Source organism: Rattus norvegicus, chromosome 1 (genome assembly GCF_021556685.1).
Source record: "Rattus norvegicus strain SHRSP/BbbUtx chromosome 1, alternate assembly SHRSP_T2T, whole genome shotgun sequence".
NCBI lineage: Eukaryota > Metazoa > Chordata > Mammalia > Rodentia > Muridae > Rattus > Rattus norvegicus.
Genome location: NC_141534.1, coordinates 131,983,115 through 132,261,787, shown reverse-complemented (window position 1 = coordinate 132,261,787; position 278,673 = coordinate 131,983,115). Strand labels below are relative to the sequence as shown.

General features: G+C 47.0%; 3 protein-coding genes, 1 long non-coding RNA gene and 1 pseudogene across 8 annotated transcripts; 2 read left to right on the top strand and 3 right to left on the bottom strand.

Annotated features, from left to right (window-relative positions):
• Nucleotides 1–19,670: 19,670 nt before the first annotated feature.
• Nucleotides 19,671–29,368, bottom strand: Selenos (selenoprotein S). The gene is given in 6 exon segments (NM_173120.2): nucleotides 19,671–20,302; nucleotides 22,183–22,261; nucleotides 22,405–22,494; nucleotides 25,823–25,929; nucleotides 28,596–28,730; nucleotides 29,265–29,368. Coding segments are annotated over 6 exon segments (573 nt in total). The 5' UTR covers nucleotides 29,341–29,368; the 3' UTR covers nucleotides 19,671–20,216.
• Nucleotides 29,369–34,378: 5,010 nt separating this feature from the next.
• Nucleotides 34,379–47,443, bottom strand: Snrpa1 (small nuclear ribonucleoprotein polypeptide A'). 4 transcript variants are annotated; one of them, XM_087640150.1, is made up of 9 exons: nucleotides 46,954–47,443; nucleotides 45,474–45,621; nucleotides 43,946–44,024; nucleotides 39,140–39,186; nucleotides 38,823–38,925; nucleotides 38,171–38,250; nucleotides 37,712–37,787; nucleotides 37,014–37,107; nucleotides 34,379–34,639 (listed from the first exon to the last, which is right to left on the bottom strand). In XM_087640150.1, the coding sequence occupies exons 1-9, from the start codon at nucleotides 46,964–46,966 to the stop codon at nucleotides 34,581–34,583; spliced, it is 699 nt and encodes a 232-aa protein (XP_087496276.1). In that variant the 5' UTR covers nucleotides 46,967–47,443; the 3' UTR covers nucleotides 34,379–34,580. The 4 variants fall into 4 exon arrangements, 2 of the variants coding, with proteins under 2 accessions (XP_087496276.1, NP_001258252.1); NM_001271323.1 differs by having other exon boundaries at nucleotides 47,287–47,438; XR_015674847.1 differs by lacking the exon at nucleotides 38,171–38,250.
• Nucleotides 47,444–61,389: 13,946 nt separating this feature from the next.
• On the bottom strand, nucleotides 61,390–259,282 carry Pcsk6 (proprotein convertase subtilisin/kexin type 6). Of its 2 annotated transcripts, NM_001439914.1 has the most exon segments (22): nucleotides 61,390–62,829; nucleotides 64,111–64,223; nucleotides 68,095–68,224; nucleotides 72,177–72,280; nucleotides 76,272–76,359; nucleotides 77,938–78,134; nucleotides 79,981–80,083; nucleotides 86,112–86,150; nucleotides 86,309–86,488; nucleotides 133,173–133,309; nucleotides 136,688–136,876; nucleotides 145,399–145,516; nucleotides 146,944–147,047; nucleotides 153,423–153,523; nucleotides 157,095–157,307; nucleotides 163,402–163,574; nucleotides 183,771–183,859; nucleotides 186,106–186,182; nucleotides 187,393–187,536; nucleotides 188,076–188,180; nucleotides 211,346–211,450; nucleotides 259,000–259,282. In NM_001439914.1, coding segments are annotated over 22 exon segments (2,853 nt in total). In that variant the 5' UTR covers nucleotides 259,246–259,282; the 3' UTR covers nucleotides 61,390–62,731.
• Nucleotides 236,983–237,243, top strand: Rps29-ps9 (ribosomal protein S29, pseudogene 9; annotated as a pseudogene).
• A 6,896-nt stretch (nucleotides 259,283–266,178) lies between the features above and the next one.
• LOC148007708 (uncharacterized) lies at nucleotides 266,179–276,762 on the top strand. The gene is made up of 3 exons (XR_015646910.1): nucleotides 266,179–266,362; nucleotides 270,463–270,613; nucleotides 276,529–276,762. It is a non-coding gene; the product is annotated as an uncharacterized LOC148007708 (long non-coding RNA).
• Nucleotides 276,763–278,673: the final 1,911 nt, after the last annotated feature.

The window sequence follows — 278,673 nt, the reverse complement described above, 5'->3', positions numbered from 1 at the left end:
TTGCAAAGGAGCCCCTCACGTCACGCACCGCGCGTTAAGAAGCGGCCCGCCGGCGGCGTGCCGTGGCCCCTCTCGGGATCCGTCCGCGCCTCGTGATTGGCGCAAAAGTGAATGGGGGGCAGTTCACGTGGCCAAAGTTTAACAAAAAAAAAAAAAAAAAAAAAAAAAAAAGCACCCGCCCCGCAGTCTGCGGCCCGGCTGAAGGGGTGTGGGTTAGCACGGACTAGAGCGTGGCGGGCGGACTCTAGTCCCCGCTGCTGGGTACCCGCGGCCACACCCCCGTCGCCAGCGCTCGGAGCCGGCCGGGCACCGCACGTGGACTGAGTTGACCGGCTCCCCAGATGCCCCTAGAACTGCCACGCCCTACCCTCCCCAGGCCGACCTCCCGGCTCGGTGGCCAGGGCTGCCGGGTCCACACTGCAGCTTTGTACCCTACGGGCGTAGCCGGAGCCACACGGCCACGGTTCACCTTGGAACGCTTGGGGATTTGCGGGCTGAGAGCGAAGCGAGAATTACCTAAGTAGCTAAGGCTGACCTCGAACTCAGAGAACTCAGAGGTGTCCGTCTCTGCCTCTCAAGCGCTGGGCTTGAAAGCAAGCGCCACCAAGCCAGGCATATTCGTTTTTAAGAGATGGATGGGTAAATTACCACTAGATGATCAATACCCATATTTAATCCCAGGGAGCAGGGAGCTGGTTAGTACCCCTCACCTAAGCCCGTCAATATTTTCAAGAGTAGATTTATAAAATGGATATGGATTGTGTACTTAGGGGTGGAGGTGGGGGCACGCGGTTCCTCCGGAGCCATACACCTAGTTTTGTTTTGTTTTGTTTTGTTTTGTTTTGTTTTGTTTTGTTTTGTTTTGAAATAGGATTGATCTCTCACTGTATTAGGGGTCTCCAGATAGGCTAGGCTCGCTGAATGGATTTTTAAGTTGATACCAGTTTCCCTTACATTTGCTTGCTCTTAACTTTTATACATTTTGTTAAAAACAAAAGCACTTCAACTGGGGTGCCTACACGACAAATGTTTGTAAATACCAATTTTATTTCCTGGTCACCAATGTATTAGGACCTGAGAGGTTCTTTAAGAAAGAGCTTAATAGAACCCAGATGCTAGCTGAAACTGAAGATTACCTTGAACTACAGATCCTCTTGCTCATGGAGCTGAAGTGGCCTGAATTCCAGGCTTATGTGGTACCACCCCTGTTTTAAAGGGCGCCAGGGGTGAACCACTGGATCTCTGATATACTAAGCCAGTACTCTATGAACTACGGTCCCAGAGCCTGAGAAGTTCTCGTTTAATCAATTGAAAAGACAGGATACCGTGTTTGGGGGCCTACTCTTGTATCTCATTTCCATGATTAATAAATCAAACAACTGAAGTATTCCAGGTTAAGCAAGCCGTGGAGCTGTGTGAGGCACAATTCCTCCCTGCCGCTGAATGGCGGTTACTCCTGTTGATTCTTTAGATAGTACCACTGTCTTTGACACTTGTGATTTATTTAAAAAATAGTTCATCAACCCCCTCCCCTGACTCCCTCTGTAAGAGATGGTCCACATCTAAGAATAAAATATTCCTTGTGCAGTGAAAACCAGATTCCAGTAGTGGTCTCTGGGAAATACAGGACACCTAGCCATGAATCACAGGCTGGGAAACCATAGAGAAAGGTTCCAGTAAGACCATAACCACAAACCCAAGACATCCCCCGAGCCCCCAAATTCAGCAGCTGCCCCATAATTCACGCTCATTTACATAAAGCACAAACCTGGCAGGACACAGATGTTCAACTTTGTGACATAGTCAATGCCTTCAGTATCTTCCAGCCTGCTTCAGATGCGTCTATATTTCCTAACCTTAAGTCGAATGAAAAGGCAGGAGTGTGTGCTGGGAATAGGCTGAGAATGTTGAACATCTTGTTCCTAGTCTCCCGCTTCCTAGAAGTCCCTCAGTTACCAAGTCAACAATCCATGAATAGAGAAGCTTTGAGCTAGAGCTGCTCCTGGGAGAGTGAAAAGTGTGGCATTTACTTAGTGCGCGTTTGTACGTGCTCGTGCTCATGCTGATACACATGTGGTGGTCAGAAGACAACTTTCAGGAGTTGGTTCCCTCTTCCCACTTAAGTCATCAGGCTTGGCGGCATCTTGCTAACCCCTTCATGTAGATGTTTGATAACACACATCCCACCTGAACTGGATGCGTGTTCAGCCCGGAATGGGATGTGCGTTCTACACTGAGTCAGTGCTACTTGGCCAAACCCAGAGTCTTAGGATCTGACAGTCCCTTGGTTTCTATATGGGTGTTTCTGCAGCAGCACCCAAAGGGCTCTGTGGTAGCAGTCTAGGCTGGTGTTTCAAAATTTATTCAGAGGTGGCAGATCACCTACCCTTCTGCTCACATGAGTGCGAGTCTTTATGACATGATTAAGACTCATCTCTGCCTACGTTCCATGTTCTTACAAATTGCAGCTTTGTTCGCTCACACGGTACATTTGATTGCCTCTTTATAACAGGTATAACATCTTGTATGATTTGCTGAAATTTCTTGGAAACCTTTGGTAAATACCTCAATTGTTTGTTGGCAGCACGCCTCAAATAACTGTCAAGAGTTCCCTAAACAAGCTTCTTTAAACACAGCAACTGGCCTCAAGCCCCAAACAGAGGTCCCTGGGAAAAGGAGTCATCTTTTTTAATAAAAAAAAAAGTTTTTTAAAGTTTCAGACACGCTTCTTTTGTTCTTTCAGCAGGTTCTTTCCGCCGCTTGCAGAGAACAACTGTAATGGCCGTTCTAATATCACCACTGAACCCCGGTTAGTCCAGCAGGACTTTGCTTCATTACCAACCCTTCTATTAAACTCACAAGAAAGATCCTCATTGCCTCAGTCGTTCTTCTAACCAGGAGTGACAGCACACACTTGAACTCCTAGCTGAGGCAGGGGGACTGCTGTCAGTTTTAGGCCTGGGAAAGTTGGTGAGATCCTGTTTCAAACGTAAATAAGGAAAGGGAAGGGAAGGGAAGGGAAGGGAAGGGAAGGGAAGGGAAGGGAAGGGTTGGGTTTCAGGTATAGCTCAGTGTTTGCCTATTACACACATGGCCTTGGGTTCAATTCCCAATACTGCCCAATTTTTTTCTCAATGTTTCTCAGTATTTCCCTCTATTTGGAGCATTTCCAGTCTGAGGCAGGAAACGACAATCGATTATCGATTATGTTACAGCTGCCCGACAGTAGCGGATCCAACATTTGTTGTCTAGAATGTTCTTAGTGCTGCATTAACCAGGGTTCTCTAAAGGACGAGAATGGATAGACTCTGTATGTTAGAAGGGGGTTTATCAGGGTTGCCTACGGGCTGTAATCCAGCCAGTCCAACAAAGGCTGCCTCCCAGTGGAAGGTCCAGGAATCTGGTAATTGTTCCTTCCATGAAACTGGGTGTCTCAGCTACTGTACGGTCTCTGCTGGAGTCTCAAAGAAGAAGGCTCTAATATCAGGAAAGGAATGCTTAGCAGCAGGGTAAGTGAACTTCATATAAAGAGTGAGGGCCAGCAGCAAGACTTCTCTCGGTTTATGTGGGCTGCTGCCAGAAGGTGCGGTCCAGATTTAGCATGGGTCTTCCCACCCCAAAGTGTCCAATCAAGAAAAGTCTCCCACAGGTGTTCCCCAATTCTTGGTTCTGTTGGTTCCAGATTTAGTCAAGTTGACAACCAAGATCAGCCATCACAGGCGCCTCAGGCATCTTGGTCCACTTACAAGCTCTATATACAATTTTTGTGAGGCATGGTGAGTGATTCCCATACAAGTATGCGTGCACATGCACACATGTATCTCAGAGACAGGGAGCTGAAAGACACAGCACAGCACTGTCAGACAGCTGGATGAAATAGAATAGCCAGATGAGACAGAATAACCAGTGAATGGCGATGCCTTCACGACAAGGTTTGCTCGCGTCAAGGGTTTGATCCTCCTTTAGCAAACACCTATGACTAAACATTGGTTAAATGCCATTCATCTTTAAAGCAAGGCCAGAGTTTCCACAACTGGACAGTTTGATCAATGGTTCCAGCCACAGGAGGACACCCCTCCCTTCTACCTCCCACCCCCCAGTGCTTGTCAGCTAGCTGGTGAGTCCCGCCAGCTTGGCAAGCTGACCCAGAGCATGGTCAGCTGAAGGTTCAGGTCCCAGTGGTCCACTGAGCCACTTTGGAAGAGTAGCTCAAACTCCCTTTGTCTTAGTGGCAGTCTGAGGAGCTGCAGAAGACAGCTTAAGCTACTAGTAGAGGCAGAAGACATTTGGATCTACAAACATCTAGAGTATAATTTTGAAGATAAGAAAAGCATTTACAGTGTAACCTTTGCTGCTAAATGATCCACCCACGTTACACACCCTGTTAACGGTGCCGGCTCATCTGGCCTTAGCACTTACCCCACAGGTGCTGACTGTTGTCAGCCAAGAAATGAAGGCCTTTCTGAGAAGTGTCAGGAAGAGGGCAAGACACACTTTGCTGGGGGAAAGCAAATCATATAACTCGTTTCAAGGCCGAGTTTTTCATTGTCAATAACAGAACTTACTAGTTACTTATATTGCCTGTGCTGTGAGTGCATGCGTGCGTGCCTTCAAGGGAGCGCATGTGCAGGCTTGAATCTAGAGTCCTAAAGTTGATGTTGGGTGTTTTCTTTTGGTTACTCTCCACTTTATTTATTGAGGCAGAGTTTCTCGACAGAAGCAGAGTTCTCAAATACAGCTAGTCCGAGCCAGCTTGCCACAAGGATCCTCTTTCTTTGTCTTTTCTGGGAACACAGGCAGCTGCCACGTCTGCTTGGTTTTCATGTGGTTTTGAGGGATCCTAACTGGGCCTCCCACCAGCATGGCAAGAACTTTATCTACTAGCCCACCTCCTCGGCTTCTGTGTTAGCTTCTGATCAAGCAAGCTCACTTCTAAGACTTCTCCCTCATCCACCCCAGTACAAAGTGCCTCTTAGATGGGTTATTCCTGGCTCCTTGGTGTGTAAGGGAACCCGGATGTCCGTTTATTAGACTGTGAGTGGAAGAGAGTTGCTGCTCTATTTGTGGGACTGTGTTCTGATATCCCATTGTAAGTTGGGAAGGCTGTGGGATACACCTAAGGTACTAAAATACCCCAGTGTAGCTACAGGGCCCATGGAAAGCTCATCGTCTCCCCCAAGGAATTATATGACTGATGGTGGGGGTGCAGTCCAGCATCAGGAGAGAGGACTGGATCGCAGATCACCAGCCTAGGAAAAGAACAAAACTCAAAGTGCAGTTTCTACTGAATGCATTTTACTTTTGCCCTATTCTAGAGGGGGGAAAAAGCTAGAAGCCACACTTTCCTTTTTTCCCCAATAATGTTTTATTTATTCACTTTATATCCTCATCATCACAGCCTTTCTCCCTCCTCTCCTCTCATTCCCACAATTACAAATCTCCCCCCCACACCCCATTAACCCCTCTCTTCTCCAGAGAAGGGAAAGCTCCACTTGGGTACCACCCCACCCTGGGACATCCAGTCCCAGGTGGACTAGGCACATCCCCTCCCACTGAAGCCCAACCAGGCAGTCCAGGTAGGGGAAGGGTATCCAATAGCAGACAATGGAGTCAGAGATAGCCCCGCCTCCATTCCAATTGTTAGGGGACCCACGGGAAGACCAAGTTGCACATCTGCTATAAGTGGGTAGTGGGTCTAGGTCCAACCTCCACATGCTCTTTGGTTGGTGGTTCAGTCTCTGTGAGCCCCCGTGGACCCAGGTTAGTTGCCTCTGTATGTCTTCCTGTGGTGTCCTTGACCCCTCTGGCTTGCTCACCAAAACTCAAGTTTTCTTAAATTGGGACCATCTGTGTCCTACAATTGTAAGGCAGAGAGAAGGGCTCTCTCTCCACTCGGAGTTGGAAAGAATCCGACATGATGGGGCACACACAGCAGTAACAGAAAGCATTTCCTTCGTGTCTTTATTACAAAATGCAAAAGATAAAAGGGAAGACCCCGGGGAGCCGGGGAAGCGAGTGGTCTGAAAAGCGAGTGAATTCCCAGGAGCTGCTTTTCATCTTGGTCTGACTTTTAATTATGTGAGGATTTCACAACCACAAAACGATACTCTACATACATCAGCAAATTTAATGCTTTCAAATATTGACAGTGTAGCTCGTTAAGACAATGGCTTCCGCCCCACAATTTATTCAATTCTCTATCTTTCTTGAGTGGAAACTGAGGCCCAGAGAAATGACATCATTGAGGGCCAGCACCAGCCACAGCCAGAGAGCTTAGGCTAGAAGCAGGAACTGCCAAAACACTCTTTTGCATGTCTGGTTTCTCGCCTCTCAACACTCCACTAAAGTTGAAACTGCAAACAGTAAATCGCACTTTGCTTTGTAGTTTCCTTCTACAAAGGAAGTTCTCCCAGTAGGAAAATACTACTGAGAATCTTCCTAAGTCATTAAAGGGCATACACAGGGCGGGAATCCCTAATCGGGAAAATCTCAATCCCAAATGTCCCAAAATCTGCAGCTCTTTAATTGCTGACAGATGCCGTGAGTGAAAAACTCCACAGCACGATGTTTTGTCTTGTTCAGAAATTATTTAAAATAGTGCCTAGAATTGCTTTCGGACTAAGTAAATGAAGTGTATATGAAGTATAAGTGAATTTAGTCTCACATCAAATATTTCTCGTTATACACATGCGAAAGTTCAACGACAACCACAACAAAACCATCCTGAAATCAGCATTCCTTGCCTGTGAGCATTCAGAATTCCTCTCCACTCGGTTCACACTCAGCACCTCCCTTCACTTTGTTCTTGGGATGTACATAGTACTAAAGATTTATCTTTTTACACAGGTAGAAGAAAAAGGCTTCCAAAATGTTTTTAGCTAGTACAAGGTTCATTAAAAAGAAAAGAAAAGGTTATGGGCCCAACAACGAGGGAACTTGGAGCAATAGCGCCCCCTTCTGTTATATTTAGTCCATGATAGGATTGACAGGATTTTTTTTTTTTTTTTTTTTTTTTTTTTTTTTTTTTTTTTTTTTTAAATAACTGTCTATGGAATTCCACCATGTGGGTTTTGGGGATTGAACTCAGGATGTTCAGCTTTCACAGCAAGAACGTCAACCCACTGAGCCATCTGGTTCACCCAGGATTTCCTTAATCTTCAGTCTCAAAGAGAAAGATGAGCTGGGCATAGTGGGAGACAGACGAGGAGAATCTCTGAGTTCAAGGCCAATCTGATCAACGTATTGGATTCAAGGACAGCACGGATCACACAGAGAGACCCTGTGTCAAGAGAGAGACAGAGAGACAGAGACAGAGGCAGAGAGCAATGGTCACATGTTTCGTGGTCCGTTTTAGTCTGTTTCTAATTATTACCTAATCCAGTATTTAAGGTGGTGGTCTGGTTCTGGATTTGTGATGAAACTGTAAACGGAGAGAAATTTAACCTTAAAAAGCTGTAAGCCAGAATCTACCCTCAGCATCCTGAATTGAGAATTTTAGGAAGGCGGAGTTGACTTCTGCAAGTTTAGCAATTATTCCAACTGACCCTGATGCCCAGATTGATATGGGGCCATGGCCGACCTCTTTGATGAGCCTCACATCCCCCCATCCCACCCCGAGATGAATGCAAAATATCAGCCAATGCAAGTATCACATATGGGTGTAGATGCTACAGGGAAGCCTGTGTTCCTGGGAAGCACAGTGGAGAGGGTATCGGGAGTCTCCTGCAGTAGAATCTCAAAGCTCGGGCATTCACGGCTGCAGACACTGGGGAGGTTATAAATATGCCGTACTGCACGCAGGATCTCCATCGTGCACAGCCACGATGCAAACGATCATGAGAGTGCTTCCCCCAAGCCTGAGAAGTCCACGTCTCATGAAGTTTGGGTAGCAATGGAGTCATTTCATGTGCAGTCGGAGGGAAGGATGGAGCTTAGGGCAGAAGGGTGGTTTATGCCGCCAGTATTTCATCAGTAACCCCAGCAGCAATGTGAAGACATCTACGTCCCTGCTGGGTGTTGCAGCTTGGATCTGAAATGTCCTGCAAAGGTCCTTGTGTTCAAAGCTTGCCCATGAGTTCCTAGTGCTATTGAGACATGGTGGAACCTTTATGAGGTGGGATCTACTCTGTGAGTCCAGTCTTAGAGGCATGCCCTGGAGGGAAGTTGGGGCCAGGACTCTTTCTGTTTCTAATTTCCGGGCTGCCATGGGGTGAGTAGTTTCCTTTGCTGTGGGCTCCTGACACAATATGCTATGCTTCCATAGGCCCAAAGGCAATGGAGTCAAATGGCCTGGAAGGAAAAATCTCAAAAAGTAACATGTCTTCATTAGTATAAGCTGGATGTGGCCATGGTATAGAGTCCTGATTCTCCACGGCCGCTGCTGATGCTTCAACCTGTTCCATTAATGTTGAACTGTTCAAATGGGTCCAGTGCAGTGGTGTATAACTGTATTCCCAAGAGTTCTTCTGAACTAGTGTAAATTTGTTTTCTTCTAATTTTTCTGGATTGTGGGAGGGGTGTGGCATCTACATGTGGGTATGCTTGCCCATACACATGCGTGTGGGGGTCAGAAGTCAATGTACCCTCCTCAATCACTCTTCACCTCATATTTCCTGACCGAGTCCGTCACTGGACCTAGAGCTCCTGTTTCAGCTAAACTGACTGCCTAGCCCTGGAGCTACAGATATGTGCCACCATGCCCACTCTTACATGAGTACTGGTGGTCAAGACTCAGGGCCTCATGCCCGTGCAGCAAGCACATTACACACTGAGCCATCCCCTCTATTCCTTTGTGATATTTTTTCAGTCAGTGGGAGATGAGAGAGAGAGAGAGAGAGAGAGAGAGAGAGAGAGAGAGAGAGAGAGAGAGAGAGGACAAGAAGACAAGAGAAGAGAAGACAAGAGCAGAGAAGGAGAGGGAAGGGGAGGGGCAGGGGGAGAGGGAGGGAGAACTTGGAGTCTGTGAGATGGGTCAGTGAGTAAAGGAGCTGGCTACCAAATGGCCTGAGTTCTGCCCCAGGCCTGCATGGTGGAAGGAGAGAACTGATTCCCCCAAGTTGTCCTCTGGCCTACACACACACACACACACACACACACACCCCACCCCACACACACACACACACACAGAGGGAGAGAGAGAGAGGACACTTCTATTCTTTGGCAGTTTTACATCGTGCACCTGACTGTTGGGGTCCAGGAGTTGCCCCAGAAACCACACAAACACCAATCTCAGTTAGACAAGGATAGTTTGATGAGCATTTGTCTCACGACTGACTGACCAGGGCCATAGGACAGACTCAGGAGCTGGCTGCAACCACAGCCAATATCCTGCAGTGCTTTTAAGCCTGGGAATCCACAAACATCTGTTTCACCAATCAGGGTTTAGGGATAGGGGACTCCCTTAGGTACACGCCTTTGTTGCACATTTATCCTGTTCCCATTGGTGGGGATATTCAACTGTAGTGGGGGACACGCCTTGCCTAACATTCATGCCTTAACTCACCAACCAGGATGTCAGTTACCCAGGTACCTGTCTCTGCCAAGCAGAATGTCCGTTCCCAGGAAGATCTTGGGAACTTAAACTTTACCCAGCTCCTACTCAAAATGGAGTTTTCTTATACTGGTGCAGGCTTATAAAGGCAAGAAACCACAAAAGCTCAAACATAGGTGCAGGAAGTGCTGCTGGGTGGTTGGTTCGGGTCCAAGCTCATAGTGGCTAACTATACAAAGCAGTTCTAGCTGACTTCTATGGTGATTGGTTTCCAAGAACTGCAAAGCACAGAACTTAGCAGAAAGTGCAATCAACTGGATCGTGAGAAAGCTTCTTAGGAACAGCGCATGAGAAAGTTTCCTTATAACACTATTAACAGCACAAGATGGCAGGCTAGACAGGCAACAGTTATCCAGGCCTTAACATTTTACCTGGGCCTTAAGACTGAGCAAAGTCCCTCCCAGATCTTCCATATTCACCTCCCCTTGCAACCTCCTCACCACCACCACCCCTCACACAGAAGAAATAAAAAATTAAAAATAAAGGAAACGAAATAAAAAATAGCATAAATTATTATGTGTTGTCTGTATGCTCACTGGAGTGTGGTCAAATTCTTGGTGGCCTGCCCCTTATATAGAACTGAGTCCCTGTCCTCCTCCCAACACCTCTGTGGGGTTGGGGTTGGGGTATCACAGAAGCCTTCCATGGCCCTCCTTGTCAACGGTGCACCTGCAGTCATTGATATAACAGCAAAGGCGGCCTCTTTGTTCTTCACATCAGTAGGAGGCCCTCAGAGGTTACTTGAACTATGGTCATCACCGTGGCCTTAGGTTTTCTGTCTCACCCCCATCCCCCACCTCTGCGACAGCACAGCCTGTAGACATCCATGTGACTTCAGGCAGCAGCATATACCATGGTCATCTGCACGGCCTTCGGTGATAACACAGATCATGGACATCAACACAGACCTCTGCAGGGCAGAGCTAGGCCAGTGTCTGGAGTCCTGGCTCACTCAGCTACAGGGCTCTTCTGCCTCTCGAGCGCCCTCACCTGCCCCGGGCTGGCTGCCTCTTCTGCCTCACGCCTTTGTTACTTTTTAATATTAGAAACGAACATTCATACCACTGTGATGTGTATTTAATCCTTTCTGGTTTTGTTTTTCTGAGACAGGGTTTCCCAGTGTGGCCCTGGCTGTCCTGGGACTTTATATAGACAGAACTGATCCCGAACTCAGAGATCTGTCTGCTTCTGCCTCCTGAGTGCTGGAATTAAAGGCATGTGCCACCACAGCTGGGCTAAAATGTTTTATTTAAAAGATGTGGCTTCAGGGGCAGAGTGCTTGCCTAGAATGCCTGAGGCCCTAGGTTTAATCTCCAGTACTACATCTTTTACATATGTATGTATGTGCGCATATATATGTATGTATGTGTGTGTGTATATATATACATATATATATATGTATATATGTATGACTGTATTAGTTACTTTTCTATTGCTTTGGTGAAACATAATGACCAGATGCATCTTATAGAAGGAAGCCTTTATTAGGGATTATGGTTCCAGAGCAATAAGGGTAGATCATGGCTGGGGTCAGGGGGTCAGGGGGTCAGGGTAGCAGGTTGGAACAGGTAGCATGAGAGCTGGATTCACAGGCTGAGAGAGCTCACAATTCAACGGCAAGATAGCTGAGAGTGTGCTGGAAATGGCACGAGATTGGATACGTCAGTGTCCACCAGCAGTGGCACCTCCTCCAACAAAGCCACACCTCCCAAAGCTCCCCAGACAGGGCCACCACCTGGGGACCAAGTGTTCTGAGCTGTGTGGCAGCTTATCGTGTGAACCACCACAGCGCCTCTGACGCCATTCCACAATCAGTTCAAACAGTGAACTTATTCATCAGCCCATACATTTTCTTCCACAACCTCCTATTAGGGGCGTAGGGAAGAGACTTGCACAGTGGCCCAGCCAGGCCTTGCACTTCTGACAAACTTCTGTCTCGGGCTCAGTTTTCAGAGCCATGGGATCACAGGTGTGAACAAACCACATCTCATGTTGGCGTTTTAACATTTTGCTTCATAGCTCAGGTTAGCCCGGAGATCACTATCTTCCTACTCAACTCTTGTTTCCCTTTATAATCACCCCTCTTTCTGCCCGCCTCTCTCGGGCAAGCTGATGTGTGCTCCATCTCCGTAGCTCAGTGGGCCTGCACCGGGTTTTATATGAATGGAATCATGAGTATTTCTTCTGCCTGTCTTCTTTCATAAATGTTTTGAAGTCTGTCATGCTGTTGGCATGGGTTTCATTCATTCCATTTTATTGCTAAGTGACATTTTACGCTATGAATGACCAAGTCTGTCCACTCACCTGTTCTTGAATGTCTGTGTTGATGTCGTTAGGCTGTGACTGGTACAGCTGCTGTGACCATTGGTGTCATGCGCCTGCTTCTCCAGGGACCTGTGCTTCCCTCCATGCCCCTTAGTTAATACCTGAGTACACTGGCTAGGTAGTGTTGGGTGGTATAGTAGAAATAAATTCATTTTTTCAAAGATTTTTTTTTTTTAGCCAGGTGTGGTGGCATACACCTTTAGTCCCAGCGCTCAAGAGACAGGCGGATGAATCTCTGAGTCCAAGCTTGGTCTACAGTTTCAGTTCTAAAACAGCCAGGACTACACAGAGAAACCCTGCCTTGGAAAAAACGTTTTTAGTTCTTGTGTATATGTATCTTCCATATGTGCAAGGGTGCCTGAGGTCTGAAGAGGGTGCTGGATCCTCAGAGCTGGAGTTAATAACCTGCTGAACCTAGCCTTTGAGATGAGCAGCAAGCTGGGGTGATGACAAACTGTTCTTTTTTTCTCGTTTTACCCTCCAGTGTGGTACTGTGGATGGACCCCAGGGCCTTGCACATGTCAGCCAAGTGCTCCATCATGGAACCCACAGCCATCCTCCATTTTCTGTTCCCAGCAGAGAGAGATGCATGAGTGTTCCGGTTCATGTGTCCTCGTTGACACTTGAAAAAGCAATCTTAATTTCAGTGGTATCTCACTATGGTTTTGTTTTTGTTTTGTGTGTGTGTGTGTGTGTGTTTGCACGTGCACGCCTGTGTAAGGAGAACCTCAGGCCCCCTGAAGCTAAAGTTACAGATATGAGCTGTGTGGTGTGGGCACTGAGAACCTGTGGTTCTGTGTTCTGTCTCCCCACTGGCGGTGTCTGGATGTCACTGTGTGGGACAGGGAGTCCACAGTACACATCTCCCCCTTCTGGGCATACAACGTCACTGTACACCAGACAGAGGAGGATGAAGCCTCTGGGACAGGGGTCATGGGCCTCTGGTTTGGCCAGGAAAGATAGGAGTGTTGCAGCTCTGAGAGGGGAAATAGAGAGAGGTGGGCAGCTGTCGAGAGGCAGGTAGCCGGGGTCCAGGGCCCTGTAGCGGCTGTGGCAACAATGTCAGCAGCCAGGGCTCTGGTAAGAGCCTAGCTGGGCAGGTGGGTCCAAGATCCAACTGAGAGCTTGGGCTGGAGAGCCTTCTCTAAGTGTTACAGCTCAGTAGAGACAGCCACTCTCAGACGCTCCTTGGTGAAATAACTTGTGTGCTTTATCCCTTGTGGACAGGAATTATATGAAGCTCGGGAGTGGGTTTAGGGGCAGTGACTCCTGAAGTTAAAATGCTGGTAATGAAAAAAAAAATGCTGGTAATGCTCTATTTGCATGAGGAGGAGCTCCAGGTGCCGTGTTACATGACTGACTTCTGGTGCTCACCTCAGTTAGGGGTTGTGGCCACATGTTGCAGAGCAGGCACAGAGGTAGGGAGGGGGCAGCTCCACTCCTACTCTCTCAGACCTCTGAGATGCCCAGGGTTTGAGCATGCCCCACCTCACCAGTTCTTTTGCCAATCTGGTGGCCAGTCCCACATGCCCTACGAGAACCAAACTCCGGTTCTTTGGGAGAAGATCACACGCTTTTCACCACAGAGCCATTTCTATTTCCAACCCACTCCCAATGTGGTTTTTAATTTGCTGCCTCCTGACTTCTGATGCTGTGGATCTGGAAAGCACACTTCTAAGGAGTAGAGAAATAGCAATATCCTCAGAAGCAGTCAGAGGGTCCCTTGGTAAAGGTCTGTGAATGTAGACATAGGTAGACGGGCCACAGGGATCACCCGACTGCAGGGTCACGGCAACCAAAGGGATTGCAGAGGCTGTGGGGTCAACTTGCTGCTTCTGATAGCTGTTACGAGTATACAGAGTATACAGAGAAAGAGAGAAGCCGCAGATGGTTGTGTAGAACACAAGGGAAACCAGAGAGCCCTGTTGGTACCCCATCCTAAGCCTAGTTACATGAAGAGCTGCGAAGAACTCTGACCCTGGGTCTCAGCACTCATCAGTACACACACCAGGAGCAACACCGCGAACCATGATGCTTACCCCCCATGCCTCACTTCACAGCTCCTCATTGAGAAGTACATGGCTGTGATGAGTAGCCATAGATATTCCTTGAGCATGGGGCAAGATCCAATCTGCATACATGGGCAAGCAGTGGGCACGATTAGGAGAGTGGCGTCTCCAAAGCAGGCAGGAGACAGGACGACTGTGGAGGCTTATGGAAAGAGTTCAGGTTCACTGTTTTGGGAAGAAGGTCCAGGAGTGGTGATCGAATCTGCTGGGTTAGAGTAGCCCATAGTCTACACCCTCAGGTGCTGGCCCAAGTGGACTATGTGGATGAGCTCCCTCAGCTCCCATAGGTCGGCCTCCTGGAGCAGAAGCAGGTAAAGAATGGATATAGAGAGGTTTGTCTCTTGTCCTCAACATTAGCCTTCATATTAGCACTGTCCAGGGGAAAGTCCCATGCAACTTTTATGCCTCCTGAGCCTTCAGACTCCATCCTTTGCAACATGGGAGGGAAATGCTCACAGTGAAACTGTCTTAGTGGCTATTATAACAAATCACCAGAAAGGAATCGACTTACAACCACAGAAAAGTAGGTGTTCTCTTGATTCTGGAGGTGGTTAGGTCCCAAATGAAGGTGCTGGGAGTACCGTGCTCCCTTGAAGCTTCTAGAGAAGGATCCTACCTTGCCCTTTCTGTTCCTGGTCAGCCCAGATGTTTGTAGCTGTATCACCCCCATGGTCACATGGCCACCTTGAACTTGATTACAACTACTAATACCCTATTTCCAAATAAGGCCACATCCATAGGTACTAGGAGTTAGAACTTCGTTTTCTTAAAAGCCTAAAAGGCAAAGGTTAACTGATTTAGCAGATATTAACACATCCACAGGGGCTCCGCTTGTTCTCAATTAGGATCAGCCAATGGAAGGCATTAGAGGTGGTAGAAGGGAGGAGTGAGGTCAGAACACACTGGATCTTTTTCCCTGGGTCCCTGCCAATTGACTGTATGGCTCTCTCCTCAGATCCCTTCCACAGACACTAGCAACTGTCTGGTTGGTTACTTGAAGGTATTGACAGCTCTCTAGTCTATAAAGTAGGCCACTGCCTGATATTGTCCTGTGCCCAAACCGTGACTTCTCGCTTGCACAGTGCTTTTGCTGAATCTCAACCAGTCTGTACATCTTGTTCTCTGCAGGCATCAATTGTGGTTGTTTTTAGCGTCTGTGAGCTGGGATGTATTAATGGGTTGGTCAGAGTGGGGCTCTGCACAGTTGCTACTCAACTGTCCATTGTAAATCGTGAGCCTTAGGTGTAAGGTGGGCTAGCCTTGGCACAGACTGGGGCAGATTTCACACTGAAAACTGTGGGTCTATGTGAGGTGTTGTAGTAATTATTTAACCTCAAATTAGGGTTTCTATGCCACCTTCATTTACCAGATTATTCAGTTCCCAGACAAAAGACACATGACTTTAATCTTTATGATAAGCCTTAATCAGCACTAGAGCTGGGTAGCCATTAAGATCTATTCCCCTATCAGTAATTCCGAATTAAAACATGCTATGTTTCACCTGGGCTGCTCTTAACTGTAATTGGCCAGCACTCATGACCATGTATTAATAACTCACTTACCTCATGGCAACCTTCTCCTCTCCTTCTCCTCCTCCTCTCCTCCTCTTCCTCTCCTCCTCCTCCGACCCCCAAACCTGGGAACCCTGGGAACCTTGGAACCCAAGAACTCTCTCTTTCTTCTGCTCAGCTTTTAGCGGTATACATCTCTGTTTACCAGTCAGGGGTAACTTGGGGGTCAAGGTTACATAGAATCACTTGAGTAACATCCCTGGGGGCAAACAGGCCTTGGGGCCAGTATTTAACACTACAAGCAAAAGACCAAACCTCAACTGTGAGGTCACCTAATAAGACCTGGCCAGAGTTAAGCTAATTCTAAATGGCAACTTTATAATTCCTCCCTGCATTATAACCTTGTTGTGTGACTTTATATTGGTCTCCTAGCTTTCGCATTCTGAACTGCCTAAGTCAATGGGATTTGTAGCAAAATGTGAAGATTTGAAAATGTGGGCCAATGAGATTGATAGCTTAGTGAGTAACCCACAAAAGACTGGATGCGGAGGCTTGCACCCACACTCCCAAATGAAAGCAGAGGTGGAGATGGGAGAATCTAATGGAAACTCATGGGCCAGCTAGAATGGGGTACACATAGTGGCAGAAACAAGGGAGACCCTGCTTCAACAGATGGAAGGAGAATTCAGTTGTACTCTTCTATACATGCACCTGATGGTAACAATTAAAATATAAAAAAATGCAAACAAAGCAAAAAAACCATCAAACTTTACACCCTGATCCTGGACTTGAGTTGCCACATGAACAAGCCCAGGCTACCCTGCTTCAGACTGAGAGGCATAAGAGCCAGTCACCAGTTGCCTAGCTGACAGCCATGAGAGATGCCATGGGGCCCAGCCAGCTTCTAGATGAGCCATGAGTGCCAGCAATCAAGATTGGAGGAGTCAAGCTCCACAGCCCCTGGGGATAAGAGCTCATTTCACTCAGTGGCTCATGACGCAGAAATGTGAATGCTAATGGGCACATCTTCCAAATCAGGCTGCTCGACAAGCCCACTGCGTTTGCACTCCATTTCATCCCTTCCGGCCCTCCGTTCCAGGGTCTGCAGGAAGTTCCGATGCTGCCAAGGAAGGTATGAAATGACCTTTTTTGGTTTCAAGTAACCAAACCTCACCAAAATAAGGAGGGGCTGTGTTCACACTTGCAGAAATTTACTTATGGTCTAAGGCTACCAAAAAAGGTAGCTATGGGCCAGTGAGTTTCCCAAGTATCACAAGGGCCACTCCCGTGTGGACCCCAAGGAGGATGCAGCTACTGAGGAATCGGCCTGCAACTGCTACACGCTGGAGCCTTCTCTTCATCTGTGAATGTCTCTGCTCCCTCCAAATTATTGCTTATTTTTACATGTTTATTTATGTGCTGGTGGCAGGGGAGGCACGCATGTAGAGTCTGAGTACAGCTTGCAGGAGTCAGTATGTGGGCATTCGAGAAAAAAGGATGATGTCCAGAGGCCTGGCCTCTACCCGCTCACCTGCCTGGTGGCCTGGGTGCAGCGGAAGCCAGTACAATGTGCAGGTTACGGTGGAGAGTTGGGAACGAAAGAGAAGGGGACCTAGTTGAGCACTGTGAAAAGGGGCAGACCTGGAGACTCAGGGGTGGAGAGGAACAGCCTGTGGAGAACTGTCTACCCTGCCCCCTGAGGCCATGGTGAAGTCCTGGCCAGTGCTGTGGCTAAGGGCCATGTCTTGGTTCATGACCATGTGATAGTGTGGGGCCTGTGTCACTGTGGCCCAAATTACCACCAAAGGCCAGGTGAAGTCTAGGATGCCACCTGGGACCCTGTTTGTCCAAGGACTGTGTAGAACTGTCCCCGTCCCTCAGCAGCCGCTCAGGCGAGCCCTGCACAAAGCCTGGGGGGCACAGTAGAGCCTGCCCTGAGGACATGAGGGAGGAGGGCTGGCCCAGCCTCCTGCCTGCTGTGGCATTGGGTGAGTTAGCCAGAGCCATGCTCCAGAGCTCACCCTGGTAGTGTGGGTGCATAAGAGCTGGTGGGCTAACCAAAGGACTTTTAGTTGGCCCGCACCAACATCTACTCCATCTATGAACTGCTTGAGCAAGTGAAGGGACTGGTCTTGCAGGATCTCCATGATACAAGGGTAACAAGATATTCCTAGTGTGGGTACCAAGAATCCCCAGTGAGGATCCTGCATTGATGGTACAGCAGAAGCCAGAGAGAGGCCTTGAATCAGACCAATGACTCATTGCAAGGAACAGCTGCAGGTAAAGAAGTGTGGACAAAAGGGTGTACAGTGAGACACACTGTGACACACTACGGTTTCCAGATGAGACTTTTCACTTGTTTGTATGTCCTTTTGCAGGGGAGGTTGCAAGGGCAGAGGGAAAACATGAAGGGATGGGGAGATGAGTGGGACTGCGGTGGATAATATGAAATTTACAAAGAATAAAAAGTTAAAAAGGAAAAAAATACTGCCCAGAGAGAAGCTTTGAGCACCCTGGTGACTGGAAGGCAGGAAGGTGAGAAAAAGCAGCATCTGAGCAGCCGCCTTTCCGTAGTTTCTGCATGTGGTCAAGGCAGAACACAGCCTGGGCTTCAAAAAGGCTTTATGACTGGCTCAGTCTTTCCTTCCACGTGAGCCTTGGGTTCTGACCTTTGTCCTCCTGCTCTCGGTTGTCTTTCTAGAGCAGGTAGACCTTTAGTGACCCCAGGCCACCCACCTGAAGTGCTACTGGCCTCAATCTGTCCCACACAATTTCCACCTTAGTTGTTTCTTTAGCTGGACTAAGCCACCCACACGTTGATTAGCTAAGGCTTTGGGGAAGGAACCCAAGTAATAGATGACTCTGACTAACGCTAAGTGAGTTACTTAACCCCTCCGCTTCCGTTCCTAAAACCAAACCTCCTGCTTCAAGGCAGGTATTAGCTGGGTTTGCAGTGAGGGCTTTTCTAAACTGTTGAACAGGCGGCATCTCAATGCGAGCCCATTAACTATCAACAGGTAACCTTGCTACTCTCCATCAGTTCTGCATGACACCTCCACCAAAACCCACCGGAACCCTAACTGTACAGGAAGACCACTCTGAGTTCTCCTGTTTCTCCTCCTTAGCACACTCAGTCCCTGTCGCCTCTAAGCCTTAATGAGCTATTTGCTTCTGATTGCAGTGCTATGTCATCCATCCCAACTCTTCCTCAAGTCCTCCCCCAAGACCTTGAGCCTCCATTCTGCCCTGCCTGTCCTTGAACCCCAAACCCCCACCCAGCCTCCTGAGTACTCGACTCCAGGAAAGCACAGCTGTGCGGGACTCCCCGCTTAAGCCCTATACACACTGCTTTCTCTTTCAGGTCAGACAGACGAGCACACACCATTGTGCCTCTGTAGACTTGTAAGTTCCGAGCCAAGTGTACTATTGTTTAATTCTTTTTACTTTCCATGACTAATTCTACAGCAGAAGTGTCCAACACCCACCATGTAAGCCAAATCGAGCACGAGTTAAGAATGGTTTTGCCATTTAAAACAATCCTTAACTGATAAAAACGTCAAAGATGGGAAAGCTGGGCATGGTGATGTGAGGCTCAGCACTTAGGTGGCAGAGGCTGGTGCATTTCTTAGTTCAAGGCCAGCCTGGTCTACAAAGTAAACTCCAGGACAGCACATAGAGAACAGGCAAACACATCAAACGGTGACATATACACACATACATCACCAACAGAGTCTTGTAGCAGTCCCCAGCTGGCCCTCTCAAGGACATAACTAATGAGCCACAATGCATAAAGAGGCCCTGGCAGTTCAAGCAGACTTTGCTGTTGGCTTTGTGTGGCAAGATGGGGCTTTGCTACACAGGCCAGACTGGCTCTCCCCTGGAGTGTGAAGTATTTACAGGCAAACTCCTACAGGCCTACCTGCTTTCTTGGAAACATGTTTTAGCAGTTTATTTCGATGTGCTTATGTTTCCTTCAGCAAGATCTCACCAAATAGCTCTAGTGAGTCTAGAACTCACCCTGTAGTCAGGACAGCCTCGAATGTGCAGGCATCCTCAGGCCCTAGCATCCAGAGTGTGGGGAGATAGGCAGGCACCACCACAGCCTGCTGTGCTGTGGCTCTATCCTACTGTGTAGCAGTTGAACCCCAAAGAGTCTGTGAACTTTTCACCAACCATCTGCCAGTAGCCGTGAGAAATAAGTAATTGGAGACTGTGACTGATAAAAAGCTGTTTACTGTCTGACAAAGTCAAGCTCACAAAGAAATTTCCTTGAGTTTAATAAAGATGCTAAAAATGTTACTTTTTAAGTAGTTAACTTTTTTTTTTTTTACAAAGTTCTGTACATAAAATAAATATACAGAAGCAAACCCCATCAACTGTGTACATCAGTAATCCTCACTGGTGGGCTCACCATTTATAAGGAAGACATCATTCAACGCATCCTGTCACAGAGACCACCCTGTCTGTCATCAAGGACTTCTGCCCCAAAGGGCCATCACTGGGCCTCCTCGATGAAGTCTGAGAAACAGCAAGAAGCCTCCAACCTACTGACTAGCAAGTGGCCACAAAACCAATAGCTGTCTCGTCTAGAGTGTGGCCTAGTGGCAATGTCTATGACCAAAGCCCTTAAAATATGAGGTGTTCAGAACAGAAATCAGCCCTACCTCTCCTTGGCCAGTCACTGTGAAAGTGTGCGTAAGGCAATTGAGTTGAGGGTTAAGGGTTCACCTTGCTAATGTCAAAGCGACACTAACAAGAGTCTTAGCTTCATCCACCAGATGATGGGCCCCTGCGTCCAGGTCTCCAGGAGCAGGTTCCACCCCCTTCACCTGTCAGAGGGTTATAACCTGGAAATGAAAAGGAAACAGAACCACTTCAATGGCTGGAAATCTGGGAACATCCTATATTAAAACTGTAACCACAAATCTAGCATGTAAATTGCAAATTATAGATTCCCTCCTCACGGCCATTTCTAAGGGACTTTAGCTATTACATAAAAATAAGGTGGGTGAGGACAGTAGTGCAGCCTTCAATCCAAGTACTTGGGAGGCACGGAAAACATCAGTAGGAAATTACTCAAGATAGCTCTAAGATCCAATTATATAAAGACTCGAGTCACCCTATATCAAAAGATGTATACGTTCAAATAAAGGCTACTGACGCTGCAGAAAACTTCTGGATGTGGGTCTCACACCTGTAGGCCCACTCAGGAGGTTGAGGATAGACCATCTTGGCTGGATAAGGTCAGCCTTAACTACACAACGATTTCCAAAACAAACTGGGCTAGGTTTGAGACCTTGTCTCAAAAACAAAACATTTGAGAGGGTGTGATGGTCCAGGCCAATAGTTGAGCACTGGGAGGTGGAGGCAAGAGGAGCAGCAGGTCAAGGTCACCTTGGCTACATATGGAGCTGGAGGACAGAACAGGCCGAAGACCTTGTCTCAAAACCAAGTCAGCAACAGAAACCATACCCGACAACCAGGATGGAACTTTCTACTTCTGGGAGTCAGAACTGGGTCACCTACATCCCTTTTCCATCTCTCCCTCCCACATCAGCTCCTCAGCCAACCAAGATGGATAACTGGGTCTTTGCCAAACAGCCCCGTCTCCAGAGCCAGCCAGCCCTTCTGTGAGCTGGTTCTTTCCTCGCTCACTGTGAAACCTTGCCTTGAGCCTTAGTTTCCTCCTCTGCAAAGCCAGGCTATGTGGGTTGGCCCTAGCTCAGGGCTGCTGGACAGCACAGGGGCCATGCACGAACTTTACATGTCTGGTGTTTCCTTTTCCACAATGTCCACTGTGTATTCAGTATCTGAGAACTTTCAAGTTCCCGCCCTTCCTTCTGCAGTGTCCCTGAGCTCTGCAGGGCAGTAGGGGAGATTCCTAACACGCCAGGTTCTGCTGCCTCAAACTCAGCTCGAACCACAAAAGACTGCTGATTCCTCCTTGTGTGTATTCCATCTTCCTGAGAGATGTGAAATCCCTCAGGGACAAACAGAAGACGCGCTGCTATGGTGTCACCTGGGGAGTCCAGTCAGACACACAGAAAAAAGCTGAGTCAACGTCTGTCCACGCCCTGAGAAAGTTACACTCGCAGGAAGAGGGCAGCACCACCAGGAAGACAGCGTCTCCCCCATCATCCTAGCTGCTTAGGCACTCCGCAGCTGCTTCCCTCATACTGAGAGTCCTACACTTGGGACCCAAGTGACTTTAGAGACAGAATCTCAGTGTAGCCTAGGGTGGCCTCCACTTGAGCAATCCCTCTGCTTCAGCTTCCCAAGTGCTAGGATTCATGCATACATCACATGCTCTCTCTCAGCTGGAGAATCTTACTTTTAAAGGGAAATATAGAGCTGGGAGGATGGCTGCTCAGTGGGTAAAAGGACTTGAGCAAGCACAAGGACCTGAGTGGAAATCCCAGCACCCACGTGTAGAGTCAGGCACAGAAACACACACTCTTGCAACCCCAGTACTGTAGGGCTAGAAACAGGACTGCTGTGGCTTTCCAGATGCCACACTAGCTCCAGCATGAGGGAGACCCCGCCTCAAGGGAATACTGTGGAAACTGGTGGAACAAGAGACATTGTAATGTCCTTCTCTAGCCTCTGTGTAGAAGCATGGGCACGCACAGTGCACACACACCACACACACAGAGCACAGATAAAAAGACAATATGTTTTGTAAGTGTTGAAAATCCTAGATGTTTCTTTCACATTGCTAAGTTCTTACCACCTCCCCGTAAAGGCTTTTTGTCAGATTTTCCTTTGGGGATGACCGATGAAGTAGAAGGTCCAGGACCATCTTCTTCCTGTTTGAACAAACATAGGCTTAAGAGTCAATAAATTCTACTTGGGGCTACAATATGCTATGTTCTGGGTTCAGTTTGCAAAGCCACAAAACCACTCCAAACGCCAGTACTCTACATGACTAAGTATTGCCTCCTCCGGTTACCTGAGGCCTTCCTGAGTTTCTTTTGTAACTTCTGCCTTCTTGCATGCTGTCCCACATTTCAATCTTCTGTCTCCTTTTCTCTTCTTCAAGCTAAGAAAGAACCACACACAATGAGCCAGGCAGTGATAGTGTGCATCTTTGATCCTAGCACTTGGAGGCAGAGGCAGGAGGATCTCTGAGTTTGAGGCCAGCCTGGTCTACAGAGTGAGTTCCAGAGAGGACAACCAGGGCTGTTACACAAAGAAATCCTGTCTCAAAACACACACGCATGCACGCACGCACGCACACACACAGGGGAGAGAGAGAGAGAGAGAGAACGATATACAAGAAAGCACACATAGGATGCATCCACAAGCTCCTATTATTCTCAAAAAAGTGCTCATTTTAGGAAATCTTAATTCAAACATCTTCCAAAGCAAGTCTTCACTTCCATCTCTTAAACAGCAACCACACTGCTGTAGAAAGCTGGGCACTGTGGTATGCACCTGCAATCCTGGCCCTCGGGAAGATGAGAGATGACTAAGTTCAATGCCACCCTGGCCTACACAGTGAGACCCAGTCTCAAAAATGACCTGGAATGAGTGGGTGTGGCTGGGTTTTATCACCTGAGTGGCACCTGGCTGTGCCTCAGGCACTGGATCATAGGACAACAGATTTCTAAGTGCACTGGAAAGTTAAGCAGTGTGGAAACCTAAGGGGAGATGAATCCCAACAGAAAACCTGCACTCCCTAATGAGCGCCCAAGAAAAACACATGGTCTTTGCTCTGCTCCCTGTCCCATGGACCGTAGGCCTTTTTGCAAGCAACCAAGTGTCTCAGTGGACATGGACGACAGTGGTTTGCCTGATCCCATTTCCAGCGCCATCCATTCTGCACTATTAAACTGTGATAGATAAGGACATGTGACAAGATTCCTTAAAAGCATATATTCTGCAGATCTCCCATAGCATGTACATCTCTTGCTAAATCTGCCCTTCAAGCTTCCATTGCTTATAAAAACAGGAAGTTAAGAAAAATAGCAAATACTTCTTAACATAATGGTTGCTTTCTATCGCCAGCTACATCAAGAAGCCGGGTGGTAGTGGTGGCAGTAGCAGCCCACACCTTTAATCCCAGCACTTGGGAGACAGAGACAGGTGATCTCTGTGGGTTTGGGGATAGCCTGGTCAACAGAGTGAGTTCTAAGACTGCCAGAACTATACAGAGAAACCCAGTCTTGAAAGAAACCAATCAACCAAACAAACAATAAAAAATACCCCAAAACAAGCAAGAAAAAGAATGTACGGTATAACTGAGTCGGGCCTGGTGATACACACCTGTGATCCCAGAATCCCCAGCTCTAGGGAAGCACAGGCAAACTTCTGGCTAGCCAGGGCTACATGAGACCATGCCTCAAAAAACAAAAACAAAAACAACAAACAAAACAACAACAAAACAACCAAAACATATCCAATCCATCTTAACAAAACCAAAATCAGAGGGAAGAGGGGTGTGCAGGATGGCTCAGCAGGCAGATTGCTTGCTGAATAAGCCGGATGACCTGTGTGAGCCCCAGAACTCATGGTAGAAGGAAAGAATGGCCCTGTAAGCTGTCCTCTGACCCCCCATAGCGTACCATGGCATACATGTGACTGCACTCACACAAACTTAATAAATAAATAAACGTCCCAAGTAGATGTACAGCAGATAAATTCTAGCATTACCTATGAGAACTCTAAGCTAACTATGAGCCAGGCAGATAGGATAAACGTTAAGAAAAAAAATGCACATACTATTTCCATTTCTATGGAGAGGGACTCACACAATATGCTCATAAAATATTAGATAAAATAGATCTGTGAAAATACCTAAAATAATTAGTATTACATGGGCTATTGAGGCAGCAGGTAAGAAGCAGGGACAGTGGAGACTTACTCCACAGAACAGACTTCTATACCACATGTTTCTAATTATGAACTTTAACATCAGTAGCAAACACTTCAGGCCGGTGACTGAGAGTTTGGACAATGAACTTCCACTGAAGGCTGCTACTGGAAGAAGTGTGAGGAGGGAGGGTGTATGCTTGGCTTGTGTCTTGTTATGTCCTTTCCTTCTGAGTCCCAGCCAAGCTAGGCAGACCAGATCCAAAGAGATGACCAGGCAAAAATAAGTGAAGCTGCAACCTACAGCAGAAAGGCACATGTCCTTGGACACCTCAGTAACGCAACTAAGACTATAATAAAAGGACCAAATCCTCTGGTGCCTCAAAGCTGACAGAGGGTTCTTTCTGTGGGGATGAGACAGGCTCTGGAAACTTCTGGACTGAAACTAGAAGGCAGTCATTTCAGTGAGAGATCAGCTCAATGCTGGTGTCAAGTGTGAGCTGAATGAAATGTCACCAGACTCTTGCACTTGAATGTTTGGTCTCCAGCTGGCGGCAGGCAAGGTTTGGGAACGTCGTGGAACCTTTGGGAAGGGCAGCCTTGCTGGAGAAAGCATGTGGATTTTGAGGACTTATAGCCCGGCTCTATTTCCTATCCTCTCTGCTGCTTGTATGAGGATGAAGAGCATCAGTCTGCTTCCTGCTGCCATGACAGACTGCATCCTCCCCCGGGACTGTACACCAAAATAAACCCTGTCTCCCCAGCTGCTTTTGCCATTCCATCATAGCAACAGAAAAGAGCCACCACCTGATACAACAGTCTCCTCCCATGAGAAACCTGGCTGACCTGGCAGTTCTTATTCCTTCACCTCCACCAGCACAGTCTCCATCCAGGCCCTACGCTACCCTTTCTTGGGTCTTCTGAAACCCGCTGCAGTGTGCTCGACCACCCTAAACCAGGTAATATGCGATACGAAACTGCAAACAAAACTCAATACGAAGCCTGTAATGCCAGCACTCAGCATCACAAGGTGTCCAGGCACGGGGGAGACAGGCTGGCATCTACCCTGGCTCCAGTGCCCTGTGACCCGGGCACACAGTTTTGTTGAACAAGGCTGTTATAAGAAAACACCTGAAGGCAAGACAAACAAGAGATACACTTTTCTTCAAGCGTTTCTCTCTTGACAATTCAAAACTGCACAAAGCAAGCATGCTGGCCAACAGTAAACTAAATGAAATAATTCCTGATATCCACCCAAGACAAGTACTCACTCGCTCCCATACACACACCACCCTCATGTGCCATGTGAATTTCACTGTCATAATGTATTCACACAGCTGTTCCTAACTGCATATTTTTCTCTGTATCACCAATGTAAACACAGTAGACTCTAAAATGCATCTTGAATTTAATGAGACACGACCCTGCTCTGAGCTTGCAAGTAATATCAAGGGCAAAAGTGTGGATCAGCAGTAGAGACCTTGCTTAGCATGCTCAAGGTCCTGAAAAAACAAAGACAAGACCCAACAAATTTATTAAGTCAACCCAGCTCATACCTGTCTTAGTTTTTCCTTATGTTTTTCAACTTGGGCATTCAGATCTTCCTGCATTCTCAAACGAGCAGCTGCTAAAGCCTCTTGTCGCTTAACAACAACATCAGGCTCTAAAATAGAGAAACAGTTAGGTATGAGTTCGTATGAAATAGCCTATATAGAGAGCTTCAAATGTCAGGAAAACACAACAAAGTAGCCCGTTTTTACTCATAGCAGAGCACTGAGCTCTCTGATGGCCGCCATGGTGAGATTCCACTGTACAAATGGTCATCTCATTGACACCTGATCTTTAGGTTGACCAGCATTCCAAGCAAAGCAGAAGGCTTTGTATCTTTATCTATTTATCCATCCCTGATTAGCCCAGGTCTACGAGAAGAGGTGCAAGATTCTTGTTCCTACAAAGCAAAGTCCTTTCAACCAGAATTAAGACTCTGAATGTCCCAGTTTAACTTACTTTTGGTTGAGACAAGGTCCTGTATAACTTCGACTGACCTCAAACTCACTATGTATCCCAGAATGTCCTTGAACTCCTGATCCTCCTGCATCTACCTCCCAGTGGGGGGCTATGAAAGCCTGCCACCATACCCAGTTTTATTTGGTACTGGAGATCAAATGCTATGTCTTGTGTTTACTACTTAAGCACTCTACAAACCGAGTCACAGTCCCAGCTTACTTTTAAAAAAATAATTAAAAAACAAAACAAAACAACAAAAACAACAACAACAACAACAACAAAAACAAAAACAAAAAAAAAACCAGGGCCTCATATGTAGCTCTGGCTGACCTGGAACTCTCTATGCAGACTGGGCTGACCCCAAATCCATACAGCTCTGTCTTCCTCGGCCCCCTGTATTAAAGGTGTGCCCCACACCCAGACCTAGTTAACTTTTCTACCTAGTTGTAAATCAAGGCTTTCCACCCCAGTCTCAGTAGTATAGAGTCAGATGAACGGTGCTCTGTATTTAAGCCCCATGCAACATAAAACAATATTTCTTTAGGACACACTCACAGGAGTGTAGCTTCTAAACAGAATGGCTGCCCTTTGAGATTTCTTTAAACCACCAAATGATAAGTGGAAATCAGGTCCGATGAGGTTGGTGAAAAATCAAAATGAAATGCATGTAAACCTAACACTGGAGTGTGTGTATGGGGGAGGCCGCACAGCTATTGGAATATGGAAGGAAGGAAGGAAGGAAGGAAGGAAGGAAGGAAGGAAGGAAGGGAGGAAGGGAGGAGGGAGGAGGGAGGGAGGAAGGGAGGGAAGAAAGGAGGAAGGAAGGAAAACACAAGAGCCACTAAATGGCACAGCCATATCCAATGAGAGCAGTTAAAAGTCATAAAGCCAATGCAACTGTTTGACAAATATCTAGCAAGGCTGAGTGATACAATGGCTGTCATGTGGCTTTCCACTTCTGGTCTTCATCTCCATGTGTTGTAATGCTGGGGGGCTTTTAATATTTGGACAGCTTGGGGATATGGATTGATGGGAAATTTATCAATCTTTTATGCTTTCCCCCAGGGGTACAGCTTCTAAGCTTTCCCAGAAAGTCCTGAGCACGCCACCCCTCCCACTCTTAGGGAGATGTCCTTATCTGACCCTACCTGAGGGTCTTCCTTATGCCTGGAGGTTGTGTCTCAAATAAAAATAACAGAAACTTCCTTGTGAGGCTCCGGCTCCAAGGTACTCTTGGGTCACCTGCCCCTGTATTTACTCAGGAACAGGATGATTAGAACAAGGTAAACTTAGGAAGATAAACAAGATTCAGTGGGCTAGAGAAGTTGGCAGATCAGGTTATAAGGCTCTTCTTCCTATCCACTTAGGCGGATACGTGGCCCATAAGACTGGGGGGCATATATAGTATACCCCACCCCCCACCCCAGAAAAAGATACAGCAGCAAAGTTAAATTGGCTGGAGTTATCTCTGCCCTACACAGGGTCTTACACTGATGGACAAGGAATGAGGTATTCCGACCTCCCTTAGAAAAGTTAGCTTGTGCAGGGCCACTGTGGTGTCCTGGGACCAAGGAACAAAAGCATACCAAGATTAGACATATAAACGAATTCCACAAATATAAAAACATTGTATTATGTCCAAAATTGAATACTAACTGTAGCAGCTTTGACCTGAAGATTTTCCTTGGGCCTAATGACAGTTAGCACTCTGACCACCAAAAGTTGATAATAAACTGCTCAGGGCATGACAATTTGCCCAGGCTGGTTTGGAGATTTTTCGGTCTTGTCTAGTGCCCTGGAAACCACAAGAGCTTCCAGCCTGAGAACGAGCTGTCATGCTCTGGCAAAGTGTGCCTCTAGATTCTTAAAGAATGGGTTATGAGGTTGATGAGGGAAAATGATTGAGGGAAACGATAACTCTGTTCTGTCACAGTTTATTGATGAAGACTAAACTTATGACCATGAGGAAGTTAAAATACATGTTGGGGACAAAAATATAATCTATGTTTTTGGAACAACACGAAATCAATCCCTCCCTACTGAGTTCTATATAAATAAAGAAGCACCCCACTTCCAGTCAGTCAGGCTGCAAGATTCCGAGGATTCCGGTGCCTGAATCCCTCCTCCCTTACCACTCCTGATTTCATCCACCGGACCTGGCCATCTCCAAGAACTGGCTCCCAGCAGCTAAACATGATGTGCATCCATCGGGGAATCTTTGCATCTCAATAAAATCTTTCAAAACTCAAACTTGAAGGCATATTTTGGCACCACCCACTAAGTAAACGACAGGCGCCTTCTTTTCTATCACATGATACTAACCCAGAACAGCCTCAGCTTGGTCCAGCTGCCTCTGCCTTAAAGCCCTCAGTCGCAGGGAGAGCTTCTGGATGACAATGTAGAGAAGGACGCAGCTGAAGAGGATGTACCAGCCATAGCTGGCCAGCAGGGAGCCCACTGAAAAAAGAAACCAGTTTCAGAAACGGAAAATAGCACTTTTTCCCCCTTCATTAATACTCTACAAAAATAATCGTAGCTCCTTCCTTCAGAACCATCACGATCTAGCTGAGGAAATGGACTCCTAAAGTAGTGAATCGCTGGGTACAGAAACTTCTCAACTACAAGGGGACTAGGGAGTAGCCCAGAGGGTGCAGAGCACAGCTGCTAGGTCCTGAAGAACTAAGGGGGGTCGTGTCTATCTGATTCAGGAAAGGAAAGGCCATCCAGACTCCATGAGTTTAACTTTGTTAAGGCGTGAGACAGCAGTGTGTTGGGGCCAGGCAGAACGAAAGGCCGGGCGGAGGACTCCACTGCAAAAGGAAGATGTTAAAAGGACTCCAGTGAACCAAGCCCGTGAGCGCCGGCCCAACTAGGGCGACTTCGAGAAAGCTGAGCTCGGGCCCAGCCAGCAGGCCCGGTCAGCCCACGGCATTAACGCCAAGCTTCCTGGAGGCCGACCCACCGAGCATGGCGGCGCCCGCCACCTCTCACCTGTGACGTGCAGGAATCGCAGGCTCTCGGTCTCCAGCGCCGGCCTCGCGGACAGAGGTTCCTCCCCGCGATCCATGGCTGCGGCCGCCAACGACTAGCCCTTCACTCGGTTCTGCGCTTCCGGTTCTGCCCTATGTACACGTGGCGCCCCCGGCCGTGGCAGTACTGACCTATCGCCGCTCGACCTTCCTCGACGATCGACCAATCACAGAGGGGGTGTGACCAGAGGGTGGGGCTGGACGACGCCCAGGCGGAAGCGCGTTTGACTTGGGGGAGGAGTTTGCAGCATTTTTTTTTTTTCTTTACAGACCTTGTACTTGATACTGATTGGACACTGAGGCCTATGCGATTTGAAGCCTCCAGGAGATGTGATTTCGTCTCACCCTTGTCTCAAGGCCACGGAGGGGTTTGCAGCATAGACCCTCTCCAATCGTGTGTAAAGCGATCTACTTAAGGGAAGGAATTAATGTAGTAATGACTCCAACATGTTTAGAATCATGTGTCACATTACCACAGTTTTTGTAATGGTTCCCTGCAACATATTAGGGACACAATAAAGAAGATTGCTGCGATTTGAAATGGAACTGATGGAATCAAATTTCCAAGGTGAGGTCAATCAATGGGATTAAGAAAGGTGAGTACTTTATTTGTGGTGTTTAACGGTGGGACCTTTGGGAAACTATTATATGAGGTCAATGTGGAGTTCCCCAGGGAAAAGGAGACCAGATTTATATGCACCCCACCACGACACAACACAGCCAAAGGATATGATGGAATCTATATGGTGCTGCACCAAGCTTTTGAATCTCCAAAACGGAAATAAAACTCACTGTGTCATAAAAATTAGTCTGTCAAGAATCCTGTTACAGTAATAAGTTTCTGAAGGACAGATGTTCATGGGACATGGGAGAGAAAAGCCTGGAACCACTTTACATTATCAACCACCTTGAAAATGGACTACTTTGATGACTGGATATTATGTTAAGGATATGAAGATAAGACATGAATTTGCTGAATTTTTAAAATTTTATGTTCTCACTGGTTTCCTCCTAGTGGTAAAAAATGATCATTCTGTTTAAAATTTTTGGGTATTGATGACTTCGACCCCACCTCTGAGCCACATCTCTGTTTGAATCTTCTCTTTGCTTAAGGTGATTTCTTTCTTTCTTTGGCTTTATCATACAAATGCAAGTGAAACATCTGGTAACCAGGGAGGAGGCTGCTCATTTTCCTGTTTATCCAGTCCCTTAACATCTGTAATCATGATGATGAAATAAGCAGTAACATTTAGTTTCATTAGAAGACAAGGTGGAGGGGAAATGTGGGGCAGTGGTGGCACATGCCTTCAAATTGGTCTCTGAGGCCAGCGTGATGCAGAGCTCAGGACAGTGAGGGCTACACAGAAAAACCTTGCCTTAAAAACCAACCAAGCTGGGAGGTGCTGGCTCATGCCTTTAATCCCAGAACACTGGTTAAGAGGACTTAGTTTCATTAAAAGAGGAGGTGCTGGCTCATGCTTTTAATCCTAGCACTCAGGAGGCAGAGGTTGGTGGATCTCTGAGTTAGAGGCCAGGCCTGTCTACAGAGTGAGTTCCAGGACAGCCAAGGCTACACAGAGAAACCCTGTCTCAAAAAACCAAAACCAATAAAAAGGGAGGTGAGGGGATATGACCAAAGTGCATGGTACACAGATATGACAGTGTCATAATGAAATCATTATTTTACACAGTGAATGACCATAAAAAGCGATCTTTTCCATTTGGGACCTTGCCATCTAAAATGGAAACTAGCAGCAATTCAGAAAGATAACACATTAAAATATAGCAAGTAGGCGTAGGAATGTATCTCAATTGGCCAGGTGGTTCCTTGCCTAGCCTATACAAAATCTCAGGTGTAAAGCCCCTCACTGCATAACTGAGTATGTGGCAAATGCTTCTAACCCCAGCATTTGTGAGGTGGTGCTTAAAGAGCATCAGGAATTCAGGGTCTCATCTTTGGTGTCAATAGGAAGGCCACAGCCTGCCTCAAAAAACAAAATGGTGGGAGACAAAGGCAGGTGAAGCTCTGTAGTTAACCCTTCTCAAAAACAACAAAGTATAACATTCAACTAAAATGTAAGGTTTTTGAATTGAGTGCATGGATTTTGGGCTTTTATTTCAGTTCTACAATACTGCACCTACTTCTCGGGTGTGATCCCTTTGTCCCTTTCATCAAGTGGTAGCTGTCTACCCACACTTACTGCAGCACTTGAACAGCTCAGGTGTTACTTAGAAAACTAGGGCAAAGGTGAATAGTAACCACAACTCCCACCACTGACTACATAGACTCAATGCCTAACTCTGTCACTTACAATCACATCCTATGTGGGTCCTTCTTATAGCCATACCCTTTGGGTTAGAATTTTCCCATCCGTTGTACCCAGCCAGGTAAATTGCTTTGGTTAATGTCGAGTTAAAGCATAAGACTTATCAGTTTTGAGTATAGTTTAATTGCCCAAGGAGAGTCAGGCATAGAAAGCCTACTTTAGTCACAGATGTCACGAGATTGCACAAGACTAGGCTCCTAAACATCCTACCACCAGTGGGAGAGGAGCTAATTGGGGCCTACCCTAACCCCTAAGACCTACTAGTTGACGGAGGTGCAAGAAACATTTTCTTCAGTGGTGTAGCCATTAGTAAGGTGCCCAAGTTCCCATAAACAACCCTAATTCATTAAATCAGACACAAAAAGGGCACAGCTAATTGGAAAGAGGGAGACCATCTGAAGAACAAAGGAGGCTAGCAGGTGTGTGTGTGTGTGTGTGTGTGTGTGTGTACAATTAAAACGCATCATGTACATGAGTGGACATGTCATAAAACCCATTCTTATCCATAATTAACATGGGGTAATAAAAGCATTAAAAATAAAGAGCAGAGTCAAAACAGATGAAAACAGATGGTGTGGCCAAACCTGCTGGCAAACTCCCAGAATTGCTGTTTTCCAAGACAAAAAGCAACTACACAGATGAAGGGTGTGGGGAGCTCAAGGGCTCAGAGGAGGCAATAAAACGACAGACCTGCTCAAGTGATAAGGGCCTGCCACTTTCCAGGAATGCACCACACCCTCAGTGCCCACAGGGGCCAGAAGAGGGTGCTAGATTCCCTGAAACTTACAGAAGGTTGTGATCTGCCGTGCTGGTTCGAGAACCAAACTCAGGTCATCCTCTTGGAGACGTCCTCTGAACACTGAGCCATCTTTCCAGCTCCAACACCTGTGTGTGCACTTATATGTATGTGGACACATGTATGGAGAGAGTATTTCTATGGTGTGGATTCCAGGGATCAAGCTTCAGCTAGTCAGTTTTGTTATATTCATTAACTTAATTAGGTCAAGTCTCAAAACTAGGGCATTTACATTTTACAAACGCTAGAGAAAAAAACATCCAAGATCAGGCGTGGTGACACCCCTGTAATCTCAGCTGTTGGGATGCAGAGGCAGGATTAGGAGGTCCAGGCCAGTTTTAGCATGTGGCTAGCTCAAAGCCAGCCTGGGCTACATGAGACATCATCTCAAATCAGCATCTTCATGCAGCTCCATGGACTCATTCCTACAAGTGTTGCATGACTATCAGTTGATACAAATTTCTGCTGCTAACACGACCATTATTAGCCTGAATGAAATTCATGCCCTACAAAACAATTCAAGGAAAATGTTAGGCTCCAGGTAAAACATGGATTGAAGGTTCAAATGATTGAACCTCGTCAATTACTTAGGTCCTGGAACACAGAAGAAAGGAAGCCTCACTTGCCGCTGCCAGCTTTGCAAAGTCCGTGACACTGGGACAGTGGCATACGTGACACAATGGTGTCCTGTTTTTCTCACCTACCCCAAATACTAAACCATCTAGTGCCAACATGGTTTCAGTCCAGACTGATTCAGGGCATGCCCAGGCCAGGGTTTCAAAGTCAAGCTACTTTTAGTAAAAACTGTTCGATTAGAAAGTCATCACTAGCTTGTCATACCTGAGATTGTTGACCAAGATGTAACCTCATCCAGTAAAAGGACTCATACATGAAGCAATGGAAAACAGGAATCTGTTTTGGTGATGGGGGTCTTGTAGTCTTAGGTTTAGGCTTAGCCACACCGCTAGCCAAAAGAAGCAAGTACATGAATCTGCCTTGTCAGCAACAGGGGCTGTGCACTAATAGAAGGGCTGTGGGAGCAGAACCAGCAGCCTCACTGGAGATGCTGAAAACCAGACTCCAATCCAGCATGGGAGAGAACTGAATTTAAGCCTGGGGCTCAGCAGAAGCCACTGCTCCTCCATTCCTCCCTTCTTCTCAACCAGACTCTTGAGAGCCACAATTCCTGTGTCTTAGGCATCTGGTATTCGCCTCTACAAGAACAGTAAGTTACCAGCAATCGCAAAAAAGCATCCAGAGACTACCTGACACGCTTGTCACATTCAAAACCATCTAAGGAGTTTGAAAACTGTAACCAGGGACTGGGAGGATGGCTTAGTGAGTAAGAGTGTTTGTATGCAGGCTTAAGTACCTGAGTCCAAATTCCTATAGCCCAGGTAAAAAACTGGGTCTGTGTACCCACACACCTACAGCCCAGTACTGTGGAGCAGAGATAAGAAGAGTGCTGGGATTCGCCTGCTGGCTGCAAGAGAGGCTCAGTGGGAGGCACTATTCTCAAGGCAACAAGGCAGAGCAGGGAAACTGAGGCACTGGTATTTAATAACAAAATCTTTCCTAGATAAGGAATACAGTAAGAAGCCCAGATGCCAAGGAAAATGTGCTTTAACCTGCCCCACGGAGAAACCATGACCTCTGTGCCTCTGTCCCACAGGCTGGAAGATTATTTTTGCTCATGCTATAGCACCAACAAGCAAATGTCTCATTTCCTATTTAAAAATTTTCAAATCATTTTAAATTGATTTGTGAGATGCTCATGTATGTTGATTAAAAAGGTCACAGAATGCCTATGTGTTTAGTCCTGAAGGCTTCCTGCCTTTACCTTCAGGAAGAATCTAATATTTCAGGAGCAGGAGTAATGTCTATTCTGGAATACCAGCTCTCCAATTTCTCACTTAACCACCGCATACCTCACGGCAAACACAGGGCACACAGTTTGGCAGCACAGTAGGTTGCCTTTATTTACCATTTGTAGAAAATTGGCATTGCCATTTCAAGGTTTCTATTAAAAAATTATCAGCAGTAGTTCTGATCATTCAGCAAAGCTGCAGATTCCACGTTGCTGACACAAGCAAGGCTGTTACTCAATGCTCAAATGCAAGACATCCCACGAGCTTATCAGAGCACCTGCCAGAGCTCAGGACCCATTTGTGACTGTGCCGTCTTCCATCTCCTCTTCACCCTCATCACTCGGCCCTAAGAAAGAACCACGGAACACGTTACGTCCATTCTGTATTACCTACTCACTCTCATGCCACACACACTGATTAAAAAAATGAACATACATGAGCATGTGCATACGTACACACACACACACACACACACACACACACACACACACACACACACACACACACACGACTGTCAACTGTGTTCCACAATTTGTGGCAGATTTCTACAGATTTCTGAGTTTGAAATCCAGCTTGGTAAATTCTAGAACAGCCAGGGCTATGTAGAGAGATCCTGTCTCTAACCACACACACACATGCACACGCGCGCACACACACCAAAAAGTTTTGCCATATTCAAATGTTTGGGGAAACTACTGGCAAGTCTGCCTATTATTTGGAAGCAAACAGCAGTTTTCCAGATGGATACACGTTACCACGCGTTGTTTGGCTATACCAGCAGTTTCTTACAGACAGCTCACAAAGTGAAGTTGAATTTTTCTTGGAATCCTTCCCATTCTCACCTCCAGCCCATTACTCTACCTTGCACTCTGAGTGCACCTTGTACCCACAGCAAGCACCTGAACACTTGTACGTCTTTCAAATGCTGACTTTCATGATTCATTAGCAGCCCCACTGACGTCCCCAGAAATGTTTGTAACATTAGACCCACAGACCTACATTTTCTTTAACTGTCTTTCTAGTAACGGTGAAGCCTGTGTGTCAGGGAAGTGCTCTACCAGATTTACATCCCCAGCCCAAGTTTTCCAAATTTTAATTTTTGCTTCAAATCTTCAGTTTTATCATTGGTCAGTGCTAGGGACTGAACTCAGGGACTTAAACATGGTTTTATTACTGAGCTCTATCTTCAGTACCACAGAAAAATCACTTTTATTTCTTCATGGAGGACCATGACAGAATGGTATATATTTAATGGGAGTGGAAGTAAGGAAGAAGAGAGCAAGTAGCATCCCTTGGCCTTGCTGAGGCACCAGCAGTTTTTAACCACTGAAGATGCTACTAAATGGAAAAAGCGAACATCTTGGAGTTACTACATAAATAATTTTACCTTGCCTGTCCCCAGGGGCCTAGAGACCACACAGTACCACAGTTCTTTTTTTTTTTCCCGGAGCTGAGGACTGAACCCAGGGCCTTGTGCTTGCTAGGCAAGAGCTCTACCACTGAGCTAAATCCCCAACCCCTTCCACAGTTCTTAAAAATATCTCATACACTCTCCCTGAGGAGCGACTGACAATTGAAAGCTGCTGAAGTAGAAGAGCCATTTTCTTCAGCAGGGTACCCACTGTAACTTGCCCTTGCTCCAGCAAGCACCCTTACCTCATACTCATGCAAGCAATCTGACTAAATCTGACTAGGGTCACAAAAACTAAAAAGAACCAAAACAGCTCAAAGATAATGATCCTTGGGAAGCTGTCATGGTAGTCGTTCCAGGGATACTCATACTCAAATTTGTACTGTGTTTACTGTACTTGAATAGTGCATCTCTAGTGCTTGACATGCGGACACAAATTGGACATTTGAACAACAGACTTGTTAACACCTAGCAAACACAGCAGTCTTCCCGAAAACCTTTAATGACAGTACCTATCTGAAACTTAAAGATGAAGATATTTACCTTTAATGATGAAACTTGCCCAAGGACAGTACTGGTCAGGCTCTTCATAAGGCCTGTGCTGACCCACTAAACTACCATTTACAGCAACACCTTGCTTCCAGAGATTATGGTCTAAACTTTTCACCACTGGAGAGTTTGTTATTCTGTGAAGATGAACCTGACACTTACACACACCTAAATGGTAGAGGCTATTAACCCACCTGGTGAAGGCAATTGTTTTCCTAAACTATGCACATAGACAACATGTCACTGCTCTCAATAACACAGAGAACTGAATGCATCTGTACATATCTAAGCACAGAAAAAACACAGTAGAATACCAGGTGGAGGAATTCTGAAGCTGTTGCCCTGTGGAATCATTACTGTATATGCAGCGCGTCAGTCCACCAACATGTCCTTTATACAGCATGTGTCTCAGAAGTTCAGTCACCTCTAGAACCTAGTTCCGTCCATATGAAATGTTTTACTACAACTTGTAAAGACCCCATACATATCCCAGTGGCTTAAATTTCTTTATTGACCCTCCCTGCCTCCTGCCTTTGTTCTTCTTTTTCCTTTTCTTTCCCTTTTTTTGATAAAGGGTCTTGTATAGCCCAAGCTGGTCTCAAACTTGTTTTGTAGCCACAAATGACCTTCAACTTCTTACCCTCTTGGCTTAACCTCCCAAATACAGGGATTATGGGCCTAATCATCACGATAGTCAGCTAGTATTGTGTAATCACTCTAGTGTGACGTTTTGCAAGTTCAGACAGAAGAGTTTCCTCACCTGATCTGCGCTCTCTGCCAGGAATCTGGCCAGACTGCAGCAAGCCCTTCAGCCTCTCAACTTCAGCCAGTGTTGACGCGTTTGCTATGGCATTCTAGAAAACACAGGAAAGGGGAGATGGTGATGACCAGTACCCGGAAAGTACCACCGAAGGCCCAAGCACTTTCCCATAGAACATCAACCACACAGTTCTGGGTCAGGGAAGGATTTCACTGGCACATTACAAATCAACCTAGAAAACAGGCTGTCAATTTTCATATTTAGGAGGAGATTCAGGCTCTTGTAAAAGAGAAGTGATCATTTCATATGCCCTTAAAAAGCTAAGTCTGTCTGGAATCCTGTTACTGGAGACTTTAGGATTTTCTACCTACATTCCAACCAGGATTGTCAGCCAGCAAATCTTGGAAAGCAAAGAAACTAAGGCAATCTCCAAGACTGCACACCCAGGTACTTAACTGCTCAAAGAAGTAAATGGATCCTGGGAAAAGGAGAAGAATACAGATGCCTTCAACTACTTTATCTATTTACTTCAAATCAAAGTCTGATCAAAGAGTAGCTTTAAGGCAGTTTTTTCCTGAACTAGAATACCAGTGTCCTTAGGACTATGGGAAGATGGGCTCTACAAGGCTCAGTACTAGGACACCACTGTCAGCCCCAACCTGGCTCTCTCCAGTCACACAACCTGAATACATCCTCACCTTGATTGCTTCCACATCCCCTGCAGATGGCCCACCTTTCTTTTTGTCAGTTGGCAAACCAGCACCTGGATTAAAACTGGGGAGGAGAATATAATTGTTATATTCTGACTGTGCAAGCTGCTTCTCTTACTTTCAAAAGCTTTTGAAAGTAATTCAACCAGTGTAGTATCTTATCTTTGTTAACAAACTGATACAAGAACTCTCTCCTTCAGAAACACCACCCAATCCATCTTCCTAGAGAAAGCATGATGTTTAACATCAAATTTAAGACCGTAAACCGAAATATATGCTCTGCTAACCGGGTAGAAATTTCCCGTGATGTGCAGACCATGAATGGTCAGTCACCATCGTTCAAAGGTAACGCCACGCTAACCGCACTTTGGATTAATTTTGCAGGAGGCCACTGTCAGACAGTGTTTCTGAAGGGGAGGAGAGTTAGGTTGGATATCCGTATCTTACGTTTTGCTTCTCCTGGCAATATCCTTTGCAAGCTGTGCACCCCGTTTGCCCTTGAACATTTTCTCTGCTTCCTGACGCTCCTACAGCAACACCACACACAGAGTTAATGGAAATAGGAATACCACATGCATTTAGATGCATTCCTCAGAAAACATGGAAGAGAATTCTCTGAAGTATTCTGGGTTGGTAAAAACACCAAAAGCCAACTTTAAATTAGACGACACATTGGCCAACATTCTTGGGCAAAGTTCTCAAAAAGCCTCCCCTCCCCCCAGTTTCAAAGAGTGGTCCCAGAGAAGAATTAGCACGTCAACATGGAAATGCCATTCTAACAGGCAGGGCTGCTCACAGCTGGATTACAGTATGCTCCCCATTGGAAATCCATCTAAGCAGACAATTCACTGTGTAGTTCAACTACAAAGTTTGGCCAACTTTGGAATGACCAACAAAGCCCTACCACAAACTGCTAAGAATAAAACAAAACCACCCCACAAAAACAGTAACAAACAACCCTGACTAAATGTTTTCTTTCCCACAGGTTAAGTTTCAAAGTAACAACAAAATTTACTTATTAATAAGCAAGTTTTAAAAAACCTGGCAATGAAAGCAAAGGCCAACTCTGTGATGCCTCACAGCAGTGAGCAATACTCACTTTTAGTTTCACTTTCTGAAAGTCCAGTACTCTGACTTGTGGAACCTTATAAATCACATAGAGTCGATAATGCTTCTTATTGGTCACAGGGTTTCTTAGGATGCTGTAAGAAAAGGGACAGTTCCAATCTCACTCACCACAGCTGATGTAAGGCGGAGTCAGCTGGAGGCGCAATGACTATAAACCAAGAGCCAGCGTGCGCTCTTCCCACTTCACTGTCAGGAGTAACACACGCCATCCAGGAGGGAGCTTTTTATTACCAAGCTAGAGGTGTTATTTCAGGACTATAGTCATATCATCACAAGTAATTTCCATACCTTAGATATGTCAGTGATTTGAGAGATGCCAATGGGTCCAGATCACCCTATAAAATAAGAGTCATAGTAAGGACCGGGCTGACAGGCACACCACTACCCTGAGAGTTTGATATGGCAAGTATCTCTGAAGCAAGTATCTACACTATTTTATTTTTTATTGCTCTGGCACCTAGTCCATTATTAATACAACACAACTGCTTAAATATTTTCTACCTAATAAACTGATAAATATACTCCAGCTTCCTTAAACTTTGGTAGTAACAACATCTGCTTCAACAGAAGACAAAAAGATTTGATTTTCTAAAGCAATCTCAACATGGCTACTAAGCAGTGATTCAAAAATGGAACCAATGCTAATACCAGTGACTTACTTGGAGCAAGCTATTTTCACAGGAACCTCAAGCCAAGATCTTGGTCTAATGTGGGGTTTTGATGTTTGAGACAGAACCTCATATAGCCTGGGGGGTCTTGAACTTGTTGTGCAGCCTAGGATGGTCTTCAATCCTGATCCTCCCAAATGCTGGAATTATGTGTATATACCGCCACACCCGGTGCAGAATGTCTTTTCTTGTTAGTGTATCCCAAGTGGCCACGATATCTGTTATCCTAGATCACCTCTGCCCCCATCTCTTCAAACATCTTCAAAGACAAGGTGAATAGTATAGTTCAAAAAATTATGAATGCCAATCATGGTGGCGCATGTCTTTATCCCAGCCCTCGGGAGGCAGAGACAGACAAATGTCAATGAGTTTGAGGCCAGCCTATTTATTCTATGTAGTGAGTTCAGGCCATCCAGGGATATTCTCAGCTTTTCCCAATTGTCCTGGAAACCACTGATGAAACAAAAATAGCAACACTAAAAACCCACCTTCAAAAGCTACAACTGAACTAGACAAGGTATTTCCTGGACATCTCAGAGTAGGAATAGTTAAGGATACCAGCTACAGGACTGGCAAAGCGTTTATGAAGGCAGGAAGGCATGTAATAAACCAGAGAATTCCATCATAACCAACAGATGTTCAGTCTGAGAAGTTACCAAGGATCTGTATGTTCCAATAGTGAGTACAGGGAGATCTGGATAGATTGTGTGATGCGGCTATAGCAAATGTGGATCCTCGTGCTTCTGGTCTCTTCTCCCATTTGGGACAAAGTTTTGCTATATATATTGTGATGGTTTGTATATGCTCAGCCCAAGAGGCACTATTAGAAGGTGTGGCCCTGTTGGAGTGTGTGTGTCACTGTGGGTGTGGGCTATAAGACCCTCACCCCAGTTTCCTGGAAGACAGTAGTATTCTGCTAGCAGCCTTCAGATGAAGATGCAAAGCTCTTAGCACCTCTGCACCAGGCCTGCCTGGGCACTGCCATGCTCCTGCCTTGATGATAATGGACTGAACCTCTGAACCTGTAAGCCAGCCCCAGTTAAATGTTGTCCTTATGAGAGTTGCCTTGAACATAGTGTCTGTTCACAGCAGTAAAACCTTAACTAAAACATATATATAGTCCTGGTCGAACTGTGTTCCTTCCAGGACAAATTCCTACACTAAATAAAAACTTGGGATAGACCTAAATTAAGTAATTCACCCCTGCACAGATGAAAGCAGGATACTCACTTCTACAGCATACACACCAAAACTGGAAGGACACAGAAGTCAGTGTGGCCTTGAAAATGGATGTGTACCTTTGTGAAATGGTTCATAATTTTAAAAAGCAATGACAGAGAGCTGAATTTTCAGAAAGCAAACAAGCCATCTTTACACAATCAGAGGGAATGCTAGAGCTTGAAAACTGGCTTACTACCATAAAAATACAAAAGGAATGAAAACGAATCACACACACACACACACACACACACACACACACACACACACACACACACACACACAGAGTATAGAACACAATGATAGCATGATGTCCAGTTAAGAAAAAGAATACTGTTGCTCAGTAGTGGGGGAGGGGAGCTTTCCTAGTATCTGAAAGATCCTAGATATAATTTTTGATTCTGTAATATACCACCCAGAGGCACTGAAAGACTCACTACCCCACAGCTATGTGATGGTGGAGCACTGGCTTCATAGCTGGGTGTCCTGGCTCATACCTGCAATCCCAGCAATTGGGAGGCTAAGTCAGGAAGACTATATTAAGTTAAAGCCAGCATAGGCTACATATGGAGTTGGAGGTCAACCTGGGTGACACAGTAAAGGGACTACCTCAAACACAGTGCAGGCTAATGGTTGATTGTGAACTGCCTACCAGACTTGATGGTAAGAGCCTATTGGTGAAGGCACCACACAGTTCTGTCACCGGATATGAGAAATCAAGTGGGTACTGAGCAGGAGGCTTCTCAGTGGGCTAGCTTTCATAGTACTAGAGGTGCTATGCAGGCTGCTGGGGGACGTCATCAGCAGTCTCACCCAGTTGTGAGTGCCGTTAGCTCAGTAACCACCATGTGGCAAGACATACCCATGAGTACAGTGGCGGCACAAACATTACTGTATAAACAACCATTTTCTGATTTAAGATCCAGTTCCACAGGAAGAAAATGCATGCCTCATACAATAAATCTGGCTAAGAACCCATGATTGGGGAACTCATTAGGCCTAGGGGTGAACTGTTACTATTTGGTAAGGGGACACAGCATCACACAACTCTATGTATTTATCCCCATAGATTAGTAGTACAGCTCTTGGACTACTATGGAGTGACAGAAAGAGACAGTGCACATGTATACATACAATTAAAACAACAGAATGGATGACAGAGAGAAAGTTTCCTTAAAAGACAAACTGTGATAGGCCAGTAACGCCACTTAATATAGGCAATGCAGTTAAAAACAAACTTAACAGTAGATTTAAAAACCTTACCACTGGTGCTTAGTGATGGCTTAGTAGTTAAGAATACTTCTTGTTCTTTTAAAGAGCTGCCGAGGTTTGTCTCCCAATACCCATGTGGTGACTTACAGGCATTTATAGCTCCTGATGCTCTTTGAGCTGCATTGGTGCAGGCATACATAGTACACATACATATATGCAGGCCATACACTCATACACATAAAATAAATCTAAAACTTGGGGCTAGAAAGATGGCTCAGCGGTTAAGAGCACTGCTGTTCTTTCTGAGGACTAGGGTTCAATTCCCAGCACCCACATGCCAGCTTACAATTGTCTGGGATCTGACATCCTCACACAGACCCTGCAGACAAAACACCAATGCACGTAAGATGAAATTAAGTAAGTTATTTTTAAAAAAAATTCTAAAAATTAAAAAGAATCCTATCTACAGTTTTTATAATTTAACTCATATAAATATATATACACGTATATGTATATATGCACATTTATGTGTGTGTGTGTGTGTATATATATATATATATATATATATATATATATATATGAATGAGTTAGTTAGACTGGCTGACCAGAAAGCCCCAAGGATCTAGCTCTGCTTCCCCAGTGCTTGAATTGCACTATGCCCAACTTGCTTGCTTGTTTGTTTATAAAACATGGGTCCTATGGTTAGGTGGTAAGCACTTTAAATTATGTCATGATACTCAGGCAATTTTAGAAGTAGCTATGTTAATATAGAAAGACAGATAAAATGAAATTGAACTCCTAATCCAAAATATCAATGCATTATGATATAAAGGCCACTAAGAAAGTTAACACCTTCATTTGTTGGGGATTGGTTCTAATGCTTTGATTTAATTGGAAATCTACGTGTCTAAACACTGAAGGTTCTTGCCCACAATTGGTTTTTTTTTTTTTTTTTCTTTTTTCTTTTTTTCGGAGCTGGGGACCGAACCCAGGGCCTTGCGCTTGCTAGGCAAGCGCTCTACCACTGAGCTAAATCCCCAACCCCCACAATTGGTTTTTGATCGATCAATAAAGATGCCAGGAGCCACTGGCTGGGCAAAGGGAGAAGGGGCAGGACCCTTAGATTTGCACAGGCTAGGACACAGGAGAGAGGGGAAGAGAGGAGAATCACCAGGTTTTGAAGGGAGATGGATCAGATTTAGAGCTGCAGAAGGAAAATCATCCAAAATGTAGGTGAGAAGGAATGCAGCCCTGGAAGGGCTACCCAGAAGTGTCGTGGGCAGCTAAGACTAGGGGGCCACCCAGAAGGAACAGAGCAGCAGAGATAAATCATAGATTTAGAGGGCGCGGAGTCAGGATCACTGGAAGGACATCTAGGACAGTCGGGCGGATGATTCCGGTGCCCAGGCTTTGCGCTGGCTGAGGAATTAGCACGCATGCCTCTTCCATCTGCAGACCAAAGGGATCCTGGGTGGCTGGAAGCTCGGCCTGCCCGGAGCCAAAGAGAAGTAGCAAACTCACTGCTCCAATTCCCTTTTAGACGAAGTCTGAAATCTGGCGTGTACTTTATAGTTTTGCCCAACTCACTTATGAGCTGAGATTAGAGTACCACACCGAACATTGCCACTCTGCAAAACATGAGAGTCTGTTTATCCATTGAAGGGGAAGGAGGGTTTCAACAGAACATCAGAAGCACTAATGATAGTGAGTGACAAACTAGATTGCACCTAATGGGAACTCTCCTACCAAGACACCCAGCAGAATCAAACTCAAAAGGCAGACCAGAGAGGGCAAAGAGATCAGGGACTTATAATCCAGATGCTTTGCCAATTCCTAGCACAAAAAACCAGCCAAACCAACACAACCAAAAACAAACAAACAAAGGCTTAAATAGTAAAATAATCAGGGAAAAACTCAAAGAGGAAATAGATAATTTCCTGAAGGAGAAAAGAACCCTTAACCTTGTCCTTTTACTAGTTTTCTCCATTCAACTTACCAGTTCCACTAGACTGTTGTTGGTGAGAATGAGTTCTGTCAGGCAGGGAAGAGCCTGATCGAGACCCTCACCTATACGGCTAAAAGAAAAAGAGAGGCTCTCAGTGAAAATAAAATTAAACACGCTAACACTTCAGTATTAACACTTCAATGTTAGAATGCTCTTCTCCCACATCCCATCTCAGGGAGAGTATCAGAGGGAGCCTGGCCTGAGGCACAGGGTCAGTGACAGGGATGGGATGACCCAAGGACCCCATGCCTCCTCAGCTTCTTTCCGCTGCCAAGCGGTCTAGTACAACCCAAGGGAAGGTGAGATTCTGGGGCAGAAAATAACTACCTAGCTAATTTACAGTTTCTTGTTCAGAAAACTCAAAACCCAGTAATTTTGCATGTAGAGAGCTGGTATAAGACATTTATCAGAGGAGAATGTTTAATCATGAAAATAGCTCTCCTTAAAAACACTACTCAGTGCATTTATGGGTATGGGTGTATGTCTTAGATTGCATATCTACCAACTCTGTGCTTGGCTCCTGTGGAAGCCAGAAAAGGGCCTTGAACTCTCTGGAACTAGTTTCAAGCTGCCATGCTGGTCTGGGAAAAGCAGCAGCCAGTACTCTTACCTAAGAGTCCTATCTCCAGCCCCTGGGTTCTTTTCTTAATGAAAGTTTGCCAGCAGGGTGGTGGTAGCACATGCCTTTAATCCTAGCACTTAGGAGGCGAAGGGAGGCAGATCTCTGAGTTTGAGGCCAGCCTGGTCTACAGAGTGAATAACAGCCAAAGCTCATAGAGAAACCCTGGCTCAAACAAATATGATCTTAATTTCACAGAATTATAGAAACCAACTACAAAACCAAAAACCAGCAGAATGGATGACGTATAGGGACTCAGTGAAAAGTAATTTTATTTCATAAAAAGATTTTTTTTGTGACAGGGTCTCGCTATGTAGCCCTGGCTGGAATTTGCTGTTGACAAGGCTGTCCTTGAACTCAGAGATTAGTTTGCCTTAGACTCCAGAGTGTTAGGATTAAAGGCAGACACTATTGCACATGACCTCTATAAATCGTTTTATTATGATGCTGTTGATGATGGCTCTGAATCTGAAATGTTGACATAGCACAGTGTTCCAAATTCAAAGTTTAGTATCAGTTACAAATATTAAAGATTTCTGAAGAGTGGCAAGTAAGGTCAGACCAACACCCAATCTCTTAGGCAAAGAGCTCTATTCATTTCTCCCTTTAAGAAGAGACATGGAAAGGCTGGTGCGGTGGCTCAGCAACTCAGACCTCTGGCTGATCTTCCAGAGGACCCAGACTATTCCTAACACCTGGAGCAACTCAGGACTATCTGTAAACCCAGCTCCAGAGAAGCCGATGCCCTCCTCTGACCTCCAAAAACACTAGGAGGGTGTGTGATACCTGCAGGCAAAACACTAATATACATTGGAAACCAAACCAAACCGAACGGTATCTTTGGGGTTCATTATAACACTTACTTAAGGGAAGAAAGTATTCTCACTAGCAGACACTCACCAAATTCTGTTGTTGTTCACTAATAATGTTTTCAGTCTTCTCAACAACGGAAAGCCATCCAGTTTCCTGATCTCATTGTCAGAAAAATCAATAGCATCAAACTGGTCTAAGGTGGCACCCAGATTTTCAATAACAGGAATTTTATATCCTGTAGAGGGAAAAAATACAACAAATATTAATATAAATGAAAAGTCCTGAAAGTAGTAGGAGTATTGGACAGTAATTTGGCTCAAAGCTTTCATTCAGGAAGTTAACCTGGCACTGGGGCCATGCCAAGCACTGAACAAAAATAAGATAAACAACGAACGAGTTACGGAGTCCCTAGTGCTACGAAGCTTGTAGTCCTGAAGTAAACTTGAAGAGGCTAAAGGCAAGAGAAGAACAGATGGGCATGCTTACTAGTATTGGTGCCCATGGTTTATTAAGAACGTCTATGAGGTGGTCCCACTGTTTTAAGTCCTTAGCGTCATTAGTCTCCATGACAGAATTAACACTTTAAACTGCTACTGTTGGTGCCCAAGCCTTGTTCAGGCGCTGGTGACCAGTATTCTCAATCCTCCACATAACTCATCAGTGTAGCTTCATGGTGTCCTGACTCACCCTCCTCCCCACCGGCTCCAATTCAGAGCCAAAAACGGTTTACATATATCCACAAATTACAACGAGCAGAGCATTCCCTTCATTGTCTAACGGCCATCATCATTGAGCTAGGTACTGCAGAAAGAAATGACGTACACAACCCAGTTGTGAAGGAGTGCAATAAGAAGTATGGTGCCAGATTAAGCACTCTCAAGATTGCATGGATTTCTGAAATACAGCACTGATCAAACTGTGCCAAGACAGTGAAAGGATCCAGATGCTCCTGAACTGGACTTTTTCTCTGAGAAAGTTAATTTCAACAAACAAACAAACAAATAAACACAAAAAAAGCACTAGGATTTCCCATAGGCAGTAAAAAAAAAAAAAACCTGTCGCAAATGTCGGTGCATAGTGCCCCGTGACTGTGGTTGCCTCGGGTCACAGCGTTATAATCTTAACCCTGTTCAAAGCCATCTCCTGAACAGTTAACGACTGCATTCTCAATTCTATTTTAAAAACCAAGTGCTATTGCTGTCAAAACCGAACAGGTGGGTCTCACCGCCCCACACATGGAAGTACCATTAAGCCTTGGTCGAACAGCTGGAAAACACCTTTATAAAGTGAATTATCAGGGGCTGCGAATTCGGCTCAGCAACGCAAGTGCTTGCCTAACAGACATAAAACCCTGGGCTCATCCGAAGCACCATATAAATGTGCACCCATTTAAACCCAACATCCACAAAATGGAGTCAAGAGGGTCCGAAGTTCGAGATAATCCTTAACTATATAACGGTTTGAAGTCAGCTCGGAATACACGAGACACTGTCTCAAAAACTAATGAACAAGACCAAACGTGACTTATTGGGGCAATTATGGTAACTTTGGTACATATTCAACCTACCCTCGCGTGCCATATTAACGCATTTGCTAAAAACCAGTCGGCCGCCGTTCTGTACGTAGCATTTTCTATTTTCCTAGTCCTCAAACAGTTAAGGCTGCTCAGCACGCGAGGCAAAGCCTAATGAGTAAGGACCGGAGAAGGAATCGAGGCGCCGCGTTTGCTAGCAGGTAACAGTCCCAAAGGTCCCTGCGGGACCATCGATTGGAGATACCCCAGGCCCAGGTGGAGGTGGAGGCCCGCGAGCCAGGCTCCGGCCTCCGCGCACGCGGCGGGGCCGGCTTCTCGCGGCCGCGCGTCGGGGCCGGAACACAGCCCGCGCTCCGTCTAACTCACCGCGGAGGTCCAGCTCACGGTCCCGCACAGCATTGGTGTACTGTGCCGCCTGCTCGATCAGCTCCGCCGTCAGCTTCACCATTCTGTCGCCGCCCGCGTACCCTCACCTCAGACACCGGCCTGTGCCTCCCGCCAGTGCCGTGTCCCAGGGTGCACCGCGCCTCGCCGCCAGACAGCATCAATCAGAGCCCCGCGCAGCTCGACCGCCAGGCTAAAGCAATCGAAGACGTAGCCGAGTGTCTTTGCTTCTGGGTTCTGTGCTAGAGCGTGCCTGGGAGTGTGGGGAGCCCAGATTCCAGGTTTTTGTATCCAAAAGATAAGAACACGCGAGAGATACTCTATCTCACGTCAGTGCACCTCAAGGGAGGGGTAGTTGGGACTCCGCTCCCTTCTCCAGCCAACAAGGGGCGGAGACTGTGAAGTCTCCAGGGAGCCAAATTCTTAAACATTGGATTTGGGCCTCCGCACAAAAGGTGCAGGACCAGTAAGTAGACTAGATTGCCTTAAAACAGAACACATCTGACCTGGTGAGGGTGGACTTGTGGCCTATAGATATTTACGTATTCATACCAAAGGGCTGATCAGATGGCTTAGAGGTTAAGAGCACTTGCTGTTTTTATAACACACTTGAGTTGGCATTCCAGTACCCATTTGGTCACCTGACAACTGCCTTTAACTCCAGCCTTAGGGGATTCGCCATCCATTTCTAGCCTCCTCAGACCCCTGCAATAGCAAACACACACACACACACACACACACACACACACACACACACACACACACACACACAAGCGCACACACACACATACATACATACATACAAACATACAAATAAAATCATGAAGTCTAGGCATGGTTGAGAATGTCTTTAATTCCAGCAGTTTGGAGACAAAAGGAGGTGAATTTCAGAGATTGAGGCCATCCTGGTCTACAGAGCCAATTCCAGGACAACCAGGGATACACAGAGAAACCCTGTCTCAGGCAAACAACAACAACAAAAAGTTCATATGACGTGTAGGAGAATACACACATCAGAAATTGACCTTTGATGAGTGCCCCAGTGATCACAACATATCTGCAGAGCCTTGGCCTCTGCCCCCAAAGCCTTAATTTCACAAAACTGTGTGCTTATTTTTTTTATCATAGCTTATTAATTAATGTCCATGCTTGCCTGTGTATGTGTGGAGGGGAGGCTTCGGACTAAAATTCCCTGGAGCTGGCCATTGTGATCCTCTGGAAATGTGTGTTAGAATTTGAATCTGGTCCTCTGCAAGAGCTGAAAACACTCTTAAAAACACTGTAAAACTCATTTGTATAACTCTGTGGTTTTGTCCACGTGAGGACAGATACCCACAATGGTCAGAGGTGCCAGATACTCTGAAATTAGAGTTACAAGTGGTTGCTGGGATCTGAACTTGGGTCCTCTGAAAGAGTTTGTTGTTACAACAACAAGAGCTGTACGTGCTCTCTTACTTGCTGAGTCACGGAATGACTGACTGACCTGAGGGTAAACTTGAACAGCTCGCTCTCCTGTCTCCACCTCCATGTGCTAGGGTTATTGGAGTGAGTTTATGTAGCGGTAACTTTCAGCCCTGGGCCATCAACTCCAACTGAGGCTACACCTTCACCAATGACCCTCCCTGGCCTCTCACAATGCCCAGTCTCAGCTGCTTTTCATAACCAGTACCACCTGGGTAATTCTCACACGTTACCAAGTCCAGCTGCATCGTAAGGTGCAGCTTTGGCATCTCTGGAATACACTTGCCAGAAGATTTCACCTCAGTGATGCTGGTCTCTTCTTAATCACTGCTAATTTCTTACCTCCAGCTAACTAACCACTATCAATCGGACCAACCAGTGGTCCCTTCTATTCTTGACTTTAAATTTTTTTTTTTTTCGGAGCTGGGGACCGAACCCAGGGCCTTGTGCTTGCTAGGCAAGCACTCTACCACTGAGCTAAATCCCCAACCCCTATTCTTGACTTTAAAGCCAGAGCCACATGGCCAAAGCTACCAAGTTCTGCTTCTTACTGGAGCTAGAACATGGCCCCCTTCTTCTATTACATTATCGCCAACTTTCTGTTTTTCAACCCCACTGGCTAATGCTTGAATGCTGGGATTAAATGTGTGTCTCACCATGCCTGGGCCCAAGCTCTTCGTGGTGACTATGTCTCAAGATCCAGATCAAAAGCTCGTGTCATCCCATGTCAGTTTGACATACAATCCTATCTCCTTGTATCCAAATGACAGCAATAACCAGGTCATATAAGTATCTGATGTTCAACTGCAAATGTATAAACAGTAAGTTTAGCTGGGTGGGCTCTTGCCCTGAGGTCACCACTACCCTAATCTGTTGATCTTGAGCACAGGACTTAGTTCAGTTGTACCATCTGGTGCCCCTTTAATACTTGAGCTGTATATTATTATATTTTTATAACAACAATATATTTTGTGTTTTTCCTTCCTAAGCTTGCTACACTTGATTAAAACTTCTCTTCATGAGAGTAAACCAGAGGACAAAGTCTATGCTGGGCTTTTCTGAGACTTCTTTTACCTTAGCCTCTTTACTCTTTACCTTGGCCTCAGGTAGTCTCTTCAGACAATGGCAAAAAGCAGCAACATTCTTCACCAAAACATCAGAAGAACAATCTCCAGTGTTCAAATCACCCTCAGCACCAATGTCTTCCACATTTCTACTAGGATGACACATTAAGCCCCACTTAAAGTATCCCACTGTTTCCAAAATCCCCAAATCCATATTCCTCCAAACAAAATCATGGTCAGGCCTATCACAGCAATACCCAAGTCCATGGTACCAACTTCTGACTTAGTTATGGTTTCCATTGCTATGAACAGACACCATGAGCATAGTGACTCTTATAAAAGACAACTTTAATTGGGGCTGGCTTACAGGTTCAGCAGTTCAGTCCATTATCCTCACAGCAAGAAGCATGGCAGTGTCCAGGCAGATGTGGAGCTGGAGAAACTGTAAGTTCTACATCTTGTTCAAAGAGGGTCTTGAAGCCCATCCCCACAGTGACACACTTCCTCCAACAAGGCCACACCTCCTGATAGTGCCACTCCCTGGGCCAAGCATATTCAAGCCAATGTCTTCCACATTTCTACTAGGATGACACATTAAGCCCCACTTAAAGCATCCCACGGTTTCCAAAGTACCACACTACTTACCCAACACTGATATTGAGAGACCAGATCTTGGGTTTAGACTCCATCTTATAGAACCTGACCTAAGGTTGAACTCGAGTTAACAAACAAGCCAGCATCTAGCATCAGTTCCCAGGTTACTCCCAAATAAGACCAGTTTCCAGGTTACTCTCTCCAACAAGCCTGCCCCTGGCACTTTCTAACAGCTACCAATCAGGAGGAAAACAGAAATCAGGTTTATGGTTTGGCTCCCAGCACCAGCCAATTATGTTAAAGGACAACAAAATTCCATAATGGCTCCCCAGTCAGATTTGTGCCAAGCTAGAAAACCCCTCAGTTGCTTAGCATTTCCTATAAAAGCTTGTCCCGCTGAAAGCTCAGGGCCTCACCTTCCCACTCTGCTATGCCACAGGTGCCAGCGTGGCCCAAGCTTGAGCTTGTAATAAAGACCCTAGTGTGACTGCACTGGGATCGACTCTTTGGTGGTCTTTTGGGGTTCACGAAATGGGCACAACAATATAACTTTGGTTTTTGCCTTTGTGAATTCTGTACTCCTGAGCTTCCACACCAAGAAGCATGAGCTCACTCTTGGTTGCCAGGTAATAAAAGGACTCAGATACTCCTAATTGGCTCAGTTAGTGTGGTTGTCAATAACTATCTTATGTGAACCATTTCACCCATACCCAGTTTATCAGTACGCGTGCGCGCGCGCGTGTGTGTGTGTGTGTGTGTGTGTGTGTGTGTGTGTGTGTGTGGTGTAGTAAATGCTGTGGGCATCTGGAAGACAGAGGAAGAAGTAGGTGTCTCTCATTGAACCTAGAGGTAGGCTGGCAGCGAGCAAATCGCTCAGCGATTCTCCGGTGCCAGTGTCTGTTTTATCTGCCATCACTGGGGCTGTAGGCCCATACAACACCTGGCTTTTTATGTGGGTCTTAGAGACTTGAATTCAGGTCCTCATGCTTGTACACCAAGCACTCTTAACTGCTGACCCATTTCCTAGCCCTTGGTTTTTGGTGTTGATATATCATGATGTATGCTTTTTGCCTGAGGAAATCGTTTCACGGTGGGAAGGTTTACTTTGGTCTACGGTTAGGATATACACCATCATGGTGGTTAATATGTAGGAAGTCACGGCTGTAGGCATTTGATGCAGGTGTTGCACTGTATTTACAGTCTGGATGCAGAGAGAAATGAATGCTGTATCCGGCTTACTTTTTCCTTTTTCCTTTGCCCTGGATGTTAGCTCTTAGTATTGTATTTGCTTTTATTCAAGGTGGATTCATTTTTCAGTTAAACTTATCTCGAAATGCCCTCCGAGACAAAACTAAAGGAGGTCTCACTAATGCACTGTTTCTGGAATCGATATAGGAAGGAAGTGACCAAAACATACTTTCCCCCCAATTGTGGTGGTTTGAATAGATATGGTCCCCATAGACTCGGGTGTTTGAATGCTTGCTCCATATGGAGAGGCACCATTAGGAAGTGTGCCCTGGTGGGGCCCTGGCTGAAGAGGCTTCAGAAGAAATTTAGTATGTGGCCCAGAGACTGTTGTGACATTTTGGTAAAGAATGTGGCTGCTTTTTTGCCCTTAACTGAAAAATCTGCCTGAGGCTAAAGTGAAGAGTTTTTGATTAATTCTGTTGGCAGAAGGAATCTCAAAACAGCCTTGTAACAACTGTCTTGTGTGGTTATTAATGTGCACTTTAATACAAAACTATAATGAAAAAGGAGCAGGCTGAGCAAGGAAAAATAAAAAGTGTTCAATCTGAGGAGAAAGGGACACGTAGAAATGGAATGAGGCTAAGTCCTGTGATCAAGGAGATGAACAGATTAAAGAAAAGTCTGATGTTAAATGGATTAAAGGGAGTGGTGATGCAGGGCAAGACCCATGCAGCTAAGCTTCCAACCCGTGAAAAGGAATTAAAGGAAAGGGAAATAAAGCTTAGGGCCAAATGTGGGGTCTCACAACTTTGATTTCAGCACTCAGAAAGCAGAGGCTGGTGGATCTCTGAGTTTGAGGCCAGCCTGGTCTACAGAGTGAGTTTGCGGACTGCCAACCTTAAGCAGTGAAGGGAACCATCAAAAATAGAAACCTGGTGAAGATGTAATTGAACAAGGGGAAATGTTCTAGCCCCAGCAAGCAGCAGGCAAATGGTGGCACTATCAGGAGGTGTGGCCTTGTTGGAGGAGGTGTGTCACTGTAGGGCCAGGCTTTAAGATCTCCTATGCTCAAGCTATGCCCACTGTGGCACACAGTCTCCTTTCACTCCCTTCGAATCAAGATGCAGAACTCTCAGCTCCTTCTCCAGCACCGTGTCTGCCTGAACACTGCCATGCTTCCTGCCATGATGATAACGAACTAAACCTGTAGAACTATAAGCCAGCCCCAATTAAATGTTTTCCTTTATAAGAATTGCTGTGGTCATAGCAATGAAACCCTAAGACACCATCTGAAATACCGTTAACACCACATTCAAAGGCCATTCTTCTCTTATAGCTCTCCAAAGACACTCTTGTCAAAACCAAGTGTCCAAGCTCGTGAAGGTCTGCTTTGGACTAGCCGTTCTATTCTGTGGGCTTACTTGCATAATATCAGACTGTTTTTAATAATACATGCCTTATAAAAGAACGTTCAAGCTTCGCTTTTCCTCAACACTTTGGTTATTCTTGTTCTTTACGCTTTTTAATATAAATCTTAGCTAAATCTTATATCTAAAAAGATTCTTTGGAGATAAAATAGGAAGGGGAATGGGGGTGGATGGGTGGGGATGGGAGTCGGGCATAGGGAGAGCCAGGGAGAGAGGGCTGGGAGAGTGAAGGAAATGCAGGGGTGAGTGGGGTGGGGTGGAGCATTCTAGGGTGTGCCAGAGATGTGGGATGGGGAAGGCTCTAGGGAGTCTATGAGACTGACTCTAGCTGAGACTCTTAGTTGGTGAGGGATATGGAGCCTAAAGTGGCCACCTCTGGCAGCCAGCCAGAACTTCCAGTGGAGGGATAAGGACACCAAGCCTACCACAAAGTCGTCCACCCAAAATTTGTCCTGTCTACAAGAAATTCAGGGACCAAAATGGAGCAGAGACTGAGGGAATGGCCAACCAATAACTGGCCCAACTTGAGGCCCACCCCATGGGCAAGCACTAATTCCTGACACTATTAATGATTCTCTGTTATGCTTATAGACAGGAACCTAGCATAACTGTCCTCTGAGAGGCTCCACTCAGCAGCTGACCAAACATTAGACAGAGTCCAGAGAATCTTCTGGAAGAATTGGGGGAAGGATTGAGGGATACAAAGGGGATAGGGACTCCATAGAAGACCAATAGAGTCAACTAACCTGGACTCTTGGGGTCTCCCAGAGACTGAACCAAAGAGCATACATGGGCTGGACCTAGCCCCTCCCCAACATTATGTAGCAGATGTGCAGCTTGGTCTTCATGTGGGTCTGCCAACAATTGGAGCAAGGGCTGTCCTGGACTCTGTTGCTGACGGTGGTTCCTGTTTCCCTAACTAGGCTGTCTTGTTTGGCCTCAGGGAGAGAGGAAGGGCATAGTCCTGAGGTGACTTGATATGCCAGGTGGGGTTGGTACCCGGGAGGCAGAGAGGTGGTTCCTCTTCTCAGAGCAGAAGGGGAATGGGGAATGGGAGGAGGGGCTATGTGAAGGGAGGGATTGGGAGAAGGGGGACTGTGATCAGGATATAAGAATAAATAAATTAATTAATAGAAAAAAAAGAAATGCCTTCTAAAATGTTTGAGGGAATCATGGACATTATTTCAAAACATTACTCTCACATTGTTCAGGAAAATATTTTTTGTGTCATATGACTTTTCTATAATTTTGCTTTGTGATTGTTTAAAAATTACACAAAACAAATAACGCTACCCCCCCCCCCCCATATCCCAAACAACCGTCGACATAATTCCAACTTTCTTTACTTCCAGAATTAACCACTAGGTGGAGTCCTTGGACAAGAGAGCTGGTCTTTAAGAGGTGGAAAGACCTTAAATAGGGGTGTGTGTGTGTGTGTGTGTGTGTGTGTGTGTGTGTGTGTGTGTGTGTGTGTGTTGGGGATATGGGGGGTGGGGAAGAGGGATCTGAGAGGAGGTGAGGGACAGGAGAGAATATGAAAATATACTGTATGGAATTCTCAAAAAGTAAATTTAAGAAAGATGCAGCAGTATTTCTCTTCTTTAAAAAGGGGAACTGTGGGGTTGGGGATTTAGCTCAGTGGTAGAGCGCTTGCCTAGCAAGCGCAAGGCCCTGGGTTCGGTCCCCAGTTCCGAAAAAAAGGAAAAAAAGAAAAAAGAAAAAAAAAGGGGGGGAACTGTGGAAGAGCAGGACATTGGACACAGAGTTATGTATGCTGTTAGAACTTGATTTGGTTTTGCTTTGCTTGTGACTGTGCCCTGGTTCTTTCTTTTCAAATAAGAAAGTATTTAATTTATTTTTGATTTTATAGGAGCCCACAGTTGAGAGTATTGAACTTTTACAATAGCTTGGGAAGCTTTATAGAGACTTTGGATTTTTAAAGAGACTGAACTTTTTAAAAAAAAGATTTATTTCTTTATTTTATGTATGTGAGTACACTGTAGCTGTCTTCAGACACAGCAAAAGAGGGCATCAGATCCCATTACAGATGGGTGTGAGCCACCATGTGGTTGCTGGGGATTGAACTCAGGACCTCTGGAAGAGCAGTCAGTGCTCTTAACTGCTGAGTCATCTCTCCAGCCCTGAGACTAAACTCTTAAAAGTGTTCAAGTTTGGAAAGACTGTGGGACTTTTAAAGTTTGCAGTGTGTTTTATACTATAATATTATGAAGTCTTGGAGATAACAAGAAAGGAAGTGTTATGAGTACTTAGCTATTGAGATGTTTGTGTGTCAAGTTGATAAGGAATCAGTTGTGCCGGCTAGTTTTGACACAAGCTAGAGTCATCTGAGAGGAGGGAACTTCAACTGAGGAAATTCTCCCATAAGATCTGGGTGTAGCTAAGTCTGTTGCATTTTCTCAATTAATGATTGATATAGAAGGGCCCAGTCCATTGTGGGTGGGGGCACCTCTGGGCTGATGGCCCTGTGTTCTATAAAAATTCAGGTTGATTAAGCAAAGAGCAAGTCAGTTGTCTTAGTCAGGGTTTCTATTCCTACACAAACATCATGACCAAGAAACAAGTTGGGGAGGAAAGGGTTTATTCAGCTTACACCTCCACATTGCTGGTTCACCACCTAAGGAAGTCAGGACTGGAACTCAACAGTTCAGGAAGCGGGAGCTGATGCAGAGACCATGGAGGGATGTTACTCACTGGCTTGCTTTCCCTGGCTTGCTCAGCTTGCTCTCTTAAAGAACCCAAGACTACCAGCCCAGGGATGGCACCACCCACAATTGGCTGGGTTCTCTCCCCTTGATCACTAGTTGAGAAAATGCCTTATGGCTGGGTCTCATGGCGGCATTTCCTTAACTGAGACTCCTTTCTCTATGATAACTTCAGCTTGTGTCAAGTTGATATAAGAAACCAGCCAGTATACCATAAATAGCAATTCTCTAGGGCCTCTGAATCAGATTCTGCTGGAGATTCATACCCCAATTGAGTTCTTGTCATGACTTCCTTAGATGATAAACAGTGATGTGTAAGTATAGGCAAAATATTTCCCAAGTTGGGTGGTCATGGTGTCTCATCTCAGTTTTCTCCTCCTAACTAAAACAGAAATTGCTACCAGGAGCAGGGTGTCTTACTCTAGCAAACAAATGGGTGACATCAAACCATAAGTGGATTTTGATATCCTTATGACTTATCAAACATTTTTCTTTTTAAGTATATTTAGTGTTGCTAAGCTTTCTCAGTCTGAGCACACTGACATAGGCTGATAGTTCTTGGTTCAAGCCTTTGTGCACACTGTAGGAAGCTTAGTAGCATCCCTGTCTTTTACCTGATAGATGGGAATGACACCCTCCAGCTATCAAAATCTTTGCAGACACTGCTGAAGATCTTCTGAAAAAGCAAACAGATCTGGTCGAGAACTTTTGGTAATAAAACATTCTTGACTCTTGTCACTTTTGTTCTTATAGGAATAGGAATTCCTATAATAATAGGCTTCATAGGAATACTAAGAGATGTCTAGTTACCCTTAGTGTAGATAGTCTATAAGGTGGTTTAAATGAGGATGACCTCTATAGGCTCAGATGTTTGAATGCATGGTCCCTGGTTAATAGAACTTTTTGGAAGGATTAGGAAGCATGGCTTTATTGAAGGAGGTATGTCACAGGTGTGGACTTTGAGGTTTCAAAAGCCCATGCCTTCTGTCCCTATATATATATATATCAAGACAGAAGCTCTTAACTGCTGCTCAAGCACCATGATGGATGCTTCCTACCATGATGATAATAGACTAACCCTCTGAAACTGTAAGCAAGATCCCAGTTAAATGCTTTATACTATAACTTGCCTTGGCCATGGTGTCTCTTCAAAGCAATAAAACAGTAACTAAGGCAGAAGTTGGTATCAGGAGTGGGGTATTGCTATGACAGGCCTGACTATGCTTTTATTTGGAGGAATGCGGAAGACTTTGGGACTTTGGACTAGAAAATTGTTGAACACTAAATGAGACTTAATGGGTCATCACAGTAGGACCACAGAAGACAGTCATGCTGAGAGCAATGTGGACTGTGGAGACTTAGCTCAAGAGGTTTCAAAAGGAAATATTAGAGACTATACTTGTGATATTTTGGCTTTCTGCCCTTATTGAGAAAAAAGATCTGCCAGAGGATACATTGAAGTGTTTTGCAATAATGTTAGAAAAGGAGATTTCAAGACAGTGGAATTCTGAGTTTGTCACATGGTTACCAGTAATTACTCTGATGCAGATTTATAATGAAAAAGAGCAAGTGGGGGCCACAAGAAATACAAAATATACAGATTGAGGAAGAAAAAATATAGTACCAAGGAAATATAATGTTGGAGCCAAGTCTTTTGCTTAAGGAGATGAGAAGTTTAAGAAAGGCTTAAGGAGAATGGAGTTCAGGGAGTGGTAACCACACCCAGGACGCTTCCAACTCATGGAAAGCAAAGCTTATTCAACAAAGAAAAGCTTCAATAAAGAAAAGCTTCAACAAATCAAAGCCTATGCAAATATAAGTCATGGAGAAAGCTAGTTTTCAGACCAGGCTGGCAAGCAGGATTTGGTAGTATCAGTCATGGTTCTGGATTTATAGTCAGGAAGGATACAGGAGTAAAGGGGTACGGAGTCTTCTTTCCTTAGGAAAAGCTGCTTCTTTTATAACTTCCCTCACAGCAATAGAACCATAGCTGAGACAACCATGATCCCATTATTTAAAATAAAATCCATAAACATCCCTGCCTAATAGTGTTTGACATCTGAGTGTGAGCATCTGTGAACAGGTACTGGATGTGGTCAGCCCTTTCCTATGGGCAGTGATAATAGTGCCAGTGACTAAAGGAACTGGGGCCTCATGATGCTAAGCAGGTGTTCTACCACTGAGCTAAACCTAGTCAATCCTTCTTTTTAAAGGTGCCATTTAGAACATTGTCAATAGGTCAACTCCTAGCCCCTGGCTAGCCCCTGGATGAGCCTGGACACTGCAATGTGGGCAGGGGCTTGGAAGGCTGCTGGTTTGCCTCTCTCTCTCTGTCTCTGTCTCTGTCTCTTATCCTCTCCTTGTCTATCTGTCTGTCTGCTCTTATCTGTCTGTCTCTCCATCTGTCTCTCATTGTCTGTCTGTCTCTCCTGGGGATTAAACACTCAAGCATTGCAAGTGAGGTCAGCATTCTTCCACTAAAAGCATATCCCAAGCTGGCTTTCTTTTTTCCCTTCCTTTCTTCCCTTCCTCCTCCTCTCTGATGCGGTGGATTTTTTGGTTTTTTTGTTTTTTGTTTTTTTTTTGTGCCCAGGCTGGCTTCAAATTTGAGATTCTCCTGTCTACACCCCAGTAGTAGTGGGATTATAGTATCTGCTACCATGACTCAGCTCTCCGTACATCTGGACTCTGCACTTTTAGTAAACAATGAGTTGGCATTTTTAAATATTTATTTATTTATTTAATGTATATAAGTACATTGTAGTTGTATTCAGATACACAAGAAGAGGGCATGTGATCACTCTATAGATGGTTGTGAGCCACCATGTGATTGCTGGGAAGTGAACTCAGGACCTCTGGGAAAATAGTCAGTGTTCCTAACCGCTGAGCCATCTCTCCAGCTCAGAGCTGACATTTTTTAGTGCTTGGGTTCTAGGGGCTGACAGCATACTCCCTGGTTTTCATTCAGAGGTAGTTTTGATATAGATATGGGGAAAGGATTCATATTAGCGTTATGGACCTCCACTTGGCTTACTCAGACCTCCCTTTTAACAATGCACATGCCAGAGTAGGACCCTTACCCACACGTACTATGTTCCATATCCCCCTGACTATACAGTGCACCTAGTGACCTATGATCCCCACCTATGCTGGGCTGCATGCACGCCCCTCTCTGATCTGTGAAATAAGTTCTTCTCATGAACGATTACCAAAGTTATATAAATCCTTTTCAAACCATATTCCAGTTTGTATAGAAGCTTGAACTGGTTTGGGGTTCATGCACAATAAGGCAGACTGAGACAATAAGGAACTTTCAGAGAGAAAGTTCCCCTACTGCCACTTTTTGCCTGTATGCATGTGTGTATGCATGTGATTAAAACCAGGCCATTATGGGAAAGAACGCATGCAGTGAGCCTATGTAATACAGCCTTGTCAATCAAAACAGAGTTGCCTCCCAGTATACCTGCTTAGCAAACAAACTCCTCTTGGGTTCCATAAAAGGAAGACCCCAAAATAACTTGGGCCCTTAAGTACTGTCTCCACTTCTGTAGCCTTTTGTGAGTGTTGACATTGTCTGACCTATTCTATTGCTTTGGTTTGGGTAAGGTTTTTCTTTTTTTTTCGGAGCTGGGGACCGAACCCAGGGCCTTGCCCTTCCTAGGCAAGCGCTCTACCACTGAGCTAAATCCCCAACCCTGGGTAAGGTTTTAATACTTCAATTCATATTTCAATTTTTTGAAAAGGCCAAGAACTTGGAAACATCCAGCCCGACCCTGACCACCTGTAACAAGTTCACGGAGGAGGTGATATCCTTAAGGATATTTCTCCACTCCAGATACAGAATTCCAGACATACCCACTTACCCCTTCACAGTCTCACTCCGACAACCCTGCCTTGTCTATGTTTGTGGTAGCCTGCTATGGGCGGTCTGCCCTCTTAAGAGCTATACATTACTCCCTTCCGGTCGCAGAGCCTCCAATGGCTATGCTGTTGTACAAGCAGTTCTTGTGGCCATCACTGTGAAAAACAGGCTCAGCGGACTCCTGTCCCAGGGAAGCAGAACCAAGAAACAGCCAGGAAATTAGTTTGGGGGCTTGACTAACACCAGCCACACTTGGGAGATAGATGGTGGTGGTCTTTTCATTTGTCCTAACATGAGACTAGCAGGTCATAGGAAAGAACACGACTTTAATGAAAAAGGGGGCCAGGTGATGGTGCTCTCATAGGGTTGCCAGACTCCGGTGCACTCAGCCCCAAAATTCTGAACCAGCTTTGGATTTCTGAAGCATTGCCCATTCCCTGCTTCCTCAGTTTTAGCTGGTGTCCTTTCTGTATGTGCAATTAAAGGATTCTACAGGCACTCTTAGGGCCTCACAGGCTACGGTGAAAATGCCGAGGCAGGTAGCCCATGAGTGCAGTTTTTCAGTAACTGTGGAAGAGGCAGGTCACACAGTTAAATGGCACTAGCCAGATATAGGTGAATAACCTCAGCGTCGCCTTTACCTTACTTAGCGTTGATGGCACAAAGAGGGCTTAAGTTTTACAACTGTGTGTTGTGTGTATGTATGTGTATGAGGGTTTGTGTAGCACACCGAACGTGTGGAGGTCAGTAGACAGCCTGTGGGAATTGATTCTTTCCTTCCACCATGAGGGTTCTGGGGATCAAACTCAGGGACTCAGGCTAGGAGGCCAAGTGCTGGCCCCCATAAAAGTCTCTGACAAATGATATCCTGGAGTGTAATCCTTGGCTTCCCTCTTTATACCATTATGCCAACATTTGCTACAGCCTTCCGTGGGATATTGTGGTGGTTAACACTGTACACTTTGTAGAATCTAGGATCACCTAAGAGACAGGTCTCTAGGTGTGTTTATGAGGGATTGTCTAAACTAAGTTAACTGAGGTGGAAAGACGTCACTCCGGGGGTTGGAGTCTCAGACTGTGTATGAATATAAAGTGAGCTAGTGTAAGGGAGCATTGTTTTCCTGACTGTGGATACGGCACGACCGGCTGCTTCAGGATTCTGTCACCATGGCCCCCCCATCACAGTGGACTAGTCTTTGGAACTGGGAGCTAGAATAAGCCTCCATCCCTTAAACTGCTGTTTAAACATTCATTTTATTCTATGTGTGTATTTTGCCTGAACTTATGCATGTGCATCACATGTGTGCCTGGTGCCCACAGAGGTATTGGATTTCTTGGAACTGCAGCTGTATACAGCTCTGAGCTGCCAAGTGGATACGAGAAATTGAACCTGGGCCCGCTGCAAGATCAACAAGGGTTTTTTTTTTTTTTATTGTTTTGTTTTTTGGGGGGCGGACAGGGTTTTTCCGTGTAGCCCTGGCTGTCCTGGAACTCACTTTGTATGTCAGGCTGTCCTTGAACTCACAGAGATCCACCTGCCTCTGCCTCCCAAGTGCTGGGATTGAAGGGGTGCACCAGGTGTTCTTAACCAACCCCTGAGCATCTCTCTAGCACCTTACATTGCTTCTTTGTCAGATATTTTGTTACAGCAGTGAGAAAAGCAACGGATGCAGACATCAGACAGATCAAGAACCCACAAAGTGATCTCTCCATTTCACCCACGGGCCAGCACCTAAAGTTTTATCTTGGAAAGAAATACAGTCTCCTTTGCAATGGGATGTTAACTCTTTTATTAACTCAGGGTTAACATTAGATTTGCTTCACTGATTTCTTATTTGAAGTTGTGGATTCAACAGACAACAGCTGAGTCCTTGCCACTTACAGGTGTCAAGACAAAACACATTATATTCAGAGAGGAGAGCAGGACCATATGGAGAGAGACGAGGTTGGAAAAATTTAAGGCAAATGTTATTCCCACGTTAAAGGGAACTGGACCAAGCAGATCTGCGCATTTCAATGAAAATATATGAAATATTTGTCAAAATAATTAACATCGGTAAAAATTAGAACACGTAGCTTATAAAATGCCCACACAGGCTTGGCAGAAAAATCAATCCAGCTCTATCAACGTAGGCTTGTACTATACTGGGCCAGAGCAGTGTCCACCCGAGAACAGAGTCCTGAGTGTGGAGGCCAAATGCACTTGAGAAGCAGTTGTGTGCCATGGAGGGCTGGCGATTAGTGATTTGGGGCTGGCTTTGCATAAGGAGGAACTGCTTGGCCATTAGAGGTCTTTCGGCTAGCCTTAAGTAGCTCCTTTGGACCCTCCTCCACAGGCTCTGTATCTGTAGATGACTGGTGGCTCAGGCCCAGGAGGCCCCTGGGACACAGGTTGAACAGTCACTTGGACAGCTCAGCTCACTCAGAGGAGAATGCTGAGGAGAGGATGAGTAGACCTACTTCAGTCTGGTGCCGGACCTTCCAGTCAGGGGGCTGTAGTTTCGGAAGGAGCTGTGTAGACATAGGTTCTATCCCCAGTGGTCATACATCTTATGCCCTGAAACCTATTTTATTTACAGTCTCATCAAACCATCCCTCAGGCTGTTTGGTGGCCAGTGATGCATGGGGAGGAAGCGAGGCCCTTCATTATAGGTGAGGACAGCATGGGGTCCTGCCAGCCAACTCGGTGAGATCTGTCACGGTCACACGAATGTGTGGGAGGAGGACTTGATGGGATGCCAGGCATCTCTCTTTTTCTGCTTTGGTCTTGAAGTTTCAGTAAACTAGGGTCCCAGAAGCCACTCCCAAGCTGCAGGCATGAGTCTCATAATTCACTCTGTTCCTATTTCGAGTCCAGCTTTAGACTGCAGCCAGCAAGCAGAGTTCAGGGGGATTTTTGCCGATTTAGCCTTATCCTTAAGGGCCACCTCCACCTAGTTCAGGTGCTCAGAGATGCTGCAGTGGGACCCAGCTCTGGGGGGGGGAGGGCACAGCTGTCAGACTCAGGGCCACCCCAAGGAATGGGCTATGGCTGGCCATCTGTAGGAAGGTAGCTGGGCAAAAGGGCAGACAGGAGGACCCTGCCCTCTGTGGCAGCTGGCGCCCGCCCTACCCAGCCAGGAGGCAGGTGCGGCAACAAAACTGGATGAAGAGCTTCCGTTCACAGAGCCGGTTGGACTTTACCATCTCGCAGAAGGTCTCATCGGCTGGCCACGGAAAAGGGAGAGGAGGCATCAGAGTTTTGTTAAGACTCAACGGTTCTCCATTTGCCAGGCACGGATGGTGTACCAGGCAGGACATCAGTGACTCTCTTGTGAGCCATTTCAATGCAGAGTCCGGGGAGGCCCAGGTGGCACTGGGGTATGGGACTTCTGCTGAGTTTAAGTGACAAGGGGGAGGGAATTCCTGAAAGGGCTTTGGGACGTGAGATGGGAGGGTCTGCCTCAGGATCACTGTTATTCATGTGAGCCTGTTTCTGAGGGCACTGTGCTGGTGGCTGGTCAGGAAGAGGAAGGGGGTGCAGCCAGAGGCACAGGGCTGGAGCAGGAAGGAAAGTAGGCTTCAGGAATACAGGCTGGGGACATTCCCACGGGGAGGTGGCAGGAGAAGATGGGCAGGCGGGACTCAGTGATGGGGAGGGCAGTGAGGCTGGTACCCTTGCCTCTACACTGTCACTTAGGAGCAGGCTGTCAGATGGCAGCCTCACTTTCTAGGGCTGGTATGTAACCTGAGCAGGGACTTCCTAAACAGGAAGCCTCCTGGGCTTTGAAAGGACAGGATTTTCCAAATCCAAAAGGCAAACAGGTCACCTGGTAGTCTTTAGGCCATCTACAGGATGCTGTGTGGGTACTCTGCCAGGGCGGGGCCATGCCAGCTCTTTGAGCAGGGGTTAGCTATCCACCCTTGGACACATGGGGCGGGCTCCCCTCTCCTGCATATCAGGACATGGTGCCCAGCATTGGCTCTATGCAGCTCCTTCCTGCTTGCTCAGCATGAGTCCCCTGCCAAGACAACCCACTCCTGTATAAGGTCTCCAGGACATAGGCCTCTGTGGACCCTCTCCTGCCTGGCATCCCCACTGTCTGATTTCTTCTGAGTTTCTTTTTTTTTTTAATTTTTTTTTATTTTAATAACTTATCCTCCCCACCACCCACCACCTATCTGCAGAGCCAGGGCCCTCCTAGCATAGATAAAGAAGCACCTTGTAGACAGCTGGGGCTCAACTCTGTCCTCCTAGTTCCGAGGATTTGGTCTTTCAGGTCTCTCTGTGCTGACTTTTTTATGGGGAAATTATACTCAAGCTGCCTGCAGCTCATGTCAGGAGAGTGGGAACAGTATACAAATGAAGCTACTTTTAAGTCATGTGGCCAAAGAGATGGTCAGTCATGTCAGAAGTAAGTGCCCCTACTCTCTGGGCAGCCACGCCTCCGGCCTCTCCTCTTTCCACTGCCTCCTGGACAGCCCTGAGGTCACCCTGTAGTACTCACCGTTACTGCACGTGTGGTTGGTGATGCAGGAGGTCCCCAGCTGCGTGAAGCCAGCTTTACATCTGCTGCAGTTCCTGCTGGAGCCCTCGCAGCTCAGGCAGTTTTCATCACATCTGTGGGAAGACAGCAGCTCCTCCTGAGCCTTGGGGAAGAGGCCCCACTACACGGGGTTCCCAGCCCAGAACCTCCCAGCATGCACCCCCAAAGTCTCAGGAGTAATCGTGACCCTCAGGACACCCTGACATGCATGCACTTAGTGTTGGAACACCGCTCTTGTCTGACCTCTCTGTTGTCACGGGAAGGAAGAGGCTGTCGGAGTCAGTGGGCAGGAACATTCTCAGGAGGTGAGGCCAGGCCTTGCTCTCTGAGACTCAGTATGGCCCACCTGGACCCTCTAGTAGACACTGATGGCTGTAGGCTTGGGCTAGAGGACACAAACTGCCTAGGACCATGACAAACCTGTTTCTGGAGCTGACCCTAAAACTTCTGCTACCTCCCAGGCTAGCAGGCTTGACATTGGCTAGACCTGTGGGGAAGGGGTGGGCCCATCTCTATTCCTGATTCCACAGACAGTCCTGGCCCAGCCTGACTCCATGGCTCCCGCTAATGCAGAGTGCTATGACCTCAGGTTGCAAAGGTGGATGGCACTTGAAGTCCACACTCAGCATTCTCACGGGAACATAGGTTCATTTTCTCCTGGTCTGTGGGTGCTCTGTGCTGCAGCGGGAAAGCAAAGTAGCTCTAATAGGCAGGCTCCTGCGAGCCTGAATTATATGTCATATGGCTCTTGACAGAAACAGCTTGGCGTGACTCTGTGATTCTCAGAGTGTGTACTCTAGCTGCTTCTGATGCCATGTCCAGCTCCAGGTGACCAGGACTCCACAGCGGCTCCTGTTTGCTTCCAACTCCCCCACTCCCACTACTCTCAGTTAAGTATAACAGGCCCTGGCGGGAGGGGAACAAGTCCAGCTCAGCCACGCTTTGGCCTGCCCTAGGGGTGACATGTTTAAGAAAGATGCCTAGAGTTACCTGTTCGAAACCTTCGGTGACGAAATGCTCCTGGGGGGTTTAATCCAAGTTATAAGAAGCCCCGAGGCAGCATCTCCTCAGCCTGGGTGAGGTGAGTTTTTATTCCAAATGCAATGGAAGATGATGAACTAGCTAGAGTTCAGAGCCCTGGTTTCAGATCAGTGTGAAAGCTGACTTCCAGTGCAATTTTGGGAAGTCCCTGGGGTCTGTTTCTGGCCACACTGTCTGGGTTCTCATGACACAGGTTCCCTGGAGAGCTTACTGCCCTCTTTCATGGAAATGCATGCAAAGCCAGGCATTTCAAAGAATGTTAGTTGTCTGGAAGGCTCAGGGCCCCAGAGACTCGCAGGCACTGGCTGAGCCTTGCTTCAATCGCGAAGAGTTACGGTATGGAGTAGACTGCAGTGAGAACCCAGCCAGGCCCAGCTCAGTCTTCCCAGACTGCTCACTGAGCTCAGCACGATGGAGGGAGGGTGCTTCTGTTTTCTATTTCTGCAGCACAAACTGCCAATAAAATGTCACATCTGAGCAAGTCTGAGTTCAGCAGCCAGAAGGCCAGGCAGGCTCAGCTGGGGTATTCACACAGGTCTCAGGAGGCCCAGGTATGGTGCTGGCCACCCTGAGTGCTCATTCGGAGTTTTGTGGTGAAGAAGAACTGAGCAAAATGCTTTCCTGAGAAAGAGGTGATATCTCTCGTACCCACTCCCCAGATGCCCCATCTCCTGCTTTTGACTCTATTGGCACAGTACTATATGCTGGCAGTGGTCTCAAGAACAGGGTCTTTCAGGGTGCCAATTGGTTCCTCTGTAGTACCTAAGTCACTTTAAAACACCATGGCAACTTTACCCTGCCAAATTCTGGAGGTAGAGCTGTGCCCACCACAGACCTCTCTCTGTACCACAGCAGGAGACACAGCTATCAAGAAATAGTGGGACACAGACCTCCTGCTCCAAGGAGTCCAATTCAGTCTGGGTACAAACTAGGCAAGAAGCACACCCTGAGGACTTCTGTACCTACTGAGGAGTCGGGAGAATGCTGAGGGCTGGGGGAGACTATCCTCGGAGCAAGAATCCCAGAGTTGTTCTGACTTTCTGCCAAGAGGTCCTTGCTTGGGAGTAAAGGTCCCCTTACTGAGTCTTGCGTGTGGCTGACAGTTCTGAGATACTGTCACGGACTTCAGGTTCAGGCTTCACCTTCTACATGTCTTCTTTGTATTCAGGTTAGCAACGGACAAGCTTGTGCTGTTATGGCTTCCACATCTAGCCCTCAAACAGTGATGTGTTCCCTATGGCTTCCCTGGTTCTTCTGCAGGGGAAGTATGATATCAGGTAGCATTCTGGGGCTTGCTGACTGAGTTGCAAAAGACATGCAGAACCACCATCCAGACTCTCCTCCCTTAGGGAAAGCTTCATATTTATAAAGGCTCTTTGGGGCCAGAGGCTCTGGTGTGGAATTGTGTGAATTTCTGCCACTTCCTCACTTGGGGGTGCCCTGCAAGGCTCCTGGGGGGTGCTTTCTCAGGATCTTGTATATCAGCTCCAAGCTGAGGCTGAACTCCCCTCCAGGGCATTTCCTCAGAAAGAAACTAGTACCTAGGAACTTCTGTCCAAGGGAGTATTTGTGGCTGGCTTCCCTCCTGTCTCCTCGAAGCTGGGAGACCATGGCCTCTGGATGCCACAGTCAGAATCCCTGGGAGTTTGGGGCACTTGACAAATGAAAGTGATTATCATCATTAAATTCCATGCTGTCCCTGTGCTGTCGTCCTTGGTTTAATTATCAGTAAACCAGCTGGCTTGTGAAATGAAAGGTTTACTGCAGACAGCTGTGCCTGCCATCCTGCGTGCAGGACTCAGCATGGCAGGAGGAGGTGGGGGTGAGCCCCCTGTTTCGAATCGACATGGCAGGGTGCTGACCCTTGTTCAGACATAACCCCCACGCACCCCCACCTACTGGCCCTTCTTTTCCCACTATAAAGACTGGTTCTCATCAGCTCACTGTGTACAGGTGACAATGTACCATAATTCTCAAAATAGCCCAGGGGGACAGTCCCCACTGTGGACTTTGCCACTGGGAGTGGGATCTGGGTATGGTTACCCACCCCTGTCCTGACACAAGTTTCTCAGAGTAGCTTTGCTTTTGAGTCTTTTGCAGATAGCATCCCCTATTTCCACTTCTCTCAAAGACCATGCCTCCACTGCATCAGCACCACGTGTCACCTCATACAATAGGCTGCCTTCCCTGTGCCTGGCCTGATTATGATGTCCTGACCTTGGTACAAGGCACAGCCAGCCAAGCACGGAAGAAAGCCTGTCTGCTCCATGAACAGCTCGTGTCCCACAGTACAAAAGCACACCTGTGAGTCCAGTGGCACTTGCCAAGTGTGTGAGCTCATAGGAGGAATAAGAAGAGAGCAAGACGGTTAAAACACATGTGTGCTGTCTATGCCAGGACTGGCTTTGCAATGAGGACATGACCAGGGTGGTTTTATTTCATCTAAGATACGTAACTTACTGCTGACTCCCATAAGTGTGGTTTCCTGGACCACCTACAACGTGAAAGCATCCACACCATGACTTGAATGCCAGGGCCCTGTACCATCTGCTGCTGGGGTGGGAGGGCTGTGTGACAGCACCTTGTTCATTCTGCTTCCTGTCCTAGCCCACTGCTACCCAGGGCCTGCATATGGTAAGTGCTTCACAAATAATTAGGCATTAGGAGAGGCTTGAAGGCTGCCAGCTGGCTTGTGACTTTGGCAATCACCAACTATCGGCATCCCTTCCTCAGTGAATGGTTTCCTGTCTGCCCTCTGCACCTACAGCAGCGGGTAAAGAAGCATGTCAATCCCCTAGACTCCAGGGGCACTGCCACCACACCTGGTCCTCTAGCTGCTCTTTCTGCAGTGCCCAGATGACCACTACTCTGCATCAGTCTGGGCCACAGCCCAGAAGACCATACCTTCGACACACTTTGTGGGGTAAGCCAGGCATCTCCTCCGGGTAGAAGCCCTCACCACAGGCCGGCACACATTTCCAGTCTTGGAAGTGGAAGCTTTTTGCACAGTGAATACATTCTTCTCTGCTGGGCCCTAACAGATACAGGAAAAGAAGCAGATGTCAAGGACATGTCTGGTGTTCTAGAATGTCTGTGGGAATCCTCAGATGTCCCCAGGCTGCCCACATAGCTTTCTAGGAGCCCAATGAGGGCTGCCTATGTGACTTCTGGGGGTAGTTCACCCTCTGCACTTCACAGATGGGAACATCAGAGGCCTAAGTTTAGCCCAGAGGGGAGCACTGCTAGGGCCCTGGTGACTGACTTCAACTGCATGTATTTGCTTTCCATAAGCTTTAGGTAGAATCACTACAGTAGCCACTCAATGGCTTCAGTGGCCAGACTGAGTTCTGCTGGGAGGGTAGAACACAGACAATTGAATCACATTGATATGATGGTGTCTGAAGTTCACTGGGTTAAACTGGGCATTGTAACCTTGCTGGTCTGACTGAAAATGGCCCCTATAGACTCACAGAGGGATGGTATTATTGGAGGTATGGCTTTGTCGTAGGAGATGTGGCCACAGTGGAGGAGGTATGTCCCCGAGGGGCAGGCCTAGAAGCTCACTGTTTTTCCTGCTGCTTGCAGATACAGATGTAGAACTCTCAGCTACCAGTCCAGCACTATGCCTACCTGCATGCGACCATGCTTCCTACCATGATGGACTAAACCTCTGAACTGTAAGCCAGCCCCAGTTAAATGTTTTTCTTTATAAGAATTGCTATGGTCATGGTGGCTCTTCACAACAAAAGAAACCCTAACTGAGACAGTAGCCAAGCTATTTCCGCATGGTTCTCACTTTTTCATGTGCATGAAGGCCATGTGTAGCTGTGTGCACTTACGTGTGTGTGTGTGTGGTGTGTGTGTGTGTGTGTGTGTGTGTGTGATCATGGCTGTCTAGGAACTCACTCTGCAGACCAAGTTCTGGCCTTGAACGCAGAGATGCACCAGCCTCTGCCTCCCAAGTGCGGGGATCAAAGGTGTGCTCCACACCGCCTGGCTTTGAGGCACTGGGTTAGTCCTCAGCACCAGAAAATAAGAAGAAATCAGAAAACATGTTGGTTGCAGGATCAGCTGAGGAGATGCGGAAACTCTGGAGGAGAATGAGGGCCATGGTCACAGACATGTTGAGCACACGTGAATATTCCTAGTGCCACTAATCTATACACCTGAAAATGGCCGTGCTAGGACGGCAGGCACAGTGAGGGTGTGAACAATGGCATCAAAACGGTCCCAGAGCGGAAGTTCTCCTAATGTGCTTGCGTGCATTTAGAACCACCTAGGAGACACACCTCTGGCTTGTCTATGAAGATGTTTCCAGTGAAGTCTGACTGCCCTCAGTGTGGGCGGCAGCACCCCATGGGCTGGGGTGCTGGACTGAATGTTGAGCACCAGCATGCACCCCTCTTCCTAGCTAGGCATGTAGTGTGGCCAGCTGGTACATACCCTTGCTACTATCTTCCTCCTCTATCACAACAGAGGACACCCTCAACCCATGAGCTAACACAAACCTGTCCTTAAGTTGCCAACCATTCTGTAGCAAGAATAGGACAACCACAGTACCTAGTCATGTTTCCTAATAGCTAGAAGGGAAGACCTTGACGGTCTTCCCGACACATAGAAATGATAATATTTGGGGAGATGGAAACACTCATGACCTTGACTTCGTCATCACACATTGAATACAGGCACTGAATGAGAACATGGAACCTCAAAAATATGTACTGGATTTTTTTGAATGGTTAAGATTGCAAATTTTATGTTATATGTATCATTACAACAAAAAATACTGGCGAGCACGCTTTCTACTTCTCTTACTTCTACTACTATTAATGGATGTCATACTCAAAACCTCCCAAGGATTCCATTCTGCCTCTATAGTCGCCAAGCATTTGGACCCCCCACAGTGCTGACAATAACAACACAGTGGGCTATGCTTATGCTAACACACCATGCTAGGTACCAATAAAAATGTTTCTTGATGTGCTTTCCCAGGCACAAGTCAGGGTCAACCCTCCCAAGGGCCGAGGGAACTGCTCCTCGACCTGGTGGAGATATATATCTCCATTGGCTGCCACTTGGCCTGGGTGCGTATTTGCCCTGGGTGACCCTCTCCCATGGGTCAATCTATCTACACTGAGTCAAAGATCACAACCTCAATGCCAGGATGCTCTGGGCATCTGCACTGGAGGTAGTTGGGAGAGTCTCAGTCTCATAAAGTTCAGTGTACTTGGGTCATGGTAGCTAGGCCGCCATGCTGAACCAAAGATGTCACCAGGCACAGGTCCCTCAAGGGAGATAACACCTGACATGGAGCAAGGGACTCCGGATGACTCTGAGTGGGGAAGAGAAGGCTCTGGCTCCCATCACCATCGGGTTATGTGTGTTCTAGACAGGTTAAAACGAGCTTCAGGGGGAGACGTGGAAAATTCCTCTCCTCCAAGAGCTTTGGAACTGCCTGATATTGAAATGAATGCTTCAAGTGATGGAGGAAACACAGGACTGAGATAAGAAGACTTACAAGTGACTTAATACCATTGGCTGCTAGACAGTCAGTCTGTGGGCTCTGAGAGAGATAAGTGAATTGCATTATTGAAATCAAAAGAGTTAAAGGACCACAGGCCTGAATGCTATGGATTCAAGTGACTCTGACATTTAAGCAGGCAGCACTTAAACAACCTGGGTTAAACCAAGACTAAAAACAAAAAATAAAAACACAGCAAGGGCAACTCACCAGGAAAAGCCGGCAGCTACTCATGGAAAGCCTCTTGCTAAGGTTAAGCCTGGACCCTTCTGGGGTTGTCCAAGGACGAGGCATGCATGTCTCCACAGGGGACCTAGGATCAGCACCAGCCATGGCTTGTAGATGCTGGGATCTCCAGCATGTCTACTTGGGTAGCACAGCTGATGGCTTCCCGAGGCCCCTATGGGACCATGCAGAGGACAACGGTACCTGCCTCCTGGCATTTCTAATAAATGGTTTTGTGGCAAATAAGATTTAGCTGAGACCTAATTCTTATATTGTCACTGCAGCAAAAACTCCATCTAAGGCGAGTGTCTTAGAAGGCAACAAAGTGCTGGGGGCGGGAAGAAAATGGAGGAGACTGCTTCACCTGGAACATATCTGAGCACATAACTCACGATGCATGCGGATGGCTGCAAAATGAAACCCAATAAAACGAATGAAATCCCCGCTACAACTCCGCACAAAATCTGGGCCCGGAGACATCTGCGCTATAATCTCGGTGGGGAACGATAATGCATGTAAAATTGTTTATGGCGGTCTCTCCCTCTTTGAATAAAACGTTCAGAGTAAGCAGAGATGGTTACAGAGAACTGAAATTCTGCTTCTTCATGGCGCCCAGCTCTGTCCTCACACCTCTCTGAGGCCTCTCGATCTTTACTGTGCTGCATTTTGGTTGATTCTGCAGCCTGAGTGGAGTTTTAAGGCAGGCCAGCTTACGGACTGCTGAACCTCCTCTATCTCTTGTCTAAAAGCAACTGTGGCTTTTGCTACAAAAGCTTTCGAAACCCAGGCATGGCTGTGGGTTTAAATCTGGGGAAGCTAGGGCCGTTTGCTCAGAGTGGGTCTCTGCAGCGGTGCTCTTGTTTTCAATTTAAACAAACTGTTGGTATCTGGTACATCACCAACTGCACCAGCTCAAACATCCTAAAGTGCATAGTTGGGTGGTGTTACGGAATTCACACCAGTGGGCAGCCATTACTACCCTGTCTCTGGAACATTTTTCACTCCCCCTAACTTGCACTCCTGTGCTCATTAAACAGCAGCTCCTCACTCTCCCTCTCCAGCCCTGGGAGGCTAGGAAGACCTTTGTGGTTTTTATAGTCTATTTCCCCCACAGGTCCTACACGGGAGGCAAACGCTCTAACCCCAAGTTACACGTTAAGCCCCTTGCCTTTGAATTTTACTCTGTAATAAATCCAGGAACCCACAAATGTCCAATGAGAGCAACGCCTTGGCAGCTTACCCACGCAGGTCCGGCAGGTGTGATGGCATTCCCCACATCTGATGAGCTCAGAATCGAAGTAGGTACCTGGTTCACAGTCCGGAATGCAGCTGCCCCGTGCGAGGCTGGTGAAAAGAAAAGTAGGCCGGTTTCCATGTCTGTCCTGAAATTCTAATTAAATTAGGATCTGTCCTCAAACGCTTTTCACGGGAGGAAATGAAAGCCATCGGAGCACGGCGCTTTGTGTCACCGAAGGGTCCCAGCTAATGAAGGCTGGCAAAACCATCCTGAAGCCGGCTGGAGTTCTGAAGCCTCTGGCAGGCTGCTGCAAGGGGTCAGAGCTGGAAGCTTTGTCCTACTGTACAATGGATTATCTCCTGAGCTTTGTCTGAAACCTGAATCAGAAATCCCCCTCTCCCCTGGAGACCTGGGGTGTTGAGTGGTTGCCACTGTGGCAAGCTAGTTCTAGCATACTGCTTTGAGTCCACAGAGGATCTACGTGTGTGTGTGTGTGTGTGTGTGTGTGTGTGTCGGGGGTGGTTAATAGCCACAAGGTTGACCTTTTAGTCCTGGACCTGACCTGGGTTTTTCCTTACTTAAGACTCTCCTGTTTTGGGGTTGGGGATTTAGCTCAGCGGTAGAGCACTTGCCTAGCAAGCGCAAGGCCCTGGGTTCGGTCCCCAGCTCCGAAAAAAAAGAACAAAAAAAAAAAAAAAAAAAAAAAAAGACTCTCCTGTTTTACATGAGCTTGAAGCAAAAGCCTCTCCTGGCATCTGGCAGCCTGCTACATCTGGCTTCTGCCTTCCTTTCTTGCCCCATCAGTGCCTATATACCTGACCTTCAGCTAGGGAGTCCGGCAAGGTATCATGGACACAAACCACCAATGTAGGACCTGGCTCCACCATTTCCCAGCTACCCCAGGCAAGCCATTAAAGGGCCAGCGAAGCCCATTTCCTCCTAGGAATTGGTTCCTATAGCTTAAAACTGCTTGGAAGACTCACTAAGCTAATACGCAGAACCGTTTGGTGTCTGGCACACAGCAGTGTAAATGAATGTCACCAACTATGATGTCTTTGGTTCCTGGGATTGTACTGTGTGTGATGCCCAATTTTAAATGGGTTTGCCGATAAACAGATTGAGCGAGGGCTCTGGAGTGCACCTGTCGGCTCCAGCGCGTCCCGCTGTGATGTGATTTATAATTAGAAATATATATTTAGTCTCCATCCTGGCACACAGCTCCAAGGCTCTCTAGAATCAATAGCGATAAGTGTCATTTTGCATGCTAATGAGATAACTGATTGCTGGGGCTCTTCCGTGGCTTCACGGTGGGGGGAACTGGTTGCCAGGTAGACGGATCATTGATCGGAGAGCAGGAGTTTCCAGCCTCAGCAACCTCAGAGTAGGTGAAAGAGACAGAAGGCGCAACTGATCACCAATGGCCAATAACGTTAACATTAACTCAGGCCTCCATAATGGAGTCTCCATGGCAACTCCAAGAGAAATGATTTGGAGTTCCCAAGTTGGTAAACAAGAACATATACATAACTCAGGAGGCTGAGGAAAGGGTACTGCCATGAGTTCAAGGACCACTTTGAACACAAAGAACACATCCATCCAGCAGCTGGGAGGGTGTTGGACCCAGCTCCATAGGAATGGGACGTCCTATGCTCTTGACCCTGCCAGTGTTGCTGTCTGTGTGATACTGCTTCATCCGCCTCCTTTTAGACACCTGTGTAATACATGGCTAAAGTAAGGGAAACGTCACCCTGTTCTGGGAGCAGGTGTAGTAGCAAAGCAGTCAGACCCAAGAAGAGGCTGAGGGAACTCCAACAGCCAGCTGGAGGCCAGGATGCTTCACTCTGGGGTCTGGGACTAGCCTCAGAAGCAGGACCAGCATTGGGGGGGGGGGACGGACCAGCATTGAGAACCGAGTTCTCAACTTGTGGGATATGGGGCCACGTGTTAGGTTAGGGGTGAGAATTAAGTTAGAGTTATGGAATATCCAGTGGCTATTGCCCACCTGTCCATATTTTGATGATCAGAATGTAAGTGTAAATGTGCTGTGCTACATGCGGAGTAGGAGACCCCCCAGCCCCATGTTTTGCACCTCCATCCAGTGGGGTGAGGCCCACAGCGTTTCGAGCTCCTCTCCACAGATGGCAGATGCTTGCCTGGGATTCTCATTCACTGTGATGCCAGGGCCACCATGCAGGACAGTTAAATCATGTCTGTAATAACTTCCCTGTGGACCCCTCCAGTGTTTATCCCCCTGAAGAGATGGATGGCCAGGAGGCAGAGGCCGGGCTGTTCTCTCACAGCTGTGACGTGACAGCAATGATTTGAAGTCACAGCCGAAGAGGATATTGGGCCATAAAAGAAAGTTTTCTGTGGATTACAGGCTGGCATGAAAGCTCATGACTACCGCCATCACACCTGCAGGGTGACTGCTGCCCAGAGGCTCTGTACCTGACCTTGCTATTCCCAAGGACATAGAAATAGGTATCTTAGACTCCTTGGCACCTTTCCTCTGGGAAACAGTTTTCAGGGAGTTGGATCCACAGTCTTCCATCTTTTACACCTTCAGCTAGCAGCCCAGGGTTTGAGGGTTCATAGCAGGACACACCAGTGCTAGAGGGGCCCAGGATATTAAAGCTGGCCCCTCTCAGCCCCTAGCCACGGCCTCTAATAAAATATCTCTCCTTTCTCTCAGCTGTGTTCCCTTTGGGGGAATATCTTCCTGGAGCGGTGGATTCTGGATCCTTTGCTTCTAATCTTGGTCTGTCTAGCTAACAGGTTTAAAAGAGCAGCAAGTAAGATGTGTCACTTTGGAAGGTCTTGCTTTCCCTTTCTGTCCTCCGAACTCTGATCTGAAGGGCAGGATGGAGGCAATGTCACCAAGGCAGTCACATGGAGCCCTCTGGGGCATTCGCTGATCTCCCCTGGATGAAAACTGTAACACCAACGACTACTTCATAAGTTGCTGTAAAGGTTAAACAGGGCAACATTGGTGGGAAGACTTGCTGTAAGAGCAGATGCCCTGTAAGGTCTAGTCCATTGTTGACGCTCTCTGTGTACTCATCCACCATTCCTCATTACAGAGCTTCCCCTTGGAGGTGAGGAGAGGATGAGCTACGTGAGTGGGTTATGGCCTCGAAGTGCCTCGCGGTGCACCTGCTGCCCCCTGTCTGGGCCACAGCATCCCCTCACCTGGGCATCTGCTGGAAACACAGGCGTTCAGGCTGCACTTAGCCTCCCTATCTTTTGGACAGAAAGCCCTGAGGTTCTTAAGCCCTGATGACTCTTCTTTCTTTCTTCCCATGGAGACCATGGTGCCAGTCCCCCTGCATGGGCATGCCTACACTTCCTTTTTTTAATTTTAATTTTATTTTTTTTAAATGCCTACATTTTCTTAACATATGCCTCCTAAACATTTGGATAGCAACTGGTAACATGCATTTGATGTCACTAAATGCAATTTGGCTGCAGTAAATGATTCAAACAAAAGAATTCAAAATTGTTTGAAGATCACTCCTTAACCTAGCCAAGCTGTTTCATTTTTGTTTGGTTTTGTTTGTTTTCGTTTTTCTTTCTTTTTTTTTTTTTTTAAATGCCAAGCTTTACAGGGCCGAGATCTGTGGAGCAGGGAGGACCAAGAAACTATGGGACATCCTCAGGGAGGCTGAGTTGACTCTCTGGATGAAGGAAGAAGCTGAGGTGGTGAGAGGGAATGGAGACAGGAGGATGGCCAGGAGGGGAACTGGAGTAGAGGGTTTTACTATTGCTGAGGAAAGACCCCTGTGCTTCCTAGAGGCCCCTCTGACCTCCCAACAGCAAACTATCGTTCTCTCATGTGTTCAACTTTGACTTTAACCAATTTTCCCAGCCTGGCCTGGAATGTGGAGGTTCTGGCCATCCTTCAATCTCTCTTTCTCAGCAGTCCCCTGACTTGACAGCCAGGGCTCTCTGGGCTCCATGCCTTTGACATGTTAGCTTTCAAGAAAAGAAGCAAACTCTCAGGAAAAAAAAGACAGCGTGGATCCTGCCCTATTGTCCGTCCATCCGCCCCTTCCCCTGTCCGTCTCCCCCCCCCCCCCCCCCGTTTCAGGGTGGGCTCACCTGAATCCCTCCTTGCACACAGTGCACTTCTCAGGTTCATCCACACACTTCTGACAGCTCGGGTGGCACCTGAGGCAGAGTCTCTGACCTGGAGAAAGGCAGGAAGACAGCAACAGAGGATGACACAGAGGGGGCTCAGTGTGGATAATAAGCCCCCAGCATACTTGGCGGCCTTGGTAATGACAGCTGTCCCCAGCACCCTAACGACCACGGACCTGGGTGTTAGACCCCCAAGTTTTATCTGGAGTAACTCAATGCAGCCAAAGGATGAGAGGTGACTCCTTTCTACAGGAGACACTCTGGCTCTGGTTATGGCCATAGGAACCGGAGCCAATCCCTGAGTATACTTGGACCAGGTGCAGATCTTTATGAACCTTTGAGGAGCTCCGGAGGACATTGGCTCCTCTCCCAGGGAGGCAGGGCTCTCCCCGTCCTCCTCAGCAGCTTCTGGGGTACCCCCAGTCCCACCTGTGTCTCCATGCTTTATTATCAAGTTCATTTGTATTGGTGGCTCATCAAACCCCAGCTGGTGTCATCGCTGCACGCCAGGCCCGAGAGCAAAGGGGCCTGGCTTTTACCTCTGCACAGCCTCCTTGGAGCCCATGGGTGGCATCACATGCACTCTGCTGAGGCTCAGCAAGGACAGTGGCGAAGAATGGCTGACCTGGCCAGGCCAGGTGAGGAGCCTGCAAGGGCAGCTGGAAATGAACCCTGACAGGCGTCCTCAAAGCCTGGGAACTGTTCCTATGTGACTTGCCATTTCCCCTCTAAAGGGAGTCTTTTCTTGATGGCTTGATATGTCCTGGCTCCTTCTCCTTCTCCCCAGGGCTAACAGCCATGGTGTGACAGGCGCTAGGCTGGATCAGTGCGGGGGTTAAAATGGGAGGACTAAAGTCAGAGTGATACCTGTAGAGTTCCTCAAGTCCTCCGCTCACTTGAGAGCTGTCCATCACCCGTTAACTTAGCACAAACCTTCTCTTTCACCCCTTGCAGAATGAGACCAGTCAATAAGACACGTGCTGGAGTTCCTGCCCACCCAGCCCACACAGGTGGGACAGCAGGGTAGCTGGTTTCCTTGCTCTGACTTTGAGTCCCACCTCTGTCATTACTAGTTAGGGGCCTCTTATCCCATTTCAATTTCAAGATAAGGAAAGCAGTGTCCACCTCTTAGGGGTATGGTCACTACTATAAAGAGCCACCAGAGGCTACCAAGGTCTTCCACCCGTTAGCAGGGTCCTCTGTAGTTTTCAGAGGACTGCATCTAAATCCAAAGGTGAGCTCGGTAGCTCTTCTTGGAGTTTCACCCTCCCAGTTATGGAAGCCTGCACTGAAACCCATAGTGCCATCTTTCCTGGGGGAGAAATGACAAGACTGGGCAGCAGGGTGTCGTCTTCTGATGGTTCAAGTGAGGCGGAGCTGTGGATGAACTCCTTTTCCTGCACTCTGTCCTCAGTAGAGAATGAATTCCAGTGTGTGAGACTGATCTCAACCGTGCTTTCGCCATTGTGCAGCAGGCACATCCTTGCCCCCTGGCCTGGTGCAAGGTCCCATAAAAGACCACATAGGACAAGAAGCCAAGGATCTAGAAACCCTCCCTAAGTAGGGGAGCATGGTCCAGAAGGGGAGCCAACTCATCTATGCTTGTGTCTGTGGACAGCCCACTTACTTTCATCAGCATAAAGTCCGGCAGGACACAGGGTCACACATGTGTTCGTTTCCTGGTGGTGATAGAACCCACGGCGACAAGACAGGCACTGTGTTGGGCTCCTGCCCGTGCATGTCTCACATCCCTTATGGCATCGACGGCAGCGTCTTGCTGCTGTGTCCCCAAAGTAGCCCAAGGGGCACTCGCTCACACACTTCCTGTGGGGACAAGGGCAGGTGAGGATTTCTGTTTCAGTCCAACCCTATGCCCACCCTTACATGGACTGAGGCTTCAAAGCTAGGTGGGTAAAATGTCCAGGACACGGACCCAGGGGGAAGGTTAAACCATAAATAAGTTCCCCTATGTTTGCTGACTGCAGCTGGGGGTGGGGTGGGGTCCTAGGTACAAACAGGCAGGTCTGAAGAACAGGGGTCCAATCCCAGGAGCTGGGTCTGGCAGACTACAACTGTAATCCCAGCACTTGGCTGAGGCAGGCAGAGTCTGAGGTCAAAGTCAGTTTGGGCTACATAGGGAGACCTCGTCTAAACAAAACCACCAAATAAAGCAGGGATCCTCTCCATTCTAAGGAACTGTTTAGTTCTCTACAGGTACTATGACTTTGGTACTGACTTGGAATCTCTCTCTGTCTCTGTCTCTGTCTCTGTCTCTGTCTCTGTCTCTGTCTGTCTGTTTCTTTCCTTTTGATTTTGAGTCAGGGTTTCTCTGTGTAGCCCTGGCTGTCCTGGAACTCACTCCGCTGGCCTAGAACTCAGAGACCCACCCGTCTCTGCCTCCTGAGTGCTGGGATTAAAGGAGTGCACCATTATCTCCCAGGCTAGACTTGGAATTTCTGACTGGGTCAAATCCTACTTTGGTGCTTGCATAGAATAAGTTTGATGGTCAGTGAATGAAGCTATAAATGACTGCCCTTGTTCAGAGACAGGGGGTGTCCCAGGTCTGGGATGAGGACTCCAGATACAGCAATAACTGCATCTTACATTTACTGTGTATAGCACACCCCTGCCTGGCCTGCCTGGCCCTCATGGACATGCTTCAGCAGTGCTGAGGTATCTGCCACCCAGACCTTTAGTGTGTACAGCACTGTCTTGCTGTCACCTGGGCCTTCCATTCCAGGCACATGCAGCACGTGGCAGATGCTCAGGAAGGTCTGTGCATTGTAAAAACACAAAAGAAAAAAAAAGGGAAGCTTCAAGCCTATTAGAGAGTGGTATAAGGGTCTGAGGTTTGCATACTCCTCACTGAAGAGACGGCCTGAGCAGGGACAATTGGCCATAGGCTGGGTGTCTGTGGAGGTTTGAAAATGCTTGTCCAGTGGGAAGTGAGGCACTTAGGAGTGTGGCCTTGTTGGAGAAAGTATGTCACCATGGGGGTAGGTTTTGAGACCTTCCTCTTGACTGCCCGAAGAAGAGGCAGTGTCTCCTGGTTGCCTTTAGATCAAGATGTACAACTCTCAGGTCCTTCTCCAGCACCACGACTACCGGCACGCTGCCATGTTTCCTGCCGTGGTGCTAATGGACTGAACCTCTGAACCTGTAAACCAGCCCCAATTAAATGTTGTCCTTTATAAGAGTTGCCTTGGTCACGGTGTCTGTTCACAGCAGTAAAACCCTGACTTAGACAGTGTCCCAGGTCAGGTCTGTAGGAGCCCTCCTTCAGGGAATAGCAAGTTTCAGACTTTTTAGGGAGCTGCCAGGGAATCCCACAGCCAGCTGCAGCCTAAGACTCACCCTGCTGGTCCTACAGGGTTCCTGAATCTCACGTGCCCACAATCCTCCGCGAGCAGGCCTGTGTACTCAGTATGATCTACTACGGATGCAGAATGATTTCTAAGCATGGCCAGCAGAGTGTTCAACTTCTCACCGTTTCATAATGGACTTGTATTACTTGTGTGATTAAAAACAAGATACTAAACTTTTTTTTTTTAAATGCAAAGCTGTTAACCTTGATTGGCTCTCTCTTCGAGGGTTATGCAGCCCACCGTGGCCGCTTTAGTGCTTCAGCATGGGGCTCTAGGGTATGCAGACGGCTCCAGTCACTCGTTACCTGTTTGTCTTGGAGTTTCCCAGGCTGAAGTGGACGCAGTTCAAGCACTGGTCTGCACTGGGACCATCGCAGCCTTTATCACCACACTCGGGATGGCACACACCTTAAAGACACAAGCACTTCTTTTCATCCAGAGAGGCTTTCTCCATCCAATCCAGCCCCATGGGTCCCTTTGTCACTTTACCACACCCCCAGGTCTGGGCAACTTCCTTCAAGAGTGGTGCCCTGTACGGACTGCTACATCTGAGACCTATTTACAGGATGTAGTCCCCAGATGGGGCTTGAGTCTAGCCATCCTGACCCTCTAGGGAGGAAAGGCATGAGAGCGAGTGATATTTAGTCATTGGTAGTAGTGAGAGTTGAAGGGCAGTGAGGAGATGGGAACTGAGGTCTCAGTATGAGGCATTTCAGCCACCATGATGGGACCAGTCGCCTTGTTATATGCACTGTGAAAAACAAAGCAGCACGGTTGGTGTTTGGGTTGTGACAGCCCAGCATGGATTATGCCAGAAGAGGGTGGAGGAGGAGTCTATTTCCACACCTGGTGTGCCCAGGTTACACAGAAGGTAAGGGGACAGGGACAGTTGGGAACATGGCACTGGGTGGTGCTCATGGTGACTATGGGCTGAGGGCCCCTCCACCCCCACCCTACACACACTTCCTTCACTCTAGCTGTCAGTATAAGCTACTATGTCTTCCCTCAAGTCTCCTCAGATGACTTCCAGTCTCCATGTTCGGGTTTCCATGTTGTTGGGAAACCCGTCTAGAAGTGCAGGGAGCTCCACAAATTTCAGAAAGCTGTCACCTTCACGTTCTAGGTCCTTGCCCAGGGCCCTGCAGGGATGAGTCTCCTTAGCTGCCGCAGATTCTGCTTCTCAGTGCTGGAGCCAGCCTGAGGTGACTGCCTATGCTACTGTTTGATGTGCACACAGAGGGAAAGCATCCCTGGAGGTGGGAGGGGATGCAGGGAGGGGCTGGAGGAGGCACTGGAAAGGCTTCTGAGAGGTTAGAAGGCAAAAGCCTTCTGCTAAGCTTGTGTTGGCAGAAGATGGGGATGGAGTGCAGAAGCGAAGTGGGGTTGACTGATTTCGTGTAGAATGTAAATACAAAAGCCCCCATTCTCCCAGACCACAGTGGGCTTTCCTCATTCCCTGGCCCTGTCTGGAGGCCCTCGCTGCCCTCCCTAAGGTTCATCTTTGTTGACACCTCCCAGTTTGCATTGTGGATCTCCACTTGCCTTGGTTCCCACTGTGAGTGACCCCCCCTGCAGAGCTGTCATCTCCCCCCCTCCCCCGGGATGTTCTAGATGGCCTTTCCAAGTGGCTGCTGGCCTGTTCTGTGCTCCAGGTGGACATGCTTGTCACTTCCACAGCTCAGCACCTGAGCCGCGTCCTAACCCTGTCTTCCAAGGCTGGTGATTACTTTGGAGCTTCTTGTTGGCCTCACCCCAGAGTCAGCTCTGGGGAAATGTCAACTCCTCATTCCATCGGACTACTGCTTGGCCACCTTCCTTCTCACACACACACAAGGCATGGCAGCATTCTCCGTGGCCCCGTGCTTTCTCTGTACAACCCAGAAGGCAGTAGGTAAAAGTGCAACCAGAATGGTGGAAAGGAAGACACTTTAAAGAGCTGTGTCTCTCAGTCTGACAGTGAGACCATTGAAATGACAGACTCCAGAGAAATAAGACATCCCCTGGAATCTCATGCTGGGAAGGAGAAAAAAATCACCTAAAGGGGGAGCTTGTCACCACAGAGTGGTTTATAACTTATCAGACCACCTTAGGGTATAGGACTGAAACCCAGACAATGATGGGACAATGGTGTGTGGAATCACAAGCTGTCCCAGGACTGCTTAGATGCGCCCCCGATCTACACTTTAATCTCACTTCAGGACCGTGAACATGGTCAACTGTGGGGTCAGAGGATGATCTCCCTGCCCCATTTTCTAATGCAGCCACATTGAATAAATCTCCCTTTCCTGATTTTTAATAATCATTTGATTGGTTTAACTGGCTTCTTAAGGACAAGTGGCCAAACTCGGCTTTTTAGAGTACAGACGATGTCCCCTGAGTTCAGTAACAATTACCTCCACCTTAGAAAGATGAAGCATGTTGTGGAGACAGGAACACGAGCCCCATTTCCTCACAGACAGAGTGGGGTCAAACAGAATGGAGTCTAGCTTGTTCCCTGCAAGTACCTAGGATGTGTCTGTGTGGAGCAGGTGTGAGGTGAATCTCTGCCTACAATGTGGCAGAGATGTGGCAGTATGGATGAAGGAGAGGAGGGGCAAGGGCAGATGTCTTTACCATCTGTAGGCAAATGTCCTAGCAAGTCCTTAAACAGACATGGCCTTCAGCATCCCTGGACTGGGCCTTCCCCAGCATTGGTCCACAGGATGCTGATATCACTTGTCATCTCTGCCTGTCCCTGCCTCTCAGGCCTTCCCACGGTGGGAAGTTTTGGCTGAGTCCACATGAGAGCTGGGGCAGCAGAACTCTGATACAGCATCAAGGACACGGGCAGCAGCCAGCCCTCAGTTGGAGAGGCTGGGATATGACGTTGTCCAGCCAAGGGCAGCTATCAAATTTGTAAACCAACCAATCAGCCAGCATGTGTCTTTCTGGGTGGCTTTAAAAGCCAAATATCAAACTTCATCTCACTCATGAAACTCGTTGAATCAGATCCACCTGGTTAGCCAGCTACCTCGCCCCAACCACCCCTTTTCTCCCAGGAATGCTGGTGTCCAGCTGTAACCCATTCTCTCAGAGAGCATCTGTTTTTGTCACCATCTGTAATTATGTCTGCTTTGCATCTCTCCTCAATTAGCTGAAAGTGACTCCGAGGCCTGGCTTCCGGAGTCAGTGTGCTGTGCAGCACATGGAGCTCCCAGCAAAAGGAGTGTTTGAGTGTTCTGAACAGCTAGGCTAATGGCAGATCACAACCCCATGGGGTTAACCAACACAGGCTAATTTGAAAAGCCAATTTCCTGTCCTTTGTGGGGCAAGTCCAGGGTTGGAAAAAGAAAAAAAAAAAAAGAAAAAAAGAAAGAAACCAAATCAATGAATCAGGAAAGCAACTTGGTGTCCTACCTCTCTCCTCCCCATCCCTTCTATCTCTCTCTCTCTCTCCTCCTGTCTTTCCAAGACTAGGGATTGAGCCTGTGGCTGCACAAACGCCATGTAAGTGCTTTACCACTGAGCAATACTGCCCACACGTACTTTTTTGAGAGAGAAACTCTGCAAGTTGACCAGGCTGGCTTGAACTCACTCTGCAGCCCTGGTAAGCCATGAACTCTCCTCAGATGAGTCCCCACCCCAAGTTCCTGGGATTGTAGGCATGCGCCGTGAGGTCCACTCATTTTCCCTTGCTCAATGGTTCTTTCCCCAAGCCAGGCTCCCCTTCACGCCAATAAGTTTGGTCACATGCTTGTAAGAACCCCACCCTATATCCTGCCTTCATCCTTTCTGAGCTCAGGTCTACTAGCTGCCTAGGTACACCCTAACTGGGGGAGTCTTATTTTACCTGCTATGGGAGTAGATTTCAGAGGCTGAGCCTGGTCTCTCAGGTGGGGCCAGCCCAGGATCTGCTCTTCAGTGGAGTATCCTGATATGTTCTGGTGGTGGTTGTGGAGGTCTGTCTCTCCTGCCACCACCAGATGGCTCGGTCACTATAGGCTGGCCCTCGCTCTGAGCGATTCACTTCTACTACCCGCTTCCTCATAGCTTCCCTGAGCTTCATCCTTCATCTTGCCTGCTGAGGTTGCTACACCCAGGCTTTCTGGTTCCCGGTCCACTTGTCCGCTGGTCCTCTACCCTACTGGCTGATGTCATTGCTCATACGCCCTTTCCCCCAGACCCCAGTGGGCTGGAATCTGGTCCTCAGTGGGATGGTGCTAAGGCTGTGGAACCCCTAGGGTGATGACTAGCTTTGTCTAATCCCGGGCTTGGGGGATGCTTAGGAGAGAAGCTCCTTACACCTGTGTGTGTGTCTGTAAGGATGCTTCCAGAGAGGGCTGGAACAATGACGCCTCTGACCTAGTCAAGGTTCAGCCACTGATGGATTCAAAATGCTGGCAGATTTGGGGAGGTAGTGGAACCGTGGAAGGTGGGGCCTCCCTGGGGCACTGTCTGTCTTCTCTTTCCTGTTTGCCATCAGTGTGTATCTCCACCCTGCCCACCTTCTCCATCTTGTTTCACTATTAAGCAAACATGGACTGGAGCCTCTGAAACCATGAGCCAAAATAAACTGTTCCTTCTTTTAACTATTTCCTCTTAGGTGCTTGTCCCCAAGATGAAAACCCAAGGGGCGCACAGTGCAAGGTAGTTAGAGCACTTTGAATGTTGCCCTCGGAAGGGGTTAATGCTAACGTAACACTGAGTTAGTTCCAGCAAGGGCAGGTTCTATAGAATGACCTTGCCACCCACTTGGCCCTTATACATTATCCATGGTTTTCCTGAATCTCTACTCTCTTGTGAAGCAGCCAAAAGTATGTCCTCGGAGATAAAGACAGGTAGGCTGCATTTCTAGTCCCCTGATTTTTGAGTTAAAGAAATCCTTTTTTTGTATAAGCACTCAGCTTTGCGGATTTTGTTATAGCAATAGAAAACGGGCTGCTGCAGTGCTGAGTACCCTCTGTGGAAGCCACATTTTCCTGTGGTGGGCAATCTTGTCAGCTGCTACTTGGGGTCCTTGTTATTTACAAATATTCCCTTCTGTGTCCTCTTTCACTTCCTCTATTTCTTGTCCCAGGGAGTGTTGGCCTCTCCTGTCTGTCTCTCGTCTCCTCCTGCTGGTTCCTGGGACCACTGCTCCATTGGACTCTCTCCGTCTTTCTTCATATGGCAATGGCTCTCTCATCCATAAGGTCCAGGTGAAGCCAATGACAGCCATGGCATCATTGCCATGATGCACCACAAATGTGCAGTTTATCAATGACTAGCTTTCCCTGTTCTGAAAGCCACAGCCTGTGCCCCCTTACCCTTTCTTGGGACTCTAAAGAAGCTCGATGTTCGTCACTCCTCCTGCTTGGCCATTCATGCCATGACACCCTCTGTCACTCTGCCTGCCTCTGTGACTGGGCTGCCCTTCCAGTCTCCCCCTCCCAGTCTCTCCTTCCAGTCTACTTCAGGGAGCTTTCCCAAGAGCCAGAAACACATCTTATTCCCACAGAAACCTCTCCCTTCATCCAGGTCGTGCTGGGTAGGGACCATGTGCTCTGAGAGCAGAACAGCGTAAGGGTGAGAAGCCAGTGTGCATGGCTGGAGTCAGTAGCAGGTTTTGAGGAGGGAAAATTAGCTCTTTATTAATAATTACTGAATCTCACCATGGTTTATAAATCACAAGGGAAAACAGCAGATTAGCCCATACATAATTCAATGTTTTGTTTTAAAGGAGTGGCAGAAAAAATTTAAAATGGAATCGACCCGGGTTAACGCTTGATGTATTGGTAGAAGTTATCCATCTAGTTATCCATATTCTGAGATATCACCCATCATTTGTCAAGTAGCTAGGACATTTAGCTAAGAAAAAATATGCCCAACCAGAAACAACCAGTACCATACAATTGCTGTGGGATGACCCAGAGGAAAATGAGCTTCTTTAAGCTCAAGTAACATCTGCGCTTTGTCCAGAGACTGGCGGTGTCCAAAGACATCTTTGGGTTACTGTGGCTTCTAGCCACCTTTCGAATGAGCCAGTGATCTAGAGACAGAGGCCATCATGCCAATGGGATAGCTGTAGAGGCCACTGCACCATGGGTCTTTACACGCGGTGAGCATTTGAAGACGTTTTTGCATAGCATTCGTCTATATTGATTCACCTCTTGACAATCTCTCCTGGGTACCAGGAGAGTGGCCCTAGAGAGTGGTCACTTCTCAATCACCAGCTCCATTTTTGGAAACAAGTTCCTGGACCCCAGGCTTCCCTCTCATTTCTGGTTGCTCAAAGTGGATGGACTTGAGAAGTCCAAATATTGGGTCTTGTGATGAGGGACTTTGAAGAAAGGGGGCAACCCTGGAGCTAAGCTAATTAACCCAGGGCAAGCCCCAGTTCTGGTTGGGCATACTGGAAGGAGCTCGGTGGCCTAGCCTGAAGGGTCAGAGAGTACTTACTGGTTTGAAGTATACTTACTGGTCTGTAAAGTGTTAGGAGAGCCTTGGATGGAAGGAGCTGTGTGAGTGCAAATTACTGTCATTATTACAACTTCCAGGCAAGGTAAGACTTACAACCAAAACCCCACCTTTGGCCTGCAAGGGCCCCATCTTTGAGAGCTACAGTGAAAAGTTTAGTTGGGAGGGTACCCATCTCCTCTCCTTCAGGTTTATTACCTGTGTACTCTTCCTCTTCTTCTGGAGTCTCTGCCTGCGGTGGTGGTCCCTCAGCCTTGAGAGGCTCCTGTTCCGGGACTGAAAGCTCCAGCATCCGTGAGCGAGACTGGTGGGAGCTGAAGGTGCGGTATGGGTGCTCTGCAGTGCCATATAAAATGAGGCTCCATTCTTTCAACTTTCCTGGAAGGCACCAAAACCATCGTTATCCCCCAAAGCTCGGGATGTGTTTGCAGATACTGAGCGTGTGCGGCAGCGTCCGTCACTCATTAAGGGAATCAGATGCTGCCTTACTTCAACCCCTATAGCCGGCTCTCTGACGTTACATCATTTCCCCCCACCCGATGACCCAGTGTGACGGCTTCTCTTGGTTGTCAACTTGACTACACCTGGAATGAACTAAAATCCACATGGCTGGGTACACCTGTGAGGGGTCTTTTCTAGACTAAATCATTTTAAATGTTCCTACCACTTCCAACTCACTTTTTATCTCAATCTTTTGAGGTAATAAAATACACCTTTAATCCAGATCTTTTGAGTTGGGAAGATCTACCTTTAATCCGGGCCATACTTTCTGCTGGTGGCCTGTATAAAAGACATGAAGGAAGGAAGCTTTCTCTCCCTGCCTGCATCACTGGCATTAGAGCCTACTACCTTGGGATTCTGGTGTATACTAAAGATCATCGGAGACATCTAGCCTTGTGGACTGAATAACTAACTACTGGATTTTTGGTCCTTCCATTGGCAGACAGCCATTGTTGAACGAGGTGAACCACAGCCTGTAAACTGTAAACCACATTTTTAATTAATCCTGTGTATGTGATATAAATAAATAGATTGGATATGTTTATTCCATATATACACACTAATTCTATAAGTTCTGTTCCTCTAAAGAACCATGACTAATACAGACTTTGGTTCCAGAAGTGGTTCTAAAGCAACAGAAGGATAAGGATGAATTTAGGTATCTGGAATGGGTTTTCAAATTTGCCAATATCTACAGCTACTGAGGCCTCTTGATATAATAATAATGATGATGATGATGATGATGATGATGATGATGATGATGATGATGATGATGTTAACCTTTTCTAAGTGTGCCCAGCCACATGAGTTTTAGTTCATTCCAGATATTCTAGATGTAGTCAAGGTGACAACCAAGAATAGCCACCAGAAGTCCAGTCCTTGTCAACTTTATACAATCACATCTCTTTATATCATGATTAATTTCCAAATGAAAACAATAACCATGTCATAATTACACCTAACATGATATAACAATCCCTCGTATAACCACAAATGCATTAAAAATTGGAAGAGGTGGCAATGTCCCTGGAGGGAGATTCGTAGAGTATCTCAGACTTAAATATGATAACCACTGATATTCTCTAAATTGATAATATATTAAATGATAAATTGAGGAAAGAAAACACAAATATCTGTTCAAATACATCTTCACAAAATATGGCAAACACTCATATCGGCTATATTTCTTGGTTCTGCAATGGCCACGTGGTCTTAGTTTGTATGCACTGGTAGCTTCCTCCATTACCTGTTCTGTATTTCCTCCACCCTTGATAAGCACCTCAGCAGGCCTTGTGCTTTTCCTAGAGACGTGTCCCGCACCTTCATTCCTGAAGGTTCTGTGCCCTTTGGCATCCTATCTTTGTTAGGTTGGTGTAGTTTCCCATTGACTTTAGCCAAAGGACATGGTAGCACCAAGAGATGCCCTAAAGCAGTGGTTCTCAACCTGTGGGTTAAGATCCCAACCTTTTCTTAGGGATGGCTTAAGACCCCTGGAAAACACAGGCATCCACATCATGAGTTACAGCAGTATTAAAATTATAGTAACCAAGTAGCAAAGAAAATAACTTTATGGTTGGGGTCACTACAACAAGAGGGACTGTATTAAAGGGTTTCAGCATTATGAAGGTTGAGAACCACTGCAAAGGATCTCAGGCACCCCAGACATAATCTTCCTTTCTTCTAATGTGGAGAGGCAATCCAGTTTCCTCTTAGTAACTGGAATCAATCACTCCTCCTAACACTGTTACTCCTTTATTAGTGGCCAGCGGGATGTCTAAGTTTCCCTTACAGTGGAATGTTTGCTGTTTCTCCCGGCAGGAGCACTCCCCACTCTGTAACCCAAACTTCTAGACCAGCAGAACTGAAGGCAGAAGGATCAGGAAGGAAAATTTTCCTAGTGAGTCACTATGGGTGATAATGAGTGAGTGGAACCATTTCCTTTCTATACCTTGATTCCTGGACCTGCGGGTCCTGGCTATGGGGAGAAACTGTACTGTGTGTATATTGGACACTGATTCAAAACATGTACATAACTGATGCTGTAACTGTGTCATAGTAAGGCAAGTGGATTCCAGGATCATGGGCTCATTGCTGCACTTCTCTAGCTATGAAGTTCATTCCTTGGTCAGAAGTAATACTGTGTGGAATACCATGAGGGTAAATAAGGCATTCTGTAAGTCCATAATCATGGTTTTGGCAGAAGTAATACATGCAGGAAAGGCGAAGCCATAACCAGAATGAGTATCTATTCCAGCAAGAACAAAGTGTTATCCTTTTCCCAGAGAAAACGGCCCAATGTAGTCAACTCGCTACCATCCTAGGGAATGGTGCCATGTCTGGGGCTCACTGTTGGGTCTCTGCTGTTGGCAGATCTGGCACTCAGCAGCAGCTGTAGCCAGTTCAGCCTTGGTGAGTGGCTGCCCATGTTATCAAGATCATACATACCCCCATCTCTGTCACCGCTTTGATCATAGGTCCACAGAGCAATGACAGGGATGGCGTAAGAAAAAGGCCAACTGTCCACAGAATGGAGGCCGACTGTCCACAGAATGGGTCATCTATCTACTTGATTACTGGACTCCTTCGCTTCAGTCACCTTTTGGTGAGCATTTATATGGGACACAAGTATCTCTTCACATCCTTTGCCCATCTGGAGAGATCCATCTACATACTTCTTCCCCAGATGTCTTTCTCACCAGTCTTCTAATCATGATTGTTTCAAGTCCCTGACCATTCACTTGATTGATTTGCTCTAACTCATGAAATCAGTGAACAATCTCATATCAGGTTATGTCCCTTCCAAACAAAATGTATGGCCATGCATACTGCCGAATGTTCTGCCCATTGTGAAGATTTCCCATTGCTTATGTCCAGAAAGGCATTGTAATGATGCAGCTATCCACCTCCGGGTGCTGCCTGCATCTTGTGCAGAACCATCAGCAAACTAGGCCCTAGTCTTCTCTTCCTAAGTGAACTGATCAGAGAGAACACCCCATGAGGCTATAGGTTCATGCTTGGCAGCGGATGGCATTGTAATGGAGTAGAAACTATTGGTATTCGGGAATCTTTATGCAACTTGCTTGTGCCCTCCAGACATACTCAGGGCCCATCACATATATACCATTTCCATTTGATAATGGGTTGCTGCCGTGCCCACTCTACTTAAACTTGGTGGGTCCAATAACACCCAGCTCATGATAGGCAGCTCAGGTCACATGGTAACTTGGTAGTCCATTATCAAGCATTCAGTTTCCACCAAGGCCCAATAGCAAGCCAAGACCTGTCTCTCAAATGGAGAATAGTAGTCTGCAGATGATGATAGACCTTTGCTCCAAAATCCCAAAGGGCTCTCTCTGCTGTGATCCACCTATAAGGGCATGGGAAGGCTCCAAACAGCATCTCTAGCTGCCACTGATACCTCAAGCATCATGGAGTCTGCTGGATCACAGGGTCCAAGTGGTAGAGCAGCCTGCACAGTAGCCTGGACTTGATGAAGAGCCTTCTTCTATAACAGGCCCCATAAAAAGCTAGCAGCTCTCTGAGTCACTTGTTATATCATCTGGAGTGATGTACCAAAGCCATGTGCTATCTCTAGAATCCAAATAGGTCAACTGAATGTTATGCTTCTTTCTTGTTGGGAGGGGCAGGGTGCAGTAACTTATCCTTCACCTTAGAAGGAATTTCTCTGCATGCCCCACACCACTGGACTCCTTAGAATCTCACTAAGGTAGAAAGCCCCTGAATTGAGGTTGGATTTATTTTCCATCTACTGTATGTAGTGCATGTGTGCTATCAAGGAGTCCGAAGTGGGTGCCACTTCCATATCACTTGGTCCATCTAGTATAAAGTCATCAGTATAGTGAACCGAAGTGATACTGTGTGGAAGAGACAATCAGGATCCCGCTGAACTAAGTTATGATGCAGGGCTGGGGAGTTAATGTGTCCTTGAGTTACTGTAACGGTATACTGCTGGCCTTGAAAACAGAAATCAGACTGCTTCTGGAAGCCTTTCTGGACAAGCACCAAGAAAAAGGGCATTTGCTAGATCAATAGCTGTGTACAATGAACCAGGAGACGGGCTCGTCTGCTCAGGTAAGGACACCACAGCTGGTACAGCAGCTGCTACTGCAGACACGACTGGGTTGAGGCTTTGATAACTGTCACTCTCCATGACCCACCTGCCTTCTGCACTGGCCAGTCAGGAGAGCTGAAGGGAGATGTGGTGGAACCCACACCCCTGCATCTTTCCAGTTCCTGATGGTGGCAGTAATTTCTGCAGTTCCTCCAGGGATGTGATACTGTTTTGACTCACTATTTTCCCTGGCAGAGGCAATCTAAAGGCTTCCATTTGGTCTTCCCAACCATAACAGCCCTCACTCCACAGGTCAGGGAACCATTGTGAGAATTCTGCCAATTTCTAAGTATGTCTATCCCAATTATACATTCTGGAGCTAGGGGATTTGGGGGACTCACTGGACCTACTATGAATCAGACGTCAGCCAAAACTCCATAAGCCCCTACTTTAATCGGAGGGCCCCAGTGTTTCTTGGGATTTCCCAGACGCAGTGTTAATTCAGAACCAGTATCCAATAGACCCCAGAAAGTCTGATTGTTTCCTTTCTTCTCATATGCCATTGTAAAAGGCCTTAGGTCCCTTTGGGGAAGCACTGGAGAAAAGCTAACAGTGAAACTCTTGGGTATCTTATCAAGGTCCATAGGGGAAACTGGCTATTCCTTTATTCAAGGTGTTCTAGGTCTGTAAACCAGCTCAAGTCTGGACATTGGTTCACAGGCCAAGATTCCCCTTTGCCAAGATCCAATGCTGCCTTTTTCATCTGAGAATTTTTCCACTTATACAGATCTAACAAAAATTCAATAGGCTTACCTGTTTCATTCCTGGAAATGCTATGATTGATTAGCCAGTACCATCGGCCCATACGAATCATGCCATCATAAAAATCCCTTTGCCTGTGCTGACCATTATGGGTCAGGCCATCACGGACATCGCTGTGTGTGTGCTGCTCGTTGCGATAACTACCATCACCTTGCCTTGCATTTCACTCACTCAACTGAGCAGCAGCGTCTCAGCCCCTGAGGCCTGGCACAAGGAAAAGGTCAAGAAGAAAGCTCTTCAAATGTGCTGGTGCCCCTTTGCAGCTCATAGGATTAGTAAAGGGCATGTCCTCTGGCTTTCCTATTGTGGAGGATTCGGTTTTACACGTGTACCCACGCTAGCACTGCAACTTTCCTCAGCCTTGAAATCCCTTCATCAACACTAAGCCAAGGGATTGTCAACATTTCCACCTTTTGACGAATGCTTCAGCTAACCATTCAAGCAAATGTTTGACACCATTTTAATTGACCTTCCATATTCGACCTAGAATCTCCACTCAGTGGGTCCATATCAAAAAAACTCAGACTGATCCAGGGTTTTGTTCCTTCCACCATTATCCCATACCCTTAAAATTCATTCCCACACATCCTCAGACTTCTGCTTGAATGAATTAGCAAACTTATTAAGCTCTTTAGTAGTGTAGAGTATTTCCTTATGAAATACACTTTCTACCTCCCCTCTAGGAGCCTGCTGAGCCTTGAGTCTGGTTGTAGGTCTCGAGGCAACAATTGGTGGAGACTGAGGGACATCGATAATGTCTTATCTGGCGTCTCTGTCAGGGAAAGTCATTGTTGGTTTAGCAGATGATGAAGGACTGATTCCCTTAGTCAAAAGTGGAACAGGTAATATTTCAGGGCTGAAGTGGGAGTCTATGTTCTCCTGAGAGTGGAGAGAACACTTCTTCAGGTGAGATAAGCCCTTTGGAATCTCATGGTTCAAAGTTCTCAGCTTTTCCTGGGTCTTTCCATCCATCTCCATCCCAAGTTACATGGTTCCACCCTTTACCAATCAATGTACCCTTCCTTACTTTAACAAAGAAACCCTCCTAGGCTGGGACTTGAATCTTTGCTATAATTTAGCCAACCTTATAAATGAGGGCCTTGATTTAATTTTCTATCACTTGAGCTCTGCGGAGAGAAGAGTCTCTTCCAGAGAACACTTAGAAACCTTAAGATGGTGGCTGTCTGGAGCTAGTGCATTTTATCACTGAATTCATTACTGCCCTTCACCATGTTCTGAGATGCTAGAAGCTAATTTTTATCAGGGAGCTCATTCTTTTCCTTTTCCGGTTGATCCAGAGGGGCAACCAGTCAGCAGCAACAGTTTCCTTACTTTTCCACATTGTCAAAAGTTTGATATACCAAGTCACCAAATCTGCTAACTCTCACAGTTGGTGATTCCAGCATATACTGAAGACCAGCTGGGACATCCAGTCTTGAGGACTGAACAACTACTAGATTCTTAGACCTTCTGTTGGTAGAAAGCCATTGTTGGACTAGCTGAACCACCAACTTGTAAGCTATTCCACTAAATCCCCTTTCTCTGTATCTGTAGATTTACCCTGTCAGTTCTGTTCCTCTGGAGACCCCTGACTGACTAATACACCAGGTAAGCCTATAGCCTGGGCCACATCTCCTTCCTAAAAGTGAGGGTACCTCTCTCCCTGAGCTTCCTGTATTCCCTGAGCCTGTTTTGGGGAGGCTGGCTGATTTGGACTGATTTGGCTCCCTGCCCCCCTTTCACCACAGCTGTCTTTAAAGATGCTCTGCTCTCACAAACTGGCAATAGCTAGCTATTCAAGCCTCTGGGGCAGACTTAGGTATCAGACGTAGCAAGGAGCCTTGTCTGTTGGCTTCCCATGGGACACTAGGTTGCACTCAAGGGCCATTCTATTTGGATCCTCTGCTCTAAAGCATAAAGGATCTGGTCTCAGGCTTGTTAGTCTATAGCCAGCCCAGTTGATGGTATGGAAATAGGAGGTGAGAGAGGTCCTGGGGACAAACCCAAATGCCCACTGAAGCTGGGGCATGGAAACTATGCTTGAAAAACAGGAAGGTAAGTGGCAAGATTGGGCTCCGCCAGAGGGGCATGAAACAGGTACGGGGAAGCCAGAGTAGGACGGCAGGGCACCCTGGGGGTGGTGGGGATCCTGCTCTACCTTCCTCCTCCAAGTAGAAACAGCAGCCATGTGTCGAAGTATGCTAAGTGTGACAAGAAGCAGTGTGCTTAACCCGAGATTCCCAGGTATCTCCTGTGGGTGTGCACATGCATGTGTAATGCTGGGCGTGGCTCTTGGGGCCTTACCTGCACTAAGCAAGCGCTCTAGCATTGAGTCATCACCACGCCATCAGGTGGCTCCTGATATCATGAAAACATGCCCAAAGCCAAGTAACAGACGTCAGTGGGCTGGTTCACCCTTTCAGGGCTTCTTTCCCGAACAGCAGCCCTAGGAACCCTGTTTGTTTAGGTGGAGTAGTGCTGTGCTCATCCTCTGGGGTGAGTTTGACTGTCACCCTCGCCACCCCCCACCCATTCCTGATATCTCTTTGCTACAAAGACAGGCACCCGTCTCTAGAAAACTCTTCAGAGGTTGCTTTGCAATGGGGGCAGCTCAGCCAGGACAACTTTAGCTTTTGCTCCAATCTCTCAGGCTCAATAAATCTCCACACGGAGGACTCATGTCCATCAATGTGCCACACGCCCCTGTGACTACCTGGCTTCTAGCAGAACAGTAGACAGAGTGATAGCCAGGGTGGGTCTACAACTTGCCATGCCATGGTGTGGTAATCTGTTACACGGGCGACTCATTTGTGACTATGTTTTTTTGTTTCGGCTAGTCCTAAGGTTACAGCCCCCAAATTGCCTGCTATCCTTTAAATGTGTCCCCTCCAAAGTTCAAATGTTGTAAACATAATCCTCTAATTCATAATAGTAACATTTGGGGGTGCACTTGGAGAAATCACTAGGAGTAGATTATCTAATAAGGACCAGACCCCGTTAGGAGATGTGTAAGGAGAAGTGATCAAGAGCAGAGCCAGCACACTAGCTCTGACAGACACTAGCTGACTCACCGTGGGATACCCTCCTCCACATTTTGATGCAGCAAAATGGTTTCACCAGATGCTGGTAACATGTTCTTGGATTTCCTAGATTCTAGAACCATGAGCCAAGTAAACCTCTAATCACTGTAAATGACTAAGCCTTGAGTATTTTGTTGTAGCCACAGAAGACAGAATTAGGCCTTGCCCCGTGTCAGACCCTGCAGTACCGGTGGCTGGCCTGACCTGGGCAGCATTAGAGGAGGTGTACAGGCAGCGTCCCTGCACTTGAAGGAGAAGGTTTCCTACTGTGTGGACTTCTAAAAGGTCTGGCTCCTTTTGACACATGGTGGCTGAGACCCTTCACACGTTCCACAGGTACACACTTAACTGTGACACTGTCTCACACAGCTGCCAAATGTGGCAATGACTCTATCCATCCCAAACTCCTTAGGATCAAATTAAAGCTATATTTCAAACCGCAAAGCAGTCTGGGCTCTTTAACTACTGCGTGGTGAACGGTGATTACAGAGGGACCGTGGTTACTGAAGGACGGAGCCCAAGGGCTCAGTAATCTATAATTTAGCCAAGAGTTATTTCAGTCCTATAGGATGTCTCCAAAAAACACCCACAAAGCCAACTCTCCAAAATTAGAGTCTTATTTTAGGAAACAGTTTCGGGAGGACAAACAAAAGAAGCTGTTCTATCCCCAGGATCAATAGTGGAGGAAACAGAAAAGCCCTCCCAGGCACCACCCTGCTGGAGGGGGGGAGAAGGGAGGCTGCCACTCAGGGGTGGAAGGAAGACTTCAATTTTAATACAGGCCCTTGGATTGATTTTCTTAAAACCATACACACCGACCATATTTCCTGCCACACTCCTACCGTGCCCCTGCCACGCCTCTGCCCTGTTTGTGTGTGAGGCAGGGTCTCTCCCTGAACTCAGAGCTCACTGACTTGGCCAGACCGACTGGCTGGCAAGCTCTAGGCACCTGCCCGCCACTGCTGTTTCAGATGCACTTGCAGCACATGGCTTTTAGGTGGGCGCTGGGGATCCTAACTCAAGCCTTTGTGCTTACACAGCAAGAATTTTTCTAACCAAGTCATCTCTTCAGCACCTCCCATGTATTTTATCGTAATTCAAGCACACGCATGAACACATATACTGACCCACTTCCATTATTAACACCCACTGCAGCGCCCCCGCTGTGCCCTTCTATTTCCATGGCTATACACCATGGGGTCATTCCCTTGCCGCCTGCAGAGGGAATGTTATTTACTTACATGGTGCCCCCATGGGTGGGCACTTAGGTTGCTTCCCAACTGGTAAGACTGCACATACACAGTGCTGTGACCTTGCAACCTATGATGGAACCTGCATCCTAAGGAGGGAAGCAGAGAGGCAGACGCAGTGTGCATCCTAGCTCTGCTTTCTACAAGCTAGGTAACATTCAGGAGAGGGGCTGCACCTCTGTTCTTTAGCTTCTGCGCCTGCAGAGGAGTGAAATCAATTTTACATACCAGAATACCAGCCGGTATAGGGGAACTGCCACCAAGGTACTTGATAAGTAAAATCTGACGCAATGTCTTCTTTTTCCTTTTCTTTCTTTTTTCTTTTTGAGACAGGGTTTCTCTGTATAACAGCCCTGGTTGTCCTGGAACTCACTCTGTAGCCCAGGCTGTCCTTGAACTCACAGAGATCTGTCTGCCTCTCAAGTGCCGGGATTAAAGGTGTTCACCGCCACACCTGACTGAATATGTCATTTTGGATTTTGTTTTAAGGTAGGGTCTCAGAGGCTCCTTTTATCTGGGACTTCTGCCTGCTGGGATTACAGGTACAGGCTACCATGCTCAGCTCCCCTCCTAAGTGTACTTGCAGGCTACATTCTTGGAAGCACATCACCTCACAGCCTGAGACTGTCAGTGTAAGAACCCTAAGAGGTTAACCTTGCATTATGCTACTGCGAGAAGCTGCATAGCTTTGCAAGGGATTAAGAGCCAAACACTTTTCCGATTTGGTAAAAAATTGCAAGCACTTTATAGGCTCACAAATTTACTCAAAACAAATTTGCTCAAAACAAATGGTGGGTCTTCAAAGATGCGTCAAAGCACACGGTGCAAGTCGCATCGGCAGGGAGCCAAGGGAAACAAGGAGTGCTTTGCTCACATCTGCTCTGTAGTTTTGCTCCTTAAATCTGCAAGATATTTATGAGCGCCTCTGAGGGCCCAGGCAATCTGCTACGAAATCGTGGAGCTGGGAAGTAGGAACACGGAAAATAAGTTTTCAGGAAGTAGGACCACAGGAACCAGCGTGTGCTCCCAACAGTATGGCATGAGCTTTGCAACCTGTCCTAAGGTTACCTGTCACTCCGAATGTGTTTCTCCCCCTTTTCTTATACTCTGATGCTATTTCAGTTTCCTGCCATCATAAGACATGAATACAACTGTTCCAGGGGTTGGATAGATGGATGGTCCACTGGCTAAGAGTGCTTGCTGCTCTCAGGGAGGAGTCACGCTGGCTTCCTAGCTCTGTGTCCTGTGGCTCATACCTGCCCGCATCCAGGGGAGCTGACGCCTTCTTCTGGCCTCCACAGCGCCTGTGCTCAGTGCACAAGTCTACACATAATACACATAACACAAAACAAGTCTTAAAATGCACACTATTCCATAACACGGCAAAGAGTACAGGGCTTAAAACACGAAAGGAGGGGTTGGGGATTTAGCTCAGTGGTAGAGCGCTTGCCTAGCAAGCGCAAGGCCCTGGGTTCGGTCCCCAGCTCCGAAAAAAAAAAAAAAAAAAAAAAGAAAAAAAAAACACGAAAGGAATTTGAAGATGACTCCTTTTTAAAAAGTTATTTTCCGCTACTTATAGAAGACGGCTTATTAAATATTGAAGTACATAAAAGGGAAAATAAAAGTCATCTGTAACCACTCTGGCATGGGCTTCTCGGGTTACTTTCTACGCATGTGTGTTTCCACACACGGCTATTTCTATGCGGTGTGTCATCTCCTTCCCATTTAGTGCTACATGATATTTACTGCATTCAGGGGTTATTTATTTACTAGGTCATTCTTTGCAGGAAATGTGCTGTTCTTACATCAGCTTCGGTACCTGGTAAGTGTGCCAAAGTGTGTCAAACAATTGATGTTCGACATGTTCTCAGGATTAATAAATTAATAGCTAAAAACTTAAAAACATCAGGGTTTTTCTTTTTCTAAGGAAAATATTTCACTACATGAATAACCATTTCTCTCTCTCTCTCTCTCTCTCTCTCTCTCTCTCTCTCTGTATGTGTGTGTGTGTGTGTGTGTGTGTGTGTGTGTGTGTGAGAGAGAGAGAGAGAGAGAGAGAGAGAGAGAGAGAGAGAGAGGAGAGAGGGGTAGGCCGCAAGAGTTCATCACTGGGTGCTGTTTCTCAAGGGCTATCAACCTTGGTTTTTTTTTTTGAGACAAGCTCTCACTGGCCTGGAGTTTGCCAAACAGGCTAAGCACTAGTGAGCCCCAGGGGTTCCCCTTTTTCCTTTCTCTCTGTTCTAGTGTTACAGGCCTGCATTACTCTGCTTGGCTTTTTATGTGGTCACTAAGGATCAAACACAGGTCCTTGTGCTTACATAGCAAGCACTTTATTGACTGAATTATCTTCCCGGCCCTGTAACCACTTCTTAACCAACCCCTTAGTATGGATTATATTTCTCCCACTCCCCGCCCGTCTCTTAAAGTAAGCACACTTGCTAGAACTATCACTTGCTACTGGATAGGCAACTTTCTCTCAGTGGGTTTCCTCAAGCAGAACTCACATACTGAGATGTTAATTAAAGCTTTCACTATACAATGTCAGAAGCCACCCATGCCACGCTGGATCCCAAAGCAGCCAGGCGAGTGAACAGTCACCTGGGAAATCCAGTTCCTGAAATAATCAAGCCCTGCACATGTCCCTTCTCCAGTCCCCTGTCACTGAGTCAGTCAGGCCAGACACTGGGGATTCAGCAAGCACATCAGGCAGAAAGACCCCACCCACTGCACCCCTCCCTATGTGTGAGGATGCAACTCCCCATCCATTGCACACACACACACCCCAATGTGTGAGGATGCAACTCCCTGGGGCCTTCACATTTGCCATTCCCTAGAGGCCATGCTCTGACAGGGAAGGTGAAGATGAAAAAGGATCAAGGAAGAGAAGGCTGACACACCCAGGGCCACTCCACATCAGTCAGAGCCCACACCCAATAGAACGGCTGTTACAGGCAGTTGGTTTAGGGTTTGACCCTGCTTTGAGCAAAGCATTTAACCAGAAGGGATGAGTCCTCAGGGTGTCCAGCAAGCCTGTTCAAGTCCACGGTGACAAAGACTGAACTGGGACTACGCAGCTGTTCCCAGAACGGGTCTCAAGGGATTCCCATGTTGTGTGCTTTGACTGTTTTGACGTCAGATTCATGACATCACAGAAGACAGTCCAATCCACCTGCTTACACCCTGCTTGGGGCTGGCACTGGCAGTAGGCGGTCTCCTACTGCCACAGTGGGTGACTATAATTGCCAGAGGCCAAGGATAATCCCCGGATAATGCCAGTGGAGGCTGCCAGTCAACTGCTTCATCTCTATCCATTATCTTCCCAATGCACTTCCCCTGGGTGAGTTACATTCCCAACAAGCAACTATTCCTACTTTTAAAGAAGAATCACTATTAAGAGAGGACTTGGGTTGGATTTCTGAAGCAAACCTTAAAGATCCCCGAGCCAGGAATTTATTACAAGACAACATGGGGCATGGAGAGAGGAGGTTCTGTTGGATTACATCTATGAGCTAAGAGCTTGAATTCCTCGCCTTTCTTGCCTATACGAGAAGTTATTAACAATTAGGACTCCATTAAAGCTCCCACACTCTCAGACTTAACATGCAGAAAGAAATACTTTAGTTGGAATACAATAAAAGAGGAAAGGGCTAGAAAATCAAGTATGCAAGTTCCAGTTTAATGCTTCAACAAACAGTTTTTTAACTCTGGGGTCCAGAGAACCAATTACAAAGTTTAAGCACAAAGATTTGGGTAAAAAGAATGAAAAGGCTATTCACATCTATTTATAATACATACATCTGAAGTGTGTGTGTGTGGGGGGGGGGTAGGAGAATCATGAGTTTGAGGCCAGTCTGGGCTACACATTAGTCAGTCTGTGGTGGCGTGTGCTGTTAATTCCAGCACGTGGCAGGCAGAGGCAGGTACACCTCTGAGTTTGAGGCCAATCTGGCCTATAGAAGTTCCAGGACAGCCAGGACTACACAATACCCTGTCTCAAAAAAGGCAAAACAAAACCCAAAACAACCAAACGAAAACAGCCAAAACCCCTCAAGAACTGGAGGAGAAAGGTCACTTTTATGATGTGTGAATTACAATTCAAAAAGTCTGTTGTCCAAAAATACGGTGTATATATTATATACACGCAGTTGCGCTCGCTCTCTCTCTCTCTCTCTCTCTCTCTCTCTATATATATATATATATATATATATGAAATATATCTAGTTTAAAATGCACTTTAAATCCTCATTAAGGCAAAAAAGGAGGAAGGAAGGCAAGGGGCACCACGAAATGCTGGGAGGAGGGCACATATGGCAACACATGTGTGTACACATGCAGAGAGGTAGGAGAGGGAGAGGGAGAGGGAGAGAGCGCTCAACCAACAGACAGACTTACCCTGGACTTTGTAGTCATTAAATCCCTGAACAATGCTATTTCAAATGCCAGAAGGACCGAAAAATTCTAGACTCTAATTATTTGGGTAAGGCATCGTAGGTATATGGCCTGAAAGCCCCAGTGGATGCTGGGAACTGTAGATAGCCCTGTTCTGTGGAGGCACAGCTCTCCCTGTCCCCCAGTGGATGCTGGGAACTGCAGATAGCCCTGTTCCGTGGAGACACAGCTCCCCCTGTGCATTCATGCTCATGTTGGATGCCGTCACCATCTGAACTCAGCTTGTGCTGTGGCTGTAACTTCCAGGAGTAAAAGCTTTCCTTTTTCACAGTTTTATGGCTGGAAAAGCCATTCTTACTGTAGAAGACAGCCACGTTCGCATACCTTTTCTTGTGCAGGTGAAGAACCTTCACCTTCACACCTAGAGGAAGCACTGGATGGCTCCATTTTGGCGCACGTGAATCTCCAGCCTCACTCTGCTTATGCTTTGGGGCCTCTATTAACTAGGTAAAAGTTCACTGAACACGGACACAGTATTCAATTAGTGAGACTGTTAACTCGATAGCCTAAACCAGCTACTATGTGAGGGAGTGTAGGCAGTGTGAATTCAGAGGGCAAAGGGAAGACTCCCAGCTTCACCTGGATGGAGCAGAACTGGAGTCATCGCCCTGCTCAGAGCAGCATACGCTTGAAAGCATAGGAACTGCAAGTTTCTGGAATTCTTCCTTAAATATTTCCAGAGCAGGATTGATTAGGTATAACTGAACGCAATATAGTTTGAATGAAGAATGTTCCCCATAAGCTTGTGCATTTGAACACCTGATCTCCAGCCGGTGGTGTTGTTTGGCCTAGTTACGGAACCTTGCTGGTGATCAAATGGCACTGGGGGCAGGCTTTGGGGACGTACAGCCTAGCCTCACTTGCTGATTTTGCATTGCTTCCCATGTGCAGATGTGGCGGAATCTGTCAGCTTCCTGCATATGCCACTGCACTTTCCTTGCCAGACTTTTCTCACCAGGATGGACTGTGTCCCTCTGGAACTGTAAGCCAAGATAAAGCCTTTCTCCCTTAAATTGCTGTTGTCACAGTATTTTACCACAGCAGTAGAAATGAATATACGAAGGAAAATAAAATGGTTGCTTCGGAGACCGCTGTATGTGCTGGGTAACAAGTGTTACACCCGGGTACACCAGCACGCTTGGTGCTTTTCTTAGTGACCCTGTCAAGTTTAACAGTGAGTGCCAGCTGTTAAGTAGTTAATTAAGTCATTAACTCTGTGATGGTGCCATGGAACCCAGAGCCTCACACATGAAGTGCCCTGCCTCTCAGTGTTCACCCAGCGTTCCTTTTATTTCCTGAGGTGTGGGGTTGACATGGTGCTCTAGGTAAGCTGGCAGTACTGGTACCTTTCTGTCCTCACTTCCCAGTTCTGGGATGACCGGGCATGTGTCATTGCATCCCATGGCAAAGCTATCTGGAACAGAGTAGATTAATAGTTTGAAAAGCCAGATGATGCTCTGAGGTTTATAGCACAGAACAGCTCCTTCTTTGTTCCCGCCTCCCTCTTGATCACATTGATCACAACATACAGCTTCCGTTAATACTCCGGATGGCCTTTCCTGGCATTTACCCCAGATTCCAAATGTCCTGCACTGCTCCCCTTCCTTGACTTTAAATATTGCCCGCCTGCTTGCCCGATGCCTTCCTGCCTAGGATGTGGGAACCCAGTTCTCTCACAGGATCCTGCACAGACTCAGCCCCCCGCCCCAACACTTCCCTTCCTGTCCTAAAATAAGTCCTTTAGTCAATATTCAGCATTTCTTCTATACCCTCATCCCATTTTCTGAGGGTAATACCTCTAATTTATTGTCTGATTTAGTTACTGATTTTTTTTTCCCTTTTAAAAACAAAACCTCACTATGTTGCTCTGGCTAGTCTTGGACTTATGGGATGAAATGGTCCTCCTGCCATAGCCCCCTGAACAGCTGGGACCACAGGGGTATGCTGCCACACTCAGCTGGGCTCTAGCTTGGATTTTTTTTATTTCCTCCTCATATTTAGGTTTTAAAGGCATTTATCTTCCGGTGTTCATATAAAAACCGCAGCAGCTGGCTCCTGTTTCACTGCCGCTGTCGCCATTTTCGTAGCTCTCTAAAGTTTCCACTCGCTGCCTGAGTTGCCCTTTTCCCTTGCCAAGTTTAGTCTCTGCTAGAGCTGGTGTCTGCTCTAATATTGGATAGCTCCCTCAAATGCCTGGCGGGTTCCCGGGCATCCTCTCATATTTACTAGGGAAGCAATAAAAAGCTGATTGGTGTTCTCCTGTGTCTCTGGAATATGGAAATGTGCCTTTTATCTGTTTACTCACTTCGCATACAGCAGACTCTCGGGCTTGTATAATGTGGGCAGGGAAGTGTGTGAGCATACGAGTTGGCTCAGGCATAAGTAACATTCACATGACAAACGCAAGCACTTTCCGCCAAAAACAATGGAGGTCAAATGAAGATGTAGTATCCTCAAAGTGCCGAGATTAAACAAAACGCTTTGCCAAGCCAGATCCTATATCTAATCCAAAGTGGGTTATAATAAAGGAACTTACAAAGGTATTTATCAAGCAAAGCTGAGAAAATTTACTGCCAGCCAACCGGCATGTCAAGCAATGGCGAAGGAACACACCTGTGATTCTGGCGCTCGGGAGGCCGAGGTGGGAGGAGAGTGAGTGACGGGCCAGTCATTGTCTACATTAGAGAGCTGCCTTTGGAAAGGTAAAGGGAATTCTTCAAGGGGAGAGAAAAAACGGCACCAGGTGATTTTGGATTTCCCCCACCCCATCCCACCCCCCAAAAAAAGAAAGAAAAAAGCAGGGAGTGGCAGGTGTGTGGTAAACACTGAAGAACTGGGGTTTCCCTCTCTTGGCTTCTCTCTCTCCCTCTTTCTCTCTTTCTGTGGGCAACTGTCTCTGTCTGGTGTCCTCTTCTGTTGCTCTCCGATGTGGCAAGACTAGCCAGCCAGTGTGCCTCACAGGGATCCCCCCATCTCCCCTCCCCCAAGGGCTATGGCATGTGTCACTGTGTTAGCCATTTTTCTTTTGAAGCATGAATGTTGGGAGATCTGAACTGAGGTCCCGTGCTTGGCAGGCATTTCACTGGCTGAGAGATCTCCCTAGTGCTTCTTATTTCTTTAAGGCATCTTAAAGAAAAAAACGAGACAAAAAAACAAACAAACAAAAAACCCCCAAACATTCCTGTCTCCAATACACCACTGAAAGAAGGAGTCTGTAACACACACAGAGGTACAGGGCCCCCCTCCCCCACACAGCGGAGGGAAGCTAGGATAGAAACTAGGCCTTTGCATTAGCCGTGAGCACAGCATTTTATGTCAGTCCTAACTGAACCGGAAAACATTTGCTGCATTTGCGATCCTATGGCAACGGCTCAGAGTACGGCTAAGAAGCCAACGCTGGAAATAAAACCATTTAAAAAGTATTTGAATAATCCAAAATACGGCAAGAAAAGCAGACCAGAATACGTCTCTTTAAAAATGCAATTGGATTTTGTCTATTGATACTGACTTGGATTTCTTTTATTATTTTAAAAACCCCGGCTCTGCATTCTCAGAGTGGCTTGTTGGAGTCTGCTGCCGAGGTTATGCTGGCTTTACTGAACTCCCTGGACCCGGCTCCTCTTCGCTACTGTCTGGAAGAGTTTGTGGACTGCTGCCACTATTTTTCACTTACATGTTCAGTAGAATTTGCCAGAGACTCCACCTGGCCTTGAGTTTTCTTCCAAATTACAAAACGACTAATTTCATTAATAGAACAATTTTGAAACTGAACCTAAGAACTTGCTTCACACTGGCTTCTGTGAAGCACACTGCCTTCTCACACATCAACAAGACAGGTGTTCAAACCTCCTATCAGCCTCATGAACTGTTTTATCTCCTAGCTGTATTTAGTCACTCAACAATCTCTGCCATTGTATGGAAGCTCGCTCTTCCTCCTTACAGTTTTAAAACTCTCGTTGTATGCATCTTTAAAGCTATGTTATGACTTGCATAGGAAGCGTAATTTCCTCACTGAACCGGATCCCCTGCTAGCAGTGGCACAATGCTGACACGATTGCTGGTCTAAATGCTAGTGTACCCGTATCGTCTTTGCTTCATCATTCGCCTGGTTTATCTTTCCCATCCACTTTATTTTTCATATTTTGGCTTTCTAATGTTTCCGATAACTTCCCTGTAGAGAGCTGCGACGTGCCGTGCCTCAAAGTTGGCGCTGGTTTCCACCTCCCACCCTCCCAACGGTGAGCGCTCCTTGCAGTAAACAAGTCCTTATTTGGCTATGTCTGCCTGTGACAGCCTATCTACATGACCCACGCGGCTTGCTAGGACTGGCCAGCGCTAGCTATTTAAGTGTGGTGCAGGGCGTTCCCAGAAGAGAGAGAGAGAGAGAGGACACAGGAGAGAGAGCCAGAAGAGAAGAGTCAGAAGAAAGAGAGAGAGAGAGAGAGAGAGAGAGAGAGAGAGAGAGAGAGAGTGTCAGAGGAGAGAGAGTCAGAAGAGAGAGAGGTCAGAAGATTGTATCAAGGTTCCTGAGTAAAACTGCTTGAAGAAGATCTCCTGTGGTCGTGTCTTCCTTGCTGGTCGAGGTTGGGTGCGGCACTTCCCGGTACATGGTTATACTGGTTCTAGCAGGAAGCAGACAGAACAGTTATCCTAGCCGAATGAATCCAAGGAGGCTTTAATGAAGAGACTATTCCATGAGCAGAGTCCATGGACATTAGGGGGAGGATGTTGGTCCCTGGCGGGGGGGGGGGGGTGACCTTCTACCTTGAGGGATGCTACTTCTTATAAGGAATGAGCAGCTCCCCCTTTCCTCTACTTACCTCCTAAGGTCCCATATCTCTCTGCTCTCCCCTCCACACTAATTCAATCAGGCTGCCTCTGAATAGGTCCACATCCCAAAGCAGAGTAGAGAGTGTGTGTACACTGTGCATAAATAAAACATCCCTGGCACAAAAGCAGATACGTTTTAAAAATCCATGTGATAGGCTGCGTCTTAAATAATTAGTTCATTCAGCTTTGTTGAAATTATTGTTGCTGTTGGACACCCCGCCCCACTTTGAGGCCGGGGATAGAAGGCTAGGCCAGCCGGGTCCCTGTGAGCACACACACACCCACATCCACCTGCTGCTTGAGCTTTAGCACCTCACTTTCTAGGCTCTGTCCTGCACTCCGTGTTTCTCTTCCTTTCCTTTGGTTCCTCCGAGGTCCCAGTGTTGGCAGGTCACCTAGGATCTCCTCCCACAGGGGCATCACAGATCAGCAAAAGCCCTAAAGGAAAAACCCGCTTGGCCTCTCCGGGCCTGCCTTTGGATACCAGCTTGCTCTTCAACGGATACTTTAAAAAATTATGTTCCGTGGCAGGGAGGTCTCCAGGCTTTTGGCCTTCTGTGGTTTAGAAATGGAAGAAAATCTACACCACATATGAATGCTTTAATCGTTTGTTTTCAGGACATCTGTGAGCAGTATAGGGGAAGAATGCACAGCTAACTTATAATAAAAATATAAACAAATTAAAAAAATCATAAAGATGGGAATTTAAAACTAAACTAATTGCAAAGCCTCTATAGGAGACATTTGGGGGCCTCTTTAAAGGTTTATGTATTTTTACATATTTTTATGCCTGAATGCATGTAGTATGTAGGCTCCGCATGTGCACGTCTGGTGCCTGTGGTGGTCAGAGCTTCAGATCCCCTGGAACTCAAGTTACTTGAGGTTGTGAGCTGCCACGTGGGTGCTGCAAACCGGAACCAAGCAGTCAGCTCTCATAACCAAGGGTCTCTCCAGCCAAGATGAGTTTTGAGAAAAGGATAGGCAAATGCATAAAAATCACTGGATATGCAAGTAACAGGAACGAATGCCGAGTTCCGTGTGTGACGTGGCCAGTCTCCTGTTCAATGTTAAGGAGAGCGAAGACTGGATGGAAATAGTTATTTTTGAACATGCCATGTTTCTCAAAATAAATTGTATTACTTCTGTTTAAACACTAAAAGCACCCATCAATTCTAGGGAGGGTTTGGTGTTGACACACTGACCAGTCAGAGATCTAAGTGAGCTTCACGCCTAACGGCGGCTGGACAGAGAGCCAAGAAAGTGACTCTGGGAAACTTCTCCTTTTTCTGAAGATCTCCTTTTCTTTCCTTTTTTAGAGGTTTGTTTCCTTTTTAATTACGTGTTTGTGTGGGTCTGCCTGTGTGGTCATGTGCGTGTGAGCATGGCAGTCCTCAGAAGCCAGGAAGGGGCGGGAGATCTGGAACAGGAATTATAGGTGGTTGTGGGTTCTGGGAGTTGATTGAACTCAGGTCTTCTGGAGGACCAGCAAGAGCTCTTAACCACTCAGCCACCACCTCCCCAGGCCCCAATTCCTTTGTTCCAGAATTAGGAGAGTTTGAGGAGAACACTACCTTACTGGTCCCTGGAAAAGTAGAAGCAGGTTGAAGTGGTTGGTTTTAGGATAGTGGTAAAAAAAAAAGCGGATCATGACAACAGTCTGGGGACTGGTTGGAAACGGTCCTAAGTTCTTCAGTTCTGTTTCCAAGGAAGTGAGAGAGATGATTGACAGTCAACTCTGCAGACACGAGTTTGGCGGAAAAGTTTAAAGCCAGCACAAAGGATGTGTGCATTCGGTCTGTCTTCCTCCTAGCGAAGAGAATCAGATCGATGCAGCCATCGGCCACAGACTGCAAAATTCCAAGTCTTGTTTTGGAAATGAGGATCAGCCCCAAATAGATGTCAATAAAACAGAGGCCAATAAAACCAGCCACGAAACAAGAGCAGTTAGGGAAAAGAGACAAGCACGAGTGAGCCGTGAAGGGGAAATCAAGAACCACGGAAGTTTTTAGGAAGATGGAGGAGAGAAGGGCCCTGGGAGGCTCGTTCTTTTCCCGTTAACTGATTACTGAACATTCTGCTGAGCGTGCACGCTGAAAGCAGGGTTGATTAAAACCACAGGAGCGTCTGATTTAAATAAGGCTCACACACGCTCACACACCCGCCATACAGTCACTCAATGATTACTTATTAACCATGCTCTCGGCGCTGAGCTGGAAGGGAAGAGACGGGAGCCGATTTAGCCCGGGAGGCCATTGGCGCAATCACACTGGATCAGGTCTACACACGGTGACTTTGAGATCTCTCCCTGTGGACCATTTCATAGGCCACGGAAGCTCTGACCTAGTCTGCCAAGATGGCTCCGGTGTAAAGTGAAGCTTGTGGGCTGCAGCTGTCGTCTTGGATGGCATAACCCCAAGGCAGTCTATGGTGGGGAGCATGGGAGCTGGGAGCCAGTGTGAAGTGTTGAGGTTAAAGCTAAACAAAGTACACAGGAGGGGGCTTGGCCGAGGGGAAGACGTTAAAGGTGGTCTCACCGGACTAACAAGCCTTAGACTGTTGGTAGGGACGGGCTGTGTCCTCACCTAGCATTGCATAACCTTTCTGGGTGGCGTCATCTGCTGCACCAGAGAGCTGCACCCTAGGGAGGGCAATTGCCAAGTCTTTCCTGGAAGGGCAGAGAAAAGCCAGAGCCACAGGTTGGCTGGCTTTGATTTGACCTTCTGGAGCAACCATAGCTCACCAAACTGACAGCCATCGTGCCAAAGCCCAGTCTGCACCTCAGGGGAGCCTCAGAGAAAGGAACCAAGCTGTAGGTGAGCGCTTGGGGGGCAACAGGACCTGGCGGCTCTGGGAAAGTGAATCAGAAGGTCAGTGTGACCTTAATGGAGTAAACGCCATCAGTACTTGCACTCTGAGGTATGAGTTCTGAGCTATCATGCCTGCAGGAGCCTCACGCACTAGACTCCCTTTAGCCTTCCACTCCAGTAAGCAGGACACCTCTTTGAGACTAACTGCTGAGCCATGTAGAAAAGTGGTGTAGGCTTACTATCAAGTGGTGTCTCAGGGGCTGGGGGGATGGCTCACTGAATGGAGGGCTTGCTGCATAACACAAAAGAACAGGTGCGGCAGTGCGCATCTGCCATCCCAGCACTGGGGAGCCTAGGGGCATGCTGGCCAGCCAGTCTAGTCAAACCAGTAAATTCCAGGTTCAGTGAGACCTTGCCTCAAAAAATAAGGTGGGAATTGATTGAAGAAGATACCAGGCATAGACTGCTGGCCTTCAAACCCTCGAACAGAGGCGTACTGCTACCTGCCCCCTATGCAAGTGCACATACACGTACACAGAGAATTACTTTACAGGGTCCTGGGTTCAAACGCCACTATTGTGCCAAAACTAACTAAATAAAACTTTGCTTTTTTTTTTTAAATCAATCTCTCTCTCTCTCTCTCTCTCTCTCTCTCTCTCTCTCTCTCTCTTTCTCTCTCTGTATTTTATTCCCAAGACAGTGCCCAGTACAGTGCTTTGCACATAGTAGGTGCTCAATAAATGTTGTTGACTGGAAAAAAAAACGTTGGAAAGCTTTTCTAAACCTACATGCAATGAGCACTTGGGAGGTCAGAGGGCAATCCTGAGGAGTTGGTTCTCTCTGTCAGTTCTATGTTCCTTCTGAGAATCAGTCTTGGTTGGCCAGGCTTGTGTGGTAACCACCTTTACTTGCTAAGTTGGTCCTCTGTTTCTCCGATTTATAACTTTTGTCTGTTTATTATTAGTGGTTTCTTTGTTTTGTTTTGTTTTGTTTTGAGACAGGGTCTCTTTTTTACCCAGCCCTGGCTGTCTTGGAACTCACTCTGTAGACCAGGTTGGCCTTGAACTTAGAGAGATCCACCTGCCTCTGAGTCCCGAGTGCTGGGAACGAAGGCATGTGTCAATACTATGCCCAGTTAAGGTTTGTTTTTATTATTTTTAATTATATGTATGTTGAGTATGTTGGGGAGAGGGTGTTTGCACCTGTTTATAGAGGCCAGAAGCAGTTGAAGCCATCCAATGCAGGTACTGGGTGAAGGGCTCTGGGACAGGCCCAAGCACGGCAAACATTATGCCAGCAAGTTTTGCCCTCTACCCACTTCCCTTTCCCTTGCTAAATGGTTAGATTATATTCCTAAAGCTAGACCCAAGGTCTATACCCTATAGGCTGCAAACTCATTCCTGAGACTAAATACCACAGTCCAGCAACCAAAATTCAAATTTGGCTACACTAACAGGTCTAATCAGGACTTGACAACTTACCCTAGCATAGACTTTTCCTTTTCTCCTCAAAAAAACCATTCCTGCAGAGGCACCTACTGTCTGTCCCTGTGCAATCTAGAGGTGTACCCATGCCCCCACTTGTAATAAATCTCCTTTGTACTGAGAACCTGCTGTCTGGGTGTGTTTTGGATGACTTGCGGGGCAGGTGCTTACCCTGGGGACAACCTAAGCTCTTAACACCGAGCCGTTCTTCAGCTTTAATTTTAAAACTTAAAAAGGAAAAAAGGAAAAAAAATTCAGATTATCACAGGCACTATGCACAGAGACAGATTACTTTTCAAGTTCCTCACAGAGGACTTCACCTAAGGCCTGCCTGCGTTCGAAAGCCCATGCAGGCCCCAGGAAATCACAGATAATTATTCCTCCCAGAAGTATGCAGAAGCTGGGACAGACAGAGGGTCCATGACTAGGCCAGCAAGTGGCTAGTTGGAATCCAGACTGAGTCTGCACACAAACACAACCTGGAGGACAGGTTGCTCTGCAGCAAGCCCAGTGCCCGTCCTGAGCAGTGGGGCCGGCCGGGCGGCTGACTCCACCCTTGTGCTTTTCTCAGGAGGCTGGGTGTGCAGGGGTCAGCCTGCCTGGCTTAGCTATGCTTCTAGAACTCACTGTGAACATTTTGACAAAAGCATTCCTGTTCGCACTGGGCCTTTCTGATGCTGTCCCGGTCTTAACTTTTCACGTGGGAAGGAGGGAACCAAAGATGGGATTCCTCTCTTCGGAACCATGCAGGTAGAGTCAGGTGTGCCAGGCTGAGCTCCAAAGAAAGCCAAGATGTGTGGGAACTGCTCTAATGTTCCGACCCTGGGGAACGCAGCCAAGCGCACAGGAAGGCACCAGAAGCTGGGTCCCAGCTGATTGCCTGCTCACAGCAGTTCTGAAGCTAAGCTGTTGATTAGCACATTGCTGCTTGCTTTGATTAGAAATCAAGGCAAAAACAGAAACAAAAACTGTCGCTTGTGGAGGAAAAAAAAAAAAAGAAAAGAAAGGGGTGTGTGTGTGTGTGTGTGTGTGTGTGTGTGTGTGTGTGTGTGTGTGTGCGTGCGCGCGCGCGTGCATCCGTACCTGTTGGGTTTTGAGAGATTTTCTGTGGGGTCAGTTATCTGGAATACAGTTTGCCTTCAGAGTGGCATCCTGGATTCTACCTCTAAACTCCTGACTTTTTCAGAAACATAGCCTGTTTAGTCTTTCTCCCGGGCATGGGGGCAGGTGTCATCTAGAAGATACCTCTGGGCTTTTTTATAGTCTAGGCAAATGGGACCGTTCCTAAAGTTTGTGCTAAAACCCACTGTAGTTGGTATGTGGGAAGAGGGGAGAAAGAGGACCTTGGTTTCCACAGCAACCAGTTTAGGTTGCACTCAAAACTTGATCCCTCAAAGTGGTGCTCAACGCATGTTAACAAGGAAGCTATGGCTCTTTGCACACCCTCTCCATCTGGTGCAGAGAGTCACATCCATCCTGCCATCCCTAGAACTCTTCAAGGACCTCCTGTGTTGTAATTTATATTTTCCAGTGATTAATAAAAAGCTAAATGTCTTTCATTCCTTAGCTATTTGTATTTTTCTTTGTAAATTAATTTCAGACTTTTCTTTTTTTTTAAATTCATGTAAAGGTGTATGTGTTCACATGTACACACATGAGCGTGTGTACTTGTCTGCATGTGCAACATGTGCATGCAGAGCCTGTAGAAGCCAGAAGAGCACAGGAACTGCTCTTAACCACTGAGCATCTCTCCAGCCCTCAGGCTCTTTTTATACCCTTCTACTTAAGTGTTCTGTGTATACTTAGTGATTTCTAAACACTCTTTATATGTAAAAGTAAAAAAATTACCAAGTTCCATTTGTAATCAACTAAACACTGTACTCTGAGATATCAGAGATAAAGAAAATACCAACCTCTGCATTAGATGCTTGTTTGTTTGGTTTGTTTTTTTTTTGAGACAAGATTTCTCTTTGTAGCCCTGGCTATCCTAGAACCCACTCTACAGACCAGGCTGGCCTTGAACACAGAGATCCACCTGCTTCTGCCTTTCGAGTGCTGGAACAAAAGGCTGTGTACTGTAGATGTCTTTATGCTGTATCAATTTTTGTCTTTGACTTTTTGGCATATTGGGAATTCAAAGGGTGGTTAATTAGTAAGATTTAGCCAGGTAAGTTGTTTGATTTACATAATAGACAATTAAACCCATGGCAAATAGCCCTGTGAGTTGGCCTTGAGGAGAGGTAAGCCAATAGACTGAGAGCTCCTGGTTGTGTATACAGTCCTAGGAAGAGGACTAAGAGGTTAAGGTGCAAAATGACAGGGCTCTCTATATTCAGAAAATGAGGGCTTGAGTGGCAGGTCCAGAGTGGCGACAAGATCTGAGTCTAAGTCACATGCTTAACAGGGCAGGGGCAGAGCATTGAGAAGGTCTGAGGCTGGGTTGTATACTGAACACTTTTCCCATACAGGATATTTACCCTCAAAGAGAAACAGTCTTGTACCTAATTCTTTTTTTTTTTTTAAAGATTTATTTATTTATTATATATAAGTACACTGTAGCTGTCTTCAGATACACCAGAAGAGGGCATCAGATCTCTTTACAGATGGTTGTGAGCCACCATGTGGTTGCTGGGAATTGAACTCATGACCTCTGAAAGAGCAGTCGGGTGCTCTTAACCGCTGAGCCATCTCTCCAGCCCGTACCTAATTCTTTATATGCATCACCTTGTTGGGTATCAAAACACGGCCTTCATTTAAAATTAACACGAGGCTGGAGAGATGGTTAAGAGCACTTGTTGCTCTCACAGAGGACCTAGGTTCAGTTTCTAGCACCCACATAGTGTATCGTGGCAATCTGTAAGTTCAGTTCTAGGCAACTTGATGCCCTCCTCTGACTTCCTTGATTTACCAGGCATGCATATATATATGCACAGACAATATACACATGTAAAGCACTCATACACATAAAATAAAATAAGTAATAAATACTTTTTTAAAAAATTAAGATCTGTAGAATTCAGTCATGATGCCACCTGGGCTTGGGTTATTTTTGCTAGGAAACTTTTTATTATTGCTTCCATTTTTAGGTGGTGTGGGGGTGCATTCCTTTAATCCCAGTACTTGGAAGGCAGAGGTAAAATGATCCTTGAGTTTGAAGCTAGCATGGTTTACATAGTGAGTTCTTGCACAGATTCTTCTGAGCAGCCAGTGGAACTTTCTCTATAACACACCATGCTTCAGGACATAAAATTGCTTCAACAAATAAAAGAAAATGGAAAAGATTTCTTATACTCTATGGTACCACGATGAACCAAATTATAACCACAGTAAGATAACTTCTGGAACATAAAATCATGAAGAATGAATAATACACCATTGAAAGATGGATGGGCCATCAAAGAAAGTGTAAGAGAACGAGAAAAATCCCTTATAGTCAAAAGAAAAGGAAGACACAACCACACCAGAACCCGAGGCACACAATGAAAACAGCTTGAAAAGGGAAGCCTGCGGCTAAGAAGGCCTCCATTAAAAAATCCAGAGAGAGTTCAAAAAATAACAATAACTTAATGATGCACCTCGGGTTCGAGTAGAACAAGAACCAGCCCAACCCTAAGTCAGTAGATGGAAAGAGATAATCAATGTCAAGATGGATGGTAATGGAAATTTAAAAAAAAAAAAAAGGAGAAGAATGAAACAAAGAGTTTGTTCTTGGAAAAGATAACTAAGATTGACAGATTCTTAGCTAAATGATGCCAAAGAGAAGGAAGACCCAAATTAAAACTAGTGACGAGAAGGCAGATGCTGCAACAGAAATGCAGACAGAGACAATCATTAGGGCACACTTTGCAAACACACATTCCATTAAACCAGAAGGCATATGTCTCAGTTAGGGTTTTACAGCTGTGAAGAGACATCATGACCAAGGCAACTCTTAAAAGGACAACATTTAATTAGGGCTGGCTTACAGTTTCAGAGGTTCAGTCCATTATCATCATGGGGGGAAGGATGGCAGCACTTAGGCAGGCATGGCTCTAAAGGAGCTGAGAGTTCAACATCTTGTTCCAAAGCCAGCCAGGAGAAGACTGGCTCTTCAGGAAGCTTGGAGGAGGGTCTCAAAGCCCACCCCACAGTGACACGATTCCTCCAACGAGTCCACACCTACTCCAACAAGGCCCACCTCCTAATAGTGCCACTCCCTGGGACAAGCATATTCAAACCACCGCAGGCTAAGAGAAATGGATGAATTTCTAAACACAACCAGTCTACAAAATTACTCCATGAGAAAACCTTTAGAGAGAACCATGACAAGTAAAGAAAGAATGAAAGACTCCCAGTTGAAAAATCCCAAACCCAGATGGAGTCCCACTGGATTCTACAGCTCCTTGAAGAAGAGCTAAAAGCAAGCTTCATACACTATTCCAAGTAGACAGGGAGGGTCACTACTACTAAAGTGTCCTTACAAAGCCAGAATCACACCAAGACCTGAACCCAGGTAAAAAAAACAATGATGGAAAAATTATAATCTAACATTTCTGAAAAAATATATGTAAAATATTCAGTAAAATAGCTGCAAGCACAACTCAACAGACATAAAACAATTACTCACTGTGATCCAATTGGCTTCATCCCATGTAGGCAAGGAGAGTTCAACATACAGAAACCAATTAATGCAACCAACAAACGGACTTAAAGACAGAAGTTACAGCAGCGGCAGATATAGAAAAGGCCTTAGAAGAGACTGCACTCTGTGCACATCCAGGCGCCAGAGGAAAACACCAAACGCCATCTGGAACCCTGGTGCACGGAGGCTCCTGGAAAGAGCGGCGCAGATCTTCCCGGTTGCTGCCACAGCGGAGAGGACTTAGGCAGTACCCCACGAGCAAACTTGAGCCTTGGAACCGCAGGTAGGACCAACTTTTCCCCTGCAAGAAACCTGCCTGGTGAACTCAAGACACAGGCCCACAGGAACAGCTGAAGACCTGTAGAGAGGAAAAACTACACGCCCGAAAGCAGAACACTCTGTCCCCATAACTGGCTGAAAGAAAACAGGAAAACAGGTCTACAGCACTCCTGACACACAGGTTATAGGACAGTCTAGCCACTGTCAGAAATAGCAGAACAAAGTAACACTAGAGATAATCTGATGGCGAGAGGCAAGCACAGGAACCCAAGCAACAGAAACCAAGACTACATGGCATCATCGGAGCCCAATTCTCCCACCAAAGCAAACACGGAATATCCAAACACACCAGAAAAGCAAGACCTAGTTTCAAAATCATATTTGATCATGATGCTGGAGGACTTCAAGAAAGACATAAAGAACTCCCTTAGAGAACAAGTAGAAGCCTACAGAAAGGAATCGCAAAAATCCCTGAAAGAATTCCAGGAAAACACAATCAAACAGTTGAAGGAATTAAAAATGGAAATAGAAGCAATCAAGAAAGAACACATGGAAACAACCCTGGACATAGAAAATCAAAAGAAAAGACAAGGAGCTGTAGATACAAGCTTCACCAACAGAATACAAGAGATGGAAGAGAGAATCTCAGGAGCAGAAGATTCCATAGAAATCATTGACTCAACTGTCAAAGATAATGTAAAGCGGAAAAAGCTACTGGTCCAAAACATACAGGAAATCCAGGACTCAATGAGAAGATCAAACCTAAGGATAATAGGTATAGAAGAGAGTGAAGACTCCCAGCTCAAAGGACCAGTAAATATCTTCAACAAAATCATAGAAGAAAACTTCCCTAACCTAAAAAAAGAGATACCCATAGGCATACAAGAAGCCTACAGAACTCCAAATAGATTGGACCAGAAAAGAAACACCTCCCGTCACATAATTGTCAAAACACCAAACGCACAAAATAAAGAAAGAATATTAAAAGCAGTAAGGGAAAAAGGTCAAGTAACATATAAAGGCAGACCTATCAGAATCACACCAGACTTTTCGCCAGAAACTATGAAGGCCAGAAGATCCTGGACAGATGTCATACAGACCCTAAGAGAACACAAATGCCAGCCCAGGTTACTGTATCCTGCAAAACTCTCAATTAACATAGATGGAGAAACCAAGATATTCCATGACAAAACCAAATTTACACAATAGCTTTCTACAAGTCCAACACTACAAAGGATAATAAAGGGTAAAGCCCAACATAAGGAGGCAAGCTATACCCTAGAAGCAAGAAACTAATCATCTTGGCAACAAAACAAAGAGAATGAAAGCACACAAACATAACCTCACTTCCAAATATGAATATAACGGGAAGCAATAATCACTATTCCTTAATATCTCTCAATATCAATGGCCTCAACTCCCCAATAAAAAGACATAGATTAACAAACTGGATACGCAACGAGGACCCTGCATTCTGCTGCCTACAGGAAACACACCTCAGAGTCAAAGACAGACATTACCTCAGAGTGAAAGGCTGGAAAACAATTTTCCAAGCAAATGGTCAGAAGAAGCAAGCTGGAGTAGCCATTCTAATATCAAATAAAATCAATTTTCAACTAAAAGTCATCAAAAAAGATAAGGAAGGACACTTCATATTCATCAAAGGAAAAATCCACCAAGATGAACTCTCAATCCTAAATATCTATGCCCCAAATACAAGGGCACCTACATATGTAAAAGAAACCTTACTAAAGCTCAAAACACACATTGCACCTCACACAATAATAGTGGGAAATTTCAACACCCCACTCTCATCAATGGACAGATCATGGAAACAGAAATTAAACAGAGATGTAGACAGACTAAGAGAAGTCATGAGCCAAATGGACTTAACGGATATTTATAGAACATTCTATCCTAAAGCAAAAGGATATACCTTCTTCTCAGCTCCTCATGGTACTTTCTCCAAAATTGACCATATAATTGGTCAAAAAACGGGCCTCAACAGGTACAGAAAGATAGAAATAATCCCATGCGTGCTATCGGACCACCACGGCCTAAAACTGGTCTTCAATAACAATAAGGGAAGAATGCCCACATATACGTGGAAATTGAACAATGCTCTACTCAATGATAACCTGGTCAAGGAAGAAATAAAGAAAGAAATTAAAAACTTTTTAGAATTTAATGAAAATGAAGGTACAACATACCCAAACTTATGGGACACAATGAAAGCTGTGCTAAGAGGAAAACTCATAGCGCTGAGTGCCTGCAGAAAGAAACAGGAAAGAGCATATGTCAGCAGCTTGACAGCACACCTAAAAGCTCTAGAACAAAAAGAAGCAAATACACCCAGGAGGAGTAGAAGGCAGGAAATAATCAAACTCAGAGCTGAAATCAACCAAGTAGAAACAAAAAGGACCATAGAAAGAATCAACAGAACCAAAAGTTGGTTCTTTGAGAAAATCAACAAGATAGATAAACCCTTAGCCAGACTAACGAGAGGACACAGAGAGTGCGTCCAAATTAACAAAATCAGAAATGAAAAGGGAGACATAACTACAGATTCAGAGGAAATTCAAAAAATCATCAGATCTTACTATAAAAACCTATATTCAACAAAACTTGAAAATCTTCAGGAAATGGACAATTTCCTAGACAGATACCAGGTATCGAAGTTAAATCAGGAACAGATAAACCAGTTAAACAACCCCATAACTCCTAAGGAAATAGAAGCAGTCATTAAAGGTCTCCCAACCAAAAAGAGCCCAGGTCCAGACGGGTTTAGTGCAGAATTCTATCAAACCTTCATAGAAGACCTTATACCAATATTATCCAAACTATTCCACAAAATTGAAACAGATGGAGCCCTACCGAATTCCTTCTATGAAGCCACAATTACTCTTATACCTAAACCACACAAAGACCCAACAAAGAAAGAGAACTTCAGACCAATTTCCCTTATGAATATCAACGCAAAAATACTCAATAAAATTCTGGCAAACCGAATTCAAGAGCACATCAAAACAATCATCCACCATGATCAAGTAGGCTTCATCCCAGGCATGCAGGGATGGTTTAATATAAGGAAAACCATCAACGTGATCCATCATATAAACAAACTGAAAGAACAGAACCACATGATCATTTCATTAGATGCTGAGAAAGCATTTGACAAAATTCAACACCCCTTCATGATAAAAGTCCTGGAAAGAATAGGTATTCAAGGCCCATACCTAAACATAGTAAAAGCCATATACAGCAAACCAGTTGCTAACATTAAACTAAATGGAGAGAAACTTGAAGCAATCCCACTAAAATCAGGGACTAGACAAGGCTGCCCACTCTCTCCCTACTTATTCAATATAGTTCTTGAAGTTCTAGCCAGAGCAATCAGACAACAAAAGGAGATCAAGGGGATACAGATCGGAAAAGAAGAGGTCAAAATATCACTATTTGCAGACGACATGATAGTATATTTAAGTGATCCCAAAAGTTCCACCAGAGAACTACTAAAGCTGATAAACAACTTCAGCAAAGTGGCTGGGTATAAAATTAACTCAAATAAATCAGTTGCCTTCCTCTATACAAAAGAGAAACAAGCCGAGAAAGAAATTAGGGAAACGACACCCTTCATAATAGACCCAAATAATATAAAGTACCTCGGTGTGACTTTAACCAAGCAAGTAAAAGATCTGTACAATAAGAACTTCAAGACACTGAGGAAAGAAATTGAAGAAGACCTCAGAAGATGGAAAGATCTCCCATGCTCATGGATTGGCAGGATTAATATAGTAAAAATGGCCATTTTACCAAAAGCAATCTACAGATTCAATGCAATCCCCATCAAAATACCAATCCAATTCTTCAAAGAGTTAGACAGAACAATTTGCAAATTCATCTGGAATAACAAAAAACCCAGGATAGCTAAAGCTATCCTCAACAATAAGAGGACTTCAGGGGGAATCACTATCCCTGAACTCAAGCAGTATTACAGAGCAATAGTGATAAAAACTGCATGGTATTGGTACAGAGACAGACAGATAGACCAATGGAATAGAATTGAAGACCCAGAAATGAACCCACACACCTATGGTCACTTGATTTTTGACAAAGGAGCCAAAACCATCCAATGGAAAAAAGATAGCATTTTCAGCAAATGGTGCTGGTTCAACTGGAGGGCAACATGTAGAAGAATGCAGATCGATCCATGCTTATCACCCTGTACAAAGCTTAAGTCCAAGTGGATCAAGGACCTCCACATCAAACCAGACACACTCAAACTAATAGAAGAAAAACTAGGGAAGCATCTGGAACACATGGGCACTGGAAAAAATTTCCTGAACAAAACACCAATGGCTTATGCTCTAAGATCAAGAATCGACAAATGGGATCTCATAAAACTGCAAAGCTTCTGTAAGGCAAAGGACACGGTGGTTAGGACAAAACGGCAACCAACAGATTGGGAAAAGATCTTTACCAATCCTACAACAGATAGAGGCCTTATATCCAAAATATACAAAGAACTCAAGAAGTTAGACCGCAGGGAAACAAATAACCCTATTAAAAAATGGGGTTCAGAGCTAAACAAAGAATTCACAGCTGAGGAATGCCGAATGGCTGAGAAACACCTAAAGAAATGTTCAACATCTTTAGTCATAAGGGAAATGCAAATCAAAACAACCCTGAGATTTCACCTCACACCAGTGAGAATGGCTAAGATCAAAAACTCAGGTGACAGCAGATGCTGGCGAGGATGTGGAGAAAGAGGAACACTCCTCCATTGTTGGTGGGATTGCAGACTGGTAAAACCATTCTGGAAATCAGTCTGGAGGTTCCTCAGAAAATTGGACATTGAACTGCCTGAGGATCCAGCCATACCTCTCTTGGGCATATACCCAAAAGATGCCTCAACATATAAAAGAGACACGTGCTCCACTATGTTCATCGCAGCCTTATTTATAATAGCCAGAAACTGGAAAGAACCCAGATGCCCTTCAACAGAGGAATGGATACAGAAAATGTGGTACATCTACACAATGGAATATTACTCAGCTATCAAAAACAACGAGTTTATGAAATTCGTAGGCAAATGGTTGGAACTGGAAAATATCATCCTGAGTGAGCTAACCCACTCACAGAAAGACATACATGGTATGCACTCATTGATAAGTGGCCATTAGCCCAAATGCTTGAATTACCCTAGATCCCTAGAACAAAGGAAACTCAAGACGGATGATCAAAATGTGAATGCTTCACTCCTTCTTTAAATGAGGAAAAAGAATACCCTTGGCAGGGAAGGGAGAGGCAAAGATTAAAACAGAGACTGAAGGAACACTCATTCAGAGCCTGCCCCACAGGTGGCCCATACATATACAGCCACCCAATTAGACAAGATGGATGAAGCAAAGAAGTGCAGACCGACAGGAGCCGGATGTAGATCGCTCCTGAGAGACACAGCCAGAATACAGCAAATACAGAGGCGAATGCCAGCAGCAAACCACTGAACTGAGAATAAGTCCCCCGTTGAAGGAATCAGAGAAAGAACTGGAAGAGCTTGAAGGTGCTCGAGACCCCAAAAGTACAACAATGTCAAGCAACCAGAGCTTCCAGGGACTAAGCCACTACCTAAAGACTATACATGGACTGACCCTGGACTCTGTCCCCATAGGTAGCAATGAATATCCTAGTAAGAGCACCAGTGGAAGGGGAAGCCCTGGGTCCTGCTAAGACTGAACCCCCAGTGAACTAGACTATGCGGGGAGGGTGGCAATGGGGGGAGGTTTGGGAGGGGAACACCCACAAGGAAGGGGAGGGGGGAGGGTGATGTTTGTCCGGAATCCGGGAAAGGGAATAACACTTGAAATGTATATAAGAAATACTCAAGTTAATAAAAAAAAATAAAATAAAATAAAAAAAAAAAAAGAAAAGGCCTTGTACTGAGTTTCATGTCCTTTCATGATAAAAAGCAAACCTCTGAAGAAACTGGTAATGTGGCAACACATCTAAACATAGTAACAGTGACACACAACACGGCTGTAGACAGCACTATGCTAAATGGGGAAAAATTCAGAGCCCTTCCGGTAAAGTCGGGAATAAGACAAGGTGGTGTGTGTATGCGTGAGTGTATGTGTGTGTGTATGTGTGTGTGTGTGTGTGTGTGTGTGTGTGTGTGTGTGAGTGTGTGCATGTATGTGTGCATGTGTATGTGAGTGTGAGCATGTATGCATGTATGTGTGCATGAGTGTGTGTGTGTGTGTGAGTGTGTGTCCACTCTCCATTCTCACTCAATATAGTTCTTGAAGTCTTATCTGAAGCAATATGAAGATAAGAAAATAATACGAATAGGAAAAGGTCAAAGTGTCATTCTTTGCAGATGATATGCTCCTGTACATAAGAACCTTACAGATTCCACCAGAATGCTCTTAAAATTGATGGACAAGTTCATCTGGGGAGCAGCATAGAGTCAATACGTAAAAACCTAAGTCCTCGTCTATGCCAGCAACGAACACATTAAAAAGGAACCATAAAATACCATTCAGAATAGCCTAGCAATAATTGGAAAAGACCCAACCAAGGGAAGTGAAGGACTTCTAAAATGAAACAAATTTATTAAGTGTTAAATTTTTATACATGACAATTATATTTAAACCATCTCCCCTCAAACTTCTCACACGACCCATCCCCCTCAAATTGTTGATCTCTTCTTTATTTTTGTTAGACACCACACACACACATGCACACACACACACAGACACACACCCACACACACCCATGCACACTTCATGAGTCATGAAGAGTGAAGGAGACACTAGAAGATAAACCCCATACTCATGAATTGACAGAATAGTGTGAAAACAACTATATTATCAAAAGCAATTTATAGACTCAATACAATCCTCATCAAAATTTTAATGCTGTTCTTTTACATAAATAGAAAACACCTTAAAATTAATATGGAAGAACAAAGACCCCAAACAGCGAAAACCTTCCTGAGCAAAAAGAACAAAGGTGTTGCACCACCACACCCAATTTCAAGTACTCACAGGAGCTCTAAGAAGAGAGCCAGCATGGTGGAGTAGAAGCAGAAACGCAGACCAACGGACTGAAGCTGGGGACCCATATCAAAGATGGCCTCTTCTGGTGATGCTGAGACAACTGGATAGCCACACGTATAGGAATAAAACTAGATCCCTCTTACCCTAAATAAAAATCAGTCATGGTGGAGGGGAGGCCTTAAACTGGAAACTCCACAGCCATTGGCAGGAAACAGGGAAGCCAGGTCACAACAGAAGCAGAAGCAAACACTTTTCTGAAAAGGACTCAAGTGGCTCAGAAAACCAAGAACTGACAAATGGGACTGTGTAAACATTCAAGTCTGCACAGTGGTGGAGTAATTGATTGCTCTATGGAAATTCTCAAAGAAACACGATGTGGGGAGGAAATGTTCAACAGGCACCCACACCCCAAACCATGGCCACTGCAACCGCCTGTACTGTGTGAAGTCCGCATTGACCTTCCTGCTTTCCCATGCTATGCCCCCTGGTATATAGTTTTAAAAAATCTAAGACACAGAAACATTCCACTTATGAATATTTTGGATATTCACACCAGCAACAAAAATATTCATTATTCATTTTGGTGGCTGTGGGGACTAAACCTAGTGCCTAGGGCTTCATACACTAGGCAAATGTCCTGTCACAGAGACGTATTCCAAGTTTGTTTTTTTGTTTTTTTTTAACTGACAGGATGGCTGTGAATTTGCCCTGTAGTAATTATAGGCCCATACATCTATGACTTTAAGGCCCTCTGATTCTACACGGATTTTAATAATGAGATCAAATGTCCCAGTGCCAAGTGAAAAACACACACATATGAATTATAGCCTAATAATGCTGTTGAGTACATGAAAAATAGCATTGTGTGTGTGTGTGTGTGTGTGTGTGTGTGTGTGTGTGTGTGTGTGTTGAAGGTCTATTGGAAACAGGGAAGAAGAGAGAAAAGAGAAATCTTAGGTAGAAAAAGTGAATGCCAACATTCAACATTCAAGGGAAAAACAGGAATTTTTTTTTAAAGCTTCCTGTCTATTTGTTACCATGTGAGTACCAAGCCTTCAGCTAAGAGAGTCATGGAGTGAGATGCATGGGCCTGGCTTCATTTGTTCCTCCTAAATGCTGATCCTCATAGCTCCCAGGGCAAGGCAAATACTAGGAGACTCGCAATACAGTGGGAGTTTTGCACAGACAGAACCACACCCCTGCCAGGCACTAAGCTGGGGCGTTTGTACTGGAGAGAGTGTGGAAGCAAAGAATGAGGGTGCATGCATGTCCCTGCCCTGTACCTATCCCTGGAATGTGGGAGGCTTGTATTCAAGGTGTATGCCAAAGACGTGGGAGACACACCAAGCCAAGACTACCCTAGGTCTTATTGAAGCCAAGCCTAGCATCTGGGTAGGAAGATTCACATTTCACGTGTACAGGGAGCCCTTGAGCCCCAGTTATATGGAGGTGCAGGCCCCTTTCTTAGGGTGTGAATGGGATATGCATCTGGGGAGGCAGCTCGGCTTGGTATAGGCTGATGCAGGGCTCTACCTTGTGACCTAGGTGTGACCTCCACTTGGGGCTTTAAGGTGAGAAGGCTGAAAAAGGACTACACTTCCTTCTAGTGGCAGCCTGGGCCACCACCTCTTGCATAGCCCCAGCTTACGAGAGAGGCCCAGTGTTTAGGCTGGAGAGCTAGCCACAGGTGTTTGTGTCCTGGAGGGTGAAACATCCTCTCAGAGAACTGAAGCCTCCCTACACTTGGTGCCTGGCCTTCACTTGCGACCATTCTGGATAGGAACAGTTGAAAATGAAGCCAGATGCTCTGAGAGACGTCTATGCATGAGGAGAAGCTCACCCCTGCTCTGGCTTGCAGCTCTGTGTCTCTGGGCTCACAGGCTCTGTATGGAAGCAAGGCCTCTTCTTACAGAAGCCCTGCCCTCAGGGGTGTGGTCCTAGAGTCCTAACCAAAGCTGTGGTGGACTGGAGAGAGACTGGAGTGTGAACTTACATCGTGAGACAGCCTCCTGCAGGACAGCCTTCCTGGGAGAGGCAACGCCCCTTCCTGGTTTTAGGAACTGAAGTGGAAGCGGATGGCTCATCTCCACTGGCGTTTAGAATCTAGTTTTAAAGCTAGTTACATAAGCCGAGTAAGTTCACTATAACAGAAAGTACTCCACCTAGATCGACGCAGATGACTTAATTACTTAATAAACCCCAGTTCTTAGCTGAGATTTCTCAAGTACTTCTACCCAGCATGTCATTAAACCTGATCTCTTTTCCCCCCACTCACATTTCCTTCTCTCCCTGTCTCCCTCCCTCCCTTCTTTCCTTCCCTCTTCATTAGGAGACTTCATTGCAGAGACTCACACACAGGAGGCACCTTGCCCTCAGAAGTCTCTCAGGATCCCTTGTGAAGAGCTGAGTGCTTCCTTCCTGGGTTTGCTGAATCATGCCCTGAAGCCGGCAGCTGGGGGAGACCTCAGCTCACAAGCCACACCACCCATCTTCCATTTGGGACTAATTCACACCACACACAAATACCGCCAACAGGGCATCAGACCCTGACAATGTCAATGGGCTTCGACCCTCCTGGGCTCTAAATCCTAGAGCCATATTATCACCTTCTCAGACTGTGCTCATAGCAGACACCATCAAAGCGACCTGAACTTTCCAGTGCTGAAAATCCTGCGTTACACAGCACACCAGATGTAAGAAGGCACCTCTCTCTGTGTCCCTACTATGCGTCATCCATGCACCCTAAGTAGCATCCTAACATACACAGTGCTGGAGTACAGCAATGGGGCACATCATGTGCATGCAAGCCGTAGAATGGGCCCTCCCTCGTTCCCTCAGCCACTACTCACTGCATGTTCTGCTAAATTCCAGGGCTCCCCTCCGACTCTGGGTGGCCCTTGGGGCCTTACATGTGGTATTGCTCAAAAATGAACCCTTCCTGATTAGCCTGCTCCTCAGAGGCAGGGATGGTGTGTCAGGGTCCCTGAACATCTGTGAGGCAGCTGTCAAGTGCGGGAACTGCCTTAGTCAATCATGGGATGACGACTAAATAACAGAACACACAGAACGTCCTCATTTGGCAGCGGAAGGGGACTTATCCTAGATGGATTTCAGATGTGTCTGGCACCCATGCCAGCCAAGGAGAGGTTCACCTTGCTTCTATCAGAGTCCCTCTGTCCCAGGCTTTTGCCTGACCCACCATGCACCCCGGAAGGCTATAGCACTCAGTTCAGAGGGCCTCCCTTGAGCAGGTGAGTGCAGCAAGGCCAATGGGACTTCAGGGAGGCTCAGCTACCATTGCAATCCATTATTGGTTTTGTCCTGTGGAGAGATGAGGAGACACTAGACTAGAGGCTGACTAGAGCTGGATGGAGGGCTGGCTGGTGACAGGACCTACTGAGTGACTCAAGAAAGCCCAGAAGGAAGTGCTTGCAGGCCTCCCTTGCCAGCACTTGTCTTCTCCAGCAAAGACCACACTGAGCAGCTGGAAAACCTGTGCAGAGCAAAACCCAAACCAGAAGCTGCTACAGGGGCATTCAGGTGCTCTGTGACAACGGATGCGTTACCACCTGCCACGTTCTAGCAAATCACAGGACAGTGCTAGAAGCACTCATGAGCTTTTACTCTGCTCCCATGCAATCTACGTGCAAAGGCCTGGAAGCTAGCCATGCCTAAGCTTTGAGACCAGCTCACTTCAAGACAGAACTTGGGGCCATCCTGGGGACTGTTTATGCCAACAAATCCCATGTTCTCCGTAGCTTGCAGGGCATCTGGCCACATTGTGATTGTGGACAGCTTTAACTGTCTGTACTGATTAAACTGCCAGCATCTATGGTGTACCCAGCCCAGGGGACAGGGGCACAGCAGGGTTCAGCCTGCAGGCAGCATTGACAGGGAAGTGTTGGTTGATGGCATGTGACTGCTACCTGTGTTGTGTACCTGTGCCATCAGAACACTGAAGCCTACAGCACACTAGTGCCCACTCAGCACAGTACCCACTTCCAAAGTATGTTAATGCTTGTTGTGTAAACCCTAGAGAGCTGACATGCTTTACAGGGAATGTGCAACCTCCAGCATGCCCTGCCCTGCCCTGCCCTGCAGGTCTGCATCTCTACCTGGACTTATGGGTGTCTACAACTTGACCCACCCCAAAGGAGCCCTTGACCTCTGAAACACCTGTTCCTCTACCCGGTTCCAGCTTTAGGAACTGACAATACCACTCCTTTTCAAAGCAGGACAAAACCAATAATCATCACTCCACTTTCCCCTCTGATCGGCAAATCCCTCACCTGTCCAAATCAGATTGCTTTGCTAACCTCCAGGGCTACTGCTGGGTCTGAGTTACTGTCACCTCCTATGGCAGTGACCTCCTAACTGAACTCCCTTTTCTTGTTTCTCTCCTAGTCCCTTTTCAGTTTATTCAAACTGAGCTGACAGCCTATTAATATAGAGGTTCAGATCTGAGCTCTTTTGATTTAAAACAACTGTGGCTTCCCACTGAGGTCAGTACCGGCCTATATAGCAGTTCAGACTTGCTCTATGTCCATTCTGCAGCTTTACACCCTCTCTGTTGTATGCTGTATGGGGCTGGGGATGCCCTGGCAAATGCCCCAGGGCCTTTGCATTTGACAACACCTTTGCCTGTCATGTCTTTTCCCTAAGACTGTTTACGCAGCTCACTCCCTCATCTTCTTCAACTACTCAAACATCTCTTTCACGAGGCTTTCCATAGCTACCCTGCCCTGCCTTGATTCTTATGCATTGCTGGTGGTGTGTGAAGTGGGTTCAGTCAGAGTGAACAGTTTGGCTAGCCCTTGACATATTCAATTCAGTTACCTATGACTTATCAACTCTACTCCCTGGTTTCTAATGAAGAGAAGTAAAAATACACATTCATATAAAAACCTGTCCCCAAGTGCTCCTACAAGCAATTCACAATGGCCAAAGTCATCTCCCCCATCCATTTGTCTCCTCTGAACTCTCTACTCTAATGGACAGCAGCCTCCTGCGTGGAGATCCTGCTCAATGGCTGGGCGCCCTCAGGAAATGAGCTCAGGTCTGCTCTGACCACCATTCTCTCCCAGTGTCTGTGTACTGCGTGTGTAGGAAAGAGGTTGTGCTCTCAGAGGGAGCATGGTTCTCCAGACAACCTGACGGAGTTTGCTCAGTAATGTCTGAGGGTTTTTTTTTCCCTCACCCATTCAAATCGGCCTGCAGTTTGTTTCCCACACTGGTCAGTTTTCCTTCGCTCTGGCTTTCTTCTAGTAAACTGAAAGGCCGGTGTCCACTTTTGAAATTTGATTATCTGTATATTATATAAAGGCATTTCATTTTGTACGTGTCTGTCAGTACTAAAAAAAAAATATCAAATGTGGTCTCTTGGCTGGTGTGTGTAAGAATCTGAGTGGACTTTTAGTCCTCCTGATTTTTGTCCTCAACCTGCTTTCCTGGGAGCACTGGACAGGACCATGATGAGAGCTCTGCAGGAGGCTATGTCTGAGCTGCAGCTATAGGCAGCTCTGAGTGGATCAAGCATCCCATGAGCCTGTGGTGGGCTGGACCAATCAAGTCAGGGGATAGCAAAGAGGTCAGAGGAAACAGAAAGGGCAGAGAAGGGCTGCAGGCTGGGAGTTCGGGTATTGCTCTGAGAGCTGTTGAAGGCCAAGAGATGGGAGTCAGCAGGAGTGTGATCTGCAAGGTCTCCATCACTTCTGTGTAAGTGGCTGTGCCGCGACTACACGCAGGGGAAGGTCCAAGGGAGGCGAGCGTGCACGAGCTGGGTGGGAAGGGGTTACGCGGATGCTTGTAGATCTGTGGTTCTCAACCTTCCTGATGCTGGGGCCCTTTAATGCAGTTCCTCGTACTGTATTATTTCTGTTCCTACTTCATAACTGTAATGTTGCTACTGTTATGGATTGAACTATAAATATCTGTGTTGTCTGATGGTCTTAGACAACTCCTGTAAAAGGGCAGGTAGTTCAGGCCCCCATTAAAGGGGCTGTGATCCACAGGTTGAGAATTACTGCTTTGATAGCAGATGAGAGAGGATAGAAAAAAAAAACAAAGGTGAATTCTGGGGCTTGGGCAGAATAAGCGTGCTGATAGAGAAGTTGCTGATGCTCTGGGGGATACAAGAAGCAGCTGCTTAGGAGTTTTGTCTGAGATGCTTGGAGCACAGGGCCCAATTACTCCAGATGCTACTGCAGAGCCCGGGATTCGGAGGGGCTGGGGGAGTCGGGCTTGGGCAGCTGGAACGGAGCTGAGAGGCACTAGATGAAGTCCCTGGGCAGAATTGACCATCGGGGAACTTGGTAGCGTGCTGGAGGATGTGAAGGAGAGGGAGCATCGAGAGAGACTCACAGGAGTTGCCCCTGAGCCTCTGAGGTAGGGCTTCACAGCAGCCTTCCAGAAGACATGAGCCTAGCCCTGCTCTTAGCATCCTGTTTATATTGATGGACGTCACCGTACAACAACCTCGTGGACATCATCATCATCCTATTTCCTTTTTCTTTCTTATATGTGTGTGGTATGTATACACGGTTACAAGTGGGGATATGTCTGTGTTCAAAGGCCGGAGATTAATGGTGGGTGTCTTCCAGGATCACTATATTTTCGGCTAGGGCCTCTCACTGAACCCAGAGCTCACCAAGTCAGCCAGGATGGCTGGCCAGCAAGCCTCACAGGCCTTCCTGTTAAGTCTCCCCAACAATGGGATCATGGATGTGTGTCACAGTGCTTGGCTTTGATGTGGGTGCTAGGGTTCCGCATGCTTCTCCTCAGTCTCTGTCACCCCACTTTCTAAAGGAGGAAACTGAAGCCCAGGGAGGCTAGTGCTTTGCCCAAGGATTCTAACCACTGAACCATGTGATCACTACAGAGGGTGGGTGACCTCGTGGCTGAGGATGGCTGTGCAGTTCTTATGTCAACCTGACACAAACCTAGACATATCGGGGAAACCTCAGTTAAGAAAATGCCTCTCACTTTGCCTGTAGGTAGGTCTGTAGTGCATTTCCTTGATTGACATAGATCTGGGAGGAAACAGCTCGCTGTGGGCGAGGCCATCCCTGGGCAGGTGGTTCTGTGTTATATAAGAAAGCAGGGTGGGTGAGCCATGGAGAACAGCCAGTGAGCAGGGCTCCTCCACAGACGGCTCTGCATTAGCTCCTGCCTTCAGCTCCTGGCCTTACTTCCCTCAGTGACGGAGTGTGATCTGAAACTCTAAGATGAAATAAGCCCTTTCCCTCTCATGCTTTTGATTACGGGTTTTTATCACAGCGATAGAAACTTAACTAAGACAGTGGGCGCCCTGTTACAGAAGCCCAGACTCGTTTTGAAAATGAGGACAGAGCCAGAAACATTAACTTAGGAGACAGTGCCACAGGGGCCAGCAAAGGCCTTCTTATCTGCCCCAGATCACTGCCATGACACAGAGCAGTGACTGTGGCCCAGCGAGGTGAAGAGAGATGCCATCGGCCTCCATGTGCTTCTGCTTATAGCGCCAGCCTCACAGGCGAGTGGCTGGTACAGGGCCGGGAACTGAGGTACCCAGAGTGATGTATGCTTGACCAGGTGGCTGGCATGGAAAAGCCACCTCAGGTTTTAATGCTACGTCCATAAACATTGGGGGTTATAAAAGAAACAATTTAAGAGCCTCTGCTATGAAAATGGGAAAATCATTAAAATTTTATGCTTTCATATTTTTAGAATTTATCAATATTTTCTTATAATAGTTAAAGTCAGGAGGTGAATTTGAGAGAATTCTTATAGATGACTTGTTCATTTAAAGCAAGCCTTTTGTATAAAACAAACCACTGTCCCCACTCTCATAAAATAACAATACAACACCCTAGAAAATCTACTCTCTAAGAACTGGAAGTGAATTGAGGCAAGAGGGCACTAGACATTCATAAGCCGACTGAGGTAAGGTGTGGTTATTTGAATAAGCTTGGCCCAAGGGAAGTGGCACTATTAGGTGGTATGGCCTTGTTGGAGGAAGTATATCATGGTGTAGGTGGCCTTTAAGAACTCTTAGTGCTCCAGCTCCACCCAGTGTAGAGTTCAGTCTCCTCCTGGCTGCCTTCAGATAAAGGTGCAGCACTCTCGGCTCCTCTAGCACCTTGTTTGCCTGCCCACCACAGCCATGCTTCCCACCATCATGATGATGGACTGAACCTCTGAGACTGTAAGCCAGTCCCAATTAAATGTTTGCCTTTATAAGAATTACCTTGGCCGGGGGAGTCTCTTCACAGCCATGAAACCAAAACTAAGACAGAAGGTATGTTTCTTCATAGGAAGAAGACAGCAGTGTACCTTAACAACAGTGAAAGCAAACCTCAGGGGAGGAGGAGCTGTTCCACACGGCACTAAGAAGGACCCCAGCCTAGTCTCTGAATCTGGGGAAGTTTACTGGCCTCTGTGGGTAACTACGAGATGTGATGATTACCCTAGCTTCCTTTCTTGGTCTAACTCCATTGCCTAGATCAATATCTGGTCCATAGTAGTTACTCAATAAATATTTGTCAGATAAATTATTTACTAGAGGGAGTTACAGAAAGGTATAAAAATAATCAGAGATATATAAACCATCCAAAACAAATATTAAGAAAAAAATTCTAGGGGCCAGAAGGAAAGCCCAGTAATTAAAAGCACTTGCTGCTTTTTCAAAGATGCTCAGCTCTTAGCATCCATGCCAGGTGCTTACAGAGGCCTGCAACTCCTGATCCAGAGGATCTGACACCCTCTTCTGGCCTCGGTGGGTACCTCAGTACACATGGCAAAAAACTCACATTAGACATAAATTCATATGCACATATGCATAAATAGGAGTAAATCTTAACAAAGAAAAGAAAGAAAGAGAGAGAGGAAGAAAGAAAGAGAGAAAGGAAGGAAGATAGACAGACAGACAAGGTCTGGAGAGAGAGAGAATACGGTGGTTCGGATCACTAGCTGCTCGTCCAGAGGACCTAGGTTCAATCCCTATCACCCACACAGTGGCTTACGACCATCTGTAACTGCAGTTTCAGGGACTCTGATGCCTTCTTTTGGCCTCTACAGCCACCAAGCATGCAAGTGTGGCACACGCTAAACACCCATAGATGTAAAGTAAAACTTTAAATTTAAATAAGAAAATCGACAGAACAAAATATTAGTAAGTAATAAGTGTTGGCAAGGCAGAAGCACAAGGCCAGCATACTGAAAACCGAATGCAAAGCCTTGCTGAGCAGAGAAATAAAGCCAACAAAACGGAACGTAGCCATGTCGATGGGCTAGGAGAGTTACTGTTCAGATGGCCATATGCCTCCAAATGATTTAACTGCTCTGAGAGTTAAAAAAGAAAGAACTTCACAGGGTCACCCTGAAAGCCACATAAATTTACAAGAAATTCAAAATAGCCAAAATTTTAAAAATTAACAAAGTTGGAAGATGGGATTTATAAAGCCGTGCCATACAACAGAATTGAGAGCCCAGAACTAAATCCTTGTACCTGTCACCAGTGGGTTCTGACAGCAGTGCCTGGGTCACGTGATGGAGAAAGAATATTGCCTTCAATAAATGGTACTTGGAAAAAGAAATAGCCTTTGTGCAGAAGAATGAATTTGGCTCCTCTTCTCAAGACATATATTAGTATATTAGTTATAGCTTATTGCTATGATAAGACGCCCTGACCAAGGCAGCTTATAAAGGAAAACATTTAAATATGGGGGGGTGTTACAGTTTCAGAAGGTTAGACCATCATGGTGGGGAGTATGACAGCAGGCAGGCAGGCAGGCATGATGCTGGAACAGCCACAGAGAGCTTACATCCTGATTCACAGGCATAAAGCAGAGTGAAAGTTAGCTGAGAATGGTATGGGCTTTTGAAACCTCGAGGCCCCCGCCCCATGACACACCTTCTTACAACAAGGTCACACCTCAGAATCCTTTTCAAATAGTTCCACCAGCCAGGGCCCAGGTATTTAAACACATGAACTTACAGGGGGCATTCTCAATCAAACTGCCACAATTAGCTAAAATGATTCCAGTATCTAAATTAAAGAGAACATAGGAACACATTTCTGTGACACTGTGCCTTAGGGCTTTATGGCTGTGAAGAGACGCCATGACCAAGGCAACTCTTATGAAGGAGAACATTTAACCGGGACTGGCTTAGAGTTTCAGAGGTTTGGTCCGTTATTGTCATGGCAGGAAGCATGGTGGTATGAAGGTAAGCATGGTTCTGGAGAGGTCGCTGAGAGTTCTACATCTTGATCCACAGGCAGCAGAAGGAGACTGTGTACCACAGTGGGCATTGCTTGAGCACGTGAGACCTCAAAGCCTACTATCAAAGTGACACAGTTGTCCAGCAAGGCCACACCTACTCTAAACAAGGGCACACCTACTAATAATGCCCCTCCCTAAGGATCTAAGGGGACCAATCACATTCAAACCGCCATGCACTATGCTAGAGTACTGGTTTCAACTTGATAAGGAGAGTTATCCAGGAAGAGCGAGCCTCAGTGGAGTAATAGCCTCCCATGAGACTGGCCTGTGGGTATCATGTGGAGAGTTTTCTTGACTGTTAATTGATATGAGTGGGCCCAGCCCTGTACAGACTGTCCTGTCCTTGGTGGGCCCATGGCCCTGAGCTGTATAAGAAAGGTAACTGAGGAAGCCATCAGGAACAAGCCAGTAAGCAGCCCTCCTCCATGGCTTCTCTTTTCGTTCCTGCCTCTTCCTGCCTTGAGTTCTGCCCAGGCCTCCCTCGATGATGGGCTCTGTAAGCCAAATAAACCCTTTCTTTCTCTAAGCTGCGTTTGATCATACATGGTGTTTACCACAGCAACGGAAAGCAAGCTAGGAGAGTTAGTCATTTAAAAAAAAATGATACCAAAAACCCTCACAAAAAAAAAAACCAAAACCCCAGAGAAACAAGATAACTGGGCCTCATCACAAAGTTCTGTGTACTCACCTGAGCACAACCCACAGGAAGAGAAAACTATTTTCAAATCATGTATGCGATAAAAACTCTTACAAAAGCAAGGAAACCAATTTAAATAAAAAGGCAAGTACTCCAACAAACATCTCCCCGAAGGATATACACAAAGTAACAAGAAGAACATGAAAAGCTATTTAACTCCCTTAGTCATCGGGGAATCGCAAATCCAAACCACAGATACCACGATATACCCATGGGATGCATTTTAGCGCAAAGAAAAGTGAATAACAAGTGCTAGGGGGGACGCCCCACACCCCTGACACTGGCAAACGCAGAGCTGTGCAAAGGGTCTGAGCCAGCAATTCCAGTCCGAGGTATAAAACTTGGAGAAATGAAACCCATGCCCATGTACACTGGTGTTCTCGAAAGCCTAACTCAGACAGGAACAACTGTGGAAATAATTTGTGTTTCCGTCAGCCAATGACTGAGTAGCATGCTTGTCCAGTGGAGTATTATTTGGTCAAGAAAGCAGTGTCCTCTGATGTGTACTATGCCATACTCTGACCTTGAAAATAACGCTGAATGAAAGAACCCCCATAGCATGCCTGTATTTACAGAAAATGCCCAGAATATAAAAATGCAGGAACGGGAGGTAAACTGGTGGAAGGCAGGGGGTGGAGTGGAGGACGGGATGGCAGCATTTGCCTCCAAAGGACTGAGGTGTTCTGGAGATAGATAGGATGGCTGTACGCCATCATGAATATACAAAAGTTTGTGACCTTGAAAGGGTTTATGGTGGTGAATTTTATCCCCACAAGACAAAGACTGACCAGCAGCATTGCCTCTTAACAAAGCATTGACACAAAAAGGTTGTGAGATGCCGAGGGCCACTGACCTTGTTTCTCTGGGTTGCGGACCTGCGATGGTATATCCTGGACTTCCAGGGTCCATTCACCTTCAGCCTTTTCTCCCCAGCAGTGGACAGTCATGAACTCCCAGTTCGTGAACCCCTCATTGGAAAAATCCAGCAATCTGCAATTGGAAATGCTGGGTTAGAAAGCGAAGGCCCAGCCTGGGGAGCCAGGCCAGGGGTGGGGCGGAGCACCTCAAAGAGGACTCTGACCTACCCACCGGGGTACAGGTCGGTTCTCTCCTTCTACCATTCGGGCCCCAAGGAGTTCGGGCAGGCTTGTAGGCAAGTGCCCTTGCCACACGGCTGTCTTGCTGTTTGCTTTCCGAACTCTTACAGCTGAGTCCCATCTCCATTAGTTCATAGAACCACCCTAGCATCTGGAAGGCAGGGCCAACTCCAGTCCCCAATAACAGACTGGACTGGTCCATGTGCTTCCCTGAGAGAGGCCTGGGGAAGCGACAGGACATTTTCTGAACACATTCAGGGGCAGCTCCCCCACTCTTTGGAGATTTGATGAGCCTCCCTTTCCCTTCCAGACTAGAAGGTTGTATTGGCTGGTTTCCTTTGTCAGTTTGGCACAAACAAGTCATCAGAGAGAAAGGAGCCTCAGTTGAGGAAATGCACCCATGAAATTCAACTGTAAGGCATTTTCTCAGTTAGTGATCAATAAGGAAGGGCCCAGCCCATTGTGGGTGGTGCCATTCATAAACTGGAGGTCCTGGGCTCTATAAGAAAGCAGGCTGAGCAAGCCATGAGGAACAAATCAGTAAGTGGCACCTCTTTATGGCTTCTGCATCAGCTCCCGCCTCCAGATTGTGCCCTCTTCCAGTTCCTGCCCTGACTTCCTCTGATGAATAGCAATATGGAAGTGTAAGCCAAATAAACACGTTGCTTTTTGAACATGGTGTTTCACAGCGTTAGAAACCCTAACTAAGACAAAGGTCTTCCCTCAGCTGTCTCCACAAACCCCTGGACCTTCAGGCTCCATTTTTCATAGTTCAAAGAGAAACAGAAAGGAGCTGCTACTGATTTCTTCTTCCTTTCTGGCAGCGTTGAGGGAGTGAACCCCAGACCTTATGCATGCTAGGCAAACACCCTACTACTGGGCTGCGTCCCCAGCCCTCTTAAATTAGGCATTTCTATTTGGGGATAAGAACTTGCATTCAGGACTGGACTCTTACACTGGTCATCAGGAGTTCAAATATGGAAGTTCTATTCCGCTCTGGTTTGGGGGCTCCCTGGACACTGGAAATGATGTGTTGTTGTTCAAGCAAACTTTCTCTCCAGGGGAATATCGCTAAGAAACTGCCAAGGTCAAGGTTGACTTACACACAAAGCTGAGTAGAACCTGACACACTGGAGCTAAAACAAGGACAGCCTTGTAGATGCCAGGGCCCTTAGGAATGGCAGCTCTCAGTGTGAACACTGGCAGGTTGAAATGCCAGTGGAGCCCAGGAAGATGTGGAGTGAAGTAGACGGTAACAGATCCCCAAACCACAATCTTGATATCATGACTTGATATCAGACTCTTGGCAAAACACCAAATTCCCAAGTCTGGAGTGACTGCCAGGTGGCCCCCGGGCTGTGCTTTCAAGCAGGCACTGCTAGCAACCGTGGCATTCCTAACAGACCCACAGGGCCAGCATTCCTAACCCACAGGGCCACTCTGGGTCGCAGGGAGCTCAAGCACCTAGACTGAGACGGAAGGATGAATGACAGATTGGAGGGAAGGAAATCAGAGCGGGCAGTGAGCATGTTAAGTGCTGAAAGGTTCTTACAGTCCAGAGGGCTGGGCCGATTTCAGCAGGACATGAGCAGTGGCCAAGCATATTAATCAATATTATTATATTTGATTCTTATAATATTCTTAAAGTTTGTGGATGAGTGGAATGACATATCCAGATAAGGAATAAAGAGAGGCCGAGTGCCTAGGTCCCAGAAGGAGCCTGTATGGGATATGCAGAGGCTGGGATAAAAGCTTGCCTCTCCAGGCTAAAGCACAGGCTGGTATCCCCTGGATCACTCTGTCTATACTGCCCCCGCCCCCAGCCACTAAGCCTCCTTATGACTTTGAATAGCTTCACCAGGTCCTCTCTGGCAAGCTCTGCCTCTGTGGAGGTCAGAAAGTCTAATCCTCAAGTCAGGCCCTAGCATGAAGCAGGCAGAACAAATACCCGGGGACAAGCTTGCCCTCTCCGTGGCTCTAGCCAGGCTAGAAAAGTGGACCCAGGGAGGGTGAACTTCCATGTTTTCAACAAATGCTAGGAATGTAGATCTTTTAGACATTTTTTTTTTTAATGCGGAAGCAAAACGTCATTGAGCTTCAGCTTGCTGGCTGGTTCCCTCAAAATGCAGATGCCCCTTGGGGCCTCCTCCCATGTGGAGGTTGAACAAGACTGAGTGTGGCTGAGCATGGCTGATGTGGCCTTCAGGAGATGCCTCCGTGTTGGTCTTCTGCTAGGAAGGAGGGAGCTGGTAGGGAGACCTGGAACCCACATACTACGATTGCTCTATGGTTGACTTGAAGGACAAAGCTGATGTCAGCCCCGTCGTCTGCTGCTTGCTGCCCATCTGAGGGCTGCTGATCCTGGAGGCCACATAGAGGGTTGGAAGGCACAGCCCAGATCCCATCTTCTTGGGACAAGGACACTGACAACATTTCATTGCTCTCTGACAGCTCTGCCTTACCCAGTAGGAGCCATCAGCATGGTTAAGAAAAATGGCGGATCCTGTCTGACCTTGTGAGAACATTTCCTACATACCTTGTCTCCCAGGCTTCCGACATCCCAGGAGAAGGGCTACAACAGACAGGGTACACCTAGTCCCAGGTGCTTCCTCAAGGGCTGAGGGACACATGCAAATTCTGGAAAATACTGAGTTGTCTGTGAAACTTTTCACTCTGCTTCTTGGCTGGAAGGAGGCAATATATAGCCTAACTCTCCCTGGGTTCCTTCTGGTTCCCTCAAATGTCTCTGCTCTACTTACCTGAAAGCCATTTAAGTCCAAGCACTTGCCATTCACAAGCCCTGCAGGAAGCTGAGGAAGCTCCCACAGTCCCAAATCTCAGCTTAAGCCACTGTGGGGAGGGCTTTGGAGAACAGCCTGGAACGAACGTTTCCTGTACCTCACCAGCCACACCTGGCCCTCAAGAGCAGCCTAGAACTGAATGGGGAGAAGTGTCCCAAAGAAAAACAAACATTGGGGTACCTCAGCTTAAGTGACAACGGAATAGGATGGTCACAACCTTCACTGCCCTTCTAAGAGCAATGGGGATGGAACGCGAACTCCACCCCACTAACAAGCACAAACTCCCATTACTTCTTCTTGAAGATTAAAGTTTCATAGGTGTGTTTCAAAGGCCCTGGCCTGCCCTTTGGAGTTGTGGGTCCTGCCCGTATATACCCAGAAAGAACCCCCACTTCCCTGTGCAGGGGATCTTACCAGGATTCAGAGGAAATAGGGCCTTCATGAGGAAACACTGGGGAGAGTAGCCTTACCTCTTTGCCAAAAGTTGAGACTTGGTTCCAGAGGGAGAAATCAGGTGGATCTGGAGGTCACCCCGTCGTGGATGTGAGATAGAGATTCGGACTACCACATGCTCCAGGTACACCACACGCTGGTCAGAGTGGTCTGCACAGGCATTGGTCAGGGCTGTGGTCCGCAGCACCTGCACTACGGGGATGCTCCTGGGGAGGGAAAACAAGCACAGTGCGGACACCCAAGTCTTAATCTCACACAGGGAGGTTATGGCTTCAATGCTGCAGTCTGTCCTTTACCTGATGTGGCCTCTGGCTTCTGGGAGGCCCTAGGGAGCCACAGTGGTCTCTTAGGTGCCCCATTCTGACCACTGCTGGGAAATCTTTATGGTTCTAGAATTTTTTTTAAATGTCTCTTTATGCACACTTGGGGCCAATGTACCTGGGGGCCTTCCCTTTGGAGCCCAGGAACTACCTGTCTTTATATAGCATTGTGGCCGGCTCACTTTCTCAAGAACTTTAGCCTTAGAGACAGCATTGTGAATGCTGACCAGCCAGCACAAGGCACTGGTGGGAAAGCTTACAAGGATTATGTCATCCATCTGGGAGAAGGAAGGCAACGTCACACAGCTTCAGTCTCTAGGCCATGTCTCGTTGGGTTAACCTGCACTCGAGGGACCGATCTGCTGTGGATGAATTTGCTGCAGTTGGTCTGCCTTCGGTCATCCTGCTGGAACACTGCCAACCCATTGCCCCATGAAGGAAATGAACGATGGCACTTCCGTGACTTTTCATAAGGGCCCAGAGGCTCTTCTGCCACCTGGGACGGAAGCTGACGACAAGCCCATCTTCAATCACTCAAAAATCATTCCCACCAGTCTTTGGAAGCACAAAACAGACACAGACCCGTTTCTACAGGCTGCTTTGAGAGTTCACATCTCTAAAAGCTTAGCCCCTTCCCACCAATTTGTAAACTGAATAAAGATGGCATTCTTCGGTGGAAACCTGATTGCCACCCAGCAGCACATTAGTAATTCCCTGCCACATGGCCTGAACTGGGAATGCTTTTCCCTCTGTGCAGGGCTTCCCTCTAGAGAGGCCCGGAACAAACATGTGCTTGGAGTCTCTTAGGAATGGATTCTCTGGGCTCTAGTGGGCCTGAGTCATAAGAAAACATTCAAAACAGCTAGAAATAGTGATGTAATGCCCCAGAGACTCTGTAAATATTTGAAAAACACGCTTTGCGTGTACCATAAATTGACTTAGAGGCTGGCTTCTTTCATTGCTTTCTCTGGGCTTTACTGTCTGGGTTAACTCGTCAGACGCCCCACCACTGTGGCAGATCCAGAATAAGGCAGAAAGTTCCAGAGAGGCCCAGGTCCACAGGACCCACAGAACCCACAGGGCCCACAGGACCCACATACCCTTTCAGGTAAAGTGTTCACCTATAGTATCCTGACTATATACTCAAAAGAGAAACTGAGCATGATGGACAAACAGCTCTTTAGTGATGGGGGAGGGGGCGGAAAGGGGGGGAGTGTTACTGATTCCCTGCCCCAGGGTTTCGAAATGTGATGCCCCAAGACCCAGGAGTGAGGTCACTTTTAATCTTCTAGCACTTTCACAGGTAGAATACCAGCATCAAGGCAAACAAAGTTCTAACCAGGATTAAACTGTTTTCTCCCTCTGCCTTTTACTAAGTGTCAAGAGAATCAATCACCACACTAGAATTAGATCTAAACTCCAACTAGGGAAACCTGGAACCCATGGATAAGCACACAAGACTTAAGCGAACAGGTGAAGACAAGACAGCCAAACCTTTGTGGCCTGGCCAGTACCTCAGGACTGTCCAGTTTAGGGCTCAATGCACCCAGACCTAGAGGAAAAACTCATTTCGCTTAACTTCACTTGTCTCAGTGTGACTGGCTCCTGCTAAGAGACCTCAGTTGCTGGGAGAGGACTCTGGCCTGGTCTCCCCCACAGAGAGCCAGTCTGCTGCACTGCCAGGATTGTGGGCCGGTGGGCAGTTCGGCCCCCCGCAGGAATTAACAGGTCTCCTGTCTTGGTTTTCACAGCCATGATATTAAGCTTCTTTGGGGCTGGGAACCAGGCTGCCTGGGGCACAAAGCTAACTGTAACAATTAGTTTTTATGTGAAATCTCTTGAACTGGGAAATCACTCAGCCACCAGGGTTCCTCATTCCTGCAAGTTCGAGGGGAGGGCTGGTAGCCTAGACGCTCCTCACTGCAAGGGCAAGATATTACCCTACATCCTGCACTTTCCCTCCACTTCTGCTGCTGAAGCAAACAAATAAGGGACTTTTAAGTTTCTTAATGAAAAGCAAAAGGAAAGAGGTTTTGAGATGGTCAAAATAGCCAAGCTGTAAATGTCCTTGCTTTCAACAGAAACTCCAAGAAGGCATGATGAAGCCAAGTGCCAAAAGCCACTTAACTCCAAGAAGAATGCGAAAGAGTGCTTGAAAAGGATACCCTATTCTGCAGCCATTGCAAAGACAATGCAGAGAACTCAGCTGTAAATTCATGTTTGTTGTCTGTTTAAGAATTCACAGGGACTGTTTGTCGTATGTACGCTGTTCTTTAATCAGGAAAATTGGTTTAGAAAGATCTTAAAGTTCCTGACTGCAAACACTTCTCTGCAGTTAAATCCGAAAGCTGCTGTCTTGTGTGGAGTCGGCATCCAAGAGTCCTAGTGGGACTGGATGAGTCAAAGGTCAGCCTCTGCTCAAGTGAAGGGCACTGTGGATTTAGATGAGATTGTAAGGACACAGAGATCCACTTCCACCAAGCCACACTTTAGGACTCATTATCGTCTCTAGATGCTCTCCTTACATCTGAGTCTCTGCTCCCAGCCCACTGAGAGGAGGCAGAGGGCTACCAGTGTAGCCAGCCTAACAACAGCCCAGTAAACCCACCCATGCTACTACTATGGTGGCCTCCTAGTTCCCCCCAATATGTAAGAATATCCTAGTTTTCTGACACTTGCGACAGAGTAATACTCAAAGATAAATGTTCTCAAGTAAATGAGTAGTTGGGAAGAGCAGGGGAAGGCAGACCCCAGTCGGAAAATGCATCCTAGAATTAATGCTATCATCTCAAGTAAAGACCAGTTTGTTAATGATCTATGATATACCACATGAGTGTGCTTATATTTGGGGCTGGGGAAAGGTTGGGACAGAGTCATGTGAACCAACCTGTACATAGCTTGAACCAACTATGTACATGAGGATGACCTTGAACTCCGATTTTCCTGCCTCTACCTCCTGGGCATTGAGATTACATGCCCAGCTAGATGACATTACTTTTGATTATTAAACCGTAGCATAATGTTTAGGCTATAAATAAAATGTAGCAACAAAAACAAACCCCATCAACACTAATTTACCCATAATTAATTGGTCTATAGAATACACAATGTTTACACTTGCAGCATGCCCTTTTCTTCTATGCCCCATGCTAACAAACAGCCTGAGACTCAGTCTGATAGAAAGTTAAAGCAGACATTAAATTCAAACCCAGTCAGTTCTTACTGTTCGGATTCTGAGTTTGCATTTTTTTGCTGGCTCACTATAAGTTATTTATATACTGAAGTTCACCTTTGCGGTCATTGGTGAACATACATAGAGTAGCGAAGTCACCCGACATGCACACATGTCCCAGCTGAGGTCAGGCCAAGCCATGATCTGCTTCTTGTTTCAGATCTCAGACTGTAAACAGGCTCCCATTTCACACTCTCCATAGTGGTACCCTTTGCATTTTTATGCTTTTTTGTTGGAGTTTTGCAGCTGTCCTCAAACATCCCAAGCACTGGATGAGGTGCTGTCTAAGCTCTCGGACCCCAAGAGGCTACAATGTGTTGTATAGGAAAATAGATGTGTGGCAAGTGGCTCAGGTAGGAGTGAAGGTGCTAGAGGCTAAATAAAGGAACAGAGAAAAGATAGGATGCAATTAACCTAGAGCCAATTCTAGACAGGCATTGATGAGTAGATCATCTACTGTATAGACCATCCTCAATATTCATAGGACAAAGGCAGGAGAGGGGAAGGAGAGTGGGGAGAGAATAAGGAGCTTGAAATTCTCTTGCTTTCTGCTGACTTAGCTGATTCTTCTTCTCATAGTCTCTCCACCATCAAGCTGGGAGCCCTGGATTGTAGTGGGTTGGCCTAATGGTGCTTGTATTCTAATGCTAATTTGCATCCTCCAAAATTGTTGAGAGAGTCTACAAGTAAGACACTGAGGAACCATGCCCCCAGTTAATTCTGATTGGTAAATAAAGATGCCAGCAGCCAACAGCTGGGGAGAAGAGACATAGGTGGGGTTTAGACTCCCTGGGCTAGGGAAAGAGGAGGAGAGAAAGGGAGCCACCATGGGCTAGAGGCCAAGAGAACATGGCCCAGAGGGCTGCCTGGCTGGAGCTAAGAGCAGCCCAGATGGACCACAGTAAGGAATAACTTGGGTTATGGATAAGGAGGTAGATTCTAGCAGCATGGAGGGTAGGCAGCTGCCCAGCTACTGTGCTGCTTAGGGTGTATTAAAATATAAAGGCTGTGTGTGCCTTTTATAGAGAAACATAGACGGACAAAGGTGGGAAGAAACCCCAAGTCCAGGTATTTTTTTAAAATATTTTCTACTACAATGGGTGTCACAGACTGCTTCACAGAGTCTGGAGTTTTTAAAATGCAGGGAAGTACTGGCCAGGAAACCCAATGGGTCAACTGTGATTTTAATAATTCAAAGGAATTAGACTAGGTTTGGCTTTTTTTTTTTTCTCACTTGAATAAAAGCTATGAAAGGATTCACTTTGCCCTTCTCTTCAGAGATTCAAAAGCCATTCTGTGCAGGTAGAAGTCACAGCTTATGATCCCATTTACCAACCTTTCATGGAAGAAAGGCACTAAATCAGAGGTTGTCAACCTGTGGGTTTCAACCCCTTTGGAGATGAATGACCCCTTGGAAAACATAGATATTTGAAAATGCGGATACATTTACATTAAGATTTATGACAGTAGCAAAATTAGTTACAAAGTAGCAATAAAAAATAATCTTATGGTTGGGGGTCACTACAACATGAGGAACTGTATCAAAGGGTTGTAGCAATAGGAAGGTTGAGAACCATGGCTCTAAATAGATTAAAGTTACTTGTGACCCAAAGCAGGTAAAGATATCTTTAACCTACATGTACTTGGCTATTGCAGGAACAGTGATCCTGAACACTAATACCCACAGGACCCTAATAAGGCAACCTCTGCTGTCCTTGGGGTCACATGACTGTCCCTCCTTTCATTTAGAGTTAGTGCCTGTTTGAAAACTGTCCACAGCAGCCTTGTGCTATGCCCCCTATGGAGGAAGCTTTGGTTCTAGTCCCATGGGGTTTCGGGGTAGGGGACAACAGCCTATGGAGTCTACTCAGTAAGGTTCAGTAAGAGCAGAGGCTCTGCTCCTTCAGTTGTCACCTAAGACACTCTTGCAGTGGTCCTCTTTCCTAATGGGTTCTTGACCTTACCCTAAGGAATGTCTACCTAAAGCCAAGTGTCTCTAGACATTCAGTGTCCAGATTAGAAACGCCCTGAGCCCCACTTGGCTAGTCCTTTTCTATACCAGGGAAACCTTTTCTCCAGATTACAAAGAGCCAACGTTAGCCTTCTCCTGAGGGCACATCCATGTGTGCGTGCGTGCGTGCGTGCGAGCGATCCTGCATCGGTTGTGACAGTCATCATAGGTGGAGCCACATGCTCTAGCCCTCCCCACTCCTTGCTGTCTGCCTCTGTCGTTCAACAGAGGGGTGCCAGGGGTGACTGAGTGCCAGTACCATGTGGTCTCTTGGGGCACAGTGGCTCGATGCTAGTTTCTAAGCAAGGCAGGGTGAGGAGGAAGGCCCAGCAGCAAGGGGAGTCCTTGTCAGTCACTGTACTTGTTAGTGAGGCTCTGTTCTCCGGACCTACCCTGTTCAGAAGGAGGTATCCCACTCAGGACTGGGACAGAGGGATGAACGCCCCAATAACACCCTAACTACTCTAACGACATTACCCTAGAGATAGTAGGTACAGTCATAATGCCTTCCAGATGCTGAACTTAAAGTCTGGTGCATAGAATGCTCTGACCTTTGGTCACAGCGGGGTAGCACTTCCTTCCATCAAGAGGAAAAAAAGAAGGTCAGTATGTCCCATTCAATTCAGTCATACACACAGATGTTCTTGCTCTCTTGCCCTTTCCTCCTCCTCTTCCTCCTCCTCCTCCTCCTCCTCCTCCTCCTTCTTTTTCTTCTTCTCCCCCTCTCTCTCCCTAGCGCTCTCTCTCTTTCTCCAGTTCTCTCTCTCTCCAGTTCTCTCTCTCCAGTTCTCTCTCTCCAGTTCTCTCTCTCTCTCTCTCTCTCTCTCTCTCTCTCTCTCTCTCTCTCTCTCTCGTTCTCTCTCAGAGAGCTCACTCTCACAGGCTGAGGCCATATTTAAAGCCTAAAAGCCTAGGTTCTATCAAGAGCAGAACTCAGAATGAGGCTAAGAGCAGTCAATGGGGTCCGAGTGGTGGCGTTGGCAGTGGCAATAAAAGCGTGCATCTGTATGGGAAACTTCCTGTCCATTTAAAGCCAGGTGATCCCAGCTGAGGAAAGCTGGGTATGGGCGGCTTGCCACTAAGAGATGGAGGGTAAAGGTGAGTGTGGGAGGTGTGACGGGTATCAGCATCCCAGGTAGAGATGCCCAAACACCTCTTCTGTAGCCTGATTGCAGGAGAGCTATATCTCTGTAGGAGGTGACACAGTGGTAGAGAGGGGCTATCTCCAGGTGATACTGTCCCCTCTGAAGGCCCTTATGTCCTTAGGAACAATCAAGTGCTGGAGTCGGGTGGGCAGGCGGTCTGAGACAGGAGGTTGGCTGAAAATTCCAGACAGAGTCAGAAACAGCGGAGGGGAAAGAGGATTTTCCTTTTAGAAACAGAAGTCCGATTCTTGTTCCCTTTTGGAGTTTGTAGGGTCCTTACTTTCCTCAAAGGACAGGAACAATGTCATACTGTATGTTACGGTAGGTTCCCTCAACCTATGCTGTCTAGACTCTGTGTGCTTTCACTCAGAAAACAAAATAAAATAAAAATAAAAACAACCACTAGCCACCTAGGCACCACTTGATCATCTTAAACAGATTTCTGGCAGGAAAAGAATGCTTCATTCAGGAGCCGCCCTGGCTGGGGAGCCGGTGGGAGGGAGGTGGGCACTGCAGGTCAGGGAGGACAGCAAGAGCCAGGCTCCCCTGAGTGGCTGCTCCCGGCAGCAGACGAAGTCAGCCTGGGCAAAGGCCTCCTTTATCCCACCACAGCTTTATCCTTCTCGAGCTTAGCACAAATGCTTCTGAGAGGAAATGAAGCCTGAAGAAGCCCACAGTGAGACCTGCTGGCTTGCTGGCTGATAGACCTGGTCTTAGAGTGATGGCCCCAGTAGTGGTGGGTCCAATTAGGCACAAGCTGGAAACATCATGTTTTGAAAGGTCATTCAGTGGCTATTCATCCAGCAAATGTTCTCTGAACCTCCAGAGTTTTCAAGGCATGCTCAAGAAACAAAACTCTCAACATTTCGTGTCAAAAGAGCTTAATATAAGAGGTGTACGTGTTCATGGAAGAGGTGAGCTCGAAGAAGTGGTCTGCATTTATAGATAAAACAACGTATCTTGCCCTCCACATCTCCACGTGGCAGTCAGCGGTTGACAAGGGTATCTTCCACTATTGTTCACCCCTCATCTTTTGAGCAGAGTCTCTCATTAAACTCAGAGCTCACTGATTGCCTTGACGAGCTGGCCAGCCGCTTCTGGGGATGCTTTTGTCTCTCCCTCGCAGTGCCAAGGCTATAGATGTGTGCTGTGCTGACAAGATTCATGTGGGTTCTGGTTATCCCAAGTCAGGTGCAGAGCTTCAACTGTCTTACTGACTGACTGAACCATCCCTGGCCCCCGGCTTTCAGTTTTTAATTTCTTTCAGGCTGGGCATGGAACCAAGGGCTTTACACAGGCTAGGCAGGTGTTCAGCTAGGGCAACATCTCCAGCCCTGCTGATTACCCCATCAAGTCTCATTCAAGTATACATTTCAAAGGTAACAAAACATCATGTTCACATCCTTAGAAAGCACAGCTGCAATGACACGGTTCGGGAATAGTTTGACTTCTGAACGGAGTAGGCTTCTCCCCATCAGGTTTATGTCACAGTCTGTTTGTTGTTATTTTGTCTCAACCAACACATGTAACTGGTTTAGAAACCTTCCTCCAAAGGGTAGCACAGGAAAGGAGGTAAAGCCAGGGCCCTGCAGCCCCCTGCTCAGGGCCTGCTTAAGCGTTCCAGTGCTTAAGCCTTCAGGTCTGTGGGGCTGGAAAAGAGCAATGTAGAGAACTCTTGTATCCCTGTGGGCAAAGCAGATCTCTGGTCTGGTTGGCTATGCTAAACCCATGGATGACACTTTCCAATACAAGGCTGAGGGATTCATGCAGAGGAGCAGACCCTCTGCACTGGCAAAGTCTGCTACAACAGGACAGGAGGCCTCTAAATGGCCAATCTAGAAGGGCATCTTCTCCTAGCTGCACAATATGTCAAGAGAAAACTCAGGCACGTCTAGCTGGAAACCGCCCGAGTGATCCTTTCTACCTATGTGTATAGAGATGAAGGTTCAAACCACCCCCACTAACCCTCCTTCACAGCCAGGTCTCATGGGAAGTCACTAGTGTCAGAGCAGAGCCTTACCTGGGCCTTTTGTCTGCGGTGGCCACGCACATGTGCTGGGATGGCACTGCCGTCCACTTCCTTGCCTCTAGGACGAGCGCTTCAGCATCCACCAAGCCAAATCCATAGAGATGGCTAACTGAAAAAACAGGGCCTTCAGATCCAGCTTCTCCTGCCTCCCCCAGGGAGGGTACTGCTCCCCAACTCTAAGGATCTCAGGTGTATACAGCAGCTGTCACCTCAAGGTCCCCCCAAGGTGACAATAGGTCTACCACGCCCCCCCCCCCCCCCCCCGAGAGCTGATGACAGGTCGAGTTTCATTCCCCTTTGAGGGCTGGCTGGGACATGTATCCCACTCTGGCCCACTCTGGGAGGGAGCCCAGAACTTTCCTTTGGGAGGATTAGGTTGGGTTTCTTTATGACAGGAGAACCTGCCACCATGCGTGCCCCTGAAACTTAGACCAGATCAGAGAAACAAACCCGGAAGCTTGAGAGACCCGTGTGTTGGTACTGGGTTTGGCTTGCACAGGCCCTGGGTATAATCTCCAACAACAACCCTTAGAAATTCAGGACTATGATGTGCAACAAATATAATTAAAGCAAGGAGAACTGTTGTTTTTAAAATAACTTCCTTCTGCTACTGACTCTCAGGGTCCTCGAGACGACAGCACACAGTCAGGGGTGCTTGTGGGGCTGGATTGGTTTAGGATTTGACTTGGGCAAGAGAGGTTTCAAAGCTTAATTTCAGGGCAAGGTCAAGACCCAGTGTAATCTGTTTTCCTTTTTAATTAGACCAAGATGGAGATGGAGGGCAATGCTACAGTGCACCACCAGCTGCAAAGGAAGAGAGATGAGGCTCAGCCAGTGACCTCATTATTCAAAGGAGTGTCCCCCGCTACTCACAGTGGCAGTGGTTGACCTAAATGCACAGAGAGCGGGGGTATCAGGCTTGGCAGCATAAGAGTGAGACCTGAGCTTCAGAAAAGGGGACATGTTCTTTCTGACACATCATGGCGGACAGAAATGTTTCCCAAGTACTCCCTGCCAACTTCCTCCTCAGAGACCCCCAAATCATGTCCTGATCATGGAGGTATGTCACCCTACTGAGCTGATGGAGGCCCTGTCACAAAGGGGCTGGTTGGCAGCAGGTTTGGAGATTATGAAGAAATTGCACAGCCATCTCAACGGCTTTGTTTGCATAGGTAGGAAAAGTGAAGGTGAGCACCAAATGTCTTTGAACTCATGGTCCCCCACACTGCAATGTCCCAAGTGCGAGCATTGCAGGCACAGTCACATTTCTTTGTGGAAAACGGAAATCAGCTAGCAAATGGAAACAAGACTATTAAGCAAACCATGGGAATGGCAGACCTGGCATTTAGGGACCAGGACTCTGGGACACTGAGGTTGTCCCTTCATGCCAGTGTGTGCTCTGGGAAAACTGCCCTAAAATCATTGCAAAACAGTTTAAATTCCTGCAACACAGAGTCTATGATAACAGTGACTGTTACTTGGGCTTCCTCAAGGGTCACCAGAGAGCCTCTCCCAGCCCACCAGGAGCACCCGCACCTTTATGCCCAGCTCCGTTGACTTTCCAGTCACTCGCCTTCAGATGAGCCGGCCGTGACGTCTTTACTAGCAGGTGCTGCACGTCCCTCCAGGTCAACTGGTTGCTGCAATGACATAGCAGAGACCACTGAAGTCACTGGTGTTGACTGGGCAGGACATTCCAAGGAGGTATGAGAGGCAGCCCAAGGCTCAGTTTGCATATCTCAACAAGAGTTTGCTTTGCAACAATGGTTTCCAGCAACTGAACCCTTAGCTGAAAGAGTTCAAAGGGTCTAAAACTCTAGAGCCCTGAGAAACCCGGTCTGACCACCGAGCCTGCCTGAGTTTTGTAACAGTCATTTTAGAAGCGGAGAAGAGAAAACTTTCGATGTCACTCAAAATGCTTATCAAGTGCATGGAGCAATTCTGTCATCACACAAGGGCTCCAAAGCTGGGCTCTGTTCTAAGGGCAACCCGGGCTGCAGGCTGCAGGGATTCTAAATTTACAGCGCACATAGAAACATGCCATCCAAGAACACATGGCCCCCAGTGTCCACCACGTTCCGTATTTCTTGGATTTCAAACACTCCTGAAATCAGGCTCCATCATTCTGCCCATCTAATTGCTCGTCCCCCAGCAAGGAGCCCATATTACACTGTCTGGGAGGGGTAAGCTTGGTCCTTGCTATTCTTATTGTCACTTCCACATTGAAATAGCAAAAGTAAATAGTAAGAGACCACCACACTATCTGTGCAATACCTAAGGAATAAAACGTGTTAGTATGGTAGCACTCGGGGTCTTTCAGGGACTGTTTTACACTCCACAGAGTCCGGGATTTGATGAAAACAATGCTTTTCACACTATCACCAAGTAGAGAAAAACAGAAAACGAAACCCCTATTCCTGTCTTCTCATCTGCATTAGTTGTCATGGAATCTGGATATCTGAAGGCAGAAGCCTTCTGCAAGGGATGCTTTAAATAGAGTTCATGCAGCAGCTACATCAGATTCATCACGAGTAGGAACGTAGTTTTTCGCAATGTGAGACTAACAGCTGGGTGAAAAGCCTGACTTACATGTTCACGGCTCTACCCACAGTTGAGCTGGGAAACACTTGTAAACATTTCATTAAATGGGTGTGTATCTAAAGTATCTTCTGATCAGAATATTAGCCCAGGACAGATGAGCATCCTTTGTGTCCCCCTGAAAAAAATAGGATTCCTTCCTGTTCTATATTTTCAGCACCGTTGAAAAGAGAATGACCAGGACAGCCCTCAGGACAGTCCCCAGAGCTTACTCTCTGTCCACATCTGTCTGTTACGGAGGCTTGTTTGTGCCACATGTGCTCCTGAAGCAGAGGCAACCCCACGACTGGGGGACTCAAGTGCCACCTGGAGGAGCAGCTGCCAGTAGAATGGCTTTGTGTGAGGAAGTCCACGTGACCCTGGCCACTTCCTTAGGACCATGCCTGCTTAGGCCCACAGTAATTTCCCAATGCCCCAAGTGTGTGTGCTATGCAAGCCACAGAGTTTAATTTACCATTTTCAACATTAAATACAGTTCAGGGGCATTAGGTGCATTCACACGGTTGGACAACCATCATCACTATCTGTGATGGTTTGCATATGCTTGGCTCAGGGAGTGGCACTATTAGAAGGTGTGGCCTTGTTGGAGGAAGTGTCACTGTGGGGGTGGGCTTGGAGACCCTCCTCCTTGCTGCCTGGGGATGCTCAGTCTGTTCCTGGCTTCCTTCGGATGAAGATGTAGAACTCAGCTCCCCCTGCACCCTGCCTGCCTGGATGCTGCCATGCTCCCGCCTTGATGATAATGGACTGAACCTCCGAACCTGTAAGCCAGCCCCAATTAAATATCGTCCTTTATAAAACTTCCATTGGCCATCGTGTCTGTTCACAGCAATAAAACTCTAACTAAAACATCATCTAAAACCACCCCAGACCTTTTCATCTCCCCAAACTGAAACCCCATCAAACACCAACTCTCCATGCAGACTTTACCTATCCCTTCCAACCACCCACAACCACTCTGCTTTCTAGTCCTATGAACATGACTTTTACGAGGATCTATTAGAAAGGCCTCTATTGTTGCTGTCAAGGTTCATCCCTACTATAACTTGTACTAGTTCCCCCCACCCCCTGCCCCACCCCTCTCTCTCTCTGTTGTTGGTTTTTTTTTTTTTTTTTTTCAGACATGGTTTCTTTGTGTAGCCTTGGTTGTCCTGGAATTTACTCTGTAGACCAGGCTGGCCTCGAACTCGCAGAGATAGGCCTGCCTCTACCTCCAAAGTGCTGGGATGAAAGGCACGAGCCACCACTGCCCAGTGAGTTCCTCCCTTTGATGGTGAGTGATATTCTGCTTCATGGATTGCTCATCCACGGTTTGCTTATTCAGTCACCTCCCACGGACACCTGAGTTGCTGTGAATGCTGCTGCTGTGAGCGTAGGTGTCTGTCTGGGGTCCCTTCACTCTGTTCTTCTGAGCATGTACTCAAAAGTATCCCACTATGTCACATGGCAATTCTGCGTTTACTCTGGTGGGTGGCTGGCACTCTTTTTCCATAGTGGCTGCTCCAGTCATCTTTGCGCCATTAACTCCCATGCTGCTGGACTTCCTACCAGGAGCATAGCTGATATGTGAGTCTTAGGCACATTTTCCCTCAGGAACACTCTTACCAGTTCCATATCTAGTCTCGCTGGGTTCTTCTCCTATGTTCTAGTTATCTTGCCTGCCCCCCTCCCACTGCTGTCTAACCACATCCATCTACCCAGTTTCCAGGTTCCTGTCCGGCCATAGACTGATCAAATGTCTTCTCCTAATCCTCTGCCTATTCCCTCATGAGACCTTAGGCTTGGAGAATGATTCTGAGGCCCCAAGGAGCCCCAGGCCACATCCTCTGGCAGAATGATCAAGGGTTCAGGCTTTGAACCCTTTGAACGCTGTGGCTGTGGTCCTTGTTGGCTGTATGATGTGGTAAATTATTTGGGCGTGTCAGTGAGGCCAATCCAAGGATGTTGAAGTCAGTCATCCTGGAAGTTTAGCACCAAGCTCCCAGAGAGTACAAGTCTCCAAATAGGGAGCACGCTGTGTCCAAGAGATAATAGGGAAACCAGTTTTCCCTTCATCCCTTATTTACATTTATTTTATGCTGATTTTCTTTCCATGCCATGACTGTTTACTTCTTCAGGGATATCTTTTCCTCCGTACATCCTCCTCTTCTAGCTTAGGCACTGTTCCCTTATTGTGAGGATCTTCGCCGTATGCCCCAGGAGTGGCTGGTGCTACCATGAGCTCTGTGCATGTGGTCTACAGAGCACTGTGGGTACTCTGCTCACCTGGGGGCGCTATATCTGAAGCTCTAAGGTCGGCACTGTTGCATGCATTGTTACGTATGTGTGCAAAACCTCGGCGTGCTTTCTGGAGCCACCAATCTTGTCACCAGCCTCCCTGGCTAGCCCAGTCATACTTATGAAGTCCACTGTCAACAGCATGAAGACACATGCTGCTTCTGCAAAAGGACATCTTTCAGATACGTGGGGGCTTTTAAAGGGTGGATATCCTTGAAGACCTAGGCACTCAGTGTGTTTTTTCTCAGGTGAACCCCTCAACGTGTATGATTCTTGGGGGTCTTCTGGGTCACATGAGTTGCAAAACATTTCCATGGATCACTCAGGCCACTCCCAGGAAGAAGCTAGAAACTGTCTCATTAGGATGAAATAATTTTTCCTCCTCTAGGAGAGATGTCTGAGAAATATTGAGTGTCTAAAGTGGATTTCGCCTTCCTCCTTTCTGTACAGGGATTGAGCTTGGGGTTTGACTCATTCCAGAGAAGGACTCTATAGCTCTAGTCCAAAGACACTTTTCAACAACAACAACAACAACAACAACAACAACAACAACAACGACAACGACAACGACAACAACAAACAAGAAGGTCCATAGGATATCTGCAGTCTGCACTGAACTAGGGGGAATTCTTAGACTGCCTGCTGGCCTCATTCTTATCCCCTGTGGTCCACAGATCCCATCTCCTGGTAATGTCTTCCTCTGGGTCAGTGCTTCTCAACCTTCCTAAGGCTGTGACCCTCACTCAACACAAGCGCCTCATGTTATGGCGACCCCAACCGTAAAGTTATTTCATTGCTACTTCAGAACTGCAATTTTGCTACTGTTGTGAATTACAATGTAAATACCTGATGTGTGACTCCTGTAGGGCAGGCAGCCCACAGGAGAACCACTTGCCCTAGGACCATCATTTATGACCCTGAGAGAATGGGAGAAAGCAATGACGAGACAGTGCTGCCTGGACCTGCTGGACACTGGGGTCTCCAAGATGTCCTAAACTCAGCCTGAGTCCCTAGGCACCATTTGCTCCACCCATAGACCAATACTAACTCCAGAAATTTCTCAGTAAATTCTCCCTTAAGTGAGGTTTGCTTGAATTATACCTGCAAATCTCCAACCTGTCGTTAGTTTCTACTGGTCCACGGGCAAGTTTCCTGGGGCAAACTGGTCATGAAGCTGGGTGTGTTTTCTATTTAGGTCTGACTAACAAAATTCCTTGCATGTTTTCAATAAGGAATGGAGGAAAATAGAGAGTGATGAATTGCTAAGTATGAGAATACAACTTTCCACACAAGTAACTAATTATTGCAGAGCCCCAGGATACAGAAGCTAACATTTGGGAGGTGGGGGTGGCTGGAAATTGAAAATATTTAGCTGTTTTTGCTAAATTGGTAGCATTTGAGTATTTTGGTCTTTAGCTGAGTGGAAATCAGCATGCAGGCACGCATAATTACAAGGATTTACACATCTCAAATATTCTCTCTGAATCTCTTAAAAACTCATCCAGAACAAAGGATCACTGCAAATGTTGGGTTGCTAAGTGACGGTTGATGTCTAAACTGTTTCTGACTCCACAATTGCACACAAGGTGTTTTTATTTGGGTGGGGAACGTCACCCACAGGCTTACAAGTTTGAATACTTGGTCTCTGGCTTATGGCATTGATTTTTGAGTGGAACCACTCACAGAGTAAGCCTGCCAGCAAGAAAGAGGTTCACTGGAGGTTGTTGGTTTAGATCTTAAAGGTTATGACTTAGGCCTGGTCTAAAAGTATTCCTTAATCTGTGAAGAAGTGAAAAGCTGTGTCAGAGGGGCTGAGGATTTAGCTCAGTGGTAGAGCGCTTACCTAGGAAGCGCAAGGCCCTGGGTTCGGTCCCCAGCTCCGAAAAAAAAAAGAACAAAAAAAAAAAAAAAAAAAAAAAAGGCTGTGTCAGAGGCCACAGTCACCACAGACAGAGCCCAGGCCTCCATGACTTCTACACCTTCAAACTGTGAGCACCTTGTCACACTAATGAAAAGTGACTTATACATGAAGTTAACCCTTTTCTGTCTGACTCATTCATACACTTATAACTGTAGGTTTCATGAGACTTAGGCAAATTGGTCCCTTGTCACTGTCAGTTTAGAAAGCAAGATTGGGGGAAAAGAAGACAGCCTAGGGCACAGTCTGGGTGCATGGTTATGAATGGAGAGCCCAGACCCACAAGTACAGTTTGGGTGCATGGTTATGAATGGAGAGCTCTCCTGAGGTCCAACAAAGAGGAACAGACAATGAGTTTTATGAAGAGAATAAACCACTTCAAAAACGACCTAAAAAGGTAGGAAATTCAGACTTGGACCGCAACACACTTAAACACCCACGACATCGGGTTAAATGAAATATATCAACCACAAAGCACAGAATAGGCAGGGCATCCTCATCCAAAGTGCTAAAAGGTATTACAGATTTTTGAACACATTTTGAGTTTCTGCATAGACTTCATGAGTCGAATGCCTTTAATCTGAAAATCCAAAATCGAAAACTCCAGACCTGAAACTTTCTGGGCATCATGTCAGCGCTAAGAAACGTTCAGATTTTGAATCATTTTGGATTTGGGGTTTTAGGATTAGGGGTGTGTGGTGTGTATGGTTTTGTTACATGAGGCACTTTTAAGAGTCATCAAGTTCATAGACAGGAAGCAGCATGGTGGATGTCAGTGGCCGAAATATACTACTATTTATAGTATTATGGGCTAGATTCTGGATTGTAGCATGTGAGCCGTAAGCCCCGTTCCTCAGAATGTGACTTGTATTTCAAAATAGAGCTTACAAAAAGAGGTTATCAGCATGTTTCAATTCAAGGTGGCCAACTGCAAGCCAAGGAGATACTTTGAAGTCACACATTCCTAGTGTATAAACAACTTCTATGGCAGCCAAAGCAGACCAATACAGAGAGCTAATGTTTAATGGTAACAAAACTTCAGTTGGGGAAGGTGACAAAATTCTGGTGATTGTTGGTTGTGGGTACACGGCAATGGAACTGGGCTTCGTGTGGCTGAGGTTGTCATTTAGAACACCCAGGGATTTACAAGGTCTCACGTTAGTTGCATGCCGCCAGTGTAGAGACAGCTTTTCAAAGGAAAAGAAGGAAGGTTGAAACTTACTTTGCTTCTAGAGCCAGGGCAATGATGCCAGCCACCATGGGAGCTGAGACAGATGTCCCAGTGTGGCCGTCGGTGCAGCGCTGACGCAGGTCCGTGGTGACCTGCATGGAAGAGAGACACATGAAGGAGGACACTGACTGGAAAGGCCAGTTCTCTCTGAGAGGACTGAGGCCCCTGGCATGCTGCCAATGGGAGAGAATGACTGTGGGTGCTAGTGGCAGAAAAGCCATGAGACAATCGTGTGGTCTGGCTCCCCCAGGCTTTGCACTTAGGTGCAAAGCTGCAGCCATGCTCCAGAACAGGCTAATCCCAGGCTGAGAACAGAGAGGCACAGCAGGGCAGACACGCATCTAGAAGCACGGGGTATGCTTTTTATAAGGGGTCAGCTCAGCTGGCTCCTGAAGACCACTGAAGCCTGTGCAGACGAATGGGCAAGGCCCTCTGCCGGCCCTTCTTCCTGCATGGCATCGTGATCTTGCCACTGAAATGCATGAAATCTGATCCCACACAAAGAGCAAGCTCAGTGACCCAAGACCTCAGGGGAGCTGAAAACCTGTGTCACAGACTGCTCAGGAGTCCAGATGGCGTTTCTACTTTTAGCTGGAAGGTAAGGATCGGGACTGGAGACAGACAACCCTCCTGGGGTAATCTGAAGTGCTCTGGCCAGCACATGACCCCCTGAGCTGTGCATCAGGCCGCTGGTCTTTTGGGGAAGCAAGGCTGGGACTCTGCCTATCTTTATCTGAGTGATGGCTCCGGGAGGATTGGACGCTGCCTCAGGACCTTGTAATGGCTCAACCTGACTTGTACCTCCCCTGGGAGGTCGAAGTGGGCAGAGGTCATGGGATCAACACATGGGTTCAGTTGTGTTGGGTGGGACCATGGTCCCTGTGACTTTTGCTCCTGGTTTTAATTCTAGGTAATCTATACATGGAGTCAAGGTTGCTAACCTTAAATCAGAAAGATTATTCTGGATTATCCAGCTGGGCTTGAGAGAATCAGAAGGCTTTAAAGGTCAAAGGGGAAAGCAGAAAAATCTGCTGGAGAGGCGAGGCATGTGAAGACTTCAGCTATCATGGCTGGCTTTAAGGAACTGGGGAGACCCAGACCAAGGATGCAGGGAGAGAGGCTCTAAAAACAAGAATGCTCTCTTCATCCAACACAAGAGAATTGGGACCTGAGTCCTGCATGGTCAGGAGCTGAATCGTGTTTAGTTTACATAAGCATGGACCTCCCCAGAGCTGCCAGAATGCCAGAGGGCCCTCCTGACACCTTTCCCTCAGCCTGTACATCTGGAGCTCAGAGCCAAGAGAAGCTGCTGGGTTTCTGAACCACAAGCTGGGGAGATGTCTGTTTGTACAGCCTTAGGATACTAAGTTCCTGGTGACCTCTTAGGGGCAGCAACAGTAAGTTAGGTCACCCACTCGCCTGCTGGGAAGCTCCTGTAACCATTTTATGGGTCCCTTGAGGATGAATTCCTCCAGTAGTAACAGTGAGATCCTTCCACACAGAGAGTGTTTCTGTTATGCCGTACTTAGGCAGGAGAGGGGTATCTAGTCTGAGCCATACATTTATGGGAAGATCTGACTGGTATTTTTACAGAAACCAGTTTCCTCACTGTACACAGTGGGACTGAACCACCTCAAGGGAAGGAGAAAGGCAGCCTGGGAGGGACTTCAGTCTCCCCAGCACTCCTGTTGTATCACGGCAAGGCCCAAGACTGATTCTGCAGCTTCATAGGAAAGTGTTTAGGGAAGGTATGGAGACTACCCCTGTGAGGGAGCTGAATCAAGGCGGGCAGAGTCCTCCCAAGTCTCAGGGTCCTGCCCGGAACTCTGCTCATAGTTACCCCTAGGCTTCTAGACCCCAAGGCTGTAGGTGAAGGTGTTATCTCTGACCAGGAGCCATGCCTTTTCCTGAGGAGTCACTCATTTCAGGCGAATGCTGCAGGGAAGAAACACTCAAGGGGCTGGGCTTTGACTGACATTAGAGCTCACCGAACTTGACTAGATGCACCCACTTCTCGTGTGCTTGCTCAGCCCCTTGCAGAACATCTCTGGGGCCTCAAGCGAAAATTAGGCTTCAGTAATCAGACGAAAATAGTCATCACACTCAGGGCAGATTCCCAGGACGGCAGCTCTGACACTCAAGCTTGTCTTCCCCGTCTTCTATGTCTTCCCTATCCATAAATATTACTCAGAGGAGGGATTTTCTTTTTTTAAAAGAAGGAATTAAAGCAAGATGTGGTGGTGCATGACTCTAATGACAGATTTGGGAGGTGAAGGCAGGAAGAAGCGGGGGAGTTCAAGGAAAGCCTCTACTATACAGTTAGTAAGTTCAAATCCAGTCTGGACTCCATGGGATCATCTTTTAAAAAATGGGGGGGGGGCGGTCGGAGGGGGTGGGTGGGATTAAAGTATTTCTGATGTGCGTACATTGAAGCATAACAGGTAAGTAAAATAAAGCCACCGGCCCATTTCCAGAGCTGAGCACCATCACAGAGAATGCAGCTGAGGACACAGTCCCCAGTACACCGTGTCCAGCTGTGCCTACTTCCGCTTGTATCCATTTAGCCAGTAGGCCTTTGTTGGGTTTTAGCCTAAGCATCTGTTTAACAAAGCTTCAACAAGCCCATGCTCAAAAGAGGAGGAAATGAACGGGACATGGTACAGAGTCTCAGCTGCCCACCCCAGGGCTGGGTGACCCTGCAGGATGGGGAAAAAACACTCAAATTAACACCTTTGTGAACCAGCCTGGGCCACTGCCAGGTCTTCAACAGGATGGTGCAGCTGACCTTCGATGTGTGCATAGCAAGTAGGGGGTACAGGAAGCCTGTGTGCTCCCCAGGAAAAAAATGTAAAAATAAAATTGAAAATAATTTCTAAAGACGTGTCTAAGCAGCAAGAGAAATGAAAGGATGCTGGTGAGTGTTAAAACGAAACCACGCCTGGTCAGCTCCACAGGCTTATGTTAAAAACATCTACACGCTAGCCTAATGACTATGCATGTGAATTCTACATTAATTTAAACTAGAAACCTCCCTCCCTCCCCCAGTTTTTTTAAACATAGGAAAGTATGTCTAGAAGGAAGAAGCATAAATCCCAGTCAGATACTAAAACAGTTACCATTTGAAAGATAAATCAGTGGTTCAATGGTGGAGTTCCTACCCACCATGGGTTTAACCACCACAAAGGAGAATAAGAGAAAAACTGCTCACTGCAGTGAACAGAGCTGGCCAAACCCTGTGGCTTTGCTTCCAAGAGTGTAGGGCATGTCCCCTGGCAGAGGAGAAGCCTAGAATGCTCGGCTTTCCAGAATGCTTCGGCGTAAAACCAAAGCTTTCTTTCATGTGCATCAGAGTAAGACTGGTCAACTGGACTCTGGGATGTGACCACAGAACTCCAGAGAGCTAAAAGGAGACAGGATGAAGATGAACCCCATTCTTAAATGACATTTTTAGGTCTCTAAAGTCAGGGAGGGTTTAATTGTCATTTCTGGGCACAGATGAGTCAGACATCTTATAAAATAGTAAAGCCTGAGGCGGGCTGCCAAGGCACTGGGGTTGACGTCCATCATAGAGGGATAGGCTGGGACCTGAGATCCAACAGAATCTGGTCTTGGCCAAACCGGCTTTTGGGAAGAGGAAGCCTTAGACCTCACACGAGAACTTACGATCTTCCGTTCATAGAAGGCCCCGCTGCTGTAGGTGGTAGCCAAGGTGGAAGCACATTCCTCCAGGTACCAGGGTTTGTGGCCGTTCTCAGTGGTGCTGCTCACAGAGATGGTGTAGATGCTGTTGGTGTAGCCATCACAGGAGCAGTGGTCCCCTTCTCTCCCACCATTCCCAGAGGCCCAGACAAAAATGGAGCCCAGACCTTGGCGGCCCTACATGGAAGCAAGAGCAGATGTTAGCAACTGTAGTAGGACACCTTGGAAGCATCTCACACCAGTCTGCAATTCCACCCTCAGCCGGTCCCTCCACAGGGCTGTGAAGGCTGCCCTGAGACTCTGTGGGTCCTGCCCAAGGGTTCTGTTGGCTTTAAGTGGAGCTGTTGTGCCTGTGTTAACAGCGCTGGGACCACAGATGCTCATGATCCTGGCAAGGATGGGCCAAAAGATCCCTCTGACCTTCACAGGACAATCTAGACCCTAGAGCAAAAGTCTCTAATTCCCATTACGATAGCTGATGACCAAGGGGACTCAGAGTAAGACCAAGGTTAGAAACACACTATGGCAGAATTTGGAACTGTTTAAGTTTTATGGGTCAAAGGAGCTGGTTTTGAGAGAGAAGTGCGCTGATTTTCTGAAACAGTTTCGGAGATCAGCGTCTTGCAGGGCCAGCTCACTTTCAAAGAAGGGTGAAGGGGGAGGGGAGAGATTGTGCCTTCTGGATGAGACTGAATAGATAAACACGATCCTGTTCTAGAACACTGTTTGCCCATAGATGTCCCACTAGAGTTCCCTGAGGTGCTACCCTGGATAAGTGGATGAATGCTAAAGCAGTCCAGTCAGATGTCAGCAGTGCCAACCCAGGTTGGTGACTTCACTTGTTCATCAGGAACACGAACCAGAGAAGTCTCATGACAGTGGCAGATCAGACAGCTTCCTGCAGCTCTGTTCTATACTACACCCATGGAATCAGCAGTTTCTGACCGAACTTCATGCCACCCCAGCCACAAATACTAGTTAATGATTAGCTCATGGAAGACTAGATTAAGTCAGTCCTAACAGCTGGACCCCAGGATGGCACACAGCAAAAATTAGACCGTCCGGGCTCTTAACATAGGGAGGGGACTGACACTGTATCTCAGCACGGCTCAGTTTAAAGACATCGTTCAAGCAGACTCTATGACCCAATCCATCTATCCGTTCTGAGTCCAGGCCTTCCCTTGGGGAAGTTGGACCACCTGCTCTGGAAGCCCCAGGACACTCTCTGTAGCATCCTAAAGAGACCAGCTCTAGGCTAAGACTCCCAGAAACACTCACAGGAAGGTTCCTGATGCTCATTTGCTCTGCTTTGTGCATCTCCACAAACGGGCCTGTCTGAATGCCCTAGCGCTTACCACAAAGGTTACCTAGACCATGACAAAGGTTAACTTCTGGGCCTGGAGAAATAGCTCAGTCTACAGCACTGGTTGTTCTTACAGAGGACCTAGGTTCAATTCCCAGCACCCACTGGGTGACTCACAATCATCTATAACTCTTGTTCCAGTGGATCTGATGCCCTCCTGACTTCTACAGGTACCAGGCAGGCATGTGGTGTGTATACATGCATGGAGGAAAAACATTAATACACACACACACACACAGTCTTAAAAGAAGAAATTCTAAAAAAAAAAAAATAGATTAACTTTTAAAAGAAAGGCACAAAACAAGAAAGCAGGTGTGTCTGAATTAGGTCATGCCCCGTGTCACGACAGTGGATCACACAGGTGCTGAGAAGCTAGGTGTGGGGAGGGCTTTTGTGCTCTCAGAGTTTGTGTAAGTACTCTCTCGTGAGGTTACACCATGATGCAATGACCTAATGATGGCATTCTCAGAGGATGTCCTCAGCATGGAGCAAAGCAAGTCTATAACTACCTGTTGGAAAAGATTAATCAGAGGCAGTTGAAAGTGACTGAAATCCAAATAAAAAGTCTTTAGCAGGTTGGGGATTTAGCTCAGTGGTAGAGCGCTTGCCTAGCAAGTACAAGGCCCTGGGTTCGGTCCCCAGCTCCGAAAAAAAGAAAAGAAAAAAAAAGTCATTTAGCCCATCAGAGTCTATCTATTTCTTAGAAGAATCATCCACAAGATAATGTCCCCCCCTCCACCCTGTACCCAACACAAACCAGTTTATAAAATGTTATTTCACAAAGTTCAATGATCATATTATCCGGAAAATACACAGAAGAGCTTAAAACAGTGCTCCAGACTCAATGTCTGGGCACTGAACCACAAAAGAAATGTTAGCAAATGTCTTTGGGCCTAGCAGGTGGGTGGTCTGTCAGTTAACTGTCTATCACTATAACAAACACATGAGGTAAATCAAGTTACAATGGAAGGAAGGAAGGAAGGGAGGAAGGGAGGAAGGGAGGGAGGGAGGGAGGGAGGGAGGGAGGGAGGAATGAGTTAAGTTTATCTGGCTCATAGTTTTGTAGGTTTTAACCCATGACTGGCAGTACCCATTGATTTGGCCTTTGGTGACACATCACAGTAGAGGCTCATGGAAGAGGAAGTCTATTTACCACATGCAGATTCAGGGCTCAGTCCCACAATTCAAGGTGTGGTGGCACTGACTAGTAGTGCTCCCAGTAGGCCCCGCCTCCTCCAGTTTCCTGCCTCCACCTCCCAGCAGCACCTGATAGGCCTGCAATCTGCATGTCTAAGAACTCTCAGCCCGGGGCTGGGGATTTAGCTCAGTGGTAGAGTGCTTACCTAGGAAGCGCAAGGCCCTGGGTTCGGTCCCCAGCTCCGAAAAAAAGAACCAAAAAAAAAAAAAAAAGAACTCTCAGCCCATACCTCACTGCTTATCCTAGCCTTTCCATCTGACAGAGGGCAGCTACGGCCTCACCATTTATTTAGCTTCCCAAAGGCACCACAGTATCAATGGCCTCTTTCTCGTCTTACTGTGGTTTTCTAGAGAGAATTTGGAGGGAGGCAGGGAGCATCGGTAGGTTTGGGCCATAAGAGAGGCCTTTGCTGTCCCTGGGGGATCTCAGGTTTACTTTCTACATCTTGTATCTGCAGACGCTGGAGGGGATGTTCCGACTTGAGCCATGGACTTGAGTTTCTGTTCAGAAGAGTCACAAATTGAACACCATCAAACTGCACTGGTATCCTCCCCGGGGGCAGAGACTGTGGGATCAGCCTCCTGAGGGCTGCTGAGCCCTGGTTGTCTGGACAAGGCCAGCTGTTCTTTATCACAGTGTTTAATCCCCTATCTGAGAGAAAATTCAGGGGAGGAGTGAGGCTTCATAAGGACTGGCATTAAATAGATCCCTATGCCCAGTAATGGCTTCTAAAGCCACCTGCCACCCCATCACATCACCTACTGAAGACAAAGCCACATTTTACAGAGAAAGCTAACGGGTCACAAATGGGATGGCATGGAAGAGTAACAGATGGGGCCGTGCGCTTTGGTTGGAGGTGATCCCGTTCTTCCAGAAGCATTCTCCCTGGCATCTTTAGATAGCTGTGATTTAAGAGGCCTATAACATACTTCACTTCAGAATGACTAAGATTTGAATGGCCTCTGTATTTTAAGAAGGCAAGACAAGAACCAGGAGGCCCGAGTAGCTCCCTTTACACACCCCTGTTGCCCTGACAACCTGCTGCCCCGGGTTCAGAATGCAAACTTCCCTTCTTTGTAGCTCCATCTTGCGTAAGCTGTGTCTATATGCTAGGCACACTGCGGTGACCCCTCGAAAACAAGCCGCTCCTCTTTTGGACGCAGAGCTCCGAGCCACATCTTTAGAAAAGCGTCCCATAGAAATGCCAGGTGTCCAGCATTAACACCATCCCCGTCAATGCCTTTTGTGCAGAGAAACGTGACCTCCACCTTAAGTCAGCCCCTCGGAGCTGCGGCTCAGCTTCATGTTTAGGATGCTTCCCTTGTCATCGGGTCTGAGAGCTGAGTGATCTAACAGTGGGAGTGGGGGTTGAGTCATGGAAACAAGTGATTTATTTGTTCAGCCATCCTTTGTGGGCGGTGGCTTACTTGGTCACGCCTGAGTCTGCCAGCATTCCCCTAGCCCAGCACGTGGCCCGGCACGTGGCTTGGCTCAGGTGGTTTCAGCAGCATAATGGAAGCTGCCCCCTATCCTGCTGGAGTGGTGGGGTAGAGCAGTCCGTGTTCTGTGAGCGAGCACAGGCCTTGTGCAGTCTATGTCTGTACGCTGAGCCTCTCTTATTTTCCTTTCTCCAACAGTTGGGACAGCTCCCTGCTTTCGGTTGCTTGTTTCTTAGGCATGGGGGTGGCTATCGAAAAAGGTTGGCTTTCCTTGTACTGTAGGGGTGCAGACAAGATGTATCTAGCAGGGAGTGAAGATGTAGTATACCCCTTAGTTTGATAATGAAGGCACTCCAGGGATGCAGTGTGACCGGAGGTGGCAGGATGCTCTAGCAAAAACTCTTGTTGCCACAGAAAAGGTAACACACAGCGTCCAACTCAGTCCATCCAAGAAAGAAATCAAATGGCAATCAGAAAAAAAGTCCTGAAGAAGACTGGGAAGGGGAAGATGACTCAGTCAGGGAAATGTCTGCCGCCATCAGCAAGAGGGCCCAAGTTTGAGCCCCAGAAACCACTCGAGAAAAGAAAGAAAAAGCAAAAGCTGGTGCAGTGGCCCGGATGTGTGATCCCAGTACTGGGGAGACAGAGACAGGCTTGCTGGCCAGCCAGACTAGCCAGTTAGCAAACTCCAAGTTCAGTGAGCCCACTGAGAGACTCTATCTCAGAAAACAAGGTGGTGCCACGTGCCTTTAATGCCAGCTTTGGGAGGCAGCATGGGTTAAGCAGAGCTCTGTGAGTTTGAGGGGAGCTTAGTCAATATAATGAGATCCTAGCCAATCAGAAGTGACACAGTAAGACTGTGTCTCAAAGATAAATAAATAGGGGCCTGGAGAGACGCTGGTTCAGCAGCTAAGAGTACTTTCTGCTTTTGCAGAGGACCCAGGTTCAGTTCCAGCACCCACCCACACTGAGGCTCACAACTGTCTATAACTCCATGGGATACAATGCCTTCTTTAGACCTCTGTGGTACTAAGCATACATGTAGATAGCATGGTAAAATATAAACTTACAGGCAAACCATTTATACTTATATAAAATCTTTAAACCAAGTAAAGAACAATTGAAAAAACTTGCCTGTGCACGCACACACGTGCGCGCGCGCACACACACACACACACACACACACACACACACACGAGAGAGAGAGAGAGAGAGAGAGAGAGAGAGAGAGATATCTTTTGGGGCAGAACTGCAGGGCAGAGGGAGACAGACAAGCTACTTGCAGTACAATCTTTGGTACTTTTGGATGTACTTATTAACTATTAACTGCATCTGAATAGCTGTGCATGGGTCACAGTATGACAAATACTTTTAAAATGTTTTAAATTATATAAACAATAAAGTGGGCTCAATCTCCCCACCCTTCCCTTTCCCACAGGAATCAGAAACACCTGGATCTCCTGATAGACCCCCCCCCCCCCCCGCCTCCCCACACCCCAGCCCCTGCCAGCATTCGTTAGCCACACCTATACTGTGGGCTGGGGCTCAGGGGGCAACCCACAGCCTCCTGGATACTGACCACACCTGTACCTGACTGTTCTAAGAAAGTGTCCTCACCTGACAATCTGTTTTGCCACCTGGCTTGCAAGAACTGGTTTTGGTTCATCTACTGCTACCCCTTCCTGACCTCATCCTCCCCAAGTTCCTACCCCGCCTCCACACTGACAGTCGGTGAAACAGCTGGAGGGTAGGCCTCCTGAGACTAGCCTTCCAGTCTCCTCAGATCAGAAGGTAGTCAATCTCTTGGATGTTCTCTATGGTTTGCCTCTGAAACTGTAACTGTGTTTGTTGGGCAGTGTGCTGGTAAGGGTGCGGGTGTCTAGGTGACAGCTCCCTGGCCCAATGAGGCTTTAGATTAGGCACACCCCATGATAGACAGAAAAAGCATTTCACCTACATAGTTTAAGGAGCAGGCCAGGAGATCTGACCAAGCTGTCGCCCACCACCTACAGAGGCCTCTTCAGCCTCCAGTGGAGTAGGCAGGGATGGCTGAGTGCTAAGCTGGCTCTCCCTGGACCGGCTATGCTCTTCCAGCTGACCTGGTATATACCACTCCCCAGAGCTCTAAGAGCCTTCTCCTTCATTCTGGCACTGCAGGGCTTTCCTGCCAGTCTTGTTTCAGGCATGGCTGGTGCCACCGATATTTAAATGTTCAAAGCATGCAGTCACCCCCGCCCTAGGTGCTCCCCGGTAGCCCTGGGTTACTCACACCTTTTTAATGCCATACTCGAAAGCCTGTTTAGCCAGACGGCCAGGCCCATCCACGGTCTTCCCATCATCATCTGGCCCCCAACTAGCGCTGTAAATGTCAATGTAGTTGGGTCTGATGCCCAGAGACTTGGCCTCAACCACGTCGGTCACGTCACCGTCCAGCATCCGGATGCCTGCAAGCATAGGGGGAAGCTCATTGTCAGGACTGGGAATTCTGAGCAAGCAGTGAAGCTACCCAAGGACTGGAAACCTGCAAAGCCCAAGAGCCTCAAGGAAGCCTTTGCCACGACACCAGGACGCCAGGACACTAGGACACTTGGACGGACGCCAGGACACCATGGCACCACAAGGTTCTTTTATTGGCAAGTTTGGTTTTTGCTTTTTTGTTGTTGTTTTTGTTGTTTTTATATTTTGTTTTATTTTAGAGATGGGGCTTCTCGGTGTAGCCCTGGCTGTCCTGGAATTCACAATGTAGGCTAGGCTGGCCTCAGACTCAAAGATCCGCCTGCCTCTGCCTCCTGAGTACTGGGATTAAAGGTGTGCACCGCCACCACCCAGTGGTTCTGGATAGTTTTATGTAAATTGGACAGAAGCTATAGTTTTTTGGGTTTTGTTTGTTTGTTTGTTTGGAAGAAGAAACCTTGATTAAGAAGTCTCCATCAGAATGGCCTATGGACAAACCTGTCAGGAATTTTCTTGACTGAAGATTAGTAGAGGGCCCAGCCCCACTGTTGAAGATGCCACTCTGGGCTGGTGGTCCTAGGGTGTATAAGAAAGCAGGCTGAGCAAGCCATGGTGAGCAAGTCAGTAAGCAGCACCCCTCCATGGCCTCTGCTTGAGTTCCTGTCCTGACTTCCCTCAGTGATGGGCATTCCTGAGGAATAAACCCTTTCCTCCCCAAATCACTTTTGGTTATAGTATTTTAATGACCATCAAACTGTACAGTTCCTCTTCCAACATATTCCCAACACATTCTGGTCTGAGGGTAGAAGGGCTGATCTGATCTGAACTTGTTTGGAGTATATATGCAGTCAGAAAAAAGTATTTCCTTAAGTGAACTTTTAGGGAGAATTTTCTATTTGCCATCATATACCTGTGCATACCCAAGAATGTCTATGACTAATGCACAGAGAACAAAGACCTGGGGGAACTAAGCCGTCAACCCAAATAAATAAGCACTCATTACACCCTTAGTAATGAACGCCTTCCCTTGAACCTCATAAAAGGTGGACCCCCATATAATAAGAGCCCTTGAAGACCCCACACTCCCAGGACCAATCTCTATACGGTATCCTTTCTAATCTGTACTACAGCTTAATTCTTGAATAATGCTTCCTTGAAATGTTACAATCCGTGTGGGCTTTTATTTTTCTCTTGAAGAAGAGACCAAGAAACACCAGATCCAGACCCCAACCACCAGGACCACTTCCTGAGTGTCTCCAGAGCGTCTTGGACCCAGGTCTGTGTGTACCATGGCCATGCCTGACAGGGAAACAAACTCCACATCTTAGAGCTACTGAAGACTTAATAGAAAAGTAGACCTCACGCTCATTGTGGGAAGCTTAACAAACACAGAAGTAACCTCTCCTGGCTCTTTGGTCCCCTCTAATACTTTCCTTTGCCTGAAACATACACTTTTACCCAATTTTTTTCTATTTTAAAAACTGAACTTTCTGTGGAGTGAGAACCCTCTGTGAGAGTTGTGCACTCTGTCCCTACACACACCAGGCCTAGGTACCCCTTCCTCTGGGGCTCACCTCATCATGGAAGGGTACCTCACCTGTACCAGACCCACACAGGAGATCTTCAAGAACTGAAACGACTATAACAGACATTTATTCACAGACAGAGAGATAGACGAGGCCGCTCTCTATGTCTGTGAGTTCTGCACCCACAGATTGAAGTCAACTCAAGCAGGAGCAGAGACCTTCCCCCTGTCCCAGGGAGACATACCTCATGTGAACTGAAGACCTACTTCACTGTCATGGGTCTCATTGCTTCCGATGACTGGCCACTGAGCCCAGAACCTTACTTGCTATGTGCCTCCAATTTTCTTGTCTTATATCTTCTTGCTCAGTAGCACGTGAATTACAAATAATAGGTTACTAGATAAACCTTATTATTTACCAAGTTGAGACTTTCTTCCCTATGGGGAATTGGAAGATTGAGCAATTCCTTTCTTTAACCAGTGTTTAGGGTTCAGGTTCCTCTAACACCAGGAGAGCACAGCCCACAGAATCAACTAAACAGGGCTCATCTGGGCTCACAGAGACTGAAGCAGTAGCTACAGAACATGCATGGGTCTGCGCCAGGCTCTCTACATACCTGCTGCGGTTTTGTAGCTTGGGAGTTTCGTGGGATTCCTAACAGTAGGAGTGGGTGTTGCCCGCTCATGGGATTTTTCCTCCCACTGGGTTGCCTCATCCAGCTTGGATGTGAGGGTGTGTGCCTAACTTGTCATGCTATGCTCATGACCTGCTTTTTTCTAAAGACAGAGGGGCAGTAGATCTGGGAGAGAGGAGAGAGGAGCAGGGGTTTGGGAGGAGAAGGGGGAAGGGAGGTTATGGTTGGGATGTATTGCATGAGAGAAGAATAAATTAGTTTTTAAAAAAGTGCAAGTTCCTCTAATGTAGTGTTTCTCAGCCTGCGAGTCGAGACCCCCAGGGTTGATCGACGCTTTCACAGGGGTTACCTAACACCACCAAAAAACACAGATATTTACATGTGATTCCTAACAGTAGAAATGAAATCATTTTACGGTCTCTACACAGTAATTTTGGGGTCACTACAACATGAAGAAGTGTACTGAAGGGTCATAGCATTAGGAAGGCTGAGAACCACTGCTCTAAGGTTTTCTCTATTCCATTTACTTCGAAGTTCCCATGCCATGAGCAGGAGGGTCAGCACAGGCATCATTGTGGGGGATCCGTGGGAGGCTGTAGAGGGTAGCTAGCAATGCAGTTGGGGTAGGAGGGCTCTCTGGGGTATAGTAACCTGCCCTTATGCTGAAGTGGGACCCCAGGCTTAACTGGAAACAACTGCTTTGAGGGTGTGGGAATTCTATTCGAAATCACTGTCCGAGAGATTTACTGAAGAAAAAAAAATAGTAAGACTCAGGTGTTGAGGACATCAGAAGTCTGACAGTGGTACCCAGAGCCATGCCGGATGCAGCTAGGTGGGCAGAGGCGACTGTGGAGGACCAGGACGGAGCTACGGGAGTGACCATCCACACATAGCAACTAGAAGGAGAGGTCCTCATCACAGCAGGCCTCCCTCTGGCTAGCAGACAGACAGATGTGCTAGGGGACCTGCACAGGTTGTACTGTGACCAGACAGGGACCCTGGAAGTTCTGTCACAGTACAACCTGCTCTACAAGTTGCCAAATGGACGGAAAATACCTAGCACACAGTGCTTGGTTCCGCCGAACCTCGGTTTCCCTATCTGTAAAATGTGGGCATAATTTTAGTAACTAATTTCTTCCTTCCACATTAACTAAAGATAAACTGTTTGTTTATCTATGAAGGAAGACATTTTGCATACCTGCCAGTTATAAAGTCTCACAAAATGACGGATCCTAAATGCTGTCCGTGTAATGCAAGCAAGAAGATGAAAGGGGTGGTCTCTACACATGTCTAGGTCTTGTTACCCTGCTTCTTGAAGGAAACTGCTTGGGTTATCCATTTCCCTGTCTTTTAAACATGATAGTCTTATTCTTTTTTTTTAAAGATTTATTCATTTATTATATGTAAGTACACTGTAGCTGTTTTCAGACACACCAGAGGGCATCAGATCTCATTACAGATGGTCATGAGCCACCATGTGGTTGCTGGGATTTGAACTCAGGACCTCTGGAAGAACAGTCAGTGCTCTTAACCGCTGAGCCATCTCTCCAGCCCGACGGTCTTATTCTTGTGTGTATATTTAAATAGAAAAGGATTTACTTTTGCCTGTCCTGGGGATTAATCCTTTGCTGACAATATAGATTATAAAGTTTCCCATCTTATATTCATAATACTTTTTAAATTCACTGGTCACATGGGTGGCCAGAGCCTATTCTGTGGTTCTGGTGCTGAAATTGAACCTGCTATTCCAAGGCGTTTTATACTAGTTATAGGTGGTGAGGTGCCTATTTCTAAATGAGAAGAACAGGATGCCAGGAGACATCCAAAAATATATAAAAGCAGACAAGAAGAGAGGGACTCCCCCAATGGCTCTCACAACACTCTCCATCTTGTAGAGGACTGAATGGAGTGTGAGAATTTAGTACTGAGCTCTGAGGAACTATTTTCAGTAGAAACCTGCGGTTCAACATTGGCTTCAAGTGTGAATGGCTCTCTGCAAGTACCAAGGGGGGGGGGGGGGAGCCATCGTTTCTCTAATAAAAAAAGAAAGGCTCATTTACTATAAATTGCAGGGAACAAAAATAATCTGGACAAATCATTTGGACAGCCAATTAGCTCCTGTTGTCAGCTTGCCGCTGGGTTGCTTTCCCACGGATGGGATCGGGGTGAGTGGCAGCATGGTAAACACGGTTGACCTATCCACTCTGGCGGCTAGTCTGTGGGTCCCAGGTGGAGGAGTAGACAGACAGGTAAGGTGTTGAACCTGGAGTGTTGTGTCTGAGTGGGAAAGCAGATGCACTCTCCACAGGATAATTCTAGGTGCTCCTTCCTGTAAGCCCGTCCTGGGGAGAGCTCTTCTTCTTTCCGGTAATGTATACAATCCCATTAGGTTGACTACACCTAATAGTTGAAGTGCCCCAGGGAAACCTGGCTGAAACCATGATTTCAGGAGTTTCTTATTAAAGTTAAAAGAAAACACCAGCTTTCTCATAGTGATCCATCCTTCTACCCTGTTTCTGATTTATTTCTGAACAACAGACTTGCGTAAAGGAAGGCAAACACAGACACACGCAGCTGGCTCTGTGAAGAGCACAAGATGTAGCATTTGCCCTTCAAACTATTTTCTGATGGAGCTCAACATGAAAAGGAAGACAAAGAACACACGCACACACACACACACACACAGACTTACACACACACAAACACATATGTGAACACACAAAAACACACGTGTGCACATACACACACACTCGAAAGACACACATGGACACACACACACACACACACACACACACACACACACACACACACACACACACTGGTCTTAAAGGAGAAGTCGGCCATCTTGCATGCCTGTTACCATCTGGAGGAAGGCAGGGGAGCCGCCATGCGGGCCACTTATGTTTATTGAGCAGTAATGTGTTTTGCCTTTAGCAAGTGAGTGGCGACGCAAGAGCAATGAACAGCGGCAAGGAAAATGAGATTGCCGCTTCCTGCGTGTGACAAATAGTTCTCCTCAACAAATCCAACTCATTAATCCTCAGTTTGTTCAGCAAATCCACAGAGAAATAAATGCTTGTTTGTTCATCCGTTTCCCAGCAGAACCACAGTTCCTTCTATTCCATGGGTAGCCATCCAGGGAAAGTTTCAACGGTTGTTTAAAAGGCCACAGATGGGACAGGAGAAATGCTCTACGGTTAAGAGCACTGGCTGCCCTCTCAGACAGCCTAGGTTTGGTTCCTAGGAGCCACATGCTGGCCCACAACTGCCTGTAATTCTACTCACAAAAGATCCATTGCCCACTTTTCGTTCCCCCATGGGCACTAGGTACACACATGGTGCACGTACACACATGCATGCAAAGCACTCACACACATAAAATAAAAATAGTTTCTTAATGTCCACAGACCTGCAAAACTGTCAAGTCTCATATTCTCCTTAGGGCCCATTAATCTCTAAATAGGCCCCACCTGATAGCCTTTTTCCAGGTCCGTGGGAGCTGAGGTCAAGACAACCCTTCAGCCTGCTATTATCCCAATATACGGAGACTATGGTGGATCGACATAAAGCCAGGTCTCTCTTAGCCTCCCATGCTATTCTTGATCTCATAACACAGCATTCTATGTCTTCCCAGAGAGGGACAGCTACAGCCATGTGCATGTACCCATGGGCTTTATAATCTCACTAACAAGATTGGCTCAGACAGAGCAGGTCCTCATGTTAAGTCTGTCTTGTAATGCGCTGACACTTGGGGGGGTGGGGGTCCTAACCCGGAAGAGACTTTCCTCTTCAGCCTTGACTGACTTCTAGGCAGAGTAAACGACTTGCATAGAAAGTGTATCTCTCACATAGAAACCAAGCAATCCAGTCTCCTCTTGCAACTTCGTTTACTTGGTCCTCACAACCTGACCAGGGGAGGGCAGTTAGCAAATGACCAAGGACTATCCTGCTGAAGTCATCCAGAGTAGCCTGTTCTACTACTTGCAGTAGGGAGCCTGCTCTCCGGGCCTCACCTTGTCTTCCTACAGAAACAACAATGAATCCTCTGCTTCCTTTGCTTGTCTGACTCCTGACCAACCTTGGAGCTTCCCCAGGGGGGCCTATGGTGTGATGTGGACAGTCCTCTTGGGAGCTGTGAGTCACAAGCTACCTTTTCAATTAGTGGCAGTCATCTGCTCATCAGATGGCCTTGCCAAACCTAAGTGGTAATGAAAACCAGACTCCCTTTTGACAACCGGGTCCTGTTGATGTCTCAAAGAAAAAGAGAAGGGAAAAAGAGAAAAGCCATAGCTATTGTCTAGAGCCGTGGTTCTCGACCTTCCCAAAGCTGCAACCCCTTAATACAGTTATTCCTCGTGTTGTGGTGACCCCCCCAACCAGAAGATTATTTCGCTGCCCCTTCCTAACTGCAATTTTGCTACTGTTATGAACCGTAATATAAACATCTAATATACAACCCTCAAAGGGGCATGGCCCACAGGTTGAGAAACACTGGTCCAGGGAACTGCTGCCCACACTGACTCTTGCACAGTCCCCTGCCATGGCGAACAGGACATGGATCACAAGTGAGTTTTCTAGAGACTTTGCAACTTAGCAAGAGCTGGGCGCTTGGGACACAGGGCAGACGTCTAGCTTCAGAGCCACACAGGACACCCACATGTCTGTCTATACCACAGGCAAGGACAGGCATGAAGAGCAAGGAGCCCCCAGGAGGGTGTGCAGCTGAGAGAGAGAAAGGCAACTCAGGCACTGAGCTGGCCTCTGAAGAAGGCAAGGGGGCAGTGAATGTAAGACATTGAACAGCCATGACAGAGGTTCACCTGGCGCTGGTCAGAATCCTGAGGGGCTGCTAGCCGCTTTGTTTTAGTCTGTCCTTGGGGCCATCAGGGATGAAGAAGGGTCTCCTCAGTGTTTGGGGGATTACCTCAGGAACTCTGACCTGGGCAGCCCTAGTTGTCAGGAGCCCGCCTGCCTCTCCTCCTGGAGAGGGTGTGGCCGCCAGGGTGTGTCTAACTCCTCCTTCCCAGGAGCCTCAGACTACAGGAATTCTCAGGCCGAGCAGCTGAGCACTTTAGACAAGAATGAGTGTGCGCTGGGGAGGGGTATGGGTGTGTGAGAGACAGGGAAGCAGGACCCCTCTTCCTCCATAACACTGCCTCTCACAGTCCCCAAATCTCCCAAGCCTCCTGTGCATTTTAAATCCTTCTGCTTTGAAGATTAATCTGGAGCTTAAACGGTTGCCTTAAAATGTTCACGAGCCTAAACTGCTTAATGGAAGCGCTAACAAGACTGAGTTCTGTGACTTGAAATTAACATAATTAACCAATTTATGGGCACAGATTAATTTAGTTGTTAATGTACTTAACATCTTTGTGTTTATGAAAGGGAAAAAAAAAAACCCTAAAACATAATTTAGTTACCCAATCAAAACACAGGGTGAAAACATCAACAGAAATATGTGTCTGTTGCTGTTTGCTTTTTCTTCCTGGATGACAAGTAAAGGCAGAAGAAGCTGCACACAGTCGTGGAAGCTGAGCAGGGGACACTGCTTCAAAGTGACCATCAAACTCAGGGTCCTGGGGTCCTCTCCGTTCCACACCCTTGAGCCACCAGTTCCCGATCAGCCTACGGGACCCAGTCCCTGCAGATAATTATGTTTCTTAAAAGCGGGGGACCCCGATCTCTGTACTGAGGTGATTCTCTTTCCTCTGGAGAGATCTGAGTCCTGTTAAGCAAGAGCACAGGCTAGGTACTAGTCAGAGGCAGCCCCACACTGCTGAGCAATCCTGACAGCAAGGTCAGCTTAGGCCTCCTCTGCTTCTGTATCCCCCAGAGAGCTTCTGTCAGACCCACAGTTTTCAACCTGCGGTTCGTGATCCCTTTAGGGGACAGGGATCACCAAAGGCCATCAGAAAACACAGATACTTACATTACAATCCATAACAGTAGCAAAATAACAGTTATGAAGTAGCAGCAAAATGATTTTATAGTTAGGGAGTCACCACCACACGCGGGACTGTATGCTATGTATTAAAGGGTTGCAGCATCAGGAAGGAGGAGAAGCACTGTGTTGCAGGACGTTGACTGCAGTGTGCAGCCAGGAGCATCTGGCATGCCGAACAGGCTCACCTCCTCAGAGCTACAGGCTGAGTGAGGCCTTTGCATTCTGCATGCACCTACCTGCAGGATGGGCATCCCCTGGGATCTCAACTGGCAGGCAAACTGTGCTAGAAAGAAGGGTACGGCCAAGTCCCCTAGACATATGCCAGCAGGTGCAACGGGAGAGGCGCAGCATCGCAAAACAAGAAAGACAACAGAACCCCAAACAAACAAAGAGCCGAGAAGGGGGCCTCTGAGTATGCCAGATTATTTTAAAATTAAATGAACAATTTGCAAAAATGGAACTTAAAAGACTGAAAGAAGGCTCGCCAGCAAGAGAGAAGAGAGATGTTGAGTGGCTCAGTGTGTCACTACCGTGCCCTGGCATCAGAGAGCTAGGCTGGAAAAGGCACAACCCAGCCTTCAGGTCATCAGGCCTGTGCTCACCTCTGTTCTGCAACCGCCTGACCCTGGGGGTGGCAAGTCACCTCCCTCCCTGCTCGGTTCGGTCTTTGGCACAATTCCTGCTGAGGATCAGATGTAGAGACAGAAGGCCGTGCTCAGTGCAGCATCCACAGCTACCTGCAGTCGGCAATGGCTGCTACTGCTGTACCAATAAAAAATATCCTAAGGGGGCTGGAGCAAGGAAGTGAACACACATCCTATCTACCTCTCCTTGGGGTTCAAATCCCCAGGACTTAACACACAGAAAAGAAGAAAAAGAACAACTCCGGAATAGTCACACAAGATGTTCGGAGGAACTGAGCAGAAACGAGATGTGGGCAGCAGGAGAAAGCACGCTGGAACAAGTCTGCTTCCACAGGCTCAAACCCCTGAAGCCTGGGTGCTTGGTCAGCAGGGACCCTGCCAAGCATCCCGTGGACCGTTGTCTACCTGCAGGCTGAGCGGCGAGAACATGGGAATTATTCGGAGATGGATCAAGTGAGAGATGGTGGTTGGTCAGAGAGAAGGGACGGTGTCCTGAGATTAGGCAGCTCACCCAGTCAGTAACCTTCCAAAAGGACAGGTCTAGTCCCTGCCAGGAGACTGTTAATCACTCACAGCCCAGAAATCTGTGAGCATAACTGTGAGTGCGTAACCAAACCCAGCAAATATCTGGAGAAATCCAAACAGCAAATTGAAAAGTAGCAACGGTTAGATATCACGGCTCACGCCTGCAAGCCAAGCTTTGCTGAGCCCAGCCACCAAGGATGCAGCAGGGCAGCACAGCAGGATTCTGTCTCCAAAGAGGGAATAAGAGTGAATGCAGGCAGCAGGGGGTTTCCAACGTTAGTGTCAGTGTGCACAAAACGATGCAGGATGCCGTAGTATCTGTTAAAAATCATCTAGGGCTCTCCCATTTCCAGGAAGACGGGAAAGACATAATTCACTCCATTCTTACTGCTTCAAAAAGCCAAACCCTGAAGATGGTACTGGAAACAAACAAGAGGGGGAACTCGGAAAGGCAGAGAGGCGGGCAGGCTGGTTCTGATCTTGTTCTGTTAAGAATGACATGGTCGTGAGATCTTGTGTCTTTTTATCTCTTTTCCCTTTTAACTCATCTGTATGGTGTTTTGCCTGCATGCCCACCTGTGCGCCATGTGCATGTGCAGTGCTTCCAGAAGTGAGAAGAGGGCTTCGTACCCCAGTGGGACTGGAATTACAGATGGCTGTGAGCCACCATGTGGGTGCCGGGAATCAAACCCTAGTCCTCTGGAAGAGCAGCCAGTGCTCTTACCCCCTGAGCCACTGCTCGAGCCCCACCGTATCTTTTGTGTGTGTGGTCCGTGGTTTATTTTTGCTTCGTTGGTTTGTGAGAGAGTCTGGCTGAGGCAGGATAGAATGATGGAAACCCGTGGGCATGTGATGGCAAGAGCAGGGAGGGGCGGGGCTTGCAGTGCCCTTACACACTCCTTGCCCCTGGAATCCGGATGAAGCTTTCACCAGCTGAGAAGTAAGAATTCCAACACAGTTCACAGGATTTGTTTAAAGCTTTCTTCCTTCCCAACTGTAAAACCCACAATTTTATAGGAATCCCAGTAGAAACCTCCTTTGAGTAGAAGGACACATCCTCACCTAGTATTTCTCGTTTTATTTTATTAGGCTGTAACCCCGTCTGAGGGCATCGCCATAGCTGTCCTATAATCACATTAATCCAAAAAGAACAGGGAAAAAAATCTTAGCAATCCTCCAAGATGCAACATGGGAGCCACCAAAAATAGTGCACGACTCTCCTGCTCAGTCAGCCGTGTAAAGGCAGCTCTCCCTCGAGGAGCAACAACCAGGTTCCCACAGGACAACCCTTCCCTGAGAAGCTCACACCTGCTTTCAGGTTTGCGGATTCTTTCCCCAGGAGCCTTTCTTTCTATTTTTAATAAACTTTTTTCCCCCACACTAGCTTGTCCTGAAATTCCTTCCTTCAGCACGGCCATCCATGCAGAAGTCGAAGTTGTACATGACAGCTTTGGAGACACTGGCGGCCATATGTTCCCTGGCTTCAGGACAGCATAATCTCACATTTGTCTCCCTGTGCTATGCAAAAGGACTCCCCTGCCTGCTTGGGTGACAGTGTGGAACAGTGTCTCTATCCCTGCTGCCCCTGGCATTGCTATCTAGGAGTCTCAGGCTGGCCTTGAACGCTCCAGCCTCCAGCCTCAGCTTCTCGGGTGAGAGGCACACGTCACCACACTCAGTTCGCCATCTTCTTTTTTTAATCTCATTTATTCCAGAGCCAGAGATGAAGATGATGGCAACTCAGAAGCATCACGGGAAATAGAAGGAAGAATAAGGGAACACAAACTTCATTTATCCAGCATTAAGCACCAGGAAAAGGCCAGCCTAGGAATCCAACAGGAAATGTTTATAAACAACTGCCCAACCACAGCCAACAGCACAGAGAAGCTGCAGTACCAGCCCACAAAAGTGAGTGGTTAGCCTGGACCTCCACCCCTGTGAAGAAGTAACAGGCCCCTCCCATGCAAGTCCAGTGGTGTCACAAAGTGGTAAGAAGAAAGCAGGGCTTCCATTATTCCAGTCACAAGAAGAGCTCTTCTCCTGAAGTCATGCAGCCATGAAAAGTCCAGTCCTAACCTCCTGCCAGGCAGCATCCAGGAGATCCTCTGCTCTTCCCTGGAGTTGTTTTAGGAGATCTGGTGAGGAGTGGCCACACTAGTGAGATAACCCCCATGGTGATGTAACTGAATACACATCAGAGATGTGTATTCACATCCCCAGGATGGATGGGGAGACTCGTTGATGCTCACACAAATCTGCTCTAATGAGGCAGTAGCCCTCCCTGCGGGAGCCATGTCATGCAGAAAGCTAAGATGGGAGGCTTAAGCAAGACTAGGGTCTCAACCCCAAATGCACGACTTTCTAATGAAAATCACACATCACCCCAAGTATAGGTTCACAAAGGCAATGATGCCGCTATAAAGGAATGCTACAGTGGAGTAACAGGCTGAGAGGAGGCCATGGTAAGAGTGTATCAGCAATCTGGACACAAGCATGCTTGACACAAAAGACAACACATTAACAAAAGATGTGGAAATTATCAGCAGAGAGATAGAAGATGTATCATCAAAATGACAGGCTCAGTAAATGCAAGGCAGGAAGGCGGGGAAGCATGGACTGTGAGACGGACCCATAGGGAAAGGAAAAGAACTTAAACAAAGATCTAATATCAATGTCACCAGAGTCCATAAAAGGGAGGCCGGAATAGTACTCGAAGAAGTAAAAGCTAAGGTCTCGATGCAAATATTTTCAAGAGATACAAAATTACAGACTCGCTGGGCATTGCTTCTCCTCTTGAGTTTTCTGTGTCATATTTGATTGCTGAGGCAAAACGTTGTCTGGTGGTTCTAATATGTGTCTGTTATGGCAATTATAAATATTAAAACGGGGGAGAATAGTGAGGTGTAAAGGAAGGGAAAGCAGCCTGCACCTCACCCAAGCTGCAGGATAATTAATTGTTCATAGTCTGATCTGTAATTTTAAACCGTAAAACAGACCATAGATAAATCAGACTGGAATATAAGCAGTAATTAATCACCCTTCAGCGAGACAATGGAAAAAGACAAATAGAACTACAGGAAGCAAAATATTACATGTCAGGCATGGAGGGATCAGCTGTTAAGAGCAAGTACTGCTCTTGTAGACAAGCTGAGTTCAGTTCCCAGCACCCACATTAGGAGGCTTACAACAGTCTGTAACTTCAGCTCCAAGAAATTTGACAACTTTTTTTAAACCACAGGGGCATTGTATCACATGTACAAACCCACATGCAGACATATACATATCCGCATAGTTTAAAAAATTAAAGAAAAAAGTTCTAGACTTAAACCCTAACATATCAATAGTGACATTAAATATAAAGTGCTCAAAATAAAGTAATTCTGTACATTGGTAGTGTGGGTTTAAATATTCACGCTTGGATATATATTCTTTCTCTATATATATGAATATAGCCAATCCAGGCAGGTTTGAAATGAAATGATGGGAAAAAAATAGACCATACAAGTAATCCTGAAAAGAGAGCCTGAACAACTGTACTAATGTCATGGAAAGTAACATTCAAAATGGAGGAAGGGACAAAGATAGAGAAATACCCTATCAGCAACACTGAATGGTAAAGACCACGGGATAATGTTTTGAGACTTGGGTTTGAATTTCAAATCCCTGCGTGAGGCAGCCATTGTAGTAATCAGAACTCACAGTGGATAGTGGTACCACCACTGAGTCAGCACGAGACTGGCCTGGCCAGTTGCCATGGATATGGGAGGAGCTCATGGGATCCTACCCGCACCTGCTGAGCTACTGGCTACTGAAACATTCTGGACAAGGGAGTCATTGTTGTCAGTGGAGAGCTCCGAACTCATGATCACATAGATGTCCCTGGTTCAATTCAATAAACCACAGAACAAAAGCAAAAGATACAAATGTAGGGAAGGGATTTGTAGGGAGGAGTGTGAGGGAGATGGAGGGTTGGAGGGTGAGATTAACCAGAAGGCACTGGGTATAATTTGTCACCACTCTGCTTGATCCATCTAATGAAACATTTCAGAGACTTTCCTATGTTTTTGTTAATATATATATATATATATATATATTAATATATATATATGTGTATGAAACTGTCAAAGAACAAATTTTAGTCTATAGAATCATTAGATGGATCAAACACATTGGTTACAAATGTAGATGTCTACAGGCACCTGGAAAGCAAGATAAAGGGACAATGTATCCATTTTATTAAAAGACCACGGCATAGGTTAGGGAACATTCCCTTGGGTTAGGAAGGGCCACCAGGCAGCTGCGAGTGTCTGTGGCCATGAGGGATGAGACACTGAGTGGCCAAAGCTTCAAGTTTTTCAAGAGTAACCCCAATCAACATATCCTTTCTTACATAAGATCCTTTAATTTGTGAATTAAGTTGGAAACCAAATACAAGACTCTTTCCACCAAAGGAAGCTGGTGGGCAGTCACACCTGTTGCTCTGAGAGGTTTGTGTCCCCTAATGCAAGAGCAAAAGACCAGAAACAAAGAACCAGAAAGACTTATTCAGTTAGAAGGTTTTCAAAGTCTCTTCTAAACAACTCCAGGATTAAAGAGAAAAATCAAGCTGAAAGAAGTATTCAGAAATGGGGTGGTAGGATGGCTCAGTGGAAGCCGAGTAGAAGCCCCTGCTGCCAAGTCTGAAGACCTGAGTTCAATCCCAGGACCTCACAGCAGAGAGATAACTGACTCTTGAGCGTCAGTCCTTTGTACCTGACAAGTGTGCTATAGCACTCCCATCCCTCCACAATATCACACATGCACACACACACACACAAAATAAATAAATAAAAATAATAAGTAAAAAGTATTCAGAGATAAATAGCAATAACAACACAGTATAATTAAGCTAGTGACAGGGATCAGGGAGACCATGTGGATGACATTCATTCATTCATTAGGACATAGAAAAGCACACAGTTAAATAGTTAACAAGTATTCCTCCAGAAGCTAGGAACAAACAATTATAAAGGAGAGATAAAGTAATTACCAAACAAGAAGAGGCAGAAATTGATGAAATAATAAAAAATGTATTTACGAACAATTAAAAATTTTAATAAAAATGTAATTCTCTAAAGAAACCCTCTTTAAAGGAGAAAAAATTTTTTTTCACGATCCAGGGGGGAAAAAGATGCCATAAATAAAATTGGGAAGAACAACTATAAATATAAAAAGTATGAGTTTGAATTATGAGAATATGGCATTAAGTTTACGTCAGACTTGAACCTGTCAGAAACGTTTATGTCAGAAATGAGTGATTTGGTAGAAAAATCTAATTACCAAGCTTTTTTCGAAGAGAACAAAAAGCCCACACAGACAGTGACCATGAAGAATGACTAGTCAGACCTAGAGCTATGCCCAGACCAGGCCAGGGCCCCGCGAGGGCAACTGCTGCAGGGCTCTACAGCCCTGAGTGACACCACAACAGGAACAGTGGTCTAATCTGCCCCATGAACCGATGCGAGCACACACACACAAGCTCTCAACAACTGAGTGGAGCAGTATACTGAGGGAGTGACTCTGGGGACCCAACAGAATTCAACTCCAAGAAGGAAAGAAAGAAATGCATGAATGCGATTGATTACATTACACAGACCGGATGGCACATGAGGAACATAACCGTCTGCAGGTGCACGTCCAAGGAACAGCTGACAAAACCCAGTATCCGCTCCTCATCGAAACGCTCAGGAATCCAGGAGTAAGCTACAACTGCTTCAACGTGATGAGGACCAGCAGCAGGAAAGGAACAGAGAGAGAGCCACAAATGGTTTAATACTATTCCTGCGTGTATCGAACACAACAACAGAGCCCATAAACCACGGCCACTCGGTAATTATCAGGAGACCGTGTAGATCGACTGGAGGTGTGCGAAAGGTGAGTTACCCATGTTAGAGACAGCCCGGCACTGTCCTCACAGCTGGCTGCTATTCACACCCAGGAAAGCCATAAGACCACACACATAGCACCGACAGCATCCAAACAAGGCAGCCCAGGAACACACAATGCCTTCCCTGTGTCCATTTCAGTAATGACTGATTATAAAGATACACTAAATATCAACCTAGACGTAGATTTATTAAATGTGAACACTTGATATGGAGAGAGCAATAAAGCTCAAGTGAAGCTTTGAAAAAATAGCCTAAAAAAACTGTGATGCTCCCAGGTGGTGAGGCTCATTATTATCAGGATGTCTACTCTCCCCCAAATTAATCTACACTTTCACGCACAATGCCAACCACAACCCCAACGGGAACTTTCATGGAACTGGGCAAGAAAACTCTCCAGTTCATCTGAAAGAGTAGTCGGGACATTTTTGAAAAAGAGCTCTAAGAGAAAAGTCATCCTGTTAGTTATCAGAGAAACCCAAAACTATCCAAACAATGATGGTGCTGATAGAACTTAGAAATAATGAAGTATCGGGGAGGAGCCCGTGTACACGGGGGATACACGGGGGTGGGAAAAGGCCATGCGCATGCTTCAGCCGAACAATCTGAGAGGGGCTGGCGGCAGGTTCTCCATTGTACTCAGTATTCACAGAAGAAAAATTCCACAGGAATCGGGAAGTAAAAATAAAAGGTAAACTCCATTAAAGCTCTTGGATAAATTATTGTCCTAAAACTACGTTTTCAGAGGAGACACAAGAGACACAATTATATTTTCCATGGGCTTTTCCTAAGCTACATCCCAAACTCCCGCATCATAAAAAGAGGATAAACAAATTTGACATTATAAAAATTTCATCAGGTTTTTATTGAAATGTTACACACAGAAGAAGAACATAAGTCATCCACGTGTACCTCAAGACCTTAATAAAAAATTAAAATCTTCTAAAATGAAATACATCAGAGACTACTGGTTAAACGCACCAGGTGCTCTCCACTCTGAAAATAATGTCTCTATTGGTCCCTGGGCACATTCATCTCTCCTGGACATAGGTGGGAGATCTAAGGGGAGAATGGCCAGGGTGCCGGTGACTGGAGAATTTGTTTCCTAAGATCTAATTTGGGTGGATCCACTGTTTCCTTTAGTTATTTTTATGTGATATAGCTTACAAAAATCTTACAACTCTAACAAAGTTGTTAAAATTTACTTCATTTGAATAAACTGCCAGGACTTTTTAATTTTGTTTTTTTGTTGTTGTTGTTTTTGGAAGCCCATCTGTAGTGATTTTAAACTATGTCATTTTTCTCTTCAAAAGGTGCAACCAAATTCCTCTCCTTTTGGGGATGTGGTGTTGCACTTCAGGATAATGAAATATGGTTGCAGAGATGGTGTAACCTCTGGGACTAGACCATAAAAGACACTGTAACCTCTTGATGTAAAACTCACAAAGAATGGATTAAAAGTTGTTTTTTAAAAAGACCCTCTAGTAAGACTGATATTTCTCTCTTGAATCATGGCACTTGGAGGACTAGCTCCCATGTCATAGGGACACTCAAACCACCCTGAAGAAAGACAGGGATTTTGAGAAGCCAGTGACCCCAACCCACAGCTGCCAAGGTGTTAAGGCCTCTCACCAGCAGCCCCTCTTGAGAGGGGATCCCCAGTAAAGCGGTCAGATCTCAAACACAGCCAACCACCTAGCTTCACCTTGAAGAATGACTCTGGTGTAGCCATGCTCCGTTAAACGAGAGAGAGTTGCTGTTTACGAAATCTCAGTTTAAGATGGTTGCCGTGTGGCAAAGGCTAACAAATGTGAACTCTACTAGTTTAAAAATATGATACACACACACACACACACACACACACACACACACATATGTACATATGCATATGTGTATGTGCGTATGCATGCATGCCTGTGCGTATGTATGTATGTATGTATGTATGTGCGAGTTCTAAGTTTTAAGGGTAGAGAAGCTCACAGCCGGCCACCTCTTCACAGATAATTATCACAGACCCTGGGAAATGTACATTTCTAAGGGCAACAGAAAGCAACCAGAAGAGGGCAGAGATAGATAGGGATTTGGTGGTTTACAGGGAAGAATTATCTTGTGTGTCCAAGTTTAGATGGATTTCCACAACCAGGCTCTCTGCTGGAATCAATTGTGCCTGGACACAGATTCTGAGAAACTGAGAGAAGGAATCTCAGAAAGGACCCAAGAAAAGACATAATGCTCGCTCACTCCTTTGACAGATCCCTGGACATGTGTCTAAGCAATGTTCTTTAAAAACAATCTAGGAGGAAGAGAACAGGCACAAGCCTGAACAGGCCATGCCGATGTCCCAAGCATGCTGCACCCCAGGACTGCAGGTTTCCACCAAAATACCAGAAGTTACGCTACAAGAGCAAAAGCTACGTTCCTGGCAAAGAAGTCTGTGAGATGATGAATAAGTCTTTCAAAATCCAAATTTATATTATCGCTGTAACAACATTTTACAGTATTCAGGAAAAAAAAAATCAGCAGGCTCCAAATTCTACAATATAGATTATTTTTACTGTGCAATAAATTTTATTATATAATGATACAATAAAAATAACTGGACGTGCAAAAATAGAAGAATATGTGAGCCTCTGTAAAGAGCAGAATTAATCACTGGGGACATAAAAACGACTGGGCTACTGGACTTCGAACAAAAGACTGCAGTAACTCTGGCTACCACGCCAGGGAGTTTAAGACAGAAGACACTTGAGAGTGAAGTTACAGGGGCTGCAGGGAAGGCTTAGAGATGGTTACCAACAAGATAAAGCAAACCGAAAACTTAAGGCAGAAAACACACTAACCAACACATTGTAATGGCATGGAGTTAAGAACGGACTGGATGCAACAGAAGGACGGTCTAGCACTAACTGTCTAACCAGAGCAAATGGAGAAACATCATAATATATGGAAGCGCCTCTCTGAGCTATGAGGTGTGTGGGGCAGCCAGGTGATTACAACGGAAACACGTTTAAACACTGATTTTTTTTCTTTAAATTGTGTGATGTGTGTGTGTGATGTGTGTGTGTGTGTGTGTGTGTGTGTGTGTGTGTGTGTGTGTTTCTGTGTGCACATGCACACAGTTCTCAACCTGAGGGTCATGACCCCTTGGGGTCAAATGACCCTTTTCACAGATCCTTATTTATTTTCGAATTCTAGATTTATAAATTCTAGGAGAATTTCTCACCAGAATATCTGAACTTAAAAAAAAAAAAAAATCACAAGAGAGATTCTCTGGGTACACTGACATTCGTCCCAGTACTTGTAAGGCTAAACTGGGATCACGGCCATGAGTTTGAAGCCAGCCTGGGCTACGTACAGAGCTCCAGGCTGGTTTAGGCTATTTCAGAAAATATATTCTCCAAGTTGGAAATAGGGAAACCACAAAGCTCAAGAAACACTCACTGACAGGCAGGTATATCTTTCTGTGAGCTGACTTGCGTATTTAGAACAAGAAGAAGACAAATAGCCCAGTCAGGTTATACACACCCGTGACCTCAGTATTCAGGGGGCAGATTGCTGTGAGTTCAAGGTCAGCCTGGGCTACATAGCCAGATGTGTGTTAACATAACAACTAAGAGGGAACGGAGCCATAGCAGCGCACACATATCAAATACTCGAAACCTCCAGGACAAAGCACGAGGGTGTGTGAACTGAAAAGATCTGTTTCGATTCATTCTTTACACATGATTTATTGTGGCTTATTCCAGACAGACTGGGGCAGGTTAAGCTATACATTTTACTTTCCTGAGCAATGACCAGGGGGAGGAAAGAAACCCAGACATAAAAAGGTTTAGCCCTATGATCAGCCTAGAGGCACTACAGAGAAATTCCCAGCCGTGTGTATGAAAACTCAGAGAGAGGGGGGCTGCCCTATGTCTGGGGTGTTCCAAAATTACCCTGCCCAATGGCGGGTGTCAGGAGATGGGAAGGAGGAAGAGGTGGCCATATATGTAGAACTAGAAGTATGTATGGCAGCTTTGGAGACTCTGGTGGCCATATGTTCCTTGGCTTAAGGATAGCACGATCTCCATGTGTCTCCTGTATTCAGCCCACTCCTTGGCCTGTCCCCTAAGTAGTATACATCCCCCCCTAGCTTTACACTACCGATTCCTTTGCCTCCTTGAAAGGCCCTCTGTTTGTCACCAAGCCTCCAGGTCAGGCTTCAGCCATGCCTCTTGCTTCTACCCCTCCAAGCTCTGGCTGCCTGTCTCATGTCAGTACCTGGTCCCGTACTGACTTCGATGCAGGACTATTCACCCCAAAGGTATGCTGAGCTTCTGGAGCCTCCTAATTATGTCTGGCATCTTCTTCTCCCCCTTGGAGGCTGCCCAGAGTTATACATGCAGTACGTGCTTGAAGATGTTCAAAGAATTAATTTTTTAAAACATTCTTGCTCCTGGCCCTACTCAGGAGATACTCTCTCTCTCTCCAAGACTCTGGGAAGCTCGGAGCCACAATTTGGCAGTGAAGTTAGAGGAGAACCATCCAAGGACAGCAAAGCTGTTCTTGTGCAGCTCCTCTGGGCGGGTCTCTGTAAGCATTGCTTCCACTGACCTCGCCCACCTGCATGACCCCAGAGAGTCTCGGAGGCCCGTGCTCTCAAATGACCCTGTCCGGCCAGACGGACTCCCTGGGAATCTGCAGCTCTGGTTGGTGGGTCTGGGGTGAAGCAAGGAATCTGCATCTCTAGTAGATACCAGATGCCGCCAGACCGAGGATCTGGAGGAGCAAGGCTTAAACAACCAAAACAGTGGGGTCTATCTGCTCACTCAAGCCAGTCCTAGCTCGAGGACCCCCTGTGAGGGTGGTTGCCTGGGTTGTGGCACAGCTGGCGTTGCTGCTTCAGGGCAGGTCTATGCCTGGGTCAAAGACACAAGGCTGCTGAACCCCTCAGAAAGGGTGGTCTCTACCTGACCCTTGGCCCCTCCCCCCCTCCGCGTCTCACCTTACCTCCTATCTTTGCATTATATGCTATGCCCACGATGCAGTAGGAGTTGTTGGCTGAAGCAGCGACTTCTCCCGCACAGCGAGTACCATGTCTGAAGCAGAGGAAAACAGAAACAAAGAAAGTGAGGTCCTGGCAATTATTAATTCATGGATCCTGTGCACCAGTCATTATTTCTGCAGCCAAGGTCAGCTCTCCCTCCCTATACCTGAGATGCCAGCCAAGCCCCTCCCCCCCCCTTTTATCAGCATATATACTCAGTCGGACTTTGCCTTCAATCTGCCTTCTGGAGCTGGCAAACACTGGTTCCCAGGATGTCCCTTCTAGGATGCCTCCCATAGATCCCCAGTCAGAGTTGCAGCACCTGCTACCAGTGTCCATGGCCCTGGGCACCTTGGCACTTGTTACTGCTGTTCACAGACCTGCCTCAGGTCTGTGCCTGCTGTGACTAAAGACGTGTCAGTTGGTACATACAGGTGCGGTGGCGTCAGAGCTCGCCTCACCAATGCAATACAAAGGAACGCCTGCACTTCTGCCTTGGTCCCCTGTGTCCTGACAAGCTTGCTAGCCTGAACAGACCTCTGTCATTTCCACAGCTGTTTAACCGGAGCTGAGAAGGGATGCTTTTTTTTTTTTGAATGCTCAGCGGAGGCTGGGGGCAATGAGGAAATGAACAGAGAAACAAACGGCTTTCCCCAGGAACGAGCCTCTCTTCTGATGTGTCATTCCCTCTAGTGGATGCCAAACATGGGCTAGTCTACATAGCCATCTGTGAGGAGAGACCACCGGGGACTTGGAATCATCCATTCAAATTTGTAGCGAACTTTAAAAGTGGCCCAGGGCCTGTATGCTAGACCCTTTGGAAAAGAGTCATTTGTCATCCTCTGGAAATCTCACAGCCCCAAGGCCGGGCCTGCTCTCAGGTCACACAATGGGATTTGATTCTGTCCTTCAAGGGTCACTGCATGGAATACAGATCACGCTTCTCCACCCCTTGATGTGTGACCAGGAAGCGGGTCCTGTGCCCCAGGCCTCCCCATTGCCTGACAGAAGGGCACCTTGGGACGTGAGGCAGGAAGCAGCCGGGAGCCTGGGAGGCCAGCATCTGGCATGTGGCACACAGCATCAAGCAGCCCTGCACAGCACTGAGTGGAACCCACGGCATACTAGCATATTGCTGGAGTCTGGATGTAGAACACCTTGCCCCCAATCTCATGGGTTAAAGGCTTAGTCCCATGGTGGCATTACTTTGAGGAGCAGTACCTTTTAGCAGATGGAGCCTTAGGTCACTTAACACATGGCCTGAGTGGGGCTGTGACATTCAGACACTTCTCCCACATCCCCCTCCCCTCCTTCCTTTCCCGCTGTCTTGGAGATGCACCCTTCTGTACTGTCCAGGCTGGCCGCTAACGCCTAGGTTCAGAAGCACCTCCTGCCTTCCCCTTGAGTAGGAGGACAAGAGAGAGGTGCAGGCCATTGCGTGCCCCTTCACCATTACTTTCTAAGCCAGGCACTTTCTCACAGTGACAGGAAGTTGACTAACAGAATCAGCTTGGGAGGACAGACGCAGGCTGGTGCTGGGTCAACACAGGGAAGGACAAAAGAGCGCTCGTTACTTTCCTCTAAATATTTCTGGAAGATTCATAAGAGTAAAGGGAATTGGACATGCCGACAGAGAAAGGACAGGCAGGCACCATGAAGGAAATGCACGGACAACCCCAGGACTGCCGTTTAGCTTGCATAGGTCACTTGATCTTTCCAGGCTACCTAAGGGGGTGACTTACAGTGTAACCGATCCCTGCCTGTCAGCTCACTTACCTATCCCAATAGCCCCTGAGCTGGGGACATCATCTGTGTGGGGCAGCCTCCATGACAGAAGGATTGTGTCAGCAAGGTTTCTCAAATGTACATAAACAGCCACAGTCAGTGGGTGGGAGAGCAGGGATTTGAACTCTTCATTTGTCCAGCATCATTCATGCCTTTCTACCTTGCTCAGGCACGTGACTTGTGTGTTCATACAGACCAGACTGATATTTGAATATAGTCTAGTCACAGAGAGACCAAGACAAAGGCATTCTTTTGACTATCCCACAAGGCTGGAAACATTGGTGTCAAACCCCATTCCTGGCTGGCCAGCAGAGGAGACGATGCTAAAAGTGGAGACTAAATCCACGGAAGCCACCTGTGCCCCAACAGCTGTGGTGGAGGGACTTCTGAGGACTTCTGCTGGCCCCAGACAGCACCCAGGCAGGTGAAGCACCCAGAGCCTAGAACCTCTGCAGGGCCCCTCTTTGCAAAGAAAGAAAGTTACCCAGTACAGCAGCCACAAAAACGACATACTTGTTCTCGTTGCTGGCATCATATCTCGGTGATGGGTCATAATCGTTTCCGTTGACATCGTAGCTTGCATAGGAATCCTAGGAATTAAATCTTGGTTAGTGAGAATTGGAGATGCAATGTACGATAATGCTACTTTCACCAGTCCCTGCGCCAAGCTTGGAAAATGAAGAAAATCGCACCTAGGATTGCTCTGACTGAAACTACTGCCCTATATACTTTTCATTGTGGTAAAATATACAGGACATAAAACCTTACCATCTCAACTATTTTTAGATGTATGGTTCAGTGTCGTTAAACCCACATACATTTTTGTGAAGCTACCATCAGCATTTATCACTAGGACTTTTTCACTGTGCTAAACTAAAGGTCTGTACTGACAGACAGTAACTCCCGACCCCTCCCCAAGTCCCAGCAACCGCCGTGCTTTTCTTTGTCTCTCAGTGTGGCTCCAGATGTGCCTCTGAAGAGAAATCACTCAGTATTTGTGTTCTGTGACAGGTAATTTCACCCAGCATAAAGCCCTCCGGTTTTCACGTGTATCAGAATTTCCTCAATTTCATATGTTAATGTGAGTGGTTCTCTTTACACATTTGTAGAAATGGTATTCATACAAAGTTTCATCCTCCTTAGGAAATGTATCACCAAGCTTCCCAGAATTAATGCAGTCTTCACAACTCGTCCCTAAAGGCCGCATGATGACCTCAGAAGTGGATTCTGTGGGGTTTACTTAGCTACTTTTGGCATTGGAGTGTCTTAGAGAATTTAGCACATTTCCCATATTTACTGCCCACTGGGTTCTCATCTTTATATATACCAGTTCATCCAGTCCTTACGATAGCCCTCTAAGAACAGTCCTCTTAGTAGCCCTATTTCACAGGTGTAATACTGAGGAATAGAGGGAAATTAGGCAGCACGCCTGGGATTTCAGGCAAGTCAGGAGAGGACCTAGGGTTCTCTGGGCCCAGAACCTGTGTTTTAAACATGCGTTATAACCTGAGTTTTAACCCACAGCTAATATGCATGTGGTGACCCCCTCCACACCCGTGTGTCTACTCTCTAGGCTACATTCCGGGAAGCATGTGACTCAAACACATGGACATGTTCCTCTGCAACGCCCTCTCTGGTGTGAGGGAGGGATAGCAGAATGCTCGGATCCCCAACCCTTCCCAGCGTGACTTTCATTAGTCCCTGATTTAATGCGTTTGGGGAAGAGGAAAAGCAGTCTGTATGCATTCAATAACTGGTGTAGTTAAATACTGTGTGTGTCTGTTCTGAGGCTGGACTTACGTAGTTGGGGGCCAGGTCTGGGTGATTCCTTTCTATGCCGTCATCGAGGATGGTGACAACCACGTTCTTTCCTGTGTAGCCGCGCTTCCATGCCGCCTGGACGTTCATCTCTGACCGACAGCGACTGTTCTTATCAGCACAATGCTGCAAACACAGAGGACGTGAAGCCCAGGACAGACACCTCTGAGGCCGAGCGGTCACACAACACTAACCCAGACACGCCTGATGCCAACAGGGCACAGCGTGGCAACCCAGACAGGGACAACTGTCTTAAGAAGCAATGAAGGACAGTGGGATCCACCTTAGTAAAGACTTTCTTGTATGTGGAGGCTTCCTGGCTGCCTCTGCACCTGACAGTGTGAGTCCTTATGTCACTGTCTCCTGCTAGGGACACCGTCCAAGGACAGGTCTTCCCTTAATCCATTCTATAGCCTGCATCAAAGCTCCTTCCCCCACACAGAGCCCTCTCTGATTCTCACACAGTTACAGTCAGGCCTTCAGGTAGAGCAGTGGTTCTCAACCTGTGAGTCACGCTCCCACAGGGGTTGAGTATCAGATATTTACATTACGATTGATAACAGTAGCAAAAGTACAGTTATGAAGCAGCAATGAAAATTAGCCCACTTCAGTGGCCCAGTGTACTAATGTCCCAGAGAAGACAGAGGCCCCAACACCTTACTTACCATATACCACATGTTGGACCAAATGGGATCATTGAAATAAAGAGAGTCGCTTCGCGCCTGTCTCTTGACCCTGCGTTTCACTTCCTGTTGCTGGAGCCATTTTACCTATCAGAAAGAAAGGTAGATGTTCTTTATTTACAGGTGCAATGTTTCCATGGCTAAAGTACTTGCTATCCAAGCCTGACAACCTGAGTTTAAGCCCAGGAACCCACATGAAAAAACAAAAACAAACCCATGAATCAACTCTTGTCTGTCATCTAGCACCTGCAGCAAGCTGGGGAAATCAAGACAAGTGACTTGCCCAGAAGCTCGAGGGCCGGCTAGCCTGGAGTACACAGTGTGGCAACAACAAGGAGAGCCGAAACAATGTGGAAAAAGAGAACCAACTTTGAAAGCCATCCCCCTGGCCTCCACATGCATACTGTAGTGCAAACTCCAGTGTGTGGGGGTGGGGGTGGGGTGTGAGCATTTGCTTAGTGGGTAAAGGCACTTAGCACACGAACCTGAGGAACTCACAAAGAGGTCTGGAGTTACCCTCCATAGCGATCCTTTAGTCTCCATACATGCACTGTGGGTGACACTCGTGTGTGGGGTGCATGCAAACTAAGCACAGAAGATGCCTGTGACTGATAACAGCTAGAGAGACATGAGAGATCGGTGATGGACAGAGAGAGCATTTAGTGACCTCTCCACTTCAGCTTCTTACAGGCCCTACAGGTTTCCTTTAACAAGATCCTAGGTTGTGGTAGGTGATCTGGATGGCATGCGCCAAGAGATGCTTTGGACATTTGAAAGCCACTGGCTTATTGTGAATGGTGGTGAGGGTGGGGATCACACCACACTGACAGATTTTGAAGTCACTCTGCTAAAAACAATAGACCATGACAGTGCCAAAACAAAAGTGGACAAGAAGCTGCTGTTCCAAAGAAGAGAACACAGGCACGGAGAGTATGAATGAGAAAGCGAAGAACTGGTACCGGAGACGCTCATCTAGTGAGGACATGAGTAAGCCAACGACCATAATCAACGTATTAGAGACTGGGGCAGCAACTACAAAACAGGTGCAGAGAAAGATCTAGAAAGGGAAACAGCAAAGCACTAACCACGGCAATTTTTGGATCATGACATTATTGCTAATTTACGATTGGGGGTTTTATAAATTTTCCTCACACAGTATGACCTGCCTTCTTGATCAAGCAACAGTTTTGAAAGACAGAATAAACAGCGCAGAAGGCCAGAGATCCAGGACCCAGAATGCCTGGAATAAAACTGGGCCCCACAACTCGTGGTGCCTCCTGAGCCTCAGTTTGCCTGTTCATAGAAAGCCCATCACTGTGAATTCTAGGGCCCACCTTGGGCACAGTGTGTACAAAACATTCATACCAGCATACAGCATACAGCATACATGCATTGCTTGTGCACATTGCTTTCCAACTGCAGAAACCTAGTCAAGAAGAACCCAAGGCAGTGGATGTGTTTTCTTTGGCCTTGCTGGGTTGGTTGGCCCCTCAACAATGCTTGCAGCTAGGGTTCAAGCCAGTGCTGTGGGCCAAGACCGGAAAGAAGAGAATGTGCTTCTTCAGAGCATGGAAACCCTGCTCTCGGGAAGGCTGGATCCTATTCTGGGGCTCCCACCAAGCAGTGAGGTCACTCTACACCTGGCAGGCTTGCCTATAAGAGCTGGCAGAGACTTGGGAGGAAAGAATGAAGGACGAGGGAACTCACAGTTCCTTAAAGGTTGCTGGGGACTGAATGCTGGTCCTGGAAGTTAGAATGGCTGTCCCAGAGAAAGAGTGAGATCCCTTAGGATGGAAGGTAAGATTCCCCTCCCCCTTCTCGAAGCATCAGCTTCTCCATTTCCTGAAGGAGGGAGCACAGCACCCTGACCGGTAGTCTCATAGGCAGACATGGATGTCAAAGCCTCCCTGGTGTACAGGACAAAACACCTAGGAAGGAGTACCACAGCCTGTCCCATTACTGATACGATCGGGCTATAAATCATCTATGAACTAGGTTTATTAGAAACCCTGCAAGAAAGCTGGATGTGGGGATACATAACCAGTCCTAACCTGGGATGCAGGAAGTTCATTTGATGCAAATCCCAGCCTAGCCAGAGCTATACGGCAAGTCACCGTCTCAAAACAACAACAAAGAAACCCTGAAAAGAGCTTGAAATCCGTTTCAGATTAGACATTTTCTAAAAGCTTCAGTCCCAAGACCTAGGTAATTTATAAGCACCATAGAGACTCCTGCAGAAAATAAAAGAAGAAAGTGAGATGTTGTGCTCATAACAACCACTGATAGCATTTTACAGCTTCCTCACACGCATTACCTGAACAAGACAGCTCTACTTGGTATGAAAGCTGTAAGACAGTGTGCTTCACTATCTGCTAAACACCTGCTATAAAACACGGAGGACTCCTGAGGCTCTGCACTCCCAGGGTGATTCCATCTCTCCTGCCATGCAGACAGCCCAGAGCCGCAGTGCCACCAGGCCTCATTTCTACTCTGAGGAGATCTCTGTGCTGTCCCAAGCCTGGATATATTCTGTGAGGGAAGCAAACACCCAGTATGGAGTTGCCATCTGAATGAGTTGAGCATCCCAGCTCTTTGCTGTTGCTGGGTTCGGGGAAACAGCTCCATGATGACACAGTTCTGAGGGTAGGTGTGACAAGACTGGATCCACAGCAAGATTGGGAGCCCTCCCTTGGTATGGTAGCTCTCCCTGCCTTCCAGTCATAGGCCTGCTCATTAGAAGTGTCTGCTTGTAACCAAGATGGTATCAGGGCAATGAAACCAAACAGCATGGGTTATGTGCCCATTGTAGGAGTTGTCTAGGGTCCAACTCTGTTGACAGGGACTCAGAAGGTCAGCCTAGGTACAATGGCTAATATGGCTAGCTGTCACTCAGTCCTCTACTCAGGCTTTGGTTACTGCCTAACTCCTCATCCATCTCTGGAAAAGTGCAACAGGATTTCTCACTTCTTGACCATCATAAAGAATAAGTTATTTTTATCCCGATTTCTCTGCATAGTTGACATCCTGGAGTCAGGCAGTCACCTGCTCACAATCATTTCATGGGTCCAGTACTAGGTTCTGGGGAAGATGAAGGTAAATACATTTGGTTCCTAACCAAGGCCAACACACCAATGCTCTACCTCAGCCAGGCTCTGTTTGGGCCACCTCAGGTTGGAGCCCAAGAGCTACCTGGATACTCTAAGAAGGCCAGATATGCTCATGTCCCAAAATCAAGTAAGTGGCTGAAACTTCATCTTTCCCATCAGACAGAATGCTCACCCATGCACACAGAAGGGTCCTTTTTACAATGACATGTTCATGGACCATCACTATGTACATGGCCATGTGATTTACAGCAGAGGACCATGTCACTGGGGTCTCTAACATATCACTCATGGAACTGATGCTTCTGTAGAACTTGAAAGCAACTGGTGAGAGTCAATGGTGGGCAACTTGTCTTTGGGACTATTTCCCCTGCATATGTAACTATCTGCATTAGAAAAAAGGAACATGAGAATCTCTGTAAGATTACCTCTGGTCCCTCGTGGTGGTTTGAATGCAAATGTCCCCATGGGTTCAGATATTGTTGTTTATTTTTGGGAGGGTAGGGAGGGGGGCTCTACTACTTCCAGTTAGCTCTCTCTGCTTCCTACTTGTAGCTTCCAATTACAGCCCTCATGCCTCCCCCATTTTGGATTCTCAAAAGGTGTAAGCCCAAAAAGACCCTCCTTCTGTAAGCTGTGTTAGCTGTGGTATTTTATCTCAGCAACAGAAAGGTAACTAAAAGAGACATGGGTACCAGAGAGTGGACTGCTGCTGTAAAGAGCCTGATTATGCTGCTGCCATTTTGAAGGAACATGGAAGACTTTGGAACTTGGGCGAGTGTGGGGAGGAATAGAAAAGAGGGTAAATGCTGTGAGCAGAGATCAATGGGCCATTCCACTAGGAGCGTGGAAGGCAGCAGTGCTGAGAGCAGTGGGGACTGTGAAAATGTTTCAGAGGGAAACAGTACCAGGAACCGGGCTAGGGTCCATTCCTATGATACCTGGCAAAGAATCAGACTGCTTTCTGTCCCTGTCCTAAGAACTTGTCTGAGGCTAAATTTTAAAAAAACAATGGACTAATGTCTCTGGTAGAGAGGATTTCAAAGCATCATATGAAACCTGTGGCTTAGTTATTATTCATGACTCTTATGCAAGTCTACAGTTAAAAAAGAACAATTGGAGCAGAAAATATACAAAATGAAAACAGACAGTTGAGAGAGAGAGAAAGAGAGAGAGAGAGAGACCTAAAAAGCTTAATGTTACCTCTAAAGCCTTTGCTGGAAGAGGGGCTGTAGGTGTTAAGGAGAAGTATATCATTAAGGAGAGGGCTGATCTAAACTGGAACCCAGGGAAGGACATCCTCAGCGGGGAGAACCCATCCTGCCAAGCTTCCAGCTGGTGACAGAGAGCCCATGGTGTCTCCTATTCCTAGGAAGCAACTGAATCAAAAAGTGAATGTGATTCAAGGTGCCCAGGAGCCATTGAAGCTGGCAGCCAAATTTGACAGTATCCTCCCTTTGCTATTGACTTCAAAGTCATGAAGGACTCAGGGAGAGAGTGTCATGGATTCCTCCCTCGTGGCTTCAGGGAGCTACTGAGTCACTGTGTGGCAGGGGAGTCTCTCTATGAGCACTGAGAGGGCAAGAGGCTATGAAAGGCCATTTTATAAATCTGTGAAAATGAAGCTGGGGTTGCAGCGAAGATCTCAAGATCCTGGAGATGGCGTACCTGTTAGACATCTGCCAAAGGTAGCTGCAGACGGGATGGGACCAGCCAAGAGGGAAGCATATGTCGGTGGCAGAAGAGCATGAAGGAAAGAGCCTTGTAAGCCTTTTGATATCAGGAGAACTACAAGGTGGTGTTTGCTTTGCTGGGATCTGGCTTTGCCTGAGCCCAGTATTCTTCACTGTGCTCCCACTCCTCCCTATGGGATGGTAATATATATTCTGTGCTATTGTATGTTGGAAGTATGTGATGTGATTTTTGATTTTATAGGGGGTTGTAGTTAAAAGATTGCCTTGATTCTCAGGAGAGACTCTAGACTTTTAAACTGTGTTAAGACTGAGACAGACTATGGAGGCTTTAAAAGTTGAACAAAGTCTCTGCTCCCAGACCCCGAGAGAGAGAAAGACCTCACCGCCTGGTCAGGTGGGCACTCCTGAGGCTGCAGAGCGGAAGAGACCACCAACACTGCCCACCCCTGCTCACATCCCTGGCCCAAGAGGAAACTGTATAAGGCCTCTGGGCTCCTGTGAGGGAGGGCCCAGGAGCGGCAGGACCCCTGCCTGAGACACCGCCGGAACCTGAAGGAAACAGACCAGATAAACAGTTCTCTGCACCCAAATCCCGTGGGAGGGAGAGCTAAACCTTCAGAGAGGCAGACAAGCCTGGGAAACCAGAAGAGACTGCTCTCTGAACACACACATCTCGGACGCCAGAGGAAAACACCAAAGGCCATCTGGAACCCTGGTGCACTGAAGCTCCCGGAAAGGGCGGCGCAGATCTTCCTGGTTGCTGCCAGCACAGAGAGCCCGTGGGCAGCACCCCGCGAGCAAACTTGAGCCTCAGAACCACAGGTAAGACCAACTTGTCTGCTGCAAGAAAGCTGCCTGGTGAGCTCGGGACACACGGAGGCAGAATTCCTCTAGGACCGGGCACGTCCTGTGTTTACAGGAAGTCCCACACCCGCGGATCCCGGCCTGCAGCAGCTCTCTGCTCCCAGATCCCGTGAGAGAGAGAGACCTCACCGCCTGGTCAGGTGGGCACTCCTGAGGCTGCAGAGCAGAAGAGACCACCAATACTGCCCACCCCTGCCCACATCCCTGGCCCAAGAGGAAACTGTATAAGGCCTCTGGGCTCCCGTGGGGGAGGGCCCAGGAGCGGCAGGACCCCTGCCTGAGACACCACCGGAACCTGAAGGAAACAGACCGGATAAACAGTTCTCTGCACCCAAATCCCTGGGAGGGAGAGCTAAACCTTCAGAGAGGCAGACAAGCCTGGGAAACCAGAAGAGACTGCTCTCTGCACATACATCTCGGACGCCAGAGGAAAACAGCAAAGGGCATCTGGAACTCTGATGCACTGAAGCTCCCGGAAAGGGCGGCGCAGATCTTCCTGGTTGCTGCCGCCACAGAGAGCCCGAGGGCAGCACCCCGCGAACGAACGTGAGCCTCAGGACCACAGGTAAGACCAACTTTTCTGCTGCAAGTGACCTGCCTGGTGAACTCAAGACACAGGCCCACAGGAACAGCTGAAGACCTGTAGAGAGGAAAAACTACACGCCTGAAAGCAGAACACTCTGTCCCCATAACTGACTGAAAGAGAGGAAAACAGGTTTACAGCACTCCTGACACACAGGCTTATAGGACAGTCTAGTCACTGTCAGAAATAGCAGAACAAAGTAACACTAGAGATAATCTGATGGCGAGAGGCAAGCGCAGGAACCCAAGCAACAGAAACCAAGACTACATGGCATCATCAGAGCCCAATTCTCCCACCAAAACAAACATGGAATATCCAAACACACCAGAAAAGCAAGATCTAGTTTCAAAATCATATTTGATCATGATGCTGGAGGACTTCAAGAAAGACGTGAAGAACTCCCTTAGAGAAACACAGGAAAACATTAATAAACAAGTAGAAGCCTACAGAAAGGAATCGCAAAAATCCCTGAAAGAATTCCAGGAAAACATAAATAAACAAGTAGAAGCCCATAGAGAGGAGACACAAAAATCCCTGAAAGAATTCCAGGAAAACACAATCAAACAGTTGAAGGAATTAAAAATGGAAATAGAAGCAATCAAAAAAGAACACATGGAAACAACCCTGGATATAGAAAACCAAAAGAAGAGACAAGGAGCTGTAGATACAAGCTTCACCAACAGAATACAAGAGATGGAAGAGAGAATCTCAGGAGCAGAAGATTCCATAGAAATCATTGACTCAACTCTTAAAGATAATGTAAAGCGGAAAAAGCTACTGGTCCAAAACATACAGGAAATCCAGGACTCAATGAGAAGATCAAACCTAAGGATAATAGGTATAGAAGAGAGTGAAGACTCCCAGCTCAAAGGACCAGTAAATATCTTCAACAAAATCATAGAAGAAAACTTCCCTAACCTAAAAAAAGAGATACCCATAGGCATACAAGAAGCCTACAGAACTCCAAATAGATTGGACCAGAAAAGAAACACCTCCCGTCACATAATTGTCAAAACACCAAACGCACAAAATAAAGAAAGAATATTAAAAGCAGTAAGGGAAAAAGGTCAAGTAACATATAAAGGCAGACCTATCAGAATTACACCAGACTTCTCACCAGAAACTATGAAGGCCAGAAGATCCTGGACGGATGTCACACAGACCCTAAGAGAACACAAATGCCAGCCCAGGTTACTGTATCCTGCAAAACTCTCAATTAACATAGATGGAGAAACCAAGATATTCCATGACAAAACCAAATTTACACAATATCTTTCTACAAATCCAGCACTACAAAGGATAATAAATGGTAAAGCCCAACATAAGGAGGCAAGCTATACCCTAGAAGAAGCAAGAAACTAATCATCTTGGCAACAAAACAAAGAGAATGAAAGCACACAAACATAACCTCACATCCAAATATGAATATAACGGGAAGCAATAATCACTATTCCTTAATATCTCTCAACATCAATGGCCTCAACTCCCCAATAAAAAGAAATAGATTAACAAACTGGATACGCAACGAGGACCCTGCATTCTGCTGCCTACAGAAAACACACCTCAGAGACAAAGACAGACACTACCTCAGAGTGAAAGGCTGGAAAACAACTTTCCAAGCAAATGGTCAGAAGAAGCAAGCTGGAGTAGCCATTCTAATATCAAATAAAATCAATTTTCAACTAAAAGTCATCAAAAAAGATAAGGAAGGACACTTCATATTCATCAAAGGAAAAATCCACCAAGATGAACTCTCAATCCTAAATATCTATGCCCCAAATACAAGGGCACCTACATACGTAAAAGAAACCTTACTAAAGCTCAAAACACACATTGCACCTCACACAATAATAGTGGGAGATTTCAACACCCCACTCTCATCAATGGACAGATCATGGAAACAAATTAAACAGAGATGTAGACAGACTAAGAGAAGTCATGAGCCAAATGGACTTAACGGATATTTATAGAACATTCTATCCTAAAGCAAAAGGATATACCTTCTTCTCAGCTCCTCATGGTACTTTCTCCAAAATTGACCATATAATTGGTCAAAAAACGGGCCTCAACAGGTACAGAAAGATAGAAATAATCCCATGCGTGCTATCGGACCACCACGGCCTAAAACTGGTCTTCAATAACAATAAGGGAAGAATGCCCACATATACGTGGAAATTGACCAATGCTCTACTCAATGATAACCTGGTCAAGGAAGAAATAAAGAAAGAAATTAAAAACTTTTTAGAATTTAATGAAAATGAAGGTACAACATACCCAAACTTATGGGACACAATGAAAGCTGTGCTAAGAGGAAAACTCATAGCGCTGAGTGCCTGCAGAAAGAAACAGGAAAGAGCATATGTCAGCAGCTTGACAGCACACCTAAAAGCTCTAGAACAAAAAGAAGCAAATACACCCAGGAGGAGTAGAAGGCAGGAAATAATCAAACTCAGAGCTGAAATCAACCAAGTAGAAACAAAAAGGACCATAGAAAGAATCAACAGAACCAAAAGTTGGTTCTTTGAGAAAATCAACAAGATAGATAAACCCTTAGCCAGACTAACGAGAGGACACAGAGAGTGCGTCCAAATTAACAAAATCAGAAATGAAAAGGGCGACATAACTACAGATTCAGAGGAGATTCAAAAAATCATCAGATCTTACTATAAAAACCTATATTCAACAAAACTTGAAAATCTTCAGGAAATGGACAATTTCCTAGACAGATACCGGGTACCGAAGTTAAATCAGGAACAGATAAACCAGTTAAACAACCTCATAACTCCTAAGGAAATAGAAGCAGTCATTAAATGTCTCCCAACCAAAAAGAGCCCAGGTCCAGACGGGTTTAGTGCAGAATTCTATCAAACCTTCATAGAAGACCTCATACCAATATTATCCAAACTATTCCACAAAATTGAAACAGATGGATCACGACCGAATACCTTCTACGAAGCCACAATTACTCTTATACCTAAACCACACAAAGACACAACAAAGAAAGAGAACTTCAGACCAATTTCCCTTATGAATATCGACGCAAAAATACTCAATAAAATTCTGGCAAACTGAATTCAAGAGCACATCAAAACAATCATCCACCATGATCAAGTAGGCTTCATCCCAGGCATGCAGAGATGGTTTAATATACGGAAAGCCATCAATGTGATCCATTATATAAACAAACTGAACGAACAAAACCACGTGATCATTTCATTAGATGCTGAGAAAGCATTTGACAAAATTCAACACCCCTTCATGATAAAAGTCCTGGAAAGAATAGGAATTCAAGGCCCATACCTAAACATAGTAAAAGCCATATACAGCAAACCAGTTGCTAACATTAAACTAAATGGAGAGAAACTTGAAGCAATCCCACTAAAACCAGGGACTAGACAAGGCTGCCCACTCTCTCCCTACTTTATTCAATATAGTTCTTGAAGTTCTAGCCAGAGCAATCAGAGAACAAAAGGAGATCAAGGGGATACAGATCGGAAAAGAAGAGGTCAAAATATCACTATTTGCAGATGATATGATAGTATATTTAAGTGATCCCAAAAGTTCCACCAGAGAACTACTAAAGCTGATAAACAACTTCAGGAAAGTGGCTGGGTATAAAATTAACTCAAATAAATCAGTTGCCTTCCTCTATACAAAAGAGAATCAAGCCGAGAAAGAAATTAGGGAAACGACACCCTTCATAATGGACCCAAATAATATAAAGTACCTCGGTGTGACTTTAACCAAGCAAGTAAAAGATCTGTACAATAAGAACTTCAAGACACTGAGGAAAGAAATTGAAGAAGACCTCAGAAGATGGAAAGATCTCCCATGCTCATGGATTGGCAGGATTAATATAGTAAAAATGGCCATTTTACCAAAAGCAATCTACAGATTCAATGCAATCCCCATCAAAATACCAATCCAATTCTTCAAAGAGTTAGACAGAACAATTTGCAAATTCACCTGGAATAACAAAAAACCCAGGATAGCTAAAGCTATCCTCAACAATAAAAGGACTTCAGGGGGAATCACTATCCCTGAGCTCAAGCAGTATTACAGAGCAATAGTGATAAAAACTGCATGGTATTGGTACAGAGACAGACAGATAGACCAATGGAATAGAATTGAAGACCCAGAAATGAACCCACACACCTATGGTCACTTGATTTTTGACAAAGGAGCCAAAACCATCCAATGGAAAAAAGATAGCATTTTCAGCAAATGGTGCTGGTTCAACTGGAGGTCAACATGTAGAAGAATGCAGATCGATCCATGTACAATGCTTAAGTCCAAGTGGATCAAGGACCTCCACATCAAACCAGACACACTCAAACTAATAGAAGAAAAACTAGGGAAGCATCTGGAACACATGGGCACTGGAAAAAATTTCCTGAACAAAACACCAATGGCTTACGCTAAGATCAAGAATCGACAAATGGGATCTCATAAAACTGCAAAGCTTCTGTAAGGCAAAGGACACTGTTTAGGACAAAACGGCAACCAACAGATTGGGAAAAGATCTTTACCAATCCTACAACAGATAGAGGCCTTATATCCAAAATATACAAAGAACTCAAGAAGTTAGACCGCAGGGAAACAAATAACCCTATTAAAAAATGGGGTTCAGAGCTAAACAAAGAATTCACAGCTGAGGAATGCCGAATGGCTGAGAAACACCTAAAGAAATGTTCAACATCTTTAGTCATAAGGGAAATGCAAATCAAAACAACCCTGAGATTTCACCTCACACCAGTGAGAATGGCTAAGATCAAAAACTCAGGTGACAGCAGATGCTGGCGAGGATGTGGAGAAAGAGGAACACTCCTCCATTGTTGGTGGGATTGCAGACTGGTAAAACCATTCTGGAAATCAGTCTGGAGGTTCCTCAGAAAATTGGACATTGAACTGCCTGAGGATCCAGCTATACCTCTCTTGGGCATATACCCAAAAGATGCCTCAACATATAAAAGAGACACGTGCTCCACTATGTTCATTGCAGCCTTATTTATAATAGCCAGAAGCTGGAAAGAACCCAGATGCCCTTCAACAGAGGAATGGATACAGAAAATGTGGTACATCTACACAATGGAATATTACTCAGCTATCAAAAACAACGAGTTTATGAAATTCATAGGCAAATGGTTGGAACCGGAAAATATCATCCTGAGTGAGCTAACCCAATCACAGAAAGACATACATGGTATGCACTCATTGATAAGTGGCTATTAGCCCAAATGCTTGAATTACCCTAGATCCCTAGAACAAACGAAACTCAAGACGGATGATCAAAATGTGAATGCTTCACTCCTTCTTTAAATGAGGAAAAAGAATACCCTTGGCAGGGAAGGGAGAGGCAAAGATTAAAACAGAGACTGAAGGAACACCCATTCAGAGCCTGCCCCACATGTGGCCCATACATATACAGCCACCCAATTAGACAAGATGGATGAAGCAAAGAAGTGCAGACTGACAGGAGCCGGATGTAGATCGCTCCTGAGAGACACAGCCAGAATACAGCAAATACAGAGGCGAATGCCAGCAGCAAACCACTGAACTGAGAATAGGACCCCCGTTGAAGGAATCAGAGAAAGAACTGGAAGAGCTTGAAGGGGCTCGAGACCCCATATGTACAACAATGCCAAGCAACCAGAGCTTCCAGGGACTAAGCCACTACCTAAAGACTATACATGGACTGGCCCTGGACTCTGACCTCATAGGTAGCAATGAATATCCTAGTAAGAGCACCAGTGGAAGGGGAAGCCCTGGGTCCTGCTAAGACTGAACCCCCAGTGAACTAGACTGTGGGGGGGAGGGCGGCAATGGGGGGAGGGTTGGGAGGGGAACACCCATAAGGAAGGGGAGGGTGGACGGGGATGTTTGCCCGGAAACCGGGAAAGGGAATAACACTCGAAATGTATATAAGAAATACTCAAGTTAATAAAAAAAAAAAGTTGAACAAAAAAAATTAACTTTGCATCATGATAAGGCTGCGAGTCTAATATATACCTGTCCTAAGAGAACCAGTGTACACAGGAAGTCTTCATGGCAGTAGCCTTGGCCATCACTTCCCTCTAAAGCTTCACTGTGTGGTCTTTACACAAGATGCCATACAGTGTCTGTGTGAGAGCCAAACCTTTCTCCCTGTGAGAAAAGTATGACAAGAGATAACCTGTACATATTGACTCATCTTTTACATTCACAGGAAAGAGACTGGGAAAATAAGTCCTAAACTCAAGTAAGTGTATATCTAAGTGACCGTGGCCTCTATGTTTGACTGCATAGATTTAGGGCTGCTGTGGTTTGCAAGTATGGTAAAAGCTTGGTGGCCAGCCTGAGAGATAACATAACCTTTAAGAGGTAGGGTCTTAACTGGATTGTATCTTAGAGGTAGATTGCTTGCTTAGCATGTCCAGGGTTTCATCCATAGCACTGGGTGGGGTCTCACTGAAGTTATGTCCTTCATAACTTCTGTGGGGATCTTCTGTGTTTTGAGGGAATATTGCCCTGGACCTTCCCTCCATGTCTTTGTTTTCCAGCTGTGGAGAATGTGCCTTCTCTGCCCTGTTTCCTTTTATGATGTGTGTTGCCGTCACATACACCAATAGGACAGTGGTTTTCAACCTGTGGGTTGCGACCCCTTTGGGGGGGGGGGGGGGTCAAACAACTCTTTTACAGGGCTCACCTAAGACCACTCAAAACTATAGATATTCCACATCACAGTTCATACCAGTAGTAAAATTTCAATGAAGAAATAGCAACAAAAATTATTTTCTGACTGGGGGTCAGCACGGCATAAGGAACTGTATTAAAGGGTCACAGCTTTAGGAAGGTTGAGAACCACTGCAATAGGACCAGGCAGCTACAAGCGACAACCTCCAAAGTTGAGCCAAAGCGAACTCTCCTCTTTAAAAATCAAACTAAGTTACTAAAGCAATGGCTTCCGGCATTCTCATAAACAAACCATTAGGCTTTGCTCCCGTTCATCCCTCATCCATATTTCCTCTGTAAGCTGATTCATCTCAGGTAGTTGTCATAGTGATGTAAAGATGAACAAACTTCAAACAGTGGTCCAATTATCCTACGCTGCCCTACAGCTACCTGGACAGGGCTACCTGCCCTGTCTCCCTTGTGTTTCCCTGTGCTAGGCAATGCCTGGAAATCAGGTGGAGCTCATTAACATTTCCAGGCTGAATAAATGAAGCCATAACTCAGATTCTGAATATGAATTTGCTTCAGGCTGTATATAAGGAACAATCACAAACAGACTTTTTAAAAACATACTTCTGAATTGAAAATATGATTTAGAGATATGTCTATTGAGATGAGGTCTTACTATGTTGTATTTGCTAGTCTGGAACTCACTCTGTAGTTTAGGCTGGCCTTGAACTCACAATGTTCTACCCAGTCTGCTAATGCTAGATAGAACCCAGGCATGCTCGGGCATGCCCACACTCAGCTTGGGTATTGACTACTGCATGGCATTTGTCTAGGGTTTGTTTGTTTGTTTGTTTGTTTGTTTGTTTGTTTGTGGAACATCAATAGTAAGTGATTTGGGATGGGAGCAAGGCTACTGAACGTCACATCTACCATGCACCAATCCTGCAACCACAAACTGGTACAAAGTATCTGGATGTCTTTGAACTTGATTTAGACCTTTTTCCTTCTCTCCGACTCTGTTTGTTTCCTGCTAAGCCTATACCAGAATTACCCTACAAAGTTCTTTGCTCTGGGAAAGAATTCTAGGTATAGAGAAGGTTCCATATTCTCCCCAGGACTACACGAACAGTGGTCCTTGCACAGAGCCTTGCCCCAGCTCTGTGCCTTGCTTTCCAGCACATATCTAACTTCATTCTAGAAGTCATGTTAAAATCCAGCCTCTCTGGACCGTCCTCCTGCGTGTAAGATGAGATGAAAGTAGACACAGTCAGAGGAGCCCACACAAACAAGCAGAGACCTAGAGACAGAGGACAGGGTGGGGGACCCTGAAGGGATTGCAGTAAACACCCTGCAGGTGTCAAGTGTCACTGATGCTTCCTCCTTGTTCATATAGTCCCAGAGGCAGCTTGAGCTGTTTCCTCTTCTGTGAGCCAGGGGTACACTGCCAGACTAGAAGCCTAGTTGACACACTGGTCCTGGGTGTCATAAGCAACGAAGGGCTGTTTTGAAAAACCCTCCCATGCGATGGTGTTGACAAAGAGAGCATGAAACTCCGCTTGCTTTGCTGTTGAGCCCTTTCCTGCCCAGAGGGGGTTTTGCCATGTCCTCAGAAACCCCAGCAAACTTCCTCAGGGAGCCCCCTTTCTGTAAGGGAACTTAGGGTCCATCCATGGTGTGGATAGAGCTAAGGTGACAAAGGACATTCCCAGAGTCCTCTGTACTGAAGGCTCCTACACAGAGTATCAGGGAAGGGCATGCATCCGAGCCAAGCTGATAAACCTTTTAAAGCACTCAGAGGAGGCTCTCTATTGAATCCTGAATGGATTCTGTGCTCCGTTCAAGATGTTCCTCGCATCTCTCCCTTCCCTGTAACGTTTGGCTTTCAGAAAAGTATGCTCTAGTCTGTAAATGTAAAGGGACAAGAGGGACTGCTGTATGGTAAGGTAGCCTGATTAAACACCATTGCAAATCGGTAGAGGAAGTCAGAGGCTATGTTCCCAGAGTCTAGGAACCATCAAATCCCAAAGCCTTCCAACAGTGGGGGACAGCTGTAGGAAATAAACCTGGGTAGACAGTCTGACACCCTGCCGGGGCTTTAGTTTCTAAACCATAAATGTGGATGGGCTTGGTCAGAGGCTATCCGGAGAGATAGATGGGGACAATGCTCACCAATGGCTGCACAGCCTGAGGGGAAGTGAAGCTGGGCTCCTGTCCCTAAAGGAGTAGGAGTCCTGGGACTTCTGGGAACCTTAGGGACATGCTTCAGGAATGGGCATGTCTTTTTGTTCTCCACAACCTTGACTGGTTTGTCAAAGGGACCTCGTGCCCACTGTGATTAGGATCATGGAGCAAACCCTGAAGAGACAGACCTCAGCCCCCCCACTTCCTCTTCTGTCATATACATCACTAAGACACAGGAGGAAAAGCAAACATTCTTACTAGAGAAAATCTTAAACATTAGAGAAACTGTGCTTGGTTTGCACCTCTATTCCGCTTCTCATTCTCAGATGCTATACACATTTCCCAGGAGACTCAAGGCCCCTTTGTTAATTGGAGTTCCATGGCTCTCTCTAGGTAAGGCTTTGGTGTTCCCTGTAGTATTGCTCCCATCTACCTGTCCCTACCTGGTCCCCTCAGTGTTGGAATATCCTGAGAAGACAGAGATGTGCCACCACCTCTAGCTTCTCCCTATCTCTTGACTCTTTCCCCTCTGCCCTTCTCTTTTTGCCTCTAAAGAAAAAAAAATGTTGTCTGGTCACTTTGACAATTTAAACTAAGTTTAAACTACAATAATATGCTACGTTAGATCAAGGAAATGGATTAGATGAAACAGTTGCAGGTAAAAACAAGGCTCAGGGAGATGAAAGGGCTTTCTATGCATGTGCAAGGCATGGGAGTGACAGCTGTCACCTCCTTAGAGGACAGGAGAATTGTTGCCATAGGTTACTGGCTTCATTTGAGCTGGTCTTAGCAGGATGCCTGAGCCCACCTGCAGTGCTACACTTCCTTTGCTAGGGCTTTGCAGGGAGGGGATGCCAGGTTGCTATGCCAATTGTACAGCCACAACAGGAAAGCATGACAGTAGACAGTGGGAAAAAGTTAGAACATAAAAAGTATTCTAACTCAGCCTAGAATTCTACCATCATCACCCTCTCATGTCACCAAGGAGACAGGGAAGCAACCCTCCCCTCTACACACACACACACACACACACACACACACACACACACACCCTGCTTCACCTGCAGCCACAAAAAAGCACTATAGAAGCCATTTCTTGAATTCCGTTTGGAAGATCCTGGCTTCACTGAGTGGCTGTATGAGCAGTATGTCTGTGGGCACTTTGGGAAATTGAAGCTGTCCATCCATTCCTAAGTTACTTCTCTCTCTGCTAAAGGACACAGACAGTAGTTTACCTGTGGCCGGTCACTGGGGAAACAGTCACTAAAAACAGCCTGCAGCCACATCCCAGTTGGGTTGATTGTTATGGCTGAATTGTGTCTCCCTCTAGACCAGTGGTTCTCAACCTTCCTGATGCTGCAACCCTTTAATACAGTTCCTCATGCTGTGGTGACTCCTCAACCATAAAATTATTTTCGATTTTAATTCACAACTGCAGTTTTGCTACTGCTATGAATCATAATACAAATATCTGTGTTTTCCGATGGTCTTGGGTGAGCCCTGTGAAGGGGTTGTTCTACCCTCTGGTTGAGACCCCACTGCTCTATCTACTTGATGTTAAAGTCCTGACCCCTGGTATCTCAGAATGAGACCGTAGGCGCCCAAACCCTCGGCCTCACACGTGTTAAGCAAGTGTTCTGCCACTGAGACACACCCCAACCTCTGGAGACATTCTTTAAAGAGACAAATTGAGTTATGGTGAGGTCATTAGGGTAGGCCTTCATCCATTATTACCAATGTCCTCATATGAGATTAGCACACAGATGTGCAGCGGGAGTCCATGCAAGGACACGGCAAGAACACAGCCATGTGCAAGAGACCTCACAGAAACACCCAGCCAAAACCTTCCCCCTCACCTCCAGGCCTCTGTGATTGTGAGACGCAGGTAGGTGTCTGTTATTCCAGCCACCTAGTCTGTGACCCTTTGTCACAACAACTCTAGCAGACACTGGTCCACACTCCCCTAGTCTATCTATCATTTTGGATTCAGCAACATTCGATGAGGCTTTCCTAACTCAGGCTTTCACATGGGTTTTATGATCACCGGATTGGGCAGGGGGGGGTGTGAACCACAATTTGTATCTAAAACATTTAGCTAGGAAGCAGTTGATATGCAAACGAAGATAGGTAGCCATTGTATGCAGGAGCCTGGTCTGGGAAAACTGAGAGACATTTCAATAAACATTTATTCCCCATCTGTTAGCTTTTACTGGGCGACTGCTGGGCTTGTAAGGGGACAAAAAAACAAAGGAGATGGAGCCTTGGCTCTCAGCTGCTTTGCCTTGTGTTGGCAAGGAATTGTGTTTCAGTGACCAAGCTCCTCTCCCCAGGAGAATCCATCAATCTGGCTGGTTTGCCTTCCCACTACTCTCCATTGGTTCTAGCAGTCGTAGCACACACCAGATGTGCTCCCCAGCCCGTTCTAGAACTCAGAGATACCCTATGCAGCTCCCTGCCACTCCTGTTTCTGTCACCAACCTGCTCCTACGCAAACTACTGCTGCTCTCAGACACTGTGGTGCACATCCACTCCAGGCTAAATCTAGAACACAAACACACAACTGGTAGGGAGAGCAGACTATGCCCTGGGGATTTTGATTGAATGACTGACTGGCTTCCTGGTAGCACGGGCATTTAGTGAACCAGTGCAAAGGCTCAACAGGAGTGAAGTCATCAGGGGCGGGGCAGGGGCAGGGGGAGGGGGAGGGCTGACTACAAAGGCTGGTGTAGTTGGGCTCAGGGGCCATAGGAAGCCAAGAGGTGGGAGTACAGCCCATCTGGGACAGTGGCAACAGGGTGCTTCATAGGATCCCTTGGGAGTGGAGAGGTTAGCTGTAGGGGAGAGGCAACAAGGAGGCTCACTGGAGGATACCCAGGAGAACACTGCTGTATTCCAGGTGAGAGAAATCAGGATGGGGACTTGGCAGTACAGGAAGAGGGCTGCCCCCAACCAAGTGGGGGAGGGGCAGCTGCCAACTCAAGCCAGAGAACACAAACGAGTACCTCAGTACCTCTGTACCTCAGTACCTCGCTCTGAGGCTGTGAGGCCTTTGATGTCACTGGGAAGTGCCAAATACGCAGGTAAAACGATAAAAGACTGTCTTTTGAGGTGCGTTTTAAAATTCAAACCCTTTGCCAATTGCCGGCAGCCGTGCACCTGAAATCAGTTGTGCCATTCTGAAATATGGAGAGACAGCCACGAGCTTGCGGCAGTTGGACTACAGTACTGCCTGGGAAGGGTGGTGGTCTGTGAGACCTCCAGTCAGGGTGCTAGAGTGTTGTCCCCACCCATGTGGGCAGATCCATCCTGGGCGGGAGCAGCCGACCCATTACATAGTCCGTTGGCCCTGGAGACCACTGTGGTCACTCACTGTCCATGTACTGCTATCTGCCAGGAACTCTCTGTTTGTTTGCTATCCGAACGGCTCTCACACACAAACCGTCAGATAAAATTCCATCTGTGGTTAATGGAAAGAGCTGTTTAAATGTTGCATCACTGCTGGAAAGAAACCCGAGCGCTGATTAGACTCTGGGGCAAAGTCCCATCGGGCTGAGCAGAATGCCCCCGAAATCACGCTGCAACTGGGAAGCATTAAAGCCCCAGCAGGAGGCACCAACTAGAAGGTCCCCACAGCCCGGAAGCAGGCACTGAAGCTCTCCCCAATAACATCTCCATCTTTCCACTTCCATCATCCAACTGGCCTGGGACCAAAGGAAAGGAAAGGGCTGAACTAGAGTCATCAGGCTAAAATGTAAGGTTTGGAAGACACGGGCAGCAGCGTCTAAACTATACGCCAGTTTGGAACAGAATCAGAACGCGTAATTTTTAAAAAATTTGCGAGCCTTTTCAGCTCTGTAACATCTGCCCTTCTGCAGACGCTCAGCAGTAGGACAAGTTAAAAACAAATGGTTTCCTTTTGCTTAGACGACAGCCTTTAGAGAAACCCCGGCGACCAATACCGCACACTGGGAACGTGTAGCTTGTCCTCCCTGTGATAGGGCTGACCAGTAAAGCAAAGCAAAATGGCCCCCTCAAGCAAAGGTGAATTAAGAACATACAGAAGGGAATAGCTCTGCAGTTAAGAACACCGACTGTTCTTCCAGAGGACCTGAGTTCAGTTCCCAGCACCCGCACGTCGGCTAACAACTCCAGTTTCCGGGGATCCCATGCTCCTCTAGTTTCCACAGGAACTGCATGCATGTGGTTCAGGCAAAACATCCATGTACATAAAATAATACATATTTTATGTGCCAAGACAGTGATGACTAGAGAGCCAGTAGAGGACGAGTGTCCCTGCCTGGCAGGGAAGACACCAGTGTATGTGTCTGTGTGTAAACAAAGACAAGCATCTCTCCTTCGCTGCTTTGTTTAGACAAATGTACACTCCATCCGTTTTATACGATGTTGGGGGGACTGTAAATTCCATCACTCATCAAACTGCTTTGAGACAACAGAAACCGAAGGTAACTGAAATAAAATACCATCTGTATTCGATTGGACTTTATCCTAAGCCCTATAACATCCATTTCTGGTTCGGTCATTCCAGCACATGGGCAACTACATCCCAATGTCTCTGAATTACATCAAATCATCTTTTCCTTTCGTTAATAATATTAATTATGGACCTTCCCAAGTGTAAGGGCGTCATAAAAGGCTAATGGAAGGAAATGGTTCTGACAAGGGACAATACTAAACAATTCCGTGAAACAGCCAATTTCATCAAACTGGAAATGACTAGGTGAAGTAAAAATTCATCAGGCGGACAGCGGACTCATTTGGCCTGCCAACCAGACTATGTAAACAGAGGTATTTCATTTGCGGCTCAGAATTCCTAATTGGTCTATATGCTTTCCCTGGGGTTGAAGCTTTAATTAGAACTGAGGGAGAGGATAGGCCAATGGCTGGCATGTCTCAGGCAGGGCTGGGACGGTCAGGCTTTTCACCTTTTTCCTCTTTCCTTTTATTGGCAAGATGCTTTGATGGCAGCCCTGCCAGGAACCAAGAAACTAGGTAAAAGGGGTTTTTATTTGGAAAAAGTTAACTGCCAGAGCCTTGCCCTAGGAAATCTGTTCTTCCTTCTTCTTACTTCAGGATACAACTGCAGGGTATGATGGCTCATGCCTGTAACGCCAGCATTTGGGAAGCTGGGGCAGGAGGCTTGCCATAAATTCTAACTCACCATGGGCTACAAGGTGGGTCTAGGGCCAGCCTGTGATATGGAATGAGTCCCTGCCTCAAGTAAAATGGCACAATGAATCCCTGGGGAGCACTGTGGGGAGATCCAAACTGCACACACCCAACTTGAATCAACAGACCAGCTCAGCTGCTGGATTCAGGCAGGACTACGGCACCCAGCCACGGGAACCTCTTGGAGTATGTCCCTGCCACCCTGCCTTGTATGGCCCATGCATGAGCCTTCTGCCCCAGCATCACCCAGGCCTCACCAGTACGAGAACTACTGAGCAGTTTTGCACCTCACAATCATACAGTTAATGTTTCTGAAAAAGACATGTCCAGCTAAGTACCTTAGGAAGCTTTAAAGCTCCCAGGGCTGGTGGGTCTGGTCAGTAATCTCAGCTGTTCAAAAAGCTGGGTTGGGAGGACCAAAAGTTCTGCCAAGGCAAGTTATCTAGACTTTGTTTCCTAATAAAAAGTACAAAAGGGGGCTGAGAACATAGCTCAAGCAGTAGAATCACTTGCTTATTATGTAGGAGGCCCTAGGTTCAAGGCCCACTACCTGGAACCCAAACAAGACACCACTAAGGTTTAAAACCGAAGCAAAAGCATTCTCTGTATGTCTCCTAATTTGACTCTATTTGTCTGAATATCAAGAAGCAGTTTTAATTCATGGAAGACCCTTTGAAAGGGATTGGGGCCAACTCTCTTATAAAAGATACCCCATGTCAGAGCATTCTCCACACAGATACTTGTCCCAATGTTTAACTCCCTGAGAGGTAGGAATTTGAAGATGCCGGGCATTTCAGATGAAGAGAAAGCATGCTGTCTTTACAGGACACATGAACTGCTCCCTCAGAGTGAAACTGTAGCTGGGTGATGTGGTGCTAACTTCTTTCTTAGCTTAGCCTTTCCCCTCAGACAGGCAATGGCTCACTTTCAACTCACAGAAGCCACCACAGCTCTTCCATGTTCCGGCTGTGCACTGGCCCCCTGCTGCCCTTCTCTAGGCCCTGAGGATCAGCTCTGCTCACTCTTTACTGATCACTCCCATTCTTTAGTGTGAGCAGCTACGCTTATGACTCAGCTTCCTAAGGGAAGGGAATGCCCTCGTTCCTCTGAAAAACGTTTCTTCATGCTCTGTGTTGTGACCACAAGTAGATATAATTATAACCCCATGTAATTAGGTGAGTTGGCATGCTTTAAAATGCCCAGACACATAAAAATCTACTAATAAACATTAGGTTCCTTTCCCTTGTGGAGGGAATAACAGAATTAGCAGAATGTCCTTTATCTGTATCTTTATTTATTCATCTATTCTTGTGTTTATCCATCTGTTCCTCTATCTGCCCGCTAACCCACCTATTCATCTACCCAAGCATCCATCAGTCATGTATCCAATCCATCCATCCATCCATCCATCCATCCATCCATCCATCCATCTACCCACCCACCCATCCATCCTCTAACCCATCAACCAATAAAATGAATTCACAAATACATTCAGATCTCTGCCTTCCACGGTCCACTTATATGAGTCAGGGCCACTTCAACTACATTCAAACCAGAATGCCCACAGAGCGATGGCCCAGAGTAATTCAACCCTGTGTCCAGGGATGGACTGATTCTCTCCCTTCCCCCCAGCTCTGATGAGCTGGGTCAGTGAAGCCATGATGGTCAGTGGAGTGGTTTGTGGCAACATCAAAAGCCTGCTCTTCCACAGAAACTATTGTAAACGTTCTCTGGAAATGGCTGAAATAATTTTGTGCGCCAGACAGGCAGTGAGTTCAGACTGGCATTTCGAGCATTGCTTTTAAGATGAGATGACTACTATGTTTAAAACCATAGCGGCCATCAATGGCCACACCTCCTTGTGGTCAGCACTGTTTCTCACACACACGTCCTTTCCCTTACAGCTCGCACTGTGACCGAATTAGTTGCTTCATCTTTGGCCAGCCCCGTTGCCCACTTCACTGTCCTTGCTGGAGGCAGAATAGGCCACACAGCAGGCATTTAAAAAGCACCTCCTGAATAAATGAACCTGTGAAAGGCCCACCAGCCTGTTGTGCAGTTGTAATCGTACCAAATATCTGCTGACTGAAGTTTGCCAACATTAATTTCAAATATAGGTAGAAAGGAAGTATAATTTACTGACCCAGTCAACATGGGTTAGATGAAAACTTCGAACTAATTTACTTAAATCTGAAAGAGATCACATACATTTTTTTAAGAAAAGAATCATACTTTACTGCTCCAGTATTTCAGTCAGTGGCAACCATTAAGATATGAATCATAAGAACCAGAAAACTTTCTCTCTGCCTGATCACTTATTTCATTATTAAAGATTTGTTTTAAAGGTTTGGTTTACTGGTAAGAATCATACATAGAGGGGCTGGAGAGATGGCCCAGTGGTTAAGAGCACTGGCTGCTCTTCCAGAGATCCTGAGTTCAATTCCCAGCAACCACATGGTGGCTTGCAACCATCTATAACGAGATCTGGTGCCCTCTTCTGGTGTGTCTGAAAACAGCTGCAGTGTACTCACATACATAAAATAAATAAAATTGAAAAAAAAAGAATCGTACATACATATAACATATATATACATATATATGATGTGTATATATATATAAATATAATAATGATTGCATATTTTTATTTTTAAAATTAAATAAACTTTTATAGTCTTGGGGGGCAACCCAAGGTCTTGTGCATGCTTGGCAAGGGCTCTCTACCACTGAGATATCCCCCAAGCCCTACTGATTTTTAAGATATTGATAGATTTCAACATTTTAACTAAAGTCAAGACTGTTAAAGATACAAGAGTTGAGAGCATTTAGTGGATCTGACATGTTGTTCTATCTCTGTTGCCTTTTATCCAATGTAAATACAGAAATTAATTTTTGAGAATAGAAACCCATTACAGTCCACTCTGAGGAGGGCAGAGCCAGATGCTTGAATCCTCGGAAAGGAACCTGCCTGGAGGTGTGTACCTGTGGGTCCATTCTGAGGAAGGTGTGGGGGCCCCTGCTACTCAAGGTTGATCTCTTGAAGGTCTTGCTGTGGTAAAAATGATAGTAATCGTCCAGATTTCCAATCTGCAAAACAAGAAGCAGGTTACCATTCTCTAAGATGCCTTAAAGATACTTCAAAAGCCCTCCTCCCCATGATTCAGCTTCCAGAGGAGACTCCCTCCCCGGCCTCCTGCCCACCTGTGCCTCTGGCAAACATTCAGTGTTTAGGGACCGGAAGGACAGCTTGGATAGTTCTTTTCAGATAAACAACCCAAGGTAATGTTTCTGAGGAAGCATACACATCTCGCTGGTTAATATTGTCTAAGTTTATACTATTGTGGCCAAGTTTTTTTGGACACGAGATAGTATTTATTTTGGGTCAAGTATCACTGAGATAGTGAAGTTACTGTCAAGTCAGGTCCACACCAAAACATTCATTGTAAACACTCCCCTTCCTCTCCACACCATGAGTAAACCAAAGTCTCTAGAATAGACACTCACTCTCAAGTGAGTGCATGGAGGAAGCCAAAGAAAACACATGGGTCCATCTGCCCCTGGGGACTGTAAGAGGTCAGACGAGAACACGCAGCCCCCTAAGGCGTTCCAATTTTCCATTACGTTGAGAGAGGTGCTGATTGTCCATCTTCAAGAATGGTCAATGCACATGGCCCCCCTGTCCTGTGGACTTGCCCAGTGTCAAATGACTCTTGAGTGCAAGGACATAACTTTCAGAGGCCTGTATCCTAGCTGTCACTGGCTGCGTTACATCACTGGTTAGCCCCTGGCCTCAAAAGCAGTGTTCGAAAATGCAGGTGGACTGAAGTTACCAGAGACACCTCTCAGCCACCCAAGCGTCTGACTCAAGGGGGACTGTGGAATAAGTGGGCCACCTCTGTACCCACCCATGCTTTCGATTACAGAGTTATGTGAGGACAACTGAGGTTGAAACTGTTTAACGGAAAATGCCATCATATGTAACCCATGTCTTATCGTTGCTCTATTCAGTTGGAGCTGTTATATCCTACCGTGCCTAACTTCCAAGCTAAACTTTATCACAGACAGATACGTGCGTATGGGGGAAAGTACTGTGAGCACATCTGTGTCAATGCATACACATGGTTCATAAGTACATACAACATATACTCTAGTACTATCTATCTGTACACAGCATGTATATACACTACTGCAGTTCTCCTCAGAGCGATTTTAGATGTGATGATTTCACACACAGAGTTTCATCAGATTAAGTCTCATCCAAACCCTTGCCACCATTAGCCATGTGGCTGGGAGTAAGGATGCTCCACCCCTGGTCACCTCAATCCCTTGTGAGCAAAATGGGGATAGAACGACTTACCCTTGGACTCTTTGGTTTTATTGATTCCTCTTCAATTTAACTAGGACTAAAGTTTACCCAGCAAAACACTGCTGACCGCCCCATCCTCACAACCACTCTGTCAGCTGTAACCTGTGCATGCCCAATAGAGATGACAGTGCAGAGGAGAGACCTGGGGGGACTTAGAGTGGACGCTTTCCCATCTTTGGTTAGGATGGTAGACAGAGCATACAAACAAGGATCTGCTGGGTGCTTTGCTGGCCTCAGCTTCTTTCTTTCTTTCTTTCTTTTTTTTTTTTTTGCTAGTCAGCCTGGCAGTACTACTGCTTCCTGTTCTTGCGTTCAGGAGACAGCCTGCTGTTTTTTAAAATAAAGCCCCTCACTCATAGGGACTCCACAAGAAGACCAACAGAATCAACTAATCTGGATCCCTAGGGGCTCCCTGAGACTGAACCACCAACCAAAGAGCATACATGGGCTGGACCTAACACCCCCACACCACACACACACACACACACACACACACACACACACACACACACACACACACACCACACACACACACCACACACACACCACACACACACACACACACCACACACACACACACACACACACACACACACACACACACACACACACACATATACACACGCGTAGCAGATGTGCAGATTAAGCAGGTCCCCCAATAACTGGAGCTGGGCTGTCCCTGACTCTGTTGCCTGCCTGTGGATCCTTTTCCCTGACTGGGCTGCCTTGTCGGACCTCAGTGGGAGAGGTTGTGTCTAGTCCTGCAGTGACTTGATGTACCTGGGTGGGTTACTAAGGGGAGGGTTTCCCCTTCTCAGAGGGGAAGGGGAGGGGAGGAGGATGTGAAAAGGGCTGTGTGAGAAAGGGACAGGGGAGGAGAAGGGGTGCTGTGATCGGAATAAAAAGCGAATAAATAAATGAATTAATGGGGAAAGATAAACAAAGCCCCTCCACTTAAATTTGTTCTGGCATATTCTGTTCTTACACACAAAGAACTTCAACCACAGTGACAGTCAAATGTCACCTTCTTGGTGCCAGGACACTTGGGTGGTGCTAACAAATGACAGCTCTTACTGGGTACTGGGATTGGCCCTCTGGCTCCTCCTCTTCAAGGCCCCTCCATGTCCCTTCAGGTCTGGGATGCTGTGGATTGGGACAAATCTGGCTGTGCACAGATCTTAATTCCTTCCTGTTGGAAAGCCTGGACTTATCCCTCTGGGTTTTCATCTCCTATAAGACTCCAAGCACCACTTTGCAGGACTGACTGCTTCCGGACCTGAAGGGGATACCTATGCCTGTGAGGGGCTCCGGAAGGTGGTAAGTAAGTACTCAGTTGCAGCTAGTGATCCGCAATTCTGGTTCTCTGCTCATTTTCTGTTTCAAGACACATTTTTTTTGGCCATGGCAAACTTCACTGTTTCTGTCTTGTACACAGGCACTTTTCATGCAGGTAAATCTCATTGCTCACTTCCTCAAACAAGTGAACCAAAGACTGCTAGGGCGAGCATGGTAGAGCTGTTTCTACCAGAGAGTTGTGGAGACTTACTAGACAGCAGCAGTTAGTAAGTTTGCTAATAAGCAGTCGCTATCCCTGGTGGGTGTCACATAACTATTGGTCTTTTAAGTCTATGCATTTAAGCCAGTTCCCTCTTAGGGAAATAGGTAAATGGGTGAATGAAATTTGCTGGCAAAGGAAAGGACTCAATGCTGAACCACCAGCCATTGAACGGAGACCCTGTAGGCCATTCAGGGAAGTACTGGCTTCCACATAGCTGAGCCAAGCCAAAGGAACCATCCCTTCCCTTGATACAAGTCCCAAGGCCACCCAGTCCCCTTGTCTCTGGGCCACTGAGCTCATCCTTAGAAATGGCCTTAGAAATGGTCTCCAATGATGAGCTGTTCTCTTGGAAGAAGGAAAGGAACAACTGGTCCCCATAATACTAAGTAGGCAAGTGGCCCCGGGGGTCAGCAGTGTCCAACACTGCACCTGTTTGGATGCATGTCTAACTCAGCAGGGGGGTTGGGTTCTACTGCAGATGAGGAGGGAGGACCAGCCAAGGCATCCTCCTGCCCTTGAAAAGCTGGCCTAACGACTACTTTAGTGGAGCCGTGTAGTGTCTGTTCTTTTGTGCCTGGCTCATTTTGATTAGCATCATGACTTCAAGGTTCTCCATGTTGTAATATGTGTCAAGATTTCCTTCCTCTTGGTGAACATTGCATTGAATGGATATATCCATCTACATGTAGACGGACACCGGTTACTCCTTCATTTGGCTATTGTGAATGTCACCACTATGAACAGGGTGTGCCAATATTTGTGCACATCCCTGCTTCACTTCCTTTGGGTACATTCCCAGGTCCCACTTCTAGCATTACTGGCACACCCACTTGTTTGCTAATGTAGCCACTTCCTGTTGCTTCTCCTTTGCTGTCTCAGCTCCTCTTGGATTCTCACCTGACCTGCCCCTGCAGCACTGACTCTAGGATGCACTTCCTAGGCTTGGAAACTCTTCTTACTGACCTCCTCAGGCTGTCTTCATGAGGAGAGAAGATAGGACACCAGAGTGACAGGTCCACACTTGGACAGAGTCCCTCTCAGGGATGGGTGCACTCTCTTAGTTCAACCAGATGATATCTGATTGGGCTCTGACCCTGACTCAGATAGTCAGAGGGACTCATTGCTCTGTGACTCTGACTCTCTCAGCCTCAGTCTTCCCATTTATAAGATGAGACCATTGTATGAGGAGACTGAGGCCCCAGTGTTATATGGGAGGGGGAACTCCAAATTTCTTTTTTTTTTTTTTTTTTTTTTCGGAGCTGGGGACCGAACCCAGGGCCTTGCACTTCCTAGGCAAGCGCTCTACCACTGAGCTAAATCCCCAACCCCCCAAATTTCTGAATTAGCAACACCACCACTCTGTCTAAAGACAAGCAAAGACAGCTAACAATAAAGAACGTATCTACACCCAAATACGACCTAAGATACTTGTCTTTCTTTTGGCATATCTTCAGGGTCAAAATGGCAGACGTAGACATGTAAGAACATAGGAGTCTCCTTCCCAAGAACATGGGTGGTTACTTGAAGCTACTAATAGCACCAAACCCCAAAGATAATTATGATTTTTCCTATACATACATACTCACAATACATTAACTAATATAATTAGGCATAGCGTTTAATAACAAAATAGAACAGCCACAACAAATATAACTATATCTACTATAATATATATATACATACATATATATACATATATATATATACAATATAAATGGCAAGTTACATATGAAATGTATAAAGTGCTTTGCAATTCTTTATCTTTAGGCTGTGGTGTACTGTGGGTAACTACAACTATGAAATGTAAGTCCTCAGACAATGAGGGGCTCCTACAGACAGAAGAGGCAGGAAGCACAAAGCCTTTTCTGGAAGAAAATGGGTGCTGGGGACTAAACACTGAGCCTCACATAAGCAAAGTGTGTCCCACTGAGCTACACGTCCAGCACAGAAACATCTTATCCTTGTTTGACACTCACATTCATATCAACACAGTTCCTCGGCTATCTGTCTGTCCGCTTCTCTGTGTGTGTATCCTGGGTTGTCTCTGGGTCATGGGCTGGGACAGTTTATGCCAGACACTGACTCTGCTGCTATGGCCCCTGGGCACGATCCTGCATACCACCTCTCAAGCCCGTCTCTGAACAGTCCATCATTACAGAGATGCAGAGATGCACTGGATGCTACAAACATGTCTATGCACAAGCAGAGGGCAGCTCCTCTCCCCTCCCCTGTGTGGGAACAGGAGAAGCCAGTCCCACCAGACCTATGTCCTTTCTGTTCTGTTCCACTCTACCCTTCCCAGGACCCCATCTACTCTTCATCAGCAAAGCTGCCTGCTGCAGCAGGAGGCACTGTACCTTAAATCCTAACATAAAAAAAATTCAATATGTTCTTTTCTCCTTTCTTGCCCATGGTATTTTCACAATGTGTTCATTAGAATCAGTCTCTCAGAGCACTATCCAATAAAACAATCTGCTGAATATCAAATGCTCATGTCTCGCTACTCAACATCAATATGTAACTATATACATTAGTTGATAAAATTGGTAATATCATTAAAACATCATTAAAGGCCTTGCTAAACGATCTCAACCGGAACACTGGAAGAAATGAGATCAAATACTCCTCACAGAGAGATGAGTGCAGTGTAGTTTAATTCTCCCTGCCAGGAGGCTCTATTAGACATTTCAAGATGCTAGGTAATATAGGTATACGGGTCAGACAAGGGAGGTGCAAAGGGAGAAAGGAATTGGGAGCAACTGCCCTATTCAGTTCCTCTCTGGAGCTCAACTTGCTCTGAGTGAACCTAGGTCAGCAGGTAAGCATCAGATGGCCACGCCCATCCCAGGCAGCAAGCTCCAAAGTTCAGATGAATTCACACCAAGCAGGCTAGCTGTTAAGTCTAATGTCATCTTGCAGATAGGGGAACTGAGGCATAGGGTAGTGAAGGAGTATCTTCAAGACCATGCATCATGTTAATAACACAGCTAGGGTTCTTAGGCATCAAACCTCTATCTCTTGCTGCAATTAAAGACCAACAGCTGCCACAGAGACTCCAAAAACCCGACGTCCGTTCTCCTCCATTCTCCGTAGGAGGTTCTCCATGTGGGGCCCAGATCTCAGCAAGTGATGAGCGTGTGTTTCCAGGTATAGGGTCAGGCATTAAGCTCAATGGTATATTTCCAGTTTATGCCTCTGTGTGCATGTGGGAGTGGATGGATGGATGTTCAAGTTGTACGAAGACCTGTTTGTTCTGCCATGTGTGAGATATACTAGTATTAAAATACATACATGCATATATGTTTATTATATACATTCAGATGTGTGGATTTATAAAATGTGTGTATGTATTTAGATATACATGTGTTTGAGACTATGTATATATGTATATATGAGTGTTTTACATATGTATATGAATGTATAGGAATATGTATACATAAATACGTAAGTATTCAGGTGTGTGGGTGTGTGTGTGTGTGTGTGTATTTATTATGCAGGGCTTATGACCAAAGCCCAGCAAACTTTGACTATCCCATAACCATCATATCAAATGGGCTGCTGGGCCCTGGGTCTATGGCTCCCCGCCGTAGTATACTTCAAAAGCAGGCAAGAGCTCCAGTAAATCTGCTGGGAGTTGGGTCCAACCTCAGATGGAGTTTCTGGGTACACAGGCCTGGGTGGTGATGGGGCTTCTGGGTTTTGGAGCAAGACAGAAGCTGAGCCTTGCTCAGGAGGCTGCTAGCTGGTTGCCCTTCCTCTTCCACCTCTATCCCCAGGGCACAAGTCAGGACTCCTTAGAGCCTCCTCTCCCTCCACCTGGGTGGGTCCCGAGTACCCTGCATCCTCATGGGGGACGTGTTGGGAGGCTGGGTCACCATACTCTCAGCACCTCTGTCCTCAGGCTTGGCACAGCACAGGAGTCAGCAGACGACTCTCACAGAACCAGAGTCACCACTATTGCTTTGCTCCCCTCCCCCAAGTCTGCCGGTCTCCTGAGGTGCTCCACAGCGTGGTAGAAGGTACCCCCCAACCTTCTCAAAGCAACCCCTTAAATAGCCCACAACCTCATCCCACCGGGCAAGCCTTGGACGGGGACTAGGCCCCAAGGTGCTGTGCTGGCCCCTTCAGCTCTTCCACATCACCACACTGCCATTCCACCCAGCTCCTCACCTATACCGAGCCAGCTCTCTTGTTACACATACTGGCCTGTGCAGTTCTCATTGCACTTATACACAGACCAGGGAAAGTTGTTGTCCAGAGGGAGGACTGACAGTTGCTTCCCTTCAGGACATAGCTGTCCTTTTACCCTCTCCCAGACTGTCCCCATCCCAGGACAGCTGTGAAGCTGGAAACCACTGTGCTATGGAGTTGAGGGACCAATTGACTGCTGGTGGCCTGGACAGACATAGCTTCTGTGCTACCCAGAAGGCGCGGGTCCTCCTCCACTCAGGAGGCTGGAGTTTACTCATGGGGAGCACACCTCACAGATGGGAGCACGAAGACCTTCCACAGCCACGCAGGGGAGGACCTGAAGGAGACCGTGAGAAAAGCATCTGAGCAGACAGACTCCAAACAGGGTCAGGGTGGAGTCTTGAGTCTTTATTTTAAGCACAGCACTTACTCTCCTGTTTACAGAGCCCGGGGTGGGCTGCCAGCAGGAGCTCACCCCGTATTCTTCAAGACAGGGTTACTTGAAGGGATAAACGGGGAGTGACAGTCTGATCGATCCCCGTCTGACACACAGCAGCCGAGCCACTGCTGAAGACCAACATCCACCCCAGACGAACGGAGTCTTCCAAAGTTCCGCCAGCCCCGGGGCCAGAAATCGGGCTCGGCAGAGAGTTGCCGAAGTGAATATTTTGGACAGTGTGGGAAAACATCATCCCACCTCCCTAGGCTTGAGCAGCTAAATCTCGCCTGAAGGGACCAGCTGATAAGCAGCCATGGGAATGTCCGCTTTCAAGGTCTCCACATGAATGGGGAGTAGAGTTGTAGCTTCTGACTGCAAAACCTTCCCTCTATCTCTCCTGCAGCCTGCCCTTGGCTGGACACAGATGTCTCCAGCCCTCTCTGCAGCAGCACACTAGCTTCTGGAGCTGCTGGGCTTTCTTGGGGCTGACATCTTCCAAAGGCCTTAGCTTTCTGGAAGAGTCCATGTCTCCGTCATGGTCCCCTGGGTTCAGTTATATAACGCTATTGATCCCAGTTGGCCTGCTTAAGAAAAACACAACTAATTAGAGCCCGTAAAAGCCTACACACCAAATTAATTCTGAATTGCTCTGGTGACTTCCTCCTAAAAGTGTTATAAATAGAGATGGCCACCGGGCCTATATTTAGCCCACGCTGGGCTACCTGGTATTTATAATTAAGGAAGTCCAGAGGGACAGAATGGACATTTTGTTGGTTTTTTTAAAGCACTTTTTTACAAACTGCTTCCTATTTCAGTCACATATACACACAGCCACATTCTGTTATTGCAATAATTACAGTCCCACCCGAGTTAAGATACTGCACGATTTCTCAGTCCTCTAAAATTATGTTCTTCAACACGTACACACCCAAACAGTGCAATTAAGCTGGTCAACTTCCTGAAAATCCCTTAAAAAAAATAACATTAATTTTGATTTTGTAGATTTCAATTTCTTTCCCTTGAGTGGCTGAAGCAAACAGCCTCGTTTCTGATGAGGAAGCCTGACTTACGCTCTTGGCCGGGGCTCACAGGGCTCACGGCCACAAGCATTCTGCAGCCTTTATTTTGAAGACCTCCTCTCTAAAGACCTTACCAGTTAAAGGATTCTTACTGGTTGTGTGAAGTTCCTTATTGTTCTTCACTCCTAATGCCCCCTGTGCATTCACTTCTGTTTTGTTTTTATTTGATTTTAAAAGTAATACATGCAAACCCTTCCTCTCCTGAAGTCTTCTAACAAGTGTCACGAGAGTAGGGGCATGGCTTATGTGGGGACGGGACAAAGGGAAGGCCTGGGGTAGCCCAGGGCAAAGCACTACTGCTGGAGCTCAGCAAGTGAGGAAGGCATCCCTATGGTAATGGAAACCCTGGAGAGTCTGTCTATAGGCAGAGCAGCCCACTCTAGGCATCTAAATATGAGCAGGTACCCAGCGTGGGGATGGAAATCAAGGAATACATCAGATGGGTAAGCCACAGGGGCACGGACTAATGCATCGGTACTTTAGGAAGCCAGATTCCCAGCACCAGGGAAGGTCGTACATGCAAGGCAGAGTTCTGAGAATCCTTTGGTTTAGGACTGGAACTAGCTATCCTTGTAAACTGTTTTCAGTGCAGATAGAGAAGTAAACGCACGTGGGCTATGGTTTGGAAAAGTGTCATACAAAGGCCCATATGCTAAAAGCTTGGTGGCCAGCTTTGGGGAGATGAAAGAACCATTGAAAGAGGTGGGGCCTAGTGGGAGGAAGTCATTGAAGGACAGCCCCTGAAGGGACCCAGAGTAAGACCCAGTGCCTTCCCTGTCTTGCTTCTTGACTGCCACAAGGCAGGTAGTTTTGCCCCATTGTACACTCTCAGCAGGACCTACTGCTTCGCTTCAGCAGCAGGGCTCTGGGCTGAAACCCTACACTCAGTAAGACAAAACGAGACTTGCCTACTTTTGTCACAGGGTCAGAGCACCGTACGTGAGGTGTATGTAGACACAGGTGGATAGTCCCAACCAGTCCCCCCAGCCTGAGAGCAACAGTACTCCAAAGCTACAAGGCCACCAAGAGTACAGCCCCCAGAGCTCATGCATACTTTACCCTAACTGAAAAGAACAGGGCTCTGTGGGCAGTGGCTGGTTCTGGGCTCATAGATTGGCAGGAAGCAAAGGCTCAAAGAATCCCAGGGCCATTTGAGGAGGATACAGAGGCCAGATTGAAGGGCACCCCCACTGACCAAGCTGGGCACAAGGCATTCTAATGAGCTGCTTCTAAAACAAGAAACCACGAGCCCCTATAGACAGGGATAACTCAATAATAAAGTCAAGCTTTCTGAGGAATAGCGGCTATGTTTCATACAGTTTCAAAGTAATATTACACAAAATACAATTATGAAGGCAAAAAGAGACATTTTACAGTGTACATTCTGATGAAAACTACCTGGGCCAAGTGACCGACATAAGTATCACCAGAGAAGTGATAAAATGTGAGCCAGTGGCCGTGGATGGATGTCTCCTCCACACTGGCGTTTAGCCCCCAACTGTGAGAATTTAAGATGGTGGAAACCCAAGCTGATCTTCCAAGGGTGACTACAGTTAAATAGCACTCATGTGGGGGACGCCCCATGACTTGCTTCTTGATAGCTTTATAAGAGGAGGGGGAGACACCTCAACATATGAACATACTCTTCCTGTTTCCTGCCGTGTTAGGGCAGCCCGAGCTAGCTTGGGACCCTGCCAGCAGGGAAGTAATCATTAGTATGGGCCCTTGACTTTGGACCCCGAGAACCATGAGCCAAAATAAACATCTTTTTCTTTATAACATACCCACTCTGTACTATTGTTATTAGCAACAGAAAACAGGCTAAGATGTGGTCAGGGGTCATGGCACAACCAATGCCTCTTCTGTAATACTTCCATCAAGACCTGGAAACCCAACTGGAAGGATGTTTCTCGAAACAACTGCTGGCCTAGTATGTAGAAACCTAACAAATGCTCAAGTGAAAGAGATTGTGAAAGGGATTGAACAATCATGTCACAGCCTCCCTGTAGGCCACACTGGAACCTCAGGCAAAGGAGAGATCAGCTGCAACTGAGCTGAGCTGCAAACTTTAATATTTTGTTCGTGAGTTTTCATGCTTTAATTGTTATTATTTGTCTTCTCGCTGGAGTCCTTTGGTACCCCCTCACATTGTGCCCTTCAGCCACATGCCAATCTCATCCTGCCCTCCAGCCCACCCTGCTAATGAGACCTGCTCAGCAAACGTAACCCTGGATCTAAACAGACTCCTTCTTTACATGGTGTCGGCTTTCTGTCACTACAACAAAATGTCCCAGGCAGTTAAACCTGCGATGAGAAAACGTTTGTTCTGCCTGACAGTTCTGGAGGTCATCATCCACAATTATGTGGTCCTGGCTGCCTGTGATGATGGGGGACACACGTGGCAGAGCAAAAGCACTCATCTATGGGCAGAAAGAAAAAACCCAGAGGAAGGGATTTGGCCTTCCGTGGGCCCTGGGAGGGTATGCGCCCACATCCAGACCCACCCCTCGAAGGCTCTACCTCTTCCCAATCAGATCAAGCTTTGGAATCCAAGCTTCATTCATCCTCAGTGAGGGCCACCGTTGGATACCTGAGGACAGCCAGGCTCACACATGGGGACAGCCCTGCAGGTATCTATTGCAGTTCTATAGAAACCGCCCTTGTTTTTGTGACAGATGCCAGAGTGTTGGGGTTGATGAGACCAAGCCAGCCACAGTCTCCCCAAGAGCATGCATTATAGGATTCTATCTCTACCTCTCCTGGGAAGCTTGTGATTGGTTTCAATTTTGTTTTTACATTTTATTCTTTCACCGCAATAAAACAAAGCACCTAACTTCCCAGTTCCCTTTCCCAGTGAACACTGTGGTGGTTTGAATGAAAATGGCACCCATAAACCTAATAGTGGCAGTGCCACTATTAGGTGGTGCGGCCTTGTTGGAGGAAGTGTGTCACCGGGGATGGGCTTTGAGGTTTCAGAAGTTCAAGCCAGGCCCAGTGTCTCTCCCTTCATGCTGCCTGCTGGTCAGGATGTCAAACTCTTAGCTAGCTACCTCTCAAGCACCATATCGTGCTGGCCATGCTTCCTACCATGACAATAATGGAAAACCTGAACTGTAAGCCAGCCCAATTGTTTTTTTTTTTTTTTAATGAGTTGCAATGGTCATGGTGTCTTTTCACATAAGACCCTGACTGAGACAAACAGTGAAAATGTAGACTAGCCAGGCATGTTAGTATTGAATAGCCTTTGCCACATGGTGAGTTCAGAGCCAGCCTGGTCTACTGGATGCCCTGTCCCAATAAACAAACAAACAAATAGAATTCATGGTCTAGAAGACAAAAGCTGAAAAGCTTCAACTCCTGTAACGTGTCTCTGAGCCCCTCTCCAGCTCCATGTTGTAAATGGCAGATGGGTTATTTGAATTGCATCACCATTCCCTCCTCTAACCAAAGCGGAACCTGAAAGGCCCTGGAGTGTTGTAGAAGAAAGAGAAAGGAAATGAGACTTGTTCCAAAGGAGATCTTGAGGCAGGGAGGCTGCAGGAGGTATGGACCTGCCCATGTCCCCAGGTCTGACCACCTCACCCTTTTTAGGACTTCCATAGGACATCCACCCCACAGCTGACCTACTACTAAGGATAGGGTCATACCGTGTTGTCCCTGTCGCCTGCTCACATCCACGTCTAACCACATCAGGTCTCTACAGTTAGGGGAGGCAACCTAAAACACAAAGGGCCCATGCAGGGATGCTGTGACAGGAGCAGGGTTCTCAAACTCTCCCCCAAGAAGCCAACATTCAGACTGTATGTGAATTGTACACCAAGTTTCTAACATTAGTGCCTTACTACACGTTACCGTGACGGTAGAACCTGCCCCTGACATGTCTGCAGGTTGTCAGTGGCCTGTGATCTTGGCAGCTAGCACTCTGGACACAGGTTCACACTTTCCTGCTTCTAAAAGGCCCCTGTCTACTTTTGTTTCCCCGAGGGAAGAAGAAGCAGAGTGACGATGGCCTTATCCTCAGAAAGTCCTAGCTGAAGTTGCTCATAGAGATGAGCGCCTCTGACTGCTCAGGTGATGAAGCTCACGGGATCCTGGGTACAAAATGCTCTGCACAGCACATAGTAAACAGAGGCGTAGCGCCAGGATGCTGTTTCGTCTACTTCATGGAAGAAGGCCGTGTTGGAGGAGATTGTCAGGCCACAAAAGTGGGGGTGGGGAGAAGAATGATTTCACTTTATTAGAGAAATGACCTAAACTTTAATATCTAAAACCCTCGCTGGAGACTAGTGATGCGAAGGGAAGCTAAAAGATATCCAGAGGAAGGAACCTTCAAACCTTTCACTTTAAAATGAAGACTCTCCTGTATAGAAGCAAACGCCGGAACTGTCAGCAACAGGTGCATACCCACGCTCACAGAAACAATGCTCGAAACAGTCAAGCAGGGAGCAGCCCAAGTGTCCCTCAGTGGCTGAGGAGGTGATTGTGGGATGTACCAGTGTGCAGTGGAAGCTGGTTCAGCCTTGGTAAGGAAGGAGGCGCAGATGTACAATGCAACGGGGAATGAACCTAGAGGACACCATGTTAAGTGAAACCGACGAGGATTAATAGGAAAGTTCACTGCTAAGAACATGGTAGCACTGATGCACACACAGACAGGAAGTGGGATATTGGTGTCGGCTGGGAATGAGTTCTTAACACATAGTTTAAGCTTGGAAATGGTCATTAGTGACTGCTGAACATGAGCATGGATGGACGCAGGGACACTCAACCGTGCACAGGAAAATGGCTCAGAGGGCATGATCACCCATTAGTATACATCTGCTATGGTCTGTCCTGAAGTTGACTTGTCTCTGTGTCACTCTGGCACGTTGGAAGCTGTGGCTCCAGGGATTAGAGAGGAAGCAGGCACAGCAGATGCAGGGAGGCTGCCAGTTCTCATGACTAGCTGCCGTGGCACCAGGCAGCTCTTTCCCCCTCCGCTGGCCATTCCTGTCACGTGGTGTCCTTTAAAGGTAAAAAGGACACAGGACGAGAAGGAGGTAACAGTCTCATCAGAGATGGACACAGTGCTCTAGCCCACCCTAGGTCTTCAGCCCTGGGCTAACATATAAGAGGGCATCACACACAGAGCAAGCTCAGCTCCCTTTCCCCGACCCCCTATCTTGAGAGGCAGCCTTGGGGCCTGCAGGGCAGGTATCCCAGTGACCATGTTTCTGGGCTGACCCATAGCAGCTTGTTTTATGGGCACCTCAGGGTTCAGGAAGACAGGAAAGACTTCAAAAACTTATGTTTATGGATGTTTTGCCTGCATCTGTATCTGTATACCGTGCACATACACCAGGTGTCTGCAAAGGCCAGAGAGGCGTTGGAGTCTCTGGGACTGAAGTTACAGACCAGGATGTGGGTGCTGGGAAACGAACCCAGGTCTTCTGGAAAAGTGTTCCTCTCTTAATGGCTGAGCCATCTCTTCTGAGCCCTGTATAGGGGGTGGGGGGGAACCTTAAATTCGATCTGTTCGTTTTTATATTCCACACATGGGTGGGTGTTTTGCCTATGTACCTCATTTATGCTGATACCCTTGGAGGTCAGAAGAGGGCATCGAAAGCCCTAGAACTGGGAATTCTGTGGTCTTTTACCAGCCTCAGCTTCTTCTCTTTTAAAGGAAGAGAAGCATTGGCTCACTCTCCAGCCACTTCATGCTAACCCCTGTGGTCCCTGCAATATTTGTTGATAAATAACGTTGGCAGAGCTTTCATATTCAAAGTCAAACCTCCAGATCACTGAGCAAGTCAAGTAATTGCTAAGGAAAACAGGAAAAAGCAGTCCGTCCACTGTGCCCTCCCACCTGGGACGTGCTGGCACAGTAGTGTCTTGCACACCAAGGACCCAAGGAAGATCCGCGCAGCCTTCTGTATCTCCTCGCGTGCTTACTGACAGCAAGGCTGGGTGGCCCTGTCCCTGCCTCCCTCTCTTCCTCCGACTGATGCTTTCATTTTATTCAGCTACCACAGGTCTCCATGGACACCCATCCATTCCCTCATAGGTCGCTTCATCATGGACGTGAGCAGCCATTAGAGCAGAGCACAGTCCTAAATTTGGGAGGCCTGGCAGGACCTGGGGCAGCCAGAGCGTGATTCAGAAGAGGCGCCAATAAGAATGGATAGAGCAAGATGGGGGAGACACCAGAAGCCGTCCTGGCCACCAGGGGTTCAGAGGGCATCACCAAGCTCTATCATCTACCAAAATGTGTCCTAAGACAAAAACGGGGTCCTGAATTCTCAGAGGCTTACACTGGAGAGAGCACATCTACTGTTCTCTTCTAATGAAAGAATGGGTGGGGGTGGGGACACAAAGGAAACGAATTCACCTTCCAGTTATCACCTTGCACACCCTACAGAGGAAGTCCATTAGGACCTAACTCGGCAGCTGAGTGAGGTCTTGGCTCCGAAGGTAGGCTGTTCATGCTAGCTCTGTTTAATTGAAAAGGGACTTTGGGCAAAGCTCCTTCATTTCTCTTTGCCTTCATTTCCCTTTCCAAGTAAGGAGAACAGTAATATTCCTCTGCCCAAGGCTGTGGGAAGGAAAATGGTGACAGGCAGGGCATGGGAATGCTGTAGAGGGGCCCAGTGGCTTCTTGTATACTGCTTCTTGAAGAAAGGAACAAGGGTACAGCCCACTTTAGGAGGACAAATAGACCACATGAAACTGGTTGGAAGGTCAGATAAACAAACTCCATTTGCCCTCCCGTTTCTTTACTCTTTCAACTCTATAGGAAGCCCTCTGGATCCATGAGTTCTGCGTCTCTGAATTCAACCAGCTTCTCTGAAAATGTTCAGAAAAAAAGGGAGTGGGTTGTTATCACTGACTCACGAGCCAGTTACACCTTAGGCCTACGAGGCTGGCTAGCACATCTGTACGGACAACACGTACAAACCGCATACAGACTTTTCCGTGGGACTTTATTCCCTAAGCAATACAACACAACAATGACTTATATCATGCTCACACCGTGTTGAGCATGATCCGTCATCTAGAGGTGGTTTAGGGTTCGCAGGAGGATGCGTATAGGCTCTCCATAAATACTACTCCATTTTATAAGCGGAAACTGAGCACCCACAGACCCGCATACCCTCGGGGATCTTTGGCACCAATCTTTCACAGATACCTAGAGAAGAAAGACTTTATTGGTGGTTCCGTAGGGAAAATAATCCTACTTTGAAAGAATTCCAAAAGGTCAATGTGAACATAATAGCACCTTGCTGGCTAAGCCTCCACCCAAAGGAGTAGCAGGAGTGGAGGAGGGTGCCAGAGTGGCGAGCCCCCCCCCCACACATACACACACACACACACACATACACACACACATACACATACACAAACACACACACATACATACATACACACACACACATACATACATACACACACACACACACACGAGGGTGCCAGAGTGGCGAGCCCCCCCCCACATACACACACACACACACATACACACACACATACACACACACACACACACATACACACGAGGGTGCCAGAGTGGCGAGCCACACACACACACACACACACAAACACATACACACACACACACACACACACACACACACACACGAATGCGCGCCCTAGATTCCTACCTGCCAGGCGTGCGACAACCTGTGTCTAGCAACCCACCGTCTTTTCCAGTTCCCCAAAGCTGATGGTCTTATTCACTCACTCTTACACACTCCTCTGAGTTTACAATATATGGCTGACTCTAGCCTGAGACATTTTTTAAGTCCCAGAGTTCTGATTCTACAAAACAGATTCATGCCGTATGTCATCTCGTATGTTCACAAGTCTGCGAAGACAAATTCACTCTGAGCTCGGGAGCTGCTCATCTGGATCTGTGAAATCCTGTCTGATGCATGTGCGCTGCCTGCTGGAGCTGACAGCTAGTGTCTCTGATACCCTCATTACCTGACGCTGGTGACAACTCTTCTCCAGAGATGTTGACTCGCTAGAGAGAGGCTTTCAATGACTCATAGTGTGGGAGTCTTACTCTCATGTGATCAGACATCAATCACACAGGGAGGATTTGATGTAGCTGCTGGGTGCCTTCTCTCTCAAAGAGTGACAGGCAAATCCAACCCATTACCCCAGGATGGGAACAGGTTGTGAGGACTAGAATGACCACGGTGGATCCCACCTCCAGTGGTGTGCGGTCAATTTATCCCTCGTGTAGATTTGAGATGCTTCGGTGAGCAGTAGGAGTGTTTGGTGGGTTTTCTACATAGCTTTGACCTTAGGCACAAGCCCAAACTCTCTAAAGGAGCTAGATAGGCAATATAGCCCAGGTTTTGCAGTCCCTTGTCCCCATGTGGTGGCTTCCTGGGCAAACCCTCAGCACGAACTCAAGCAAGGTCCTGGCTGGGTTTGTTTGCCTGTCCACAGACATCTTCCACATCCGTCCAAGGCCTGACCATGCCCTGTCTTCTGCAGGCTCTCAGTGGTTCTTCCTAATGTTGCCACCTTTTAATACACTTCCTCATGCTATGGAGACCCCACCCCATCATAAAATTATTTCGTTCCTACTGCAGAACTGTAACTTTGCTGTTACAAATATAATATAGATATCTGATAAGCAGGATATATAATATGTGACCCCAAATCCGGTCACCACGTATAAGTTGAGAACCATTGCCTTAGATGGACTGCAGTATCTCAGAAAACAGCCTGGCAATGCTGAAGCCTTCAGAGCTCCCTGCAGAGAGTCAGGGCAGACAGGCTCTTTTATTTATTTATTTTTTTTCCGGAGCTGGGGACAGAACCCAGGGCCTTGCACTTGCTAGGCAAGCGCTCTACCACTGAGCTAAATCCCCAACCCCGACAGGCTCTTTTCAAAGATGCACTCATTCTGTTATGTTTTTCCCTGATGCCAATGAAAGACACAGACTTTGAGAAACATCATTGGGTCCTCAGGAGCAGGGCTAATTACTTGTTACACTACTCTGTAACTGCACCCCTGAATGTGGGCTAAATTTAGTAGCTTTTGGTCTGTCTCTGTCAGCTTCTACATAAGCCCTCCATATCTGCCTCACTTGAAAGAAATCGACCCCCAGCCCATTGCGTTTGACCACCCGGCACCATCTGCTTGTCTTCTCCACCAGAGCTGAATGTGCCTGAAGGTTAATGCAGAGTAGCACCCCACCATTCTGCAGAGCTGAGGACAACAGTGTGTGGCACCTCTCCTCTCGGCTGATAGGGAGGCTTTCAGAGACCAGGATCAGATGAGGAAATGAAAACACAGCTTGTCTAACAGGCAATCGAAGCCCTAAAGCATCTGGAAATCACAGGCTGGAGTGGCCAGGAAGTCAGGAGGGAGGGAGTGGGACCCCCACACACACACAGGTCAGCTTCTTATGCTTCCTGACACAGCCAGCCAAGACGGTTGGCTGTCCTTCAATGTCACAGCCGCCTCCTCCCCAACACCTGCCATGTGTCCCTGACACCACAGCCAACTGTTTCTCACTCTGTGCACCAGACCTTTTCAGACTACTTCTTCCTGAGTCTCATGGCTCCTCCTCTTCCTCCTCCTCCTCCTCCTCTTCCTCCTAAGCCCCTGGGAACCATATTAAAGGAAAAAAAAGTCCTTAAACAAATAAACTACTCACTCCCCCCTTCCTATTCCCCTGTGTCCTCTTAGCTGCTTGAGAACCCTTTCTAAAAAGTAGTGTGTGATCTGTTTTCTCAGCCCTGTTACCCTAGCTTAAGCAACTCTCGCTCTCCCTTGCACTCTCAGAAATGTTATGGGGTACTCGATCACTTCTATAGCCAAGGTCATGACTCCAGGGAAGCGGCATACAGGAGTCAACACACAGTCATCATGGCTCACCCTGAGGACCCACTTCCCAAGTCACACATTATCGCTCCTCCCTTCTGATTGACTGCCACAACTCATGGGCTCACTTTCCTCCTCAGCCACCTTCCTGCCACTGGTGTGGGCTCTGATAGCCAGGTAAATGACTATTATGATTCCCTGATTCTTTCTCTGACCCCTCATGGCAGCAGCCATGAACACAGCCCCAAACAGGCCCCACACCAGTGCCCCTCCATTACCACAACTCATCACAACATTGATCACCCCTGGTTCCATTGTGACCTGGTTCTCCAATCCTGTAGGCAGTTATGTCAGCCACGCTCTCTTAGAAGCCAAATGGCCTGACTTCTCTCTGTGAGAATTCTGCTCTCATGGTCCTCACACAGCCGAGGGTGTCCTTGCTACATGTCCAGTCACACTATCATCTTTGCCTTTTAAAACTCACCATACAAGTATGACCCTGCCCTATAGCCCAGGTCTACCCAAGTCCAATCACTTGGCATTCTCCCTGAAGATGCTTCCCCTGAACCTCAGGAGATAACTCTCTCCCTTCCCTGGGGAGTCCAGGCCTGATCCACTCCTCGTCTTCTTCCTGGTCTTCTCTGCAGAGGTTAAACTATGCCCTGGCATTCCCTCAACAGTGTTCATGTTACTCTCTAAGCTCAGGCCTTCTTGGCCTCACGGATCTAAAGCCTACTCACCTACTAGGTCTTCTGACATCAGAGGCCACACACACAAGGCTGGGTCTCAAGCCAGGTCAGAGAGACACAGGTCACTGAAGTAGACAAGTATGAGTCAAATTGCCAAGAGGCATGCTCCAGTAGATGTAACTCTACCCAACAAGAGGACAGCATTCTTCTCCAGAGACCGATGAAGTCTCTAAAATACATCTCTTCAGTATCAAAGAATTAATTTCCAAGACTATATCTGATTTGACAACAACTGTTAGATATTGGTAACAGGAAGAGATGAAAAGTCCCGCACATGTGAAAATACATTAGCATACATGCTTGACCCATGTGGACATCAGATATGCATAATGCAATGACGTGGAAATCCTGACGGGAGAACTTATGGGCATCACTGACTATGACACCTGAAGGGGCGCTGCAGCCCCTCCCACACCGGTTCACGGTACCAAGCATCCAGCCTCAAGGATATTTTTAAGTTCAAGAAAACAGACAGGAAGAGAGTTAAAGTTAGAAGAACTCTGTAAAGCAGAAAATAAATTAGTAACAGAGGAAAGTTAAGCAGCTGGAAAGACTTCTTTCAAGACCCAGCAGGAGTGATAAATCTACCTCAGTACAGACACTGTGAAAATAAAATCACTCAGAGAAGTGGAATTACAAATGAAAAGGAAGATGCAGCCACAGATAGAGCTGAGGATTAACGGATAAGGCGAGACACTCACCGGGACGTTAAGCTAATACATTTGAAAACTTAAGGCAACAAGAGCGAATGACTAGAAAATTATGATTTATGAAACTATCCAAAAAGGAATAGTCGGACCTTCTGGTAGAGCCCCTGAAGCAGCGGGAAGCCACCCATCTCTCACATAGAACCCACGTGGTCAGAGTGAGTGCTATAGAGCGTTAAGGAACAGACCATCTCAGTCTTGCACAAACTGGCCCAGAAAGCAGAAAGAGTAAAATTTTATGAGCCGGGATAATATTAGAGTCAGACAAGAGCTGTGTCGGAAGGCTTTGGCCATGAGTGTAGACTCTGAACTCCCAACCAGCTTAGAAAACCAGATTCAGTGGTGAGTAGGAACCATGAGCCGCCGGGACCACGATGGATTTAGTCCATAAACGCAAGAGTGTTTAAAAGTCAGTACATTTAACTCTTTCTAATTGAAAGTGTTTTTTAAATTCAAAATCCCCATGATTAAAAATTCTTAAAATTTAAAGGGCCAGGAAGCTACTTTTGCAGTATTGAAGACTGCGGACTCAACAGCTGAGAAAGGGACACAGGCTTCTGTGACAACTCTACCCCACCCCTGAACACACACCCTGTCCCCAAAAGGTAACCGCCTAGACAGGAAGCCAGCAAAGAGAACTCTTAAAACCTGTGATAAGAATGCTGAAATGTGGGGCTGGAGAGATGGCCCGATGGCTCAGCAGTTAAGAGCACTGGGTGCTATTCCAGAAGACCCAAGTTCAATCCCAGCTCCACATGGTAACTCACAACCATCTGTAACTCAGCTCCAAGCGATTTGACTCCCCCTTCCCCTTCTCTCACAGGCATACACACACGCACACACACACACACACACACACACACACACATACATGCATAAATGCATACATGTGGGCAAACCACCAATGCTCATAAAATAAAAACAAGTAAATTACTTAACAACAACAACAACAACAAAAGCGTGCTGAAGTGTAGCTCTCCAGAATTGATGGCTTCCAGAGGGGCCATCTGGGAGGTGAAGAACTCAGTTTTCTTTCAGGGGCTGATCACTGGGAGTCTGACCATGTTCCAGTGAGTATATGGACAGCATACAACACAAATTGGAGTTGTAGGGGTTTTTTCTTTTTCAGGGAGGCAGGAGGGAAGGAGGACTTGAGAGGACTGGGAAATGGGTCTGATCGGGGTATATGATACAGAACTCCCCAAAAAACAACTTAAAACATGGTTACATGCACCTGCTGCTCCTCCACAGGACCCGGGTTCAATGCCCAGCACCCACACAGCAGCTCAAAACTATCTGCAACTCCTGTTTTGGGGATCCGACACCCTCACACAGATATACACTCGGGCAAAACACCAAGCCATATAAAATAAAAATAAACAAGTGTTAAAAACTCAAAAAAAAATACTATTAAAAAATGTCGGGGGGGGGGGATGCTTAAATTTGGTAAAAGAAAGAACTCTTTCAGCCAGTTATAAGATGATCTACTAAAAAAAACCAGCAGACAGCTCACCTGTGATCCTAACGCATGGGAGATAGAAGCAGAAGATCAGGAGTTCCAAGCATCCTGAGCTATATGTGTTCTATGCTAGTCAGGCTTCCTCTGACTCAGAAGAAGATAAAACAAACCCCACACCAACAACAAACAGAAAACATTGCTCTTCTTGGGGTGGGGGGCATATTTGAAATGTCCTCTTCAAAATTACAAAGTTAAGAACTCTCACTGGCGGGGCTGGGGATTTAGCTCAGAGGTAGAGCACTTACCTAGGAAGCGCAAGGCCCTGGGTTCGGTCCCCAGCTCCGGAAAAAAAAGAACCAAAAAAAAAAAAAAAAAAAAAAGAACTCTCACTGGCAGGCTGGAGAGATGGCTCAGTGGTTAAGAGCACCGACTGCTCTTCCAGAGGTCCTGAGTTCAATTCCCAGCAACTACATGGTGGCCCACAGTCATCTGTAATAAGATGTGATGCCCTCTTCTGGTGTGTCTGAAGACAGCTACAGTGTACTTGTATATAATAAATAAATAAATCTTTTTTAAAAAAAGAACTCTCACTGGCAATTGGACAGGGTGCACATAAATGCCTGTTAGCCCAGCACTGTGAGCCTGAGGTGAGATACTAAGGCCAAACTGGGAGCACACAGGGAGACTCTGCCTCCAAAACCAGAACCTCGGTGAAAGGAGAAACTGCTCAAGTGGCGACTCTGAGAGAGACGCACGTTCCTACGAGGGGAAAAAAATATCAAATCAAATCATTTTCTGCAGTGAACACAAAAACAAATTTGAGTAAACAGAGACCTAGGTGTGACACGTAAAAGGGAAGCCTATAGACAGATGCCTGTGAGTGGGCTGTAGGCCTCGTGCACCCCTCAATCCACTCCCCACTCTCACCTTGCACTGAGTGGGCTGGAGGCCTCTCGTGCACCCCTCAATCCACTCTCCACTCTAACCCCGCGCTCTATGCACGCTAACGTTTTAGGGTTTTTTCTTTTTGGTTTGGTGTTTTGTTTTATTTGTTTGTTTGCTTTTGGGTTTTGTAACGTCGACTCAGTGTAGAGTCACTGGAAAGACGGGACATCAGTTAAGGGGCCTGCCTCCATCAGACCAGCCTGTGGACATGTCTGCAGGACACTTTCTTGATTTGTGATTGGTGGGAGGGCCCAGGCCATGGTAGATGTGTTGACCCCCCCGGGAAGTTCTAGGGTGTACAAGGAAACAGGCAGAGTAAGGCATGCGGAGCAAGCCAGTCAGCACAGGCCCAGTCTCACCTCTGGGTTCCTGCCTTGAGCCCCTGCCCTAACTTTCCTTGATGGACTGTAAGCTGTAGGATGAAATGAAAAACCCTTTCTCCCACAAGTTGCTTTTGGTCACGGTGTTTCTCATAGCGATAAGGAACCAAACTAGGACAGAAAGTGGTACCAGAGAGTGGGGTAGTGCTGACCGTGTTGTTTTGGGGGAGACTGTGGAAGGAATTTAGAACTGTAGTCCAGAAAAAAACCATTAAGTGCGGCAAGCTATTATAATGGGTGCAGTGGAGACCCCCGTAGATTACAGATGCCAGGACCATGAGCTGACGGGGCGGGCGTAATGTGGAGCTGGCGTGTGCCTAGGAGTTAAGCTGCGTGGACTGAGGGTAGCAGAGCTGAAGCCTCGGATCTGCCCCGCCTTTGGAAGCAGAGGACTGTGAGTCCCAGATGTCGGCCAACAAATATTTTATGCTGCTAAATTTTGGGGTTCACTTTGATTCAACTATAACTGTGCCCTGGTTCTTCCCTCTGGGTAAAAAGCTGTAACTTGCTTTTTATTTTATAGAAGGAAGCCCATAGTTGAGAGACTTTAGATTTTAAAGAGATATTAGATATTTTAAAGAGGCTTTGAACTTAAAAAAAGGATATTTGAATCTTTTAAAGACTCTGGAGCTTTTAAAGCTGTACTACATTTTATAGTGTGATATTAACGTGAGATCTTCGGGGTAAACAAGAAAGGCGAGTTCGCGATCTAACAGTGATATATTTGTGTGTCAAGTTGACAGGGGTTTTCTGTGCTGGTTAATTTTTTTTTAATCAATTTGATACAGGTTACAGTCATCTGGGAAGGACTGTCAACTGAGGAAAACTGCCTTCAATAGACTGGAATATGTTAGTGGGGCGCTTTCTGGATTAATGATTGATGTGAGAGAGGGCCCAGGTGAGTGTGTGTGTATGCGTGTGTCACTCCTGGCCAAGGCTCTTAAGTTACACTTAAGAAGCAAGCTGAGAAAGCACAAACAGTGTTCCTCCATGGCACTTGCTTCAGTTCCTGCCTGGAGTTCCTACCCTCGCTTCCCTTCACGATGGACTGTTAGCTGAAATAAACCTTTTCTTCCCCAAGTTGTTTTTGGTCCTGGTGTTCCTCACAGCAACAGACACTCCTTCTCAGGGATGGGAACCACGTTGGTGGCTCCTCTGCCCTCCAGCAGAGGGTGAGCTCAGTGAGCCCAGAGGCATACGAGGAGGAAGGCAAGGCTGGCTTTCCCGCTCCCCTGGCCTCTGCCTACAGACCTGCTTCAACATGGCTTCCTCTCCCAGAGCCCTGCTCCCTCAAAAGTGCTGATCTACCTTCTCCTTCCTTCTGGCTTCCACCAACAGCCCCTCTTTACTTCCTTCAGGGCCAAGGAATAGAAAGAACCTATGTGCTAGCAGTGTTAACGGTCCCTGTGTTCTGAGCTCTCTTTTCACCTTTGGGAAAGGTCTGCTAACCTTCCTCAAAAGCACTCCAGTAGAACATACGCCCTCTTTCCAATCGAGCTACATGCTGACATAACTGTTGTAAACTGAAGATAAATAAATAGGTCCCCACAGCGGGCTTCACGCACTCCAGAGCCTGAGGTAAATACCTGGCTGGGTACAATAAGGGCATCCAAAGCCATTTTGGATTACATGCAAACCCACAGTGTTCCTGCTCATACACGATGACACACGTGCTCACATGGAATGCCCAGTTGCAGGACACAGCATAGCAATAATAGTGACGGCCATGGCTGAAAGGTCAGGTAGACTCTCTTGGCGACACCAGAGAACATCTATAAAGGGGAACACGTTCAAAGCTAAGAACACGCAAGGAGATTCTGAGAGCCCCACGTGGCCCCAGCGCATGATGTACACTTTCCGAGTCAAGAAATCACTAAAATGGCAAGCTTCCATAGGTGTCTCAAGGTTAGGAAGGTGAGGGAGAGCGGGCTGGGGACATACTGCAGACACTGGCTGTGGCAACCATCTCTGGCCTGCTCTTCAGATGACCTCTCACTAACTAAATCACAGGTAACAAACAGCCTTCTCCACAAAGCACCTTCCCACAGCCACAGCTGGGGCGGCTGCCTCCCAAGGCTGAGACTCATCTCTCAGGACTCGCCCATCTCTTTCCTGCCTAAGCCCATATGACAGATCAGGTCCCCAGGTACAGAGACAGAGCAAGTGCCTTGCTTCGTGCATAGGGGTCTGGAAAGTGGGGGAGATTGTTTTTTTTTCTTCTTTTCAACCTGAGAATCATCTATATTAATAGGGCCTCATGCCAGCCAGCAGGCAGATGTGGCCGTCCTCCTCACGTGTGGCTACTGAAGCACATGGAGGTGTGCAGCGTCTACAAGATCAGCCGGCCTAAGCCTAGAAGGAGTAAAAAGCAGTATCGGCGGCCAAGATGCCGGAAGCCCAAACGCCCCGTGACGCTCAGAGCATCCAGCTACGGCACAACTTATATCCATTTAAAGCCATGAGCTGGAGCAGCACCCAGAGTCTCTGATGGAGCAGTGGAGCCTGAGGAGTTTTATTTCTAGCAATGTCCTAAATGCTGCTGCTGCTGCTGCTGCTGCTGCTGCTGCTGCTGCTGCTGCTGCTGCTGCTGCTGCTGGTCTGGTGGGAACATGGAGAAAAGGGAGTCGTGGAGGGATTCACCAACAGGCCATCTGTTAAGTCGCCCTGCCCTATGTTCCCATGAGAAGATGGGAGGCTGCCCCCTCCCCCACAGACTTAGGTAAGTGCCCTGGAGAGGGGAAGCAGATATCCAAGGGGTGTTTCAGCAATACTAGAGCCCCCACATTCCGTGGGTACCACGGAACTCTGAAGGGCAGAGGCCAGCGGCAAAGGAACCTGAATGACTGCCCTACACACAGGAGTTCGGTGCTGCTCACGGCCCCTGACTTACAGGACTGGAATAAGGCTCAGGGATGAAAAAGAAAGGCAACCTTTTTCCTCCTTGGGCATCTGAAGGCAAGATGGGTCACCAGCAGCTCTACTAGAGTCACCCTCGGAAGTTCGGCCAGGGTTCTCGCTCTTGCCGTGTCTGCTCTAACCGCCACGGTCTGATCCTTAAATATGGGCTGAACATGTGCCGACAGTGCTTCTGTCAGTACTCGAAGGACATAGGCTTCATTAAGTTGGACTAAGCAACCTGAATGGATGATTCAACTGTCTACCCAGTGAAACCAGCTGTCTACCCTGTGATACCAATCATGCTAGTCTTTGTGCACACAGAATAAAAAACTGAAGGCAAAAAAAAAAAAAAGACAGGCAGATCAGTGAGATGCTACTTGGCACTATTGCCTCGGTTCCCTTATCTGTTACATGGAGGTGGGAAGAAGTGATGGTGGCTTTGGAGCCATTCCTCACAGGGTAAGAGCTCATCACCCTTGCCTGCCATCATGTTCACCTTCAGGATGTCTTTATCTCCTTTTCCTGGAGGTGACTGCCCTCGTCTTCTGGAACTGCTTGCACTTTTTCCCAGGTGGTTTCCCACACTCTACTGTGTTGGACTCCTGATACAGCATCTGCAACAGAGTCTACCCCTCCCTGGACAGGAAGTGAACCCAACCCTAAGAGGCACCTTCCTCTTGGGAATTGGGAATGCACAGGACCCTCCCCGCCCACTTTGTTCCCTTTTAGTGTTTCCAATCACTCACGAGACAATGCAGAGGAAACACCACAGACACAAACCCCACCTGTACTTCCAACCCATTCTTTACCTCCCCCTCTTTTATAAAGGCTGTAGAATTCAAAACTCTTGATTTCCCAGACTCCCCTGGAGCCAGCGTGGCCATAGGACAAAGCTGTAACCCCTGCGATGGATACAGGCACAAGTCCCTGGGCAGGGCGACTCTTCTTGATTGAAAAGGAAAAGGCCTTTGCTCTAGTCTCTCATCCCCAAACCCTGCAGCCTGCCTTGCATGGATATTAAACTTCAAAATGTATGTGTGTTATTAACCCACACTGCCACGAGGCATTGCCCACGTTAAGAGTGGGTGGGGTAGAAAAACGGTGGTGCCATTTGGTACACACAAAAGAAAACAAGATAACCTCCCACAATGTTTAAGTTGTTACCTCTATGTTTTTGCCTCTAAACACATACCTAATACCTAGCTACAATTTCTCAGTTCTCTGAAACTAGGACACATGGCCTATGCACTTGGTTATTATTTCCCAACGGTATGCAGACTACCCATGGCCGCTGCTGGACGACTGGTTAAATCAAACAGGGTGACCCCAGTACTGCAACACTCGGAACTCTACGCTCTTTCAAAATCGAATGCTCAATCGACCCAGAAAATATACAAGGGAGTGGCAGAAGGAACAAATAAACAGAAGGCACCTATAGCCTCGATGGGGACTGCTTAGGTATCCACTGGGGACAATGCTACTCTCCTTGAGGTCAGTGCAGAGTGAGGCTGTCAGTCAGGAGGACCATGGTTCTATCCACACTAAGAACAAGGCAAGGGCTCCTTTCCTAGAGGACAGCGTTCGCCCTCCAGTCTCCCACAGCCAACTCCAGGACTCTGTTTTACAATGGTGACAGCAACCCACAGGCCACCCCCCATCAGCTGTTCTGTAGATTCCAAGGGGTTAACCCGGGCCAACTGGTCGGGCCCATTACTTTATCTTCCCTTAGTTTTAAGAGAGAATGTCTCCTTAGTCCTAAGGAGCGGGGCCTCTCTTGTATCCGTAGGTAGGAACCTTACAAAACATGCTAGGCAGGCAGAGGGGTGGGGAGGAAGGTCCCACCTGCTGCTAACGGGAGGGCAACAGCCAGGCAAATCAGTAAGAGCCTGTGGTCAGCTCTGCAGTCAGGGCATGGGCTAGCTCTGTAAGTCACAGTCCATGAGTTCTTTCTTAGTCTGCCATAGCTTCTGCCTGCTCTGTCCCAGCTACAATTTTACTCAACAACAACAACAAAAAAAGACAAAGACACAACAATATTCCAACGTTCCCTCTACAGTATTGCCAGGGCTGGAGAGGGAAACCATGGTGCTGGACACATTAGGCAGGTGCGCTGCCTCTCTGGTAGCCCCAGCTCTCAGCCTCCCCAGCTTTAAATGCAATGCTTTCCTAGGGCAATTCCAGTATGCCTAACACTGGGCAGACTGGTATGTCAAACTAGGTGGACTGGTATGTCTGGCTCCACTGACAGAGATAACCATTTCGATGTCAATGATGATGATGATGGTGGTGGTGGTGGTGATGGTGGTGATGATGATGGTGGTGGTGATGATGATGGTGATGATGTGGTGGTGGTGGTGATGGTGATGGTGATGATGTGGTGGTGGTGGTGGTGGTGGTGGTGATGGTGGTGATGATGATGGTGGTGGTGGTGATGGTGATGATGGTGATGGTGGTGATAATGATGGTGGTGGTGGTGATGATGATGGTGATGATGATGTGGTGGTGGTGGTGGTGGTGGTGGTGGTGGTGGTGGTGGTGGTGATGGTGGTGGTGGTGGTAATGATGGTGGTGGTGGTGGTGATGATGATGGTGATGGTGGTGATGATGATGGTGATGGTGGTGATGATGATGGTGATGATGTGGTGATGATGATGGTGGTGGTGATGATGATGATGGTGATGGTGTTGATGATGATGGTGATGGTGGTGATGATGTGGTGGTGGTGGTGATGGTGGTGATGATGATGGTGGTAGTGGTGGTGGTGGTGGTGATGGTGGTGATGATGATGGTGGTAGTGGTGGTGGTGGTGGTGATGGTGGTGATGATGATGGTGGTGATGATGATGGTGGTGATGATGATGGTGATGGTGGTGATGATGATGGTGATGATGTGGTGGTGGTGGTGATGGTGGTGATGATGTGGTGGTGGTGGTGGTGGTGGTGGTGGTGATGGTGGTGATGATGATGGTGGTGATGATGATGGTGATGGTGGTAATGATGATGGTGATGATGTGGTGGTGGTGGTGGTGGTGGTGGTGATGGTGGTAATGATGATGGTGGTGATGATGATGGTGGGGGTGGTGATGATGATGGTGATGATGTGGTGGTGGTGGTGGTGGTGATGGTGATAATGATGCTATTAGCAGCAGAATGGTCACCTGGGGACAGGCACTATACCAAGCATGTACTTACTGGAAGTGTCGCTAACTTCCAGTTTTCAGATGAAAGAACTGAGGTACAGGAAGGGACAGTCACTGTCAGAAGAGCGATTTTATCACTCATGCCTTCATATATTAGATTTTTAAAAAATTATTACATGATGGCACACGCCTTTAATCCCAGCACTCGGGAGACAGAGGCAAGTGGATATCTATGGGTTTGAGGCCAGTCTGGACTACGTAGAGAGTTCCAGGCTAGTCACAACTACATAGAGAGACTCTGTCTCAAACTAAACAACACAATAAAATCACATTTATCTGTGCAGTGTCTGCACATGCACAAGCACCTACCTACGCGTGAAAGTCAGAGAACGAATGACTTGAAGAAGTTAGTTCTCTCCTGGAACTTGAACGCAGGTTCCAAGGCTCGGCAGCCAGTGGCTTTACACTAAACCATCTGGCTGGGCCTACTCATTAAACTTGATTCTGAGAAGTGTCCCCCCTAAATACATGTTCTTCAAACTCTACCTCATTCATCGTCTGACCTCAGCTTGCCTAACACAAGTGGCTGTTTACTTTGTATTAGAGCCTATCAATGCCTTTTGTCAGTGGTCAAAACCCCCTCATTGTGTATGCAGAACAGGAGCCACTCTATTGGCTACTGGGGGAAAAATAGCCGCCAATAGCTATTTGCATATTTTATATTTAATACACTTTACTTTGCAAACGACTCTTAGAACACATTAAGTAGTTAATTGGCTTTATTTCCTTTTCAACATTTTATTTGTCTCTATAATGTAATTAGTGTAAACTCTGTATTTGTTTTCCCCTTGGGTCAGCCTACCACTTTCTCCTTTTCATTATGAAATATTTTATGCTTCCTTCCAAGTTCTCTCCTCACCGAGTCCTGATTTTAATTCGCTTTCCTGGTACAAAGTGCTCTAAAAGATGATTTTATTTCAGGGGGAAAAATAATGCCTCATCTTGCCTTCGGTGCGGAGTCTCTTCCCATTTTACCGCATTCCCTAGTTTAGTTTAACGTCCCTTCATTTCTATTATGTGTTATGTGTTCCAACTTTTATATCCCTCCGGCGTTCGTTCTAATAGAATTAGGAGAATCTATAAATAAAAGCGGCTCCTTAGAATAATGCTTTCATTCTTCTCCTGTGTCCCCGCCCCCACTTCGGAATTTACCAGCAGACCCTCGCCGGCAGAGGCTCTGCCCAAGAGGACTAGAGTTGTCTTTGCTGCATCTGGTCTGGGGCGCCCCTGGGGAAACTGGCAGGGGTCCAAATTAGGACTCCCATTCAGGACTCGGGCTGCACCGAGGCGAGGCGCGGCGGCGGCGGCTGCTGCTGGTCCTGCCCCTTGATTTCAAAAGGCTGAGAAGTCTTCAGGAAGTCACTAAGTCAGATCCTGGAATTAGTGAAAACATGGCAGGGCGGGCGGAGAAGATAATTAGCAGAGAACGAGCCAAACTGACACTGCCAGGGGTGTCTGCGGCAGGCTTATCGCTCTCTGACGGCAAGTTCCTATAACTGTGCTACTGGGCTCATTTACATTTCCCGAGACTCTGCAAGTGAGGGCCTCCAGGAGCTACGCTTGGCTTGTCCCTTCGGGTGCCAAAGTGGCCTATACCCTACAGAAGTAAGTGTCCCAAAGTCAGATTCCACTGCTACTGCCTCAATGACATCACTGGCTCTATTAAATCCCTAGAAGGCTTCTAATCTTCCTCCGTAAACATAACTTCACAATTAGGACAGCACCGGCTTCCTCCTCAGGGGGCCCCATCCCACCACACCCTAACTATCTTTTTCTCCTAACATCTTATTATGAAAATTTGCAAACACAGAGCAAAGTTTTGAGAGATAACTGTGCAGCGAACGCCCCCGCCCCCACCACACCATTCTACCACTAAAGTCCCCTCAGGGTTCTCTCCTGAATCCACCCCACCATTAGCACACTTATCCTTGGCGTGCTCACTCTAAAGTAAACTGCCATTATCAGTACACTTCCCCCTTAAACACTTCCACATACACATCCTTATCAAGAGTTCAATATTTACTTAGGGCTTTTTCTTCTCACAGGCAAAATTCACCTGTGAGGAACTGAGCAAATGTGTGTGAGATTGACACATTCTATACCTGTGCTCTGAAAACTGCCAAGAGTTTACCCCCACCAAGACATCACCCGGGAGTATCTGGGCCTTCCCATCCCCCCAACCCTAAGGCAGAGTCCCTCCTCTCTGTTAGTTTTGCCTATTCTAGAGCTTTCTACAAAGGGAATCATCTAGTTGTGGTACAAGGCCTCTTTAATTCAGTGTGATGTTTGCGAGGTCTTTCCTATTATGCACACCCATTGTCCGCTTCTTTTTTTTTTTTTTTTTTTTTGGTTCTTTTTTTTTCGGAGCTGGGGACCGAACCCAGGGCCTTGCGCTTCCTAGGTGAGCGCTCTACCACTGAGCTAAATCCCCAGCCCCCCATTGTCCGCTTCTTTATACTTGTTCTACGTCCCATTTCTCTCTGTCTACTTGCCATGGATGGTGCCAGCAAATTCACATCTGGGATAAAAGTTAAATGGCCCAGGAAACCCGTAATCCTCTAGAGGAGGGGTAAAAAACAGTACCCCAACATGCTGAGAACCTAGCATTGCCAGAGGCAGATTGGTGACCTACTCTGACCAGCTTCCTGGGCTGTCTTCTCTCAGGTGGGAAAAGCACAGCACTACTCCCCTGGCCACTAGGAAGCCTGGTCATGTCCTTCATATTGCTGACATAGCCTCTGTTGCTATGAGAGGCTGATGCGGAAACTACACTGGGATCAAGGCTACCACACCTCCATGAAAGGGCTCAGGACAAAGACAGGGCATTTAAAATGGAATAGGCAGAGGAGTGTACTCCTGTTAGCTCTGTCCATTGTGCCTAACGACCCATATGGCATCAGCTTCACGCCCACGATGCATGCAGCAACATGGCCCGGCCTCAAGACTCCCAACCTAATTCATGCAGCCTGACAGAGTGATTCAAATAAAACAAACAAGGCGGCTGGGGGTGGGAGGAAGGTTGGCAGCAGCAGGCAGACAGGCGGGGCTCCATAGCCTCTCAGTGGTGGGAGGGGTTGGGGGGGGGAGTCTCCTAGCCACAGGAAATCTGCACAGAGTGCTCAGAGTTCAGGATGGCCCTTAAGGATGCTGTGAGACTGTCTGGCATGGAGAGAGGCCAGGGTCTGACACAGCCATTGGCACAGATGAAGTACAAAGGCACGTAAGTGACTAACTTCAGGAAACAGTTGCTGGAAAGTAAGACCGGCTTTGAGCCATTGGCTTTAGGATAGGATTTTCAACAGCCCTTCCCAGCTGAACTTCTGACACAAGAAGAAGCAGAAAACCCAGCCCGGGCTTCTTGAGAAGGAAGGGTCCATGCTCAGGACTTAAGAACAGCAGGGCACAACAACGGTGTGGTTTTGTGACCCCCCGCCCCCCTAGCTCCCCAGCAGAAGGGACACAGTGACTTCAGTGTGTCCGTATCTACTCTAAAAACTCACCTGGATTTGAAGTCGATTTCCCAGGGGACAGAATCGGTTTGGTTTTCTGAGGCTCCTGTCATGACCAGCTATCAAAAAGTAGAGAGCTACATCCCTAAGAAGTGGGGTGGGAGTAGGTGCTTAGAAAGTTACGACAGCATTGTGTACAAGGACACAAGCCTTTCTGGAAGGAGAGAGCAGTCATTCCCAAGCAGGCTGGTGGTGTGGCTGAATGTCAGGGAGCTTGCCTAGACTGTATGAGGTGAGGTCCTGGACTCCACCCACAGCACTGCCAAAGAAAAACAATGGTTTAAATGAGGGGCTGAGGGGGTCTTGAACTGGCCGAGTCACGGGACAGAACCTAGTTTAAGCCACTGAAATGAACCCAGCTTTCTTGTTTGAGCTAATAGTATCACATTCCTACCAATGACACATTAGAGGCTGTAAAGAGAGTGTGTTAATGAGCTCTTGACAGCAAGACAGAAATAGTTTCTTTTCTATTCCAGAAAAACCGGGCTTTATCATGAGGAACATAAACTGAGGGTTTTGTTTAACTTTTAAAAAAAAATCAACAGCCTAAGATGGAGATGTGTATGAGACCAAAAACTGTTCTCAGACAGACACACCTAAATAAACTCCAACTGAGACACAGGCAGGGATCCAAGGACGTGGGGTCTGACAGGCAGGGAACCACAGGCTTCTTCTGTGACCCTCAGAGAGGACATGCATAAAGCTAAAACTGTCATAGGAGGGGGACTGCTGGGATGCACGGCCTGCCTGCCCCAGTTCATCTCTGTAGCTCAGAACCAGTGAGGCACCATGCCAGGCTTGGATACACTGCACAACTTTACTGAATAAAAGCAGTAGCTAATAAATACCCCTGCTGTCTAAGGCCATCAGAGGTGCAGCAAAGTCTCCACAGATCTATCTATGGATCTATCTAGGTGCCTGTCTGTCTCTCTGTCTGTCTGTCTATCCATCTATCTATCTATCCATCCATCCATCCATCATCCATCTTCCTTCCTCCCTCTTTCTTTCCTTCCTTTCTTTCTAGTTGAGACAGGGTCTCACTGGGCAGTCCTGGCTAACTGGCCTGGATTTCACTGGGTGGACTAAGTTCATAGAGATCCATTTGCCTCTGACTCCTGAGTACTAGGATTAAAGTTACACACTCCATACCAGCTGTCAGAACTTTAAAAATGTGTGTGTGTGTGTGTGTGTGTGTGTGTGTGTGTGTGTGTGTTGGGGATGAGTTCATGGAGGCCAAAATCGGGTGTCAGATCCCTTAGAGCTAAAATTACAGGTGTTTACAGGATGACTGGCTGGATGATTGGCTGGTGTACACAGGTACTGGGATCTGAACTCTGGTCCTCATAATTGCACAGTAAGTACAAATTATTTTATTTTATATGCATGAGTGTTTTGCCTGTATGTACGACTGTACATACCACTGTGTCCCTGGTGCCTGTGGAGGCTGAAAAAGGGTACTGGATTCCATGGCACTGGAGTTATAGATAATTGTGAGCTGTCACGTGGGTGCTAGGAATTGAACCCAATTCCTCTAGAAGAGTAGCCAGTGCTCTGAATTTCTGAGCCATCTCTCCAACCTCCACTAAACCCTTATCCCCCTCCAGAACTTTTCTCTCTCCAACCTTGCTCTAACCTAGCTGATCTTTCCCTCTTATCCCTCCTATAGCCCATTCCCCACCTACTCTGCTCTGTGCTAGTGATGAGCCCTCCAGACAGCATCATCTGGACACCAGGAGACACCACCAAGTGCGAAAGGCTCTATTAACGGCATGCCTAACCCAGCCACCCCTTGCCTCAGGACTCCCTACCCTCACCCACCACCACTCCCTCTGGTTACTCCCTAAGAGCCCTCCCCTGAGATTTCCTACTTTAAAATGGATTGTTCACAAATGAGACGCTGAGTAAGATTCGGCCCAAACACCACCCCCTGCCTATTCCTCTGTCCAAGAAAACACCTGTGAGGCCCTCAGATTGGGTCATAAAGCCTCCTCCGAACCCCCAGGGAACAAGTTCCTGCTCCCTGCTGTTGCCCAAAGCAGCACCTGGAAGTTCCCCTTCAGTGGTTGAATTCCTGCTGGCTGTAGACAGGGTTCTAGACCAGTTCATCCAGGAAATACACAAAGGGCAGGCCCAACCCCTTGCAAACAAACAACATTCCGGGTTCTGCTTCAAAACTCCACAGGGAAACAAACAAACCCACTGAACTAGGTTCAAAGAAATTGCTGCTGTGTTCAGTAAAAAAGCAAAACAAAACAAACAAACAGGGATGAATCCTTAAGATACAGATTATACCTACAAATTATTCAGACAAAACAGGGCAAAGAATGTAAGTAAGCAATTCAGAGAAGAATGGAATGACTTAAGTAGATATGGAAAGGGATATTTGACTTTAGCTGTAATTACAAAGAAAGCCAATGACCTTCACCTTGTACAGTAGAGTTGGTATGAAAAACAAGAAACCACCTTCACCCCAAATTGGTTAACAATGACCCCCTCACACTCTTCAGGAGAGTGTCAACCATTATGCACCTCCCTGGGGAACTATCTAATGCCCAACGGACTATAACACGGACACACACCATGACACATGCCCTCACTCTCTGGAGCCAGGCCACGTTGGTCCAAATCTTGGCTCTGACATTTACAAGCTGTGAAGCCATGGACCGACCTTCTCATGTGGAAGATGGGGACAATGGCACCCCCCTCCTACTATTTCTAAGAAGATCAGTGAAATCAGTACAAGGAAAAACAGGTAGAAAAACCACCTGAGGCATAGCCAGGACCCGATTGGTGTTTGACTCTCATTCACTGTTACATTTGTTCTTGCTATTCTGTACCCCATGAGAAATTCTCATGCATGCACTCAGAGAAGAATGAATCAGAAGGATCAGGGTAGCATGGAGGTAAGGCAAACAAACACCCACAGGTAAATAAGGCAACAAGGTACATATCACAGCCATAAAGATGACATAAAGCTACTTACACTACCAAGAAAGTGGGCAGCTCTATGTACGCACTTGCAGGGTGGTTAAGAAAGCTAGGTATTAAAAAACTGTTGAGCTGGATCCAAGTTTACTGTTGTGTATGTGCACACGTTCCTATTTGTCTTTTAAGGATACAGACAGAAACACAGACTGAGGGGTGAGCAGTGGTGATATCAGGAGGTAGGAACAATCGAGATGAGTTCTGCAAAGACATTTGTGATTTTTTTTTCCTCTTTATACAAATGCACTATTTGAACTCTGTGGTGGAAAAGTCACTATAGAAGACATAACTGAGGGTTTTTTTCAGTGTTGAGAATTGAACCCAGGGCCTAGTACATGGTAGGCAAGTGCTCTGCCATCGAGCTATCTCCGGTCCTGTGATTTTTCAAAATAAACCTTTATATTCATTTCTTTTTTTATATATATGGGTGTTTTTCCTGCACATATGGCTGTGGGCCACATGCATGCCTAGAGCCTGTAAAGAACAGAAGAGGGCACCAGACTTCCTGGAACTAGAGCTACAGATGGTCGTCACCGCCTCATGTGAGCTAAGGATCAAACCTGAGTCCTCCAGACCAGCCTCCCGTGCTTCTAACCCGAGTCACCTCTCTAGCTCCCAGCAATTTTTTAAAAATAATAAAAAACAAATTCTCACAATATCCTCAGAGATTAAATTAAACAAATATTTCTAAGCTCTACAAGGACAAGAAAGTAGGACAGCTCACACCTGTCATCAGAGGTGTGAGCAGGTCAATGGGGACAGGTAAGCCATGGCGCCACCTCCCCACAAGGTCCTGCCATTCCAAAGCAAGCACATCCCCCAACACAAAGAATCCCTTGACCTAAATGTCATGGAAATGCTACATATAGATTATCTGCCAGCTACACAATGGCGCACCAGCCATTAAAAATTACAACAGAGAATAGTTATTAACTTAGAGGGATAGGTTTTTGAAACTACAGTCTATTCATATAAGTCATTTGTGCAATATGAGTATGTATGCACATATATTAGCACGAGTATGTGTGCACATGCACACACAGTTATAAAGATAACAAAAAGTGGGCGGGAAGCATTTGCTGTGTAAATTTGTAAATGTGGGGACATGAGTTTGGGTCCTCAGGTCCAACCTAAGGCTGGACACAGTGGCACTCAATATTAGCAGTCCTACAGAGAGGTGGAAGTTGGAGACAGGAGAATACTGAACGCTCGTGGACCAGCTCTTCCAGCATTCATAATGGAGAATGAGAGATCGGGTCCCAAACAAGGTGGAAGTTGAAAACTGACAGCTGAGGTTGTCCTCTGACCTCACATGTCCCATGGCATGCACATCCATATCCATACACATACCCACACACAAAGATTAAAAAACAAAGAGAAGACAAAAGAACATGGTCCAAATATTAGCCATCATCATCTTGGGAGAGTGGAATTCTGAACGGCTACTATGTTCTCTGTCTTCAATCTTTTCCTGTATTTAAATGTTTATTTTATTGACTGCATTGGATTGCTGCAACAGATCAAGACCACAAGGCTTTGTAGGGTGAAGGTGGTGTCCCCGTGCCACCCTCATTGCAGCCCTGGGTCCCATAAGGCTTTTCTTCATCTCTTATTAGGTTCAACTTTCTGACTCTGATACCTAGTGTCACCTTGGTGGGAACACAGCGGGGTCCGCTAGGCTGAGGAGAGTATACAATAGGCTAGGGAAGGTATGCACTGCAGAGTATACACTCAGAAGAGGAGGTATACACCAGGCTGGGGGAGAGTATACAAGAAACCTTCCCTGCCCTTGAAATTCTTGGATCCAGTGTAAAAACTGCGGTTCCAGGGCTGGGGCGTGGCTCAGTGGTAGAGTGCTTGCCTAGCATGTGTAAGGCCCAGGGGTTTGATCCTAGGCAGTGCTGGTCTGCCTTCATTCCTGCATAGATAAGCCTTTGATGCAAGCTCTGGGCTAGAGGCCTGATAAGAAGGGAGGATCCCGAGTACAAGGCGCCCTCACTTAGCAGGGCCACAAAGGTATACCTTCCCAGGGCACCGCCCTTCCTCCCAAACCTTCTGGCAGGGACTGCAACCCTCTGCACTCAGCTGGTCGGAAACCTTGACTCAAGCCCCCGCTGGCTCGTAGATTTTCTCTGTACCTCTCCTAACAAGGCCAGGGTAAGGCCTACACATCAGGCTGGCAAGCTGTGAAGTTGGCACCCACTAATATGTGGTAATTTACTCAACATCTCTGGAGGTCAGTTAGATCATCTGTCTAGTGAAGTTAATGCCAGGAAGTCTAGGACCGGCTAGAAGCTGGATGGTGGAGACAGTCAAGGTGGGAGTGGCATCCACTGACTAAGTTGCCATACAATTAAAAGCAGTCACACCTGAGACGCAGTGCAGTCAGGACCCAGACTGTCACTTCTAAGCCTGACTTTCACTAAAATCTAGAGCTGAGGCTTGGGGCAAGCCAGACTCCTCCTATGCTATCCTTCCTGCTCTCTGTTCATTATTCCTTCCGCCTCCACTTCCTGGTCCTGCTGCATTCTTCCTGTTCTTTGTCCACTTAGGAGCAAAGGGGTCACCACTTTAAGACATGGACTCTGGACACTTCCAGATATATCGGCTCGGTCCTTTGGCCTTGATGTTTAAGTTCCTGCAGGTAATCCTGAAGTTGTGGAGCAAGACCCAGTGCTAGAGAACAAGCCACCCGCCAGCAAGGTACCAAGAGATGTCACCGGCTAGAAACCCTTACATGTCCTCGACAGTGATAAACCTGGAAGCCAATAGAAGCTGTGAAAATAAAAGTTTGCATTTGCACTCATTCACGCCCAGTGAGCAGAAGAATCAAGAAAACACTGATCCTATGTCAAAATTTTTTATTTGAAAAAGTAATTAAAAATTATTTTTAACTCAATTGATTAATTAAATTAAATTTAAAAAAATGTAAAGGTATCATCTTAACTGAGCCTTCTATGTGCCAGGAAGCAGGCTAGGTCCTGAGGAGGCACAGGTGTGATCAAGATACCACTTCACCATGCTGCTGTCCAGGAGAAGATGGAGCTCTGGGTGGACAGTGCTCAACCCTGCTAGCCGTAGGCAGGGTGATGCGGTTCTCTGGGTAGATCACAGGGAGATGGGTTGTGAGCAGTAACAAACTGCAGAGGTAAGGAAGGAGCACGGGTAAGGTTTCCAGGACATCAAAGTTCTGGGACTGCCGGAGCAAAGGTCTAGGCTTGAGGATGCGCAGGAAGCAGACGGGCCCTCCCTGGGGCTGTGTGCTATGCTGCATGGGAGCCTCTGAAGCTTTGAAAGTGGGCAAGGGAGAATGTGAGGCTCGTGGCACTAAGGAACCTTCTGGTTGGTGGTGGAGGTCAAGGCTGAGAGGGGAGTCAGGGAAGGCAACCAGGGGGATACTGGATGCTAGCAGAGCTTAAGCATGGAGCTGGTCTGTCTGGGCTGTGGCTGCTGGCTTGTGGGTAGGTAAGGCATGAGAGGCAACTAAAGGCAGGCTGGCAGGGATTGTACCTAGTGGCTGCCAATACCAGGGAAGAGAAAAATCTAAGGAGATACCCTGGCTTCTGTCCTGAAGGGCAGGAAAAGAGACATGGTAGACAAAGGGGCAGACTTGGGATGTAGGGAATCCCAGGGAGCTCTGGAGTGGGCCCTGAATTATACACACACACACACACACACACACACACACACACACACACACACAGACTGCTGGTAACCTGTGCCTCATCACGATGACTGGAATCCAAAGGGAGAAAGTTTGGAAATCCGGGTTCCTTCAGAAACACAGGGGACTTGTTTATCCTGTGGCAGGAGTGGCCTGGCTGGCCATTGAGAAGTTGGCCCCAGTCAACAAGGGCTCTATGACTACTGCTGCTGATGGCCAGTGGCAGAGATTCAAGAGTCCCCATGAGGGTCCAAGGCTGACAGTGATGGTCCCTTCCTGGCCCAGTTCAGAAGGGGACATGTGTAGCACACCACTGCAGGGCAGCAAATCTGGCCAGACCCCAGGGCACTGCAGGGCCCTGCGGGGTGCGGCTTGTTTGTGCCCAAGCGGCCAAAGGGGAGACAATGAGACTATTTCTTCCCCTCTGCGGTGCCACCATCTCGACACTGAGGGCATTGATGGACTGGTTACTATGGGAACCCGAAGCGGCTGATCCCATCCCACGGAGTGAGAGGCTCCCAACAGCTGATGGCTATTCATCCCGGTTCCCTGCAGGACCAGACAGAGGCCTTGCACCCATCACTCTCTTCAGAATCCTCGAAGCAGAGGCACTAGGACACCAGGAAAATGCAGGATTCTGTGGAATGATGAGATGGGAGGCAGGCATGGCAGGACCTCAGGCACTGCCAGGGCACATGGGGGCTCTCAGTTCAGAGTGGGAACTGACCTGACCCAGAAGCAATGGGCAGGCAGTGTCACAGGAGGGTGTCCTCATACATATGCACACAATGGGCTTAGTGAGTTTGAAAAACAAGGGATTAAAATTTAAAAAGCAGTGAGAAAGATGTTCAATAGCATAAGGGCTGGGGCCTGACCTCCTCCAGCCTAGAAGGCTCACAACCTGTACAGAAACGCCTTAAATGAGCACACATCCATGCTCTACCCTGGTGAAGCTTCTCTGTCACAGACTCCGAGGTGACCTCGGAGGAAGAACAGCCAGGGGACCAACTCCAGACTTACCAGGAAGTCCGGAGTCTAAGTGGCAGACAAGCCAGCAAGCCATAAATACCAGAGACGATGACAGTACTACTGAGGAGTCCAGAAGACAGACATGTTCTCCAGGCAGGGGAACTCAGGGGAGGGCTGCTGACAGTGGAGCAGAGCTGGGAAAGATGAGGGCTAAGCAGGAGGGTGAGGTCCACTCTAGGCTGACCAGGGTAACATAAGGAAGCCCAAGGGGAAGCATGAGAAGGAAGGAAAGGGTTTGGAGGTACACAGCTGGAACTGGGGCAGAGGCATTGCAGTAACCTGGTGGGCGGGCTAGGGGGGGCTGACCTGTGCTGCACAGCGGCCTGAGGAGCAGGGGACCTCAGAGCCAGTCAGTGGGTGATGAGAGGGGCTGGTGAGAGAACTGGTGTGAGCCACTGGAGTCAGAAATAGCTCCCAGGCCTTTAGTTCAGGCACTGGAGTGGACAGTCCCTGTATGAGACCGGGAACACAAGAGGGTAAGTTTTATAGCTATGTGTGTCCACGTGATAAGCCCCACTGTCATAGAGAGAACAGCATGCCACGAAGCACAGTGCGTATGTGGTACGGGAGTGCCAGGTGGAAGGGAGGGGAAACGCTGACTGTGGCTTCATTAGTCAGTCAATTGTTTATTTCATCAGGACCCGGAAGAGGGTGACTTGCCCTTGATGGAAAAGCAGGGACAGGGTCACCTGCCAAAGGTGATGAAAGTAGAAAGTCAGCCACTGAGTATGGGTTTGGGTCCTGGTCAATCAAGGGTTTGTCAGACTCTAATTGGACCAAATACCTCATGGCCAGTGGTGACATCTCCCTACAGAGCTGGCGTTAGGTTCCCTGAGCAAGGGCACACACGTGAGAAACATCAGTCAGTGTGAAGACAAGCCAGGGCTTCTTGTTACCCAAGGTCACAGCACAGCCTTGACAGTGAGGAGGAAGACAGCCACTGGGAACAGGCGCATAGGAGCTCTGTGTACAGGTCCTGGGAGGGCCTGGGCTAAGCTGAGGAGGGCTCAAAAATTAGTATAAACAAAAAGGTCTGCACAGAGGCTCCAAGACCCAAACAAATGTGGGATGTTCCCAGAACAGCAGGGGATTGGGAGACACAGGAAAGCAGTATCTGACCAGCCGCTGTGTGGCCCACTATGGCCACCCAAAATGCAAGGCACACTGAGGTCTCAGCGTCTGCGGGCTCCCTCACCCTGAGTCAACTGCTGTGTTTCTGATGTGCTCCTGGACGTCTACCCGGGAAACCCTTGAACAGTTCCAGTGGGCTGGTTGCTGGCTAGCTGTTCAGGTCCCCATTCCATGTCTGCCATGCGGGGCCTTCCTGTTCCACACACTCAAGGCAGATCAGCTCTGGTCCCTGCGTTCCACCTCAGTCCCAGCGAGTCACAAGGGCAAGCAAAAAAGGTCAACCAAAGCCCTGTCCACCTTGACCACTGAGTACAGATAGATGCCACGGAGACAGCTCGACCCAAGCCTCAAATGCCAATCTTGTCTGGGTCCCCCCGTGTACATCCAGGACCTCTACCGGGCCAGCTGTACCTAACAGCGAGACAGCCTCTGACCAAAAAGTAGTCCTTAAGAACTAAGTCACAGAGGATTGGCCCTTTGCGTTTCACCTTGTCCCATGCAGCCCCCAGAGCTTCAGGCTCAGGCTCGCTCTTCTAACACCTGGTTAAGACCTCAGCTGGTTCTTCCTTGTGAGAACAAGCCATCCACCGTGCGACAGTTTTCCTCTGCTGACAAACGGAGTTCACGGGCTTACCTGAAATTCTAGGCCAGGATGGCCTGCTTGCCAGCTATTTTAAGGACAACTATTCAGGGCAAGTTCAAAATCATTTAAGGCTCTTAGATCTTTTAGGGCCCTGGCAGTCAGCCCGCTCTTTTATGTCCAAACTTAGAACTAACAAATTAGCTCAATACCCCAGGCAAAGCAAAAACACAAGGGAAGTATGGTTGGTGTCAGAGTGCCATCCTCCAGATAAACATCACCTCCTTGCCTCGGCAGCTTGGAGTGAGCGCAGGACTGTGTTTCATGCCCAGACCATAAACAACTTGTCCTGTCTAGGAATAATCAGTATCAAAGGTAACCGTGTACCCAGGCTGGAACGAGGGACCTTCCGCCAAGAGAGAGAATGAAGAAAAGAATGTGGTAGTGGGGACTGGCGATGGCCGAGAGTCAGAGTGCTCGGTGCTGCTCTGGACAAACAGCCTGTGATCTATGGCCAGACCTTCTGTTCACCAAGTCACTATTTCCCTGACAAGGGCATGGCCCCTTCTGGGAGGTTTTAAAGCAGGGTGCTTCTTAACCCTGGCCCAAAGTCACCTTGGGTGCCCATGGATGTGTTCTGTGAACACTGTGGCAAGTGTTCCCTCCCCTTAGACGTTTTTTATGTGTAGATGTATATGTGGACACAGATGCATGTATGCATGCCTGCTACAGGCACACATGCAGAATCCTATGCAATGTGATGTATTCTGACTAGGAGAAAAATGTGACATGCCTGAATATAAGACAAGCATGAGCTGGATAGGTTTCTTTTAGTACAGTGGTTATTCATCACCCACAGAAGGTTCTAGAATCCCCACAGATACCACAAACAAGGATGCTCACCTCCCTATACCAATAATAGATAGGGTGTTCGTAAAGAACATCCCCCCTCACACTTTAGATCATCAGTAGATTACCATGACACCTAATCCCATGTGGGCCCGAGCACAGAGTTGTTCCACATTGCTTAGGGAAGAACAAAGATACCAGAGGTGATTTTATATATCTGTGTACCTTGAGAATTGCTAAAGGCGTCTGGAGAGATCCCTCCACAATTAGGAGTTCTGCTTGCTTTTTCAGAGGACAGGGTTCAGGTCCCAGCACCCACAAGGTGGCTCAAACACCTGTAACTCCAGTTCCAGGGGATCAGACTTTCTCTTTCTGACCTCCGTGGGCACCATGCACACATGTGTTACACACGCAGGAAAAACACTCACAGACATAAAGTAAAACAAATAAATCTTTAGAAACTAAGGACGCTGTTAAGTCTTCCCTTCCTAGGAGCTACGACAAACTAAAATTTGGAGGAGATCCTTGTAACCTAGGCTGCTAAACTTTTGCTGTAGTGTGCTCACCCATCGGTAATATGGTATGCTTTGTTTTTGAAAGCTCACAAGAATACTGTGCCTCTGAAACTGCCTTTGTAAACTCAGTGCTTATTGAACTACGCACATACAAATCTTCTTCACATCTGTAGCCACTGTCTGGTGTTCCATGGTGTGAGTCTTCTGGTTCACCTTTTCACTCTTCCTCTGGTGGACGTCTAGGCTGCTTTTCCCTTCGTTTATGAACTAAGTCTCAGTGAGCATTCTCCTCTTGGCCTCCTAGCCTTGCCATACAAGTAGCTGGTACAGCATGTCTCACCATAGCACCAAGATGCTCTCTAAAGTAGGTGCCAATTTCAACCAGTAATGACAAGAGGTCTCCGGGCTCCACATCCCTGCCAACACTTGACACTGACACTGCCCGGGGTTTGCCAATCAGATAGGTGTGAAATGGTGTCCCGCTGTCGCCTTAGGACAGCTCCCAGCCAGGCTAAGCATCCTCTCTTTATTGGCCATCCAGTGTCCTCTGCTCACACTTGTCTCTGCTTCTCTACTGAGCATTTATCTGTTTCCTCATTAATTTGTTTAATTTTTTATTATCTTCCCTAACTACTTCTCCGAGTTTACTGCCTTCTTAATATTCTTTGAGGACTGTTCTTTGCACAGAATTTCTATCTTCATAATCTCTTCTTTTTGCACCAGTTTGTTACTTAGGAGCCCTACTAGTTACTAAAAATTTTAATTTCAAAAATAAAGAGTCAGACTAAGAGGAACCTTGGACTACCAGAATGAGGAGTAAAACCTATGGGCAGATATGGCGTGGCGTGAGAGCCGGATTGCTGGAGTGGAGGCTGGAGGCTGCCTCTTTAGCTGTCTAGACCAAGAACGTTAAAATAGTTACCGCTGTCCCACTTTTAAATCCCAAACTCCAATCTGTTTGGTTTAAGACATCCCCTCCTTTCCTGGCGCCTTAAGGGCAGGCCATTACGCTTTTCTAAGGGTCTTACATGCACTCGGATCTTGAATCCTGTCTAGAATTTAACGTATGTACAGTGTGGACTAAGAGTCTGATTGTTTCTCCATGTGGACAGTCAGGTCTTCCAGAACCACTTATTAACTAAATGGTCCATCTTTCCTCATCCATCTGTAGCTCTTTCAGTTGGCACGCACTGGCTCCCACGCACCCTAGGCTTTGAGTCCATTCCACGGATGGGTGGAACCATCCCTGGGCCACTGCCAGCCTGCTGGGATCCCAACACCCCTCTTTGCTCTCCTTTCCCAGACTTGTCTGAGGGATTCTTGGACCTCGCTAAATCATATGAACTCTATAGCTCTTTTGTGGAGTCCACACATAGTTCAATCCCATGGGGACTTACAAGATTACAGTGGATTAATGGATTCATGGGGGGGGGGGAGAATAGTTTTTCAGGGACTGTGGTCCAGGGGTTGAACACCAGCCTAGCACCATTTGTTCCTCGGATCCCCCAAATGAAAACACTTTACCATTTTTCCATCCATTCTCCTCCGTAAATAATTCATCCCTATGTACCGTACAGCTTGATGCTGAAATGAACCACAGTCACTCTTGTCTTCTGTCTGCTGAGGTACACACAGGTGGTGCCCGCTCAACTCTCTTTTGAGTTCTCAGGACTAATCTCTAGGTTTTCTTCCTTAACCATATAGTTATACCAAGTTCCAATGACAGCAGTTGACCCTTCCTAATCTTTACTTTTTAAAAACTATTATTTCATTTACTTACTTCATGTTTGTTCAGATGTGCACACAAAAGTGTATGCCACAGCATACACATGGGAATCAGAGGACAACTTTGGGAGTTGGTCCTCTCCTTGCACCAAATGGGTCCCATGAATTGAGTTCAGGTCACGGGACTCGGCAGCAACCCCTTTACTGCCTGAGCCATCTCACTGGCCCATGATTTTTACTTCTTGCTTAAAAAAAAAAAAAAAAAAACAAAAAAAACCAAACTTGTTGCATTATCTGGAATGACGCCTAGGAGCGGGAAATGGCAGCTAGCCTGTCTCTATTAGATGTGTATTTGTTAACGGAAAAGGACAGGACCTGTGTCAGACTGAAAGAGATCCATAACCTGGAAAAGGTCAATAATTGCTGCCCTGAGTTAACCTGCGTGTGGATCGTGATAAATGAATCAAATCGGGTTATCAGCTGTATAAAAATAAAACAGCCAAGCTAGAACGTCAGAGCACAGCCAGAAGGACGGACAAGAGAACCAAGGCTGTGTGACTCAGGCAGGTACAGAGCGGAGCTCTAATTGCCCATTAAGAGTTTAGAAGAGTCACACAGAGGCGGCCTCAGAGAAGGCAGCAAGAGACAGAGCAGTTATCATAATGGCAGGGGTGACACATGGTTGCCCTGTGAACACAAACAACTCCCTCCCTTGACCCCCACCCCACCCCATTTACTCATCCACAAAGCAAAAAAAAAAAAAAAAAAAAGTTAAAAACATGTACATCTTATTTAGAGTCACAAATTCTCCTGCTTGGAAATGGCGGTAAGATTTTTAAAGAGTTCCTCCTGAGTAGGTACAGGTTGGAAAGCTCCGGGCCTTTTCCACATTAGCGAGCACTTCGAGGCGGGGAAAGAGAAGCTGGTTTGGGATTAAAGAGTAATAAGGCTTTCCTTGGAGACAGCTCCAACCCCCAAACCAGTCATCTCTCAGCTCCGAAACGTCCCCGGCTATGCCCGCCAGAACATGGCCTACAAGCTAAGTGACAAGCTAAGTCCGCTTGTACTGTTCAGAGAGACCTCTGGGGCCACCCAAGAACATCACAACATTCCTAAAAAAAAAAACCCTTCTCACCCCACAGGCAAAATCGGGAGCACAGACCTTGCTCAGTGAGATGCAGCAGATTCAAAGGCTAGCGTGTTCAGGAGGTGGGCAAGGTTATCCCTGCAGGCAAAAATGTCAAAGGGACAGCTAACTATGCCTCTCCACCTTGCACTGTGGAGCACAGAGTCCTTCTTCACCTCCTCTCTCCTCATCTAATTACAGGGCCCCGGATCCCAGGCCCTTTGTAATTTAGCATTCAGTTTAAGAATTAGTTGAGACAAATTGCTGGACCGCCTGGACAGAGCAAGGAAGAGTGGTAGGAGCCGGGATTCCTAATCAAACAGGAGAGCTCTCTTCAGCACACACAGTCAGCCCTGGAGATTTGAGGGCTACGAGGAGCAACGAAGCCAGGGCCACCAAAAGGCAAGATCTTAGCTCTTTGGATGTTTGAAGACACAGGAGTGGATTCTTTCCTTTTGGATAAACTCTGACCTGGAACTTCATTTCACAGAGCAGAAGTCCCCCTTCCAGAAGGCCTTCTACCTCACATTAAGCTCAGAAGAAATGTCATTCTGATCATGGCCAAGCACAAGTGATGTGGCTGGCTTCCGTCGCGGATAATGATGAAACTAAGTTCAACACCGCCTGCTACAGCAGTTTAAGTTATAAGGCCACACTCTCCTTCATTGCACTTGATTCTCCAGAGCGTGTAGTTTGTAGATCTGTTAAGGTGTGGAGGGCTTTCCTGGTGGGACTGCACATTTGAGTCTGTGAAGCCCCTCCACCAGCCATAAACTCGAATCAACCCGACCAATTGCCCCTCGGCAGGGCTGAAATAGGGAGGGGAAAACCTGTGTTGGCAGTCCTTGTGAGCTGCGCGGACTTACTGCTCTATCTTGGCTCCTCTTATAAATGACAGCCAGCTTACACCACGAGGGGTGAGAGAAAGGGCATTCCACGACTAGCGCCTTGCTTCTGAACACTACCGGGGTGATCTCAACCTCAGGCAGTACAAAGTCACTACCCCTAGGGATGAGCTAGTCAAGAAGTGACATGTCCAAGGTCATACAGCTAGTGGGCAGACAGCTGCCTTTCCAGCTGCGTCCAGAGCCCAAAGCAAAGCAATTGGTGTTTTTACCTAGAGGTTTTAAGTGCAGAGTCCGGACTACAACCAACACGCAGCTTCTGGGTCCTGCTTGCTCCCTGACCCAAACCTAACCTCTGGGCACAGGCACCGCCAGTCCCTGAATTGCCGGGTCACAAGTCGCCCATCCGGCATCTGACTGCCTTGACGCGCACACCAGAGCCCAGAGCCCCTGGCGACCGTCGGGGGCTGAGTGGCCCGAGGGAAGCAGCTATGACTCGGAGGCTACGGGGAATTAGGTGGACTCTGAGGATGGCGCGGGTGGGCACAGTGCAGCGACCCCTTAGGCGTCCACTTGAACGCGGCTGGGCAGGTGTAGGCGCCGGACCCGGGCATCCGAGGCCACACTTCCGAGTGTGAAAGCTCGGCGACGCCTCCTGGGGACCCACGGCCTCAGGCCATCCCGCGTGACCGTCCACACAGGCCAACACGTCCTCCCCGCCCAGTGTCCCACAGCACTCGAGCGTGTCCCCGCAGGGACCCCCGCCGTCCCCAGTGGTGCGGGCCGCCTTCCCACGCGGCGCCGCTGGCCGCGGGCTTGGCAAGGCGCCCCCTCGCGCGTGGCCGCCGGCGGCCGGGAAAGTTTGGGGCGCGCGGGGCCGGCCGTACTCACCTGGCCCAAGTTGAGGTAGCCGTGAGCCGCAGCCACGCGGTCCGCCGCGCCGGGGCCGCCCAGCACTTGCACTGCCCAGTGGTTGGTGTAGACGGGGCGCGGCGGCGGCAGCGCGGAGCAGACGGCGGGCAGAGCGAGCAGAAGCAGCCAACGCCAGGGGCGCGGCGCCAGCGGCGAGAGCCCGTGCCGGCCGGCGGCCCGGGGCGGCGGCCGGGGCCCGGGCGCTGGCGGCGCGCGCGGAGGCATGGCAGCGGCAGGCTCGCGCGGCGCCCGAGCGGCGAGTGCGCCGGGGGGTGGGGAGCCGCCTTTTAAAGCCGCTCCGCGCCGGGGAAGCGCCGCCGCCGCGGGCGGGAGCCGGGGAGGAGGAGGCCGCCGCGGCGCGTTCCCGCCCGCGCGGCCCGGTGGCGCCCCTGGGCCCGCGCTCGTGCGGCAGTCTCCCGGCCCGCCAGCAGCCGGGGGCCGGCGCAGGGGAGGCTCGAGACTTCGGGTCTCTCGGGACGCGGCACTGCCTAGAGTAGCAGCCTCCGCTCCGCGCGTTCTGCTAGAAGCCGGGAAGGCTCTGGGCATCCCACGTGAGTTCCCCATATCCCGGAGGAGTTGACTTAGAAAGGCACCTTTCTACCGGTTGCGCCCCTGGAGGCTGAACTCACCTGCTGGGGTCCCCAAGGCTAGACAGACTTGCTCAACTTAGCTATAGTGGTGAGCGTGCAAATGTGCAGGATCTTCTGGGGGAAACGATGCCAAGAAAACACCGTGGTGTACCAGGACCTGGCCTGACCTCAAGACCACATTGAATGGGCAAAGGGCATGTGGCGAACTTAGCTGGAGTCCACGAGAGTATTGGGAACACAGCGTCCATACAGGGCTGATGCTTAGCTAGGACGGCTGTGCAGGTGAACTCCTTAACTGACCACTTAGCATCTGTGTGATCTGGGGCACCTTTCTGTTCTTGCTGGGCCTGTAAGATGGGGATAACAATAGCATCCATCTATCCATCGGGCTGTTTTTAGGATGTAAGCTCTTCCCTTGCAATTAGCTGACAGTAATGTTTGTTTTGATGAGCCCTGGACCTGCCACGTGCTTGGTATTCAGTAGATTGTGTTCACCCTTAAAAGTACCCACTGAGCTAGGACCAGTCAGTGCAAATGTGAGCTGACTCATCCTTACCCTCCCTCCCATAACAGCCTGGAGAAACTGGGGACACGTCCACGCTGTGACGAGAGGCTGGGATAGATGCAAGCCTCAGAGGACCCATTGGTCCCAACTGGCTCCGCACAGAAAGCAAACCTTCAGCCTGATTAATACAGGAGGGGAACCGGGAAACAAAATAGGGCAAAATAGGACAGAGAGGGCCTTGAGTCAGGAAGGAAGTCACTTCACCAAAGCTCAAGTTCCAAGAGCACCTGGTTCCCAGACTGGTGCTGTGGGGAATTCCTTTGCCTGAGTCTATAGCCAGGCAGATCAAACAGACAGGCCAGGGAATACAGGAGAGAGAGGGCAGGATCTGCAGAGACCCACCTGAAGTCCTTTCCAACATCTCTCTGAGGAGTCCTTGGGTTTTGTACCTCACATGATCCATCCTTTCTACAAGTAGGAGTCATCCTAATGAAGATGGAGGACTAGGAGGATTGGGGTGGGGGGGCACAGCCAGGAGGAGCCAAACTCATGTTAACAGGGCTCCTATCACAAGTGTCTTTTGGTACCTGAGACCTTTCCTCTTCTTCCCCAGATCACGACTGCCCCTGTTGTTACACCTGGCCAAGGGGAGTCAGCTCTCTAGGCAGTAACTCTAGAACCACCCTTTGTTGCAGAATATAAGGCCCTGGGACAAGGCCTGGGTGCTCCCTGATCTCCTGCCTGACAGAAAGATCTGAGGCCATCACACAAAGTGGCCAGCCCTAGAGAACAGCACTGCATATATGTTGGACAAAGACAGCATCTAGACCCTTGAGCCTGCCTCTGTTCAGTCAGGCAGAGAAGCCAATGGACAGAGGAGAGTGGAGACAGAGGATTCAGTCTGTTCTGTTCCTTTCCAGCAATCCATCTGGACAACCTGAGTCCCTTCTCTGGCCTTCGTGGGCCAACCTGTCTTTGACTCATCCCAGATCCTGTACTGTGCTTCAAGAGCCTGGCCCTGCACAACACACATATTCTAGATGATGTGGAGTGCCTTATAACTCCCAAGAGGGTACCCCTGTTACAGCAGTTACCTTGACAGGCAGAGATGCAGGTTTTCTATAATAATTTGGTAGACAAAGGGATTCAGCATACTGAACTGAAGGAGACTAAAATGCATCTGAATTTTGTACCTGGAGAAGTCGGAATGTATTTTGCTAACAAGGTGATCCACTGAGACTAAACCCCCTGCTTGTCATAGAAGTACCTGGGCCACGGCATGGCTGTAGGAAGACCAGCTTGCCAAAATGAACACCCTAAATCAAATCGCCGGCTGTGAGTTTCCAATTGATTTACGAGGTGACGGGATTAACTCAATCACAAAAGTCCCAGCCCTTTGAGTTGAGATAGGATCTGTAATAAAACTTGCCTCTTCTTCCTGCAGGGAGGGGATTCCATTACTCACTCATTCCTGATCTCCAGATGTCCAGATGGCCCTGAGGTGCACACAGCTCCCAGGCTGGGAGTGACTGGGGGGATTGGAGGGGGGTGCTTCTTCCCTGGATTGAGGTTGGCCAGGCTGGGCAGGGACAGGACAGGGACTGGAAAGGTGGTTGAAGATAGCTATGTCTCAGAAGTTAGAAAATGCCGGGGACTGGAGAGATGGCTCTGTGGTTAAGAGCACTGGCTTCTCTTCCAGAGGTCCTGAGTTCAAATCCCAGCAACCACGTGGTGGCTCACGACCAAGATCTGATGCTCTCTTCTGGCGTGTCTGAACAGCTACAGTGTACTTATAGAGAATAAATAAATAAATCTTTTTAAAAAGAAAACATCATACAGAGATGCTTCCCAAACAGAAGAAAAGAGGAGCCACTAGGATGTGTTAATGGAATTATATTCTTATGCTTACCTCTGGCCCTGGTGCAACAAGAGCGTGGCTGCCTAGCCGTGCCTCAGTGAGCCCTTAAGTCAAGGCTTCTATTGCAGTTATTCCTGCGTTTGTCCCATGTGGTCCTCGAAAACAGGACACGTGCCCCTCCACTGTCACATCTCCTACCATGGCAATAGTTTATCGTCAATGTTATGTACTCTAAATATATATATATATATATATATATTTTTTTTTTTCCCGGAGCTGGGGACCGAACCCAGGGCCTTGTGCTTCCTAGGTAAGCGCTCTACCACTGAGCTAAATCCCCAGCCCCTTAAATATATATTTCTTGAATGAACTTTTTCACTTCTGTAAAAGAAATTATAACAACTGGAGCTCGGTGGTGATTTACTGATCACAGATATCGAATCATGTTATGCATGCATGCGGGTGTGTACCTCACAGCCTCTTGGGACTAAGAATTATCTCCATTTAAGTGGTAGAAACTTGATTGCAGAATTGTACCTTTGCGAGTGTGCTAGGTCCTAATGGACAGGATGATAGTTCTGGGTCACATGGGCAGAGCCTTCAGGGGACTGGAGAAGGTGAGCACTCAGCCCACAGGTCACAGCACTCACTTGGGTGTGGCCTCAGACAACTTGCTTCAGCGTCCTCTGCTGTAAATGGCAGTGACACTGCTGTCCTGTGGAGGGCGCTGTGGGGAGGACAGGAGCTGGTTGATGTGAAACCCTGTATGGAGCACCCAGCATGCAGCGAGTGCTTTATTCTTGACTGCTCTGATGACTATGCTCTGCTGGGTGCCAGACACTCCACAGTGGGGCACAGCAGTTGGTGTTACTGTGTTTCCCTGTGCGAGGCTCTGGGCAAGGACATGAACCATCCGTATCAAAGCCCAGTTTGCATTATCTTCCTTTGCAACCAGGAAAACAGCTCATAATTGAGGCTGTGCTGTCACCACTGGTTGGGACTGAAACTGAGTTTCTCCAGAGAGGGTTTGTGTTGACCTGGGGCCACTAGCTCTGGAGGCCCCTTGAGGACCTTCTTTGTAGTGTGATCTCAGACCAAAAACCAGCATAGGGTTAACCCAGCGCAATTCTCCCTATATTTCTCTCTGTCAGGACCAATGTGGAGGATCCAGGGTTTCTTATTATCCCTCTCTGCATAGTGGTTTTCCCCTCCATTTTCTTCCATACCAACAATGTGACTTTTGTATTGTTTTCTGGAATATTCCACCTGGGACATTTTTAAAAGAATATTTTATTTAAATCATGTGGGTTCCTGTGGAGGTCAGAGATGGGCCATGGACTCCTTGGGGCTGGAGTTACAGGTGGCTCTGAGCCTCCCAACACGAGTGCTGGGAATCAAACTCCTATAAGAGCAGGAAGCTCTCTGACCATTGAGCCATCTTCCCAGCTCCTGACATTTCTGATACCTCAGAGCCAGGGAGATGGCTTAATCAGTGAAGTGCTTGCTCTGCAAGTGTGAAGGCCTGAGTTTGGATCTTTGGCAGCACTCACCTGTTATTCCTGAAATGGGAGGCCCCCTGGGGCATCCTCTGGTTCTTGTCATCTGGTCAATTTAGCTGAATTGGTGAGCTCCTGGTTCAGTAGAGACCCTGTCTCAAAACATCAGGTGGAGTGGAAAACAGTGTCAACTCTGGCGCGCGCGCGCGCACACACACACACACATTGAGTCATGCTGTGTCTTCTGATGGAGAACATGTAAGATTGAGGATATATAATGTCAGTACCTTTAAGACAGAGCTCAGTAGAGAGATCTATTGGACTGCTGTAAATGCACTTGCCTTTTCCTCCTCCTTGTGGCTCCTGTCCACATCCACAGAGCTTTGATCTCTCTTCTTGCTCGTTTTGTTTTCCATCAAAATTGATTGTGATTATTCTGCAAAGTGAAGGCTCCCTTTGAACTGGTTTTAATTGCCAAATGCTGCCTATTATGTCTCTATTAGGAGATCACCGGGTTGTTTCAGGCTGCTCCGTGTTCCAAGATGAACTAGATACCTGGTGGGGCCTTAAAACATCCTAACAAACCATACTTCCTTGAGACCAGATAAACATCGAAGGTCTCCACTGTGGAGCACTGATGTGACTTCAGGAAGGGACCTGAGACAGGGAATGAGTCTCTGCTCCTCATACCTCCAAAAACCTTTGCCTTGGCCCAAGGCCCAAAGTTTTGCCTAGCCCCATCCACTTTCCCAGTTTGCATTTCTTCTCTCTCCCTTTCATTCCCAGAGAATCCCACCCACAGTTCCCCCTTGCTGGATGGGGTTAAAGTTCTTCCCCTCACAGTTCTACCTCCTCTGCCTGGCCCTCTAGACTCTGTTTCCCTCATCCATAGACCTCTCTTGGTTGATTCTCCCTCTGTCTCTGCATGCTAACTTTCTTAAGGAAGAGCCTCCTCTGAACTTTTTTTGTTTTTCAAAGCTGAGGACTGAACCCAGGGCCTTGCGCTTGCTAGGCAAGCGCTCTACCACTGAGTTATATCCCCAACCCAAGGAAGAGCCTCCTGAAAACAGCCTTCCCCATACACAGGGTTATCCTGGACCCCGCAGCTAGTATCTGGGTCTTCTTTTATAATCTCGCATAGAAGTGGAGTGTCCAAAACAAAACAAACATAAACAAAAAACAAACAAGCAAACAAAAAGCAAATCCGTAAAGTCTATGAAGCCCTTCCTGAAGGGCTTTGCAATGTGTTCTGTTTTTTTGCTTTGAGTTCCTAGTCTCTGAGCGACAAGTGACAGAATGTTACAATGTTATATTCCTGTGTCTGTAGCAATCAGGATGCCTTTGGCTACAAAACTCTTGAATGAACAAGGGAAGAAGGTATCTCACTCTTTCACCAGCAGGCAACTCTGAGCCTCTGTGATACGGAAGCTGACAACGACTTTTCTATACTTAGCCTGTCTTTGTCCTTTGGTACCTAAATGACTGCCACGGATTGGCTCACCCTTTCCTCTCACAGCCTGCAAGGGAAGAAGGCAGGCAGGGCCTTCTGCCTCTTGAAGCCTTCTCCTCCTGGAGCTGAGCTCCCAGCCCATTCCCCCCTTGGGTGCCACTGGGTAGACCTGGGTTTCGAACTCTCCTCCTGCAGCATGGTTTCTTAGGTTGCTGTGACTGATTGATGGTCTTGGGTTTTCTCTTGGAGGGGCACCCTGCAGCATGTTGCTGCCCTAGATTGAGCAAAAGAAAATTTAAGCCAGCAAGAGGTAACAGCAGGGGGTTGGGGATTTAGCTCAGTGGTAGAGCGCTTGCCTAGCAAGCCCAAGGCCCTGGGTTCAGTCCCCAGCTCCGGAAAAAAAAGAAAAAAGAAAAAAAGAGGTAACAGCAGCCTGAAGGTGGCTGGGGACCCAGCCTGTCTTCCATTTCCCCTCTTTGTTTCTTTCTTCTAGATTCTGCTCAGCTAACAGCAGACGCCAACAAATGTTTATTAAAAGGAAGAGAGGGAAAGAAGGAGTCTGTAGAAAGAGAACAAGGGGGCGGGGGAGATTTAAAAGAAAAAAAAAAAGAGGGAGCCAGGCTTAAAATGTTATTAAAATGAAACACTGGCTGAATGCACCACAGATCCAGAGTAAGCAGCTCTGACCTCCGAGTGTCCCAACCGTACCTTCGCAAAATGAGGATCTAGCTGTATTTACGCAAGTCCAGCTTCGGGATGTGCCCCTGTTCCTCTGTAGAGTAGTCCTCGATTCCAGAACGGGCTCCCAGTTATTGCCTGTGTATTTCCCTGGGTGAATGTAACTTCAGAACTCATTCTCCCTCTCAAGGCAAGACAAACTGAGCCAAGCAGAAGACTGGGGGGGGGGGGGGGGGGGGAGTCATGAGTCTGCAGTCATTGGAAGAACCGGAAGCTTAGTTCTGTCTACAAAGACCAGTATTCAAGCTTAGTGTATCGGTAGCTGTCAGAGAGGTGCTGGGTGCAGACTTGGAGGGATGCAATGGCAGTCAGGTGTTCCATGGGGTTCTGTCAGACTTGTTCTTACAGACTCTATAGCTTCTCTCTTCCCCAAGGGAATCACAAACCAGGGAACCTCTTTGTCTCCTGCTCTGTCCTTCCTCAAAGCTGTCCTGATCCCCAGAGAACCACACTTGGTGTAGGCTGGTACAGCCCTTACTTACCCTTCCTGTTCCTTGATTGTTTTTTCTTCCCTTTAGCAGAAGGGCCTTCACCCTATGAAGGATGCCTCCCCTCCCTGCCCTGCAGCCCCTTCAGCGTCTGCTCTGTTTCTTCTGGTGTAGCTTCCAGGCTTCTGGAAATAGAAGCATCCATTTGTTCTCCACTTGCCTGCAACCCTGTGACAGCCTTGCACCCATCCAGGAGCTGTATCGGTGCTGCTAAAAGGCAAGTGGGGAAGAATCAAAACCACCCCGACTGGTCTCACCTGCCATTCATCCTTACACACCTACAGTGACACCCAGATCTTCTGGCTCCCCTGCTGCTGATTCAGTTCCTCCAGCAACACACCTCCACTCCCAACTGAACACCTTACTTCCAGCTTTCTCAGAAGGCAATCCCCTGCCTCAGGCTCTGGCTTCCTAACAATGTTATAGGGGTTTGTGGGTCCCCCCAACCCCGGTGCTGCTTGGGATTCCAATCCCATCCCTGTCAAGGACATACCTTCATTATTGTCAAAACTTCTGCTAGATTATTTTATACGCTTGCAGACATCTATTGAAAACAGCTCTTCTCGGCTACCTCCTATTCTCTCTCTTTATATAAACAATCCCAAAGAAAGCACCTTGCTCACTGGTCAGTACCTCCCCTGCTCTACTTAAACCTGCTTGTATCAAGCCCCACCCTCACAGCCAAGCTGTCAACACCTTCCACCAGCAGCCTCTGTGGTAATAAAACCAGTGTGTGTGTGTGTGTGTGTGTGTGTGTGTGTGTGTGTGTGTGTGTGTGTGTGTGTGAAGGTCAAAGGACAAGTTACTGGAGTTCTTCCTTCCTTCCTTCCTTCCTTCCTTCTTTCTTTCTTTCTTCCTTTCTTCCTTTCTTTCTTTCTTTCTTCTCCTTTTACCGTGTGGTTTCTGAGGATTGAACTCAGGTCATCAGGCTTGGTGGCAAGCACCTTCAGAGGCTGGGCCACCTCACTGGCTCCCTCCCTCGTCTTTGAAGCCTGGTCCTCACAGGACTTTCTGGCATCCTCATCAGCTCAGCCCCATCTCCTGACTCTCCTTCTACCTTAGGACTGCAAGGCCAGGTCCTTCCTGGCACGGGCTGGCCCCATGTCCTGGTTCTGGGTCTCCTTTCTGAATTGTCACACCTCCAGGGATCTCTCTTTCTGTTGACTTTAGGTATCCATTTTATGCAAGTGACTCCAGGCGAGAGATACTTTCTCCATTTGGATGTTGGAGACTTGTCAGGAACCTTCCCCTCAACACTCCACTTCAGCTTGGGTGTGGCTGACTGGGATCCGAGATTCCTGTGTTGAAATTTAATCCTCACCATGAGGCATCAGGAGGGTGGGAGCCTCTGGAGCTCAGAGGAGGGGCCTCTGGGAACTGATGAGGATTAATAAGGTCATCAGGGTGGAGACTTTGATTGAATCTGGTGGCTTTATTAGAGAGAAAAAAAAAAACCAAACAAACAGAAAAGGCAAGGACCCATATGTGTAACTTCCCTTGCAGAATGATACCCTACACCACTTTGGAACTTTTTCAGATGCACCTGGAGGACCATAAACCAAAGCAAATCTCTTTTCTTTATAAGGCATCCCAGACTTAGGACGTTCATTACAGTAATGCAGCCTCCACTCAGACACACCTCTGCTCCAGTTACAGCAAATGCCAGCTCTGTCCTTTCGCTCAGACCTAAGACTGGGATTCACTTTCACCCTTCCCCTTACTCCCATGTCTTCAATATCAGTAAGCCTGGTTGGTTCCACACTGATCACCTCCTGGCATCTGGCTGGTTCTCACAAAGCCCTCTGCTATCCTTTTGGTCAAGTCACCTCCCCTCCCAGTGGCCTCCTAAATGGCTCTCCTATCTCACTTTCTTCAATGTGGAGAATCATGTGGAATGGAACTCTTCCCATAGCTTTCAGACTCATGTAGAGAGAAATCTAGTCCCCAAAGGGTCCATATGCCTCCTCCACCCCAATTCAGAGTGGAGCCTGTCAATTAACAGAGAGCACTGAACTGGATGAGTCAAGGTTCTCAGAGGAAATAATTCTTAAGCAGTGCTTGAAGAAATTAACAGTAATTATGCACCTAAGTGGCCCACCAGTTAGGTCTCAGCAAGGCAACAAAAATCACAGTAAACATTTCTGTGGGGGATCTGACTTGGGTAACAGAGGAGCAGTCGAGAGACAGCAGTCTCTCCAGCCCCTGGCAGTGGCCAGGGGGATCCCTCCAAAGTGGACTAGCATATGCAAAGGCCCTGGAGTAGAGGAAGCTTAGTGTGCTAGCAGCTAGAGGAGAGGGAGGGAGGGGGCGCGAACACTGATAGTTCAAGGAGGATCATGAGAGAGGAAATAAAGACAGGTCAGGTGAAGACAGCTTCATCAGCTTTGGGAAGAACTTGGACTTGATCGGGAGAAGAAGAGAAAGCCAAGGAGAGACAAGCCTGTGCTCCAAACAGCCTGGTCACAGTGGCTCCCACACCTGCACTAATCCATTCTCTCTGACATCTGGAGGCCATGCCTCTGTCCCTACACTGTCAGTTCCTTATTCAATATCTGACACTGTCCCCTCAAAATTGGAAGCCACCTGTGCCAGCCTCCTTACCTAATCCAGACTCCATGGGGTCTGAGTGTTCCCTGTGGCATTTACTGCAGTGTCCTCTATCCCAGGACCCAGGGTAGTCTCTGCTAGGCTGCTCTTCCCTCATCAACCTGCCCTATCCCACCCAACTCCTCTCCAAACAGATTTAGTTAACTCCATAGCTTGCAGTGTCTCACTGTTGAGGGTAAAACTTAAGCTTCCTGCATACTAAAGAAGGGTTCAACTATTGGCCAGCGGATGCTCCAAAGGGGTTTGCTCTTGATTTCTTTGATCAGGAAGACTGCTCTAACCACTGTCCATCAGTCCCCATACCCAGCTGTTCCCCAGGGTCTCAGTTCTCAGGGCCTCTATCTGGACTTCCTGGCCAGCAGGGCAGAGCTCAGACTCAAGTATTTTAGCGCCACCTTTCTTGGAGTTCCTACTCCATCACACGGGATCCATGGCTGTTCCAAAGGCATTGGCCATTCAGGCCTAGATACCCTGACCTTCATTCCATACCACATACCTTTCTCTGTGTGTCTCCATACACTGTAGGGACTCTCTGACTCATAGCAGGGGGCCCAGCTGCTACTCCCCATCTCAAGGTTCTCTCTGTACCACCCCCACACCCCCATATTCTCACTGGCAAACCTCAGATATGGCAATCTTAATCCATCCCTGTTCAGTAAGGCAAATTCTCTGAGCTAGGTATGTTCTGACACAGTGGCCTCAATTAGGGCCACTGGGCAAATGGGTCAAGGTGGAGCACCCAACGGTGGGAGCACCTGGCAGTGGGAGCATCTGACAGTGGGAACACCATGGGCAGAGGTCCTGGGGCAGCAGGAAGCTGGGTATGGTGAAGCAGAAGGTCAGAGGCACTGATAGGGAAAGGCCAGTAGTGTGGAGAGGTGTGGAAAGAGTTCAACAGCCTCTCACAAGATCTGTTAGTGCTCTGGGTGGTCCATACACTGTGACCACCATCTTTAATCCTAAATGCCATTCCTTCTATGTGTTCTTGGGCTTCCTGATCAAAGAAATCAAGAGCAAGCCTGTTTGGAGCATCCACTGGCCAACAGTCGAGCCCTTCTTTGGCATGCAGGAGGCTTGAGATTTCCCCTCATCTGTGAGAAAAGGAAGGAAGGGAGGGAAGGTTGAAGATGGCTCAGTGGTTAAGAGCACCCACCACTCTTGCTGAGGGCCCAAGTTTGGTTCCTGAAACCCATGTTTCATCACTGCCTGTAACTCCAGCTCCAGGGGGTCTGATACCTTCTTTTGACCTTTACAGGCACCTTAATCCCCCCCCCCCCCCATGCCTGCCTGTCTGCTGCCGTGCTCTCCACCATGATGGTCATAGATTCTAACTAACTCTCTGAAACGCTAAGTCCAAAGAACTCTGCCTTCTGTGAGCTGCCTTCTCACAGCAATAGAGAGATAACTAAGACATTACAGAAGAGCGCCACTCCCCTTAGCTGATTAAAGGGGATTGCTAAGTTTCTGGTGATGAGGAGCTGGTGAAGAGGCCATGAAGTCACATAAAAGAGGGAGAGGGTGAGCGCCCCCAGACACAATGGGTCCTGTCTCTTTGCGGCAAACAGCCAGAATAACACTTAGATGAAGACTCAGGCTTTGCTCAAGAGGAGGCGGAACTGTCCAGCTGGTCTGTCTGTGTGTCAGTGTAGATCTGGCTGTTAGTGACTGTTAGCCATAGACACCATCTAGAACTATGCCCTACCCCCACAGGCTCACTGGAACTCTGCACGCTGCTCCCTGGAGGACACAGAGGGGAGAGATCAGCTTCCTCCATCTCAGCCAAAGGAAGCTGGGAATGGCTGGAGATGATTGTAGATCTTTGATTGTCACACGCCCAGCCTCTACCCTGAAGGTGCTCTAGGTAAGAGTCCCTGGGTGTGGCTACACAGTCCTTTGAGATGGGAGTTCAGGATACACCAAAGACTGCAGCATACTGTCCCCTCCCTCTTTCCCCCCTTCTATCTCCTACACCACTGGGCTCTCTAGGATCTCTCTGTAATGTATCCTTTTCTTGCCTCTCTGCTGAGCAAGTCACTCTGTCTATCAGGGCTCCAGAGAGTCCCCAGGACAGGTTTAAAAGTCAAGTCTACTTCTAACAGTGACATTTGGGAGTTGAATGACACCTTTAAAACAATCTTTCCAGGGCAGATTTCGGACACCCAGGAGCCCCGCTGTCAGATATGAATATTCGCTTAAAAATAAAAATTATAGTGCACTTAAAAAGGAACATGTTTTGTCAGCACCCTGTGATAGGACAATTTATTACTGTCTACAAAAAGAAAGCCCCAACGATGCACTGGAAGCCAGCTCTACTGGCTGTGAATTACAAGGCATTGTCTCTCTGATAGGAATAAATCCTGATTGTCACTCACAGTGTGACGGGTGGCACACATCTAGGAGTGGGCACAGCTTGAACAACACGTCCATTACCTGGGAGCCAGTCAGTCTTACTGCCTAGAGAGGCTCAGATTCACGCTGTCACAGGCCTCTCAGATCGCCTCTCAGGACAGCTGCCCTTTCAGACATGAGAAGGGTCGGTGGACTTCCAACAGGTCAAAAAGCAGAGTTCAGTGGGAAAGAGGGGTCAAGACAAAAGCTCTTATTGGGTTGCCCTGACTTGAGAGAAGCACCCTACACTTCCCTGAGTGTTTTCTCTTCACCAGAAGAGGGAAACTTGAGCCTGGAATTGAGGGGACCTGGGGGTGGTGCTGATTTGTAGAACCACTGTGTTGGCACATGCTGCTTAGGACTCCATGCATTTCCCCGGCTGAGGAGTCTTGGATGCTGAAGGTACCCACGCTGGGCTGGGGTCGCTATCCTAACAGCCTCTTCCATGCTTCAGGAAGCCGAGTTCAGATCTCAGGGACACCCACAGTTCTCTAACTCAGTAAAAAAGAGTAGCTTATCCCATACCCACCTGACTCTGGCCGCCTGCCTCTGGTTAAGACGGTAATTACCCAGCCTATACTACCCAGGCAACCATCCAGCTGTTAAGTCTCAAACCTGGGGACAAATGGCTGAGGTGCCTATTTACCATATGAAAGTAGACCAGGTTCTCCCAGCATCCCTCAGTCCCCACCTGTTACAGGGTACGGCTGGCATATCCCGTTCTTAACCCCACCCCACTCCCACCCCAACTCTCCAGCCCAGGGGCTGGGCTGCCCTTTCCCCAGAAGTTCCTATATAATCCAGCCATTTTGGTTACCTCCCCCTTTGTGTACCTTTGCCCTCTTGGCAGCTGTACCTCCTCGGTCCTCCATCTCCTCTCTCTCTTCCCCTCTCCTCTCCCCACACAGCCTAATTCAGTCCTGTCAGGTCCACTCTGGACTCTCCAAGATGTCCCTGCCTCTGGTCATGCTCTCCCTTTTATCCACAATATACCTTCTCCAGCCTTTTAAGGGCCAGCCACCGTCTTTCTTTTCCTTCTATTTCCTTTTTTTCATTTGCTGGCCAAGCTAGTCCAGCTTGTTTGGTTCCCTCTGAGGGCATCCATCTACCTAAAGCTGTAACCAAACTCATGCGAGCGCGTGTGTGCCCCCCCCACAGATGCACACACATACACATACACACACACACACAGATGCACATACATACACACACACATACATGCACAAACACACATACACAGATGCACACACACATACATACACACACACATACACAAACACACACATACCCACACACATACACGCACGCACATACACAGGTGTGCACACACACAGCAGTAAACAGCCTGGGTAATCACTAGGGTGTGTCCATTGTCCATTGTATATCCCTGTGGGATTAAACGCTTTCATAGAAGGCTGGGGAGGGGGATGCCAAGTAGAGACTGGATATGCAGTGAAATCTGGATTTCAGATAACCATGAAAACCATTTAGTGTGAGTGTGTACCTATCTTAGTTACTGTTCTGTTGCTGTGAAGAGATACCATGACCAAGATACTTCCTATTGAAAAAAAAAATGGTGGCTTGCTTACAGTTTCAGAGGCTTAGCCCATAATCATCATGGCAGGAAGCAGGTGGAGCTGGAGCAGTAGCTGAGAGCTTTATTTGCATTCTGATCCACAGGCAACAGGTAGAGAGACAGAGACTGACTGACTGACTGACTGACTGACTGAGACTGGCACCTTTGAGTGAAACCTCAAAGCACACCTCCATCAACATACTTCCTCTAACAAGGCTACACTTCCTAATTGTTTGAATCCTTCTCAAACAGTTCCACTCCCTGAATATTAAGCATACAAATATATGAGCCTGTGTGTGCTATTCTCATTCAAACCACTAAATTCTATTGCTTGGCCCTCATGGTCATGTATGAAAGCATACATGAAAAGTACACCAGTTCAACTTTAAAAATCCCTATAGTCTTTCAAAGTCTCAGCATTGTTTCAAAGTCCAAAGTCTTTTCTGAGACTCAAGGTTATCTTAATGGTAAGCACTTGTAAAATCAAAATAAAAAAGGCCATAACATACTTCCAACATACAATGACACAGAATATAAATTACCATTCCAAAAGGGAGCATAGTATGGAAACACTGGACCAAAGCGAGACCAAAGGTCAACAGGGCAAACTCAAAATTCTGCATCTCCATGTCTAATGTCAGAGTTACCTCTTCAGACCTCCAACTCCTTCCAGCTCTGTTGACTGCAACATACTTCTCTCTCCTGGCCTGCTTCCACAACCTGTTAGCAGAACTCCTTGGTAGGTGTCTGGCATCCCAACATCTTGGAATTTCAAACATGACCCAGGCTTTACCTTGACAGCTCATGCAATGCCCTCTCCAGGGAGACTGCCCTGCCTGGCCTCAGCTGCTTTCCTTAACTATGGAAGAAGATCCCACAACCCCTTTCATATCCTTCAATATAAAGGCAGAGCCAGAAGCTGAAGATGCCAACGTCTTCTGCCTGCTTGGACTGAAACTTGGCCTCTCCAAGACTTACATGTGTATAACTTCGACTTGGGAATGGTTTCTAGCTCAAGGAAATCCCTCAGGTTTATTCCATTCACAGGCTACAGGATTATCTGGGTGGTGTCTTGCCTTTTATTCTTCTTCAAATTAGGCCTTTCTTTAAACTTTTTGTCTTCTCAAGCACAGGCCTTGGCTCCAGCTCCACCTTTCCTGGCTTTTTTCTCCTCATACTGTGAGGGAAAACTCTGCTATTTAAGGTCAAGGTCTACCTTTGTCCAGAGAGCCTTCTGGAACTTGGCACTATATGGAGGACTCCCTTCATTGGCAGGTCTTCCTCTCTCTGACCTTGTGTGGGGAGTTCAATACCCCCCACACCTCGACCTGCAGCATGTCACGTAGCCTTAGTTGGTTAGATTACCAGTTTGACTTCCTCTCCCTTGACTTCCATTTATCTAGCACTTGAGATTCCTGAAATGCTTCCCCATGCTAATGAGGCATTTTGGTACGTTTCTATCCCGTCCCTTAAAACAGTATAAGCCTTTAATAACCACCAAGTAAAGTAGATCTGGCTCCTGGCAGCTGGACCCAGAGTGTCTTTACTGTGCATAATCACAGGTCTTCCGAACCCCTGACTGTCCTCTCTGCTCCCTTTGCCAGCATGGACCGATATGGGCATATGACCCCCGAGGGCAGGGAGAGTCACAACACTGAGCATTTTGTATTTCTTCTTTCCCCCTTTGCTCCTTCTCATTGCATATCTGCACAAGAGTGACCACTAATGACTGTGTGACACGGTCAACACTAGATTGTCTTGCAGTCTCTTCTGCCATCCTGAAAGTAGCAGGAGTCCAAAGATCTTTAATTCAGGCTCAAGCAGATTTCTATGTCAAAGGCGAAAAAGCAGCCATGTTCTTTGCCAAAATATTGCAAGAACGGTCTCTAGGCTTGCTGGTAATATTCTTTCCCTCTTATCCGGGCACAGTGACACATGCCTTAATCCTAGCATTCCAGAAGCAGAGGCAGGAGGATTTCTGTGAGTTCAAGGCCATCCTGGTCTACATAGGGAGTTCATGGACAGTCAAGGGTTCTGTAGAGAGACCTGTCTCAGGAACAAAGATCATTAGAAAATTATTCCTTCTCTTGAGCTTGGCCCCCATAGTTACCACCGCCCTCAGCACTCACCTCAGTATTCCACACCCTTACCAGGATGGCCCATGAAGCCCCACATACGCATTCAACTGCTTTTCTAGTCCAAAGTCATCCATATTCCTTCAACAAACAGCACAGTCGCCAGGCCTCTCACAGCAATACCCCAGTCCCTGGTACCAACTTCTGTACTTCTGTCTTAGTTACTCTGTCTTATTGCAATGAAGAGATGCCATGGCTGAGACAACTCTTATAAAATAAAGCATTTAAGTGGGGGCTTGCTTACAGTTTTAGAGGGTTAGTCCATGATCATCATGACTAAGACACACTTCCTAATCCTTCTCAAACAGTTCAGCTCCTGGTGACTAAACATTCAAATTATGAGCCTATGTGGTCCATTCTCCTTCAAACTACCACAGTACCTCACAAGATATTTGGGACATATTAGCTCCAATAAAATTATAAAGGCTTTTTGCACTTCAACTTCAAACCGACCTGGGTAGATCTTTGGTCTCCTTACTTACTTTTTTGTTTGGAGACAGATTCTTGCATGTAGCTTAAGTTTGGATTTCCTTTCTTCCCGCTTTATCCCCTGCCCAAGTAGATGATATAGATATGAGACAGTACTCCCACCTCCTTCTGAGTTTGTATTTACTAAACTGGTAGCACCAGAGGAAGGTGTCACATGCTCAAGTTGGAATTAGGTAGGGAAATGTTTGCCATTAAAAAATAATAATAATAAATGACAAGCTTGGGTGTTCACACCTTTAAAACCAGCACTCAGGAGGTAAAGGCAAACATATCTCTGTGAGTTCAAGGCCAGCCTGGTCTACAGAACTACTTCCTGGACAGCCAGGGCTACACAGAGAAACCCTGTCTTAAGAAACCAAACCAAACAAACGAACAAATAAAAAATAAACAGTAAGCTAAAGTCTTGGTTAAAACTATAAAGCCCCGTGGCTGGAGAGATGAGGCATCAGTTAAGAGTGCCTACTGATCTTGCAGCCATGGTTCCCTTCCCAGCATCTACCACCAGCAGCTCACAAACACCTATAGTTTTAGTTCCAGGGGATCCAGTGCCCTCTTCTGGTCTCTGACGGCACTACATGCATATGGTGCACATAAATTCCCACAGGTGCACATGCTAAAATACAAAATCAATAAATCATCTTTAAAAATGCAAAATTATGAAACATTTTCTGTTGGGAATGGAAGCGACTCGAATTATTTTGTTTCTCGCTGAGCACAAATGTCACCCGTTAGGCATCCAGACATATCAAAGCAAAGTAAAACGGAATAACAACAAAGAGAGAAGAGAGAGCCCTCAAGACTAAATGCAGTATCTGCAAGAAACCTTATGCTTGGGATGGGTGGTGGCTCAGAAACTGGCACATTAGGGACGTTCTGTCAGCTGACATTTCAGGAAAGGTTGAGGTAGTAGAGCCCCATTGACTGCCCATCTCCCTAACCCTGGTCTCACTGGGCTCTGTGATAGGGAAGAGGAGAAGAGGCAAGCTGTGCCCATTGTCCTGGACCAGAGAAAGCCCAGGTAGCTTCCCAGCCCACACTGTCCACCCCAGACTCCTTCAGAATAGACAGTTATCCAAGATGGCACCAACCTTTCCCAACTATTCTCATTTTGTCTATGTCATCATTTTCTTTCTTTCTTTTTTGTTTTCTTCTTTGACATTTTAAACTAGTGTTTTCTTCATTTTCTAGTTACCTATTCCCTCAACCCTTCTGATGATCAGGAAGACAGTTGTCTCCTGTGGAGAGACCACATGATCTCAGTGTGGACCAGTGTGGATTGGATGCCCATTCTGTCTTCAGCTCCTCCCTAGGAGACTGGGTTCTGGTGAATTTCCAGCTTGATGGCTTAATCAGATATGAACACAACAGCCCTTTGTTGGTTTCCAGTGTCTGAGTATCTGAGAAATAAATATATCCTTTACATGTTTGTGTTGCTTATAACCCACACAGGCACACACGTACACATAAAAATAAATATCTTTTCTAAAGAAAATATTTATTTTATAGTCACCCTTTTCTGGGTCCTCTGAATCACGTGCTTCAAAAACAACTTAGTAATCTTAATGGAAACCTCAGACAAGTTCACTTCCCCCATAACCCTCTACACACATGTGTCACACCCACTGGAAGTTTGTCCTGTGTTTGGGTGTGGAGGTAATGAGGAAGATGCTGCTCTCAGCTCTGTCAGAGAACCAACCTGGAACCTCATGACAAGTGGATTTCAAGTGTCGAAGGCTTTTCTGCCCTGAAACTGCTGTCCAGAATCAATGTTTTTAATATTGAATTTTCAGAACCTGCAATTCTAGATTTTGTTTTATTAATTTGAAGCATTTCAATGGTCACTAGAATATATGCCACAGAAAAGAACACATTATGAAAAGTGAAACCACCCAACCAGTCCCCTTCTCCACCTTTATTTCCAGAAGCCACCACCACTAGCCAGTTCTGTATTTAGTTTCTCTGGGACATAAAATCTAGAATCTGTCTTTGTTTCCACACTATGTTGGGATGCAGTCTGTAGAATTCCTGAGATGAAACCCAGGCATTAGCTTTAGTAGACTTACACTGCTCCTTCTCCAAGAATCTTTATAATTTTATTATTGTTAGTTTTTTTTAAGATGGCTACCTTTTAACTCAATCTTATGCCTAAATATCATTTCTTGTTCTATTATTTTGGCTAATATATCATTTTCTCTCAGGTATTCCTAACTTAGTCATCAGAGTTGATAATCTTATATACTTTTTGTAAACACAAGTGTTATTGTGTTTCTAAAACCCGAAAAAAAAAAAACAAATAAACCGTGATCATCATTATAACTTTGTAGACATTATTCCTTATAATTCAATCATGGGGCCGGTGGGATAACTCAGTCAGCACTGGTCCTACTTCAATCCCAAGCACCTAAGTTGGATCCTGCACTCAGGAAAAAATGATGTGGATAAAAAAAGATCCTCAGGACTTGCTGGCCAGCCAAACATCCATACATCCATAACTGGTAAGCCCTAGGTCGCAGTGAGAGACCCTGTCCCAAAATCAATGTGAATATCTCTTGAGGAACAACACCAAGGGTTGACCTCTGGCCTCCAAATGCATATACTCAATTCAACGTATAGAAACACACACACGGGGCTGGAGAGATGGCTCAGTGGTTAAGAGCACCGACTGCTCTTCCTGAGGTCCTGAGTTCAAATCCCAGCAACCACATGGTGGCTCACAACCATCTGTAATGGGATCTGATGCCCTCTTCTGGTGTGTCTGAAGGCAGCTACAGTGTACTCATATACAATAAAATAAAATCTTTAAAAAAAAAAGAAACACACACATACACACAGAGAGAGAGACAGAGAGAGAGAGAGACAGAGAGAGAGAGAGACAGAGAGAGAGAGAGACAGAGAGAGAGAGACAGAGAGAGAGAGAGAGAGAGAGAGAGAGAGAGAGAGAGATCACTATCCTAGGACTTCTTTTCTTTTTCTGTGTATCCATTGTCACTAACTGTAAGCAGCATCAGCATGGTGGGCTAGTCATTGAATTTATGACACATTGTTGTCTAGTTTTTATTGAGATGCAGACCTGAGTCTCTTATGTGACTTTGTTTTTCATAAAAATCTAATCGCCTCATTTGTTCCTTACTAATAAAGCAACATTTGCAGGCTCTCCCTAATTGCCAGGATCCTCATAATTCTCAAACCTCTTAAACATCCCTCTTCTTGAAGTTTTATATTCTGTAGGAAAGGTGCCCTTTTAAGTCAAAAATCATTCTGTTCACATCTTTAAGAAGCCTCTGAGTTCAGGATTCGGGGATTTCAATGATGCTTCCAGAACTTTCTCTTTGA

Bases quoted from the DNA above. Each gene is read 5' to 3' on its own strand.
- Snrpa1 (NM_001271323.1), bottom strand. From the start codon at position 47,368: ATGGTGAAGCTGACGGCGGAGCTGATCGAGCAGGCGGCACAGTACACC. The intron at 44,025-45,473 runs GTGAGTGTCTGC...TTTTTCTTTTAG, and splicing joins GTGAACAACAACAGAATTTG to CCGTATAGGTGAGGGTCTCG. The intron at 37,108-37,711 runs GTGAGGATGTAT...TGTGTTTTCTAG, and splicing joins GGGATGTGGAAGCAATCAAG to AATGCCATAGCAAACGCGTC.